At 39.4% G+C, this 226128-nt stretch overlaps 5 protein-coding genes and 1 long non-coding RNA gene across 9 annotated transcripts; 5 read left to right on the top strand and 1 right to left on the bottom strand.

The window, feature by feature from the left end:
- The first annotated feature begins 4370 nt into the window (after positions 1–4370).
- Positions 4371–29583, top strand: zmp:0000000760 (collagen alpha-1(XXII) chain). Of its 2 annotated transcripts, XM_049481093.1 has the most exons (27): positions 4371–4885; positions 6737–6849; positions 8205–8328; positions 13776–14169; positions 15638–15715; positions 16399–16500; positions 16605–16658; positions 18820–18873; positions 19041–19094; positions 19174–19227; positions 19457–19510; positions 19609–19662; positions 19770–19823; positions 21545–21598; positions 21729–21773; positions 21863–21916; positions 22014–22067; positions 22160–22213; positions 22350–22421; positions 22525–22560; positions 23976–24020; positions 24112–24144; positions 24478–24624; positions 25205–25381; positions 27000–27090; positions 28742–28819; positions 28989–29583. In XM_049481093.1, the coding sequence occupies exons 2-27, from the start codon at positions 6771–6773 to the stop codon at positions 29312–29314; spliced, it is 2421 nt and encodes an 806-aa protein (XP_049337050.1). In that variant the 5' UTR covers positions 4371–4885; positions 6737–6770; the 3' UTR covers positions 29315–29583. The 2 variants fall into 2 exon arrangements, with proteins under 2 accessions (XP_049337050.1, XP_049337051.1); XM_049481094.1 differs by lacking the exons at positions 4371–4885; positions 6737–6849 and adding an exon at positions 7505–7876.
- LOC125802903 (uncharacterized) lies at positions 11767–12223 on the top strand. The gene is made up of 3 exons (XR_007439935.1): positions 11767–11828; positions 11922–12014; positions 12046–12223. It is a non-coding gene; the product is annotated as an uncharacterized LOC125802903 (long non-coding RNA).
- Positions 29584–35104: 5521 nt separating the features above from the next.
- On the top strand, positions 35105–88320 carry col21a1 (collagen, type XXI, alpha 1). Of its 3 annotated transcripts, none has more exons than XM_022663869.2 (29): positions 35105–35275; positions 37711–37842; positions 38019–38579; positions 39584–39749; positions 39836–40064; positions 41230–41403; positions 41889–41966; positions 44635–44718; positions 45107–45169; positions 51031–51084; positions 51173–51226; positions 53781–53834; positions 58344–58397; positions 58737–58790; positions 58884–58937; positions 59803–59856; positions 65748–65792; positions 67293–67346; positions 68029–68082; positions 68345–68398; positions 72510–72581; positions 72683–72718; positions 77726–77770; positions 78200–78232; positions 79429–79575; positions 80807–80861; positions 82601–82801; positions 85377–85454; positions 87208–88320. In XM_022663869.2, exons 1-29 carry the CDS (start codon positions 35266–35268, stop codon positions 87393–87395), a joined length of 2937 nt encoding a protein of 978 aa, XP_022519590.2. In that variant the 5' UTR covers positions 35105–35265; the 3' UTR covers positions 87396–88320. The 3 variants fall into 3 exon arrangements, with proteins under 3 accessions (XP_022519590.2, XP_049337048.1, XP_049337049.1); XM_049481091.1 differs by lacking the exon at positions 77726–77770 and adding an exon at positions 74980–75024; XM_049481092.1 differs by lacking the exons at positions 37711–37842; positions 77726–77770 and adding an exon at positions 74980–75024.
- Positions 88321–104071: 15751 nt separating this feature from the next.
- On the top strand, positions 104072–124490 carry bmp5 (bone morphogenetic protein 5). The gene is made up of 7 exons (XM_022663871.2): positions 104072–105242; positions 111665–111857; positions 118364–118512; positions 120563–120760; positions 121244–121320; positions 121436–121546; positions 123220–124490. The coding sequence occupies exons 1-7, from the start codon at positions 104786–104788 to the stop codon at positions 123367–123369; spliced, it is 1335 nt and encodes a 444-aa protein (XP_022519592.2). The 5' UTR covers positions 104072–104785; the 3' UTR covers positions 123370–124490.
- Positions 124491–157221: 32731 nt separating this feature from the next.
- Positions 157222–194176, top strand: hmgcll1 (3-hydroxymethyl-3-methylglutaryl-CoA lyase-like 1). Its single transcript, XM_049481095.1, has 9 exons — positions 157222–157517; positions 161402–161479; positions 164746–164853; positions 165755–165850; positions 166123–166271; positions 167136–167199; positions 168286–168474; positions 188683–188808; positions 189963–194176. The coding sequence occupies exons 1-9, from the start codon at positions 157422–157424 to the stop codon at positions 190059–190061; spliced, it is 1005 nt and encodes a 334-aa protein (XP_049337052.1). The 5' UTR covers positions 157222–157421; the 3' UTR covers positions 190062–194176.
- A 9481-nt stretch (positions 194177–203657) lies between these two features.
- On the bottom strand, positions 203658–217356 carry gfral (GDNF family receptor alpha like). Its single transcript, XM_049481587.1, has 5 exons — positions 217326–217356; positions 215401–215526; positions 209771–209925; positions 208536–208909; positions 203658–203955 (listed from the first exon to the last, which is right to left on the bottom strand). The coding sequence occupies exons 1-5, from the start codon at positions 217354–217356 to the stop codon at positions 203658–203660; spliced, it is 984 nt and encodes a 327-aa protein (XP_049337544.1).
- Positions 217357–226128: the final 8772 nt, after the last annotated feature.

Here is a 226128-nt window from a genome sequence, read left to right as displayed (position 1 = left end):
CTTTATTGACTTTCTGACATTCTGTACTTTTCTGTACCTATATTGTTTTAAACAAAATCATGTTTGATTGAATGAGAATGTGTTGGTGTTGCTGAATAGATGTAGAATGTGTGAGTGTAAAAACAGCAAATATAATAATAGTAGTAATAATAATAATAATAATAATAATAATAATAATAATGTTGGGGGTTGGAACCTTTGTCACTGATTTTGTTAATAATCTTTATGAGCAGAATTTCTCGGCATAGCCAAGTGGTGGAGGGAGTCTGGTTTGGTGAGCTCAGGATTTCACGTTTGCTTTTTGCAGATGATTTGGTCCTGTTGGCTTCAGCAAAGACCTTTAGCTCTCGTAGGACCAGTTTACAAACAAGTGTGAGACGGCCAAGATGAAAATCAGCACCTCTAAATCTGAGATCCATGTTTCTCAGCCAGAAAAGGGTGGAGTGCTCTCTGTGGGTTGGAAATGAGTTGTTGCCCCAGGTGGAGGAGTGGAAGTATCTCGTGACCTTTTTCACGAGTAAAGGAAGGATGATGCGTGTGGTCAGCAGGCGGATCTGCGGAGCATCTGCCAGGTTTTGGCCGGTGTGTTTTAGGGAAGAGAGCTGAGCTGGGAGTCAAAGCTCTCTGTTTACTGGTCGATCTATGTTCCAAACTTCACCTATGACCAAGAGCTTTGGTTTGTGTCTGAAAGAATGAGATCATAATTACAAGCAGCGGAAATGAGTTTCCTCTGCTGAATGTCTGGACTCTTTCTTAGGGATAGGGTGGGGAGTTTTGGGCATGTCCAACTGGGAGGAGACCCCGGTGAAGAAGACCCAGGACACGCTGGGGAGATTATATCTCTCAGCTGGCCTGGAAACGCCTTGGTATTCCCCAAAAGAGCTGGAAAACGTAGCTGGGGAGAGAGCGGTCTGGGCCTCTTTGCTTAGGCTGCTGCCCCATGACCTGGACCCCTGGATAAGCAGTAGAAGATGGATGGATGGATAATGTTCACATTTTATTGCTCAATACACTGCAGGCTGTAAAACTACAAAACAGCAAATCACTAATCACACATTCAAGAGGCGCAAATAAACCCAAACATGTGAAGAACTGTGTCTTACTTGCCTCAGTAAAAGGTAATGTACAAAACTCTACACAAAAATGAAGAAAAAATGGCATCCATGGGAGATAAAAACAACACAAAGCTAGTCTCCCAAGACTTTCCTAAAGAATTAAAGTGCGACTTTTTTGAAAGAAATGGGTTCAGTTACATCTGGCTTAAAGATGACCCCTCACACCATCAGTGAACCTGAAGGAGAGGGGTCAGTTATGCAGCAGGACGGTGATCTTCTTACGACTTCTGCAGGGAAAAGGCCTTCTCTAACAAAGTCCTGCAAATCCAACCTTCTTGAAATGAAAATAAAGTGGGTGGATGCTGGTGTTTCAGGGTGTCTCCATGTATGTGTTACCTAGGGTGACCAGATTCCAATTCAACAGATGTGGGACAAAGACTATTTTTGTGTGGGACAATGTGGGACACCAATGCATCGAGGCAGTCGAAACAAATAAAAAATGTGTGTAGCCTATATGTATGTATGTATGTGTGTATATATATATATATATATATATATATATATATATATATATATATATATATATATATATATATATATATATATATATGAAGAGTTTGGTTCCAAAACGCTATAAATCCATTTTTATCAATTTGAGTAAAAAAGGGTTTTCTTTAGCAAGAAAGTGGTAGGCTGAAAACCACCGTTTTCTGTTTCAAACTATCAAATACCATACTAAGGTTAAAATAACACAAAAAAATCAAATCAAGATTTTAATATTTAAAGATTTATTTTGAAAAATAATTCGTTTTTTCGCAAAACGCAATAAATCCATGCCAAGTTTTTTTTTTCAAAATGTCTTATATATCCTTTGGCATCAATATATATATATTTTACTAATTATGTGCAAAATACAATACTAAATAACAGTAAATTGTACATCTGAATATAATAGTTTAACCATTGGGCCTAAAAACACAAATTTTAAAACATTTCTTTTCAAAAAAGTGCAAAATTTCATTAATGAACAAGACATTAACACTATAAAATCCCCAAAATCACGTTACATTAATGTGCTGTAGTGTAGTGTAGTGTAGTGTAGTGTGGTGTAGTATAGTGTGTGTGTGTGTGTGTGTGTTTGTGTGAACTGCAGATGACAGCGGGCATTTCCCCCCTCCTGAATGCCTCATTTTCTTTACCTTTTCTCGTACAGGAGACTCTTTTGATGGCTTTCTCTTTTTTTTCAATAACTGCTTCACGAACAGGCTCCTCTATACCATCAAAACCGCTCATTTTCGCGGACTTTGAGAGTGAAAAACGAAACTGAAAGTAGGCTACACGAAATACCGGCACGCTCAACAGCGCCCGTGTTTACATAAGATAGCTCGTGGAATGCTGCCCTGTGATTGGATGAGTGGAGATGTGGCGTTCTGCGGGAAAACAAGACTGGCGTTTATCGCGTTTTGGAAAAAAAGAGAGAAAACAGGGCAGCACGCCCCCTGCTGACAGCCTTCACTGCTTTCCCCACACAGCCGTTTAATAAATGCCAGATTACAAAACACGCATTTTAAAACTGGAGTCTGATTGCCACTAATGCGGGACAGCGTCTCAATTTGCGGGACGCATGAAAAGTAATGAAATTGCGTGACTGTCCCGCACAAAGCGGGACATCTGGTCACCCTAGTGTTACCTCCTGACTCTCTCCCTTTAGTTAGGCTGTCATATTTAGATCGTCTAATTCTGCATATTGTCTGTTCTCTATAAATCCAGTGAAAACTAATTCCTTGCCTTATTTTGAGTTACTGACTGCCCTCCTGTCCGGTCTGTCCAGCTTCTCCATCACCCACCACAGAGCAGCTGCCACCATCCAGTTCATTCCAACAGCCCTGGACTAGTGTTTAACTCTCTACTGCTCACTATACTGAACTCTAACTAGGATTCCTCTAATAGCTTCCACTGCTGTGGATGTGTAATAACTCACTGGGGGTTCTGTGTTGTATGTTCAATGTTTTGTCAGATTCTCTGTCCTTTGAAAACATGAAAAGCACCATATGGAAGGTAACGAAATTAAATGCACACAAAAGTCTACCTTTGAAAGGCTCGAATATGACCAGGTTCTGACCAAAGGTAATCCATTTGATAAGGTGGTGCAAGACCTAAAAAGCATCAACAAAATATTAAAGAAATGAACCATTTCAGACCCTGCATCCATTACATTGGACATCTTTTATTTTCTGTATTTTTTAATGTTTTGTTGCACATTACACTATTTGTTACTGTTGTCTATCGAAATAGAACATGAACCAGCCAATGAACAAGTTTATAAAGCAATGAAACAGTAGCTTGGCCCCATCCACTGCAAAAACATGGGAACACCCGAAGTGCTAAAGCAACTGAGAGAAAGTAACAGCCTGGGTTGGGCAATATGGTCCTAAAATAATATCACGATATTTCATGGTATTTTTGTGATAACGATACTCTTGATGATATGACAAAACATTTTTTTTTTTATCTTTTCTCAAAATACACTACTGCACAATACTAATAATGCACTCCATTTATCTCCATATATCCAGTGCTGCAGTCAAATTTATGATACTGGACACATATAATCTGTCTCTAGTAGATATTTAATGGGAAATGAGAACAGTGTGAATTTTTCCTTTTGCTAAAAACAGCAAAAAAAAGTCGTACCCTGATGTCATTATTAGGGGTGGGTAATATGGAACGATATTTCAGAGTTTAATATCGTTCACGATATTCAAAAATGTTGGCGATATTATCGCGTACAATATGACATGGCACACCTCTAGTAACAGCTACTTTTTACTAATTTAATGTGATTTAGAACACATTTTAATCATGGTTTTATTTATTGTTTAGGGATGGTTTAGGAAATAAAAAGGTTAATATGAAGTATAAAATATTACACACAGGCTGCAATGCAATGGAAATAAAAAAACATTAAATATTTTAGTTAATTGGATTTATTTGCTATATAGATTTAATAGTAGAATATTATAGTCTTCTTTTCTGTGCATTACAGACAGAAAACAGCATTCTTAAATTTTTTTTTCCATAACTTGAGATAATTCAGGTCTGAAAGGGTTGATGCTTATGTGTCATTTATATCATTTTTTTTTCTGTTGAACTGCTGAGCTCTCAGCAGTCCTGTACACACTGCTTCAGTTTAGGTAGAGCATGTTTGCAGAGCTGCAGTCAGGCCTATCTGTGACATTCTGCACGCTTCTATCAGCTGCTTCCTCTCAGAGGATCCACTGTCCTCAGCAAGGCCTCAGACGCTCAGTCTGGACAGCAGTACCTACATTACATACAGTCTTAGGCCAGGTCTACTTTACTGTAGTGCTCAGATATAACATGACACCTGAGACTAAACCCCAGACTGTTCTGATTGGTGCAGCTAATTAGAGAACCAGACGGGAGCTCACAAGTAACCTGTCCTGATCATCCCACCATCCAGCACGGGTTTCCTCTAAACCGGGACCCGGAGAAAAGGCTGTTCAGATGAAACCCTGGGCCCAGGCTTTTTTATGGTCTAGTGTTTGTTTATGATAATTTTTCCCGTGGCCACACTCCCCGGTGGTGGCGGGCCTTGTGGAGCAGATAGATAGATAGGTAGATCCCCCTGGACCGAAGGTGGAGTGGAGCGCAGGGGGCAGCTTCTATTCCACTTCACATCCAGCAGGGCAGACTAGAGTCAGGCAGAGTGCTGCTGGATGCTGGATATGGTACTTTAAAATTGGCAATAGTTTCACTAAAGAAACTGCTGGGGAACTCACTGCACCCTCATCCCTCTCTCTGGAGAATATGTAAGTGAATTGTTTAATTTTATTTTTAAATAGTGTTTAGTCTGTGTGAACATAATTGTGTATGTATTGTCTTGTGTAATGTATATAAGAGATTAGATGGGTCAGCACTGAACATTTGAATAGGAATATTTACAGGCCTGCTTTTCACTACAAGCTAACTCACTACAATTAATTTAGAATTTTAATATTGATTGGATTGTGATAACAAATTTAGTCAAAAAATCTAAATCTTTGATAGTGTTTAATCTCAGCATAACCTTAGTGTAAATGCACTTATTATAATATATATTTTTTTCTGTGTCTAATAGTTACCTGTAAATGTGCAAATGCACACTTTTTGTGCTCACGATGTTCACACATACATTGTTTTTAATGTTAGTGACTGTTAGTGGCTATTTTTCACGTTATCTTGTTAATACTCATTACTTTATTTATTGTCTCCTGTGCTCAGTGAATCTATTTTAATGTTATTTAGCTGCGTTTTAAAGGCCTAGTTTGGTTTGTTTGCTAAATGTTTAATATGAGTATTCTTTACGTTATTTAGTTCATGTTTAAAGGCCTAGTTTAGTGTGCTTGCTGAATGTTTCATCTGAATGTGAAATACTGCTGTTGGTGGAATGGTTGTGCACACACAGCAAAGTGGCATAAAACTCCACTTTCTAATAGAATTATTGCTGTTATGTGAACAGTAGGCATTTTACAACATTTTTCTTTTTTTTTTATCTTTAAAATGTACTCATAATTGTGCAATAAAGAAAAAAAATCCAGTGAGTGTCAGCTCTGCAGAATCGATGATCAGAGAGATGAAAGAAGAACAATCAACTGATTTGATTCGTCAGATAGACTGTGGCAATTTAGTCACAGTAAAGTTTATTGTCAATTAGAGGGCATGGCTAAATGTTAAAAATTTCTCCAGGATCCAGTGTGCAAATATAACACAAAATAAGTACTTGCTATTAGACCTATTAAACAGCATTAACTGACAACATTTACATAGAGCAAGAATATACAATACATAGAGAAATTATTGCACACTATATATATAGAATATTGCATGTTGTTCACAGTGGTAGGATTATTGAACATTGCAACAGCAGCTGTAAAAAAGATGGGTGAACACTGATACAGTGCTCCAGTGATGTGAAATGTAAAGCCCATAAAAATAGCTGCATTTCTGAGGATTAGAGTTCCAATAAACAGTAAGTAGAGAACCACTCTATGCAACAGCACAGTTAAAGACTCACAATCACAATCTCTACTGGGGTTCACACCCAATCACATCAATCACCAGTCCAATTCCACAGCCTGTTACAGTACTCTTACTGCTTCCTTTAGTGGACACACTTTACCTTCATATTCTGGGGGTTACTTCAAACATAATAATACAACCTGTTACCAAGCAAAAGTCATGAAACTGTTCAGTGATGTCACCGTTTATCCAGTAGAACCCAATAAACCACCTATGAGAATAGCTTTTTTTTATATAACTTTAAATAGCAAAATCAGAGAAACTGTATTTGGTGAGAAAGTTTGTAGGTAAGCTACTGATTTATAATTTAGTAAGTTTACTGCTGCATGAACTGACTTTACTAAAATGAAAAGTCTCTATAGCATTTACTCCAACACAGCAGAGCAATCATTAGTAGTTCATATCCAGCACATTTCTACATTATTATTCATAATAATCATTATTTTGAGCCAAATATGTTTTTGTTAAAAATACATTTTTTTTTTCTTCAGTGATAAAAAAAAAACTTTTCTTATGAGTATTGAATTGACTTCAGTATTAGTCTGACTGTCCCTCTTTGCTGTTTCTTTAAAGCTCCTCCCTGTTCTTTGCTTCTTTTGCAGGTACCATTATTAACTGATAGCCAGGCTTTTCACAATGCCAGCTTTAAGGACAATGCTGGCTGTTGGTGTTCTCCTGTCTGTTTTGGGCCTCATCAAATCTCAAGATTTGCCAAGTAAGTAATCAATCTGACTGACGAGTGCTGTGGACCTCAGTGCAGGTCTGAAAACATTTAAGCTGAATGTGATTGATTGTCAGGTGTGAAGCAAGATAAATTAAGTTAATTAATGATTTAATTAATTAATGTACTCTGTACAGTTTTCAACACACATGATCCATTTTAACCCCCCTGTCAGACCTGAATGATGTTCCACAAATGGAAAAAATATAAGAATGCTGAAAAGAAGGCTTTAATATTCTAATTTAAAATCTATATAAGAATTCAATCCAATTCACTAACATATTGAATTGCTTTCCTAATGTTCCTTGCATTTTAACATTTTTGATTTTATATTTTATATTCATCTTTATATTTTCACAACCATCTGTAAACAGTGATTAAACATGATTAAAAAGTGTCTAGATCACATAAAATTAGCAACAACTAGCTCTTTCTTTGCATTGTTGGCTCTTTTATAATATCTGAGTTGCATTTTTTTCTACTGGAGTGGGTGGGGCTAAGCTACTGTTTCATTGGCTTGTGAACTTGTTGATTGGCTGGTTCAAGGTCTGTTGTGATGACAACAGGTCTCAGTGTTATAGTGTTATGGGCAAAGTTCATTGAAAAAACGCAGGGTGTGAATAAGTTAAATAATTAATTATTAAGCTCTTTAAGCTGGATCAGAGGAATTAGAGAGCAGGATTAGCTCATACAGTGCATATAGTCTAATACAGTGCTCTATCTGATCTCTTCTGAGATATTTCTGGACCAGTAGATGTCAGAAGAGAGCCGCTGACTTCAGGCCGCTCCACAGTTTGGCTTGTGTTGCTCGTGTGTTCAGTATGAGGGAAATGTCTGCTGTCTCATCCTCAGCTTTTAAACTGATTCTTTGAGCACATGATTAGGATATCTGCTCAGGCACTGACTCCTTCGCTGAGTTTAGAAATAGTAAGAAGCTTTTTGCTGTCTCTAATGTTCTTGGCCATTGCACTGATTGCAATTAACGTGCCAGACCGAGCCTGACGATACTTCCATAAACTCAGTAAGTAATTACAGTGAACACTATTACACCCTCATCCAGAACAACACAATGATTTCATTAAAACACAAAGAGAAGCTTGGCTCCTCCAGATATCCTCTGAAACACGAGGCCACAGTAAAACAGTGTTTTACGCTTTCTGAAATCAGAGAGCGACAGATAAATCATGATCCTGTTCATCCAATTATCATAATCTCAGCATAGCTTATCTGTAATTAAGCACAACAGGCAGATTTGGGTTAGCATGCAGCGCTAATCAGTAGAGCAGATGACAGTAGTTCTGGCTGTGTGGATATCAGCTATCATTCACTCAGTATGTGTTTATTTTTAGGTTATGACCTGCTGGAGGAGTTCCACCTGCCTGAATCTCGAGGAGTGAGGCGAGTGGAGGGATCGGAACCAGATGCAGTAGCGTACCGCGTTAACCCCTCCCTTCATCTCAGGAAGAGCATGAGGTAGCCCACTCTAACAGACCCTTCCAAAGACTAGGCTGCAGTCCAGTTTGGGGGCGGGGCCTAGGTAGGACTGTCCAATGAAATCTGCTTTTCAGTACCGTATTTTTCGCACTAAAAGACACACTTAAAATCCCTTACTTTTTCCAAAAAAGGTGCGTCTTAAGTATGAATTCTACCAGTCAGGCAATAAGGAGCATTAAAGCCAAATCACTGAAGAACAGCGTTATACAGAGTTTTTCGCACTGCTGGAGCAGCAGTAGCATTACCCGCTAACCACGCTAAGCGTTAGCTCTTTTGTCAGTCAGAAGTGAGTATTATCAACCTGTAGCCTGCTACTAACCGTGGCTAGCACTCCTAGAGCAATATTAGCAGAAAACCGCGCTAAACGCTATCTCTTTTACTGTTCAGAGGTGAGTATTAACGGCCTGTAGCCTGCTGCTAACCCTGGCTAGCACTGCTGGAGCAGTATTAGCAATACCCGCTAAGCTCTAGCTCTTTTGTCAGTCAGAGTTGAGTATAATCGACCTGTAGCCTGCTGCTAACCCTGGAGCAGTATTAGCATAACCTGCTAACCATGCTAAGTGCTAGCTCTTTTACTGTTCAGAGGCGAGTATAACCCCGGCTAGCACTGCTAGAGCAGCATTAGCATTACTCGCTAACTGCGCTAAGCGCTAGCTTTTATGCCGTTCAGAGAGAGTATAAGTAATAGCTCTTTAACTGTTCAGAGGTGAATATTACCCGCCTGTAGCTTGCTGCTAACCCCAGCTAGCACTGCTGGAGCAGAATTAGCAATACCTGCTAACCATGCTAAGCGCTAGCTCTTTCATCAGCAGCTAGCACTGCTGTGGAAATCTGCAAATCTAAGCTTACTGTAAATAAAAAAAGTGCTTTACTTACCCAAATAAACAGTTTCAGGAGAGAAATGTGTGTAGATTAACATTCAGTGTTGGTTTAACTTAAAATTACAGTTTTGCTTACTTAGCTTTGCTTTACAGGTCTGACCTGCTGAATTAGAAGGAAAACATGGCGACACCCCTTCCTTACTAGTCTTGCATGATGTGCCTCATAATCCGGTGTGTCCTAAGTATGAAAATAGACATTTTTTGATTGCTTATAATCCAGTGCGCCTTATAGTGCGTAAAGTCTTTTGGTTGCACTTTTGGAACCATCAAACGATGATTCGTGGTGACGCCAGGTGTGAATTGATGTATGTGCACAGTACATTGTAGGTAACTGAGGACCACAAAGGATACATCAGCTGCGTCCTCTAAATCCTTCTGAATGTGTGCTGCATTTATCGGCTGTATACAAGAGTATCTTTCGGTTTATGACGCAGGAGCAGAGAAATACAGCAGTCTGGGCATTGGGACGCAGTTACTGTGTGTGTGCTTTATGCAATATAGATTCTACTTCCATTTTACCATTTTTTATACAACATACTTTCTTTTTATTTTTTTTTACAAAGATTGTTTTTACAGAGTCAGAATGCATTGTTTTCCAGTCTGTTTAAAATTACTCAAGAACACAATATGAGGATATGTGCTAATTTGGGAATGCAGCTTGCACAAGGCTAGCTGGAGGCTACATTAGTCTCAAAGCCATAAAAATATTGTATAATGTTTCCCTGCGGGTGGTGTTACCCACCCTGGTTTATAATTACACATTAGTTATCTTTGGTAAAAATCAATATGTTTATATGTTGTAACAGGGTCACAATAAAGGTCATGAACAATATTGGTGTCATACCAGCTTTTCCAGAGTCAACTGTGACATGTGAACACAAAAAAAAACATATTATTATTAATACATTCAAAGGTCATCCATATCAGCAGATGATATTGGGCAATTAATACAATCAGACTAATCAATTAAACTGGATTTATCAGAAAAGGGGAAGTAAGATATATAGCAGTGGTTCCTTAAACTGTGCTGTGTACAACTGGTGATACAGGAAGCATCCCATTCTGGTTTACCTGTAATTTTCCTAACAGTAAATGATGGTAGTTTGTGTTTAGTACTTAACCTATATGTTGTAGACCCTGTATAACAGAGCACATTTCAGTTTTTTTTTTATACTCATATCTACAGTACTGTAATTATTAACATCAGTTGCATACACTCTACAGTAAAACCCTGCGGAACTCCGCAAGATAAGCTTAACCACTAAGTATAATCCACAATCATTTCTGCAATTATGATTGCTGGCTGAGTAATAAACCTAGATTTTAAATAATTATCATGTAGATACATACAGTTCACTCATCTGTACTCCTGTGCTACCATGCTGGCTTGCAAACTGCAAAAGAGATGACATTTAACGTTTAGCTTGCTGTGTATGTGCAACATATGTTATTGTGAAATGATTGTAGGTGATATTAAGAGGTTTTAGATTGATTGTAGGTGATATTAAACGTTTTTAATCGATTGTAGGTGGAATTAGGAAGTTTTAGTTAGATTGTAGGTGGAATTAGGAAGTTTTAGTTTAAGTGTAGGTGGTATTAGGAAGTTTTAGTTTGATTGTAGGTTGAAATAGGAAGTTTTAGCTTAATTGTAGGTTGTATTAGGAAGTTTTAGTTAGATTGTAGGTGGAATTAGGAAGTTTTAGTTTGATTGTAGGTTGTATAAGTAAGTTTGATTGTAGGTGGATTTAGAAGGTTTTAGTTTAATTGTAGTTTGTATTAGGAAGTGTTAGTTTGATCTTAGCTGGAGTTAGGAGGTTTTAGTGTGATTGTAGGTTGTATTAGAAAGTTTTAGTTTGATTGTAGGTGGAATTAGAAAGTTTTAGTTTGATTGTAGGTGGAATTAGAAAGTTTTAGTTTTATTGTAGGTGGAATTAGAAAGTTTTAGTTTTATTGTAGGTGGGGTTTTACTTTGATTGTAGCTTTTATAAGAAAGTTTTAGTTAGATTTAGGCATAATTAGGAAGTTTTAGTTTGATTGTACATGCAATTAGGAGGTTTTAGTTTAATTGTAGGTTGTATTAGGAAGTGTTAGTTTGGTTTAAGGTGTAATTAGGAGGTTTTAGTTTGATCTTAGCTGGAATTAGGAAGGTTTAGTTTGATTTTAGGTGGAAATAGGAAGTTTTTGTTTGGTTGTAGGTGGAAACAGGAAGCTTTAGTTTGATTGTAGGTGGAAATAAGAAGTTTTAGTTTAATTGTAGGTGGTATTATGAGGTTTTAGTTTGATTGTTGGTGGAAATAGGAAGTTTTAGTTTAATTGTAGGTGAAAATATAAAGTTTTAGTTTGATTGTAGGTGGTATTAGGGGGTTTTAGTTTGATTGTAGGCGGAAATAGGAAGCTTAAGTTTGATTTTAGGTGGAAATAGGAAGTTTTAGTTTGATTGTAGGTTGTATAAGGAGATTTTAGTTTGATTGTAGGTTGTATAAAGAGATTTTAGTTTGATTGTAGGTTGTATAAGTAGATTTTAGTTGGATTGTAGGTTGTATAAAGAGATTTTAGTTTGATTGTAGGTTGTATAAGGAGATTTTAGTTTGATTGTAGGTTGTATAGAGAGATTTTAGTTTCATTGTAGGTTGTATAAGGAGATTTTAGTTTGATTGTAGGTTGTATAAAGAGATTTTAGTTTGATTGTAGGTTGTATAAAGAGATTTTAGTTTGATTGTAGGTTGTATAAGGAGATTTTAGTTTGATTGTAGGTTGTATAAGGAGATTTTAGTTTGATTGTAGGTTGTATAAAGAGATTTTAGTTTGATTGTAGGTTGTATAAGGAGATTTTAGTTTGATTGTAGGTTGTATAAGGAGATTTTAGTTTGATTGTAGGTTGTATAAGGAGATTTTAGTTTGATTGTAGGTTGTATAAGGAGATTTTAGTTTGATTGTAGGTTGTATAAAGAGATTTTAGTTTGATTGTAGGTTGTATAAGGAGATTTTAGTTTGATTGTAGGTTGTATAAAGATATTTTAGTTTGATTGTAGGTTGTATAAGGAGATTTTAGTTTCATTGTAGGTTGTATAAAGAGATTTTAGTTTGATTGTAGGTTGTATAGAGAGATTTTAGTTTGATTGTAGGTTGTATAAGGAGATTTTTGTTTGATTGTAGGTTGTATAAGGAGATTTTTGTTTGATTGTAGGTTGTATAAAGAGATTTTAGTTTGATTGTAGGTTGTATAAAGAGATTTTAGTTTGATTGTAGGTTGTATAAGGAGATTTTTGTTTGATTGTAGGTTGTATAAGGAGATTTTAGTTTGATTATAGGTTGTATAAGGACATTTTAGTTTGATTGTAGGTTGTATAAGGAGATTTTAGTTTGATTGTAGGTTGTATAAAGATATTTTAGTTTGATTGTAGGTTGTATAAAGAGATTTTAGTTTGATTGTAGGTTGTATAAGGAGATTTTAGTTTGATTGTAGGTTGTATAAGGAGGTTTTAGTTTGATTATGTGTGGTATGTGGTGTAAAACGTTTGAACACTACTGGTGTGTAGGGTTTCCTACAGATTGTTATCAGCAATTGTTATAAGTAATTAAATGGTAAGCTACAGATTCTTCATATCCAGTGTTTTTTGTGTAGAAGAAGTACGGCTGTCCTGGAATGGCCGAGCAGCTTCACTGTGTTAAGCACATTTTAATGTGTTGTGGGGAGCGCTGCATGTTACAGTGCGCTAGAGTCATGCCTCCCAGGCACAGCAGTAGTTTCTCCATATGCTGGGTCTTTCCTTTGTGTGTGTGGGCGAAGCAAGCTGTCCTCAGTGAACTCCCCCAGCTTGACAACTAAGCTATGTTTACATACAGAGAGAGAGAGAGAGAGAGAGAGAGAGAGAGAGAGATAGAGAGAGAGAGAGAGAGAGAGGGACAGATAGAAGAGAGAGAGAGAGAGAGAGAGAGAGAGAGGGACAGATAGAAGAGAGAGAGATAGAGAGAGAGAGGGACAGATAGAAGAGAGAGAGAGAGAGAGAGAGAGAGAGAACAGCGCGTTACTGTAAATCGACAGTGAATGTGGAGGCAAAATGGGATCAACAGCATTGAGGAAAACAAAAGAGGGTTGAGTGAAGGCCTGTGAGCAGCTTTGCGTAGACACTGAGGAGATTGTGCAACAGCCTCATTGTTCTTGGAAACATTAACTGCTAATTTCAACAAACTGGCTCTGCTTAAAAACAAACCCAAAAAAGCACAGAAGCTTTAATACACAAACAAGCGGCAAAACTCAACCGTAAACAAGTCAGAGCAAAACAGCATGTGTTTCAGATTAATGTGCTTCAGTCACTGTATACAGACGCAAAGCCACGTTTGTCTGCCTTTAAGACGCTGTTGCTTATCTGCTTACTGCATTTGTTTTAGCAATGGATTGCAAATGTTATTCCTTTCACACTAACAGTGTTTGTGTGTGGTATTAAATTCTAATGTCTCCAGCCTAAACACCTTCTCTAATCTTTCTCACTTTGTCTTCCTCTCTCTCTCTCTCTCTTTTAAAATCTCTGTTCACACAACCAGCGATGTTTACCCAGATGGCCTTCCTGCTGATTACTCTGTCATAGCCACCTTTAAGATAACCAAGGATGCAGCCAAACAGTCCTGGAACCTGTGGCAGGTTAGCGATCCTAACGGCCAGGAGCAGGTGGGGCTGCGGTTTCATGGAGACTCCAAAACGTTAGACTTTTTCTACAGCGGTCCTGGCAGCTCGCAGATGCTGCGCACCTTCCACGGCGTGGAGAAGCTGTTCGATGGCCAGTGGCACAAGCTGGCGCTCAGCGTGAAGGGAGACCAGGCCAAGCTGCTGGTTGACTGTGAGGAGGTTAGCTCAGAGCCTCTACATGAACCCAGGCCAATCATTCGCCGTGGATACACGTCCATCGCTAAGAGAGCTGCCAGAGATCGCTCTGTCTCTGTAAGTTTATAAATACATTATTTTCATAAACATATAAACATAAAAAGCAGCTACATCCAACAAACCTACCAGACCGCTCTGTTTTTAGAATTAATGTATCAAACTTTGCAAGGATTTTTGTGCCAGGACACGGATACTGTTTAATGAGAGGTTTAGTAATGTATAATTTATAATATATATATATATATATATATATATATAGACTGGCTGATCCATATTAGATAAAAAGATTAAGATTAAAATGAAATGGGTCCAAACTAAGAAAAACGTAACCACCAGATGCATTAGGCAAGTAAAATTGCTTCTTTCCGTTTGCCAAATGCTACCCAACATTACATTAATATAACTACATAAACAGTTTATAAACAGCTATGTGCAATCTTCCTAAAACTGAATGTTCAATCTCACACTTCATTAGTGGTCTCCATCTCTCCTTCTGGGGAGCTCTGCAGATTCAAAGCCAACCCAAATCTAACACAGCCCATTCAGACATTCAGTCACTTTCTGTGGAGAGTATTTCATTACCTCCAGTTAAATACTGCAGAAGGGGAGCTCTCCAGCAGGGTTTGAGACCACTGATCTAGAGGGAGTTTCAGTGGAAATTGTCTGTAGTGCAATAATTGGCCAATACTTTCTGTTAGTTTAGTTTGCTCTGGTCTCTGGTTAAGAAGTACCCCAGTCATGCACAGTTCACCACACACTAAGGAAGGGCACAGGCATGATCTGATTGATTGAGTTGGTTAAAAAAAGAAAGCATAACAAAGAAAATGTTGAGCAGGTGTACTCTGAACCAGAATAAAGAACCACTACTTTACACCATCACCTGAACATTACATGGAAACAGGCCAATGTGGCTTTATTTATGTCATATAGTTTAATGTCATAGCTTATATAATACCAAATTAGCTTGAAGGTAAAAAAATCCAAGACAATGAAAACTGTTTTCTTGGGCAAACACATCAGTTGCAGTCATTTCATTCGTTTTTATACGTTAGTTTTAGTGGGTAAAGTCGAGATGTAATATTGTAGGAAACATGAGGTTTAGATTAAAGCCTAGTTGTATCTGAGTCAGGATGTCTGCGTATCCATCTGGGGGCTGAAACTATGCCTATGGCAAACTTGAACTACCCAAAGAGGAATCTATTTCCACAACAACTTTGCCTTGCAACATTTTACACACATAAAGGAAAGTAAAAACGAATGATGAGAGTGAATCATTCTGAAATTCTTTCAGTGCAGCTGTGCCCTTCCATTATAGCTCACAGTGGGTTAGGCTGAGTGTTACAGTGTCCAGCACCTAAATCCTGTTTAGCTCTGGAAAGCATTTCAGTTTGGCAAGATAAGCTATTTGTATGACAGAAGAAAAATGACTACATTATAAAGACTTGTGATCATCACAGACTGCTGCATTGTGTAAATGCTGTGGAATATTGTGCAATGTACGCTCTGGTGCCCTGTGATCATGCAGGTGGACCTGCAGAAGATGCAAGTCTCCTGTGATGCTGACCAGGCCTACTCTGAAGGCTGCTGTGAGCTGTCCAACGTGGTGAGTCAACTACTGCTGTTACTACTGTGTGTGGGTGGGGGGCTTATATCCACAAAGTGTGGTGGTTGATTTTATTTCAATTATTGGCAAAAAAAAACCCAATATAATTACATTTTACCACAATACAGTAACATTAATCATGTCACATTTACTCAGTGTAGGTGGAGGAAGACAGGATAATGTCCCACTCCATACAACACTCTCTGACAGCACAGTAAATCTAAATTAACCATGTGTAGCAGAGTCTGCTTACCATGACTATTACTATGTGCAATATCACCACTTACTTACTATTTATATACCATAAACCTATGCGCAATATTACTGCTCATACATTCATTGCCTGGCCAGAAAAAAATCTCCACCTGGATTAAGTAAATGATGCAGGGTTGATTCTGCAGTTGGTCTGCAGGTTTAGGTTCAGCAACAGTATGTGCTGTAAGAATGAGGTCAGCTGACTACCTGAATATACTGAATGTAGACCAGGTTATTCCATCCATGGATTTTGGATTCCAGACCTTAACCCCATTGAGAATTTTTCGGATGTGCTGGAGAAGGTTTTGCGCAGCGGTCTAAAAAATTGATGCAACACTGGATTGAAATAAACCTTGTGACATTGCAGAAGCTTATTGAAACCCCTCCACCTACATTTACACCTTCCTGCTTCACTTTTATCTCCACAGTGTGGAGGATATGCTGAGATTGGCCTGACTGCTGGCAGAGAAAAAGCTACCTGTAAATGCCAACATGGGCAGCCAGGTCCCCAAGGACGTCCTGGACAGAAGGTTAGCCATGCTTCCAGCCTGTAAAGCACCTGTAGCTCCGCACCATAAAGCACCATAAAGTGCACCACATTGACCACACTCTTCATCCGTTCCTTCATCCATAGGGTCACAGAGGTCTGCCAGGAAATGCAGGAGATGCAGGAAGGCTGGGAAACTGGGTAAGAAACTTCATTCAAAATCTCTCACCTCTGTGTGGGATTCCACCACATTCCGTCTGCAGTCGTAAACTAATTGAGCTCCTAATAGAGACTCATTAAGCACTGGTGAGCAAACATGCAGAGTCACGACTCATGAGATTGAAGGGTTGATTGAAGCTGAACTGAAAGGCGAGAGGGCGAGATAGAGAAAGAGAGAGACGGGGACCGGGAGAGTGCAGAGCTGGCTAGAGAGAGGGAGAGTGAAGTTGTGGAAAATGGCAGTGGAATCATTGCTGAGCGAAGGCATGATGGAAACAGAGCTGGGAGCAGGCCTGGTCTCCAGACAGTAAACACTGCGGCTTCTCTCGCTCTTTCAGCAGAGCGGTCCAGGCATTAATCAGCATTTATTACCCTCATTTACATAAAACATCATTAATGCTTCAGTCTTTGAATCGCAGTCATGTAAATATGACTATGATCTACACAAACATACCATAAAAAACAGATTCCTGTTTGTAGATGATGATGAATAGGCACTTTAAGGAGAGGCACAAAAGATGTTGGGTCACTGTTGGGTCATTGAATTGGAAAGGCTAGAGCAGGAAGAAGATTTTTTTAAAAAGTGACCATAGAAGAAAAGAACCTGAACTTTGATTCGAGTGGTAAGGAAGTAATTGACAATTTGAATGCAAATGAAGATCCATTTCTTCATTGTTTGCTGTGATATGTGAAGCTGCACTTTAAATTAAAGCCATACATAACTGAGGTCGAATAAACGAACTAGTGAAGTCACTTCAGATAGTGAAGTCGGCCTGAATCTCTTGAGTGAACGAAGCCAGACGGTAAGCGAAGAATGCGCAGGAGAACACTTCATGAACGGCTTAATTAGAGGACATGCCACATTGCATCGGGATCCAATTACTTGTATACATTTGGCCTATGTGAAGGTTTTTTTCTTGAACAACCCTGGGCGGTAGACATGATTCTTTCCACTCCAGAGTTATGACTAATTTACGTCTTTGATCCGCATCCAGTTCTCAGTGGTGAGCTGGAACTGAAGGCCAACTTTAAAACATGGCTCAGGCACCATGTGCTACAGTGAACATGATCTCTACTTACAGAGAAAATACATTACCTTGCCATAGACCAAGGGATGCCCAACTTACACTACCCTGATCCATGAGCAGGGAGAATATACATCTGCAGTGATAGAGGGAAGCCCTGAACAGTGTGTTCATTTCCCCACATGAATCAAATGTTTGAACAGGGAATTCTCCAGACTGTGCTGAACTCTGGAGCTCTAAGACCAGTGCACTGACTGTCTGAGGAGGTCTGTGTGATGAATGCAGTGCAGCCGGTGCTCTGTAGGGGGTGGACATCTGTCCTGATTAACTTTTAGCTGTGAGTGTTTTGCGGTGTGTGTATCACATGGTGGGTTAGGCTTGTGTTTACTGTCGCCCTGTTGGGGGCCATTAAGTGTGTTTCCTACCCTGCAGAGACACACCGGACACCCGCTGCACTGGGTGGTCTCAGACTACACCAGATACAGTCCACTCACTCTAATCTCTTCTGCACACCTCCATCCAAAGATCGACTCTGTTGCTTTTGATGAACTGCTCTCTAACGAAGCTGCTTACTAAACAGGCGCTAAGTGAGTAAGTGCTTGTTTACGACTGAAAGCAATTAGATGGGAGGAAAAGAAGTGGGCCTGACAAACTGGGCCAATTAAACAGCTGGCTTCATTGGTTCAACACTTCAGGCCGATTTTATCGGTAGCGTGACACTTAGACATTGTAATAGTTGCTAAGTACACAAGGCTAAGTACACAAGGTTCTCAAGCACACTCATGCCCAAAAATGACCAGGTTGTTGGCTTATTACAGTAATCAATCAGGTATCAGGTGTAGGTATCAGTCTTAGACTTTTTTTTTTAGCTGTTTTTAATTCCTCTGTAAATAATGCTTATACAGTTCCAGCATTCTGTAACTGTAAGTTGAGAAACATCTATAGGGCAGCTCTAGGCAGCAGTATATAAACACACGCAAAGTCTTTATTGAGACATTGTGAAAATGAGTATGCTTCTAATCTGAATTCTAGATGTACTATTGTATAGCAGCGTAACTGAAACTTTTTTTTTTTTGCTTGAGTATTTCCACATCCATCACAGTGCTTTCTTCCTGCAGGGGCCGCGTGGCGAGACTGGAGAATATGGAAACATTGGAGAGCCTGGCCCTAAGGTAAGGACTATATTGCACAAAGATTAGTACTGCTGCTTATTAGCATATTCACTTTATATTCACTTTTATCTTTACTGTCCCTTCTTGTAAGATTTGCATACGGTTTGTCTGTGCTATCATCTGCTGCTGAGAGAGAAAGCACTTAACTAGAATGAATTTCCCTCTAGGGCTACGCTGGGATCAAAGGAGAGAAGGGATCAAGAGGGCTGTACGGCCCAGAGGTAAACCATCATCATCACTGTGGCCTTTGCTGTGCATTCTGCTTCTATGCATTAGTGATGATGAGTCTTCCTCTTGCAGGGTGACAGGGGACCTAAAGGCCTGAAAGGTTTAGCAGGCGCCGGAGGCCATAAGGTAAGAAGTATAGCAGAGAGATTCACTCATAGAGGAGGTTTAAAATAGTTTCCATACAGTCTTGAGACACAGTCAAGATGTATGCAAGCAGTGGAAATTCACATTTCGCATTTTTCAGTCGTTTACAATTAAAGTGTTGTATGACTTGTAATAGCTTAAGTGCCACCAGGTATGTATTGTTCAGTTCTTCCATAGCTTTTACTGCACTCTATTCTCTTCATGACCACAGGGAGTGCGAGGACCTCCTGGAGAAAGGGGAGAGACCGGAGCGCAGGGGCAGAAGGTAAGCTTGGCCGATCTTAAAGCTATGAACGTTTACAGCATTGTTTAAAGCAATTATTTAGCTGTGGATGTTAAATGACTCATTCACTCCTCTTCCAGGGATCAACAGGAGATCGGGGATACCAGGGAATTCCCGGATATCAGGGAGTGAAGGTAAATGCGTTGCCTTCGCTTCTTTCTGTCCAGAAGTCACGCTCTGTCAACTCGTCTGCTCTGTGTGGTCTAAACATCTCATCATTCCTGTTTGTTCCCCTCTAAAGGGAGAGGAAGGTTTCTCCGGAGCTGAAGGACCTGCAGGACCACGGGGTCCACAGGTATGGAAACGGGCTGGAGGCCTCCGAGCATTGTGCATCATTAGTTACCACAATGACATTTAAGACCCCTAGGCCACTCTTAAATTCAAGACCTGCCACCTCTGAGGTCACCAATGCATGCACTACTTGCCAAATGATTCATGTTTTAATGCTGTTGTGTCCACAGAGGAATTCTCATAAGTATATGTTTTTGGCTCTGGCTCTCGGTTCACAACCGGCAAGCAGCACCTGAGAGCTCAGCAGCGGTGGTGGTGGTGGTGGTTTGGGGGGCTGCAGGATATGTTTTATTAAATTATTAAAGTTATTTAAGAAGTAACACAGTATAAACCAGCAGGACCTTTTAAAATGTAGAAAACAATGCATTTGGAACTGTGTAAATATAAAGTGAGTAAAATGCTGCTAAGAGCTAAACAGATCATAATCAAAGATAATATTTGACATGAAATTGCTTAAAGAGGCTCTAAACCCTAAACTATACATATATTTTATAGCAGAACTGTGTTCCTTTCAAGTAGAGAAACATACAAGTCCTGCTTAAAGTTTCTATAAACATTTTCTAACCTTAAAAAACGCTTAAAAAAATACACAGTTCAAAGTTCACAGCCCTCACAGGTTCAACTGTGCTATAGGCGTGGATAAAAATGTCAGATCAGTCCATCAATATTACTGCCCCACTTGGTGATGTCCAAACATCTGAGTCTCACCACTTCACCACGATCAAATGCACAACGCTTCCCCCAATCAGCTCTGCCCCTGCCCCGCCCCTAAACCCATACATCACCCAGTGCCCCTCCAAAACTAGGCCTCCAAGTGGAGTAAGCCAAAATCATTAGGGACTATTAAGGAATGCTTGTGGCTGTATTTACTGATAAAACATTGCAGTACGCATTGTGTGCAAAGTTGCAAACTGGCAAAAAAATCTTCTTTTGAAAGGCTAACTGAGATATGCAAGTCATATCATATACAGTACTGTGCAAAAGTTGTAGTCACCTAAGCACATTCCTGAAAGTTGATCTTATCAATAACATATTATTAGAACAGATGCAAGTTAAAATAAATACAGATAAGTACAAATGATCCAAAATTCAAAAATAGTTGATATCATGTGAGCAAGTCTAATAAAACAAAGCTCAGGCCTAGTTTTCTCATTAATGCTCCGCCCCCAGCTAGCACCACTGTGTACATGTGTTAAAGTCCATCAGCAGCTCACCTGATTTACTGTCATTAAGTCCTGATTTAAGTCATTAAGCCCTGATTTACCAAAAACAGCTGCTGATATGATGAAGTCTAAACATTACTAGATTCCACAAGGAGAAATTTAAAAATGATTTAATGAACACAGTGATGTAGCATCACTATTCTTTGTAGGAATTATTCTACTTATTATATTATTATTTATTAGTTATTTATATTATTATGTGTTTTACTGAGCCAGTAATCACTTACTGCCAGAAAAGGATTTTAAAATGCTCATTTTCACAGGTGCGTAAATCCTTTGCACAGTACTGTGTAACTTGTATGGTATTTCATAAAATTACATATCTCTATCTTAATACTTTCAACTCTGACATTCCTGTTTAAAAGCAAGATGTGTGTTAATGTGTTTTTATCCTTATTATTTATTATAGTTAAATTATTATTATTCAGAGTTGTACACGTGGGTCATGTTTCCATGTTGCCAGTCTTGGTCTGATGTGATTGTTGTCTGTTGTCTGTGATAGGGTGGTGTCGGAGATCCTGGTGAGAGAGGAACATCTGGAGAAAAAGGAAAGCCTGTACATATTCCATTTATTATATAATCTCTTGTATCAGTATTATAATAATAAATGATATTGTTTATTAATTCTGTATGCACTTGCTGTATATGTCCCACTGTTTATTGTGCTGCATTTCTCTGTTTCTCAGGGTATTCAAGGTGTGAAGGGGCGAGCTGGAGGCATGGGAGAGAAGGTAGATGTGTAACACATATGCCTGACATCATTTACTTCATAAAAACCTGACAGGCGGTTCAGAAGTGCTTAATAATGTTTATTTTGTAGGGTATCATTGGTGATCCAGGTTTGCCTGGGAGAGATGGAGACCCTGGCATTGAGGTAGGTTCTATAAACACAGCTGAACTGTTGAGCTCCAGTCCTGCGTCCGTCTTTGCTTACATATTTCAGCTGGGTGGTTATCTTGTTTTATTTCCAGGCCTATCAGGGACAGCAGGGGCCTGAGGGTAAAAGTGGGAAAGCTGGCGAGAGGGTAACATCAATCTCTCTTCTTTTATAAAACCTCTTCTTAAACAAGCGCACTTGTGCATGGCTGTATAATCACTGTGACTGTATTTCATACAGGGTGAGAAAGGAGCTCTGGGGCCCCCCGGGAACATGGGCCCTCAAGGGCCCACTGTAAGTAGTTTTCAGAACCTACTGCTGAAATCTAAATCAAACATGATCTCTTGAAGCATCACTTGAGGTTCTGGGATATATATAACAAACATAAACTCAGCCTTCTGGTGAATTTATAAAATGTTCTAATCTTCAGGGCCTGCAAGGTTATAAGGGTTCTGCTGGGAAGCCAGGAAGACCAGGATTTATTGGGCCTCCTGGAAGAACAGTAAGCGTTTGGGCTCGATATTCCAAATTCCTGTGTAATATATGCATATTTAATTTAAAACAAATGCATTTCATTGTAAAATATGTATAATATTTTTTTTCAGGGACATGTGGGAGTTGCGGGACGACAAGGACCAAAGGTAATGAGAGAGTGATGTCACTAGCATGTGCAGAATTGTGACTGTACAGGTGCCAAACCTTATATATAAAATATATATATACCTTATATGCCAAACCGATATATAAAATTAAAATACTAAAATAAAACCAGCAGTAGACAGTGCACACATGTTCTCATAACATAAAGACATATACTCTGGGACAAACAGTGAGCAGAGGCTGTGCACCTCTATACAGGATCAGGCGAAGGACTTAATATAAATCAAAGTCCTGTAGTCCTGTAAATCTCCTACACCTCATACATTTCTCTGCATCCATAGATTTCCGCTGTCAGGACTGGGTATTATTCAGGGGTCACTGCTTTTGTGTTGGATCATATAATAGTGTGGGGTTTTGGTGTTCAGGCAGGCTTATGTCCTCTTTCCATACAGTCAGCCAGTCTTTCTGAATTCAGACAAAATATCAATAAAAAAAATTACAGTGAGGCCAAATTCATTTTATATATATATTTTAATATATATGTATATATATTATATATATATATATTTAGTCTCAAATGCATGTACGTAGAACATGCACATCTTGAGACAATATACAGAACATAAAACATAATACCAACAGAAACATCTTCAAGCTGTTTCCTTTAAAGGAGGACGGCCAAAACTCTGTCAATATTGCCTATAATAAAATAAGCCAATAAATCGTCCTAATCCTTCCCACTTTATCTATTTCAATAGTTTTGACACGCAGGTGCCGAATCAGAGAGCACAGAAGTGCAAAACACACAGGCTGGGAGTCTGTGCACGCACGTGCACGTGGTCTTCTGACAGTTCGGAACCCCCGCATGTTTCTGCAGTTGTGTCATGTCTGTTCTTTTTTGCGCTCGACTGCGCAGCTTACCACCATTTGACTGCACGCAGCCAGCTGGCTCAGAGAGCAGCCACACTACAAAGTGTCTGTGACTGAAAGCATTGACTCTAGTGTTTTGGTTCCAGAGTCGGCCCTACACTTTAATCTAACCTTTTGATATTTTCCATACATAACTTCCAAACTCTGTAGAGATCTGCATGGAGTTAAACATTCATCAAAGATTTTCTTTGGCAGGTCTCATCATCATATATTCTCTGATCTTATAACATTTATAACAGATTTAATAAAGAAGATTAGAGATTTCTGTTTCAGTGTGTGATTTGCATAAGGGTACAGCAACAGTGTGACATAAATATCATAAGTCTTGCAGTTGTTTTAAATGTGAACATGTGAATAGAAGTCAGAGGGTGCAAATTAATGCAAATTTAAGTCTTATCAGGTCATATCAGCTGTCTGCATATCTGTATTTCATTTTACCAAGCTTGTAAAATGCAGACTGATCTGATCTGAATCATACTGTGCTATCCAATTTATCTACTGAGAGTTTTGCTTGTGTATTTTACAGGGAGCCACTGGTATTCTAGGTATTCAAGGCATAAAAGGGCAAAAGGTAAAAAAGGAACACATCCATTACTTTTTCTACACACATATATCTTTTGCGATGCTCACATTTATTCTCACACTTTTATTCTTTCACACAGGGAGGGAACGGACAAAAAGGCCCAAAAGGCCGGGTAAGATTTTTCTTTTTTTACGTTGCAGTGATTTAGCTAATGTATAGTGTAGTTTAGCTTTTTATATGGTGGAAATGTAAGTGTAGAGTATACCGTTAATATTCTTTCCTACTTTATTTCAGATATCTGTTGTATCACATATAGAACTGCAGTTAGATTATTTCAGGAAACCTGTATGTACACAGATGTAACAAATGGCAGCAGCGTTTCTTAAACATCTGTGAATCTGACTGGAGTTCCAATCCTTCCATTTGTTGCCAGGACTAATGCGACTTTTAGATCTGACTGCATATTGTATACACTGTATAATACTGATGTTTGTATGTGTTAAAGGTTGGGGATAGGGGCAAGCCAGGACCACATGGAAGCCAGGGGAAGCGCGGGCCAGCTGGAGAGGCTGGTCGTAAAGGCCGTGTGGGGACCAAGGGTGTAAGAGGAGACGGTGGGCCAGTGGGCTTTCAGGGACCACCAGGACCACCGGTGAGTGTTGGCTATGCACAGCATAGCATTAATCCTTAATGGCTCTGCTTTTATTGACTTTCTTCCTTCATAGTACACAAGGTGCCACTTACTCACAATGACTCACGTAAAAAAAACAGAAACGAAAGCGTGAAACGAGTAAAGCGAGCATTGTGTGAAAGAGTATGTGAGGGTAAGATTCCTACTCTCTCTGACTGACAGGACCCTTATCAAAACACTTATTTTACCCTAAAACCAACTGAGAGCACCTTCAGGTTCCTGTTTCTGTTCTTTTACGTTCTCACTTCTAGTACCCACACACCTTCAAAGGTACAGCCCTTGTGCCACTTGGCATTGCGCGCATTAAATCCGTGGTAACCGTTTTGTGTCAGGAACGCCAGTAAACGCTCTCTCTCGTTAGTGTGGCTCAGCAGCCCAGGGCGAAGGCTGTAAATCTATAATGAGCTCGGCGAAATATTGTTGGCTGTGTTTGTTTCTCCATCATTACACAGCTACCCATTTCCTCTCTAAGCCTCTTAGCCTACCGCAGGGCAAAGTAGCCCAGTGATGGAGGTGGTAATGATCTCTCGTTCTCTCCCAGGGCCCCACGCTCCCTGCCCAACATGTTATTGAGGTCTGCAAGAAGGTGGTGCTGGAGCAGATGTCCACTTTTGCCAATTCAGTGAAGCGGACGTGTGCTGCCGTGTGTCCACTCTACGGAGAAGTGCCCATGGGTGCCCCGGGCCCCCCGGGACAAAAAGGACCAGCTGGACCTCCTGTGAGTTGTACTTCTCTAACTGGGATTTAGCTTTGAAGAAAATAAAACACAATAAAGTGGAATAATCTTGCTGTAGCTAATGTCTGGAAATGATCAAGCTTTAGCTCAGATGTGGTTTAGTTCAGACATCACAAACCAGTAATTTATGTTTTTCAGCTTCATTTGTATGTCAAGACACATTTTTTTTTGCAAATACTAATATACAAACGAAGAGCCTGCTCCATACATTTAATGTCTCAGCATCTCCTAGACCAGTATGTTTAGATATGTACATAGCGTACAGGCCCCTAGAGAACATGGTGCAGTGCTTGGCAGTGTTGGCTGGAATTAAAACATTCAAAATTTCCAGGTCTCCATGAAGACAAATAGGAAGTTAGAGACGAGGCACTTGCTCTGTGCTCAATAGCTCTTGGAGAGAATCCCTCCTCTACTACTGGAGTGGAAACTCTTTTCCATATTTCTCAAGCAGACCTTTTTTTGGGCTTCTCAAACATTTTCACTTGGGAGGCCCAAAGGCCGATAAAAGTTCACCAAGCCTCAAATGCAGACATGTAAGAAGTCCTTTTCTGGGCCCTAAAAGCCATCAGCCCAGTAGTAACAGTTTGTAAAGGGCTTTTTCAAGACATGCTTTTCATGATCCAGACTGGTAGAAGGGAAGAGGCAAGAACATTAAATTCCCCATTTATGTATCAGCATAGATTACTAAATACTGCACATCCTGCATATTAGAAACATTTATACAATGTTCTCATCACCTGTCAGAATATGACCTGGTATTTTGTGACCGTGTGGTATTTTGAGCATGGTGTGATTGTTGGTCTGGTTTGACGTGCTGATCTCCTGCAGTTTTTATAACAACCTGTAAAAAAAACCATCTCAGAATGAGCAGCGGTGTAGAAACAGTTTGGGATGTGCAACATTAGAATCTGAAAGAATTGCCTGATGCCTGTTGACATGGAGCAGAATCTAAAAGGGTTGTTTCCAGAATTGCTTGGAAACCTTGCCATGAAGCATGAAGGTCTGGCGCAATGTTAGCATAGCACTGCTAATAGGGGTGTAATAGTAAACAATACTTGGTTCAGTTCGCACCACAGTTTGGACCGTGAAAAAAAATGCAATCTGAATTCAGTTCTTACAAGTTACAGTTTGTTCCACCTAGTGCAGTACACCCCCCCCCCCAGACACACAGCCTGTAGTGTGTTAATGTTACAGTAAATGTAAACATAAGCATGCTTGATGTTACAACACATATTTATCATGATTTTATGAGTTTCCAGTCTATTGTGAAATATATTATTTTTAATAGTTTTATACCCAAAGGTGAGATCAGTGAGAGATAAAGAGTAAAGTGTAACTCTCTATATATGCGGCAGTGAGAGACAGGAAGACAAACAACATATCATAGCAATACTTCTTAACCACTACAGTTCCAACAGCTTAATTCTTTTCTCTAATAACATGTAGCGTGTATTCTCTGTTTTAATGCGTGTACTAACCCATTACTCATAGAACCAGTAATAAAGTCCTATTAAAGTGCTTGTTGTGTGTATATTGCTGTGCTATCCATAATTAAGCCTAAACAAAATGTATGCCCTCTTTTTGGCTGGTGTGGCATTAGGGTGATCCAGGCACTGACGGTGCTGATGGAGAAGTAGGACAGCAAGGATTCTACGGAGAAGCTGGTGATCCGGGTAAACAAGGGGAGCGAGGTAATGCATCAGCATTTTCATCATTTTATATCATCAACTGCTCAAAAAGGATTGATTAAGTGCATAGAGATGCATGGGCATGGTCCGTGAATTAAATTTAGATTTTTTTCTGGTACCAGTTTAAAATAAAGCTTCTTTAATGGTTTATAAATGAGTCTATAAATGATTAATAATTAAATTGTAAATACTTTAAACCTATTAATATGCATTTACAACAAATTAATAGAAAGGAAAACAGCGGACTGTCGTTTGCCAAGTAGTGATTTCATATTCATTAATACTGTTAATCGTTGTCTTTTCCATCAGTCAGCATTAACATATATTTTAACAACTTTATTTATTTCACTTCCCAGATTAAATGTTTATCCAGTAATCATAATGTGGTGTTTAATAACCTTATGTAACATTAGTTTAAATATATTAAACTGACTTTCTATATTATTTTATTAGATATATTAATGCTGACTGATGGAAAAGACAAAGTAAGATAAGCATCCAGGCCACTGTTGTCTGTTGCACTTTTTGGTTTTACAACCTATTTAATAGTCATTAATAAACTCCTGTAGAAGCCCTTTATATCCCCGTTATAAACTCTTTTTTAACTCTTTATAAGGCGGCCTTGTTTTAAAGTGGTACCAATTATTTTGTATATTATATTTCTAGTGAGATTATGGAAATTGATAAACTACCAAATTTCTGCATTTTTTGCTTCAGCAGTATTCTCTGTTGTGTGCTTCATTTGAGACTTAGTGTGACAAACGTCTCTTGGCTGGTAGTAAGTGTGGATTCAGTAAGCAGCCAAAATGAATAGTTCACCCACACTGGAAGATGCTGACTCTCATTATGGTGTATTTGTCAGGTATAGGAGCCATACTAGTGAGATATACCACTGGATCAGTCTCCTTAAGTAAAGATAGCCAACATCTGTCTGCAGAATAAGAGTAATAAGATTATTAAGCGTATCCAGCTGTGTGGCTCTCATGCCAAATAACATTAACATGACTGATGATTGCACAGATGCAGGCGAAGGATGTGCAAGTATGGAGTGTTTAAAGAAGGATTACCGCTGATATTACCTTTTGTTTTGACACAGAAAGAGTTATGAAAGGTAAAATATGAATGCGCGCAGGTGCTTCGTTCAGAGTGTGCACAGACATCGCACTAAGAAGCTGGACGCTGGTGTTTATAGCAAACACATAAACCAACTCCGCTTTTAGAATTCGACAGGTTATCTTTAAATTACTGCAGGAGATGATTGAAAATGGATCCTCCTTCTCATCATTTTTTCTCAGCCCCCCTTCACCTTTCTTCAGTACAGTGGAGATAGAATCTCAAAAGAATGATGATATATTAAATTGCTGATAAAATGATAATGGTACCTGTAATATGAGTTCAAGTATGAATTACTTCATATAATAAGTTCATTTTGTCTGTGGTCAGATCTATTGCACAGTGCTCAGCCAGGCTAATGGAATTGAGGGAAATTTACAAGCACTTTTATACAGTTATTCAGCAATGACCTCAGCAACACACATGGTCGTTAATCAGTATGAACAGCATGTTCTAGTTTGGCTGCTTCTTCCTAGGGGCATACCTCTCATACAAACAGAATATAGTTTGGTTTAATACTTTTCTATTGTTTTTTTCACAGGTGAACCAGGAGAGAGGGGAGACAAGGGTCCTAAAGGCTACAGTTTACCTGGATACATTGGAGACCAGGGACAAAAGGGTAATTTTACTTTAAGCAGGGTATTGATTATTGATAAGAATGGATTTAGCTTCACTTCTCAAATCTTAAGCACAGCTTCACATAGACCTTACGTGACAAAAGCACATCTTTCTTTCACCTGAACACAGTTTAAGATCTGAGCTTTTAACTTTAACTCTGATACCCCCAGGTCAGCGTGGAAGACCCGGCAGAGCGTATGATGGACGCCCTGGTAAAATGGGAGAGAGGGGTCATACAGGGCGGCAGGGCCTGCAGGGTCACGCTGGACTACGTGGGGTTCCTGGAGTTTGCCTGACCTCAGGATGTGCTTTGCTCAACACAACCGCCAAAGGAGCACCCGTGCAGGAGCCGCTGTGGGCACCTGAGCCGGGGCCCCTGCGCTCACCTCAAAGACCTTCCCAGAGGACATCTCAGCGGACATCTCAGCGGCCATACCCCCAATCATCCCCCCGGTCATCCCCCCGGTCATCCCAGAGACAGAGGACACGGCAATGAAGGCAGCCAACAAATACAGAAAATGCTTACTTCATGGGAATTCTGAGAAGTGGAACACACACACACACACACACACACACTCCATTGAAAGACTGTATGACACCAAATGTTATTATGACTGAAAAATGTGTGGCATATTACCCTGAGATAAAGTTTATCTACAAAATGTTTTAAACATAAATGTAAATTGTTCAGATGTTTAGCTTTAACCACCATTATGTTTTGAGTCACTGCTGTTTATAATAAAAACAAAAATGATTAACTCCCAAGTATGTACCTACACATGGCCTGTTCTCTGGTTGGTCTTCTTATTACATGCTTTTTATACATCTATAAACTGTAACAGCTGAACACACTAAATGTTTGCTAAAAAATATTTTTTTGGAAAACATTATGCTTCACTGCACTCAAATACCACCTTTCATATGTTTTCTGTGTTGTTCTTTTCTGTGACATGACATTATTAGAGAGAAAACTGTACAGATAAAAGTTCCCTGTTGGAACCTCAAGCCTGGATACAAGATGAGATTCTGTCATTAAATATGAATCATAAAATATCAAAAAAAGACACCAGAATACAAGTCCAGGGGCACTAAAGTGAAGTGAAGATACTTCATTAGTTTAATGGATAATCAGTACAGGATTGAAGTTTTTTCTACGTTCCAAAACTCATGCATGAACGTGAATTCCTCAGATTACCTAAATGTAGAAACTCTGCTGAATCAAGAGCGGTGTGTTTTTGTGTTGTCATTTTTGCTGTTGCTAAAAGAAACAAAAGCTGGTACTAACTTTTAGCTGAACTCTAAACACACTTACAGCTATACAAACTCAACACACTGTTTCTTTTAGAATACTCTGCTCTGCAAAGTTACCCAAACCCAGTTATGGGACATTCCAGGATTTTGGTACATTTTAGGGGTGGTCACTTCCGAAAATTTGTGGTAAATTTATGGTAACAGGGTTGCGCGCATGCTGTGGCACATGACTTAATAGCATAAAAACTGTAACATGCAATACAATGTAGTCCAAAGAATTTGTTTTCATAAGTAAAGGAGATGCATATCAATAATATACAAGAAGAGTCATTTATTTAGAGCTTAGTTTAATTGTTAAATTTGTGCTATCTTCTCACTGGTGCTGTAATTCACTGTCCTGGGCAGCACAATACTGAGTGCTGTAGGTCTGTTCTATACTGTACTACAGTACTGTACTGGTGTTTAGAGAGTGATGGAGGTAGAGATGGAGCTGCAGACAGTGGATCACAAGTTTTAGAATTAACCAGCCTAAACAGGCTTTACCATCGTCATGGTATCGCCTATGGGCAGCGTTGGGAAACACAACCTCACCTTCCCAAACACACTGCACACCACACCCAATCCCCAGCACCAGGGGGAGGGACCACGCCTGTACAGGTTTGTAGTCATCAAGGATGACACTGGGCTTTACTAACATATAAAGTGGTTTTACTGAACTGCACTTCACATGTGTGCTGATCAGACCAACACGTGCTCCTCGTCCTCCTTGAGTTAATCATTTTCAAAATTCTGCATATATACAGTGGTATGAAAAAGTTTGGGCACCCCTATTAATCTTAATCATTTTTAGTTCTAAATATTTGGGTGTTTGCAACAGCCATTTCTGTTTGATATATCTAATATATATATATCTAATATTTCAGGATTGAAATGAGGTTTATTGTACTAACAGAAAATGTGCAATATGCATTAAACCAAAATTTGACCGGTGCAAAAGTATGGGCACCCTTATCATTTTATTGATCTGAATACTCCTAACTACTTTTTACTGACTTACTGAAGCACAAAATTGGTTTGGTAACCTCATTGAGCTTTGAACTTCATAGCCAGGTGTATCCAATCATGAGAAAAGGTATTTAAGGTGGCCAATTGCAAGTTCTCCTCTGAAGAGTGGCATCATGGACTCATCAAAACAACTCTCAAATGATCTAAAAACAAAGATTGTTCAACATAGTTGTTCAGGGGAAGGATACAAAAAGTTGTCTCAGAGATTTAACCTGTCAGTTTCCACTGTGAGGAACATAGTAAGGAAGTGGAAGAGCACAGGGACAGTTCTTGTTAAGACCAGACGTGGCAGGCCAAGAAAAATATCAGAAAGGCAGAGAAGAAGAATGGTGAGAACAGTCAAGGACAATCCACAGACCACCTCCAAAGAGCTGCAGCATCATCTTGCTGTAGATGGTGTCACTGTGCATCGATCAACAATACAGCGCACTTTGCACAAGGAGAAGCTGTATGGGAGAGTGATGCGAAAGAAGCCATTTCTGCAAGCACGCCACAAACAGAGTCGCCTGAGGTGTGCTTTTGCACCGGTCAAATTTTGGTTTAATGCATGTTGCACATTTTCTGTTAGTACAATAAACCTCATTTCAATCCTGAAATATTATTTAGAAATAAAAATGATTAAGATTAATAGGGGTGGCCAAACTTTTTCATATGACTGTATACATTGGTATGAAAATATTTGGCCACCAAACTTGATTTTTGTAGCAGATGAACACAATGATATTTTAGAAGTGAAATGAAGTTTATAGGATTTACAGAAAATCTCCAATAATTATTTAAACTAAATTAGGCAGGTGCATAAATTTGGGCACATCAACATAAAAATGTTATCAATATTTTGTAGATCCTCCTCTAAACTCTTCCTATAGATTCCAATGAGAGTCTGGTTGAAGGTATTTTGGATCATTCTTCTTTACAAAACGGCTCCAGTTCAGTCAGGTTTGATGGTTTCTGATCATAAACAGCCTGCTTTAAATCACACCACAGATTTTTGATAATATTCAGGTCTGGGGACTGAGATGATCATTCCAGAATGTTGTACTTGTTCCTTTGCATGAATACCATAGTAGATTTAGCAGTGTTTTTTTTCCAGCATTGGTGCAACTTCAATTTTTTTCACTGGTTCTTGTTCCAAGCGTAGTTATCTCTGTTACAGTATACACAGCGTGTGTTGCACTTGTACTTGTGTTGTACTTACTATAGTGGTTATGTTCTAATTATGCAAAAAGTGGGTGAAGTGGGTGTAAAGTGGGAGTGAAGTGTCTGCTTTATCCAGATGTGTACAATATTTAGCAAGTTAAGTAGGTGGTTTGGGCAGCTGTGTGTTATGTTTGGACTAAAAAAAAAAACCCATATAATTCCAGAAGTTGGGTTTAAGCCAACTCAATAAAACTGTAATATTATGATATCAAGACAAAATGCTTAAGTAGTTGTTCCAGTTGAAACTCTTCTGGATAATCCTTACAAATCTTTACAAACAGAGAGGAAAATGAAAAAGGAGAAAAGGATGAGAGGGATGGATGAGGGTGAGGAAAATATCAAACAACTAACATGGAGGAGTTCTGTTTCACCTTAGTTCAGTTTTTAGGATACTGGGCAAAGGATCCAGTCTAATATTACGATATGGAGGCAAAATACTTCAGTAGAAGTGTAGAAAAGTGCTAAACTGTATATTCATATTGTTGCAGTGTTTTTTTTCCAGGCACTGTTTAATAGTATTGAACTAGGGAAATGTTTGGGAAATGTTCTCTAGTCTGTCTGTCTGTCTGTATAAGACTCCATCAGTCTCAGCACAGTTAGCAGGCAGTGCAGTGTTCCCTCATAACGCTGCACCAATTCCTTCCATGGAAACTCTTATGATTTCTCTCCGTCTCTCCTTCTCTTTCTCTCCTTGTCAGTCCAATCTCTTGTTTCAGCTAGACATCACACTAATCTGCAGAGCTCACCGCAGGAGTCATCATGCTAATTGCTGTTTACTGCTCTGCCAGGCAAAGTGGGGGCGCTGGTGTACCCCAGGTTTCAGAGTAAACATGCTCCAATAAAGAATATTAGTGCAGTACATTCTTTTCATGAAGAGGCAACCCACATGAAATACCCATGCTGCAGCACATGACCGCCTGTTTTATGTATCCAGCCCTGCTACTGTGTTCTTCATTATAGTATTTACTTTCCTCTACATCCCATCAACATCCCATGTTTACTCAGGCACACGAATCCTCAGCATGTCCAAACTACACAAACGGCACAATGAGTTTATCATTTTTGCTGTCACACCCCACCATACAGGAAACAAGCCTGACCCTCACCTCAGTCATGACTTGTCAGATTGTTAAACCCAGTGGAATATGCAGTCCTGCAAAGCCAGCTGTATCTTTCAATTTATCAGGAATCTGCTGAGAGGACTCTCCAGAACATGTGCAGAGAGTCCAGTTTTCCAGACGCTCGCCTTTAAACGCATGGAGCGCTGCACCCCGATCCTCTGATTACAGATTCGTCAGGGGGGCAGCTGCTCTGGCAGGGTCAGCAGGTGGGCCTGTGCAGAAGGGAACGCTGGGACTTCAGCTTTCCACAGAGCGATCACAGGAAGCGAGTGGCAGGATTTGGGAAGAAGATCAAGACCAGCAGAGTAAGCGAAGTTCCTTCACTGCAGCATCTGAACAGTTGGGTCCTGGGAGAGCAGAGTAAATACGCATGCTTAATCTGCTTCCTCCCGGACTCCAGCACACTTTCATACAGCCCAGCGCTGAAGCACTGCAGGACCGGCCCCGGGGGACGTGGGTGATGACTCGGTAGAATTTGAGAAGACGGAGGCATTGGGTCTGTGGGTGGAGAAGTGAACAGAGCTTTTTCTCTCTGGCATGTTCATCATCTCCACATGTCTGTTCAATCAAGCAGCGTCTAACAGGAATATGATTTGTGCAGGATTCTTTAGATAAGCCTTTCTGGTAGCTCTCCTGTAATCCTGTAATGCTGCCCTTTTTGCACATTAGTAAGTACTAGTGCTAATCAAATTGCAATTTATCAAAAAGATCGTAAAATATACATAAAGCATGAATGCATATTAAATTTACATTTGCGGAATTAGAGTTTTGAGAACTTATTCTGCATGATGATCCATCATCTGCGTTTGTATATAAATGCATGTCGTTTACAGTGATGCAATTCAGTCCTTCAATCCAAAATGTATGGTTATGCTTTCCACATGAGTAAATATGTTTTTTTTTTTATTTGTGATTTATGATTGTTAACATGACACTCAGGGAAATTGCAGTCAAAAGGATCATTAAACAGTATAAATATCATGGGTCTGCCAAACATTTTTTTGTCCCATGACAGTTTTTCAGAACAAGAGTTCACTGCCTATTATAAGCAGCATATTTCTGATGTCCAAAAATCACAGCAAGCTTTTTATGCTCAAAAGCAGTTAAATTACCAAAACTCTCTATACTTTTTTAGAACCTTGTTGTTCTTGATCATGTCAACTTTAAAAAGTGACACAAGTTAAAATAATATGTAGGCAACAGTCGGGTTCCCTGTCCACTCATCAGTCAGTGTACAGTATGTCATGTAAAAAATAAAGATCAAATGAATAGGAAAATCACATACAGACAGCAAAACAATTTTATTCACTTTTTTTATTACAGGAACCCTCACACAATGTTTATTGCCTCTATTAGCAGAACTAATCCCAGTCCTCATAGTTAAAATAGATCTTCTCAGCAGTACCATTGTTCTCTATCTGTATTTAAAAAATGTGGTTTGAGTCTCTTTTGCAATGTTTTATAAAGATTTTCTTATCCTTATCTGAGTGTGTTTCCACCCCTTGGTAATTGAAAGTGGCTGTCAGCCAGAGAGAGAGAGGAGGAAGAGAGAGAGGAGAAAGAGAGTGAGAAGAAAGAGAGAGAGAGGAGAAAGAGAGAGAGAGAAAGGGAGAGAGAGAGAAAGGGAGAGTGAGAGAGAGAGTTGGAAAGTAGATGGAGAGGGCAGGCCCAGTCACTGGAGGAACATCTGTGACTCCACAGCCTCCCCAAATCCACCTCCTTCAGTCTAGTGCTTCGCAAAACCCTGGCCATGGAACACCTATGAGGGCGTAACGGGGACTTCATTCAGCAGGAGTTCCACTCCTCACACATGAGTTCTGGTAAACCTCTCGCCTTTCTCTATTAAACTATTGAGATTTTTAATTGCACGTCCTCTGTGGTCTGGCGCTGTGTGAGTTCTGTTTCATTCACACTTTGTTCTCGACTTTGTTCAACTGCAGCTGAAAAAAATCTGCACAATGTTTCATGTCTGATTCTGCTATCATAGATGAGATAATGAGCACCGGTGGAAAAGTCATCTGGAACTTCTTGAGCAATACTGACTGGTTTTGTTTGCAAAGTTGTATGTGCAGCATTTTAAACGTGTTCTTCGGTCGCAGTAAATGAAGCATGCTCAGGTCTCTGTGTTCTGCATTCAGTTTTAATGGCTTTGCAGAATATTGAGAATGTAGATTTCCATATTCTGACCGTCTGCACAGAGGCTGCATACTGAAGACATTAGGAATAGTTATCAGTCCCCTGTTTATACCGCTGTCAGATATCAGGAATGAATGGAATGGTTTAACTGTTTGTAGTATTGCTGCAGGGTGTGTTATGTGTGACTCTGAGAAGCATTAGTAGTTTAGTATTGAGGAGAGTTGTGAAGAATGGCAGTCAGAAAGGGGGATCCCTGACGTGGACAGAATGTTACCCTGTAAAGCCGTGCAAAGTGTGAGGAATGATAGAAACCCCCTGGCTAGTCAGAACAGTTTAGTCCTCAGTAAGATGCTGGTTTATGGATTTGATTATTGGAAATCTATTCAGTGGGTGTTCTGATCGAGTGTTTTGGTTCATGCTTGGTGTCTAAGGTATTTCTGAAGGTATAATAATTATACTGCAATGAGCGTTTCTAAATCAGCCTTTATAGTTAAACATACTGTATATATCCAAAAGCTAAGAACATTTGGGGAAAAACTATTATTTTACATTCTTGGTATTTTTTAAACATTTAATCTACCCCACATTGCTTAAAATAACTGAATGAGTGTAATGTTACTGCTGAGCAGTTAGCACTTTTAGCAATACCTCATCTGGAGAACAGGGAGGAATCAGCTGTTCAACAAGGGTTTCCTGTCTCCCACATCTATTTGGACGAAACCCACTAGGCTGAAATAAATCTTAAACAAGTATCCCTGCAAACAAGAGGAATTACTCACCACCAAATTCCACAGAGATTTCCATGTCATGTTTTGGATGATGCATGCCGAGGATACATTCGCGTGAATCTAAGGGTGTAATTCTTATTGCGGCATGAAATATTTAAACACTTCGCATTCCATCTTTGTTACTGTTCCTCTGTCTACATGATGTTGACCTGGGAAAGGAACCGTAAAGTGTCTGGAGAGCCCCTATAACTTCAGAGGTCAATGAAAGGGTTATAGAGCAGAGAGAGAAAAATGCCATATGGTAAGAGGCAGCAGCGGCCAGCAGACACATATGTAAAGCTAGATCTGGTGGAGTTTAGTTCACAGTTAGACCCGCATCACAAAGTGCAGTCCGCCGAGGACAGACTAACGTTGCATAACCGCGACGTCAAATCAAGCGTATTCTGCTTTTTTTGGACCTGAGTTGCTTTGACTTTGTCATGAGTACATATGTTTGGTCACTGTCCAGAACTGGAAATTCACTGTCTGACACTGTAAATGGATTCCATGTGCGATTGGCAGTGAAGTAGAAATATCCAGTTCTGAGGAAAGGCGAGTAGGAGGGTCTATGGGTCGTGCAAACAGCGGTGGGTTCCAGATTACTCCCCCCACACTGGGATTTGGGAAAGCACTGGAACGAAAGGCCAGCTCCGTCATGGCAGTGTAATTCTATGTAGGTTCATGCTAAAATCTTGAGGTCAAAGAGCGGAAAACCCCCATTTATACGAAACAGCAAACACACTCTGCAAAGCAGGAAAAGGCCTAAGAGTTTGATCACTGTTGCATTTACCCGTATCTTTCTGTTAGCAAAGCCGGTTACTACATTTAAAAACAGCTCATCTTTGTCTGACCATAGAAAGAGGTATCGTCATGCCAACAGCGCAAACCCACTTGTTTTCTCTGATATCTGTTACTCATTTATCGCTGTGCTTTTGCAATGTCTGAAATCCTGCCTCGTTGTGGAAACAGCAATAAAATATATGGTTTCCCCAAGAAGCCAAAATCAGATAAAGCCTTTAAAAATGCAATTCTGGTTCCATTTATGTTAGCCAAACCATGTTCACTCTCTGCAACCACTGGGTAACCAATGCTGGACGTTATTCAATATTATTTAACGGAACATAAATCATCTTGCAGGCTTCAACCAGTCTCTGCATTTCTTTGTTTGCATTTAATATACCTGGTAATTAACAATCCTGTTTGTTGGCATGCAGCCTATTAATCTGTGTCTTTGTGAAACATAAATAGCATGCTGTTCATATAACAACCATCATAAACTCTGCTTTAACATCCACAAGAGGTCAATTGTATTGTATTTAAGAAATGCATGTCTTGTCTTCATTTTTCTTCAGGTGCAAAAACTGGAGCTTGGCACTTCAGGAACATGGGTTGCAAAACAAGATCCATGCATTTTGTCTTTTGGTGTCTGTGCTTCATGCTCCTTACCTTATTTTGCACAGCACAGGATGAGGACATGAGATTAAGTAAGACGCTTCTCTCATCCCCATTACCATTGCATGTCTCGGATAACATCATCTAATTATTTGTGTTAATCAAGTGATTCAAATTCTGTTTTTCTGTATTGTAGTGTTAATTAATTCTGTTCTCATTGAAACACAGAGGATAAAGATATCATGTTGGCGTTTCCTCCCGTTTCCAGGTTGCAGAACGGCACCGAGTGATTTAGTATTCATAGTTGATGGCTCGTGGAGTGTGGATGACACCAACTTTGAGATAGTCAAGTGGTGGCTGGTGAACATCACCACAAGCTTCAATATTGGTCAGAAGTTCACCCAGATCGGGGTGGTCCAGTACAGCGATGACCCCGTGTTACATATACCGCTGGGGAAACACCACTCAGTCAGAGACCTCATCAAAGCTATGGAATCTATTGATTACATGGGGGGCAACACCAACACAGGAAAAGCCATCAAGTTTGCCAACGACAAGTTGTTTGCCCTTTCTGAACGAGCTCCGAACGGAGTCGCAAAAATTGCTGTGGTTTTGACGGATGGGAAATCACAAGACGGAGTGCAGGAAGCCGCAGAGGCTGCGAGGAAAAAAGGGATAATCCTCTTTGCAATCGGTGTCGGGTCTCAGACTGAAGAGTCAGAGCTGATGGAAATTGCCAACAAGCCATCCTCAACTTATGTCTTCTATGTGGAAGACTATAAAGCCATCTCCAAGATCCGTGAAGTAATCCGGCAGAAGCTGTGTGAAGGTAAGCTTTTGCTGCGTACTGAAACTGGCACCCTCTGTGTAATGTTTTTCATACAAATTCACATTAAATTACACAGTTTTATGGGTCTGGGCCTTCTTAGAGGAAGAGAGTTTGTTACCTCTCTGCAGTCAACCTGATTTATATCACCTCCCAGCATGAGCTATAGGCCTAATTTGATCTTGATTTACACTTCAGAAAATTCAGGTGTTCTCCGCTTCACCTGGCTCCAGCAGTCAACGTCAGAAGCTGCTGAGTGAAATTCCCAGAACATCTAGCATAAATAACTGCTTGATGCTGTAGCAGAAACTGCTAGAAGTGGTTCTGGTTATGTAAGGGATGTTAGACAAGTAGAGTTTATATTAATTTTGTACAAAACTCCTATCAATCTGCTTGCTTCATTCACTCCTTGTGCAAGCTGAATTGTGACAATCTGCTCTATTATTGGAGTATGATAGAAACAGTCAGACTTTGTTGTAAAACTGTGGAAAAGGAGACGTTATCAAATGCCAAAGTTTTACATTTATTGAAACTTCTGGGGAAAACCCTTTTCCCAAGGCAACTGTCTGTTCTAAGTATAGAGTACTCAGCAGTGACTTTAAAAGAACTTGTTGTACTACAGAGATTCTGTAGTATTTTTGGACACTGTCAGAGTAAAAGATTAAGATATGTTTTTGAATTGATGGTCATTTCTTGTATTATTTCTTTCTTCTTCTTCTTTTTTTTACAATGCTTGGGATGTTCTTTAGACAGCCTGCATATTTGTGAAATGTCCAGGGTTGCGTGCCAAGATTTTTTACTACAGATTCTTTACTTGAGTCCAAGGCTAATCGAAATAAAGGCCAGCATTCCTAGAATGTTTAATGTTTCCCAACTATTTGTCCTGGCAGTACAGGAAATATCATTTCAATATCAAAGAACAATAAAAGCTTATTACATTTAACAAATGAACAACGCTCTAAATGCTTTTAATTGGAGTAAAACCGTTCTCCTCTAATAAACCACAGAGACTGTGTGTCCCACAAAGATCCCGATAGACTCTCGGGATGAGAAGGGATTTGATATTCTGCTGCACCTGAACTTGGCCAAGAAAACTAAAAGGACACAAGGATCATTTTATGGAACCAAAGCTTACCAAGTGACATCCCGAGTGGATCTGAGTGAGAACACCAGGTACTGTTCTAAGAGCTGCTTTACAGTTTACAATTATTTCAAATACATCCAGTCCTATTAAATTCAAATCATGTTAATATTTATAGGACTTTATTTCCCGACGGGCTTCCACCATCGTATGTGTTTGTGGCCACGCTTAAGTATAAGGGCTCTGTGCTGACGGAGGAGTGGGATCTGTGGCGGATACAGACGACAGACGAGAGGCCGCAGATGGCTGTCACTCTAAACGGCTTGGATAAAACAGTCATGTTCACAACTACAAGCAAAGCACCAAGCGGAATACAGACAGTAGTTTTCACAAAGTCTCCAGCGAGGGTAATTATGTAACAGCACACATTCCTATAAATGAACAATAAATTAACCTCTATTTTCTGTTCCAAGTAAAGTTTTCTATTTGTGTATTTAAGAGGGAAACAGCAGCTTGGCCACGTCAGATTATTCTTCTAACAGAACATTTTGGGAACTAGATTTTCAGCGTATTTATTAAATCTGAATTAAAATGCGTGTCTACAAAGTGGCACTTCTCATACAATGCTATTTATTACTCAGATCAAATGATATGGTCATATATATTCTTGTTTGTGCCAGAAACACACTTGCAATGTTTTTCAGCCTGTAGCACTACTTTAAAGAATATTAGTGTTTACTATATATTACAGTGGTTTATAACAAAGAATTTGGTTTCTTATTCTGTCGCACAATCATAAGATTCGATTTATATACAATAATTACCACTTAAGCATAGATGACAAAATTGTGACACATCTCTGATTCAGTTTAAAGTAATGTAAATATGTTAGATTCTGGTTTTGTTGTAAATGAATGCCTTCAGGGTCAGGATTATGAATGAGCATATTGCGGTAAAAAGCATTTTACTGTCGTAATAATTAGTCAGGAGACATGGCCCCTATTTTCTGTTGTTGTAAAACTTCTAGAGACTTAAAAAAACTGCTGTTTGTCTTTTGCCCAATTCAGTCAATCAAACCACTGCAAGCAAGAGCACAAATACAAATGTTGAACTATTCAAGCAGCATTGTGTTCAGTCGGGAAATGTAATTGGTGCTTTTAGTCACCACTACAGGACAGGCTTTTCTGGGCAAGCTGAGCGAAACAGAAATGTCTCTGAAAGTGAAAGAAGCATGTGGGCTGAGGCGGTAATATTATAGAATATAACACTTTACACAGTGTCATACAGCATAAATCAATTCCTAGAAGACTTTACCCAATGTTATAAAAGCAGCATACTGAGCCCAGACATGCTAATTATAATCCCTAGTACGAGTCAGTGGACCATCACAGTGATTTCACAGCAGTTATTTGAAGGCAAAACTTCTTTCTTTAATTAGCACTCCCTCCGTTCCGTCATCAGTACATCAGAACAACTTCAAACCCATTAGTATAACTAACTGTTTCAAATCACACTTTTCAAAAACTATTAAAACTCTGTTGGTCTTAATCTGTGTTGTATGTCTGAACACAGAAACTGTTTGATGAGAAATGGCATCAGCTGCGTCTCCTGGTAACGGAGGATGATGTCACTCTTTATGTTGATGACCTGGAAATTGAAACTCTGGTGTTGGAACCCCCTATTGGCATTTTCATCAATGGCAAGACACAAGTTGGTAAATACGTCAGTAAAGAAACAACTGTACCGGTAAGTTTACTATCATTTTTTTCCTATAATTGCATGGATATAGCTGTGGTTGGAATATCATGCCAATATTGGGTAGTTATTTCTTTGATTTTTGATTTTTGAGAATGAGAACAACATACATCTTTATATTGAAGAAACTGAAATCTACACAGGGTTACACTGTGTACTTGACATTCTAATCCTTTTTTTGAATATCCTGTCTGTTTCTTTTGTTTGATGAAGAAGAGAACCCTATATTGCATTGTGTTTAATTCAGCACTCAATCTTGTCTTACAAACACAGTATCATATAATTAACAAATAAGCAAAAAATCTAATGTTACAAATATGTGTTCTATTGATGAGTTTAAAACTTTGTAATTGATGCTACATTGATACTAAACATTAGATGATTAGATTGTTTTTCTTAACATGATTAAACAGATTTTCTACCTACAGAGTAACTTGTTTATTAATAATCAATTTACTGCAATTATTCCTGAACAGTTTGAAATACAGAAACTGAGGATCTACTGTGACCCTGAGCAGAATAACAGAGAGACTGCTTGTGAAATACCTGGAGTTGTGAGTACAAGAATCTTGGATGTTCCTATTTTGGCCCAGACCAATTTGTTCCAACTATTAATGTCAGATTATTTTTTCCAGTAAAAACATACTGTCATACCAATTATACTTATGTATAAGATTATGTTAACCCAGAAAAATATATTGCTATTAATTTTATTTACATACATTGAGTTTCTTAGCCTTAAAAACATGTCTGTGCTGCTAATTATATTTATCTTTGTCTGCTTTACAACAAATGTCCACCAACCTATCTTCCTCTGTTTCTAATCTACTAACCAAGCTTGCCAATCCAGAACATTTGTCATCTTCCTTCACTGTCCACCGATGTGACTGCAGAGAACAACGCAAAAAATGTTTTTTATTTGAATGACATTGTCATTATGAAACGCTGCATTTGCTTAGTTATAATCAATTGATGCTGATTTGCTGCGTTTTGGCATTTTTTCATTTGTAGGATGGAGAGGTATGTATTTTGGCCAATGGCTTTGCTCGCTTTCAAAAGTAACTGCTAAGCTCATTTTCATCTGCAGAGGTAAGAGTCCCTGTGTTGTTCTTTAAGAGTGGCAAAATACACTGAAGGCAGTTCTTAGCCCTGTTGATTGTGCATTAACGTTTTAGAGGCAGCTTTAATGCCACATCTTAAATGGCTTGACATCCCTGTTAAAGCTTAATTTAAGCTCTCTGCGATTCTCTTTTGGTTCATCACTGTAATGTTTTCTCATAGCAGACAAATCACACTGTTGATAAATCCAAAGACAAGTAGATCTACACTATATTGCCAGAAGTATTGACCTGGCGTGCATATGATATCAACATCTAAATCAATAGGGTTTAATATCAGACAAACCCAGTCTCCCTGAAGCTGCGAGAGTCTCCCGCATTTCGGCAGTGGCTCCCTGATGCCCGCGAGTCACATATAATCTCCCGGAATTCAGAACGAGCGCCCCAAGAGTGCACTGCACACAAATGCGCACACAGGCAACAGACTGAGACAGAGAAAACAGAGAGGGTTCTGATTGGCTTGTTCTCTGCAAAGAGTCTGTGAGACAGCCAATCAGTTTTTTTGTGTGGGCGGGAAGTGTTTTTCCCCCCTCCCGGACGGGAATTGTTCAGTGAGTGAGAGAAAGCAGATCATGGCGGAGGCAGGGAAAGCAGAGGCAGGGCCTTCCAAAAAGAAAAAATATAAAACTCATTTCACCTCTGAATACTCTAAATTTTCTAAACCTTTGGTGTGTGTGCAATTTTTTTTTGTTAGTTTTTTTTTTTGGCCGGGGGGCGTAACCTCCCTGAAATCAACTTTTGCAACCTGGGATGTCTGTAATATGATGAGGGCAGACCCTTTGCAGCTATAACAGCTCCAACTCTTTTGAGAAGGCTTTCAACAAGCTTTAGGAGTGTGTTTATTCTACCTAAAGCTTAATTATAAAGTCAGACAATGAAGTTGGGTGAAAAGGCCTGACTCACAGTCTCCGCTTTAATTCATCTCAAAGGTGTAGCGATTAGTGATTGGTAACTTCAGAGAACATGCCACCACTGGCATGTAAGCTTTACACCACTGCATGCATTGTGTTTGGTAATGCATGCTTTGGATAGAGCTGCTTGACCATGGAAATTCATTCCATGAAGCTCTATCTCTACACTCTACTGTTTGTGAGCCAATCTGAAGCTACATGTACAAGTTTGGAGGTGTGTAGTGATGTAGTGACTCTGCAGAAAGTTGGCTCCTCAGCACACTATGTTTGTCAGCATCCGCTGACCCCGCTCTGTTATTTTACACTGACAGAGCACAGAGTAGCTGTGGTTCCCAGTCTCTTCCACTGTGTTATAATAACACTGACGGTTGGCTGTGGAATATTTTGTAGTGAGTAGTGAAATTTAATGACTGGACTTGTTGCACAGGTTCTGCATCCTATCAAGTCAAGTCAAGTAGTTTTATTGTCAATACTGCATATGTACAGGACATACAGAGAATTGAAATTATGTCACAGCACCACACTGGACTTCAATGAGCTCCTGAGAGCCTGAGAAAGACCCATTCTTTCACTAATGTTTGTAGAAGCAGTCTGCATGATGAGGTAGTTGCTTTCATACACCTGTGGCCATGAAAGTGATTGGCAAACCTGGATTCAATGATTTGATTGCGTGACTGAATACTTTGGCAGTATAGTGTATGTCTGAGATTTAGAAATCACTTTAGTGTTCTGTCCTCAGAGCCAGTTAGCTGACTTTCACTTTGTATTGTAATGTGGGCTGTTTCAGTGCTCCTTGGCCAGGCCATGTATACACTTTGAAATGCAAGCATAATAAATTGTGGTGCGTGGAAATTGGAATTGTGGACTAAATGTCAATATCTGATATTTTGCATTAACATGCCATCAGCATTCATTAAATGGGCAGACTTGCACATCATGCACTAAACCCTAAACCCTATTGTGGAATGAATACAACAGCTAAATCTAAACATCAATGCTAATATATTTAGTTTTAAAGTAGTTATCTGCTGATAATAATATGATTCTGATATGTCTGTGCATCCTGAATGAAAATAGGTTTATAAAAAAAAACACAAGATTGATTGCAATCAGTGCAAACAGTGCTTTTTAAAACTGTAGTTCTTAGAGACAAAATCATAGGTTGATGTGCGATTTATTTGGGTTTCTTTCAGTGTGCTGATGTATCAGATTATATCGACCCAACCCCAGAACCATGTGTCTGCCCTCCTGGGCCACCTGGAGCTCCAGGCCTGAAGGTAAACATTTCCTGTCTTCTGCTTTCTTGAGTGAAATGCTACTGAACAGATCAGAGCCTCTCAAAGGTTAAAAAGATTTGCATGTAGACTCTCACAGCATTTACAAATTACACTTAAGCATTAACATTCACAAAGAAATTTCCCTGAGGAATGTTTGAAGTTTATAAGGTCATGTCTATGCTTGAAAACATGTGCTGCCTTTCAGCAGGTGATCACTGTAAAAGCTAATCAGCTTTCTGACATGCTGGAGGCTTTTCTTTCTCCATGAAATATCACATATCACAGTATAGGCATTATTAAACATTGGACATCTACAGAGATACAGGAAAGAGGACATAATCTTGGTCTTCAATATTTAAAACGTTAATTTTTTTTGTATTATCTTTAGGGAGAGGCAGGAAGAGCCGGAGATCCGGGTAAAGCTGGTCTTGCTGGTGCTGATGGTAAGCCTGTGAGTACTATGCAGTTTAATACCAACCTCAAATCAAGCAACAGCAGCACATACAGTGCTGAGTGTGGGCTAATGAATAAATGATATTTCTTTATTGCTCTGATTGAGTCATGATTGCAACATTGTCAGTTCAAAGAAAGCGATGAAGATTCAGAAACACTTTCAAAAAAGGGAAAGTCCTAACAGTAATGTTGGAGAACTGGCACGGATATTTTAATAACAGGGTTTTGTTTCCTAGTGGGTTTAAAAAAATGACTTTACTCGGGATGGGGAAAATTTTAAGCAGATGAAGCTATTTAAGCTTCATTCCCAGTTCATTTCAAGAAATGAGTGGAAGCTGGTAACAATTTCTGCTTTCTGCTTGTGAGCAGAACTTTAGAAGAACCACAACAGTCTGTCATGTTTTTTTCATGCAGTAGCATTTAAAAGTTCTGATTCAAAATCAAAATTTAAAACATGCAAATCTATGAGATCCCCAGAGGATTTGAGCTCTAAGATAAATCCATCAAGTTCTCAGACTATACTATACAAGCTTTTTATGGCTTGTTCAAAATCTCTGTTATAAACAAGTATAAATTTTGAATCTTTAACCACAGGCTACTCTTAGATGCTCACTAGCACACTGCAAATTAAACAAAATGTTTACAGCTCATAAAAATTATATATTAAAAAAATTAGAGATTTAGGTTAAGATTGAGGTGTAGCAATATGGAAATAGTCATGTTCTTTGAGGTTCACTGAGTAAAAAACTGGCTCTAAGAGTAGTACGCTGTCACACAGAGAAAAACATTCTATATTACACTCTAGAGAATGTACAGTACCATAGCAAGTTCTGCCAAAACATGTATGTACAGCAATCAACTAAAGTTTAATATTTCTGCAAATAATTTATTAGATCTTTTCAAGGGACAACACTATAGAAATGAAACTTGCATATAAGAGTAGGCAGTGTACAGCTTGTATACCAGTATAGATTTACAGTCATCTGACCATGATGCTACCACAACCCTGCTTGACTGTAAGCAAGCAAAAGTTCTCTGTTTACTCCTCACTAGGATGCTGCCACACATGATGGACATGGTTCAGTAATCCATGCTATTGGACTGCTTTTCTTTAGCAAAATGTTTGTAGGCTTTCTTGTGCATCAGCTTCAGAAGAGACTACCTTCTTGTACAGTGCCATGCAGACAGAGTTGATGCAATGTGTGATGTATGGTCTGAGCACTGCAGTCTCAACTTCCACTTCTTTAGTCTCTGCAGCAATGCTGGCAGTACACATGCCAAACTCTGGATATGATGCTGAACATGTAGACCCAAATATATAATTTGCAAAAATGTGATGGTTGTACTAAATTTTATTGGATATGCTCATGCATGTACAATCATTAGGAGCATCAGTTGAATAACAGTAAAATACATCCAAATATTTTTTTAACTGTAATAAATACAGTCTAATAAATACAAAAATAAGGCTCTGATGGATCAATACAAAATATTTTTTTGTATTGAAAGTTAGCTGCTAAACTCAGATTTCACTAAAAGTCTACAAAGGTCACGGATGGACGAAAAAAATAAGAAATGTGATTTTTTTTATCAGCCTCTGCCTACCACAATGCATATATATATATAGCTAGCTCAAAAAAATAGAGAACTCTTCAAAATGATCAGTTTTATCAGGTATATATTTGAGTGTGAACATTATTGTTTTATTCTATAAACTACTAATAGTATTTTTCCTAAATGTCTAACTACAAAACACTGTCATTTAGAGCCTTTATTTGCAAAATATTAGAAATGTTCAAAATAATGAAAAAGATGCAGTGATTCTTTTTGTTGCAGATGCAACAATACTAATGTTTTAAGAGTTCAGAAATCAATATTTGTTGGAAAAACCCTGATGTTTAATTACAGCTTTTACGCGTCTTTGCATCATGCTCTCCACCAGTCTTTCACACTGATTTTATGCCATTCTTGGCACAAAAATGTAAGCAGTTCTGAGTGGCAAATGGAAGCTGGGGTGAATTACATGGAAAGAACAGTTGGAAACAGACTTCTAGAGGCCTTCATCAGTGAGAAGCAAAGAGGAGCCAGGCTGAAGTTTGCAAAAGACCATATGGATTGGACTCTAGTGGACTGGAGGAAGATCATCTTGTCTAAGGAGTCCAATTTTCAGCTTTGCCCAACACGTGGTTGTCTAATAGACAGAGATCTGGAGAAGTGTATAAGCTACAGTGTACTGCACCCACTGTGAAATTTGGTGGAGAATCGTGATGATCTGGGGATGCTTCAGCGAGGCATGAAAAGGGCACCAAAAGCAGTGTGTAAGACTGGTGGAGAGTTGAGTTAAAACATTAGTATTGTTGTTGTTTCTAAATGAATATGAACTTTTGCATGATTTTATGTCTGAAGCACTGCATTGCTTTTGTTATTTCTCATTTTGAGAAATGGCAATTTTGTATTTAGAATTGGAAGAAATGTTTTTAGTAGTTTATAGAGTAAAACAATAATCAGTTTACTCAAATAGTAAAATCACAGAAACGTATCATATATATGTATAAATATATATATATATATATATATATATATATATATATATACTGAGGCAGGAGGAAATGTTTATTTGCACCTCTGGGATATCAGCTAAGCATAACTGGGAAAGCTTTTAAAAGAGGCAGAAGGATACATGGTCTTTATTCTATAAAAGTGCTATACATGTCTCTCAAGAGACTGAAAGCAGATAAAGCATGAAAAGGCTGCAAATGGTTTTGTAGGCGTTTGTAGTTTTGCCATTTTGGCTGCCAATTCAGTTCTCTCGAGTGAAAGGAGAGTTTGACTTAAAAAGTGTGTTGGACTTTAAAGCTAAACTACCCACAAAGGAGAAGTGAAAATTTGGTAAATATGAGGAAACACCTGGATGCTGTATGTTCTAGATTTTCAAGCTGTTTGTGAAGCAATGGCTTATATTTAGCTAATACGTCTTCTTTATGTATACACAAACATTTCTTTACAAATGATCAGACACATCATTTAGAACCATCTATCTAGCTATTCAGCAATAAGTGTATTTTAGCTTGTACAAACAATATATGTCATACAAAAGTAAATATGCCTGCGTGTAAATGTTAATACAATCAAAGTAAATAATGTGTAAATAATCCTGTTATCAACTACATCGCTTGGTTTAATTCCATTTTTGTGCTTCATTAACCTTAAAAAAAACATTAATTGGCCAAAATGGGGCTGGAACAAGAAGGGCACTGGAAATGACTAAATAACCACACTGACATAAGCAATAGCACTATTCACTGTATTAACGCCATTTAAATGTATGTTCTAATATAGTTTATTTTTAGATTTATTATAATAGTTTCTTTTCTATCTACAGTAATAGTTTTGAGTAAAAAATTACTGACCAGATCTTATAAATTCATGAAAAATAATTTGAATGTGTTGTTTCAGTAACTGGTCTTTGGTCTTTGACACAATAACACAATTAGAAAAGAACAGGTTATGCTGAGCTCCAGCTTCTGTATGGATTTATTCAGTTCCAGTAGCAGATCACTTGATCTCATTAAATCATGTATGGGATAGGGGTGTGCCATATCATATCATACACAATAATATCATCAATATTTTGAATATAGTGAACAATATTATACCCTGAAATGTCACCCACCCCTAATTATCACATTATCACAAACTGTCCTCGTTTCCAGTTATATATCTACTAGAGACACGTTATATCTCTTCAGTATCTTATTTTTACTTTAATCCTGGATATATTGAGATTTTTAGAGTGCATTATTAGTACCATGACATTCTGGATCATTGACTTCTGTTACAAATCTGATAAATTCTTGTATTTTCTAATGTCTTATTTAGGGGTGTGCCATATCATATCGTATGCAATAATAAAATGTTATTTATTTTGTTGCAGTAGTGTGCTCTTGAAATATTTTTTGTTATTCAGTATTTTTGTCATATCGCCAAAAGTATCGTTATCGCAAAAATACCATGAAATAGTGTGATATTATTTTAGGGCCATATTGCCCATCCCTACAATGGGATGATACATAATGTAAATATAAAAATATTGCCTTGAAGTGTAAGCTTAATCATGTGGAAATGGTTAATTTACATTCTCAGTGTTCTCAGTTTTAATCACATCACAGACAAAAGTGAATGTAGCGGAAAAAAAAGTCCAGTACGGTGACTTTAACTGGTGGAGTACTGTTAATAGTATATAGCAATGTATTTGTTTTAATCAGAGGTGGAAAAAGTACTGAAAAATTGTAATTAAGGAAAAGTACCTTTACTTTGCTAAAATTCTACTCAAGTAAAAGTACCCATCTAAAATTCTACTCGAGTAAAAGTAAAAGTACCCATCTAAAATTCTACTCGAGTAAAAGTAAAAAGTACTCAATTTAAAATGTACTTTGAGTAAAAGTTACATAGTTACTTTTAATTATTTGATGTAAAAAAGTACAAATCATAAATTAAATAGTTTAATGAACTATTATTCCACATAATAATTTGGATCTTTCAGGCAGTATTTGTTCAGACCACCCCATAAATCATTTTCAAAAACAAGTGGGGTAGGTTTCTATGATCCATTTTTTATCTTTACTGTTATATGTTATGGTCATATAGGTGATTATATACTGTATTTTTATAGTTTTACAGTTCATTATTATTTTTTAACTTGCCATTGCTGTGCTTTAACTGCTATTTACATGTTTTTTTTTACATTTAAGCAGATTGTTTAATGATAAAAATACTCACCACCACAAGCTTTCACAGGTTTGATTGTTAAAGTTTTGAAAGCTGACGGCTCTGTTCGGCGGGGCACATTTTGTATTGCATGAGGATGTTATTGCCTCGTTATTCCACGCGTGAGCATCCGTGCCAATTTATTTCTTATTTTTTTTTAATTCAGACAATTGTTTTTTTTTCCCCCAGCATTTTTTTTACTCAGTAATTGGGAGTTTTCCAATATAGCAAAGTAAATTACCTCTGGTTTTAATTTTATTTAATTGTAATTGTAAAGTTTCTTATACATGTTGCCCAAATAAATGGCTTTATACATTATTTTCCCACAAAGGGTAAAGTGTAACCATACCATGATTATTTGCAAAAGAGTATTTACAATTACTTTCCAGTTACAATTACTTCACTGAATTCAGGTAGGTTGGTAGGTGTGTGCTGAACTGCAAACAGCACTTCTTTTGTCTTTCTTTTAACAATGGTTTTCAGCTTGCCACTCTTCCATAAAGATCAGATTTGTGGAGTGCATGACTTATAGTTTTCCCATGTACAGATTCTCCTACCTGAGCTGTGGAGTTCTGCAGCTTCTCCAGAGTGACCATGGGCCTCTTGGCTGCTTCTTTGACTAGTGCTTCCTTCTCAATTTAATTAAGTGACTTCAGAAGCCAAATTATTGCACATTATTTAGGGCTCAGTTAAATATATTTAAGTTTGTTGTTGTAAGATGACAAAATTTGAAAAGGTTCAAACGGTATGAACACTTTTGCAAGCCACTGTATCCAATCACTTCTTACGGTCAACATGTCAAATGTTATTAAGGACTGGACATTAAGGACAACTATTGAAGTCAATATAAGATTATGGTTAGACTACTTAAGACCTACTTTCTACTTATTTTCTTGCAATCTGTTCTTCTGATTCATTATTCAGAGGTATTTTTGGTCAGTCACTTTACCCATGTAAAAGATGATTTTAAAATAGGATTGAAAATCCATATCACATATTTTGTTATTTTTAGGTTTTATCTGGTTAGTTCTATCATGTGCAATCATACTTCTTATCTTTAATACATTGACAATATCCCCTCATTTCTTTAAGGGTTTACCTGGACCAAGAGGAAGTCCCGGCCTTCAAGGTCCTCCTGGCATGGAGGTATGGAAGGAATAATAATTTAAAAAATGTCTGTGCTGTGTGCTATGCTATATGGATCTTACAGGACCTATCTTTTCACTGTGTATAGGGGCCACGCGGAACAGATGGATACAAGGGGGACAAGGGAAGTGCTGGGGAGCCAGTAAGAAATCATTTATGCATTATTTATACATAAACATATATTCATATTATTAATATTAATGTAGATATTGTGCATGCATATGTTAAGAGTTGCAAAATGATTCAGAATATGTTTATTTGCTAAATGTTTGAAAAAAGAACATTTAAATAGTTAAATACAACTCATATAACAAAACAATTCAACACAAAAGGCCACTTTTAACCGTTTATGCTTTGTGACTTTTATTACACTCTAAAGATTACTCTTCACTAACTATATGCAACTATATGTTTCTCAGTTACACTAAGGAAAAAAACAGGAACCACTGTTGGTCTTGTAGAGTTTGAAAGATGTAATGCAGAGCCAGACACTAGCTTCTGGTAGCGTTCCTGAGAAATCTTAACCATTTCCCTGTGATCAATGGCCTCCAGTTTACTACTATTCCTTGGTTTGCATGCTGTAATTGTCTTCTTCCACCAAAGATTATCATTATCTTTGGAGTTTAGATCATGTTAATGTGATGGCCACCCCAAACTCTTCCAGGACATCTTCTGAACCAAGCTTTAGTGCAGTTTGAGGTCTGCTTGGGATCATTGTCCGGTTAGAAGGTTCAGTGACATCCACAAAACGACTTTCTTACAAAAGCCATTTTCTCCTAGGATTCTCCTAGGATCAGCCTGTAAGCTAGCTTATGTGTGTACTTGAGTCTGTTAGGCCGTTTTCACACCAGCACTATTTGTTCTGTTTGAAACCAACTCTGCTTTGTTTGTACCCTTAGTGCAGTTTGATTGAGCAGGTGTGAAAACTTTAATCGCACCAGTATGGTGGAACAGCTGGAACACCGAATCTGGTAACACTTTATAATACTGTTCCATAGTTAATAGGTAACTAAGCAGGAACTAAGCAGTAACTAATTAACAGTGCTGCATTAACACATAAAGCTATTCTATTAACCAGGAAGTAATTAATTACTTAGTAGATAGTACTGAACTAATGATTATAGTAGTTCACTATTAACTTTCATATCTCCTGGAGAACTACTTGTAGTACGTGTAGTAGTCTGCTTACCCCCCGTTTTCGGAAGAGAAAACACTATTATGTAACAATATATAGGAGACATTAATTAAGCTTCTCCAGAAGGCATCTCTAAGAATGACTCTAAGAATTTAGACTCTAAGAAGCTTTAAGACTGTAATCATTTTTGTCTTAAAAATCATTGCTTCAATAAGCATCCACCAAAGTTCATCTTCCTCAGTGTATATTCTCAGCTTTCGCTGCTGCTGGAGGTTTAGAGAGACTGTATCACTAGTAATCATGATAATGAGATTTTTTTCCAGCTTATTTTACCCCCGGATCTGATGAGGACACTATGTGTTGTTAAACAGCTAGCTAAGTTAGCTAGGATATATGTGTGTAGTTAGCGTTATCTAGCTAAGTTGTGCTGTGCAGGTAAAACAAATTAACTGCATGACTGTTCAAATGTCTTCTTCTTATTATTATTTACATATATTTAACTTTAAAATACTGTCACATGATCTGCAGTAACTCCTAAAGAAGAACACTGTAATCATGGTGTAATTTGCGTCATTCAAATATGCCTTTAAAATCACCACTAACTGAATAATTGTTCAAGTACATTCATTTAAATCCATAGTTCCTCAGGTGATTTGAGCAGTGATTAATGAGTAATTACTATAAAGGAGTTAATAGTGAACTACTATAATCATTAGTTCAGTACTATCTACTGAGTAATTACTCAGTACTCCTTGGTAGTTAATAGGAGGGATTTAGGTGTTAATGCCGGACTATTCATTAGTTAGTGCTTAGTTCCTGCTTAGTTACCTATTAACTATAGAAAAGTATTACAAAGTGTTACCCGAAACCTTCTCACTATATTTACTTTCCTATTCCCACCCCATACAACTTTGACCAATCAGAGGAGACACTGCGCATGTGTGGTTTGTTGGTGTGTATTTTTGGTGCATTTAGGTTTGTGCCTGTGTGAAAACAAACTAAACAGAGTGAGAACACTCCAATTAAATAAACTCATCAACTGATTCGGACCAGAGAAACCAACTACAGGTGTGAAAATCCCTTGTCAGACAGGGCTGTCTGATTCTCAGGGCTGAAGTCAAGATAGCTAAGTAAAGGCTAGCTTAGCAGTTGAGCTACAATACCAACTGACTAGTTGTCAGTCAGTCAGACTTAAGTGTTTTTTTTAAAAAGGGTTAATGTTATCATGTTAGCAATTCAAGCTAATGCTAAGCAGCTTTTCTTTCCTGAGTTATTGTGCTCAGACTAACAGTTTATTACTAACATTGAGTAAACTGAACCTGTTATTTGATCATTATGTTACACAGTGTGTGACTATTTCAAGCACACCAAAACCAAATCATATCCAGGGGGCTGAATGATTTTGAAATCGCAGAAGTCATTAAAAGTATGGTGACAAAATGTAAAAAAAAAAATTCAGGGGTATAAATACTTTTGCAAGCCACTGTATCACTATATAGATATTTTGTCCCACCCATATCACAAATACACACACACTCGTATGATCTGTATCTTTTTATAGGGTGAAAGAGGTGTTTCAGGCTTACCTGGGCCTCCAGGTCAACCAGGTGAAAAGGTAATGTAAACACACATTTATCTACATGATTTTAACTACAAATTCTTCTTACAGTACAATCTACATCAGGAGTGTCAGACCTGTCCACACTGGGCTGGTGTGGCTGAAGGTTTTTTACTGCGGTCAATCAGAAGCTCAAGCCAACAGTTGTTTGAAGACTGGCCAACTGATTTAACAGTAAATCAGGTTTAGCTGCTGCTAATTTAGGATGAAAACCTGCAGCCACATTAGGGTGCGAATTACGGGGGGTATTGGATGGTCAGACCCTCCAATTAAGACTTCAACCCCCCTAAAGGGGTAAAAACAATAGTTTAGGGGGTCAAAACATTTAAATATACTTCTTACATATATTGTTAAATACTACAAAAACAGTGCATTATCTATGACTGGAAGAATATTGTGATACGATTTCAAGCCCACCTAAAGTGGATCATACCGTTAATAAGCATTCCTCTGGTTTACCTGTCTGCTGCCTCATTATTGGTCAGGTGGCTTGTGTCTAAGTTAAGGTACACACGCTGCTAAAGCTACAGCATTACGTTTAAATAGCGCTATCTACTTAGCTTTCTTAAATATGCACTTTAAACACACTTTTCCTTACATAAATAACTCCAGCTTAAATGCTGCTAATTTACCATTCCACCTTAAAGGTCACCTTCCGCGAAAATCCGATTTTTCTTGTTTTTTGTGGAATACAGTAGGTCTCTCCGAGTTGAATGTGTACACCTGCACATTAAACTGTTTTGCAGCCCCCATTGTCTGCAGGAGCTAAGCAAAGAAATCCCCCCTCCCCCCCTCCGAAAAACGGGTGCATTTTGAATTATCTTTCTGCCTACGTAGGCAGAAACTCACAGACCAGCCCACCTTGGCTCGAGAAACTCCCAGAGGCGGAGCTGAAGCGACGCAACATCACCGCTCATCAGTTAGGAGGTGGGAGGCAGTGAGCGGCAGAGCGGTGGAGGGGCGTCGCAATGCTCCTAGCCAATCAGAGGAGAGATATTTGCATGCTGTTTGCATGTATGAATATTCATGAGCAAAGCTGGAATCCGGTCATTTTGGACACACCCCTAAAACAGTCCATTAAAAAAGAGCTATACAGAGACACCTGAGCACTTTTTTTTTTACAAAAACGGCTCACATGTCATTCATTCATACTAGAGACCACAACTAGACATTTTAAAATGAAAGAAAAAACGACGGAAGGTGAGCTTTAAATGCTGCAGATACTAGTACTAGTTTTGGCGCTTTTAAGGTGGAACAAAACATTCAAATGGGAATCCACGTTCTGTTTTATATGGACTGTTTGTGATTTCTGCCCACCCTAAACAGAAATGTGTAAAACTCTTAAAACACTTTATCATCTACTGCAGTCTAAAAAGGGAACTGTGTTTTAACGCAGGGAAACTGTTAGGGTGGAATGGAAACATGTTTTAAGGTGGAAGGTAAATGTGAAACAGAAACTAAAAGGTTCATATGCTGCAGTAGACCTAGTAAGGAATTAGTTACTTAGAAAAGTAGTTTTACAGTAAACGGGTGTATTACAATTTTTTATCTTTTTATCAGGATACTTTGTGTTTTGGCAGGATTAACTGTGGATTTTGTGGATATATTATTTACGACTATAAAGGTTATTGCGTGGTATATAAATGCTACATTCGCTGATGTAATGGACACAGTAACCCTGCGTTCACACTGGAACGCGACAAGTCGCTTGTGTCGCCCAGCGTTTGTCACTTGTGGGCGTGTCAAGATCAGCTTGTCGCCTCTCGCGTGTCGCGGCAACAAATCGCGCCCTGCCATAGGAAATGAATGCTCGCCTGTCGCTTATTTTTCGCTTTCCAGTGTGAACGCAGGGTTAGGATGGTAAGACTCCAGGTTAGTAAAGCATGTGCCTGCGCTGTACTGGTTTTCATTTACACCCCGAAAAACTTGACCCCGTCAATTATTATTGTATAATTTGCACCCTAAGCCACACTGACTCAATGTGGACAGGACTGACACCTCTGATCTACACCTATGAATACTCAAGTGGGTATCTCAGTGATATTTTATTTTGTTGATGAAATGTGCTTGTTCTTAGATGTCTGAATTTATATTTATATTTGAAGAATGGCGGCGTGCAGTAGTGCAGCGGCTTTCTAATGCTCCTAGCGAACACCCAGACAAAGGGCAGGAGGAGGCGGTGCGAGAGGAGGCAGAAGAAGGGGAAGTGTGCCAGCGTGCTAGCCAGGCTAAAGGCTAATGCTAACGGCCCCCCGTTTCCGTCACTTTACCTGTCCAACGTCCGCTCTCTGGATAACAAGCTGGACCTGCTGTGGCTGAGGGTGAGCATTTCTGAGAAGATGAGGAACTGCGCTGTGATTTGTCTCCCGGAAACCTGGCTGAACCACAGCATGCCGGACTCAGCCTTCCAGCTCACCGGCCGGCAGCTCTTCTGAGCGGGCCGCAGCCAACTATCTGGGAAAGCCCAGGGAGTGGCTTGTGCATCTACATAAACAGAGGTTGGTGCACAATCTGCGTGTTGAAAAACACTGCTCCGAGGCGACAGAACAACTGACTGTGAAGTGTCACCCTCACTACCTGCCGTGTAAGTTTACGGCATTGTTTGTAATTTCTGTTTACATAGCACTGGACGCTAATGTTAACAACGTGCTAAATGAGGTACATGAATACATCAGCTCACTTCAGAACAAGCATCCGGACGCGTTCTATGTGGTAGCGGTGGATTTTAACCACAAAGAATTCCCTGTCGAGGTTTAATACTGATAGCAGAGGTGCGTTCTCTGCTGAAAGCCAGGGATGCTGCCTTCAGGTCTGGTGACTCAGATGAACTCAGGAGGGCTAGAAGAGAGCTGACTGCAGGAGTAAAGAGGACAAAAGCTGCATGTGCTCAGAAAATCCAGGGACACTTTTCCTCCCAGAACTCACAGAGCATGTAGAGGGGCATCAAGTGCATCATGAACTACAAATTCAACTTTGCAAAAAGCTCCAATCCCATCCCTGAGGCTCTTAACATGTTATATGCCCATTTTGAGAACCTCGACACCCCCCCAGCACCAGAAGAGCCCCTCAACGTGACCAGTGGAAATAAGTAGGATGCTGAAGAGGATCAACCCCCGGAAAGCTGCTGCACCCGGACAAGTGCTACGAGACTGTGTCGGCCAGCTCTCAGATGTCTTGGTAGACATCTTTAACGCTTCCCTTATCCAGGCAGCTGTTCCCACTTGCTTGAAGACTGCCACCATCACCCCGGTCCCCAAGATCTCCACCGTGACAGGTCTGAATGACTACTGGCCAGTAACCCTCACTCCGATAGTCACAAAGTGCTTTGTAAAACTGGTTCAGACCCACATCAAAGCCACCATCAACGTCATTGTGGATCCACACCAGTACGCATAGAGAACGAATCAATCCACAGAGGATGCCATTTCGTCCGTGGTCCACACTACCCTCACCCACCTGGAGCAGAAGGATTTCTGCGTCCGTATGCTCTTCACATCTGCTTTCAACACCATGATTCCTCAGACACTGATAACCAAACTCTCCTCACTTGGACTGAGCTCTTTCCTTTGCAACTATGTCCTAGACTTCCTGACCAATAGGCCGCAGTCTGTTAGGATTCACAACATCTCCTCCCCCACCATAATCCTCAGAACTGGCTCCTCCCCTCAGGGCTGGAGATGATTGTGGACTTCAGAAGGGGCCAGCATGCCCACCTCCTCCTGCACATTGGAGGATCTGCGGTGGAAGTGGTTGACAGCTACAGGTACTTGGGTGTGCACCTGAGCAGCAACCTCACCTGGAGCAACAACACTTTCACTCTGGTCAGGAAGGCACATCAGCGGCTCTACTTCCTCAGGAGGCTGAGACGAGCTGGACTCGGGAGCGCAGTCCTCACCTCCTTCTACAGATGTGTGGTGGAGAGCGTCGTGTGCTCCAGCATCAATGTATGGCATGGAAGCTGCTCTGCTGCAGACAGGAAAGCTCTGCAGAGGGTGGTGAAGGCTGCACAGAGGATTGTTGGAGTCAGCCTCCCCAGCATCACGGACATCTACACCTCCAGATGCAGGAAAAGGGCCACCTGCATCAGGAAGGATCCCACCCACCCAGCACACGCACTTTTCTGCTATATTAATTCGCACTTTGGACATCATGTTGCTGCTACTTCCCTACTCCTTTATATTTTGTGCATTTATCTTATCTATTTTATTATTGTGTTTTTTTTTTGTTTTGTTTTTTTTCATATTTATCTATTTTTAAATTGCTCTTTGGGTGTAAACTGGACTGTGAGAACACAGATTCGTTCCACCTCATGTACCACATGTGATGTGAAAGGACAATAAAATCTCCTTGAATCCTCAAATCCTTGAACATATTTTTAATGTACACTTAGTAGATTTCTTTCATTTTTTATATTTTGTGCATAATTATAATGCACTGTTACCATTGCAATGCATACTTTTTTTTTTTGGTCAATTAGTGAATTGAATGAGTTTTCTCTTCTTACAGGGGGCTACTGGTTTTCAGGGTGGTCAAGGCCTGCCAGGCAAAGATGGAAAAATGGTATAAATGATAAAATTGACATTTTATTGAACGTTTTAGACCTCAGGAAAAATATCTATATCTTATCACTGCTACCGTAACACTGGCACACTACAGTTAGCAGGTAGTGTTAGCCCTCTCCTGCAAGCATGCTCATCACTCCAATAGCACTGTATAAACGGTTGACTCAGACATTTTATTATAAGAATTGGTAACAACCTGCATGAGTAGCATTGGCATTGTACTGTACCTGGGTGTTATTTATATTTTAAATCATTTAGATCATAAACACAGATGTCAAAGTATTTAAGCAACAAAACATTTTTTTTTCAATATGACGTATGTCTGTGGATTTTATAGGGTGAAAAAGGAAGCAGTGGACCTGCTGGTCCACCTGGATATCCAGGGGAACCAGTATGTATGCAGTTCCATAATTTGTGCTTGTGATCTATATTCAACAAATACAGAATGATCATCTGTTCTAGCCACTCTGTTGTTTTTTAATAGGGACTGTCTGGACAAAATGGGAAAGATGGAATTCCAGGAGGAACAGGTGAAAAGGTTTGCATTGAGCATAATTCTTACAGCAAGGAAACGATGACATTTAATTGCACACAGTCATATATAAAAAGAGGGAATCACATTAAAACCTTTACCTTTTTAAACATTTTGAAACCCTGTTTATTCAGTGTTTAGTCAGAGGTATCATCATTCATGTGCAATTTTATTTGTCCATGTTTTATTAATTTTATTTCTTCCTATCTTCCATGTACAGCACCTTATTCAACACAAGTTGTTTAAATGGTTGTTTATAAATAAATAATATTTATTTATTTACTTAGTTACTTAGTATGAAAAAGTTTATCCTGTAGGCACAACTGTCTCTACTGTCCAGTGAAGTCTTTCTACTAGATTCTGGAAGATTGCTGTTAGGATTTGATTGCATTCAATTACAAAAGCACCAGAAAGTGCAGAATGTTGGATGATCACTACTACTGAAACTGAATGCGTTCCTTAGAAATTGATGTTCACAAACCTTTAAACATAACCACTGTAAACACAAAAACTGAACATATGTGTTGAAAAATGACTTGTAAAAAGTAATTGGGTTTAAAAAAAACCTCAAGGCTAAAGAATAAAGTTTACACCACGACTTCTGGCACAGTGTACTTTGATCAGATGAATCCAAAGCTAGAGTAACAAGACATGTTTGGTGCAAACTGTACACAGCATTTGAGCAAAAGAGCCTAATACCAACTGCAAAGCATACAGGGGGGAAATATCACGGCAAGATGCATTATGAATTCTTTATTTAATCAGAGTGTGCTTGAGAAGAAAGTCTGAGCACACAAACTATGCCTTTACTAATCTATGTAATGTTTCTCGTAAAAGTTCTTCTTATCATATTTTTCTGCATTGTTTTAAGGGAGATACAGGACCTCCTGGAATTCCTGGCCTAGATGGAAGACAAGGACATCCTGTAAGTACACACTTCATTCTCATGCAGCAGTACTTTTTCATTTGCTTGTTGGGAACGTGCCATCAGCTTGTGATTGTTGGGAGAAGACTGAAGAGATGAAAAAACCTCAGAGAATGTTTTGGGATGGCGTTTGAGCAGCTCCTGCTTGTTGAAGGAAGCCCCTCCACCCCCGCCTCTCCGTCTCTGATAAGTGGAGACAGGAAGGAGAGATGATAGAGCGAAAGTAGGGGAGAGGTAGGGATTGTATTTACAAGATGTAAATTTTTTTGGTGATTTTCATAACACCACTTCATGAGAAGTGTTGTCGTTTAAGACATGTAATTAAATGGAATATTTTACTCCTCATTCCTAAACAACACTGCAATATTTTTTATTGATGCTGGTTGGAAGCAGGACTCAAGAAATTGGAAGTGACTCAGCTCCACAGCTATTTACTGGCATTGTCTCCCACTATAGTGGACAGCAAAGTCTGAGTCAGGGTTTTAATGACCCCACTGAGAGGACTGTACTACATGCTCAGCTGCTAACCTAAGCCACCAATCAAGAGTGCACAGCCTGCTTGCTGTGGACAGCGTGCAAACCCACTGAAGCAATATGTTCTTCTGCCTAATCTGAATTCATAATGCATTTTCCTGCTGTAATGTGTGGAAGTTTTGAGTGAAACATAGTACTAAGTACAGTCTCTAAGATACAGGAGTTCTGTGTTTTTGCTTGATGAAGGTGGGGGTTGTGGATGGAGGTGGAGGATGAAGTGAAAGATGATAGTAGCAGGTTTTTCTGGCTTTTCCTGCCCACTCACCAGAACAGTAGAACTAGAAGGCAAAAGACATTATGATTTGCAAAGAGAAATCTGTATTTGAAGTGATGTAATATGATGAATTGTGATAAGCATGAAGGTATTAACCTAAACTCTAACTAAATTGAGCATTTAATTAGGAACTCTGATTAACACAGGGTAGATCCTCTCTCTGCTCTCAAAACTGCCTTTCTCTTCATGTCATGAACTCCACGGTGTGAAAATCATGGTTGCTTTATAAGACAGTTGTAGGCTTCCATGTATGAATAGGCCTCAAAAATGTACTGCTCGAAAAATAGGTTAATACAGAAATGTTCCTCCAAAGGTCCCTCCAAAAGTTAACTAAAATGAAAACTAAAGCGAGAGGTCAAAAACTGTTGGTTACACAACTTTCCACACAAACCTAAAACTACATTCACATTACCAGAGTGAAGTGACTCAAATCTGATTTTTTGCTTAATGTGGCTCAGATTTTTTATGCCTGTGTGAATGTGCCAAATCATTTTTTTTTTTTTAAATCAGATCTGAGCAAAAAATTGTTTTTAAGCAATGTGGCTTGTAAGATGAATGTAGACTAACACACTTACCCTAACTCTTCTGTTTCTCTCATGAACTCTTAGCCCCTTCCACAGCCTCTTTATCTTGTTTGAGTCTAATTATCCAAAGCTAGCAAGGGGCAACCATTCTATTCCACATGTCTACATTCGAGTAATCCATGTTTGTGGGCTTTTTTGTGCTTCATCTTCAGAAGAGGCTGCCTTCTGAGAAGACAGCCATGCAGACAGAGTTGATGCAGTGTGTGACATATGGTCTGAGCACTGCAGGCTGACCTCCCACTTCACAGCACTATTGTGTTAGTTTTTTTTAAAGCCAAGTTGGATATTATGCTGAACACATGGGGAGGCTGTTCTGAGTGTAACCCATCCTGGAAAACTGCTGTATGGCTTTGGCCATTGTGCTGTATGTCAGTTTTAGAGTATCAATCTTCTTTTAGTCTAGGTCATCTTTGTGTAGAGCAACAATTCTATTTCTCACATCTTTAGTGAGTTTTTGCCATGAGGTGGCATGTTGAATATCTAGTGGACAGAATTAGAGCATTTACATGCCTGATTCACATTCACACTTGGAATCTTGTAACCTTAGTTTAAGAGTAAACTTTTTCTAGCACTCAGTGCTGTATCTTTATAACTAAGGCTGTATCTCTGAAAACATTTGTCCTTTAAGTAGGCGTTCTCTGCTGCAGTGCTGTTAGCCAATTAGAGGTGATATATTTGCATGTATAAATATTCATGAGCAAGAGCCCCAAACCTGTCTTTCCTCAGAGACCAGTAATTCAGTGATCTAAAGCAGGGCTAATTAGAAACATCTGAGCCCTTTTTTTTCACAAATACGGCTCACATGGCAATTATCCATACTATAGACCTAACTAGACACACTAGACATTTTAAAATGAATTGAAAAACGAGTAAATGAGACTGAATGAGACTATTAGTGCAGTCCAAAAATAGTTCCAATGACCCCACGCTCTATTGTAGGACCAATCAATCAAGAATCAATATACTTTAGATCAGGGGTCGGCAATTAAGTTTGGCCGCGGGCCAGATTTTTTCCAAGCCATTACATGTCGGGCCACAAGCACTTGGCCGGTTGGGGGGGGATTGGCGGGCGCGTTGGCGGGAGGGCGCTCTTAAAATGACAAGCAGACATTCAAGTGGGCTGATGTGGGTGAAATCTGTGGACTGACCATTGGGGGCGCTATTAATGATATACCTGTTTGTTAAATTAAAAAAAACAAACGAATAAAAAAAAAAATAACAGAATAAAGAAGCTAGCAGTTATCTAACAGGCCGTGGCTCTATCAAAAAATCTTTAATACATTTTTCTGTTTTGGAAAATTAAGTTTCTAAATAAAGAGCATTTTTGAGACGGACAGTCCGTTTTTTTTTTTCATAATAGTTCAACCTCACGGGCCAGATGTTTCTTGCTTGCGGGCCGCATCTGACCCGCGGGCCGCCTATTGCCGACCTATGCTTTAGATGATACTGAGCAAATCATATTACTGACTGTCTGAAAGGAGGATTACATAACTTTTGTTACTTTAGTGCTATGAATGAAGGCTGAGGCTCAAGTCAAATTGTTTGTTTATAGACATATCAGCACTGCATGTCACACTTTATTTTGACTCCATAGATACTTAGCCTACCTTTGATAGCATTAAATAATATATCCATTATATTCAATTTAATTTTCTCCAAGTCCTAACACTAGTCATTGTTAGTAATAACCTGACAGTAGGACATAGCAGGACTATGTTTGGTAATGATTACACCTCTGTTTATGTAGTGGCCAGAATAATTAATATTAACAGATAGAAGTGATGAATTCGATTTGTGATTTGTTTGTAACTCTCATTAATGTTCATAAACAAGACCAAGAGGCCTAGATCTAAAAAAATCCAGTCCATAAAATATGGAAAAATATGTTAAGGAGCTATGTTTACAATGTGAAATTGTGCATAATATTAAAACTCATTAGTCCAGGTAACTCTCCCCATCTCATTTTCTACATTTTCGTTCGTTTGCTAGTTTTTATGTTCTTGAAGAAATAGAAGGTACTTTATTTTGCAACATGTTTCCATGTTCCTTTACTATTCCCTGCAGAGCCACTCCTGACCAAACATCTGCTTCCGTTTATCATGGTAAATGTACCAAAAAGCTATTTTAAGGTGGATTTGCTGGATATACTAACATTATGAAGTGTTTGTTTGCTCTCCTGTTCATTCACAAACCACTGGATTTATTGTATTTTCCCATTCATCCTCTCAGGGGGCTATTAAATGATCATTTTTCCCATTAGTCCAAAAATAACAGAAACTCATCATATAATAGAACTATGACATATAATACAGCTATAATTTTGGTCAACAGAAATATGCGTGTGGCTTGTTACTGTATTAATATTTTGATTGATTGTATGATGTTATCTCTGAAAAGTGAATCTGTATACCTTGTATACTGCAATCTTTAGTCATTAATCTTTCCTAAAGGCACAGTCCTGTTCTTAATGAGTTTCCAAAACATAATAGTCACTCTTTTACAAAAGAAGAGATTTATCAAGGTCATACAGTTGCTATTAAACTCTATAAACATCCTTATAACACAGTAGAATATATAATGTAACACATAGTGAGCTCCAGTTCATTTAATATTTGTTCTACTGTCTGTATTTCTTGAGTACTGTATACTGAAATACAACAAAAATTTACTGCTAGCGACAGTAGGCTAGCATCCATATGCTCACACTCAAATTACAGTCATTAGAGTCTCAAACAGTGGCTCAGTGAGACACTTCAGCCATAACCTCGCCAAACACAAGCCACGATTTTCTAATAACTCACTCACGTGTGAACAAACCTGAACTTTCTCAACATACAACAGTAACGTTATACAGGACAAGGAAACTGTGCTACACCTGGTTTTAGACCACAATAATTTATTTTCCCGACAGACAGTTCTGGTGGAAACAGGAGAGTTGAGGTGCACATTGAATTCTGCTGTGATTTGGGCAGCTGTGGTTTTATGTTTTTTGGATACAATCCGGGTTAGCACCCGAACATCCCTTTCAGGCTGCTTCCTCTTACAGCGTCCACAGTTAATCCTGTTGGATGTGGTTGGTCCTTCTTGGTGGTATGCTGACATTACCCTGCTTCTACCCTGCAATGTGCAATTAATGAAGAATTGTTCTTAATTACTTCTAAGATTGTTCTTAATAACAATAACAGTAGTGGTGCAGGTTTCTAAGCCAGTAGTTTGATTTGGGGCTTGTCTTTCTACAAGTTGCAGAGGGTTTTGATGTGTGATCTCTGGTGGAGGAGCTCTTGTCTGTTTTATGCTGGCACTGCTATTTAACAACATCCTGTTAAACCTATTACTCTCTCTCTGGCTGACAAAGCTGCAGGGATGCATTTCAAACGTGATTAATCCAGGCATTCAGAGGAAAACAAACCCATCCATCTCTGAGCTCTGCATGTTAGCTTCATTATATGAAAACAGAACCTTTTAGACTTCTCATATACAGTACAAGTCAAAAGTTTGAATACACCTTCCCATTTAATGTTTTAATTATTTTTCATGAATTGAAAATGAATACTAAAGTCATCCAGACTATGAATGAACACATAAGTAATCATGTAGTAACTTAAAGGTGTTAAACAAACCAAAATACTCTGTGACGCATTTAGCTGCTCTTATCTGGGGAGCTGTTAACTTGCAGTTGGTAACCCTGGTAAACTGATCCTATGCAACAGAGGTAACTCTTGCTCTTCCTTACCAGAGGTGGTCCAGATGAGAGCCAGTTTCATCATAACGCTTTAGATTTTTTTATGCTACTGCACTTGAGGATACTTTTAAAGTTTTTTTTTCTTTTCAGATTAATTGACCTTCATTTCTTAAAGTCATTTTTTCTTTACTTAGTCAAGTAGATCTTGCCATAATATGTATTAGAACATTACTCAAATAGGGACATTCACTATATTCCAACTCGACCTGTATACACAACTGATGCTTTAAAAAATATTAAGAGGCTAGAAAATCAGATAATTAACTCTTGACAATTCAGCACAGCTTCTTACTGTTAGCCTGAATTCCAGGTGACTCTACTTTATAAAGCTGACTGAGAAAATCCAGCCAAGATGAGCAAAACTGTCATATAAGCGAAATGTGCCAATTTTTAAGAATCTAAAAAATAGAACATATTCTGGTTTGTTTAACACTTTTTTGTTTACTAAATAATTCCAAATGTTTTTCATCATAGTTTGGATGACTAAATAAATGAAAAAACAGTCAATATAAAGTGTGTCCAAACTTTTGACTTGTACTGTATAATCTGTCCACAATGTTAATGTTTATGTTTATGTTAATGTTAATGTTAATGTTTTTTTTTTGTAATTTGCAGTCTTATATAGTTAGCCATGTACATATTACATGCTGGAATCACTTAAAACATACATTTGTCACTAATTTCCTGGTACAATTAATTAAATGTTATAGCATTCAGTGCAGGTTTTCAGCAGAAATATCTTGTTAATTGTTTTTAGGGAATGCCAGGACTGCCCGGCAGTGAAGGCCCAAGGGGATTTAAGGTAAGTTTTACTTTTTTGCATAATGGGTATGTCCTACTATCCTAACTCTTACCTTACCCTCAGGTTTTCATTAATAGAGAACTGAGAACTGCCAGCATATATATATAGATTCCACAGCAACTGCCTCAGAACTGCTACAGCAACTTTACATTGGCTCTTCTGCCAGTATTTTACTGTTAATTTAGAGGACAATTATAGTTAGCTATAGTTTAACAGTACTTCATTGGTAACTAAGGACCCAAAACTTATTGTAAAGATTAGTTACAGTTATATAATTTATTTATTTATATAAAAATTCACTATAAAGAAGGTGTAACAAACAAAAAAACTCTATTTTACAGTAAACTACTGCACAGTAATATGCTGTATCTTTCCTTACTTTCGAATTAGCAGTACTTCATTGGCATCTAAAGGACCCGACATTTGAATGACATATGGTTATTGTAAGGATTAGTGACAGTATTGTAATTTATTTATTTATGCCAAATTTTACTCTTAACCAGCTATAATACTTGTAATGTAATGTGTTTATAGTATATTACTGTTCTTATTTTACAGTATTAGGCAATAATCTTCTCCACAGTGATTTACTGTAATTTTACAATCCTGTTTTACTGTAGTGCAATTTTACTGTAAAATTTACAGGAGACAGTTTACAGTGCATTTCAGCTGAAGCTTCGAGAACGCCGCAGTCCCTAATGAACACCAGTGAAAATATGTGGGTAGATTTTAAACAATCTGTGCAGCTAAATAAACCCTAAATATTCTGCAGGGAAGAGTGGGTGGAGTTCAAAACCAATTCTTCTGAATTGTGGATTAGAGAGCATTAATCTCCACAATGTTAATGTGTATCTCTGGGAAGTAAAAGAAAGAGCTTAATTTGTGTTCTCCTTTTTACTCTGAAACTCAACATCTCCCTTGGGAGGGGTTATGCAGAGAGGGTGGGCACCACTCTGGATCTGCCATCTGGGAGACACACAGCTGGGTTGATGGCCTTTGGGCTATTTGAGCTCTGTGGGTTGGTTTTAGCTCTCCTAGTCTTGTTAAAGGCTGTAAGTGAGTGGTAAGCCGGTTCAATAAAGGAGCTGTTGAGCATTCAGCATGAGTCTCACGGGTCTTCCTTCTTCTTCCACACCACAATATGTTTTCAATCTCTAAATCAAACATATATTACAATAAAAAAACTATCTTATTCATTTTGCTACATACCTTGGATTGTGCTACAAAGCTTGACAGGTTTGGAAAGTGCTATTCTGAGGTACAGTTTAAACTATGATTAGAAAGTCAGTGGTTAACTGGGTAAATCAGTCTGCAGAGGCGCCACCCTGTGGCAAGTCATCACTACAGCTCACATTGTATCAGGGTAAATACAGAGTTGTGCTGTGTGTGACTGAAATAAAGCAGTTTAACATCGTTTTCCTGAGTTTGTACTCGAGTGTACTAGAATGCTGAGGGTTTAGAGGAAACTCTAAACTGATGCACTGTTATTTTATATAACAGGGTGAAGACGGCTTGCCAGGCCCGAAGGGAAACAAAGGGACACCTGGTAACAATGTAAGAAAATGTGCTTTTTGATTTTATTCTTTTTCTGTGCTCCTCTGACCAAGTAAATGTTTTAAAATCGTCGACACTTTTTAGATTTTTGTTTGATCTAAGAATACGTACTAAAAGGCGCACTAAAAATCCTTTAATTTTTCCAAAAATCGTCAGTGCACTTTATAATCCAGTGCACCTTATGTATGAATTTTATCAGTCAGGTTGTAAGGAGCAGTAAAGTCACTCTGCTGAAGGACAGTATTATACAGGAGTTTCGGTTTAGTTCTCCTGCTGCATTAGCATTAGCCGCTAACCGTGATAACCGCTAGCTCTTTCACCGCTCAGAGGAGAGTATTATCGGACTGTAGCCAGCGTGTTTACCTTCATCGAAAGTGCGCCTTATAATCCGGTGTGCCTTGTAGTGTGAAAAATACACTATTTCATTTTCAGTTCACTTCACAATTACATTCTAATTTGTGTTGGTTTGTCACTTAAAATCTCAACAAAATACATTGAGGTTTGTGGTTGTAAGGTGACAAAATGTGAAAAAGTGATATGAATACATTCGGAAGTCACTGTAAACTACTACTTTTTGAATTTACGTGTTTTACTGAGCAAATAATGCTCACTGCACAGATTAGGACCTTTTTGGATATATGTTTATCTAGATATATTACCGAGTGCTAATATATTTTTACAGGGTGAGATGGGTTTGCCTGGAATTCTTGGGCCTTCTGGATTACCTGGACCGAAGGTTAAACTGCATGTTTTTGGTGCTCTAATTATAAATATGTTGTATAGCTAAGAAAAAATATTAGACATAGCTTCAGTTAAAGTTCAAATTAATTAAATTTTGTATTTAATTGTTATAATGGTCAGAGAATGCTTTGGTCTGGCATGACTTTTTTTCTTACTTTATGAAATATCATTACAGTTTATCTTAAGCTCTGATGATAAGTCTACATTTTACTTACTTACAGTACTTATTACTTTATTTATTTATTTACTCTAATTAGGGCAGTAAAGGAGATAATGGTGAAGCTGGTCGACCAGGATTTACTGGGCCACAGGTCTGTAAGCGAACATGCATATCTAAATACATTAATAAATACATTGCAGTGAAAGTAGATACGCATCTACTATACATACAAATCTGCACAAAAAAACATACATTGTATAAACATATATATCGTTACACTTATTCTGCCAATGTTTTTTCCTGTGCATGGGTGTTACTGTTACATCATTAATATGCATATGCTTATTAACATGTGGGATTTTATTGGCTGTTAGAGCACAGTGAAGGGGCTGAAAAGTCACAAAATCTAGCCACAAAATCACTGAATTGGCGACAACCACTGATTTTTTTGAAGGAGAGGCCGGAGCTCATTACAGTGCAGTGCATGCTGGGAATGTAGAGCAGGGGAGTGTGTACATTGTGAACTTGTGTATGGCTGGGAATTCAGTAAATTAATTACACTTTTGCAACTCTCAGCTATTGGTCCACTTGAAATATACAAACCCACTAATAACATGGGGTATCACTATGCTTTAGTTAAATACTGCATTGTAACATATAATTCTACGTATATAACCAACATATAGTAGTGCAGAAAATTAGATTATCATTAAGAAGTTACTTTATTTTAGTAATTCAGCAGCAGCAGTAAGAGCAAAAACTGTCCCTGTCCTGTTGCTACTGTCCCGCGACACTCTCCTACTGTCCCGCGACACTCTCCTACTGTCCCGCGACACTCTCCTACTGTCCCGCGACACTCACCTACTGTCCCGCGACACTCTCCTACTGTCCCGCGACACTCTCCTACTGTCTCGCGACACTCACCTACTGTCCCGAGACACTCTCCTACTGTCTTGCGACACTCTCCTACTGTCCTGCAGAGCTCTTTAACTGTACCGCGGAGGTTTTTAACTGTACCGCGGAGGTTTTTAACTGTACCGTGGAGGTTTTTAACTGTACCGTGGAGGTTTTTAACTGTACCGTGGAGGTTTTTAACTGTACCGTGGAGGTTTTTTAACTGTACCGCGGAGGTTTTTAACTGTACCGTGGAGGTTTTTTAACTGTACCGCGGAGGTTTTTAACTGTACCGTGGAGGTTTTTAACTGTACCGTGGAGGTTTTTTAACTGTACCGTGGAGGTTTTTAACTGTACCGTGGAGGTTTTTTAACTGTACCGCGGAGGTTTTTAACTGTACCGTGGAGGTTTTTTAACTGTACCGCGGAGGTTTTTAACTGTACCGTGGAGGTTTTTAACTGTACCGTGGAGGTTTTTTAACTGTACCGCGGAGGTTTTTAACTGTACCGCGGAGTTTTTTTTAACTGTACCGCGGAGGTTTTTAACTGTACCGCGGAGTTTTTTTTAACTGTACCGCGGAGGTTTTTAACTGTTTTAACTGTCCTGCAGAGCTTTTTAACTGTCCTGTGGAGCTTTTAACTGTGCCGCAATGTGATACATTGTGTCTTATCTTAGTTTTTTTGAGACGACTTAAGACTTATGAGATAATTCCCCTAGATTTGACCATCAAATCTATTATATAATATTTCCAGTGTCATAATACAAAATATCAAATATCAAAAATAGTATGACTTTAAATTAATAACTAATATGGACACAGGTAACGACCTTGTTCATGTCTGCACACACATTACATGTGTATTTAGCCTAATCTCACAGTTATCACACTCATATATCTCTTTTATATTCTATATCACATTCTGGTATAATTATATTTTTTATTATTCATTTTTTTCTGATGTGTGTGTACTTATGTGTGTCTGTATATAAGTTCCTGGAACAGTCTAATTAATAAATTATTTTTTTTTGCTATATTCTCGTTTATTATTGTTTATCTACATTCTATTAAAGTCTAAATTAGTCTAAATTAAGTCTAAAAGTCTAAATTTTAGTTAAAGCATTTGCACAGCATTTTGCTTATTTTTTTCTTGGTAAATTTTCTTTAAAAATAATCAATAAAATCTAGGTGTTTGCGTTACACTTAAATTCATAAATCAGTCATCATAAATCACCATCATGAAAAAAAACGTATGTGCTTGTTTTGGGCTCTGAATTACTTAAATAATGTAAAATATCATTTCAATTGCTGATATTTAGATTTTTGCAGTGTAGGTATGAAACGATTTCAGTGACACCGTTTAATTTGTGGTCTTTTGATAGAGCCTATTCTATTGCTTATTACACTGTTTTTCAATCCTGGTCTTTAAGGGCCACTGCCCTGCACATTTTATTAATTGTCATACTTTGACAGCCCCACATTAACACAATAATTGACAGCTGATTGTCTGGTGTATTGGAAGCAGGGACAACTCCAAAAACTGCAGGACAGTGGGCCTCCTTGGCCAGGGTTGAGAAACACTGGCCTATTCCATCAAAATCCCATCACTGTGTACTTGTATTAGTTACAATTAGGGTTGTGCCGATGGACAATATCATATTATTTATTATTATTATATTATTATTATATTATTATTAAGATATAATTATTTATATCTAGGTTACAGCTTGTCTTCGTTTTTTTTCTACATGTCTGTATTCATTTTAAACATTTCATGTTATTCACACAAATATAATACGCCTGCTAGATTTCTATTATTATTACAAAAACAATTCACATATTTATTGATATTTAATCAAGAGATATCAGGCAAAATGCGCTGCGCCGTGCCTCTCTCTCTCTCTCTCTCTCTCTCTCTCTCAGCGCGGAGCTGAATTCAGAGCGAGGCTAAAAATAAAAACTCAGTTTATTTAAATAAATTAAGATGAGTGAGGACCTATAAATTGAATCAAATATAAAGGATAGGTTGAGGTTTTGGTGAGCTGTTTCAATTATTTGAAACTGAAACAGATATCATTCTGCGTACTATTAGATAGCCTTTGATTGTGTTTTAAATGAGTTTTTATTTTATATTAATTATTTTTTTATTCATTTTAAATATTTTTAGTATTTTATTGATCAAACTTTTTTTGGCTATAGCGGCGTTGGCTGGTCACCTGAGCAACTACTGTGCTTTTAATCCTCTCCTGCTGTAATAAACAGTGGGGAAACCACTTTTCTTAGGTTCTGGTTAAAACTTTTCCCGCTGTGTTCTCAGAATTAAAGAGGTATAGCGAGAGATCAAATGTTACTGGGTGAAATAGTAATAGACACACAGTTTATCAGCATGATTACTGTATTTTAAATCCTCTGAATTCACAGCAACACCTGCACTCATCTCTGCATTTCATCCACCGAGGTAAACATGTTCCCCTGAACTCCTAAAGTAAACGTCAAGCAAAATGACATGATACATCTACAACAATATTGTAATAACTTAACTTTGTTTAATAAGTGTTGGATAACTGCTTGCCACGTCTGCATTGTATAATTTGATTTAATCTGCTTTATTAGGTCTACAAAAAAACTGCAGGACAGTTTAAAAGTTCCACAGGACAGTTAAAAAACTCCACGGTACAGTTAAAAAGTTCCACAGGACAGTTAAAAAGCTCCACAGGACAGTTAAAAGCTCCACAGGACAGTTAAAAAGCTCCACAGGACAGTTAAAGGGCTTCGCAGGACAGTTAAAAAGCTCCACGGTACAGTTAAAAGGCTTCGCAGGACAGTCGTTGAGCTTCTCAGGCCAGTTAAAGAGCTCCGCAGGACAGCAGGCGAGTGTCGCGGGACAGTACGTGAGTGTCGCGAGACAGTACGTGAGTGTCGCGAGACAGTACCTGAGTGTCGCGGGACAGTAGGTGGGTGTCGCGAGACAGTAAGTGAGTGTCACGGGACAGTAGGTGGGTGTCGCGAGACAGCAGCAACAGGACAGGGACAGTTTTTGCTCTTACTGCCTCTCTAATTCAGTTCAGACGTATTACACACAGAGTGATCTATTTTAAGTGTTTATTTCTTTTATTGTTGATGATTATGGCTTACAGCCAATGAAAATTCAAAAATCAATGTTTTGGAAAATTAGAATTTTATATGATATCAATTTGTATTTTTGGCAGTACTTCTGCTGGTGTTGTTCCACTGTGTTATATAATATACGAGTTTCACATTTTGAACTGAATTGCTGAAATAAAGTAACTATGATATTCAAATTTTTGAGATGCACTAGTATATCTTAAAATACACAAACTATTGTTACTATTATCGTTACTATCATTAGGGCCAGGCTGGTGAGCCAGGGAGCCCAGGTCAGCCGGGACATCCTGGAATGCCGGGAATAAAAGGACATAAGGTATTAATGAGAAAATTATAAATGCTTTATCTGTTACACTGTAATAATAATGATTTAACTAATGGAGTAAAGCCTGCTTTCTCTTCTTTTTTTTCTGTTAGGGAGAGAGCGGAGAACCAGGTGAAAGAGGGGGAGAGGTATGAGGTTGTGCTACTTTAAAATAAATTTTTATATAATTTACATTCACATCATAAAAATACAGTAAATACTATATACATTTATTCTGTCATAACATACAAAAACAATGCAAAACATTTGGCACAGTGTGAAAAAAATGTTTCTTACATTTACTTTGCTTTTTATTTCATTACTGACTGTATGAACCCAGGATATTGGGTTGAGATATGTTTTGTCTGGTCAGCTTCCTTTATGGCCTGCAGCACACAAAAAAATGTGATATGGACAATTTAGAGCTTATTATATGGTTAAAATTATGTAGTGATTGGTTTTTGAGGGGCACAGATGGCAAAAGACCTCTATGCTGTTAACAAATGCGTTAGAACATTAATATTCCTCACAGAAAGAATGAAAGTCCGTAATATCATTAAACCATTCATAGAATGAGAAGGAATTTCAGTGTATAAAGGGTTAGAGCAATAACCTAAGCTGACCCCATGTCTCTGATCCCTATTTTAGCGAGTCGTCTACTTCGCACCATGCAGCTTGTTTTAGGGCGTGTTAGTGTGTCTTTGTCATTGTAATGACGGGAAAAGTACATCTTGAACAGTTCAAAACATGCGCTAATTCTCTTAATTAATCATGGGTGTGTTTTGGGCATAACATGAAATAAACCAATCAGCGTGTCACTTACCATTCCCTTTAAGAGCCAGGAGCGCTTTTCCTTTGGCAAATTGCTATGTTAACGGTGCAGCTACTTGGCCGTGTCTAACACTCCTCAGCAGAGGAAACGGACCTGCTTGGTTACGCTGTGAAGGTGTGCGAGCAGGACATTTATGGGAACATTAATGTTATTTTATTTTGTATTTTTTATTGTTGATATAAAAGTTGGACTTGTGCACTGCTGAATGTGTGTGTAACGAGCAGGGGTGTACGTGTGGCAAGCCTGTGAATAAGACAGCAATAAACACCTTACTGTTGATGTCTGTCTGAGTTGTATTCAGTCAGTGGTGCATCTGTGTTTTTCATTGCCAAGATAGCAATACACCAGAAATTCACCTGAACACACCTTATTTCCAGATCACCACACCCGTCAGTGTAGATATATTCTTATGTACTGTTGCTATTTAAACAGTGCAGGTGGAAGGCGTAAAAAAACACTATTAGCTGGGTGTAAGATAGCAATGAGTATTGCAACACACCCTGCGCAGGGTGTAACAAAGGGTCCCAAATTATGAATGTGACATGAGCAGAATTAGTGGGGTGACTGGAAAAAAAATTTAACAATTTTTTCTACAGTAAATTGTGGTGGTGAATTTTTAATGCTTTGAGGTTACCTTGTTACCAGTGGTGCTGGCACAGCATCGCTGAAACGCGGGGATGAGACGGGAGGCGGATTTAAATGCGGGTAAGAACAAGACTTTAATAAATAACAAATAAACAAATAAACAAACAGGGGAATAACGAATAAATATATATACATAAACAAACAGGGAAAACAAACAAAGAGCTAAACTAAACAGATAAGTAGAAAGCATGGCTAGGGATATATATACAAAGGATAAATGCGTAAATATGTACAAAACAAGGAATATAAACAAACAAGAGATATAAACAAATAATACAAACTAAACAAAGAACTAGAAACGTGGAGAAGAGCAAATACGATACGTGGCAAAACTAAGCTAAGACGTGACGAGACAGACAGCGTAGGAAGGTGCAAAGACCGACGGATAAACAAGGACTAAAGTGAGCTATAAATAGTAACATGAACCACTGAACACCTTGGGAAGGGGCGGAGCTACAAATTACACACACGTGACGGAAAAGTACTGGAGAAACACACTAGCAAACGGGGAAAACACAGGAAAACATAGCGAGGGCGTAACAATCGCTTTACAGTGAAATAGTGAGGCTTTCTTTACTTCTTTTAGTCTGTATGTGGAGCAGGAAGTGGACATAATGACTGGAGGTTGTGCCTGGTGATAGGTGGTGAAATGGTGGAAGGAAACATGTTGTGATATTTCTGGTTTAAAATTCAGGTTGAAACTTATCAGAAGAAAGGCTATACAAATATTGGCACTTTTTTCCACAATTTTGTGTAGTCATTTTTGACATTCTATGTTTATCGATGTTGGTTTACTGTTTCATTACATTATCAAGGTGCTGATTTTTACCTTTTGTATTATCGGAGTTTATACATCTTTTTTTCTACTGACACTGTAATTCATGGATCAAACTTGAAACTTAATTTAACATATTCTACCTTTAATTTAAAAAGGGTGTGAAAGGGGACAAAGGAGACACAGGAAAACCTGGTGAAAAAGTTCTTGGGCTGGAGTCCGGGGGCCTTGGGGCAGACCTGGGCACACGGGGCTTAGGGCAAAACTTAGTCCTGGGTGCAGGGACTGGCATGGGTGTGGTGACGGGCCTCGCTAGCGACGCGACGGCTTGGGCAGCAGAAGCTGGAGGCGCGGCAACTCGGGCAGCAGGAGCTGGTGGCGGTGCGGCGTCTGGGGCAGCAGGAGCTGGCTGTGCGGCGACTCGGGCAGCAGGAGCTGACGGTGCGGCATCTCGGGCAGCTGGAGCTGACGGCGCGGCGACTCGGGCAGCAGGAGCTGGCGGTGCGGCGACTCGGGCAGTAGGAACTGGCGGTGCAGCATCTCGAGCAGCTGGAGCTGACGGCGCGGCGACTTGAGCAGCTGGGGCTGGCGGCGTGACGATGAGCATCGCTGGCGTCGGCGCTGGAGCGGTAGGCACCGCTGGCATAGGAGCATGGACGGTGGGCACTGCTGGCATCGGCACATGGGCAGTGGACACCGCTGGCACAGGAACAAGGACGGTGGGCACCGCTGGCATCGGCACATGGGCGGTGGGCACCGCTGGCACAGGAACATGAACGGTGTCGGGCACCGCTGGAATCGGCACATGGGCGGTGGGCACCGCTGGAATCGGCACATGGGCGGTGGGCACCGCTGGCACGGGAACATGGGCGGTGGGCACCGCTGGCACAGGAACATAGGCGGTGGGCACCGCTGGCACAGGAACATTGGCGGTGGGCACCGCTGGCACAGAAACATTGGCGGTGGGCACCGCTGGTACAGGAACATTGGCGGTGGCGGGCACCGCTGACACAGGAACACTCACGTAAACAGACTTGGACCCTTGGGCAGTAGGTGTCTGCGTGGAGACTCGGGCTGCTGGAAAGAGCACGGAGACTTTGCTTGAATTCACCGCAGCGTATTCAGGTTCTGGGGCGGCAGGAGCAGTAGAGTGTAGCGCCGTAGCCATGGAAACCTTGGAGCGGAGATCTGCTGCCGCCCTCGGAGCCTCGAAAACCTGGACTGGAGCTGCTGGTTCGCCGGAAGAGTCCAGTGCATCGGAGTGCGGCTGGGCGGTCGCCATGGAGGCTGGATCTGCCGCCGTCGGAGAAGCAGGCGCCACTGCAGCCGGAGAGGAGAGCGCCGTAGCAGCCGAAGAAACATGAGCCGTGGTAGCAGGGGATGCTAACTGCGTTAGCCGCGTAGCCATGGATAACCCTGGAGCTGCAGCCGCCGGAGATGCTAGCTGAGTTAGCCGCGTAGCCTTGGGGAAGCCTCGAGCTACAGCCGCCGGAGGAGCTAGCTGGTTAGCCTCAGAAGCTAGCTGCGGAGCCGCCGAAATGGAGCGCGCTATGGAGGTCTTGAGCGCCGGCGCTGCTTGAGAACTCTCCAGGACGTCGTCAGCCTCCTCCAGGAGACACGGAGGACACCAGAAATCCGGGTGCAGGACGGCCCCCGGAGGAAGCGGCAAGCGGAGGGTACTCCTCGTCCTCTGAACTGGACGCGGCTGCGAGAAGGTCCACGTAATCCCAGAAGTAGGAGTCCTCACAGCCCGCGTTTCTGCCCGCCTTGCCACCACCGCGGTTAGGAGCGAGGCCGATTGCCCCAACCGTTAGCCCCCCCCCCAAGAAAATCCTCCGGATCTTGGGACCTCTTAGAGCGCCGTGACCGAGGCCTTCTTCGGCCTCGAGGCCTCGGATTATCCTGCGCCGAGGTCCCAAAGGGAGCATGACGGATGGCCAGCTTGCATCCAGCCCAAGGGTGTCCCGCAAAATCCATATGGTCGGTCTTTATGAAACGCGGGGATGAGACAGGAGGCGGATTTAAATGCGGGTAAGAACAAGACTTTAATAAATAACAAATAAACAAATAAACAAACAGGGGAATAACGAATAAATATATATACATAAACAAACAGGGAAAACAAACAAAGAGCTAAACTAAACAGATAAGTAGAAAACAGGGCTAGGGATATATATACAAAGGATAAATGCGTAAATATGTACAAAACAAGGAATATAAACAAACAAGAGATATAAACAAATAATACAAACTAAACAAAGAACTAGAAACGTGGAGAAGAGCAAATACGATACGTGGCAAAACTAAGCTAAGACGTGACGAGACAGACAGCGTAGGAAGGTGCAAAGACAGACGGATAAACAAGGACTAAAGTGAGCTATAAATAGTAACATGAACCACTGAACACCTTGGGAAGGGGCGGAGCTACAAATTACACACACGTGATGGAAAAGTACTGGAGAAACACACTAGCAAACGGGGAAAACACAGGAAAACATAGCGAGGGCGTAACAATCGCTTTACAGTGAAATAGTGAGGCTTTCTTTACTTCTTTTAGTCTGTATGTGGAGCAGGAAGTGGACATAATGACTGGAGGTTGTGCCTGGTGATAGGTGGTGAAATGGTGGAAGGAAACATGTTGTGATATTTCTGGTTTAAAATTCAGGTTGAAACTTATCAGAAGAAAGGCTATACAAATATTGGCACTTTTTTCCACAATTTTGTGTAGTCATTTTTGACATTCTATGTTTATCGATGTTGGTTTGCTGTTTCATTACATTATCAAGGTGCTGATTTTTACCTTTTGTATTATCGGAGTTTATACATCTTTTTTTCTACTGACACTGTAATTCATGGATCAAACTTGAAACTTAATTTAACATATTCTACCTTTAATTTAAAAAGGGTGTGAAAGGGGACAAAGGAGACACAGGAAAACCTGGTGAAAAAGTAAGTCCATTTTAATTTACACAAAAAATGTAATATTTAATATAGCTGCATATCCATACATTATAGACAACAGTATTATCATGCTAATCACAGTTTTTGATGTTTTTCATTTTTATTATTACCTATTCACAGACATCCACACAAATAGTAAGATACACAGTAACCTTTCAGTCGCAGAAAAAACTTTGTAAAATGAACTTTACCCTGTCCATTTACAACGTAAAACATAAGTATTTTAAAAGAATCTGTAGCACAACTTCAGCTAAAAAAATCCATAACAGGGTTATTATTACTGTAACGTGTAAAGTTTACAAAACTAAAAGTATTTTTCACTGAAATAAAAAAGTGTAACTCCTGCTTGTTGATTTTATTAGATTGTTTCTGAAACAGCAGCTGCATTTCTGTTGCTCTATTTCTCCTCTCTAACAGGGTTTGACTGGGGCAACTGGCCAAAAAGGAGAGGTGGGTTAATAATTTTAATGCACTTTGTGTTAAACTGTTATCATAGTCAACCTTTGTCAGTTAATTAGGGTTGAGTATGTATAATTTTTCTGAACATAATGTCCATTGTCTGTAATTTTAAAACACTGACCAGTTTAATTACAAAAAGTAACTCTGACTTGTGCTCATGGACATTTTTACACTGTAGATTTATTTAATCTTTTCATCTTTTTTGTTTTCTAAGCAAAGTTTTATTATTACATTCTTTAGAAATACAGTGGTATGAAAAAGTTTGGGCACCCCTGATCATTTTCATGATTTCCTTTATAATTTGGCAAAAATTAGGCAGGTGCATAAATTTGGGCACCTCAACAGAAAAATTACATCAATATTTAGTAGATCCTCCTTTTGCAGAAATAACAGCCTCTAAAATCTGGATTCTGGTTAAAAGTATTTTGGATCATTCTTCTTTACAAAACATTTCCAGTTCAGTCAGGTTTGATGGTTTCTGATCATGAACAGCCCATTTTAAATCACACCACAGATTTTCAATAATAGTCAGGTCTGAGGACTGAGATGATCATTCCAGAACGTTGTACTTGTTCCTCTGCATGAATTCTTTAGGTGATTTTGAGCAGTGTTTAGTGTGTTTAGTGTGTTGTTTAGTCGTTGTCTTGTTGAAGTATCCAGCCCCGGCACAACTTCAACTTTGTCACTGATTCACAGGCAGTTGGAAAATGTGTCAATACTCAGCAAAGACTTAGAACAAATGAGCCCCTTTTATAGGGCTAAACAATGTGGCTAGTACTCAGATGATTTACTTCCTGGAAGTGTCATGTGCTGTTTCATGTGACCAGGACTGGGAGTAATGTCGGTTTGTGGTGCATTCTGGGCAATGGAGGCTGCAGATCGATTGTATGGAGGTCAAGGGTCAATTAGCTTATTTTGTTTTCCAGTAATTGAAGTTTATAAACGGACAAGGGTGCCCAAATTTATTTGCCTTTTAAAAATGTAAATCAGACAGAAACCAAATCAAAATGATGCCTAAAGCAACAAGAATATGAAAGAGCACATTGTTGTGGTTGTTCATGACTGCACGATTGACTGCGAGCATTCCACAAATGTTAACAATTATTTTTACCAATATATTTTAACATTCCTCCAGATCAGGATGCTGTTTGAATAGTTTGCTGATGCTGTGCTTGTGTGCATGTCAGAAAGGGACAACAGGAGAGTCTGGCCAGAGGGGACAGATAGGCCACCAGGGACAACCGGGACAACCCGGGCTGCCCGGTCCCAGTGGACCAAGAGGACAGAATGGGGACTCTGGCCCCCCTGGACAACCTGGACCTGAAGGACGACCAGTACGTGCTGTTTCTCCTTTTAGCACTTTAGAAGGATTTTACCGTAGTTATAATGTCACAACCATGAACACACTGACATGTGACACCTGTTTACATTAATGTCTGTTTAACATTAACTAATACCGGGCCCATGGACCATCCTCAGCACAGCAGGTACAGTAACCTGATCAGCCAAAATTATATACACTTTATTATAGTATTATGAAATGGTTAATATTAGTGGTGGGACAAGATATTATTCATGCTCAAGACTTTGTGTATGATGGTAGATTCAGACCCAGACATACCTGAGCATTGCTACCCCTCATATTCAACAGCCCTGTGTCAAACGCTTATGGGAACTGAAGTTAAGCACAGCTGCATGGGTGCTAAAAGGCTAAGCAATAGATAAATTGGGAAGAAAAGCAGGACTAAAAAAAAGCCCAACAGAGGATGTACTTTCTGTAACAAATAAAGACGATTTCTTACCTCATGTCTGTATGTATGTGTTCTTGGAACTTAGTGTATATTGTAAATTATATGTAGGCAACATTGTATATTCTTATAGATCTAGGGAGGACACCAACCTCTGGAACCATATTACTTTTGCCCTTGGACAATAAATCTGATTCTGTTAAAAAAATTCAAATAATGAATAATAATAATAAAAAAACAAACAAACAAACAATATATTCTATTATATAATTATGAACATGCATCTCCAATATGTAGCATATTGCACTAGAGTAGAAACCTTCACTTCATGGGTAGTTTTACCTAGTGAACAGAGGCTTCTTCTGCCGAAAAGCTATTAAATTCACACTATTATTTGGCACAGTGTAAATACTGATCAGTTAGCTTATCACTTTGTCTTGTCTTTTACAACTGCCCAGTAAAGACAGTACTCAGGTTAAGTTACAGGGTGTAAAGAAATCTGCATACTTTGCTGAACTTTGGAGACTTTAAACTGACTTTAAACTGTTCTGCTGAGAACGTTTGTTAACTAAAGATTTGACCTGAATCAGCCTTTTATAAGCCAATACTCGATCCATCAAAAAATGCCTAGCTCACTTCTGATCCCTTGAACAGAATCAGAACATGCTTGTTTAAAAGAGCTGTTTTACATTTTCATTATGTCTTACCGTTTATAAGAATGAATGTAAGTTTTTTCTAAAACATCTGCTGTACAAATGTTGCAGGACAGTGTTTTTCAGCTGCTGTAATTAAAAAAAATGATTCTTTGTTTTTCCAGGGCAGAGAGCTGTCTGAGCAACACATTCAGCAGATATGCAGAGAGGTCCTTCGATGTAAGTATTCATAGAAACTCAAGCAGAAACACGCTCATGTTTCTGCTTTGGAAGAAAAGCTATTGAAATGTCTATAATATAAAAATGACTGATGTTAATACTTCTACTTTGGATATCCTGGTGCAGACAGAAACAGAGCATCAATAATCTTTATTCGTTGACATTGCTATTGCTTTGCACATGCCAAAAATGTAAAAATAAAAAGAGGAGGCATAAATTCAGGTAAAGCTGCTTTAAATCTTCCAAATTAATAGAGTCCCTCACCTTTAGTGTTCCTGCCAGTGGCTAACCCCCAAAACACAACTATGAAGAACGCCGTTTATTGACATTGACAGTTTTACTGTAGATTTTCTGGTTGTTTCTGTGTTTGTTTGGCACCGTTACTCTTTATATATATAATTTAACATCAACACAGTACTTGCCAAAACAATCAAACAACAATTATAATAATAAAAATAATAATAATAATAATAATAATAATAATAATAATAATAACTACTTCATACTTATCTTCACATTTTGACAACAGTAATACAGTAGTATGTCAGTGTGTTTCCTGAGCACACTGGATCAGAGATAGATGAGATCAGTGGTAGAGCTATAGCTCACATCCATAAGTTCATAATTTTGCTGTAAAAAATGTGGACAGTATGATGTTTTCTGAGGACTAATAAACAAATTAATAAAATAACTAGTTGATTAGTTAGGTGCAGTGCAGTGTACATTACAGTGCTAGAAATGGTATTATAAGGAGTTCTAAGGAGAGTTTTCTTCTACACCTGAAGCCCAAAGTTCTTTATCTGTGTGGAAAGAAGACCAGGTCAGGTGACACAAAGCTAAATGTATACCCTCTGTCTGTGACGTGCGCAGGCGGGGGAGCCCTGTGTCCGCCCCACATCGTGATACACAGCCCCTACCTGTCCCAGCTGGTCAGCATCTGGACTGATAAAGCAGCCAGCTGGGACAGGCTTAAAGACTCTGCCATGGACCCTAAACACAGTAAAGCATGCGGCTAGAGCCCCATTATTTTTAGTTTATTCTGGGTGTGGTGGAGGGCGTTTTGGCAAAATAAATGTATGTTTAAGTTCATTCAATCCCTGTGTCTGTGTATGTGTGTGCTTCCTGACTGCCGGGTCACGGTGGCCACGCCCCTGTCCCCGGGGCATCCGTCACAATATATATGTATATATGTATTTATGCACATTATAGACCAAGAAAGTCTGTCATTTTTTTAAAGGAACTTTGCATTTAAACTTTAGGTTTAAATGCATGTAAAAAAAATACTTAATCACTTTCAGGCAGGTTACTTAGATGATTAGATGATAAAGAAGATTAAGTGCTACGAAATTTACAAAGGTTTTCAGGAATTGCTTGTAAATTTAAGAATGTGTATGAGGTTACGAAGTTCTTAGCCTAGTACAGTCTGTGTGACATTTGCAGCATTTGTAACAGAATCAAATATAATGTAGTACCAGAATACATTCTAGTGAACTGCAATATTAAGCTTGTGAAGATAAATATAAAATAAGCCATTAGTTTGCTTCCTGTGCGTTTCTCACTCCAACACACCTTCTCCAGCATGTGAGGGGTTTATTAGTTCAGGAGAAATGTCAAATGTAGTGCAGGTCGAGGAAACCCCTGGACTTGAACATCATTTTTTGTCTCATCAGGTCATTTTGTATCAGGTCATTTTTAGTTTGTTCTGTCTGATCTAACGCAAAATATGATTTGAATTGCAGCTGAGATTTCCTCATTTCTACTGAGCAGTCAGCACAGTCAACAGAGAGGTTGCGACCACTGTTATACAAGGACAGGTCCTCCTGGACTACCAGGGCCTGTAGGTCCCCAAGGTTCAAGAGGTTTTCCAGGAGTGCCAGGATCTAATGGGTTGCTGGGACCTCGTGGCTTACCTGGGAGGCCTGGTATCCCTGGCATGAAAGGTAAATATGCATGGCCATATAATGTTTTTTTTTCTACTGGCACATCCAGATGTTCCAACAAGTAAACAGATGTAGCAATACAGAAATGATGCAGCCTTAGAATTGAGCAAATTAATTTTTATTTGAGATTTATTTGAGATTTTTTAAGGTCATAAATATGCTGATACTGTTACAGACACAGAATATTTAAATCCATGTGTGGAGGCATCATGGTTAACTATTTATTTGTTGTCATGCGTTATGTTCAGACGGCCTCTTTGTGTAGGGTCAATTTTTTATACAATGTCACATCACCATTGTTCTTTATTACTGGTGCTTTGACAGCTCAATGTTACAGTAATAAAGTCCTGACCTTTTCTATTTGCAAACTGCTGTGCGGTATTCCAACAGGACAATGCACATCCGCATGCTGCTCTCACCTCAAGAACTTGCCTTGAAGACACAGATACTATACTATACTATGCTCAGTTGCATCCTACCTATCCACAATCATCACAACTATGCGCAGAGACAACTGGCAAATTACACACGCATTACACTACTTCTGTATGTGTAGCTCAAATAATATTGAGCTGATATAAATCTAACATTTTTAACATATATTGTTCCTGGTAACAATTGTCTTCCTTTCTTCCAAATAGCATTGCAATCCAGCACCTCTTTAATGATGAGTGCAGATATGCAGTCTTAGTGGCCAAATTTATTTAAAATAAGAAGTAGCAAACACAGCCTGTGTAGGTAATGAAACATATAATACAGTGGGCCCTGTTTTAGTGATTTGTAGCACACAGGTCAATTGCACGTAGCGCAGCTGGTTTTAGGGTGTGTCAGTGTGTCTTTGTTATCGTGAGGGCGCAAAAATGTGCTTTGCGTGGCACGAAACATGCATGCAAAGGAATGTACTAATTCTCTTAATTAATCTTTGATGTGTTTTGGGTGTGACGTGAAATAAACCAATCGGTGTGTCATTTGCCTTCCTTTTAAGAGGCAGGTGTGCTCTGAGTTTGGCACGTTTGTATCTTAACAGCGAGGTGCTTTGTGTGTCTCAGCAGAGATACAGGGGGGATACTGACCTGTGCGTTCATGCTGTGAAGGAACAGCAGCAGCTCATTTAAGGGAACAGCAATGTTATTTTATTCTTTATTCTGTTTATTGTTGAATTAAAAGTTGGGTTTTAGCTCTGCGCATGGTGCATCTATGGGAACAGACAACTCTGACTATTGTCAGGGTTCATTTCAGTTAGTGGAGCTCCTGTGTTTTCGACTCCAAGATAACAACACGCCAGAAATTTACCTAAACACACCTCACTTCCAGACCACCACGCCCATCAATGTAGATTTATTCCTAAACCCTGGCCCTATTTTAACGGAGTGAAAATAGACTGTTGACAGGGTTTAAGATAGCAAAGAGCATTATGATATATATATATATATATATATATATATATATATATATATATATATAGGAGAAAACCTGGATCAATTTTTTTTATTTGTTTGTTTTGTTTTATGTACGTACAGTAGAGGGTTGATTTTAAATAATAATTTTTAACAGGTGGTGTTGGTGAACAGGTGTACAGGGACACTGATAGTCTGCACTGCACTGCAGGTTCCTGTAGGAAACATGGAGACCACTGGTGAAAAAGCTGTTCACTGCCCCCTTACAGAAAATAGATGAGCAGGGCTGCTGTGCTTCCAGTTAAACTGATATATAAAATAAACTGGATAAGAGTGATTAAGAAGGAGCACTACCACAGAATGTTTCGGAATAAACTCTTTAGTGCAGTACTGGGTCAGAACTGAGATTTAAGACCATGACCTTCAAAACCTTCTGAACCACAATAGAAATGACATGCATGGTTGTGTTGTGTGTACATGCAGACCCCTAGTGGTGGCAAAAAACAGGATTTGAACAATTTTAGCCTTTAATCCCGTGTAATCTGGACATTTGATGCATTTACTTTCAGTAGCTTCTAAAAGCCCCAGTACACCACAGTACAGCTCACTTCAAGCACTGTCAAACAATGCACCAATGGGGCAATACATCATGCATCATAAACACTTAATAAATGTTGTGTCATGTATGATAATTAAAACAGTAATTAGAAGTTCTGTTTTAGATAACAGTTTAGCATGCATGTGTATTATATAGCTAAAAGTCTTCTGGCCACAGAAACATTCACCACATTTCAAGCCTCTTATTATTGCACCATGATATATTTAAGCATTTTATAAAAGGTTAGATATCATAGAATTTCATTAAACAAGTGCACTGTCATATTTGACATTAATACAATATACAAAACATACATCAAATCTATGTAGGCCTACAGTTGTGCTTATAAGTTTTAATCGACTTGTCCAAATTATAATATTATAATTATAATATTTATTCAGTTTAAAGGAGGTGAAAAGTAATTATTTTAATATTAATAAATAGTTTTTTCTCTTTAAAATGATTAAGTTGACCATGAATGAATGTTGTGATTTTAAGTCCATGTAATTTAGTAAGGTTCAGAAATCTCTGTATGTTGTGATGAAACACAAGATAACTGGTTTGATCTGGGGATTTTCAGGTGATTCAGGAGAAAAGGGCGACAGGGGAAGTCAAGGTCGAGCAGGAATCGGAGACCCAGGCCCACCAGGACTCACAGGCAAGAAACACACAGTATAAACAAGCTAACAGCGACATACATTAGAAAAAGCATTGTAATCACAACTGTAAGCTGTTCTATTCCAGGAACAGTGGCTTTAATTATGCCTATTTAGTACAGCTGAACTCATTCATTTACTTTGTTTAATTATCTAATTCATTTTTGTATTTGATGCAATTGTGGATGTATTTAGTATTATTATACTTTTTGTTTTGTGGTCACACTTCAATTGCCTTCAATTACAAATAATATAATACGAAAGCTTTGTTCCAAAGCATAGGCTATAGCCAGGGTAGGACAGGTCCTTGGTAGGACTGTGCCATGAGGATTTTTTTTATTAAGGGAGAAAAATCCAAACCAATATGGCCCTGTGTGAAAAAGTTTTTAAAACATAACTGAGTTTAATTTCTGTAGCCACACGCAGTCCTTACGGAACTAATGAGAAAGAAAGTAAGAGCAGTTAACAAATGTATCAGTCTAAAAAAAGGTTATAAAGCCATTTCTAAAGTTTTGGGACTTCTGCAAACCTCAGTGAGAGCCATTATCCACAAATGGTGAAAACGTGGAACAGTGGTGAACCTTCCCAGGAGTGGCCAGCTGACCAAAATTAACCCAAGAGCGCAGCGACAACTCATCCAAGAGGTCACAAAAGACCCCACAACAACATCAAACGAACTGCAGGCCTGACTTGCCTCTGTTAAGGTCAGCGTTCATGACTCATGATCATGATCATAAGAAAGAGCAAAAATGGCCTGCATGGCAGAGTGCCAAGACAAAACACAGGCTTATTTTATCTTGATGATCCCAACACTTTTGAGAAAATACTCTGTGGACTGATGTGAAAGAAGTTAAACTTTTTGGAAGGTGTGTGTCCCATTAGATCTGGCGTAAAAGTAATACCACATTTCAGAAAAAGAACATCATAGCTACAGTAAAACATGGTGGTGGTAGTGTGATGGTCTGGGGCTGTTTTGCTGCTTCATGACCTGGACGACTTGCTGTGATAAATTGGAACCATTAATTCCACTGTCTGCCAAACAAAATCCAAAAGGAATGTCTGGCCGTCTGTTCATGACCACAAGCTGAAATGAACTTGAATTCTGCAGCAGGACAAGGACCTGAAACACCAGAAATCTACATCTGAATGGCTGGAGAAAAACAAATTGAAGACTTTGGAGTGGCCTAGTCAAAGTCCTAACCTAAATCCTGCTGAGATTTTGTGGCATGACCTTAAAAAGGTGGAATCATGCTGGAAAAACCTCAATGTTGCAGAAAGAAAGAAGAGTTGACCAAAATTCCTTCACAGTGCTGTGAAAGACTTACTGCAAACACTTGATTGCAGTTTTTGCTGCTAAAGGTGGACCAACTAGTTATTAGGTTCATTGGGGAAACACTTCTTTACACAGGGTCATGGAGGTTTGGAATTTTTTCTCCCTTAATAATAAAAACAATAATAATAATCCCAAAATTATAGGTCCCATAGTGGCTTAAACCCATCCTTACAGTGAACACACACACGCACTAGTGAGTACACTTAGACACACACGGTGATACTGTGGAACGATTGTACGGAGTGGTGGTCGGCCATTACTGCAGCATACGGGGAGCAGCTTAAGATTCTTGCTCAAGGGCCCAACAGTGGCGGGCAACCCAAACCCGGGTATCAAACCCACAACCTTGTTGTCAAACACTGGTACTGTTTCTGTATATTCACTGTAAGGTTTATGTTTTTTCGTTGCTGCTGTTGTTGCAGGTCCAATGGGTCCACCGGGGGTCAGTAAAGCAGGTCATCCAGGAAAACCGGGCCTGTCTGGCCATAATGGAGAGGAGGGTAAAAGAGGATATCCTGGAGAACCTGGACCACCTGGTGTGTGCCATCCCTCCATGTGCTATGGTGCAATGTTTAGAAGAGATTCCTTCAGTAAAGGCCCAAACTATTGAAGCAACCTTTGATGAAACATGGACGACCTGTCTGGATGTGGTGCTCAGAGAATGAGAGAAAAGTTAACAGCAAACATTTTCAATCTCAGGATTATCATTTTTTTCAATGGTGTCTCTAATATAGAGACATCAAGTACCTCTAATAGTGTAAATAATTAATGCACACATGAAACATGGCAATGCCAAAACAATATCACAACCTGTAACTGTTTCTCCACTTGCCTTTCTGTAATCTGAATAGTGCCATGAGTTACTTCATGTATTTTATGTTTTGTTTGTTTAGTTTTGTTTCTATCTTTTAAAATACATCAGACCAATATTAAAAGAATCTAGAATCTCGAGCACTGTAATGCTTGCAGATTGCTTTGAATTGAACAAATGGCACTACTTGTTTCCTGACTCTGTAGCTCCCCCCAGTGTTTGTCTGTAGCTTTTCAACCATCCTGTAGTATCACACCTTTTTTATAACTGCTTTATTTAATATGCTGAAGATGCATTGCCTGGTAAGACCTCCATTCTAGACATCCTGATGTCTCATTTTTTCCGTAGCTTAAATGTAAGCCATGAACCTGCATGCTTTTTCCTTCAGGTTTGCTGTCTGTCTGCTAATCTGTTGAGTGATTGCCTTACTTACCTTCATATGGGAGTAAAATAAGAGTGTAACAATAGAACAGCATCTTTCCCATTTAGGTAACTGTATTATCTTCATCATGGATTTAAATGTGAGCTTGTTTTAAAAAGAGTTAGTACTGCTTTGCTGTTATGAACCATGATTGTCTTGTGGTTGTTTCTCCAAAAAGTAAAACTTTTTAGATATTCTTATGAACAGATAATTTCACTTTTTAAAATATTTTGTAATGTTTGAATTATTATTTTTAATGTGTTTTTATAATTTTTAATAATATTAATAAAACTTTTTTATTAAGCCGTGGGTTTTCTAATTACTGCAGCATAATGTATTTAAAGTAATCATTCTAATCTAACTGTCACACAGGCCAAACCAAGGACAGACACAAGCAGATACTAACCAAACAACTTCTTAACAAAGGGCTAAGGCTTATAGGGGTAGTCAAAGACAGGTAGGGTCAGTAACAATAAACAACATACCAGAGTGAGCAGGCAAAGTGGAACGGGGAATCCAACAGGTAAATGGCTAGGCAAAAAGAGTAATCTAAATACAAATATAAGGTTCGGCAATGGTAAACAAATGATGGAAAGGGAAAGGCAAAAGAGTAGTCGAAAAAACACAAAAACGGGTCGGCAACAATAGTAAGCGAACAAAAGAAACGCTAAGTAGAAAAGCTACAAAACTAGGTCAAATACCCAGCGAAGGACAGATGAAACAGGACAGACCAGGTGTGTGCAATCAGAAGCTCGGAGAGCGTGAATGCCATAGGATCAGGTGATAAGCAGAATCAGGGGAATCCGATGAGAGAATGCTGGGAATTGGAGTCTTTGTTGTTAAGTTCAAAGTCCAGAGCAGGCAGACTGACAGTGTCAGGACTGATATTAACACCTGCATATATTATAAGAGAACAGACTTTGTGAGTAAAAATGGTAGTAAAGATTGTCAGTTCAGGATTAGTAAAGCTGTATTTATAAAATCTGTATAGAGAATTAATAACTGCAAAGCTTATTTATTGTTTTAGTCTAGCTTATTTGGAACAGATTACAGCCTTGTTGTGCACTGTAATTAATTTGACTGATTCAATTTAACTTACTTAACTGCAGTTACATGCATTTGATTTAGTAATAAAGAGGAACTGATCAGGTTCATTTACAAAAACAATCACGTGTGTTCTGAAATCTACAACATATAAAAGGATTATGAGAAAATAAACTATTCTATTTTAGCAGCGTATCAGATAATTTTACCATTAACTATTAATATCAAATAAATTATGGCGGTTAATTGGCTCTGCAAACATGCAAATGCTTTAATTTTATGTCACACTGTTCATTCAGGGTGTTTTGTGAGAAGTGTGTTTTTTTGATATGTTGACGTTAAAGGTTACTTTAAAAATACTAACAGGATACAGTTACAAAACTCCCTCCTCTTGACTGAATAAGTGCAGAATGGTGCAACATATAACACAAAAACTGGAATGAAATTATCACCCTACTATTCTCTATGTCAGAAACTCCCAGCTGACCTCATTTCTGTATCCAGCCTGCAACACAAAAAGGATCCTGGTTAAAGGGGTTTAATACTGGGTATAAATAGAAGGAGCTCACCTGGCCAGTGCTTCATTATTAGCAGTCATTAAAGTGACAGTTTTCATAGAGAACACAATAATATAATAGCAACTGCTCTCCACTCAAATGTCAGTGCACTAATTGTGAGGACATGATTTAAATCCATTTCTTAAATGGAAGGATCTTTGCAAATCATAATCAAACTGTCTGTTGTAATGAAACAATGCCTCATTTTTAATTTGGCACCAATCTAAAATGAGAACAAAAGCCTCCTATGAAAGACAGAATGACTGTGCATTTGAATTTGCTGAAAATGAGGCTGTAGTTTATCACCATTTCTTTTTTTTTTTTTTTTTAGCTTTTTTTTTTTTTAGCATTTTTTGTATTAAACTGTGCATCATTCGTACAGTTGAAGTACACTAGCCTTGGTTGCCAGGTTTATGTTAATTAAAAAAAAAGTATTTTAGCCATGCAGTTCTTTACATTAAAGTTACTGCATGTTAAACACGTACATTCTTACCAGGATATTACGGATTTTTTTCAATCCCACTGTCTTATTCTTCCTGCATTTTTAATATAAATTGTAAGCTAATGTCATGGCCACAATAAAAATGTATAGTAGCAGTTATTGTTGAAAAAAAAACACTTAAAGTTGCCTAAATCTTTCCTTCTTTGAACTGTTTTCATATCTACATGAACTTGGACTTCATCTGGCCACAAAACACCAGTACATATTTATACTGTGATCAACATATGGGCTAGTACACAAGCTATTTGGAGACTGCTGTCAAATGCCTATGTAATTTAGTAGATTTACATGTTTTGAGTGAAAATAAGTCTGGAATTTAAGTTTATTGCAAGTCCACTTAGTTGCTAATTTTACTAATATTAGCAATGAATTCTGTATTGTTTACACATGCACAAAAGTAGTGGGCACCTGCTCATTTAGGGCGCTTTTCCACTGGCACGGTGCCGGTGCTGGTGCCGGGTTCCCAGACAGTTCTTTGCATTTCCACTGCAAAAAATCACTGGAAAAGAGGTATTAGTGATCATTCTGAAATCAAGGTTATAATATTATATTTTGTTTGAGTAACTGTCTCTACTCTCAAGAGAGGACATACTATTGTGGGAGGTAAATCCTGCCAAAAATAAATAAAATTCAAAAGGCAATGAAAACACAAAATGGAAAAATTGTCCTGTAAAGATGACTGCAAGAGCACAGCGCAGAATGATCAATGAGGTGAGGAAGAATCCTAGAGTGACAGCTAAAGACAGCTAAATCTCTGGCACATGCTAACATTTTTGTTAACAAATCTACAATAAGGAAAACATTAAACAAGAATGGAGTTCAAAGGAGAGGCAACATGGAGGAAGACACTGCTGTCCACAAAATGCTGCACGTTTAAAAGTTGGTAAAAGAGCACCATAATGTTCCACAGCAGTACTGGCTAAATATACTGTGGACAGATAAAATCAAAATTGAGTTGTTTGAAAGATACGCACAACACTGTGTTAAAAGGGAAAAAAGGCACAGCACTCCATAATCAAAACCTCATCCTAACTGTGAAATATGTTGAAGTTAACCAAGACATTTTGGTTAACTTCAACATATGGTGCTGGCGGCGTGACGACTTGAACTGCTGGAGCTGACACGGAGGCTTGAACTGCTGGAGCAGACTTGGAGGCTTGAACTGCTGGAGCAGACTTGGAGGCTTGAACTGCTGGAGCAGACACGGAGACTTGAACTGCTGGAGCAGACTTGGAAGCTGGATCTGCACGCACAGCAGCGTATGCAGGCTCCGGGATGGCAGGAGTCCGGAGGCGTGGCTCAGCAGCCGAAGAAACCTCGGAGATGGGCGTGGCCGACGAGAGAATTTCGGAGCTGGGCGCGTGAAGATCCAGCGTAGCAGCAGCGGGGCTTGAGACCGCGGGTGGATCAAAAACCCGGACTGGAGCTGCAGCTTCGCCGGCACAAGTCCACAGTAAGCAGGGCGGGGCCGCCGGTAGAGATCTGCGCGGGAAAAGTCACTGACCGCAGCTGGTTCGCCGCGGAAATATTCCCGGAGCATGGCTGGATCGCCGCGGCGGAATCCAGCTCTGCAGCAGCCTGAGGAGCTGGCACTGCAGCTGCGGGGCTCAAGGCTGCGGGTGCCGCAAAAACCCGGACCGGATTTTTACTTTCTCTGGCTGAGTCAAGCGTGGAGAAAGTCTCTGGCCGCGGCTGGCTCGCCATGTAGGAGGTCCCGTTGTGCGGCTCGGCTGCTACCGCGGGAATGACGGAGCGCGGTTTGGCAGCTACCGCGGGGATCACGGGGCGCGGTTCGGCAGCTACCACGGGGATCACGGGGCGCGGTTCGGCAGCTACCGCAGGGATCACGGCCCGTGGTTTAGCCGCTGAAGAGGAGAATAAACAAGAGTTACGAGCAGCGACAAAACAACAGAGGTTAGTGCAAAGACCGACGAGGGACAAGTGACAGAGGAGGGCTATTTATAGTAACATGAAACACACAAGAATTGGAAACACCTGGGGAAGGGGTGGAGCTACAAATGAGACACGTGGTGAAAAACTACTGAGAGAGGGGACACAGAGGAGCAGGGGTCACTTGGGAACAACACACAAGCACGAGAACAGACAATAACAGGGCGAGGACGTGACACATACAGTTAATACAACGCTAACTACGGGTGATAGAAGAGTTTAGAATTGCTGTATTTCTCCTCTCTCCTCTCGCTCGTACTCTAAGTTCTCTGCCTCTCCTACTAGTCTAAAGTTTGTGTAGATTGTGTAAATTCAGCCTGAGGTAGCTTTGTGTCTGGGGAGGGGTGGATGGAGCAGACTAATCTTTGTGGTGTTTTGAAATTGGACACACTCACTCTCTTTTCCTACAGACTGTAACTTTAAACACTGGTGGGATTTTAATGACATTATATCAAATAATCTACTGCACAATATCTACAGTCAGGTAAGTGATTTTATTCTGTTTATCTCCTTATTTCAGGGAGTAATATACGTCTCCCTTTTCTGTACTATTTAAGCTCGCTATCTAATATACCTAATACTGCGCATATACGTTCACCTTTATTTACAGCGTGGATGACCTGACCGTGAATGTCTGTAGCAGCTAACTAACTAACAAGCCACCTACTTTAAAAGGTCTCTCAGCGCTGCTCTCTGTAGCCTACTTTTCATTTACATGTATTTGCATGCTGGTGAAGTGGAAAATAAAAAAAAGTGGAAAATGAAAAAGCAAAATGGAAAAAGAAAATTAAATCACCAGTAGAGAGCACTAATCTTCATTTGCGTTTGCATGTTTATTTTGGCACTTAAAGCGTCGTCCTCGCCAAACACTGAATCAAACTGTCACTTTGCTTTTGATTTTTCCATTTTGTGTTTTATTTTACTTCTGTCAGGCATGCAATCTATTGCTAGGACTAATGAATAAAAAGTTTACCATTTAATTTTGTTATTTTATTTTTGACATCTATTATGCAGTTCATCAAGAAAAGGCAAAGCCAAAGTGAGGCCTTTATTTTTCTTTTCACAATTAGCTTTTCATGTTATATTTGACCTGTATGTCAATGAAATGAAATAACAAAATGCCTTTTTAATTTAAATTTTATTTTTGTCACATATGACTTGTGCTCAAATGAAAAATTAAATTACAAATTAAGCAATTTAATTTAGTTTTTATTTTTGCCATAATATTTTCACATTTGGAAAAAGAAAGTTTAAAATGGTATTTGCATTTTCATTTTTTTTTTTTTTCCATTCCAGTTTTATTTTTGGCAGGATTTACCTCCCATATACTACTAGATTTATTGAATTAGTGACCTTAGGGGAATAACTCATTGAACTCAGGGAAGTATCTTAGGGTAGTTAGGGAAGTAAAATAGTTATCTTAGTGAAGTTACTAAGGGAACTTAGGTAAGTAACTTAGGAATCTTAGGGAAGTAACTTAGGGAGCTTAGGGAAGTAACTTAGTGAACTTAGGGAAGTAACTTAGTAAACTTAGAGAAGTAACTTATGGAACTTAGGGAGCTTAGGGAAGTAATTTAGAGAAGAAACTTAGTGAACTTAGGGAAGTAACTTAGTAAACTTACAGAAGCAACTTAGGGAACTTAGGGAGCTTAGGGAAGTAACTTAGGGAAGTAACTTAGTAAACAGAAAAGTAACTTCGGGAACTTAGAGAAGTAACTTAGTGAACTTAGGGAAGTAACTTAGGGAAATAACTTAGTGAACTTAGGGAAGTAACTTAGTAAACTTAGAGAAGTAACTTCGGGAACTTAGAGTAGTAACTTAGGGAACTTAGGGAGCTTAGGGAAGTAACTTAGAGAAGTAACTTAGTAAACTTACAGAAGTAACTTAGGGAACTTAGGGAGCTCAGGGAAGTAACTTAGGGAAGTAACTTAGGAAAGTAACTTAGTAAACTTAGAGAAGTAACTTAGGGAACTTAGAGAAGTAACTTAGGGAACTTAGGGAGCATAGGGAAGTAACTTAGGGAAGTAACTTAGTGAACTTAGGGAAGTAACTTAGTAAACTTACAGAAGCAACTTAGGGAACTTAGGGAGCTTAGGGAAGTAACTTAGGGAAGTAACTTAGTAAACAGAAAAGTAACTTAGGGAACTTAGAGAAGTAACTTAGGGAACTTAGAGAAGTAACTTAGGGAACTTAGAGAAGTAACTTAGGGAACTTAGGGAAAATTAGTGACCTTAGTGAAGTTACTAAGGAAACTTAAGGAAGTAACTAAGTGAATTTAGGGAAGTAATTTAGAGAATGTAGCGAATAACTTAGGGAAGGTTTTCTACTGGATGTTTGAGCAGTGATGTGAGGACTTGATAGCATTTCTGTGACTAGAGCTTTAGTAAAGTCAGGATTTTGGTCACAACTCCTCAATTCAGCTTTAAACCAATGCTTAGTTAAACCAGTTTAATTGAAAGATGAATGGTGTTTTAAATGGAATTTGGACATAATCGAGACCAGTTAAAATATGATTAGATCTTAAACAAGTGTTAATTGTACTGAATCAGGGCTGGACTGGGACAAAAAAAAATCAGCCCTGGCATTTTGGGATTAGACCGGTCTCTCATAATTAGCGGAGCACAACCAACTTGTAGAGATGCATAATGTATCATCAACATATAAAAAATAAGAAATTTAGTGTAGTGCTGTGCGCTATACCGGTGCGCAACTTTGAACCAATGATTTGCCATTGCTCATCTTTCTCATATAATAGAGCTAATGTCAAGCTCAAAGTCACTGTGTTATCCTAACGTTACCTGTTTACTTACAACCCGCTCAGTCTGTCCCTCGGTTTCTGTCACAAGCCTGCATCTCTGTCTGCTGCTGTTTCTGTCTTCACCTCTACAGAGGACGCGGAGGCTCCAGCAGCGATCATGTCTGATTTTTACACATTTTGTAGCAGCTACAGTGACACAGTGACTCTTACATTTCTTAACGCATAATTTCTCCGCCGCCGCTTTCTGACGCTTCTGTTTCAACATACTGCCTCTCCTCTAACATATGCGCTCAGCACTGAACATAGTGGGAGTTGCAGCAGACAACGGAGACAAAGGTGGGGCCGCTTGCGTCCTATATCCTAATTGCTTAGGTCCACTGTCTATATTGAAGATGGGCCGCCTCCTCTAAATTGTGGCCCGGTCTCTTAGAAAAAAAAGGGAAAAATATATATAAAAATTCAATAGCATCAGCCCCTGAGGACTGTCGGCCCACCGGGAAAACGGTGGTGAATAACACCACAATTCAATAAGAAACAACTGCAAGCAATGGTGAAGTAATCGTAGTTTTTTTTATTGCACTTATATATATTTCTTTCATATATCTTTACTGAAGTAGCTTAAATCAACTTTAACTAGTTAAAAATCCTGTAGCCAGGATTCTTACTAAAACTTATACATAAAACAATATCAGCCCAGTCCTAGGGGGGGTGGTTAGTGCGCGCAGTTCTTTTTACTTTCAAATCAGACAGTTCTTCGCCCTGACTCTCTGGCTGAAACTCCACCCTCTTTGGCTAGGTCTGCCTAACAACAGTGTCAAGTCTGGTGTTGTAGGCGCTCCCTGTCCTTCCACACTTAGCTCCGACGGAGGTTCTCAGTCTATAAACTACAACACCCAGAATGCACCACACACCGACATCACGCACTCTGCCGATCACGTGACACCTCACCTGTCCCGGCCAGGAAGTCCTGAATACTGATTACCTGTGCTATTTAAGGTCTGCTTACACACACACACGCCGCGTATTGCCTGGTTTCGCCCACATTACAAAGCGTTATTCTCTGTTATAGTTTTCTTGTGTATGACCTTGCTTTTGTTTTCTCGACTCTGATTTTTTGCCTTGCCTACTCTGTGGATTATTGTGTATTACCTGGACTGCTTATCGTTTACGTTTTTGGATCACCTCTGATACTGCCTGCTTCGTGTATGAACTCTGGACTGTGTATTGTTTCTGATTGTGGATCACCTCTGACACTGCCTGCCTCGTGTACGATCATTGGACTGCCTCACTATCCGGTAATGGTCTCTCCCTCCTGGAATCTGCTTAACAGTATTTGCTACCTTCTACTACTGTTTTGTTTTATACCCTGTGGGTTTTCAATAAAATCCTTAACTGGTTCTGCGAGTGTCTGTATTCTGTACCCCATCATGACAAACAGAGCGATCTATATTTTGATTGGCTCAACGATACATTATAATAACTGGCAAGTGTGAGAAATACCACCTCGCTGAGGTGCGTGTGTCACACGCTCAAAGCGTGAGACTTGAGAACACTGCACTACTGGTGTAGCTATGCACCTGAATATATTAGGCATACAGCGCCCTCCCTAATTATTGGCACCACTAGTTAAAATGTGTTAAAAAAGCCTTACAATAAATTACATTTTTATTGCATAAGCATAAAAAAGTAACCTTTAATTTTTTTTTAAATCCTAACTATGAAATAATTATTTTTCATATAATTAATCTGTTCCACAGTTATTGGCATCCTTATCAATGTCTTGGAAATAAATGTATTTAGGAACCTTTAAATAGTAATTCATCACTTCCTGTTTCCCTGGGGTATAAATATAGCGTTACACAGAGGCATATTTTTCTTACTCACTCCTATACATGGGAAAGACAAGAGAACACACTATTCAAAAGTAAGGCAGATGTATATTGACCTTCATAAATCAGACAATGGCTACAAGAAAATAGCCACTCACTTGCAGATGCCCTTATCTACAGTCAGAGAAAGCATCAAAAACTTAAAAAGATCTGGAACAGTGACAAACAAGCCTGGAAGAGAAAGCAAGTGTATCTTGCCACCACGCACAGTGAGGCGGATGATATCAGAAGTAAAAAGTTCTCCAAAGCTCACTGTAAGAGAATTATATCAAATGCATTTTGGGGTTACGAGGTCTCACAAACAACCATCAGGTGCTATCTACATGCCAATGAGCTGTTCAGGAGGCGTGCAGCATGGAGAAAGCCTTTTCTGAGTTATACGATCTCTATATCTGTATTCTCCCATCTTGTGAAGAGAAAGGAGAAGATTAAGTGCTGTCTTTTTGGCAAAATGTGGTTGTACAAATTACTAACACCAGGGGTGGAATACATGATTACATTAAAAAGATTTATTTCTTAATTGTTCTTCCTCCTTCAGCTCTGATGTAGATTTTTTTTTGCCTCTGTTGCTCACTGGTGGTTCTGTGTTGTATGTTCAGTGTTTTTTCTGAATCTTTGTCCTGCAGTCTTTTTTTCTGTAAAGCTCCTTTTTGTGACAACATTTGTTGTAAAAGCTTTTTACTCCACTACATTTTGTGAAATCTGACATTGCATTTATGCATGCATAAAATGTAACCTCTCAAAATGAAATGAGTGCAAAGCCAGTACACAAACTGGTGCACAGTGTGCACCTAACTTGTACATCTTATGGGTTAATATCACCACAACAGAATGTTTGGAATGCCAATGCCTACATATTGTGGCGTGGAAGAGGAAGTGAAACCAGCGAGACTCATTTCGGTGCTCTCTTGCTCTTTTTATTTTGCTCTGAGGAGGGCACTAAGAGCTGGATTTACACAGAATTCCACCGGAAGTAGATCTAACTACAGCCGCAACGCAGCTAACCCCACTCCCACACACAGAGAACACACAAAGGGTGAGGCATTATACAAAACAAGCCCATTACTGATAACTTCATGAATAATACTAGAACAGTGGGGGGTAAACATGGCATGAAACTCTGGGATAAACAGTAACATAAACACACCGAAAACAACCCACATCTCCCAACAGGGTGGGCTCCCATAATCCCTTCAGCCCCTCCCTCCAGTCCCGATGCCACAATATACTGTATGATGGAATGCATGGAATATCTACAGTAGATGCAGTATAGTAAGCAAGAGTCCTGTTACATCATTAATTTAACTGAAGTAATATTTTACAATGGGTATTCCTACTTCAACTAAATCACATACTTTGTGTACTTTGTCCACCACTGACTGCAAGTAACATTTAAGATTAAGTAACACTGAGTTCAGTGAAATTCCCAGACTAAAGAAGAAGACAAAATAAAGCATTTGTGTAAAGATGTGCGTAAAAATACAGCCTTCTCCTGCCATTTTAAAATCTCATGCAGCAGGTGTGTTTTAAATGCAGTGTTTTTCCTTTAACATCGCTGTCAGGTGTCAAGAGTCTTTCTGATGAACATTGTTGTTTACTTATAATTAGTTAATTAAGGAATAATCTTGTTATACAGATGAAAATCTCAAGTCATAAGTCAGTGGTTACAGTCAGTGGTGGACACAGTGCACAAAGCTAAATATTACCATGACTTATGACTTTTTAGTAAAAGAGTAAAAAATTCTCTGAGTGGGTTAATAGGGTTAACAGTGTATTACAGTCTGTTAAACTGTTAACACACACATGGGACAGTTGTATTTTATCTGCAGAACTTTTCCTTTAACATCATATGTCCAGTTTCTCTCTGATAGAAGAGAAAAATATGCTTTACATATTTTTACGCTGATAAAAATAAGCAAACATTTTAAAGTAACATGTTTGCTTGAGAAAAAGATAAATCTGTGTAAAAGTTGCAGTGCACGTCTAAACCAAGTATTATGGTAGCCATGTGCACAGCAGAGCTGGGGGAAGCCCAATCTAATAACCAGGAAATTCAAACCTTTGTGCTATTCAAAATAATATACATCTGTTTTCAGGTTAAATCCATATTTTAAAGTTAAGTTATATATAGTCCACAATTCTTATTAAAGAAGATAATCAAAGTGTTATCAAATGACACATTTAATGTCTTAAAAAACACTTTATTTATTAGTATCATGTTTAATCTCAAATGATATTACTGTAGGAATTTGGAGATGAATAACATATTCATTATAGTAAAAGTATGCATTCATTATTTAAGTTTCATGTAATAATACTGAAAGAATTTGAACTGGGATGCTTTGATTGTATATAGACCAGAGTTTGGACCACTGAATTCTTAAATATTTCATTCTCATGCATTGAAGGTATATGTTTCAAGTGATGTTATTGTATTAATTTGGATTAATGGGAAGTCAAACCTTGGAAAAATATCTGTTCGGTTTTGCATAAACCAGAATTTGGAGACCTATAAAACTTAGGCCTATAACTTAGATCAAACTTAGTAATCAAATGCACCATTAAATCCTCAAAGAGCCATTTACATACTATTAATGGTACAAGTATAAAGTAATGTTACTGTATCAGTTTGGAATAACGAGAGGTCAATTTCTGGTCCATTTGATTTTGCATGAACAGAATTTAACATACAGAATTATTGCTAAATTCCAGGGGGGGCAGGGTGGGGCAATGGGCAAATGGCTAGCGCCGGCCCCGAAGAGGGACACTACTTAAACACGACGCTTGTAAGAAAAATGTTGTACTGATATCTGTGTAGGACATGTAGAGTCATGTGATTATAGGAGTGGATAACCTGGGTAGTGGGCGGTACCTGGGGAGTGAGGGAGAAGCTAGGGGCACTGTTTTGTGAATTGCTGCGAGTGCAAGCACGCTAATAAAAAGCTCCATTAAAACTCCTGTCAGTCTGCTGTGCCAAGTTCATGACATGGTGTCAGAACACTAAAAGAACCAGCGACTTCCAGCTACTTCAGGCACAAGAATGTCCAAGTTTTCACCCCCGGACCCGTTTGACTTTACCCAGCCGTCGTCATGGGCGTTGTGGAGGCAAAGGTTTTCCCGGTTTAGAGTGGCGTCGAAGCTGGACAAAGAGAGCGGCTTGGTGCAGGTGAACTCACTAGTTTACGCCATGGGCGCCGAGGCAGAACCAGTGTTTAATTCATTTGTGTTAGGGGAAGACGAGGCACAGAGTTATAACACAGTGGTTGCCAAGTTTGATGAGCATTTTGTGCCTAAGCGCAACGTCATTCACGAACGCGCATGTTTTCACAGACGAGTTCAGAACAGCGGAGAACCAGTCGAATCGTTCGTGCGCAGCCTCTATGAGCTGGCTGAATACTGTGAATTTGGCGCTGCAAAAGACGAACATATCAGGGACAGGATAGTGATTGGATTAACTGACGGTGAAGTATCTCAGAAACTCCAGCTGGAGCCGGATTTAACATTGGAAAAAGCCATAACTATCGCCCGCCAGTCTGAGCAAATTAAAAAGCAGCAGGCAAACTTGAGGGCAGAGAAGAGCGTGGATGAGGTGAGGTCCAAACCAACGTGGCATGGAGACACAAAAGTAAGCAGCTCATGTCACAGCAAGCAAGGGAGATACAAGATGGAAAGACAGAACTGCACAAGATGTGGTCGGACACACAGCGCTCGGGAGCAGTGTCCAGCACGAAACAAGATGTGTAGAAAATGTAATAAAATGGGACATTTTGAGAAGGTGTGCAAAACAAAGACGGTGAAGGAGATTACAACTCATGCAGAGCAAGGAGAATTCTTCTTAGGCTTGGTGAGTGAAAAAAACAACGCTGACAATATGTGGAATGTACACATCTCGGTAAATGGCACCCCAACAGAGTTTAAAATAGACACTGGTGCAGACATTACAGTGATGTCGCTTAGCGCTTATTTTAAAATGCCACAGCGCCCCTCACTGGCGAATGCAGGTACTACAATCCACAGCCCAGATGGCCAGCTGAAATGCTTAGGGAAATTCCTAGCTAAATGTGCCTACAAGGGGAACAGATACAAGTGTTGGATGTATGTTATTGATGGCTCTTCTACCAGTAATCTCCTAAGCAGAGCAGCTGCTTGTGAAATGGGTCTAGTCAAGAGAGTGAATGAAATCACTGCAAATGTTTTCCAAGATGTTGGGCTGCTGAGTTGTAGACCAGTAAAAATTGAACTAAGAGAAGATGCTGTTCCATACTCCCTTGCAACGCCACGCCGTGTTCCATTTCCCATCCTACCAAAGGTGGAGGAAGAACTTAAACGGATGCAGTCACTAGGCATTATAGAAGAGGTTAGAGAGCCTACTGACTGGTGTGCCCCAATGGTGCCCGTAATCAAGAAGAACGGCAAAGTTCGTATATGTGTCGACTTGAAAAAGCTCAACAAAGCGGTGAAGCGTGAAAGATTCATTCTGCCTACCCTGGAGGACATTTCACCTAAACTCTCAGGGGCAAAAGTCTTTTCAACATTAGATGCATCTAGTGGATTTTGGCAGATACCACTCCACCCCAGCTCAATGCTGCTAACAACTTTCATCACTCCCATCGGAAGATTCTGTTTCAGACGCCTTCCCTTTGGAATCACTTCTGCTCCAGAAATCTTCCAGCGAGAGATGAGCACACTACTGAAAGACCATCAGGGTGTAGTAGTAGTGATGGATGATATTTTAGTCTTCGGAAAAGACCAGGAAATCCATGACCGGAACCTAAATGCAGTGCTGCAGACAGTGGAAAAATCTGGGCTAAAGCTCAATAAAGACAAGTGCAACTTCAGTAAGCCTGAGATACGGTACTTTGGCCACATAATCAGCAAAGAGGGAATTCAACCAGACATGGACAAAGTCAAAGCAATAACAGAAATGTCAAGCCCCACCAACATCACTGAGCTACGGCAGATGTTAGGGATGGTGAACTACCTAGGAAAATTTCTTCCAGGTCTCTCAACTGTACTCCACCCAGTTACTGAGCTACTGAAAAAGGACACACCCTGGCTTTGGACAGAACTACAGCAGAAAGCGTTTGAGAGGGTGAAGTCGATGCTTACCACAGCGCCGGTGTTGTCTTTCTATGACATCAAAAAGCCTACTGTTGTCAGCGCTGATGCAAGCAGCTATGGTCTCGGGGCCACACTGCTACAAGGGGACCCAGGTGAGCTCAGACCAATTGCATTCTGTTCACGCACACTCACTGAAACAGAGAAAAGATATTCCCAGATCGAGAAAGAATGCCTGGCAGGGGTGTGGGCCTGTGAGCGGTTCTTGCGCTATTTGAGGGGCATGGATAGCTTTCTGCTACAAACCGACCACAAACCACTTGTACCTTTGATAAATTCCTACGACCTGGATCAGGTACCACCGAGATGTCAGCGACTGTTGATGAGACTAATGGCATTTAATGTGGTAGCAGTTCACGTGCCAGGTAAACAACTTGTCATTGCAGACACTTTGTCAAGAAATCCTGTGGATGGACAAGATCTATCTGACAGCGAACAAGAAGTCACTGCACATGTGTCAGCGATCACCAACTCCAAACCTGTATCCGAACAGAGGATGGAAAGCATCAGAAATGCAACCATGGTGGACACAGTGCTGCAGAAGGTACTTGCACACATCAGATGTGGTTGGCCAGATAAAATGGCTAAACTATCGTATTCTCTCCAACCATATTTTGGAGCAAGAGCACACCTCTCAGAACTGGATGGTATCATCCTGTATCAAGACAGGCTAGTGATTCCAGCATCTCAACAAGAGGACGTGCTGCAGCGAATCCATGAAGGCCATCAGGGACTGACCAAATGCAGGGAAAGAGCCAGGATGACGGTATGGTGGCTTGCAATCAGCAAAGACATTGCACAGAAAGTGAAATCCTGTGAATTCTGTGTAGAGAATAAACCATCCTACAGGAGGGAGCCACTGCTTACAACAACTCTTCCCAGTGGTCCCTGGCAGAAGATTGCTGCAGACCTGTGCGAGCATGGAGGCAAGAAATACCTTATTGTAGTGGACTATTATTCTAGGTTCTTAGAGATAGTTCAGGTGTCCTGCATCAATAGCCAACATGTCATCGCCAGCTTTAAGAGCATGTTTGCCAGGTGGGGCATCCCCCTCGAGTTGGTGAGTGATAACGGAACACAGTTTGTCTCTGCTGAATTCAAAGCATTCCAGGAAAAGTATGGGTTCGCACATACAACGTCCAGTCCCCGATACCCACAATCGAATGGTGCGGCCGAGAGGGCGGTGCGAACTGCCAAACACATCTTGAAACAGTCAGATCCACATCTAGCTCTGATGTGTTATCGGGCTACCCCACTCAGTGCTACGGGGGCAAGCCCAGCCCAGCTTATGATGGGTCGTCAGATTCGCACATCAGTTCCAATGCTGGAAAAGAATCTAATGCCTACCCCCATCGATGATGCTGGAATAAGGTGGAGAGATGAGAAAGCTAAGAGGGCTTACCAGTTCTTTTACAACAGGCGGCATTCGGCTCGTCCACTTCCAGAACTTAACCCAGGACAAAGAGTAAAGGTTAAGCTGGACACAGAGAAGAGCTGGAAAACACCTGCTACAGTTCTAAGTAAGTCTCAGGAACCAAGATCATATGTCATTCAGACGGAAGACAACACTATAACCAGACGGAATCGGCGACATCTTCAGCCAGTCCCAGAGTCACATGAAGCTGTTCATCCACAACCACCTAGTGGACGCGAGGAAGTGGTTGCTGAGCCATGTGAACAGTCTGATTCCCAGATGCCATCTCCAGATCAGACTCCTACTCTGGACACCCCAAGTCTGACTTTCAAGCCAGCTTCGCCCCAGTCTGTGGCTGTGACATCCAGAGACAGAGAAATAAGATTGCCTGCTCGTTACAGAGACGCATGATGCAGAAATGTTAGCTGTAGGAACAGCGGCTGTTTTGGGCAGAATAATCCCTATGCTGCTGTGGACAAAGGGCAGTCTACCCCAATGTCCTAGTTATAGAAGTTATATTTCTAGTGCTATTTAGCATGTTAAGTTGCAGTTATACTGTTGTGAGACAATATAGTTGTTATATGTTGTTCGGGAAGAAAAAAAAAAGGGGGGGGAGATGTACTGATATCTGTGTAGGACATGTAGAGTCATGTGATTATAGGAGTGGATAACCTGGGTAGTGGGCGGTACCTGGGGAGTGAGGGAGAAGCTAGGGGCACTGTTTTGTGAATTGCTGCGAGTGCAAGCACGCTAATAAAAAGCTCCATTAAAACTCCTGTCGGTCTGCTGTGCCAAGTTCATGACAAATGTGATCTGGGATATTAGAGCCATAATAATCGCAGTACTTTAACTTTTTTAATGTAAAGCGCTCGAGCGCGGCAGGTGTGTTTTATCCGCGGCGCGTTTGCTTTAACGTCGCTCTCAGGTGTCGAGTGTCTCTGAGCTCTGCCTCCTGGCTCCCCGCGCGCGCGCTCGTGCTCAGTGTGGTTGCGCTGCTGAAGGAAGAGGAGAGCTCCTGCAGCTGTGGATGAATCGGTGCCTTAAGTTTATCTGCTCGCTCTTCTCCTTTTCTGCCCCGCTGTACTGTGTGTGTGTGTGTGGAGGAGTGGGGGAGCGCGTGTATGGGTGGCGGGACAGCGCGCGGGTGTGGAGAGAGGTGAGGAGGATCAGGAGCTCGCGCACTTCTGGCTGGATCTACAGAACCGCGCGCACGGATTTACTGAAAAACACTTTAAACGACTTTTTATTACTGTTTGTAAACACATATTATTACATTATTTATATCTTAATTATTTATGCATTTATGATTTAAACTATTGTTTCAATTTATTTACTTCTTTCTTTTTATTATTATTTTTTATTTCTTTTAGACTTAGTTAATTTGTATATCGTTTTGGAAACAAATATATATGTATTAAAACATATATAACACACGCAAAACAGAAACGCTTAACAGCGTTTTAATAACAGCAAGTCAGAATGGAGCTCGTGGTGAGCGCGAGAGCAGCGTGCTGAGAGCGCATCGGTGAACTCGCTATGGAACTGCTCGGGCTTTATGGACTCGTGTGGAGTTGTCTTGGCCTGGTGCAGAGCGCGCGGGCCGGTCTGGCCGACCACCACGTGCACTCCAGCTTTATCTACAGGCGCCTGCGGAACCACGAGAGGCGCGAGATCCAGCGCGAGATCCTGTCCATCCTGGGTCTGCCGCACCGGCCCAGGCCCTTCTCCCCGGGCAAGCACGCGTCCTCCGCGCCGCTCTTCATGCTGGATCTCTATAACGCCATGACCACGGAGGAGGAGGCGCTAGTGCTGGGTGACACCGGCAAAGCGGCGCGTGGGAAGAGCGCCGGGAGCGCGCGCAAAAGCTCACATAGCCCCGCGCGGCAGCCCTTACCCAGCCGCAGCCCGCACCTGGCCTCCGCGCACCTAGCCTCCCCGCACGAGACCAACTTTCTGAACGACGCGGACATGGTCATGAGCTTCGTTAATCTGGGTGAGTGTAAAACTGGCTCTGCGTAAAAAACTCCCAAAAAGCTCCCATACTTTCATACCATCACTGCGCATATGGCTCATAGCGAGCACTGATAATTAAGATTTAGCAGTAATTCATTATTTATATCTGTAGATGAAGATCTTTAATCAGTAAAGATGCTAAAACACAAATACCATCTGGAGCATCATTTCAAAACATACAAGACAGACCCAGATACCTGTTGCTTGGACTGTGAATAAAGTAAAAATGCACTTTCAAATCCAATATTTTTATACAAACTGATTCATTAAAAAGCACTGCAAGCTGATTTAAATAATAAATGGAAAACGGTCAGTATACTAGTAAATGTGGTAGGTAATTAAGCTTCAAATCTGCTAGTTTCGTCACCGGAGATGGAAACTTGTAGAACTTAATCCAAATATTTGCACAAAACTGTTTGCCTTTGAGCTTCGAATTATTAATTTTCGCCAGTGACCCACATAAACAGGTTCAGCATTTATTATCCCTAACTGGATACCCCTTACAAAACTTCTTCATCCAGTAGGATTTTTGATTATTTAAAATCTTTAATTCATAAAAGAGAAGAGGATAACTCTAAACAGACAACTTCACTCCCCAGCAGGCTTTAATTATGCGCCTTGTGTCTCAGAGCCACTCATACACTATAATCCTTTATTATCTGTTTTGAAATAGCTTAATGTGGTCCAGGCGGTCTGGTGGGATTTAGATGGCTTCGTGTGATGTTTTTGTGTAACTGTTGAGACATTTGTCACACACATAATGAAGCTGTGATTGAGACAGTGAGAAAAGTTATGGAATGGTGATTAAGTTTGGAGTTGGGCATGAGAATGATTTTGCTTGTACTTTAACTGTTAAATAGTTAAAGTAAAAGTTTTTTTTTCTTTCATAAGTATATAAAAATTTTTTAGTATCTAGTCACTGATATAATGATTTAAGTAGCTAATATAGCTGATCAGATTGTAATAAATATTATTGCAATGCACAGTATGCTTTAATGAGCATATCATTATTGCTTAAATAGGTTAATCAGTTATACCTTTCATAATACACATTGTAATTAATCCAGTTTAATTAGATGGCATGCAAAAAAATGAGTATATATTACTGTACTATTACTGGGATAGTTATTTAAACAGCAGGTTATAACACTCTGTGTCTGCTGAGGCATTTTGTCTACAAGTCAAAAACTGTGATAAAATAGTTATTATAGTTTATAATATTATAGTGAATATAGTTTATTTAAAAAAATGTTAAAATGTTAAATATCGTAAACAGCGGGCATGAGGTTCAGTTTTGGTGAAAATAACACATGTACTGCATAGATTCTTTAGTGACCTGCATTGAAGTTTCTGTAGTCAGGGTTTGTTACACATTGTTTTTTTTGTTTTTTTTTTTAGGATTTTTTAGTCTAAAATAAAAAAAAAGGTGAGAAGTTTGAAAATTGAAAACAACCCAGGAGTCCAACCAACACAAGGAATAGAATTCAGTAAAAAAAAAGCATTGGAATCTCATAAATGAGTTAAATGGAGCAAAATACATTGTAGATGTCCTACACATATACACTGTAAACAAGATTCTGTTCTATTTGTATCTGTAAAGAGTTTGCTTTGCTCCATACATAGAATTCTAGAATTTTACAGAGTTTTTAAAAAGCATTTCTTGAAATATTTCATCCAGCCATTTAATCAAGCAAAGAATAGTTTAATTTAAAATATAATTTAATACATATAAAACCTTAATTGAAGACCCCTTGAAAAATGTACTTCAGAATATGTATTCAAGAGTACAATTTTGTTAAAAGTTAAGTACATGGAATTTATAAAATCTGTATTAAAATGTGATAAATATATAAAAGTTGTTTAAATCTGTATTAGTGTTAGTGCTTGAAATAACATATTACTTGTGTGAAAATGCAGTTTTAGATTTACAACAAGGACAGAACAAGATTAGGAAAGAAACTCACCAGTGGATGAACACCATGAGCCAGTACTAATAAATCAGTCTGGTAAATAGTTTTTTTTCTCTGGAATTAGCCTTAATCTGGGTTTGGGATTGAGCCTTAGGTGTTTAGTAGGTTAAATTTAAGAATATTTTATATATCGCAGCCTAATCAGCATGTGTTTTATTCAGTCTCTATTTTTAAGCACAAAAGCCCTTCTATCTTATTTTAGTAGAGTATTAAACTTTGTGCAAATGTAGAAGACGCAAACAGCTTTCCTGTATAACACTGACTTACACAGTAGATTCAAATATTGTAATAAATAAACGTTTTTCAATCCCATTACATAGATTCATGTTTAATTCATAAGTCACTAAATTAAGGCATTGTGAGTGGACACCTCACAAATGTGAAAAAAATATGTGCATGTGATTTATCAGCATCTGAATCTTGTATGCATTGCTGATAAAAAGACATTTGTCCTGTATTTATGCTCCAGAAGTGACCTTCTCCCAACAGTGTATATATATAAAACAGCAGGAGATCTTATATTTTTTAAAACCTCCCATTTCACAACATGTTCCAGAAGAAAATATAGCATAACCTTGCTCTGGCAGCCTGTCCTTGAGATTTCCATAAAGCGAATAAAATAGAGCAGTATGGTCTCTGGAAATGTAGAGGCAATTGCAGGTTAGACAGGAAATAGAAAATGGCCACAAAAGACTTATTATATCAGATAATTTGTTTGGGGAAGAAAAGATCACCTTTTAATAGTAACACTTTTATAGAGTCCACCCATATTCAGTTACACGTATGATACAAATGCACTATAAGCACACATGGCACACAGAAGTGGAAGAGGCAGGAAACGCCGACTAGATTTTCAAAGCCATGTTCTACTATTTCACTGAATTAATGCCATTAAGTCTTTCTGGAGAGTCATCACGATAAGCATGATTAACACTGTAATGCTTCAGTAGCTGTGACCTCTCTCGCCCAGCGGCTCACACAAACTTATCGAACGGCTGTCTGACCTGCGGATAATTTACACTAATTATTTCCTGTTGCTGTACGAGAGGGCCGAGTTTCAGGGTAGCCTGTTTTTGGTCAAGACGAGCGGCCGGTTGCGTTCCTCACATCAGCGCTTGTGAAAATAACTCAATGTTTGTCTACAACGGTGCATTGTATTCTGTTTCACCAGACCACAGGCTTAACTCAGCGAAACACACGTGTTCTGCTTTTGAAGCTTATTGTAGTTAATAGTTGTTAAATGGGAGGGAAAAACATCAGCAGAGTTTGTTGACATGAGAGCGAGGAGTGGGATTGAAACACTGGACGGAGAGCTTTGAGAACTTTTAGTTAAGGTAGCCCACAGGGAACACTATACCGATGACCGTACCACACATGTTTTCATTTAGAATCACGGGAGCATGTACACATGTGTCTGCTTTGAACCGATGGCTGCCTTAATTGAGAGTAAGGAAAAGCTAAAAAGTCGCAGCACTAAAGAAAGGCTGTTGATGATGTGTTAAAGTGTCTGTATTAGTAAGTATTAGTTACCATGTTTGAAGAATATGAACTGAAAACTCAACAGAGTGAAATTTCCTGTTAAATACTGTTGTCCCTGTTAAAATAAAAAACACAAAACAAATAGCACTTAACTGATCACCTTCTATATTTGGAAAATTATTTAATAGAGAAAAGGAAAAGATTTGAAAAACAGGAGGCATTTTTACTTAAATGGTCTATTTTTAATGACAACTCAATTGCCATTAAATATAACTAAACTCTTAGTTGAATGGAAATGATTTCTGTTAAAAGTAAGTCTACACACATCTCTAACCCTGTACTCTAACATTACCCTTTAAGAGTGAGGTAAAGGTTTTAGTTTTAAAGTAATGGTAGGGTTATGGTTTTAAGGTTGAACAGTGGTTAGAGTAAGGTTAGTATTAGGGTTAGGTGTAGTGTTATATTTATTTGAGAATCATTTATATTCAGCTGGGAGTCCAAATTCTTTTAATAGATATTCTGTTAAAAGTTAAACAAATGTTAGTTGAGCATCTATAAGGATATCATCTGGACCACCCAAGTAAAGTGATACCGTAAGGTGTCAAAAATTCTATACTATACTAACATTAAGAAACTAATTTATAAATAAAAATACATTGTGATGTATGTGTATGCATTCCCAAGCTCTTTTTCCAATATCCCAATATTCACAGTCACCATGCTTTACTTAGATTTTATCTACTCAGTTGAGCAGCAGAGACTGAACAGAGAAGACATATCTGTGTTCGTCTAGATGTGTTCTACCATCAACATATCAATAATTATACATGAAAAGCAATGATGACTACTCACTACTGGATTTACTCTTTTGGGTATTTATTAAAATGGTATGAAGGATTTTATAGCAGAAACATGAACTGCTAAGATAATATACATTACAGTTGTAAAGGATTATGTAAATATTGTTTTAAATTCTCAGCATTTACTTTTGCTTGTGAAACACATTGCAACATTACATCACCAAGAGCAGATCTAGGATTACATATGAATGCATGCATAGAAATGTCACCTGTGCTTTCCGCAGTAACCAGGGCTCACATTATTTCCTCACTAAACACGTAAATCTAGCATTTCAAATCTGCAACAATTACAAAAAAGTCATGTAAAAGTGATGTAGGTTAGAACACAGGGGGAAGAACATTAGTTTGGTTGGTGAATTCTTATCAGGTTATTTGGATAAACAGACTCTTGCTGTGCAGACAAATTGCTTTACATATCATTCTCTTAGTCTGGTTTGCACATTTGGTCGTACATTTGGTGCATGGCTGCATATTGATGCATATTGTCTGACAGTGTTTGAGCTGCTGTTTACACAGCTGCAATTTATAAAAATGGCCCAACATAATTTGGAATAAAATCATATTTAAACCAAGGTTAAACATTTTGGGCCAGTTTCTCAGCCAGAGATTAAGCCTAATACTGGACTTTTTATTCAGCATTTTGAATGGTTATTTTGTATTAAAAGTATAATACGAAAATATAATCCCTCAATATAATCCCTATAGTCCAGGAAACCAACCCTAAATCTTGTTACATTTAAGTTATATTTAAAAATATTTCTGTTCTGTCAGTGTAAACTTATGTAGATTTTTTTATTGCCACAGTGATGATCAGTTTCTTCAGTTGAAATGAACAGGATGCAAATCATTGTTCTGACTGGTTCTCCCGTCTCCCGATTAAAGTATCTTCATTACCAGTTTATGGCAGAGGGTGCAGATCCTGCTGTAATACGTTATGAATTAAATTGATCTTATGAATGAATCTAGTGACGTCTGTGGCCCAGCAGTCTCTGTGTCCACTTCCCCCTCTCCCTCTGTTGTTAATTAGCAGGCCGGGCTTGAAGTTGAGCATGACCAGCTGGTAAAACTCGGCCTGGCCCCTGACCTCTTCCTGTTAAGTAACCACAGACTTTCACTGTAGATAAATTATCAGTGGAACCGGGGCTGCATTATTTCACTGGCACCGCGCTCCGCCACTAACACTCCGGCTCCCAGATCTCCAGCCGCTCTTCAGCCGCGGCTCTGTCTGCCTGGACGTCACTGTGCAATCTGGGGGTGAAGGTTGGATGAGTGGGGGCGGTGCAGGGGCTTAAATGGCTCACATGCATGATTTCAGTGCTCTGAGGAGGCAGTTAAGTGAGATAGAGCTTATCACTTTTAATGAAGCTTTGTACGGAACATGTTCTGGTAATATACTGCTTTGTTATAGAAATGTGTAAAATAAAACAAAAGAAACTTTGAAATCTACACAAGAAACTGTGTAAAACAGAGTAAATACAAAAATCTCATTTCATATTGTAACAAGAAATTATTTTAAATGCTTTTCTAAAAACAAATAAATAAATACTGCTCAGATAAATAGCCTTTCATATCCATGACTTAAACCTCTCTGCAATTACTTTACATTCATTTTAACAACTGTGGGAGGTAAACATGCACGTTGTTAAAATTCTTGAAATAAATACATGTTGTCAGCCTGTCCCCGAGAACAAAAGCTTTATCTTGTGGACTTTCCCATGCTGAAGGGCAGAGTGTCATTACTGAAGGCCTGTTTTGCTTAACGGGCAGCCCATTCATCATACTGAGAGAATAGTGAAGGCTCACAGTGGAGGGCCTGTCCTGAGAATGCTACCTCTGCTCACTCCGCTGATTTAATGGGCTGGATATTGCTTTTTTTGGTCGTCTAAATGTTTAGCTTGGGCAGGGAGCGAAGCTAAGGAATTTTGATCGATGGTTGTTCCTTTGCAAGAAAGCAACTGTTGACGCTTCAAATGTGTGAGACAAACTCACGCCCCTCCAGCAGAGCCTGTTTACCCTCAGAACACCCAGAAGAAGTGAAAAGAGTCCAGTGGAGTTTTTTCTTTTATTCTAATGCTGTGTATTTTTTTCTGCAGTGGAGAGGGATCGGGATTTCTCCCATCAGAGAAGGCATTACAAAGAGTTCCGCTTCGACCTGACTCAGATACCGGACGGGGAGGCCGTGACCGCAGCCGAGTTCCGCATCTATAAGGATCACGGTCACGGCAAATACGAAAACGTCACGCTCAAAGTCTCCATATACCAGGTTACCAAAGAGTACCCCAACAGGTGAGTGTGAAGAGATGCACATTTTGTTACATTAATATCTGAGTATTTAAATCATGGACCTTTAGGAGTCAGTTACAGTTATATACAGATATAACAGAAGCATGATATAGTTTGGCATTGACTGTGACTGAATCCAAACTTTCGATCAGAGCGAGGTTTCTGTTCTTACATTAAAAGAAGATTTAAATAATATTTCAATTTGATAAATGAGAATTGAGAATTGTGGCCTAATGCAGATATATTGGCAACATCAGCCTATACCAGCACATACATACTTTCAGTAATGCATAGCTGAAGTAAATAAAGTATATTGTGTTGCAGTAGCCCATTGTGCAAGTTGGACTGCACTTTACCATAATTTTTAAAATATTAATTCATCGATTGATTATTATTTTGACTGGTCAGTTAGGTAAATAAAAACCATTGTGTGTGTGCTTGATTCATTAAAACATGATAACTTCGATATTTACTGTAATAATCTTCTCTTTAAACACACAGCATGATAAAATACCTAATTTTTAACCTCCGTTTAAAATCATAGCCATCCTTTTTCTAAAGTGAAGTATGAATAGTTTTACATAAATCAAGATGTAAAATTTACTGGGGTAAAATGTTGTTAGGATAAATACTGACAAGTGTATTTTTAGGAAATTATTTATATTGTTAAATATTTAATATAGTTGTAATACTGTTAAACCAAGAAAAATAAGTACAATGATTTACGCACTGTAGCATCAGTCTGCACTGTTACTTTATGATAATCAGCAGTGCAGAAATTACTTTTAACATGGGTTGATGAAGACATCGCACTTACATATGTGTGTATGCTGCGGCTTTGTACTCTGGGATGCTTTCACTTTAAGTGTTATAATAATAAAAGCAGGTTGTAGTAGTGCTGGGTGTTTTTGCATTACAGTCATTGATGGCTGTGTACCACGACATCAGCATTATCTCTTTATAGTCAACTCCATATTGCAAAGATTATGAAGCACCATATTATTGAGTCTCTGCCCAAATTACTCCCAAAGAACTTTTAGATGCCCATGGGCAAGTTTTTTGCTGCAACTTTCTCTCCTGGCTGTATCCCAAACCACACACTTCTTTACTTTAGTTCTTCCAAAAATGAAAGCCCTTCTAATGGCGGTAAACTGTTTTCAACACAATGTTCAGTGTGATAGTGTGTTTAGAGACACAGGGCCTATTTTCAGTGTGCGTGGCCATCTTTACCATATCTTGGTGGAAGCAATGATGTCAATTATGTTGATGATGAGCCCCAGCCCTAATTATGGGCTGATATCTGAAATTCTAATATTACTCTGCAATCTTGGTTTGGTTTTGTTGTGGAGATCCACCATCTGCTCAGAGATTTTTGATACTTAAAAAGTTTAAGCAGGGATTGAAGTTTGGCTTCACCTTGCAACATTCACTCCTCCATGGGACTTACATCACTGACTGGAGCGTCTCTTCTGTCTGCCAGTGGTATTCTGGGGTTGCCTTCTCTCCAGTGGATCCTTTAAAATGTTCTCTTAAACCACGGCTGGTCTTTAGGATACTTTGGGCAGGCGGTCAGGCAGAAAATAAAAGGACATCCTGTTTACACTAGTGTGTGTCTGGAGTCTGTCTGGAGTCTTCTCTTGGTGATTAAACAGCATGTTACAGGAAGTTTTAGGACTGTAATTTGTCACAATTGAAATACTGACAAGACTCTTTACCCACACGTGCTTGTTAAAATACAGACTTGGTCAGAGAAACAGATCAGATAATGCTCAAATAACATTTTATTAACCGTTAAAATACTGATAATGCTTTTAGTATTAACTTATGACTCTTACCCATTTTGTGGACGGACTAAAAACAAACCTTTTATCAAACGCTGGAAAGCTACCAAATACCAGAGTGACAGGTGATAACTTTACCAACATATATTATATTATTATATTATCAATAACACACTGTCACGAGCACACTCTCACATCACATCACATCATGCTTGTGAAGCTGTCCCGTTAAAATGGAAAACTATGCTTATTGTTTATTGGAAATAACTGGAATAACAGTGGTTATGCATGCCTTTGAATTAAATTTAAATCACTTAATGAATAAATGAAATTACAGTCATGATACAAGAACAATTTACTCTCTCCGTCTGCACATAGTGAGGAGAGGAGGCTAAATGTATTGTCAAATTTAAAAACAAGCTTTTCCAGTTGCTTTTATCTTAACAATGCTCATGTGTCTTAATTTCTGTTGGAGTTCAGGATAATCTCACCCAGCTGTTGGGCTTGATTCTGCATTAAAAAAAAACAGTTCCCAGAAGAGCAGTGAGACAACCACAGGGAAAAGGATTCATTATTTTATTCTGACAGTGAGGCTTTCCCTCATCTTTCCCTCCAACATTTGTTCTCCCCAACCCTCTAGTCCACCTCAGACTCAGACCTGGTCTGTTGTAATGATGTAACTTCTCAGTGGGCATTACAGAGCCTGAGCTGTGCATTTTTCACTGACTTCTTTTTTCTTTACTGAGCCATCCGCTTTTATCCAGGAAATATCTGCAGGTGTTCTTTTTAGTGAATCTTCTGTATTGTGTCTGACACGGATACCAGTTCCAAGTTCGGTCCTACAGCTGACCCTCTCTCTCTGTGATTCTCTCATTCAACTCCTCCTGTCTTACAGAGAATGGATGAACTTCACTGGCATGGAATGGAAGAACTGAGACCCAAATGAATATCGCTCTCCATCTGTTAAAACCTTTTTCTTTTATGATTCGACAGATGCAAAGGGATTTGCTGTCTATTGAGGGGAATGCTCAACCCATTTGTAAAAGTAATTCACAATAACAAAATTCATGCTCTGTGAAAGCACCTATAAGGTCTATACCAAGCACATAGCCTGGCTTTTTAATCTCCGTGTTTTGAAGCATACAACCTTCTAGAGTAAAAGTAAAAAAAATGTTAAAGAGAAGGAAAGAGATTTGTGCACAAAAAGGGGTATTTCAATTAGTGCACGACATCATATAGATACATTTTTATCTACACGCTGCACCTACAGAAGCTTTTATGGGATCTCATTCTAAATTGATATTAATCTAAATATATATTAAAGGTCTCTTTCCATTGTTTTTTTCATTCATTTTAACATGTCTAGTTGTGGTCTCTAGTATGAATGAATGCCATGTTTGTTCAGATAGGTAATTAAAAAACATTGTGTGTGTGCTTGATTCATTAAAACATGGTGACTTCGATATTTACTGTAATAATCTTCTCTTTAAACAATTCAATTCAATTCAATTTTATTTATATAGTGCTTTTTACAACAAAGGTTGTCACAAAGCCGCTTTACAGGAAAAACAGGTCCACGCCTCTTATGAGCAGCACCACAGAGATGCCAATTTTATGGTGACACAGTGGCAAGGAAAAACTCCCTTTAAGAGGAAGAAACCTTGGAAGGAACCAAGACTCAGTCCGAGGAACCCATCCTACTCGGGTTGACCCCCGAGCATGCACTTAAGGGCATTCTTTTGCAAAATAAAATACCTAATTTTTAGCCAGTAACCTCCGTTTAAAATCATAGCCATCCTTATTCTAAAATGAAGTATGAATAGTTTTACATAAATCAAGATGTAAAGGTTACTAGATACATTTTTATCTACACGCTGCACCTACAGAAGCTTTTATGGGATCTCATTCTAAATTGATATTAATATAATTATATATGAAAGGTCTCTTTCCATCATTTTTTTTCATTCATTTTAACATGTCTAGTTGTGGTCTCTAGTATGAATGAATGCCATGTGAGCCGTTTTGTGTTCCGGAGTTTCTGTATAGACCTGCTTTAGATCACTGAATTACTGGTCTCTGAAAAAAGACAGGATTTCGGCTCTTGCTCATGAATATTCAAACATGCAAACATATCGCCTCTGATTGGCTCGCAAATGTTTTTAGAGATACTGCACTGAGTGCGAGATAAAGTTAACCCATAAACTTCGCTTAACGCCAGACTCCCTGTGGTTGAGAAACACCGCTATCCTTGCTGCATTGATTACGTTTCTTTCAGCTTACCTAACGCTACTGAATTTTACCTCACACTTGATGATTTGCTGCTTGGGCAGTTTCATCCCGTCGAAGCTCCAGAGTCCGCTCTGTATCATAAAATCCGACTCGAACGGCACCTGCTTAGAATGGTGTTCTGTCGAGATGTGCTGCCTTGTCAAACTGTGCTTGTGTATATGTAAGGCCTCTGTAAAATGCCAACAAAAAGTCAACAAGAGATACAATGTAAACCTACAGATACTTACACAAAATAACTAACGCTAACTAGCTCTGTAAACAGAGCTGTAAGCTCTTTAACTGACAGTTCGGCTCTGCTGCAACCATTTTTTTAAATGACCAGTGTAGTCATTTAATTTACTTAAATTAAAAAAAATGTACAAAAGTATTTTAGAAGTATATAGAATTACATTAAACTTAAAGTGTTCTTTTTATTTAAAAGCACTCTATTGTACTTAAAAAAATATGATAAAATTTTATTTCAAACATTTGATGAAAGCATAATATTTATGTACTTTTAATATATTTTAAGTAAGCACATAAATCTGTTAGTATATTTACAGCATACTTAGACATTTCTCAGTATATTTTAAGTACAATTAGTTTTTTTTTCACCAGGGGTTAATTCAGTTAATTCATGTTTAACCTATATATTAACAGTATTTATACTGAGAGGCGAATGAAAAACAAGTGAAAGGTGATAGTTGATAAAAATGAAGACACTACTATAGTACAGAGAACATTTGGTAAAATAGAATACTTAATGCTAATGTTTTATATCTGATTCTCAGACCAGTAATCAAACCTTAACCTCCCACATGTTGTGTTACTTAATTGGAAGGCAGTGATGTTACCTCATTGTGCCACACCAACCACATATTTAAAGACTGAACTTTTTTGGGGACTTTTTTTTGCTGTTTTAAATAGTGCATGTGAATTAAATTGATATTTTTCCAGACACTCTCTTCAGTTTTTCATCGCATGCTTTCTTTAATCTGTCAACATATAATCAACCAAGACCTCAGAATTTCTTCATATGTCCTAGGAAATGCTGAGGCCATGTGCACAATATAAGAATGTGTCACCCCCTTGTATTACTTCCTCTTCCATTCCAGCCCTGTTCCACCTCAGCCTCGCCACATGCACTCCCTGATACAGTCAGAGGATAAAGCTTTTCCATTAACAGGTCATTTGCAAGTTCCCCACTTATGAAGTCTCAGAAGCCCATTAGTTTATCGCTCCAGCTGTATCTCTACCGCTTTGTCAGGCCGCTCGTGTCTCAAGCAGAAACATCTGCTCCTAATAGGGGCCTCCAGAGAAGAAAGGCCACTAACCAACCTGTTCCTTTTTAGTCATAGTGCACCAGAAAAAGAGACTCATGGCTTATCAGTTGTAGGGCCTGACCAAAATAAACATTTTCCCATTATTCATGATTTAAGCAGTTATTTTCTTATGTTCTTATATCAAAATGATGTTAGTTTCTTAATGTGTGAGTCCGAAACTTTAATTATGGGCATTACGACCCCTGTTTCCCATCACCACCACTATACAGCCAGTAAATTTAACCAAAAAAATCATATTCATTGGTTTACAACTTGGTTGACTTTGAAACCACTGAATAGGACAGAAATGTAGAAGTGAATAGAAGCATTCCTTGTAAAAAAGCAAAATATAATAAGATAAATTAGACCACTTATGCTATTGTAAATAAACCTTTAAACAAACAGTTTGTTATGCAAATTATCATAACATTCTTCTTTATTTTTTTTATATTAGTGCTTTGCAATAGAATTTTTATCAATGATAAAAAATCTGTTGATTTTACCCAATATAAAAAATGTAAGCAATAAAGAGATGTGGGTGAGGATATGCACTTTTAAACAGACCTGGCTATCCAAGGTCTCAAACCCACTAGTCCACTCTGCCTGTGTGTTAGGACTGGGTCTAAGACAATCACATTTTTTCCTTTGATAAATGGAATTTCACAGTTCAGCACCCAGCTCTTAAAGTCTAACTGAGGTCATGCCCTAAAATAAACACGCTCTGTGGGGGCCAATTACTCAGCAGTATTGTTTATATGTGGCAAAACAGTGATACAAGTATTATATTAAAATATATGGTACAGTAAAAAGGACTGCAAAAGAGCAGCCCCAAACTGAAAGGCATTGTGTTAGTGCCGTGTGATCAAAAAAGTATATGTGTGTGTGTTTAGCATGTCTGAGCCTGTCCACACCTCATGTTGACTTTTTTCTGTTTCATCTGCCCTCACAGTGTGTGGCCCATGGGCTATTTTGAAACATTACAAAAGAAGATTAAGTAGAATAGCCTGTTGACAAAATTAAAGCTAAGGTGACTGAAAAGCTAAGGGTAGAGCACGGTTATATCTGTCTGAGGCTCGTGTTTGGATGAACTAATAGGCTACTGCTCACGACGTAATTCTTGTTTATTTGTTTTTTTTAGAGACGCTGAGACATTTTTGCTCGATTCAAAGAAAGTCCGTGCCTCAGACGGAGGGTGGATGGTATTCGACATCACAGCTACCAGTAACCACTGGGTGCTGAACCCACAGCAGAACATGGGCCTTCAGCTCTGCATAGAAACCATGGATGGTAAGGCAGCCTCAGAAACCCACACTGCTAGTTACAGATTTAATTATACAAGTGATATTTCAAAGAATGACCACGCCTACTTCTTTTCCCTGAAATCTATTGTTCCATACATTTAAATTTTCACTTTATATTTCCTGTGAATAACTTTTCGACACCTGCATCCCATTTCCCCCCTGTTTCTCAGGCCTGTCATAGTCTTGCTACTATTCTCAACACAGTTCTCAGAGCTCTACCTGTTTATAAGCAAACACATCTCTCTTAAACACATTTTTATTTTTATATTGTTTATAAATTGCTGTCACATTCATTAAATTCATATTCAGGCATTTTAGAAAAGCCATTGATTTTCCACAAGCACATGGTAAATGCGCTTTACCACAATATGTAATGTTCTGTAACTGTTGTATGTTGAGTTTGTGGTTCTTAGTATTCAGTCTCCAATCACTACATACTTTGGTTTTTAGCATTGGTAAAATGTTTATTATATTTAAGCATTATTATTAAATTCTGTTGCTTTTATACAACAGTTTTTTTTTCTACAACATGATTAAAGAAAATAAAGAACCTCATAGAACCTCTGCTGTAATATGAAATGTGCCTTCCACAAAAAGTAGCAGAAGTAAAAGAACTGTAGCTACAAAATGGTTTATACAGACTAACAACACAAACATTAGGAATGGGAATAAGCAAAAAATGATAAACGTTAGGAGAGTGAAATAACACTAAACTCTCTTCTCCTGCTCAGAGGAGTCGTCTTCAGGTGAAAGCTGCGCGTTTGCGAGCATTTCTGCCTGTTTTCTGGGTGGTGATGGTTAGCTAGCCGGCTGGACTGTGGTTAGGTTAGTGTAGCTTGCTTTAGCTCAGCATTAACTTTAGCTGAGCATTAGCTTAGCCTAGCCTGGCCGGTTAATGTTCTGGCTGTCAGACTGCTGCCGAGGTGAGCCAGCGCTGTGGGTGAGCGTGCTGTGGCTAAGCTAATGCTGCTGCTGCTGGTGGAGGCGATGATTCAGAACTGTCCTCTGTGTATACGCCGTTACTCTGCAACGCGTCCGTGGAGTGATACAGATTTAGTGAGAGAAGGCTAGAACACTTCTCAACCAATCAGATTGTGAGGTTGGAACTAACTGTTGTATAATTTCTGATGAGTGACTGTATGAATAACCTTAGCCTCAGAAATATTCAAAAATAGTGACAAGACTGAATTGCATTTTCCTTTTAAACCTAATTTATTCTGCGTTGTGGTTTAAAATATTATTGTTTGCGCGGGTGCTAAGGGGTCCAGCAATCTAAAGTGCTGCCACTATGAGCGGGAGGTCGCAGGTTCGAACCCCCACTCATGCAGCTTTGCCATATCAAGCTGCCGGCGCTCAGAGGGAGCAAAATTGGCCTTGCCCGCTCCGGGTGGATAGATGGCGCTCTCTCCCCCACTCCTAGGGTGGTGTCCGCAGCACAGGGCGTCTGTGAGCTAATGTATCAGAACCGAGTCGCTGCGCTTTCCTCCAAGAGCTGGCTGCTAGGTGCTATTTATATATATATATATATATATAAATAATTGTTTGCAAAACTGTCATTTATCACCAACAAGGTCTACAATGCAGTTACTATATTCACTAATACCTCTTACAACTTTACTGTACACAACACAAGCCTTAAGCCTTATGTTCACCGGGACCTTTATCACCGACACGCTCTACAATATAGATTTACTATATTCACTAATACCATTTACAACTTTATTGTACACAACACAAGCCTTATGTTCACCATGTCCTTTATCACCAACAACAAGCTCTACAATACAGAGTTACTATATTCACTAATACCACTTACAGCTTTACTGTACACAACACAAGCCTTATATTCACCATGTCCTTTATCACCAACACGGTAAAGTTGTAAGTGGTAATAGTGAATATAATAACTCTGTATTGTAGAGATTGTTGGTGATAAAGAACATGGTGAACATAAGGCTGGTGTTGTGTACAGTAAAGTTGTGAGTGGTATTAGTGAATATATTATTGTATGTTATGTTTCATTTTTTTTTTTTCAGGTCGAAGCATCAACATGAAATCTGCAGGGATCATTGGGAGGAGTGGGCCACAGTCCAAGCAGCCTTTTCTTGTAGCTTTTTTTAAAGCCAGTGAAGTGTTGCTGCGCTCTGTAAGAGCCACCGGGGGCAAGAAGAAAAATCACAGCAGAAACAAAAGCAGAAGTCAACAGAAAACCTCACAAGCTCCCAGGAGTGGAGGTACAGTGTGCACACAGCCAACGTCTAGGCCATACTTAATGTGTATGCCAAATACATATCATAAATAGTTGTAAGTACATAGCTCACTCGGACGACCGTGACTTTTGTGACTGAACTGAATTTGTTTTATTTCAAAGTAACAGTTAGCAATTCATAAGGCTCTAGTTTCAAAGTCTTAAAACATTAATTTACTTACTTGCAAAAGCTATTCTTTGTGCATACAAATCATAAAAGTGTCACACGCTAGCTCTCTTGGTTTAGAAGTAGTAAGAAAGCTGCTTTTAGTAGTAACTGGATCATATGATCTTCAGGGGTATTTACCTAATTTCATTACTGTGTGAAGAACTTTGCAGCTGGAAATACAGGGGAAATGCCCGTGAGGGTTGGCCACTGACGCCCACCCAAGCAGACGTAGACTAAACAACATTAAACAACTATGCGAGCATTTGAATGCTGATGCTGGGGTTTTGTTGTTTTATCTAGATCAAAACACCAGCGAACAGAAGCAAGCCTGCAAAAAGCACGAGCTTTACGTCAGCTTCCGTGACTTAGGATGGCAGGTATGGGCAAACAAGCAAAGCAAACAGATTTAAAAGCAACATTTTAACAAAGACCAGTATTCTCTCTCTCTCTCTGTTTCTCTTTGTCTTTATCATTCTTCATTTGTTTCTGTAGGACTGGATAATTGCACCAGAAGGCTATGCAGCTTTTTACTGTGATGGAGAATGCTCATTCCCACTTAATGCACATATGAATGCAACAAATCATGCAATTGTACAAACTTTGGTGAGTATATGTTGGACAGTATACTGTTTCTGAGAGAGTAACCAATCGCTAATATTGAACATCTTCCCATTGCTTTATTTTTGTGCCTGATGTTTAATTCACCCACATTTATAAAGATTGTCCAAAATAGGCACTCTTAGTACTTTATTAATATTCAGTGCTTTGTATCAATCACTGGCACAGTGGTACAGTACAGTATACCACTTTTTTGATGCATGCAGACCTACCTAGAGATCAGCAATGATTATACTGAATTTAGTTAAACTTATATTTCAAAGCTGTTGTGATGTTTCATAGATAGTTTAGCAACTTTACTGAATGACAAGGCCAGTTTGTTTTCCACTACTAACTAAATTTTTTCTGACTAAATGTTTCATACAAAATGAATGTGTGGTTGTTTAGGTTTTAAAGGAATTGGACAGTAAGCTTGCCTGTTATCACTGTGGCTGATGAGTAAATAACCCTACACTTAGCATATTTAATTTGCATGTAATTTTGTTCTTTGTCTTTGTTGAAGTTTAAAAATAATTTCTATTCTTTCAGTTTTTCAAAGAAGCACACTGACAGAGAAACTGAAGCTGTGTTTTATTAGCTAAAATTATAAGGCTCTGTCATGATTTATTTACTGTCATATTATCATTCAGACATCAGCAAGGTGCGTCTCAGTGCTCGTTGCTATCGTACACCCCGCCAACCCTCCGTGCTGTTAAAATAACGCTGGAGTTTAGAGGTATATTTGCGCCGATGACTTGTTTCTATTTTGGCAGTAGTAAATACAGGTGCGTCACTGACTCATTTAAACCCTGCCAACAGTGAACACTCAGACACCTAGCAGCATGTGCACTCTGCACCCTCAGCGCACGTACACCCCCACTTGTTACACACACGGACACGCTACACAATGCAAACCTGACTTTTACCTCAACAATAAACAGTATAAAGAATAAAATAAAATTGCTGTTCCCTTAAATGATCTGTTGGCGTACTTTTACAGCATGAGTGCACAGGTCAGTATCCTCTGCTGAGACACTCAAAAGCGCTGCTCTATAAGATACAAACACACCAAAGTCATAGTGCACCTGCCTCTTAAAGGAAATGGCAAGTGACACACTGATTGGTTTATTTCATTTTGCTCCCAAAACACACCCATGATTAATTAGGAGAATTAGTACATGCCTTTTGCACATTTAGAGCTGAGCAAGGCATATTTTTTTGCTTTCTCACAATACCACAGACACACCAACATTCCCTAAATCCAGTCGCTTGATGCATAATTCACCAATGCACTATAGATAGCTAAACAGGGTTTATTATCTATTTTCTATCTCAGTTCCTTGAACAAATATTTTGTTTTAAACTGATATAAAAAGAGCAAATTTATGAAAGCAAATTGTGTGCAGTAGATGCAGTAGATTGGGACAGCATATACAACACAGATTTTGTTTTAAATATTGTATTCTTCATGATTTTTTAAAATGTTGAGTAAACTGGAGATTCAAGGGCCATCTTTAGATAATGTGAAATGCAGTATATACACTGAATGATAAAACCTGTAATGAAAATTGTTAAATCACAAATATCTACATGACAATGAATAGTGTCAGATGCTATTTGGTCAAATTAGTATCACTGCCTTCTCATCTAATAATCTGCTTTAATTTTGTTTTCCTCAGGTCCATCTTATGTTCCCTGATAATGTGCCCAAACCCTGCTGTGCCCCAACCAAGCTGAATGCTATATCTGTGCTGTACTTTGATGACAGCTCAAATGTAATTCTGAAGAAATATCGCAACATGGTCGTAAGATCTTGTGGGTGCCACTGAGAGTAAACATGCACATGTGGAGCTTGTTTTGCAGGCATAAATTTACCCTAGTTTTGGGCTAAATGACACTGCCACTGGGGGCTATCCGTTACAAAATCTAGGACTCTAGGTTCATCTGTGCCATACTCTCCAACTAGATAGTTTTAAGATTTGATGTACAGTGTTATGTATATATTAGCTCATGATTGTTATTATTTATTTGGCTTTTATCTGTTCAAATAGAATGTATGTAGAACAAAGTTACCACTTGCAGATGTCTGATACTGAATGATCTTTCATGAAAATATGTTACAGTGATTGAGACCAGAGAAAATAATTACTACCTTTCTTACTTTTAAAAGTGTTTCCAGTCAGTATAAAGGTTTTGATTTCAGATCATTGTTGGTTTGTTTGAAAAGCACAGGAGATCACAAACAAGGCAATGCTGATAAGATGCAACATTGTGTAAAGTCAATATAACTTTGTATCTCACTTTATTTGGATAGTATATAATAGACCTCAATAGATCATGTTTAATTTGATAACAGAGTATTATGATAAGGATAAAAATTGGAATTAGAGTTTGGGAAAATAACCTCTAAAATTCTTAAACACATTGTTTTAAGTATTATTCAGTAATTGCGTTACTTTTTCTTTACTCATAGGAGTAACATATTAAACATATTGGACCTGACCGTAGTTTATGGATGTTTAAGATGTCAGGTGAAAGTAATGTTTGCTATGGTTAGTTAAGTATCCTGTGAGCATCTGAAAATATTAAAATAATGTATCTGTGTGACCAGGGCAGTATACTATCTAAATAAAGTGTTACCTAGGTTAATGTTGTGGCTTAGTTTGCTAAGGAAAATGGTTATTTTCATGTTTATGTTTGACAAAATTTAATATATCATAGAAATCCATTTATCACCCCCTACCTACTCAAACACTATTACCTTCAGTCACTTTATTTCAGTTACCAGTAAATTAATACGGCTTTAAAGGGACTTGATGGTCTTCCAAGTTGCTTCTTGGACTTTTCTATACATTTACATTAGTAATTTGAGTAATATATTTTTGGATATTATTGCATTTACTTTATTAGAACTATGTTTATGTGTCAATAAATATATTTTAAATACCAACTTGTCTTGTTTTTCATTTGCTCACTTTGTTGAAAACTGAATAAGCTTTTATCATTTGTTTTCAATTGTTAACGATATTTTTCTTTTATTATATTTAGTGAAGTATAAAAATAACCTGCAGGACTTTAAGCATAGTTTGCAATTTATGACTATAAATACCTAGGGCACAAATGAATGGAGAATGAAAACTAATAATGCTATTCCATGCTACATATTAACTTCATACTAATTGAAGTTGACACTTTAATTTAACACTGAGTGTTGATTCAACACTGTGTAGCAGCCCTATGAGATTCTAGTGTTTCCACAAACGCATGTAATTCTTGCCATAATACTTGACATGACAATCCTTTTATACAATAAATCGCAACGAGGATTACAGACATCCACTATTTTGAATTATGAATGTGAAGATTGTGTTGGTTGTTCCTCTGTTAGTGCTTCCCAGTATAAGGATGGAAGGAAAGCACAGCATTACAACATAATTCCTTCTCCACATAAACTCATCTGTGTCAGTGAACATGTGCTGACATTTGTAACATACATTGATTTATATTGATGATATATTAACATACTGTTTAGTTACAGCTCCTTTAGAATCAGTTGCTGATGCATAATTGTGTACCTTTTCAACGTATTTCTCATTAAACATCTTCATCTTAAATACACCCCACCCTTTTAAGCTCTTCAGTAAGCATTTGCAGAGGAGCAGAGACATTTAACTTGCACTAGCATTATTTTAACCCATTCCTAGCAAGATACATAGTCTGTCAGGTAGTGAGTTAACAAGTTACCTAATCAGTAAACTAGTGAGTTAATTAGCTAGTTACCTAGTCTGTGAGCTAGTGAGTTATGTAGTTACCTAATCAGTAAGCTAGTGAGTTAATTAGCTAGTTACCTAGTCTGTGAGCTAGTGAGTTATGTAGTTACCTAATCAGTAAGCTAGTGAGTTAATTAGCTAGTTATCTAGTCTGTGAGCTAGTGAGTTATGTAGTTACCTAATCAGTAAGCTAGTGAGTTAATTAGCTAGTTATCTAGAAGGTGAGCTAGTGAGTTATGTAGTTACCTAATCAGTAAGCTAGTGAGGTAGCTAGTTACCTAATCAGTGAGGTAGCTAGTTACCTAGTCTGTGAGCTAGTGAGTTAGCTAGTTATCTAAACTAGTAAGTTATGTAGTTACTTAGTCAGTGAGCTAGTAAGTTAGGTAGTTACCTAGTAAGTTAGCTAGTAACCTAGTTGGTGAGCTAGTAAGTTAGCTAATTACGTAGTCTGTGAACTAGTAAGTTATGTAGTTACCTAGTCAGTCAGATATCTAGTTACCTAGTCAGTGAACTAGTAAATTCGGTAGTTAGCTAGATACCTAGTTAGTGAGTTAGCTAGTTACCTAATCTGAGAGCTAGTATGTTTGCTAGTTACCTAGTCAGTGAACTAGTGAGTTAGCTAGTTACCTAGTCAGTGAGCTAGTGAGTTAACTAGTTACCTAGTTAGTGAGTTAGCTAGTTACCTAGGGTGACCAAACGTCTGTATTTCCCGGGACATGTCCGTATTTCACGTCCTGTCCCGGGCGTCACTTTTTTTCAAAAAGTGAGGAAATGTCCTGGTTTTTAAATGACCTTCATTGGACCATTACATTTACAGGCACTAGGGCACTGCGCACGGCGCTGCGTGTGACATAATCCCTGATCCGCCTCAGTGAGAGCAGTAGACAGCGTCAGTCTTAGTGAGAGCACCTAGACCCCCCCGGTCAACAATCACAGTGCAGTTACCTAGTTATACTGGACAGTTTGTGAACATGTGACCTTATTTACATTATCACTTTTTTTTTTACATTAAACAATTCAAATGTTCCAACAATAGGTAATAAATTATCAGTTCTGACCCCATTTCAGACTGAATGATGAAAGGATCATTAGAAACAGAAATAGAAATTAGTGAAATTAGTTGGTTTCAGTGCATTTTTAACATTAAGATATTTACAGTATTTAAGTCATGCGAATATGTTATCATAAACTCTTAAGGTTTTTTTTTTTAATAATTTAAAATATATATTATTTATATATATATATATATATATATATTATTTATATATTATCTTGGTTCACTCAACACAGACCCTTTTACCTAGGCTTTAACAGTTTTTTAATATTTCATAGTTTTACATTTGTTATGGGCTGACGAGCAGTGGCTCTCCAGATGTTATGCAGACTGGGTCTGAAAAGAAGGATGTTAACGTGGGGTAAATAGAGGAGGCCACCTGCTAACTTCAGTTCTGATGCTGCAGATGATTTGCATTCCTGTGGCCTGCTGCCCTGTATGATTACTCCTGCCACTTCACAATCCCATCTACTGTTTAATATTGTGGATTCCATCCAATTCCACTAAATGTCTTCCTTTCTGCATCACCAGGACCTGGATGAATGGGCTCCTATTTAAAGCGATTCTCTGCCAGCAAGTGAACCGCTCAGCCCTAAGCCCCGCAGCCACATGAAAGCACACGAGGGAACAGTCACCGCACTAAACCTCGATTGATATAGTATCCTGTATCCTCCACACGCAGACGCAGAACAGTCAGCGATGCTCCGACACCCATTTCATCTCCTTGCCCTCACGCTCATGCTCAAATGGCAGCTTCTCTAAACAGCTGTTAAGCCTCCCAGGAAAGTCAATGTGAAGGAGTATTTGGATTTGAGGTTTCTTAAGCCATAACACCAGGGAACACTGCCTGGTAAATGACACAGTGTTAGGCCTGCGCTCTGTAAATCATGTTTTCCTTTTTCTTTCTTTTTTTTTCTTTTTTAACTGTGAATTGGGGCTCTGTTCCTGCTCTTTGACTTTGCTGTCCTTTATGAACTTTACCTTCAGTTAGAAATCTTGTGATAGTTGCCATTTAAATGTTAATAACTTTAAAACACACTGCACTAAGTACAGACTAATTAAGTTAACCGTACTTAAATTGTGTTGACATTATTCACAAGATTCAGTCCTGGGTTTGTATTATTTGGTAGGCATTGACTAGAATGTGGATTAATGCTTTTGATTTTTAAACCTGATCAGAAGCTAAACACAGACTTAATTCTAACATGTAACATGTAGAGATAACATAATATTGCAAGTATTTGCTGTGGATTCTGTTGTGGATAAGCAAACATAACCCATTCTCTGCAACAGAGAAAAGAGTAACTTGCTCTTCTAGCCTTCAACACTGATACTAGGCAGCTGTACCACATTATATACTGTAATAAAGAGAACACATAAGAAAAGATACTCTGGGGGGAATAACTAAATCATGATGGGTGAGTAAAGGTGGGGCAACACCCAATATGCAAATGGTTGGTCCTAGGAGCCAATATTTTTTACTCCTTAATGTTGTACTACACAAACTTTAGACACACCCTAAAGATTATTTTAAAGGTTATTAAATGAAAGTTTTATTTAAGTTATTTTTTACTTAATTGAAAGTAGTAGGGCAGATAGATTTACATTGTTCTCATTCAAAATATTACATGATTTTAACAACTACTTTTATACACTTTTAACATAGGGCTTTGTTGACTGTGATATTTGATGTTTGTATGTTAGCACTATAGATAACTGTAAAGTTGTTCAATAAAGTCAAAGGAGAGATCACTGCCTTGCAAATCATAGAAACTGAATACAAATATATACCAAAGGTAACAACTGTTTCTAGAGAAGAAAATTAAAGGAGCACTGGCTACTCTACCTGGATGTGTCAGAAACAGGAAGCTATCACCGGCTGCCACCAGATTCCTGAGAAGGCAGGTGGTCAAAAACCCTTGAGGGACTGCGGAAGAGCTGCAGCAAGATTTTCTTGGCAGCAGGCACTGAGATTTCTGTTTATATAGTAAGTTACAAACAAAATACAGACAATCTCCTGCCTGTACATCCCTACTGACCTAAAAAGCACCAGCCAGGTCAGCTCCAATATGTTCCAAAACCATAAATGAGGTAAATAAGCCACAAACAGTCTGGGATTCTGAAACTTTGTGGCTCTCTTTGGGTATTAAATGTAGGTATTTAAATTGGTCTTGTTTAATTGCTGTATTACAAAAAGATTGAAAGTTTTCTCATAAGCCTAATGAGCAATGGGGTTAAATATGTCTGACTGAAACTGTAATTCCACTAGGTCACTTGCCAAAACTTCTTTCAAAACTCCTTTTGCCCCACTACCACACTGTGACCATAAAAGGAGACATGCCTAAAATGAATCCATGTATTATTTTAGAATAAAGAAAGTCAGTCTTGTTTACAAATCATCACCAGCCAGGAAAGTTACTGATACAATTAATTCACTATTTTATGAATTTATAAGTAATTTGAAACCTAAATGGTTTACGATAAAATGTAACCTTTAAAGTGGGCTTTTTACCAACTTGTTAATTTTTTACACATAATTAATATACTTGTGTATAAGACGAATATCAATCAACAAATTTAGCTTCCATTTAAATAATGGTCTAGACAAATAGAATATGTATTTTTATTTACTTGTTTTTCTTATTTGTATTATTTGAATGTTAAAATGATTTTACTCAGCACATATTTATCATATTTTATTGGTACAAGCTTCAGCATTTCATAGAACCCTGCTGCACCCATGCAGCCCCAGAACATGGCATTCCCACCACCATGCTTGACTGTAGGTATGATACACTTATCTTTGTACTCCACACCTGATTGCCATGCTCAGAGACCATCTGAACCAAACAAATTAATCTTGGTCTCATCAGACCATAGGACATGGTTCCAGTAATCTATGTCCTATGTTGACATGTCTTCAGCAAATTGTTTCAGGGCTTTCTTGTGTACAGTCTTCAGAAGAGGCTTCCTTCTGGGGTGACAGCCATGCAGACCAGTTTGATGTAGTGTGCAGCTTATGGTCTGAGCACTGACAGGCTTACCCCCCACCCCTTCAATCTCTGCAGCAATGCTGACAGCACTCCTGCGCCTATCTTTCAAAGACAGCATTTGGATATGATGCTGAGCATGTGCACTCAGCTTCTTTGGACAACCAACGCAAGGTCTATTCTGAGTGAACCCTGCTCTTTTAAAACACTGGATGATTTTGGCCACTGTGCTGCAGCTCAGTTTCAGGGTGTTGGCAATCTTCCTGTAGCTCTGGCCATCTTCATGTAGTGCAACAATTCATCTTTTAAGATCCTCAGAGGGTTCCTTGCCATGAGGTACCATGTTGGAACTTTCAGTCACCAGTATGAGAGAGTGTGAGAGGTGTACTACAAAATTAAAAACACCTGCTTCCTATGCACTACTGAGACCTAGTAACACTAACAAGTCACATGACATTTTGGAGGGAAAATGACAAGCAGTGCTCAATTTGTAGTGTCTTATGGGTGTACTTACTTTTGTTGCAGGTGGTTTAGACATTAACGGCTGTATACTGAGTTAATTTTGGGGAGGAATAAACTAACAATGTTATATAAGCTGCACATACACTTCTCATTGTGTCGAAGAGTCAGTTTGTCAGTGTTGTCCCATGAAAAGATATTCATACATATCTGCAGAAATGTGAGGGGTGTACTCACTTTTGTGATACACTGTATAGTTGGCACACAGTCAAAAAAGAAATACACTTGAATTTCACTGTAAAGTAAAGCAAAGTAAATAACTTAAATAACCTTAACTAATTAAGTTTCTTAATGAAAGTTGGCCCGATTAGATAACCTGAGTTGGAAAAATTTACAAACTGTAGGTGAACCGTAGTTGAGGTCAGGTCAACTACTTTGCACATGCTCAGTTTTACTCCTTAGTTGAACAGAGTCTATGGAGTGGTTCTGCAGGGGTTAACCTCATTCAGAATCTTTGGGATGTGCTAGAGAAGACTTCGTGCAGCGGTCAGACTCTACCATCAGCAATGCTGCAAGATCTTGGTGAAAAATTATTGCAACACTGGATTGAAATGAATCGTATGATATTGCAGAAGCTTATTGAAACAATGCTACAGTGAATGTCAAAGCTAGGTGGTGTAACAAAATATTAGTGCATGTGACCTTTTTTTTGGTGGCATTTTTTTTTTTGCTAGGCAGTATTTATAATATACATCATCTCATTAACATTTTTTTTGTTAGTAAATTCTGCACTGAATAATCCAATATGTTTGAATAACTCTGATTATGTTTTATCACTTTTAAGTTAAATGAGAAAAAAAAGTCTTAACCAAAGAGACCAAACATTTGAGTTGGGACAGTTTGGAGAAATATGGTAGCAAATTAGTATTTTTTTAGTGGAGTTATAAATATAAATTTTGCGAGATTCAGTCTCTACCTGTGTATTGAACAACTTTTTCCCTGTATCTGTTCTTGTAAGGGGCTTCAGCTTCACATTTCTCTGTAAAGCTGCCCTGAATTCCTGCCCAAAACCTCTGAGTTTGCCCCATTCCAGTTTTTAGGGTGTGGGAAATACAAAGCATTTTATAGCATTGTCAACAGAACTTAAATTAGGCAAACTAAACACGTGGTCTGAACACAACTGAACACAAGTTGGCACAATTTTTGTTTTGGAGAATTATTGGAAAATTTTAAATGTTCCAATATATATATGTAATATACATCCATCAACACACTTTCTGTGGTTTTATCCCAAACGTGTTTGAACTGGCCTAAAAACTCAAGTTTTCACAACTTTAACTTTCTGTACAGTGCAATGAATCAGCTGCACTTTTTAACATTAGTGTGTTTAATACTGTTTTAACTAACTCAGCAAAGTTTATTAAAGGCTTACCAACTCACTAAAATTATAATGTGATAACATTATTCATTTAAGCAGCATTTTATTTTTATTGTTATTTTTTATTTTTATTGTTTGTTTTGGTAGTCTGAGAAACACCTAAATAAGTACATCAGTGGTTATTACTGTTTAGGAAATGTTATTTATGTGACCCCATGGTAAACTAGATTTTATGTTCTTTCTTTTGCTCTCTTTCTCTCTCACTCTCCCTTTCGCCTTCTCCCTCTGTCTCTCTATCTGTCTCTCTCTCTCTCTCTTTCTCCCTCTCTCTTTCTCCCTCTCCCTCTCTCTCTCTCTCTCTCTCTTTCTCCCTCTTCCTCTCTCTCTTGGTCTCCCTCTTTCTCTGTTCTCAATGGCTTAACTATTTATTTTCACAGTGTCAGTTTGCAGTAAGTCTACAAAGCTGCTGTAACACTATCTAATGAAAATGTTTTGTAGTTTATCTTATTCATCTCTACACAAATGGTCATTTCTATGTGTGCTCTGTGGGTGGGCTGCGAGGTCTTACATTATATCCAATCAAATAGTCATCAATAGTGCTCCCATATGGGCCACATTTTTACATGATCCAAGGCCATGATCATAAGACCAAATGTAAATCCTCACCAAGACACAATTTGTGTGTCTGTGTTGTGTGTGCATTTGTTCTATTTCTGAATTGAAAGTGAGGACGGAAGCACATGCACGCCTGTCCAATCACTGCCAGTGAAAGGATCTCAGGGAGACGGCTGCTTTATTTCTGTTTCATCTTTTGTTCCATCCTTACATAAAGACGTCTGTTTATGTCTCTCTGCTTTACACACCGAACATAAAAAACAAGTCCATACAAATATATTACCTCACATCACATTTAAAAGAGGTTGAGTATTGTTTACTTACTTCACCATACTCACAGTTTCCTCTACATCTTAGATTAGAAGGGACTTTCCAAGCAGTGCACTTTTCCCAGTGTTTACTGAAGGCTTATACATATTAACTCCTGGTTGCACATGAACACCAACGCAAGCCAGCATGCACCGTGGCATGCGGCAGGTCTCTCCATTTAAATGAATGGGATGCGTCAGGGCTTAAGTGCTAGTGGACGCGCACTGTAAGCAGTTAAGCAGTGCTGTGTGTGGACGACCGGGGAAACTTACAGGAAGCTGCAGTTCCTCATCCAACCACTAGCCGGAGCTGGAGCACTGGAGCCCAACCATAAGCTACAGGCTACAGGCTCAGCTCAGAGTTTTTCCAGTTTCTGCAGTTTATATGTGTAGGACCAATGCACCCCACTTACCGGATAATACAGCTCTCTACAGTTCATCTTTCAGCCCAATCAGTAAGTAACAGAGCCAGTTAGCTCACAAGCTAACAGCAGCAGGAGTCATGGAGCTAGAGGACTATAGTTCTGAGTGTTTTTAAAGCTAGATATGCAGAAGTTTTTGTTAGTTTCCAGCCTGAGCTCCACCCTGCAGTTTCTGTGTGCACACTCGAGCTCCTACACTATGGGTTTATACTGGATGTGCTGAGAAAGCCGCAGCACTGCTCGGATGAAATTAAAAGCATGTTGGTCAGTTTGAGCACCGCTCACCTTAGAATTATAACTACACGGTTAAGTGGACACAACTGCCAGGTAAGGCTGTTGAAGGCTACTAAAGACTATTAAAGGCTATTGGAGGCTATTGAAAGGGTTATTGGGGCAGAAATCAGTACAGGCTGGTTAGATAAGTAAGCATATTCACGTTCTCACTGCGGAGAATACACAGCACTCTCACATTTTCATAAAACAAAATAGTCTTCTTTTGTGTTGTACTGTTTGATAACATAATTAAAACAGATTTCGTTCATTCCAACTATTTGGAAATTTAGATAAAAACTGTATTGCTGTAACAATTCTTACTAAAAAATGTGGGGTTTAAATCAGGTCTGCGCTCTTAATTACAGTTTATGGGGCAGGCAGAGTCAGGCTGAATTTTTTGCCCAATCTAATCTAGCTGGAGCATTAGATGAACGTTGTTCTTATTAAAATAATGTATTATTAGTTATATATTAACAGTAAATATGAGCTATTTTAAACAGTATGCTGACTCTGAAGAACAGGCTGTAGGGCGGCTGATATTGGGATACACATTCCTGCGGTATTGGCATATAAATATAAAAATTCTGGTGTCTTATAAATATTTACACACAACTTATATCTCTCCTAAAAAGCGTTTATTTTAGTCAGTAACACTCTTCAGTTTATTTGCTATCAGCATAAATTACCAGTGTTTTCTTAGGCTTGGATGTAATTAGAGGAATCTGTACCAGGTTTGCCTGGCACCCGTGTGGCATTAATGTGGCATATGGCCCCGTCCAACATCGGTTTTGATGATTGATTTTGGCGAAATCGGTCCCAAAAACACTGATTGGTCCATCTCTAGTAATAATTGCAGTTAGATTAAAAACTGGGATTTTTTCCACCCACTGCATTAATTCATCTATACAGTCTGTCTAAAGTTCCCCCAGTATGAGAAGAGGGCAGCTGATGATCTTTAGGGCGGTCTTGATGATCCTCTGTAGTGCTTTCCAATGAGCCACTGTGCAGCCGGTGTACCATACACACATGCAGTGTGTTAGCCTCTTAATGGAGGCACAGCTAAAGGTCTTTGTGTGATGTTGTTTCTCCTGAGGGTTCAGCAGCTCGGAGGTGTTCACGCTTCAGGATAGGCTCCGTTTTTTATTCATCTGCAGGGGCGGATTTAATCACCACGCAAACCATGCAATTGCTTGGGGCCCCAGGGATCAGGGGGCCCCCTGCTGGCCAAAAGGTTGGCAAAAAAACTAAACAAAAAAAAAACACATTATTTCTTTTTTGTTTGACACCGAAGAGTAAGGTAGCTTCGGCACAATCATGAAACGAAAACCACGATGGTTTAATTCTGAGTGCAGTATAAAGATTGAAAATAGTGCAAGGTGAGTCAATATTGCATTTTGCTCTACAAAAGAATCCATTTGATCAGGGCCCCCGGAAAACAAACATTGCTTGGGCCCCCAGAACTTTCAAATCTGCCTCTGTTCATCTGCAATCTGTGATGAGTTCTTTAGTCTTTGGTTGTTGAAAGCTGGTCTGCTTCATCTCTGTAGGCAAACTACAGAGCAAATTAACAGCAAAATGCTGGCAGTAGAGACACTGCATTGCAGTTATGATGGTGAATTAGGGGTGGGGGAACATGCCCATTATGCAAGTAAATGATGTCAAGAGTCAATGTGAAAGGAAATATCATAATCATATGTTTTTAATAATAACTGTAATATTTAATTGTAATATTTACTCAGAATATGGGGTAAAATCTCCCCAAACAGAGTGAGTGTACTGTACATTGTTGCTTCACATTTATTAAATATATATATATATATATATATTACTTGTGTATGTATATGTTTGCAGTCCTTAATTGGGTAATTTAGGAAGCTTTTAGATTTGATGTGTATGGCAATATTAAAAACAAAGAATTGACCATCCCAGAAGTACTAAGAAGAACTATGAACTAAATAATGAGCATGAACTTTTAACTACTTATGCTTAAAAAAATGTAATATTTAATATCTGGCTGTGTTTATGAATAATTATAGGTTCAATTTAGACACCCAATATGCCATTTTAAAGCTTAGAATTTCTGCTTATCAGTTATCTAGCCAAATTATCTAGCTGTATCTCCTTTCAGGAAATAAACATTTATGGCAAAATATGCCTTGCTTATCATAATTATGAATCATATTTTTCATATTTGCTTTTTTTGTACGTTCATATTTGATCATATTTGAATGCGGACATGTTATACACCATTCGAACCGTCTGCCCCTCCGAATTACCGAACTGCGACCCGTTTTACTGTAGGATGTACGGTTCCTGAATTAGAGCCAAAAGAGCATGTTACAGTGTGTGTGTGCAGTTCACATCTGCTTGTGTTTCGCTGCAGGACACTCATGACACACTAGTGACACACCCAACCCCCTCGAGCGCTTAGCCCACAGTCTTACCTTCAAAATGCCTCCAAACTTAAGAAAATCCATCAATCCAGTCGCTAGTAACACTCATTTATATCCCACCAGTGCCTGAAATAATTTGAGGCAGAAATAACAATTTTTTCGCTTTATTAAAAGCATATTATTGGCCGCTCCACCAAGTCCCGCCTACCTCCTGACAGAGCAAAGCCTACTGGACATGACGATATTGTGGCGGCTCTGGGTTGTGTGTGTGGCTGCCTGCAGGCATGTTTCTGTTCTCCTGTGTGCGAGGATGACAGGGGTGGGGCATCTCCCTTGGTTATGCAGAGAGGGTGGGCACCACTCTGGATCTGCCATCTGGGAGACACACAGCTGGGTTGGTGGCCTTTGGGCTATTTGAGCTCTGTGGGTTGGTTTTAGCTCTCCTAGTTTTGTTAAAGGCTGTAAGTGAGTGGCAAGCCTGTTCAATAAAAAAGCTGTTGAGCATTCAGCATGAGTCTCACGGGTCTTCCTTCCTCTTCCACGCCACATTTGGTGTCAGAAGTGACCCTGCTGGAAGATATTGAGCTGCTGGCAGGGGAAATTGAACGGCTGAGGAGGAAGACAGCGGACCAACGGACTAGAGGCAAGGCTCTCCAGCGGAGTGGACTCGGACCTGACGGCGCCAGCGGGCTGTTCGGAGGTCGTGGCCGGGGAGAGGACGACGCGAGCACGGCGGCGCTGGCTCCCAGAGCGGATGGCGCGAAGACGGCGGCGCTGACTCCCAGAGCGGATGGCGCAAGGACGGCGGCGCAGGCTCACGGAGCGGATGGGGCAAGGACAGCCGCGCCGACTTGCGGAACGGACGGCGCGATGATGGCGGCGCAAGCCTCCGGGATGGCGGGCTTGAACGAGTGCACTGCAGCCGGCCGGGAAACGGAGCCGGGACCACCCAGTGAGGGTTACGGTGGCCCCAGGAACGCTATGCTTACCCTCAGGATCTGATTCCGGAACTGCCGGACTCAGCGGCTATTTCCTGAAATGCACATTGAATGGAGTGACGGTGAACGCGCTGGTGGACACGGGCTCATCAGTCTCACTGATATGGCCCGAGCTAGCGACGGAGGTAGTGGCCGAGTTTGTGACTGACAACAGCCAGCGCATCGCTCTCTCTTCAGTCACCGGGGATCCTATAGGTCACCTAGGATTAACGGAGTTGACGATTGATGTCGGCAAGGGGCCCTTTCAACAACAGTTCTGGGTAGGACGCATCAACGACCCGTGCATTCTGGGCAAGGACCTGCTCTCACGCGTCGGAGCTATCATTGACTGTGCACGGGGCTCGGTGCTGGTGACTGGACTCCCCGTAGAGATACGCGACGAGTTAGGGGTAAGTGAACTGGTGGGAGGGAATGTGTGTGATTCGGTGCGTGATACGGTAGAGGGTCCGCTGGATGTGGGGTTGAGTATAGATCCGATAAAGGAGATGCTGGAGCGCAGTTGTGTGGGTTTATCTGGTCCCCAACAACTCCGTTTGCGCGAACTGATCGGCCGTTTTCGCACGAGTTTCGCTGTGTCTGAGCGCGAGTGTACTAAAACTAGCCTTGAGGTTCATTCGATAAACACAGGTGACGCCCAGCCCATCAGGCTGAGGCCGCACCATCTGGCGTTAGCAAAGAGCGTAGTGGCGGAACACTTAGTCCGCGAGATGGCTAGTACGGGCATTATTGAGCCTTCGAGCAGCCCGTGGTCGGCCCCGGTGGTCCTTGCGAAAAATAAGGATGGAAATTGGCGCTTTTGCATGGATTATCGGCAACTTAACGCTGTCACGAAGCTTGACTCCTACCCGCTCCCCAGGATCGACGATACGCTGGACCAGCTGTCTGGCTCAGCCTGGTTTAGCTCGTTAGACCTGAGGAGCGGATATTGGCAGGTGCCCCTCGTGGCGGGGGATAGGGAGAAAAACGCTTTCTCGCTCGGCTCAGCCCTATGGCATTTCACGGTGCTTCCGTTCGGATTGTGTAACTCGCCGGCTACTTTTGAGCGTCTTATGGAGCGTGTTTTATGCGGGGTTCCGCGGTCGTGCTGCGTCGTTTATTTGGATGATGTCTTGGCGCACGGAACCGACTTCGACTCCGCACTGTCTCACCTTGAAATGGTTCTCGGCGCGATTCAGGCGGCTAACCTGAAGCTCAATCCGGCAAAGTGTAATCTGCTAAGGCAGCGCCTGAGCTTCCTGGGCCACGTAGTGAGTGGTGCTGGCGTGGAAACCGATCCCAAAAAGACGGAGGCGGTCCGTGACTGGCCCACACCGCGAGATGTAAAAATGGTTCGCAGCTTCGTGGGGCTCGCCTCGTATTACAAGCGGCTTATTAGGGTGTTCGCGGACGTGGCAGCGCCGCTTCATGCTCTGACTAAGCCTAGTGTGAAATTCCGCTGGTCTGACGAGGCGGAGCGGGCATTTGAGGAGCTAAAAAGCTGCCTGTGCAATGCTCCGATTCTAGCGTATCCGAAGGTGTCTGAGAGTTTCATTGTGGATACTGATGTGAGCGACCACGGCCTCGGAGCAGTCCTGTCGCAGGTTCAGGACGGCTCCGAGCGCGTAATAGCGTACTATAGCCGCCGCCTGGACAAGGCGGAGCGAAACTATTGCGTAACGCGCCGGGAACTACTCGCGGTGGTCGAAAGCCTTAAACATTTCCGAGCGTACGTGTATGGGGTGCCCTTTCTGCTGCGCACTGACCACGCCTCGCTACAGTGGCTCATGCGTTTCCGCGAGCCCGAGGGCCAACTCGCGCGCTGGTTATCTAGACTCCAGGAGTTTCGTTTTGAGGTTGTGCACCGCCCGGGCCGTGGCCACAGTAACGCGGATGCTTTGTCGCGCCGGCCGTGTGTGGCCGCCGACTGCAAACATTGTGCTCGTGCTGAGGAGAAATCTGCTGAGACCGCACGCTGCGCTGCAATCTCCGGGGATGTTACTGGCGCTGTCGGGGTGGCTCAGGTGTCCGTAGAGCAGCTCCGCGATGCGCAACGGGCGGATCGCGAATTATCGTGGGCAGTACACGCGCTCAGTGCGAACGTCACACCGTCGTGGGGGGAGGTGGTGCCGCTGGGCCCGATTGCTAAGGCGTTGCGCTCCAACTGGGCTAGTTTTAGTTTGTCCGACGGCGTGCTGTGCCATACCTGGGAGGATCCGGCGAACGGGCGGCGCGTTTTTCAGGTGGTGGTACTGCGGGCGCTTAGGGGATCGGTCCTACGGGGAGTTCATGGGTCACCTGGGGCTGGGCACTTTGGTGTCACCAAGACTCTGAAGCGCCTGAGGCAACGCTTCTATTGGCCTGGGTGTAGAACCGACGTGGAACTCTTCGTGCACTGCTGTGACGTGTTTGCTGCCAAGAAGGGCCCCTCGAGGGCACCCCGCGCCCCACTTCACCCTTACCAGTGCGGCAGCCCAATGGAGCGGGTGGCCGTGGACGTGCTGGGCCCCTTTCCGGTGACGGACTCTGGAAATCGCTTTGTTCTGGTGGCGATGGACTATTTCACGAAGTGGCCAGAGGCCTACGCGGTGCCGGACCAAGGGGCGGTCACTACTGCGGATATCCTGGTGCGGGAGTTCTTTTGCAGATTCGGGGTTCCGGAAGAACTGCACAGCGACCAGGGGAGAAATTTCGAGTCGGAGGTCATGGCGGAGGTCTGGCGCATCCTGGGAATCCATAAGACCAGGACGACATCCCTTCATCCGCAGAGTGACGGACTGGTGGAACGTTTTAACCGCACGCTGGCGGCGCAGTTGGCCATGGTGTCGGACAAGAACCAGCGTGACTGGGACAGGCACCTGCCGGTAGTGCTGCTGGCCTGTCGCTCCGCTGTGCAGGAGACGACGGGATTCACGCCGGCTCTGCTTATGTTCGGGCGCGAACTGAGGACGCCGGTCTCCCTGGCTTTTGGGGCGCCTCCTGACGGGGGCGGGTACGCTTCGGACACGCCCACTTTTGTCTCGGACCTTATGTCTTTGCTGGAATTAGCACACCGTCTAGCGCGCTCCAACCAGTCTGCTGCCGGACAGAAGCAGAAGCGTGCATACGACACGCGCTGCTTTGGGGACCCGTTGGCGGTGGGGGCGAGGGTTTGGCTATATAACCCTCAGCGGAAGAAGGGACTGTGCCCGAAGCTCCAGTCAGCCTGGGTGGGTCCGTGCTTGGTGCTGTCCAGGCTGGGGGAGGTGGTGTATAAGATCCAGTGGGGCAGACGCACTATGATTGTGCACCGTGATAGGCTGGCCCCCTATAGGCCGAGACTGTCGGACACTGTGGACGGTGGTGCGGAGCCTGCCGGCCTTGCACTCGTGCCTGACCTGAACTCTGGCTCTTCGGAGCCGCTGGCAGGCGGTGCCGTGCCCGGCCCCTCCAGGCTGCCGCGGGCACGGAGGCCGCCCGCCCGCCTTAATGACTTTGTTTGCGATTGATTGTAAAAAAAAAAAATAAATAAAAAAAAATGTTCTGTTGTACACGGGGTTTGTGTTGGGTTGGTGGGGTCGCCAGGACGGCTGACCCTTGGGAGGGGGGCTATGTGGCGGCTCTGGGTTGTGTGTGTGGCTGCCTGCAGGCATGTTTCTGTTCTCCTGTGTGCGAGGATGACAGGGGTGGGGCATCTCCCTTGGGAGGGGTTATGCAGAGAGGGTGGGCACCACTCTGGATCTGCCATCTGGGAGACACACAGCTGGGTTGGTGGCCTTTGGGCTATTTGAGCTCTGTGGGTTGGTTTTAGCTCTCCTAGTCTTGTTAAAGACTGTAAGTGAGAGGCAAGCCGGTTCAATAAAAAAGCTGTTGAGCATTCAGCATGAGTCTCACGGGTCTTCCTTCCTCTTCCACGCCACAATATGTAAAAGAGCTCTGTCAGCCAACCAGGTGCTGAGTTCTGCTAGCTGAAAGGGAAGGTGGGCCACAGACTTTGACTGCCAGAGAGTTCCAACTGGGCAGGCAGAGCTCTGTTCAAGAGACACCGCGATTTTCTGTTTCTACAGGAGTAAAACATCCTCTTTACTGCAAAATGAGTTATAAAAGTGGTAGTTTTTATTCTTATAAAGTGTCCAGTCCTTTGGAGAAAGAATGGACCATACCAGGTTCAGAGTTCTACAGTATGAAACCAGTAAAAGGGAGCAGTTTATAATTTTATATGATGATTGTAAACACATTACAGCAAAATGTAGAGCTGGCAAAACACTTCATCCATATAAATAGTTCATTTTATGTGTCTGAAAAATAAAAATAGAAAATCTGAAAAGCGCCTAGAAAATTTCCTGGTTTTTACCATATTTTGGCCATTACATGTTCAATTGAAAAATTAAACTGTCTTAAATTATTCTAAATAATATTAATTCATAAAATTGCCTGTGAATTATTTAATAATAGATTGAAAGGCCTTCAAATGTGAGTATGTAATTTTAGGCGGAAATTGGTAAAAAAAAATAGGCTTGGAGTTTAAGAGGTTAAAAAAAAATATTCAGGATATAGAGAATTAGCCATAAAATTCTATCTTGGATATGTGTTTAAAATTTATAGGGATGTTTCTTTGAAAACATCTGATGATGTATATTATGAGGTATTTCAGGTCAAAGGGGAGCTTCGTCTTTCTAGAATTCTGAAAGGGAGTTCTCTCAAAGAGTCTCTCAGTCTTCCACACCTCACCCTAACCTCATCCATTTCTTTTACATGCCATTTCTTATTTACATTACAAACGGAGGAAACAACTTTCTGAAAAATTGGTTCCAGACAGCTGCTAAGAAATGAAATACATCCTTTACAGCAGTGGCGGATGCTGGTCTTTCAAGGAGGGGAGGCTCAATTTCGGCCTACATCTTAACATATGTCGTTTTATTTATACGTAAATTCTACTCTCCCTGAGATTTTTTTTTTTTTTGTAAACAAAAGGCATTATTTTCATGTTTTCACTACACAACAAAAAGGTACCCATTCTTTACATTGAACAATTACATAAAAAGACGCTGTGACATGAATAAACATAAAATGATCAGTAAAAAAAAACAATATGCAAAATCTTTGAAGTTGGTAAAGGAAAAAAATGCAGGTTAATTTATTTCCTTTTTGGACAGTTTTAATTTCCTTGAATAATCCCTTTATTATTTTTAATTATTTTAATTATTTTTAATGACAACACAATACTTACTACTGGCCCCTGTTAATATATGTCCTGAGATAGTGTCATCAAGAGGAATGGCCATCAGTACATTTTATTTGTTACAGCACTTCCAGTCAGCCAGCTCACTTTATCATACCAGAACAGCTGAAAATACCTGTTACTTTTCCCCACCTTTTACACCAAATTAATCTGAGCAGTTGATCTGCCCTCCTGTTTAACTCTTAAGTTTTTCTTTGTAAGGAAGACTATCAAATGGCTTCTCCAAAATCCGTCCACAACATTAAAACTGTCTGACATTATGTGCAGCTTGCGATAGAAAAGAAAATGCCGCTATAAGGATTAGGAAAATCTCAGGTTCAACTCAAAACAGAATGAAAATGCTCCCATCGCGCATGTTTACATCCAATCATCATGCAGAAGCTGAGCGTCCGGGCCCCATAGACCCCCATAGACCCCCAGAGACGCTGAGCGTCCGATGGGCGGGACAAAGCCCAGCATTTATCCAATGACTCGTCTCGTTTCGCTGCGCGCTTTGCTCCGCTATTGAAGTCTGTGCAATGTTTAAAGCGCTGTGAAGCTGCGGGAATGAGTGAGAGGAAAGCCGCGGTGTTACCAGTGATAAGAAGCTGATTCTGAACTAAGTTCAGCGCGTTGTAGCACATATTTAATCAGTGACATGTACACACAACAGTATATATTTAATCACTTACTTTTTTTACATTTTAGGGGAAGCTGAGCTTCCCTTGCAGTCTTAGAACAATCGCCACTGCTTTACAGGTACTTTAAACATATGCCCATTTCTGCACATTCTAAACATAAGTACTGTTTACTAGTTGAATTTAGCATATTGCAAAAAAAAAACAAACATTGGACATACAGTAGGAGGTTGTTTTCCCAGACTGGGATTAATCCTATAGTTTTAGACTATAATTTCCTTTTAATGGAAAATTGCTGCTTATTAAATCTTAACAGTATGCCATACTGCATATCGCTGCATACTGCCTGTACTGGCATCTTCACAACAGTAATGTAAACATTCACATCTCAAAAACACATAATGCACTGAATATAATGCACAATATAATGCAAGACTCCCATATTACATTATTAATACAGATTATTTGATCAGTGAAAGCAATAGAGCAGATTCGACCTCGCTTTTTTATTTAAAAAAAGCTGTTTACCCATCAACAGCTGCCTTTACTGGGTTCACACATTCCACTGCTCCTGCAAATGAAGTGCTGACATGGACTTGAAAGGTTTGTAGGAGATCAGTGGGACGTTTGAGGACTCGCTGGAGTCTGTAGTTGTGTGGATTGGGCAATTCTTTCATGTGGATTCCTCTATAGTGCAATTAAACAATCTGCACAATACATTTCCAAGTGCATTAAAACATCTGTCCCCATATATCACTGTCGGATGTGTTGATACTCAGCGTTCTGTTGAGGAACTTTCCAAACGTCCTATCTCACAGCAAACTGCCTGTGGTGTGACTATATTATGGTTCATCCATCATGTACAGAAGACACAAATATCCATTTTATCATCTCCCAAATTTAAATGGTGCATAGACATCCACATATGTCTGATATAACGGCTGTTTTTTAATACAGTAATCTAGCACTACCCAAAAGATACATCAGTTGTGTTCAGATTTCATTTATGGTTTACAGTCTGGCTTCATGCTGGGAAGTAGTAATCCCATTTGAATGATGACTTGTATGTGAAGGTCAATACTGTCTGCAATTATAAACTGCAAGTACAGCTTGAAATGCTACTGCAAAATAATCTTTAATGCACATGCTGTCTCTGAGGGGAACTATGAAAATCTGCCCCACTTTCCTGAAGATACCATACGTGCTCTTAAAAAGAAAGCGTTACTGGTTCTAGCAAACCTGTGTTTGACATAGAGCATTTGTAGTAATCTCTAAAATGTTTCTTACACCACACACCCCATTCATAAAATAAAGGGCTTCATAGACATTTTAAAGAGTTTATAGCACATTAACAATATTGCAAAGAATCTATACATCACTTTCAGAATCTTAAAACTTCAACAATCAACCTCCGTTTTCACTCAGTAATAGATTAAGGATAAACCTCATTTTAAATGCATCTTAAATGGACTGAAAAAATAAAATAAAATACTTAATTGGAGCACAAACACTGACTAGAACTAAAACATATTGTGGTCTGCTGCTGTGCTAGAATGCACACGCAATGCACACTCATGGAATTTGGGGGTTAGGTATGTAATTATGTATTTTTATTATGTATTATTATTATGTTAGTGCCTTAGAAGTTCTCACCCACCTAAAAAAGTTACTAGGTTCTTCTGGATTACAAATGACAAGTTGATATGTTGTTCTTGTCATATTGTAAATTAGGATTGACCCTCAAATTGCTTTTAATATTCAAACCCTTGCTATCAAAAAAGTAAAGTTTACATGCAAAAAGTTATTTTTTTTTCTATATAAAAGACGACCACATTTAATGCTAAACTGAATGTGAATGTGGGTGGAAGTTCTTAAAACAAGACCAAGAGCATTCTAAGGATTGCTCTGAAGATTTTTTTTTTGTAAAGTTGCAAGGCACAGGCATGCTAACAATCACTCTGAAGGAACTGCAGAGTTTAGTGATTGAGACTGGATAAAGGGTTACCCGGTAAGTGAGAAAATAAGGAGTGCTTTGTAATTGCCCAGTCAAAGTTCAGATCACTGTGCAATAGAAAATCTGGTCATATTAGAAGATTGCAGTTAACAAGCTTGAGCACAACCGGAAATCCTTAAACAGACTGAATGCTGTCATCCAGTAAGAAATATTCTTGCAAATACTAGTCAAAAAGGGACTGGATTCTTATGGAACCTTTAAGCTGCAGAATAAAATCAATTTATGAACCCAGCAACCACATGTGGTTCCTCTCATGGCAGGACTTTTTTTCATTTTTCAGCAGGATAATTCTCACCCACACACAGCAAGGGTTTCCCAGGAATGTTTCACCAGATTGCAACTTCCTCTGCCTGCCTGGTCACTTTAATCACCAGTTGAGCATTTACGGGAGCAGCTGGGACAGCAGGATTCTTCACTACAGCTCTTAACAAGCATAAAATCACACTTACACAATACGTCAGCCTGTATTAATGACCTTCAACACTGTAGCCAGGCAGTCAACCATTATAAAAAACGTATCTAAAAACCCAAGGAAAGGTAGTCCTTGTGGGAAAGCCTACACACTGATGGTAAGTTAGTTGTGGGGGACAAACAAATGATGCTAGAAACCAATAAGGAAGATGTATGAAATAATATGGTGTTACATTATTTAATGTAAGATCTTGAAGTTTATTTAGGTATAATTTTAATTATACACTTCTTTCATACGAAATTATAACTTTACTAACTTTGCATGAGTTTAATCATTAGGAAATTATGAAATATGTAAAGTTCACTAATGTTATTTGAGAAAGATGTTGTTACCTTTTATAGTGTAGACTCTCTATTGACTTTTTTGCTGCAACATTTGATTCTAATGTTTAAATGATTCATTGTTTTTTTTTTTTTAGCGATTTTCTTCCCTGTTTACAAGCCCAATCACCCATCCCACTCATTAGGACCCCCCTTCCACAAGTGATGCCCCAACACCAGGAGGGTGAAGACTAGCACATGCCTCCTCCGATACATGTGAATTCAGCAGCTAACTCTTTTCCAAATGCATCACAGCACGCTTGGAGGAAAACGCAGCAACTCAGTTCCAAAAGCGCTATCTACCCACCCAGAGAGAGAAAGGCCAAATGTGCTCTCTCAGGGCTCTGGCAGCTGATGGCAAGCTACATAAACAGGATTTGAACCAGCAATCTCCTGACCATAGACTTACTATCCCTTCTTCACAAAGGACTACTGGAATAACTTTCAGTTAGATCTGCTTTAGGCAAAGCCGCTCAGGCCACCCATATTGAAAATTTGTTGTTCATCAGTTAAAGTCACATCATTGTGGTTCTCTGCATGGTTGATTTTGGAGAGAGTTTTAAAGCTTTTAAAGGTTGAAAACAATGGTGTACTTACCTTTTCCATCTGTCTATTGACAAAACTGGCATACGAGTTGTTCATAATTGTTCATGTACACACTGTTGCAAAATCTGCTCTGAACAACCTTTCAGCTTTGCTCCATGACTAAATTAATAATTAATATATAAAATAAAAACAATCCAAATGCATCCACATGCTATCTTAAAAAAATCCTTAGCCAGTACTGCATATACAGAGTAGGGCCCCAAGAAGATGTTGCGATTGAGAAGAATGAACTTCTTATGGTGCAATCAGACCTTGAATCTATTCATCCAATTTCAGAGAGAGAGAATTGGAGTCGTATGGGAGGATGAAAATTGTTTTACTCTGGTCTGAGTTTTCTGTAGTTTCCCCCTATTTTCAGGATTTATCTGATGGCTTGAAATCGCTTTGATGCTCAGCTAAAATCTGCTCCCTATAAAGACTATTTTTCTCCCACATCTGTTTCATCCTAAAGATGAAAAAGAGCATAGTCACACTCTCTTATTGACATAATAGCCTGGATTACAGTGCCAGTACTGCAAATCGCATGTCTGTGGGAGGTTCTATCAAACCTTCATTTATTATTTTAATTCAGGTTATCCACTACACTTTATATACACTATATACTCTTAAAAATGTATTGTCTTGGATATTTAGTCATAGTAAAAACCGTTGATAAGTTTTTAAAGCATGTGGACATAAACAAATGTGGCACATCTATTGCAACCTTCCAAATAAGCTTTTAGGTTTCATTTGGAACCATTATTGTAACATATAATGTACTGTATGTGTATACTACAGCTACAATACTGTGTAAAAGACTTAGAAATGATACAAAAAAACATCCTCAAATCTGATTTAAGAATTTAAAACTATTAACAGCTAATAGATGGATCACACTGTTCAGAAGAGCATTTCACATTATTAAGTAAGTATAGGATGTCCTGATGAGCAGATAATCTATCAGAACTACCACACCTAAAATGCACAAAAAACAAATCAGAATGAATCAGATTTGAAACCTCATGCAAATATGCCTTAAATCAGAAAAAGATGGATTTCGTGTATTTTTTGACGAGCAGTCTGCAGAAATAATGCCCTGCTCAGATCACATATGGCAATAAATAAATAAATAAATAAGCTGCGTGTAAGAAATATAAAAAAAGACAAAAGCAGGAATCGTCACAACAGAAGACTCCTTATGTCGTTAAGCTTTTGACTTGGTTTAAAGTTTAAAGAGTTTATTGTTACCTGCACAGCCAGAAGTTTCTTGTACATCAATTTTTTTTCTTTGCTGCTCGAGGCCACATACAGAAAATACAAGTGCAAGAAATAATAAAGTAAATAAAAAAACACTACATTGGAGTTAAATTTACATAAAATTGTAATATGATTATCAATTCATGATTACAGTAATATATGATATGTTGGAGGTGTCCCAGCTAACAGAGAAAGTTATAAGAACGTTTAGCAACATTTTGAAAAGGTTCCAGGAAGGTTAGCCTGTACTATTAAATAAATAATGTTCCAAGAATGTCCCAGCTAGATGAAAACTAACAGTGTGAAAATGTTACAAGTAACGTTCCTACAGACTAAAAATTAAAAAAACTGACAGAAGTGAAGTTGCAGCAAAGTTTCCAGAAACATCACCCTACCTGTTCTGAGCGCACACTCTAACTCAGGCTCGTCCACATACTGCTGCTGTCTCAAGAGCTTGCCTTGAAGAGACCAACACTACACACAGAAACTGAAAACGCTATGCCGAGAAGTCTGCCATGTTTCAAAAATGAAATTTTATTCTCTTCTATTAGGGTTAGTTGTGTTCTTTTATGTTCACACAGGTTTTCTCTAGGTACTCCTGTTTTTCAAAGGTAGCAGGTGAATTGGCTAATTTGCTACACACATGGACAAAATTGTTGGTACCCCTTGGTAAATTAAAGAAAAACCCACAATGGTCACAGAAATAACTTGAATCTGACAAGATAATAATAAATAAGTTTTATTGATTTTGAACAGAATGAAAAAAATAGTAATAAACTTGTTAAGACTCCTATTATGTTCATTTTTTAGAACCAGCAAAGGTGTTCCCAGGTCATACTGACCCGTCGCATGTTTAATTATTAAAAAGATATCTGAAAAAAAACAAGCAGTGTGAATATTTCATTACAAACTGCACTGCTACAGTAATTAAGGCAAGCAGAAGAAGTTTCATACTGAAAAAATACTTTTAGCTAGGCCTGGACAAAAATGATAGAACCCCTGAAAATAAAGTGTTACAGGTGTTTACAATCTTATAATCAGTCAACGAGTCTATATATAGGGCTACAGATAGCCGCTGTGCTGTTTGGTGACATGGTGAAGTACCACACACTTAACATGGACCAGAGGAAGTGAAAGAAAAAGTGTCATCTCAGGAGATCAGAAAGAAAAATAAAGGTTATAAGACCATCTCCATGCAGCTTGATGTTCCTGTGACTATAGTAGCACATATTATTAATTAGAAATGTAAGATCCATGGGACTGTAGTCAACCTCCCTGGACGTGGCCGCAGGAGAAAAATTTATGAGAAAATCAAACAGACGAATAATACAGTTTGCTAGTATTGACCCACGCCCTTGACTGGGCAGAGAAGAAGAAAGAGGGGGAGCGAACTCAGAGTATTTGGGATGGAGTTCGGGGCAGCTTCGCTGTAAAGCGTGAAGCCGAAGCCCCCCCTCTCATGAAGAGAAACATGAGAAGAGAATAAAATTAAAGAAGGAGGAAGATGGGGAGGAGGTGGGTGCGAGGTTTGTTAAATGAGTAGGTAGAGAGGAAGTGACGGTTTAAATAGGGATGGAAGTGGGAGGAGTGAGGGCGTGGATCACTCCCAAAACTTAGTTATGACACATAACTCCACATAGTAACAGAAGAGCCCAGAAAAAAACTTACAAAGAGATTAAAGTTATTGTAGTTTAAGAAACATCAGTGTCAGAACACACCATGCGTTGTCATGTGAGCCAAAATGGACTTGATTGGAGAGAAGCAAGGAGGACACTATTGTTAAAAACAAAGCACAAAAAAGCCAGACTGAAATTTGCCAAAACTACATGTGGACAAGCCACAAAGCTTCTGGGAGAATGTCCTATAGGCAGATGAGACACAAATGTAACTTTTTGCCAAAGCACATCAGCTCTATATTTACAGATGGAAAAAATGGGCATATCAAGAAAAGAACACTGTCTCTCCTGTGAAACATGGAGGAGGCTCTGTTATCTTCTGGGGCTGCTTTGCTGAATTTGGCACAGTGTGTCTTGCAAGTGCGCAGTGAATATAGTGGGTACCCCTTCTGCAACCACCCGCCCAACTCCGCCGCCCGACCAACACATTGATAAATACTACAATAACTATATATTTTCTGTCTTGACTTAATTAAGTTATATTAACTTAATACACATTAACAGCCCACTAAAATACAGCTACAAACCACAAAAGTGTACAATAGACCCAACAATCAATGATTAATTTTCCTACAACACCTGTTCAACAAATATCAATCATTTATATGCCTACAGGACGCCAGAGCAGCCAAAACATTAAGTTCACATAAAACTCATCAGTCAGGCAGCCTATTACTTAGTTTCATGTTGAATATAATATGACACAATATCTGTCTTATTTCCAGGATAGTTAGCTAAATATTTAATTAATCCAGCATGCACGCTCCGTTTTACAACTAATCAATGCACGTAGCGTAACCCCTTCGTCTGAGTGCAGAGAAGAGGTAAGGCAGACATGGCCCCGCCCCCGGAGTGAAAATCATGAATCTGATTGGTTAAATTGTCCTATGACTTTGCTAATAGACTCATTACTACACCCTTCTCAAAATCAGTAGAAGGGGCAGCAGACATGTGGGCAGAAGCCTTTTTAAAAAGCTTTGATTGGTCAGTACCACTGTCAGTCAGATAAGAGTCCTATAGCAACTGAAAAACACAGACTAATGCTTTGAATTAGTTGCTGTTTTTTATTTTAGTTAATTTAGAAAATAAATGCTTACATTTCCAATAATTATATTATATACTTCCTGATTTAAAAAAATGTAATTATTTACATGCATTTTTTGTCACCCCTTCTCTGAAGGGTTAGAAGGGCATCACTGCACACCACTGGTGTCTTGTATCTGTTCAGGGTACAATGAATCTCAACACTATCAAGGAATTCTAGAGAGAAATGTGCTGCCCAGTGTCAGAAAGCTTGGTCTCAGTCGCAGGTCATGGGTCTTGCAACAGGATAATGACCCAAAACACGGCTAAAAGATTGGTAAGACTATTCTGAAGTGGCCTTCCTTCTACAAGCCCTGACCTAAATCCTATTTCTCCTTCTTTGGAAAGAGCTGAAACATGCTGTCTGGAAAAGGCCCTTCAAACCTGAGACAGCTGGAGCAGTTTGCTCATAAGGAGTGAACAAAAATACCTGCTGAGAGGAAGAGAAGTCTCTTTGACAGTTACAGGAATCGTTTGATTGCAGTGGTTGCCTCAAAAGATTTTAAGTTAAGTTTGATTTTTTTAAGTTAAGGGTACAATCATTTCTGTCCAGGCCTGTTTTTTAATGAGTTTATTTAGTTTTTTTTATTAATTCTATTGAAGAATGGTTGAAAGGAAATGTGTTAAATGAAATGTACTAAATGGACTTTTCTTTTGAATATGATCATAATACTTGATGATAAAAATGTTTGTTACTGTGTCTGCAAATGCCAAAAAGACTTCAAACCGACCCAAACCCACACCACCCTCCCACCCCTACACACACTCACCTGCGCTGTCCTGTGTAACATTACCTCGGCTGGCCCGAAGGCGAAATGTGCCTCTTTGAAGTAAACCTCAACAGCTGGTGTTTGTCAAGATCGATGTCCATGTTTTGTCCTTTTAGCTGCTGAGCATTTAAGGAAAGGAAACGCTAAATGGTTGGGTAGGGACACAAATTTGATGCAGCATGCTCCAGCTGGAGATCATTCTGAATCATATTCTCCACCACAAAATGTTCCTGCATAGCATTGTGCTTGATCACAGAGCATAAATGCCACTTTAAGCATATAGCGACCGAGTCTGAGGAAAAATAAAGCTAAATTAATTAAGCAACAGTGGACATACAGGTTATTTTGAAAATGTTTTGGACCAACTTAAAAAAATTGCTTTAATTGGTAACACATAACATTGCACAACATTTTCCTGAATCACATTAACAAGTTAAATGAACACAGTTACTTTAGCTCAACCTAAGTATCTGATTGTTTAACATTGTGCAGTAATGCAACTTAAATGTAAGGCAAGTCTTAAACCACTTAAGTGTTAATAACTTAAATGAGTTGAGCTTATGCCCCCAACTACCAAACCCCCAAATAACAAATAATAGAACAAGACAACAGTACATAGAGATAATGTATGTAATGTATGTATGTAAAACAAAAAATATGAAACATTATCAGAGTGTGGCTAATGACTCAAAACAGCCTTACAAAAGGGAGAGAGCCAGAAGGTAACATAGACATGGAGGCTCCCTGAAACACCGGCATCCACCCACTCCACCGTCCACAAACCTGAGTGACCGTGTGCAGTGGGAGAACAGCAGCACCAGCATCTCAGTTTACCCACAATTCCCTATATATATGAACCCCTGGATCTGCAGCCTTATCTAAAGGGAAAAACATTAATTACCAAAAGCTAAAATAAACAAGTATGTTTTCAGTCTAGACTTAAAGATTGAGACTGTGTCTGAGTCCCGAACGTATTCGAGAGATTATTCCAGTTGGGGTGTTGGGGAGCTTTATAAGAGAAAGCTCTTCCTCCTGCGGAGCTCCTCTGAATTCTAACTATTAACTACTAAGAAGATGCCGTAATTTTGCATGAGTGGCAGCTGTGGGGTTCAGCAATTATAAGGTCACTCTCTGCAGCAGAAAAGGAGTAACTTGCTGTTATAGTCTTCAACACTGACTCCAGTCAGCTCTATCAGCTTATATACTAAAAGAGAACACATAAGAGAAAGTAGCCTGGGGGGAATAACTGCTCATGAATGGTGAGTAAAGGTCACCCAGTATTCAAATGGATGGTCCTACGAGCCAATAGGAAAGGTGTTTTACTCATTAATGTTGCACTACACAAACATTAGACACACCCTAGAAGTTCCCATAATTCACTGAAATGAAGTGTTCCAAATATCTGTTTAAGTCTTGTTAACTTAATTCATTTAAGTAGTACAGCAGATAGATTTTACATTGTTCTTATTCTAAATATTACATTATTTCATTTACTACTCTAATACACTTTTTGTATCACATGACACAGTATGAACAGCTTCATTGTAAACTTTTATGTACTAGCTTTACAGCAGTTCCTGAATTATTTTATTATATATTTTCTTTATTAAGAATGCTTATGATAATTATTCAACACAATAATTATGCTTATGGTATTATTATTTAAAGAATGAATGCCTTAAATTAAAACTCCAGAACTGTTTTTAATCTAACCTCTGCAATGCATCTGGGGCATATGGTCAACTACCACAAGCAATAAATCATTACACAGTTACAAAACACTATGAAACAGTTAACTCCACCCATCCAAGTGACTTCTATTGTGTTTTAACTAAATGGTTTCTGTTATTTTTTGTATGTTTTTTTCATTTTCTAGACAGGAAAATTTATTGATATTGGTAATTAATCATGTTTTAGATGTGGTTGATATGTTTTAGGGAAATATGTGGTCCATATGTGGCCCAACGTTCCCAGCTTTTTACTCTCATAACAACAGTAAATTATAAAATTATATCAGTATTAATTTTTTAAACCTTCCTGGCCTACTTAATGTTTAAATGGTGGTATGTATTAATATAAATATATATTAGTTTAAGTTTGCATTGTCTTCTTTTATAATCATTACTACAACAACAACAACAATATTTTAAAAGTTAACGGTGAGTGTAAAGATCAGGTAGTGAAGGTGCAGATGCAATTCAGATAAAAGAACTAACCAACATGCAATGAACCAAGGCAGGCACTCATCAGTCTGTGCAGCGCTGTGTTAAGTCCAACAAGCCTAATAAGTTGTTTTAACTTTAGGTACTCCACATCAATGTATATGTGGAGAAAATCACTGAAATCGTTGGAAATATTTATTTTATGTAATACAGACTTAATTTCTTTCAACAAATTGTGCGTTTACAATGTTTATCTCTTCTTTTTCATTGGCTTTTGGCACAATCTATTTGCATACTGGGTGCCCCCCCCCCCCATTTTCTGAGTCTCACCATCAGAGTGTAGTGATTCCCCCCAGACTACCTCAGGTTAAACTGCAGTTTAGCAGGGGGGTGCCGAGTGGTCCAGCAGTCTACAGTGCTGCCACTATGAGTGGGAGGTCGCAGGTTTGAACCCCCGTGCATGCAGCTTTACCATCAAGCTGCTGGCGCTCAGAGGGAGCAAAATTGGTCCTGCTCCCTCCGGGTGGGTAGATGGCGCTCTCTCCCCACATCAGTCATAGGGTGATGTCTGCAGCACAGGGCATCTGTGAGCTGTGTCACTGCGCTTTCCTCCAAGCGTGCTGGCTGCTCGGTAATGCTGCATCAGCAACAGCTCGAAAAGCAGCGGTGGCTGGCTTCACATGTATCAGAGGAGGCATGTGTCTTCACCCTCCTGGTGTGCTGGGGCATTACTAGTGATTGAGGGAGTCCTAATGACTGGGTTGGGTAATTTGCTGTGCTAAATTGGGGAGAAAATGGGAAAAATTAGAAATAAAATTATACATAAAAAAAGTTCAGTTCAGATGTTGTGATTAGTTGCTTGGCTTGTAGGCCATAAGAGTTAACATCATTGTTGGTTTTCTGCTATACTGTACACTCCAGTGAGTTTTCTCTACAGCAATCTTTGTGTTTGAAATGTATATTATACTGAATGAAATGAATGAAATGAATGAATGAAAACATCAATTAAATTAATTTAAAGAGTTTATATAATAATTACTGACTCTGGGGTAAACACTACATACTACGGGTAAGTGTCAGAGACATGTCCAATATGCAAATAAATGATGCCAAGAGCCAGTAGGTAAGATGCATGGGTTGATATGCTACATAAGTAATAATATATAAGTACAATCTACTTCAGTGCACTGTAAAAAGTGATTATGGCTTAAAGTACAGTAAATAAAACTTAAAATGTAATATAACATGCAAAGAAAAAATACTTTAAATATTGTTTCTTAATATTTTCATGTCTATTGAATGTATATTTTGCAATATTATCAGAACTAAACAAGCTCGTCTAATTCAGCAACGTTGATGAACTGAGTTGACACAACCTATTTTGATTCAGTTCAAATGAATGAAGCTTTGGTTCAAATGTAGACATGCAGCAAGACATGTGCCATTTAGACACTGTTTAGTCTACTCAAATCATTTGAGGTAATGTGTTGCCTCTAATGAATAAAGTTTTCAAAACTCATTTTTTAAGTAATGTATAATACTGTATTGAGTGAACAAACATACATCTTTAAATTTAACAGACAAACCACAACTACCTGACACTCAGAATTTAGTGTACATGAAACTCAACATGTGCATGTTGTAGTTGTTTTTATAGCCAACAATTCTAAATTAAAAGAGCACCACAAAAGAAACTCAGTCAACAATGACATCAAAGTTAAGTTGAATTAACATAGACTCTAAACAGGATGCAGTAGAAAAAACAAGCTTACATTAGTAGTATTTTCTCAAAACCATTAATTCACATAATTTAGCTATAGAATAAACAGTACTGAGAGCACAGCAACACAGAGTTACTACAGCTCAGATAATCATGCTTATCTTATAGCCTACAACGCAGAGTTACTACAGTTCAAATAATCATGCTTATCTTACAGCCTACAACACAGAGTTACTACAGTTCAGATAATCATGCTTATCTTACAGCCTACAACACAGAGTTACTGCAGCTCAGATAATCATGCTTGTTCTTACAGCCTACAACACAGTTACAACAGCTCAGATAATTTTGCTTATCTTACAGCCTACAACACAGAGTTACTACAGTTCAGATAATCATGCTTGTTCTTACAGCCTACAACACAGAGTTACTACAGTTCAGATAATCATGCTTATCTTACAGCCTACAACACAGAGTTACTACAGTTCAGATAAACATGCTTGTTCTTACAGCCTACAACACAGAGTTACTACAGCTCAGATAATCATGCTTATCTTATAGCCTACAACGCAGAGTTACTACAGTTCAAATAATCATGCTTATCTTACAGCCTACAACACAGAGTTACTACAGTTCAGATAATCATGCTTATCTTACAGCCTACAACACAGAGTTACTACAGCTCAGATAATCATGCTTATCTTACAGCCTACAACACAGAGTTACTACAGTTCAGATAATCATGCTTGTTCTTACAGCCTACAACACAGAGTTACTGCAGTTCAGATAATCATGCTTGTTCTTACAGCCTACAACACAGAGTTACTACAGTTCAGATAATCATGCTTGTTCTTACAGCCTACAACACAGAGTTACTGCAGTTCAGATAATCATGCTTGTTCTTACAGCCTACAACACAGAGTTACTGCAGCTCAGATAACCATGCTTGTTCTTACAGCCTACAACACAGAGTTACTACAGTTCAGATAATCATGCTTGTTCTTACAGCCTACAACACAGAGTTACTGCAGCTCAGATAATCATGCTTGTTCTTATAGCCTACAACACAGTTACTACAGTTCAGATAATCATGCTTGTTCTTACAGCCTACAACACAGAGTTACTACAGCTCAGATAATCATGCTTATCTTACAGCCTACAACACAGAGTTACTACAGTTCAGATAATCATGCTTGTTCTTACAGCCTACAACACAGAGTTACTACAGCTCAGATAATCATGCTTATCTTATAGCCTACAACGCAGAGTTACTACAGTTCAAATAATCATGCTTATCTTACAGCCTACAACACAGAGTTACTACAGTTCAGATAATCATGCTTATCTTACAGCCTACAACACAGAGTTACTACAGCTCAGATAATCATGCTTATCTTACAGCCTACAACACAGAGTTACTACAGTTCAGATAATCATGCTTGTTCTTACAGCCTACAACACAGAGTTACTGCAGTTCAGATAATCATGCTTGTTCTTACAGCCTACAACACAGAGTTACTGCAGCTCAGATAATCATGCTTGTTCTTACAGCCTACAACACAGAGTTACTACAGTTCAGATAATCATGCTTGTTCTTACAGCCTACAACACAGAGTTACTGCAGTTCAGATAATCATGCTTGTTCTTACAGCCTACAACACAGAGTTACTGCAGCTCAGATAACCATGCTTGTTCTTACAGCCTACAACACAGAGTTACTACAGTTCAGATAATCATGCTTGTTCTTACAGCCTACAACACAGAGTTACTGCAGCTCAGATAATCATGCTTGTTCTTATAGCCTACAACACAGTTACTACAGTTCAGATAATCATGCTTGTTCTTACAGCCTACAACACAGAGTTACTACAGCTCAGATAATCATGCTTATCTTACAGCCTACAACACAGAGTTACTACAGTTCAGATAATCATGCTTGTTCTTACAGCCTACAACACAGAGTTACTGCAGTTCAGATAATCATGCTTATCTTACAGCCTACAACACAGAGTTACTGCAGCTCAGATAATCATGCTTGTTCTTACAGCCTACAACACAGAGTTACTACAGCTCAGATAATTTTGCTTATCTTACAGCCTACAATACAGAGTTACTGCAGCTCAGATAATCATGCTTGTTCTTACAGCCTACAACACAGAGTTACTACAGTTCAGATAATCATGCTTATCTTACAGCCTACAACACAGAGTTACTACAGCTCAGATAATCATGCTTATCTTACAGCCTACAACACAGAGTTACTACAGTTCAGATAATCATGCTTGTTCTTACAGCCTACAACACAGAGTTACTGCAGTTCAGATAATCATGCTTGTTCTTACAGCCTACAACACAGAGTTACTGCAGTTCAGATAATCATGCTTGTTCTTACAGCCTACAGCCTAATTTTACATGTGGAATACCTAAGGGTGTAGCTGTAGAAATACATCAATAGTGGTTAGAGTGGTTATTTGTGTAAAAGTACAAACAACTTAACTTTGTCTTTTTACAGGAAGTCGTTTTACAAAAAACAATGGGTTAAATCATTTCGATGGCAACTGTATACTTTTCCGCTCTATTCAGGACAATGACAATTTTCAGGGCAGAAATTCAGTAGCATTCCTGAACCCTCGCTCACCAGCCACCTAGAAAGCAGTTCTCACAGAGTGCACATCGACATCTTATTGAAGAGAAGCTCAGCCCAAAAACTTCCTTAAACCCCTCTATTGTTAACACCTGGACTCAGAAGAATGGCCCTTTCACGAGTAAATTGTGGCCTGGTCTTAAAGAGAGATTTTATAACAGAGCACAGTTGACATTGGCAGCTGTGGCACGGCCCCGCTATGGAAAACCTGCCGGCCTCCTCAATTCGCAAGAGATCAATCAAGGCAGCGTGTTTCCCCGAAGCTGAAGATTTCCGCTGAGGAGGGAGACGAGGGGCTGTAAAATAAGCTGCTTGTGGTTTGGGACTTTTTTTTTTAGACTGAAGAATCCCAAAAAAGTCCCTGAGCTTCTTTTTAACAGTACATGCAGATCCCTGTTACACTGTCAGCCTCATACTGAGAGACTGCTGGAGTCTAATTCATTTCTACAGCTGCTCCTCCCCTCCCCTGTAGACCCCTCCCCCACTTCCTCTCCTTCCCCATCGCCTGCACTGCCTGGGATACAGGGATGTTGCGGCCATAGCAACCGCTGAGTCATTCCATGTCTAGTGCTACGAGATTTGATGTGTTTCCTCTGTATCTCTTTAAGCCACAGAAGCTGCTGCATGTAAAGCAGGATCTCCACAGCCAGCAAAGCATTCTGGGAGGAAGGCGTGCTTGCTGGCTAACTTAGCGAGTTAGCCGAATGGGTAACGTGCCCACCACAGTGAAGCAGTACCTGGACTGTGGGACTCTCGTGGGGGATTTCCCCTGGTCGTCATGGTTATTGGAGGAGAAGAAGGTGGGGGTCTGCTTCTCTGCATGTCCACTGCATGATTTATACAGCTGTAACAGGAAGGCTGAGCTTTCAGTAGATTTTGATTCTGAATTTCAGAAGAGCTTTCTATAATCTAGTGTGGAATTTGACTGGCTGTTTCATAAAATGTCTTTGCATCTGTGTGATTTTCACAAATTATCATTAATAGCCTGAATTAAATCATTACAACCCAGATGTTTTATTACCCTATTCATGCTAGCAGGCGACAGAACGACAAGTGACCTGTCCTTTCCTATAGGTTTATACAATTTGAAGCTGCAATTTGGCAACAAGCGGCAAGTGACATGGTGATGAATTGAGTTAACACAGGGTGATAAATATGACTAAAACTATAATGTGCTTTTAAAACAGTTAAACAGTGTTTTATTTAGTAATTATTTAATCTTATTTAATAAAACTTAAATAATTTTAGGCTTCAATAAATTTGTTACCTCATTTTTATTTAAGCGATGTTAACTGAAAGACTTAACATTTTTAACTATTCTGCCTTAATAGTTAATAAGTTAATTTAATTTTGGTTTCTTGTAACATCAGTTGTTGTGCATACCAATTCTAACTAAATAATTGCAATATTCAGTTTTATATATAGTTTTTTATTTAAGTAAAACATATCTCTGAATTACTCATAGAAAACTAAATGGACAAAAACACAGGCTAATCAGCAAACAGTTCAGCACAGGCCTACACAGTATTAGCATCATCAGCTTGCAACAAAACCACTTTACAAGTTTACCTAAGGTATCCAGGGGGATTCACTACACTGATGGTAAGTGTCAGAGAACGGGGGACACACCAAGTATGCAAACACATTGTACCAGAAGCAATAAAAAAGAAATGGTCAATGGCAACATACTAAACTCAGTTATTATAAGCTAATTCAACTCTCTGTTTAAATGTATATGTGGGAACAAATGTTTACCGGACTCAAAATTATTTAAGAACGTTTGGAAATATCTAATTTTATGCAAATCAGACTTTCATGTGAGTTCATATAAACTGTGGGTTTACAATGTAGCTTGCATGAATTACCATGATAAAATATAAAAGTAAAATAAACTTAAACAAAAATTGTCATGTATGATATATAAAGTATAATTAATAATATTTAGCTGTGAAAACAAGAATGTTTGTAGTGATTGCACACTGTAATAAATAGGGTTAATAAATATCACACAATTTAATTAACAGTAATAATACTTTCACAAAATATTTAAGTAAAAAACAGTTTTAAGCATTTTGAGTATGATCTACATTGTTACTTAATTTTTTTTTTTCAGAAAAAACATACTTCAGGAAGTATCATAATGCAGAGAAGCAGAAATGTAATGTCTTATTATTAGGAGTCTCAAGAGTAAAAAAAACACACCAAAACTGCAATTAAATTTATTAGACCTTCAAGATCTTCAGGTAAATGTTACTCACAGTGCCTGAGTGATCTATTTAGAATTTCTATTGAGGGAAGATGCATATAGGTTAATATGGTGCTGCATTATTTAAGTAAAATCTACTAAAATACAGCAACTAAAACATTCTGCAGTTACACAGTAACATTTACTGAAGACATTCCAAATAAATCCACCAAATATTATGACTAACATTTACTTGAATGTTTTTTTTTTTAATTTACTTGTGTTTTTTATGAGGACAATCTTTTCTTAAGTCATTATTTTTTTGTAACATTTTATACAGTGTGCCATAAGAATTATAACATTGAGTTGGTTATTAGTATAAAAGACAATTATTTAAAAATATATTTTATTCAGTAAAATATTAGTTATCCTCTGGTACATCAAAGCTAAAAAAAAAAAATCAAATGATTGTAGAAATAGGTTCACTCTCTGTCTTACAGTCTGTAAGGCCATTAGACAATCACAGACATGCTTTCCCCAGTATAAAACGTAAAAACATTACTACAACTACAAATGGTAAATAAAACAGTATGTTAATTAATGAGCACCAAACGAAAAAAATCCTTCAAAATTGCACAAGAAAGAAGATATTAGAAAAAGAAAAGAAAACCCCTGCAGAACTGTATACCAGGAGTAAAACTGAGCATGTGCAGACTAGTTGAACTGACCTCAACTATGGTTCAACTACAGTTTGTAAATGTTACCAACTCAGGTTATCTAATCAGGCCAACTTTTATGAAGAAACTTAAAAGAGTTAGTTGAGGTCATTACTTTGCTGTACTTTACAGTGAAATTCAGTATTTTTGTTCAGCTGATTTGTAAAAAAAAACATAAAGGAGAATGTTTTTTATAGTGTTTGTATTAAACTGCTAAAGTATTTCCACATCATGTGTATTGCTCTAATGTTAACGCTTTATGTGGGAAGAGAAAAACTAGCAGCTGGTGTTAATCATGATCACTAGCAGAAAGCTAAAAGGAATTTAAAATACACAATTTCAGCATCACTAAATTAATAATCTATATGGGTATGTTTGTATTGCATACTGTTTTTTCAGAAATAAAGTCTTGTACATTATATTAGTTGAAGATAGATGTTTTACACAAAACACAACAATGAAAATTTCACTGAAAGGTTGAGCAGCATGGATAGTATTTGAATGCAGGCTGTAATGCTAAACGCATTATTGTCACGATACGCTCACAGCTGTTTTATTCATCACTGTAATGAGCAGGTAAGTAGAAGTGTGAGTTTGAAAAGCTGATATAATGAGCTATGCAGAGTCAGACCATTGCAGTGTTATTTATAGAGGTAGTGTACCCATTACAATTCTTTAATTACATTTCAGAAGACAGGACTGCTGTATGCATGTAATTAAAAGGTAAACCACTGTAGTATTTTGAGGATTGGCACAGAGATTTTATTTAAACATGCTAAACACCACCAGTTTGCATTGGACTGTCACGATGAAAGGCAAAACTGTTTCCATTTTTTGCAACCTGCACTGCAGAATTAGTTACCAAGTTATATGGATACATTTTATTTAGGTGTTTTTAATAAAACATGCTGATTATACTATACATTTGAGTATTCATAATAATGAAGCAAACAATTATACTGTAGAAGCACAGGTTGAAAAATAAGACAGACATGACAGAAAGTTATACCAAAAAAAAAAAAACCTTGTAAAATCCATCTATATCAAATACTATCAGAAATCTGGTCCCATTGCTTAAAAAAAAAAAAATTATACAGAAACCTGCAACTAATTTTTCAGTTATATATTTGATTTAATAACTAAAGAAACTTTCCATTTTCATTGCCTCATTTTATAAGTGTGTTTTGGGTCATTTCCTAGGAAAAATAACAGTAAAAGTCTAGGAAACGGTGGGGAAATGCAGGAGTACTGCTTTAAGACCAGAACGCTACATGTAGAGCACCATCCAAACCTTGCTTTCTTTTTAAACAGTTATTTAGTGTAAAGGAGTTGTTTATTCAGGGCACAGATAAACTCCTTGCTTAGCAACTGGTGGCCCCCTGGACAGGAAGTAAGAGTACAGATAAGAACAGGGTTGCCATGTTGCAGCACCTCTGGTGCAGTCTGAGGTTAAGTGCCTCAGCCACTGAGAGCAGTTCTCCCTGGAGTGAAACTGAGGTTTTATTGCAGCTCAAATTCTCATCGTGCACATCCTCCCTGCCTTCCCCAATACCCGTCCCACATCTCTGAAATTAACCTTTTTTTTTTACTGGTAAAAGGAAGGAAATTGTATATTAAAAATGGCCTGGTAACGAGCTGCGGATCTGGACCTTTTGACTCAATGTCGTACGCTTCATTTGAGAGGAAGCATAGCACTGAAGATGTCTTAAGCTGCCTGTCAGTTTTTCCAAAGAGTATTGTGAAATGGCTGTGTCCTGCACCCTCATTGTTATTCAATTTGCAGGGGCCTGACGTTCGCAGTTTTCCAGACTTTGTCAAAATAGTGGAGGTTGGGCCAAGAGATGGACTTCAAAATGAAAAGGTAGGGTTTTTCCCAGGGAAAAAAACACACCCTGCAAAAATGACAAATGAACAGTGTAAGCAAGTAAAAACAGACTGAATGCTGCTTATAAATCATATTGCTTCACAGGATGCCCATAGAGCCTATATAACCTATATTTTTCATTTACCTTTACTGTCCCAGTAAATGTAATTATTATAAAATATGTAATTATTTTAAAGAATATGGTGGTTCCAAGTTTCAAGACTACACCATAAGCCTGGATGAGTTGAATTTACTTTGTTGTCTCAAATTACTGAAAACATCAGTTATTTAGACTTATTGTTATCATGCCTAAATTGTAAGCTAATTAAATTGACTAGCTAATTAAATTGAGCTTTCATTTTTATGGCCAGGTAAACAAAATATATTTGCATTTATTCTTGACTTCATTTAAGGCTGAAATATTTATAAAAAAGATGAAAAAAAGCAAATAACAACACCAAAGCCACACAGTGAATCATAATACATAAGGTACAAGTTTACTTCAAGTGGCCTGTGGGAAATCACTACGCACTAGTCAGAAACCGGAGGACAGATCCAGTATGCAAATAGATTGTGCCAAAAGCCAATAGAAAAAGGCGGTCAATGGTAACAGACTAAATTCAGTTATTATGAGTTGATTCATCTTAAAGATGTGTTTGAATGTTTATGTGGCCACAAATGTTAATATAAAAACTCTATTTTTTTGTTTAACTGTGTTGGTTTCTTGTTATTTGTGATTTTAAAGGGTAACAAAACTGTCTGATTTTAGCTCACTCCAGCTCAAATTTGAAAAATGCAAAAAAATAGGAGGAGTAGTTTGGGAGGGGCACTGGGTGATGTATGGGTTTAGAGGCAGGGCAGGAGGGAGAGCTGATTGGCTGAGCTGCAGCAGCAGCAGTGTGTCTCTGATAGCGGCAAAATGCAGATAGTTGGAAGTCCGGGAAGTGGTATTATTGATTGACTGATTTGCATACTGTGAGAATCCATGTACAAAATGATGTTAAAACATAAATCTTGCCTATAGCACCACTGAACCTGTAAGGGTTTAACATTTAGGAAAGATTTATACAAAATTTAAGCAGATCTGGTATGCTTTACAGTTCTGATTATAAACTACGTTTATTTCAGAAAAAAAAGGTCTTTTCTTATTCTTATTCATATAACTTGCTACATTTTCCGCACTTTAAGGCACACTTAAAATCCCAAAAATCGTCAATGCGCCTTTTAATCCAGTGCCCCTTATGTATGAATTTTACCAGACAGGTTGTAAGGAGCAGTAAAGCCACTCCGCTGACGTATTAGTTTTTAGTATTAGTTTGGTCCTCTAGTGCCGAGCAATATTAGCATTATCCGCTAACCGTGCGAAGTGCTAACTCTTTCTTTGTTCAGAGGTAAGTATTATCGGACTGTAGTCTGCGCGCTTACTACTCCCTACGTGGCATGAACTGCTAGCTAAAATCATCCTGGCTTACTGGAACACTCAGAGTTTCTCAGTGTAGTGCTGTCGGGCAGCATTTTTGACCCCCCTAGCTGCTAATGCTAATGCTGCTGCATCATTGCTGTAAATGAACTAAAGCGCTTTACTCACCCAAATAAACAGTTTTCAGGAGAGGAAATCTGTGTCGATTAACGTCCAGAGCTTGTTTTTTTTTTTTTTTTTTTTTTTTTACAGTTTTGTTTACTTAACTTAGCTTTACTCAACTTAGTTACTTCCCCACCACCACCCAGCAGCAAGACCTGCTGAATTAGAAGGGAGACATGGCAACACCCCTGTTCCTTACTAGTGTCGCATAATGTGCCTAATAATCCAGTGTGCCTTATGTATGAAAATAGACCAGAAAATAGACGTTCATTCATAATGTGCCCTATAATCTGCAATACATGCCAGCAATACCAGCATCAACACTATAACACGTATCTAGCACCCACCTGGGATACCATAGCAAACACAATAGTAATCAAGCAACATCAAAACAACCCAACATTTTCTAGCTAATAAGTTGATAAATTACATTTATGGGGTACCAAGTTTTAAACTAATTACTTACACCGCTTGCCTGTTATTGCATTTGGTTATGTGAGGCTTGGATGGAGCTGCTCAGCCATGGAAACCCATTCCATGAAGCTCTGATCTATGCTCTTCTGTTCTTCCAATCTAAAACTAATCTGAAGCTACTTGAAGTTTGGAGGTGTGTAGTGATGTAGTGACTCTGCAGAAAGGTGGAGACCTCCGCACACTATGCTCCTCAGCATCCGCTGAGTCTCTGTTGTTCCCAGTCTCTGTTATAATAGCAGTTGACAGTTGACTGGGAAATATTTAGTAGTGAGGAAATTTCACAACTTGTTGCACAGGTGCTGCATCCTATTACAGTACTACAATGGAATTCACTGAGCTCATGAGAGAAGAGATTGGAACCTGAGTTCAGTGACTTGAATGGGTGAGCAAATGATTTGGCAATATAGTGCATGTCTTCTTGTCTGTGACTTAAATAATCAGCTTTAACTTGCATTGGTGGATTTCTGGAAGTGTTCCTGAGCTCATGCAGTGATTTCCTGCACAGAATCATTACAGCCTGTTATTAATGCCCTGAGGGCCTTAAGATCACCAGCATCCAGTACTGTCCGACAACCTTGTCCCTTACACAGAGAGATTTCTCCAGATTCTCTTTTGATGATGTTATGGAGTGTAATGTTTGCATGTTTGCCTTTTGTTTATATTTACATTTATTTACATTAAAATCAGCCACTGGTCAATGCACCTAACTTCATAATTGAAGCATTGTTCAAGTTGCGTATTGCATTTTTCATGCTTATCTACTGGTTTTCCCAAATAAGAGCATATGTTCTGTGCTGCAGCTCAGCTCCGACACATGGTTCACATTTTCCCTTCACCTATTGTATTGTTGAAGCGAACACAAACCAACCCTGAAATATCTGGGAAACATGACATGGTACAACCATAAGGAGCACGTGTTATGTATTTAGCCCAAGTCAGTCACGTCTTTATCGTTGCCATATTCACATATGCCAGAACTCCAGAGATTGACTTGATGACAAAGTAAGAGTTGCTTGACTGATAGCACACTGTGATACCATGAACATCAATCCAGACAGAAAACTTGAACTTAGTGCTGCAGGTGCGCACAGTAAATTATTCCCTGTGTAATCAAAAAACTTCTGAGCATCAGTGTGTAGCGTTCATATGCCCATCTCCATCCTCAGCCAAACCTTAAACCTCTATTTCACTGTTTTTCCCCCCTCAGGAAATGGTGCCGACAGAGGTCAAAATCCAGCTAATAGACATGCTCTCCCAGACTGGCCTGTCTGTGATCGAGGCCACTAGCTTTGTGTCCTCAAAGTGGGTCGCTCAGGTAATCACTCTGCACTGGAAGTTGACTGAGAGCGCTGACTGATTTACTATGGGGCTCATTGTCCTTCAGAAAAGCACTATTTCAGCTATGCCTGGAAACCTACACAGATCGCTTTGCTAGAAGACATTTAGTACATTAATAAGCCAAGGAACAAAAGTAAAAAACTGATATTTTATTCCAAATCATTTTAGAGCATCAAAATTTGAGTAAAGAAGTTTCCAATTATAGTTTCCAATCATATCAAGACAAAAAAACAACAGATTCAACAGATGTGTAGATATATGTACATACACGCTGTCATGTCAGAATATTATGGACACCTGTTTGTTTCTACATTCATTGTACCTGTTTCTTTTTATTATCCACCTTTTACCCTGTTCTTCAATGCTCAGGACCCCACAGGAGAGTCCACCACAGAGCAGCATTTTTCATGTTACTGATATCCACACATAATCATCCTGCTATAGCAATTTGCACTTTGGACTTCATGTGTCATTCTGTGTATTTATCGTATCTATTTTATCTTTTCATATTTATCTATTTTTAAATTGCTCTTTGGGTTTAAACTGGACTGTGAGAATACAAATTCGTTCCACCTCATGTACCACATGTGATGTGAAATGACAATAAAATCACCTCAAATCCTTAAATGGTTTACGACTTGTCTTACATTTAAGTTGCATCAATGCAAACGGAAATTAGATCATTTGGTTAAGCTGACTTAAAGTATCTGTGTTCATTTAACTTGTTAACTTGATTTAGAAAAGTTTAATTCAATGATATGTTCCCACTTGAAGCAATCAATTTAAGTTGGTCCAACAATTCTCATTTTCCAGTGTGTATATTACATTGCTCACATATGTATATATATATTTGCATATTTATGAGTGTTTGTATACAGATGGCAGACCACACTGAAGTTTTGAAAGGGATTAACAAGTTGCCTCATGTCAGATACCCAGTCCTGACACCCAACCTCCAGGGCTTTCAGACGGCCGTGAGTAAATATTTACCACATTTACATTTATTTACAAGAGACATTTGCAGTTTGCCAAGACACCAGCCCTGCATGTTTCTCCTTTAATAAACTACTTTGAGCTTGCACTGCCTCTGTCTTAATAACATCTTGCATAAGAGTGCTGGAAAACGCAGTGAACTGGTGATTTTTAACGCATATTTATAAATGTTTATCCCATGACTCTTAATTGCTTGGCTGGTTAATGGAGGCGAGTGCGTGTTGCAGGCCTGATGGAGTGTTTCTGTTTAAAGGTTGAAGCAGGTGCTACCGATGTGGCCGTGTTCGGTTCCGCTTCAGAGACCTTTAGCAAGAGGAATATCAATTGCTCCATTGAGGAGAGCATGCAGAGGTTTGAGCGGGTCATCAGCGCCGCAAAACAAGCAGGCATACCGGTCCGGGGGTGAGTGTCCCATAAATCACTGCAACCATTTTCTTTGAATTCCTTTTCTTCTATACCCGTTTCTGTTTTGAATAATGTCATTAGACGAGTCTTCTGCCAGTTCCTTCTTGATGTTTTGAAATGAGTCATCTGAGCAGCAAAGACATGATTCCTGAATTAATGAGTAAATAAGTTAAGTTCCAGATGTGCACGCATCCTGGTGCTCTTGTATCATCTCACAAGCACAAGTCCAGATGTGCCCAGACCTTTCATTTTGTAAAGAAAAAAAAAAAAAAAAAGCCGGAGGAAGGTGGAGGGGAGCGGGGCAAAGCTGCACACGGAGACACACCACGGCCACACATTAGACTGACACTGTCGTTCTGGCAAAAGTGACTTAATGTCCGCAGTTGGAGATGACTGAAAAGCGTTAACATCACTGGGGCCCAGAGAGAGTCTATGGAAATTCCAGTAGCGAAAACTGAGGGATCGTCTAACAGCCAAGTGCCCAAGAGAAACATTCTCAACTTTTCACTTGTTTGTCCACCATTTCCAGCAGTAAATTTTTCCTTTCCAACATATGGAAAGCACATATAGCTTTTAACTCTGCTCTTCTGCATCATTTCTCATTTACCACTGTCAACACTTTTGGAACTATTTAACACAGCGTTTGACACCGGCCATGTGTTTGGCCTGCCCTGGCGCATTTGGTTTTATTCTGTGATGAATGTAATCCGTTGTAAGAGCCCCTTCGGCAGCTGCGGCCTCGTTCGCGCCTAGAAATAACATTTGACGTTACCGTGCTGACTTTATTTCACATGAGACTTAGAACATGACCCTCAGCATGCACACTCCGACTCTTGACTGCGTGCTCGGCTTTGTCTGCAGCTACGTTTCCTGCGCTCTTGGCTGTCCGTTTGAAGGAGCTGTACAGCCGACCCAAGTGACAAAGGTAAATGAGTTATAAAAATCTCATAATAAATCATACAGCATTACAAAAAGGTTTGTAACAAGAAGTATTTTTATTAGGTCTGTATGTGTAAATAACCTGTTTAAAGAGTAAAGGACCTACGTAACAATTACGAAATTACTTAGTTAAAAATAGAGATGCCTTAAAGGATTGTTTTAATAGAACAAACTTACAAGACCCAGAATATAAATGATCATTTGCGTTGTTGGTTCCATGTTAAACCCCATTTATTAAGGATTTATTAAAGAAACATTATGTTTCCTTAAAATCACCATTCATAACTCTGAACCTGTTTCTACATTAGCTACAGCTCCAGTTGTTTTTTTGTTCTGATATGTTTGTTTATGTCTCTTTTGACCAGAGGAGGATGAATTCTTGTTTCCTCCCATGGTTTCTTCCTCTTAGTAAAAGTTTTTAGTATCAGTTTTACCTGCTACTGTTGGCACCTCTTATTGTGATACTCATATAAGACATGAACTCATATCTCTGTAATACTGCTTTGTGACAGTATTTGTTTTAAAAAGCGATATGTAAATCAATTTTATTGAATGTTTAAAGAACATTCAGAAAATGGAAAGATTCTAGGTAGAACCCTTAAATTATATTATATTATGTCAAATAAAAATATTAGTTGAGAACCAAAGTGAATTACTAAAATACATTTTTTTTGGCACCAAACACATATATGGAATCTTTACATTATTAAAACCTGAAAAATGGTTAAATACCTCATCCACCCTATTTTGTAAATATAGGAACCGTCCACTGAAAAGCTGGATTTTTAAGATTAAGGTTCTGAAATCAGGTCAAATGAGTCTTTAGGCATTCAGAAACATAAATTTAATACATAGCAGCCAATCATCTCAGCACTGCATGTCCTTTCCCTTCCACCTCTAACAGCTTCATAGTCCCCGGAGGCCCTTATTACGTTGTTTGCTGTAAAAGCCGCAGCATTACTCTGGCCCTCAGACTGGGCCCTCTGTGTGCGCTCCCCCACTGTTTGTTTACCTTTCCTGAGGGGATTTTATGTTTTTACGGGCTCCTCTTTCCCTCCGTTTCTCGGCCCAGGTGGTGAAGCGGCTGCTGGAGCTGGGTTGCTATGAAGTGTCCCTGGGGGACACGACCGGCGTGGGCACGGCCGGCTCCATGGCTGCAATGTTACACGCCGTGACCGCAGAGGTGCCTGTCCACACTCTGGCTGTGCATTGCCATGACACTTACGGCCAGGCCTTGGCTAACATCCTGACCGCACTGCAGGTGAGCTGAACTCCGGGCCTCTGAATGCTCTCTTTATGCTCCACACGAAAAGCAAAGGTGGGTAACCCTGAGGTATTATGTTTTGGCAGACGTCTGCAGTCATTTGAACAAAAAGGATAGTTTAACTTTATAACACTGTAACAGTGTGTGGGTAATGCAGTATGCAGTAAAAAAGGCACTGCAGTATTAATCCTCTTGTAAAGGAGAAGTGTAACAGTTTACGTTCTTTCGTGGCGCATAATTAACAAAACTGTATGTTGAAGTGAGGGACAGGGAGAGGGCTTTTGCTCTGTCAAATTAATGTAATGCAAAAAAGTAATGCAAAATTAAGTGAAAAATATAGCTTGTCTAAAAAAAAAAAAACGGTACCAATTTCTTGTTGTTTTCTTGTTGCCTCACTTTTTCCCAATTATTTGCTACTGTTTTTGTCAGACCTAAAAAATATTGAGAAAAAAAAGTTGAGCTAACATTTATGTAATAAATCCATTAAAAAGTATTCCAAGATAATTCCAAACAAACGTTATGCAAACTTATTATGTTGTGTTCAGATAATTTATTTTTCATATGTATTATGATAAAAAAATGGACAAACAAAAAAAAAAATTGTGTCAAATATTTACTTTAATTAAACTCATCTAGTTGGCCCAAGAACATATTTTGGTTTAACTTAACTTTAAATTAAATTGACTTAGGTTATATACTGTATTTGATTAAACACCAACCACATAATATTGTAGTAACACAAGTGCCCAGCTGTACTCTACCAAGATATAGTCACAATACAAAACATGCTAACTTGCTCTTACAGCCTTTAACACTGAAGCCATGTAATCAATTATTACATGAGGCACATAGAAATCCTAAGAGTTGGTAGCCTGAGGAAATTATTACACCTTGATGGTGAGTGAGAGGTGGAAAGGCACACCCAATATGCAAATCAGTGTTGCCAGGAGCCAGTGGGAAAGTTGTAAGTTTATCTCAAAATAGCTGTAGTGCTCACAAAACAACCTGTATAATACTGATTGAATACTGATTAAAAACATCATGTGAAAAATGATCAAGCATCAGGTGAAAACCCTGCAGAACTGCCCCGTGGATCATGTTCAACTATACAGTAAAAATGAACAAAGTGTACAGAGTAGCTGACCTAGCCTTAACTAGGGTTCAACTACAGTCATTTTTACCAACACAGGTTATCCAACTTTTTAACAAGAATCTTAAGTTAGTTAGGGCAATTAGTTTGCAATAGTTTATGGTGTGATTCAATATTTCTCGTTCAGCTGACTTAAAAATCACATTAAGGAGATGTTTGTTTTTTTATAGTGTAAATATGAGACAGTTACTCTAGAAATGTGTTGTGTCTGAAAGTAAAATATATGCTTTTATTATTTACAAAGTGATATCTATGAAATAGATACTACTACTTCTACTTCTAATACTTCTACTTATCTATGAAGTATTTTTATAGGCATCGTATATATATATATATATATATATATATATATATATATATATATATATATATATATATATATATATAGTGTGTATATGTGTAAAGGTCTGATTGTTGTGCTTGACAGTTTCTGAGCTCAATACAGCCACTTACACAAACATGCTGTACACTTCTTTAAGATAAGCTACTAAATGGAATAAATAACCTTGTCAATAAAAAAGCAAAAATTCTACATAAATAAAAGTTTGTGGGTAAAAGAGGAACACACATACTCAAAAATCCCCCCAAGAAAAGCGGCAAAGAAAAGTCAGCAGTGCTCCAAAAAACCCCGGAATACTAATAAACCTTTAGTTTCTGCAGTCTCATCAGTAGCTTATAAAGATACACCGCATGACAACAGATTCCACCTGCTCTGTGGTGCAGAACGCATGCATACCCTGAATCAAACTGTGCTATTGTTTTTTTTCTCTCTTTTTTGAAATGATACCTCTCTGTGGTTGATTTCGCCGCCTTTACCCTCTCAAAATCTCGAGCTCTGAACGCGGTGAGACACACAGCTCTGTCATCCCCTCACCGCTCCTTTGTGTTCTCTTTCACAGTTTGTCTTTGCTGTGATGCTCTTTGGGGGCTGGGTGGGTCAGCAGATGTGAAGGGGTCGAAACAAAGGCTTACCTATTGGGTGTCTGTTTCATATGACAGTGGCCTGCTCTTGACAAAGGCCGGGAGCTGGAGGGGAGCGCAGGGCTCAGGGGGGGCGGGGCTGAACGGAAGGGGGCTCCAGCTCATCTAATGCTTGGCCACTGAAGCTCCATGACAATGCTTCACTTAAAGGCCAAGGGGGAAATTATCCTTTCATCGCCCGCTACTAACCACCACATGGAGAACGGAGCAGAAAGAAAAACCCCAGACTCTAGTATTCCTGCCTCAGCTTCTACCACACCCTCCCCCGCTCCACCGTCCTTCCCCTTCTTTCCGCCTCTCTGTTTATCCATCTCTTTCCAGTTGTAATTCTGTAACCCCAACTGTGGTCGGTGTGCTAGAAAACGTGGCCATGAATCTTTCAGGCCAATTTTTTTTGGAGAGTGGGAAAACGTGAAGGACCAGAGAGAAAGGGATAATCTAAAGGTTTAGTGTAAAATATTTTTTCCTCTTGCAAGAAACCTGCAAGGTTTTCAGTGTTCAGTCCTCATTCAGTCCTTCATATTCACCTGACAGCACAGTGCTGCAATTAAGATAAATCCCTAAATCTCTCTCAAATGCTCAAATGCTCTTTTTTAATAGCTGGAGGGCTGGCCTGCGTTTTGCAGCGCTGGGAGCTAATAAAATCAACTGTTAACACCTAGAAGTGATAATTAGGTGAAACCCGAGGAAGGTCCAGATGTTTTTTCCACTCTTCTGAAAAAGTGCTCTTTTGTAGAGCGAAGATTTTCTGAAAATAACATTACACTCAGTAACCATACTGGAAGTGATGTGCTTTGCGCACATTGTCATTGGAGTTTTATATTTTATAATCATATATCATTATTATTTCAGTAATTATTTTATTCATTATTAAATGATCTAGTTTTGTTTATGATAGCCTTGGTTTATTTCCTCAATTATGTAATCATCTTCATTCACAACATGAATTGCTGTAAAATGGAACGCCTGAACTGTATTTTGTGTAGGCAGAGTTAATTAGAGTAGTCAACAACCCAACTAAAGTAAAAGAATTGCTACTTTAAAATAAAGAATACTCAAGAAATTAAAGTATTAATTTCAATTTTTACTCAAGTAAAAGCAAGAAAGTATCCAGTACTGCAATCATTTAATATTGTAAACTGGATATATCTAAAATAAAATAAAAAAGAATATTTAGACAGCAGTGCAGCACATACACCTAAAATATCTCTCTTCATATTAATTGCAATAAAATAAATTCACATTTGCAAACTTTTAATTGCAATAAAATAAATTCACATTTGCAAAATTTTAAAGAACCAATTCCAATGCCCTATTAATATGAGATTAAAACAACTCCTAGCTCAGAAAGTCAGATATCTATCTCTATGTGAACTCTATATGGAAAGATTGGATCCTGCTTTTTGTTTAGAGTAACTGTCTCGGCTGTTCAAAAAAAGTTTTCTACTATATTGTAGCTTTGATTGCTTTTAACAATGATTTGCTATAATGGATTGCGCCTGGCGAGAATATGAGAAGTTAGGGGAAGGGGTGTTTGAGAGAAGGTTCTCTTCTTTTAATGCCTTTTAACAGTAGTGAGAATTGGTGATGACTAGTATAGGGATGAGGTGAGCCATGTAGGAGTTTATTAAAGAAGTTCCATTTAAGGATGGAAGATCGGATGGAAAGACGGAAGCTGGTAAATGTGAGGAAGTTGGCAAAGGTGTGTAGATCAAATGTATGAAAGGGGATTGAGTGAAATTGGTTGAACCAACAGAAACATTTCCATTCTGTCCAGTATGTAGATAGAGTGTTGGGAGAAACAGCGTTTAGAATGAGTTCCTGAGATTGGAGAGTGAGATGGTGGAGGGAGCGTGGAGGGAAGATGTTGACCGAATAAGGTGGACTTGGAGTGGGATGTGAGTCTGAGTGTGGAGCCAAGGTCCTGAATTTCTGAAATTGGAAACGAGACAGTGAATCAGCAATCGGGTCTGATGGACCGGGAATGTGAACAGTCTTAAGAATTAATTGGTGCATGATGGAGAGCCAAGTGAGATGCCACAGAAATGGCATTAAGGACAAAGAATTAGACCATCCCTTGTTGAAAGCATGAACAACAGCTAGGTTGTCGGAGTGCGTGAAAATGTCGCGTCGTGTCCATTCATGTCCCCATAGCAGGGCAGCGACTACAATTGGGTAGAGCTCTCTCGGAGAGTAAAAGAATCGGCTAAGACCTGAGGAAAAAAGAAAATTTGCGCAGGCCAGTGAGAATCTGTCATCGTAGAATACACTGAAACCAGTGTGCGGCATCCATAAAGAGGTAGTTATCTTCAGGTTTGGACACTGGTTTGTGGAAGAAAAACTAAATACCATTCCAGTGAGAGAGGAGTAGGAGCTAGAAATGCAGTTCTGAGAAAGAAGCCTTGTCCAGGGTGATGTACTGGAAATAGGATGTAACTGATGAAGAAAGAGATAGGAAATAAAAGCGCGACCCTGTGGAATGATACGCATAGCGAAACTGAGATGTTCGAGAAGTTACAGGAGCTGCAATGAGGCTGTTTCAGGAATTCAGAGAGAACTTTAGAGATGCAAGTCTGCTTATCACAAGGAAGAGAAGCCTGGAAGCAGGCGGAGTCCAGCATAATCCTCAAAAAGTGGAGGGCCCATGGTCTTTTTGGTGGACAGTGGAATGCCGAATAAAACACCAGAGAGGCGATGCAACAAGCAGGCAGAGAAGACGGGGGGTCCAGGATCAAAAAGTCGTCCAGCAGGTGCACAACATAGGGAATGCCGCACACATTAAACAACATCCAGGACAGAGCCTCACCGAGACAGTTAAAGATCTTGGGACTGCTTAACAGCCTAAAATGAGCCGGGTGGTGAAGTAGAAACGCCCCTTCCAATGCGCGCAAAACCGGTGCCAAAAGTCAGGATGGAGGGGCAAGACTTTGAAGGCTGAAACAATATCCACTTTAGTCATCCAAGTGCCGCAGCCGACGAGTTTAAGAAGCGAAATAGCATCGTCGATGTGGGCATGGCACAGAGAAAAATAAGTCGATGATCAGGTGTTTTTTCCCCGCAAGTATTTGCATGTGGCAACACCGATAGGATTAATCCGAAAAGAGGGAAGAGGAAAAGGGGCCACCCATGAATTCATCCACAGCCTCCTTGGACAGGAGAGAGGAGATGGGAGTGCTTGTGCTGGGCTGGTGAGCAGACCGGGGAGGCGGAAACCGCCTTACCAGCAGAGGTATTGGGAACGGAGATCACAGATCACAGCCTTGCAGTAGGGCGGGATGCAGCAGCGGACGAGGAGCTTGAGAACATCTCTGAACCCAAGGCAATGAACCTTAGGTCCATGATACAGGAGTGGCAGGAGACGGACGTCAGGCGAGGTTGTATATCACAAAATATATAGGTAATATATAGGACCAAAGGGTGGAGCTTATAATCGAGGCGCTTCATATCCCAAAATTTTGTTAATACTTAACAACACGATTATTAAAGTCAGGATGTTGGATGTTTTTAAAGTTGCTACAAGAAATCCATTAAACATATATTTTCTTACACTATGGGGTTAAATCTAATATAGAGAGGGCAAACTGTTATCTAAAATTTGTTAAGTAGATTCTATATTTTATATATAGCAGCTTTCCAGACATTCTAAAAACATTAATTGCTACAGATTATACAATAGAGACATTTTAAAATAAGTCACATTCTTACCTTTTATATACAATAAAATTCTGTTTATAAAATGGCAGTAAAATAGGAGTCAAATGCAAAACTCCTGCCAGTTAATTTACGTCATTTTTGCAGTAAAATATTTTACATTTTTGCAGTAAATTTTTCATTCAATGTCCCATATTCTTGGCAAGTGACATGTTTGTGTCACATAGCAGGATATTTACTGTACGTTTTGCATTTAGCATTACTCATCGATACCATGCTTGCGAATTCTTGATGTTCTGTTACATCATGAGAAAGAGGCTGTGTCCCACATCAGCTACATAAAGTAATGGTCTGTAACTTTCACACACAGTATCCAGTTTATGGGAAGATGGATTTTTTGGATGAGTTGATTGAAGTTGTATGTCAGGTCTGAGGTCTGCACACTGAGCTCCTGCACTCTGAGCTCCTGTACTCTGAGCTCCTGCACTCTGAGCTCCTGCACACTGAGCTCCTGTACTCTGAGCTCCTGCACACTGAGCTCCTGCACACTGAGCTCCTGCACTCTGAGCTCCTGCACTCTGAGCTCCTGCACTCTGAGCTCCTGCACTCTGAGCTCCTGCACACTGAGCTCCTGCACTCTGAGCTCCTGTACTCTGAGCTCCTGCACTCTGAGCTCCTGCACACTGAGCTCCTGCACTCTGAGCTCCTGCACTCTGAGCTCCTGCACTCTGAGCTCCTGCACACTGAGCTCCTGTACTCTGAGCTCCTGTACTCTGAGCTCCTGCACTCTGAGCTCCTGCACTCTGAGCTCCTGCACACTGAGCTCCTGTACTCTGAGCTCCTGCACTCTGAGCTCCTGCACACTGAGCTCCTGTACTCTGAGCTCCTGTACTCTGAGCTCCTGCACACTGAGCTCCTGTACTCTGAGCTCCTGTACTCTGAGCTCCTGCACACTGAGCTCCTGTACTCTGAGCTCCTGTACTCTGAGCTCCTGTACGTTAAGCTTCTGCACATTGAGCTGCTGCATGTTAAGCTTCTGTGCACTGAGCTCCTGCACTCTGAGCTGCACATTTCTCCCAAATTCTATATAAAAATATTGTCATTTAGAGCATTTAATTGCAGAGAATCAGAAATTACTGAAATACCAAGAACAAAAGATGCAAGTGCTTTCAGACCTCAAATAAGACAAAGAAAAAAAGTTCATATTCATAAAGTTTTAAGATTTCAGAAATTAATAATGGATGGAATAACCCTGGTTTTTAATCACAGTTTTCATGCACCGTGCATGTTCTCCTCCACCAGTCTTACACACTGCTTTTGGATAACTTTATGCCACTCCTGGTGAAAAAATTCAAGCAGTTCAGCTTAGTTTGGTGGCTTGTGATCATCTGTCTTCCTCTTGAATATATTTCAAAAGCTAAAAATGGTAAAATCCATGAAACTCATAATTTTGAAGTAGTCTCTTATTTTTTTTCCAGAGCTGTATACATATATCCTATACACTCAACTAAGACAGACATGCTGGTGTAAAACGCCAGCCAGTCATCCACAGCACATCATACTCCTAACAGGAAATATATATAAGTGTAACTTCATTCATTCACTCCTGACTTTGCTGGTAGGAGGCCGAGAGGAGCAGAATTCCTGAGAGTGAATCAGCAATCAAGTTGATTTATCACACTCACCCCATGAGTGCAGAAAATAATAACCTCCTGCCATTCGTCCACCTCTGCTCCCCCCACGCTGACCCCCCACCTAAAAAAGTGGTGGAAATTAAAGATTTTATCATACTTTTTCATTACAGAGTCCCTGTAGTCCCACCACCAGCTGAGCTAGAAATTAACTCTGGTAACCCCATCAACTCCCAGTCACTTCTGCTTTTGTTCATCATAAAATCATGCCATGCTCCTTGTATCGTGCTTCCCTGGATAAAGAGCAAAAAGATCTATCTGAGGAAAACAGACAAAATATAAACGACCTAGCCTTTGCAATATTTACGTATGAGTTGCATATTTAAACCACGCAACACTTCAGAAGTCACTTCATTTAATAGAGTCAGTTAAAAGAGTCTAGCTGTGTGTAATTTAGTCTCAGTGTAAATACACAAACAAAAATGTATTCTACAACTGAAAACTTACCAAGACATGGCCGTCCACCCAAACTGACAGATATATTGATATAGGGGGGGCTAAATACTTTTGCATGCCACACGTTTCAGATTTTTTTTTGATTAAAATGTTGAAAAACATGTATAATTTTTGGTTCACTTCACAATTTTGTGCTACTTTTTGTCGGTCAATCACAAAGCTGCTTTGTGACAACATCAGTTGTAAAAAGCACTGTACAAATAAATTTAATTTGATGATTTGATTTGATTAAAATCTCAACAAAATACATTTAGCTTTGTGGTTGTATGGTGACAAAATGTGAAAAAGTTAAGGGTTATGAATATGTTTGTCAGCCACTGTATTTGTTCAAATCTAACATTGATGAAGGCCAGTATTAACAGTTACCATCAAGCATCTAGTTAATTTAATTGATGCATATTTAAAGTAAATCTGGTCATCTGATTGTGGAGCTAAACAAATTCGGACAGTGGCTGAAATCACAGATGACTAAATCTGTGTTCTTCTAACTGTGTTATTATTAACATTGTAATAACAAACAAAACACACCCTCACTACTGAATTTGTGATGATTTGTATTCCTAAAGTTCTCTTTGGATTGCATTAGTTTATCAGGCAGGACATATTGTTAAACATCTCCTCGGTTTTAAAACTAAAGCTTTCATTATATAAGAAAATTAGCCAAGAACTAGATACTTAATCCTGTCTGAGCTGGGCTTTAAATGGTTATAAACCAATCAAAAAATAATCCACAATTAATTTAAAAAGGAAACATTACCTTCTTCCCATCACAGGCACCAGCAACTGTAGAGTTCTCACTTTATAAATACAGTTGTTTGGTTTCTGCTTACCTTTTACCCAAACACTGCTTGCGTTTGAAGATTAAATGTCAAGTCAAAGTCAAAGTCAAGGTGTTTTGTATTGTCATTTCAGCTATATACAGAGTACACAGTGAAACGAAACAACGTTCCTCCAAGGACCATGGTGCACATAAACACAGTGTAGACAGAACAATAGTGCAACAGTACAAAAGTGCAGACAGACAATAAAACACAATACAGACAAAGAATAATAAATAACAAGACAGTGTGCAAATTTTGCAGTGTGCAAAAAAGACCAGGTGAGGTAGTAATTACTCTATTACACAGTGTGCAATAGAGTCCAGTGAGGTAGTAGGGTTTTTAGTGCTTTCCATTTTCTGGGGTAAGTGGGGTAAGAGTGTGTGTGCATGTACAGAAAAACCATCAGTTCAGTCTCTGCAGTTAAGGAGTCTGATGGCTTGGGGGTAGAAGCTGTTACAGAATCTGGTCGTGCTGGACCGGATGCTGCGGTACCTTCTTCCCGAAGGCAGGAGGGAGAATAGTTCGTGTGAGGGATGAGTGGGGTCATTCACAATGCTGGTTGCTTTGCGGATGCTGCGGGTGGTGTAAATGTCCGTGATGGAGGGGAGAGAGACGCCGATGATCCTCTCAGCTGTCCTCACAATACGCTGGAGGGTCTTGCGGTCAGAGACGGTGCAGGTCCCAAACCAGGCAGTGATGCAGCTGCTCAAAATGCTCTCAATGGTCCCTCTATAGAAGAGTGTGAGGATGGGTGGAGGGAGACGGGCCTTTCTCAGCTTCCGGAGGAAGTAGAGATGCTGCTGGGCTTTCTTGGCTGTAGAGCTGGTGTTCAGGGTCCAGGTGAGGTTATCTGCTAAGTGGACACCAAGGAACTTGGTGCTCTTAACAATCTCCACAGAGGACCCGTCGATGTTGAGTGGAGAGTGGGTGTGTTGTGCTCTCCTGAAGTCAACGACCATTTCCTTTGTCTTGTCCACATTCAGGTGAAGGTTGTTGACTGTACACCAGTCTGTCAGCTGCTGCACTTCCTCTCTGTATGCTGACTCGTCGCCTTTGGTGATGAGACCCAGCACGGTTGTATCATCGGCGAACTTGATAAAGCTGTTAGAACTGTGTTTTGCAGCACAGTCATGAGTCAGCAGGGTGAACAGCAGAGGACTCAGGACACTGCCCTGGGGGGCCCCCATGTTCAGTGTGATGGTGCTGGAGGTGCTGCCCCTGAACCGGACTGACTGGGGTCTCCCCGTCAGAAAGTCCAGGATCCAGTTGCAGAGGGGGGTGTTGAGGCCGAGCGAGCTTAGCTTCCTGGTGAGGTTCTGTGGGATGATGGTGTTGAATGCTGAACTGAAGTCTATAAACAGCATTCTGACGTAAGTGTCCTTCTTCTCCAGGTGGGTGAGGGAGAGATGAAGGGTGGTGGTGATGGCATCGTCCGTGGAGCGATTGGGACGATACGCAAACTGCAGGGGGTCCAGTGAAGAGGGCAGTTGTGTCTTGATGTTCCTCATGACTAGCCTCTCGAAGCACTTCATGATGATGGGTGTAAGTGCAACGGGACGGTAGTCATTGAGGCAGGACACTGTGGACTTCTTCGGCACGGGGACGATGGTGGTGGACTTGAGGCACGTTGGGACAGTGAGAACATCTGTCAGCTGGTCTGCGCACTCCCTGAGCACTCTGCCGGGGATGTTGTCTGGTCCTGCAGCTTTTTGTGGGTTGACTCTGTGCAGAGTGTTACTCACATCCACTGCAGTTAGGCACAACACCTGCTCGTCCGGCTTGGGCATGGTCTTTCTCGCCATCGTGTTGTTTTGTGCCTCAAACCGTGCATAAAAGTTGTTTAGGGCATCAGGGAGGGAGGCATCATGTTCACAGGACGGTGGCATTGTCCTGTAGTTGGTGTAGTTGTGCCGCGCATCACCCGTGTCCTTGAAGTGGCTGTGGATTCTCTGGGCGTGTGCGCGCTTTGCCACTCTGATAGCTCTTGACAGGTCGGCTCTCGCTTTCCTCAGGGCCACCTTGTCACCCACTCTGAAGGCGGAGTCGCGGGTCCTCAGCAGCGCACGTACCTCAGCAGTCATCCAGGGCTTCTGGTTTGGGCGTGTGGTGATGGTCTTGGAGACAGTGACATCATCAATACACTTGCTGATGTAGCCAGTGACTGATGCTGCATACTCCTCCAAATCAACAGAATCGTCTTCAGTAGCAGCCTCCCTAAACATGTCCCATGCAGTGCACTCAAAACAGTCCTGAAGGGCAGAGATGGAGCCTGCCGGCCAGGTTTTCACCTGCTTCTGAACTGGTCTGGAGCGTCTGATGAGTGGTGTGTATGTTGGAGTCAGCCACACACACATGTGATCCGAGAAAGCGAGGTGGGGGCGGGGCTCCGCCCGGTACGCGCTGGGGATGTTTGTGTAAACAAGATCCAACGCGCTCACTCCTCTCGTTGCAAAGTTCACATGTTGGTGGAATTTAGGGAGCACTGACTTGAGATTTGCGTGGTTGAAATCTCCGGCGATAATAAACAGTCCGTCTGGGTGTTTGTTTTGCAGATCGCTGATAGTCCGATAGAGTTCACACAGAGCCTCTTTAGCATTAGCACCAATGCTAGCGCTGGGTGGAATGTAGACAGCAGCTATTAGCACGGCGGAGAACTCCCGTACTAAATAAAAAGGTCTGCACTTGACTATCAGGAACTCCACCAGCGGAGAGCAGTGTTTGGCGACAGTCACAGCGTTGTTACACCATTCCGTGTTGATGTAAACACACACACCTTCCCGGATAGAGCCGCGCTCCTATCCGCTCTGAACGCGGTTAGCCCGGCTAGCTGAATGGTGCTATCCGGAATGTTGTCGTTAAGCCATGATTCCACAAAAAACAAAACACAGCAGTCTCTGAACTCACGCTGGGTAGTTCGCTGGAGTCGGATGTAGTCCAGTTTATTGTCAAGGGAACAGACGTTTGCAAGAAGAGCGATGGTATAGCCGGCCGGCTAGGACTAGCCTTTAGCCTCGCGCGGATCCCGGCTCTCTTTCCGCGCTTACGCTTACGCTCGCACCGCTTGCGATGGCACTTCCGCTGGCCTCCGGCGTCAGGAAACACCGCGGGCTGGCGGCCTGGGTCTCTTAGCAGGCTAAGCTCAAGTAGCGTCTGCAGAACCACGTCCGGTAGCGTGTTTTCTGGCTGGTTTCTCCACTGTAGCAGGGTCTGGCGGTGGTAGAACATGTGCACGGGTGTTCCGATGCACATATTTGCAGGAAATAAACGGAAAAAACGACAAATAGTAACACAAGAGCACCATTTAACGGACCCGGAGCGGCCACTGCGTGTTAACGCGCCGCCATCTTGGGTGGGTAAAACTCATGTGTGAGTGTGTGATTTTTTAAAAATGTAGTATAAATACTCTGCTTTTTAAAAAGCTCTGTGAGCAAATACAGTTCTTTAGAGATTTTGCAGTTTCTTAACATTTAAGTATTAAGTATTAAAACAAAGTATGTATCTAAACAGAATTACAGGAGTTGTTTCATGAGATCAGAATAAATAACCTCTGTTTTCGCTGCCCACAGACTCTCACTGGCGGGTCAGAGAGTCACAGCCGCTGCTGTCTCAGGGGTCCTGTGGTTGTGGCTGTTGGGAAACAAACTTATTACTCAGTCGCTCTGCCTTACTTTAGTGAAAACAGAGGGAGGAACTCTTTCAGTGGTGCATGGTAGAGATGGAAATGCAGTGTTTATTGAAGAAGGACTAAACCCCCTCAGCTCAAATTTGAATTTTGAGAAAATTGAGAAGTAGTTTGCACTCTAAAAAACAGAGGTACGACATGAGTACTTTTTTGTACTCGAAGGTACACTCTTTATAATTGTACCCTCAAAGGTACAATATTGGTCTTTACAGGGTCAGATTTGTTCCCTCTGAAGTACAAAGTCATTTCTAACAGCAATAAGTACAAATTTGTACCATTTAACCAGCCAAAGGCTACATTCAGTATTCTGCATCACTGTACTAATGAACAATATATATTTAAATTGCACATTTTTTTATTTGAAAGCCAGACAATTTTGTATCATCAAGTTTTTGAGCCATATTTAGTTGATGATAATGTTTATAATCTTTATGATCTTTACTGGCACAAAAACCATGGGTACAAAAAAGGACTTTCACTGAAAGGTACTTTTTTGTGCCTCAATATAAGGTACAGCCCCAGCGACAAGCTTTGTACTCTTTTAAGTACAAATCTGTACTTATATTTCTTAGAGTGTGGGAGGGCCACTGGGTGATGAATGGGTTTAGAGGTGGGGCAGTAGGGAGAGCCGGTTGGGCTGAGCATTGTGTCTCTAATAGCGAAGACCCATGGGGATGCGGTGTTAATGATTGATTTGCATTTATAGCACAGTAAAACCTGTGAGGGAGGTGCAGAGGCAGAAATTACCACAATAAAAATGTTTTTCAAAGGTTAGAAAATGTTTAGTAGGAATGTTATGTTTTATTACTACAGAGGAACATATTTCAGTTATTAGTGGAAAAAATATGTATAGTTTAAGGTTTATCTGGATATGTTGGCGAAAATTTAGGACATTTAGTGAAGAACAGAGGGAATTTTGTTGAGAAACATTATTAATGTTTAAAGGGGTATAGCTTATAACAATTAGCCTTAATTTAATAGAATCAATGCTTGGTGCCATTGTTGTAGATCTACCATAGAAGTTTATATTTAAAGTTGCTGTTCTGATAACAAAGGCATCCTTTCAATGTAACTCTAGGGTTAGATCATCGTTTTCCTTATATACTGTTGCTGTCTAAGAAACAGTCGTCATCTCATTAGTGCAGAGTCTAGAAAACAAATGATCCAGAAGTGATGATACACTGTATTTCATTTGTTACAATTAGGAACTCTGCCAGATGCATTATGTGAAAAAAAAAAACCCTAGCGGTGCATTATCTGCTATCAAATGCATGTTTTTTTAGATCAAAACATCGTGAAAATTAACCATGCAAGGTCAACAATATACAAACAACATTGCAATGAAAGGTAATTTCAAAAGTGCAGGTGAACTCAGTCCGTATCTTTATACATTGGTCTTCTTCACGTGTGCCTTGTCCATGACTCCATGTGCATGTGGAACAGCTTTATACATCCACATTTATGTTTGAGGCACTGTGGAGTAATTTCTTTACCTTGGCCTGCAAATATACTCCTTCACCAGAGAGCGTATTCATGTTCTCGGCCTCCTGAGTTAAAATTTCCAGATTTTTTTTTTTTTTTATAACACAAGACATTTGTTTTTTGGGCTTCTTAATGATCAGCCAAAAATGTGGTACCAGGGAATATTTGTGGCCTTGCAGAGACAGCCCTGTTTATTTATTGCAGGGAGGCACTGTCCCAGGTCGGAAACTCGTCAGCACACCGAGTTACTCTCCAACCCATTCTGTCTGAGAAATATCAGCTTTAAATCCACTGCTGTATTCACCACAGTGTGGATCTCTCAACACTCTACCTGTTTAATCTTACCTCTGTTTCCTTACTTTACCACCGGCCCTCTGAACCTAACACATGTCTCTGTGAGAATGCTTTATTTCACTGACCACAGCTCTGCAATGAGCAGCCCACATCTGGACTGATTCTCAGCACTAAAACATGAAAAAACGGACTGAGAAAAAACGTTCGCCAAGATACCGCCAAGGATGAACTCACTAGAGAGCACAGAGAACATACACATACAGAACAGGGGTTTGTACTGCTAGATAACCAGAGAACTAGTGAATTTGGCGTAATTTAGTGTCACTTACACTCAACTGCATTCTTGTGTTGTTGTTTTTCTTCCCAAAATCATTTTAGTTATTTTTTATATTATTATATTATATATTTATATTACTATATTTTTGAAGTGCTGCACTAAAACTGCCCTTAAACAACCACTTTACAACCTTAGATACTGCTTTTACAAATACAACTCTTCTAAAATTTACTTTTAAAAGATATTCATTGTTGAGTGGCACAAACCACATGTTACAAACTGAAAAAGTGCATTAAAATGTATTATTAATTATCACCATTTTATTACTGACTGCCTACCTGTCCAGCCAGAAATTGATGGACATTTTTTTTTACATTTTGGAAAGTTAGGGGTTCCATGTTTTAAGCTTCATGTTTTATGTTTTGTCTGATTCTTTGTGCTGCAACCACTTTTCTGTAAAGCTACATTGTAAAAAAAAAAGAAAAAAAACACACTATGTAAATACATTTGGTTTGATTTATTTGAATACATAATAAAACTCATATATTAAAATGAAAGTACTGTCTTGTAGGCATTGTGGCCACTTATATATTTTCTTAACAATACACTTGAATTAAATTATGCATAAAATGTAAAAATATATTTAATATAAGTATAATTAATGAGTGGTTACAAGTAATCATAGCATGTTTTGTTAAGGCAGCTTTGTTGAGGTGCTTGGTAATGACTAGTAACATCTTAAAAACACTATTAATAATACTCAATAAACATGGCTATAAAGTTTGCTGCAGTTAGTCTACAGGTCTAGGTTCAGCAACAGTATGTGCTGAAAGAATGAGGTCAGCTGACTACCTGAATATACTGAATATAGACCAGATTATTCCATCAATGGATTTTTTTCTTCCCTGATGACACGAGCATATTCCAAGATGACAATGGCAGGATTCATGGGGTGGAATTGTGAAAGAGTGTTTCAGGAGTGATCTTCATTTTCACACATGGATTGTTCACCACAAAGTCTAGATCTTAACCTCATTGAGAATCTTTGGGATGTGCTGGATGGAGAAGACTTTGTGCAGTGGTCAGACTCTACCATCATCAATGCTGCTGCAAGATCTTGGTGAAAAATGAATGCAGCACTGGATTGACATAAATCTTGTGAATCTTATTGCAGAAGCTTTTTGAAACAATGACACAGTGATTGTGTGCAACAATTAAAGCTAAGGGCGGTCTAAAGAAATTTTTTGGTGCTGACTTTTTTTTTGGCCATGCAGTGTATTTAAAGCCATATTTATAGTTCTTTATAATGGCATTATTTTCTGTTATGAAAATGTTTATAGAGTCTAACAAACATTACATTCATAGACAGTGTTACTATAATTTCCATCCTTTGTGTTCTCTTACTCCTTAAGGTATATATATATATATATATATATATATATATATACTCTGTTACTTATTGTTATCCATAATCCATTTTTTCATAATACATTTTTCAGGGTTACTGGATGACAAGAAGGCCATAAATGCACGTTACTAAAAAACTGTACTTTGAACGTGATAAATGAAGCTGATGCGAAGGGAGTCTGCAAAGCAAAAGAACACAGGAGAACACTGTTACGCACTCTCCTCAATTTTCAGGCCTGGTTGGGATGAATCAGCGCTGACAGTTTGGATTTCCTGATCTCTAAACCCCGGATCTTCTTGATTTGGCACCCTGGCCTTTACTTCTTGTCCTTTTCAGATCTAGACCAAAGCCAGTTACACGCTGTCACTTAGCACTGGTTGTTTACACGATGAAGATTGTCTGCCCGGTGCAATATCCGCCACCGTCGTGACTCAGAAAAGCCAGGTCTGGAAATCTGCAGCTTGGTGCACAGCAGCATGGTTCCCTCCCCCATCCTGCCAACACAAACAGTAATTACAGCCTAGTCAGACAGGCCCTTGCTCTGAAACAGGACCTGGGCCATGAGAAAAAAGCGAGCAATTGAGGCTGCATTGTTAGCTAAAGTGAAGGGAGCTCCCTTTGTTTTTTCTTCCTGCTCTCGGTGCCCTGAAGGGCTCAGAATGCAGCTCCTCACTGATGGGTCCTGACACTTTGCAGAGGTCAGAGGCAGGATAGTGGCGTTAATTTCACCGCTCTGTAGGACACCCCTCCTTCCCTCCCACTACCACCACCACCTCCACCACCCTCCTCCTCTCCCGCTTCCACATCTGGCTTTGCCTGAGAAGCTGGAAAACGTATTTAATATTCTCCTGACAGTCGAGCGGGACATGAGGAAAACATTCTGATATCTTAATCTGCATTGCCCCTGTGAAATCAGAAAGAAAGAGACAAGCTTGACTTCGTAATTTGTAAGGACAAATACAAAGACTTCCAGAAGCTTCCGTAACAACCCCAGAGGCTGTAAGCCCACAGTCTCACAGGGATATGCAGCATGTGTCTGTTTACTCCAGCTGCATGGAGCCAGTAAGGCAGCAGACCTGCTGATAGAGGCCTGACTGTGTTCAGGACCTTTTTCATGGGTCAGCTGATTAAGAAAAACATCTGCTGGAAGAAAAAACAGGTAAATTAAGTGTTTATTGCTCTCTGCTCTGTACGTAACTCCATCTGTACACTGTGTGTATGTAATATTGTCATTCATCCAAACGTTTTAAATGTATTTGACTTGGATTAAAACCAATAAAAAATTCCATCAGATTTCTCTTCTCTCTCTGTAACTGACTGTGCTGGAAATCATTGGCTGGTGAATGTCTCTCACTGCACCGAAGCAGATTCCCTTAGAACATGTTATAAAGGTGAAGGTGTAAAATTGTTTCAGTAAAAATTCTATCTCAGTCTCCACACTGCACTACACCATACACACAAAAAAACATGCATCACACTACACACACATCTCCACACCACAACATTCTGCACATAGATGCATAGCACACACTCTGCTCCACATGACACATACTATAAACACACAACACTCTACACCCTCAGTATCTTTAGCAGAAAACGCATATCAGGTTTGAGGCACGGTGATGATCACCAAAGTGTCATTGCATGGCCTAGTTGAAAGAACATTGCAGTGATACAAGATAGTGTTGACAGTGCAGTTTGCATTTACCTGACTGAATAAATGGTAGCCAGTGCATTGGATTAGTTTTAGCCAAGATCTCATTTTCTGTGGTTGGTCTTTCTCCTCTCTCAGATCAGTTCAGCATTAGTCTTGCTTTCATATTCCTTTCTAACAGACATTACATATAGTCTTTAAAGCCTTTCACTGGTGGACTTGGTAGCATTAGGCGGTAACTTGTTAGTGTAGTATTATTATGCACTACACTACAGTGTCTGTTTTAAAGCTCATAAGTCAGCTGATACTACTTGGGACAGAATGGGCTCAGATGAAGTCTTTAGCAGTCAAGGATTGATTTAACACTGTGATTTTAATTGTGCTACTGTGTATTTGAGAAGTGAAGTGTGGAATGTTTCTTAGTCCCTATGAACAGTGTTTTTTTCAGAGTGAACACAAAGGGGAGCCTGTTTTTTTCAGCCAAATTGAACATTTGAGTGAAATGATTAAAATATCAAATCCTGAACTAAGTAGCATTTTGTCTGGGATTTTGGCTGAGCAGTCCAACAAAAGCTAAGACGAGCAGGAAAGCCTAGTACGCATCATTAAACCTCACATGGAGGCCAGACACTTGCGGTCTCGTTCTCACACGGCTGCAAATTTCACTGATTATGGATGTTGTGCAACTCAGACAGTTGCTAGGGAAGTTCAGAGAGGCAAGAGGCTCATTTTACAAAAGATTATTTTTTAATTTTTCATAGAGCCTTAATTACTCACCACCAAAAGTACAGTAGCATATTTTGCCTTGCATTGATTTATTCCACTGCCTTTTCCAGTGCCATTTCTCACAGGGGCTAACTCCAAACAATATTCAAGTGCATGAGCGTTTCTGGTTGAAAAAATATGAACAGTTTTTACACATAAGCATTCCCCTATATAGCAGTTCATACTGTTTTAATATTTTTGCTAGTTCAGACCATTCCATTAGCACATGGTGATTTGAGACGAGGACTTTGGGCTGGAGTTTAAGTGTCTTCTGATTTGTGGTAGGATCCCAGTCCCCCCTCTGGACAATAAAGGGTGGAGTTTCATCCTTCTTGTCTGAGGGTGGATTTCCTTACTTCTGTTTAATTGGGACTCAGACACAGATCCTATACAGTATCCAACAAAAGTGAGCACATCTCTCACTTCTGCATATACTGTATTATATATTTTTAAAGGACAACACTACAGAAATGAAACTTGGATATAATGTAGAGTAGTCAGTAACCAGCTTGAATTGCAATATAGATTTACCGTCTTCTTGACATTAGTAAACACAGTGAACATGTTTAAATTGTGTCAAATTACAATTACAATTACAATGGTACAGCTATAAATGGGGAGCAGGATGGTTAAATTTTGTTTTGTGTGCAATTCTCTCAGACAGATCACTGTATATTCAACATGGCAAAGAACTTTATGAGGATGTAAGAAACAGAATTGTTGCTCTCCACAAAGATGGCCTAGACAACAAGAAGTTTGTTATCACCATTAAAGTGAGCTACAGTATTGTGGTAAAGACAATACAGTAGTTTTCCAGGACAGGTTCTACTTGAAACACGGTCTCCCCAGGTTTGACCAATGCTGCCAGCATTGCTGAAGAGGCTGAGGAAGTAGGAGGTCCTCAGTCTTCAGGCCAAATAGCACACACTGCATCAACTTGATTGGTCTGCATGTTTGTTATTCTAGAGAGAAGCTCATGCACAAAACAGCCTATACAGTTTGTTGAAGACAAGCAGTTCAAGAGCATTCATTACTGGAACCATGATCTGTGGTCCGACAAGATCAAGATAAACATGGTGGCGCCCTGGTTAGTACCAAGAAAACTGTCCCTTGTCTACAGTCAAGCATGGTGGTGGTAGCATCATGATCTGGGGCTACATGAGTGCTACAGGCACTGAATTCCAACATGTTTTGTGACATTTTGAAGCAGAGCATGATCCCCTCCCTTTGGAATCTTGGCTGTATGGCAGTTTTACAACAGGATTCCAAGAGACTCCAAACAAAGCTCGAAGATGACAACATGCCTTGCTGAGGAAGCTGAAGTTAAATCTGATGGATTGGCTAAGCTATTTAGACATTAATGTCTTTGTGTACGGTAAATCTGTGCTGATATACAAGCTGTACACAAGCTGTAAGTTTCACTTCTATAGTGTTGTCCCATGAAAAGATCTAATTAAATATTTGTAGAAATGTGAGAGGTGTACTTACTTTTGTTGGGTAGCATAGAGACCTTTTGTACTGCTGGACACTCTAAACTACCATGTATCGACAGACAGATTCATTGTATGCATAAGCATAGTTGATTAATAAAGGCTCATTTTCTGTTGCTTCCCCACACAGGTCTATAATCCTGGCTGTTAGACTACAATAGCAACATAACAGGGTTTGCATAATCCTTAGTTTGACTGGACTTCCAAGAAAAGCTACAGAAGAAAGCGCAGGTGCTCTGTAATGTACCAGATGTTCCATACATGTCCAAATCCAAGAAACAGAGCCGCAGAGAAAATGCAGCACAGGGCAGCAGAAGATAATGCACAGCATTGTTCTCAGGTTTTGCACCCTCAAGCCATGGAGTTGGGTATTGATTGCCTGTTTTTCGTGTCTCGTTGGCAGATGGGGGTTTCTGTGGTGGATTCCTCAGTTGCAGGTCTTGGAGGCTGCCCATATGCCAAGGGGGCATCCGGTAATGTTTCAACAGAAGACGTTGTGTACATGCTGCAAGGAATGGGCATTGAAACAGTAAGTGGATTCTTTTCTTATTTTATCTTCAGTTACAGAGGGAGCACTGATTGTTAGTTACAGCATCTGGTTGTTGTTTTTTTTTTCTTTTTAATTAAATATGTTGATGCATCAATTAAAAAAAAATAAAAACTAAGTATATGATAGCCAACATGAGGTCAGGCATGCTTATTTAAGGCTGTGAAAGTGTTTTAAGCAAGACCATTTGAATGAGGTGATGTACAGTGCAGTCAAATTTAACATGGATTTTGTTTAAATACACTGCAAATTTCTTATTCTAATGAATGCTGCATTCAGCTGTTTTAATCTGCACCCATTGCTGACACAAGTGAGCAAATGCACACACAACTTTTGTAGTACTAGTAGAAAAGTACTGCGAATTAAATAGAACGCTCTTGAGCAAATAACCATGAATTGGCACCATGTGGTTATAAAGACCCCAGTATTGAGCTGTGAAGCAGTGTAGAACTGTTCTCTGGAATGAATTGGGGAGTTGGGGATGAGGTAGTGTGTAATCACCTTCACCCAACACCCTGACATTACTGATGCTCCTGCAACCAAATGATATCATTCTAACCGAATGCTTTTAATATACTTGCTTTTAGAAGAAATTATATATATATAATTTTCATAATATATAGGCAATGTCTCAATATGTTATTCTATATAGTAACATTAAATATACAATGCTGAATAATTCAGTATACATTGAAAGGCTGGCATACAGAAAGTATGGCTGGTTAAAACCACAGGGGAGAAAAAGTACAATATAAAAAGTACAATAAGCAAAATGATATACAGAAATTTTAAACTATTTCTCCTCATATTGTTGAATTTATCGTTGTTGATTATAACCACTAAAACAAGAGAATACCTTCAGATCTGATTAGTGTTCTCTAAAATAATTGTTGGGAACTTTTTAAAAGTTGTTCACATTTCCCTAAAGAAACCTCTGAGCCTGTGTTTTGCTGAATTGTTCCCAGCACTTATAAACCTGATATACTAGTGAACTGTGTTTGTGGTAATTATGGTCTACGGTTTCTTCCACACCCTTATCTACACTCGTCTGACAGCCAGCTGAGTTTCTTTTTCTATTGCACCCCCTGCTGTAAATCTGACCTAACTACTGCTGTTCAACCCTTACTGTCCTGCAGGGTGTGGATTTGTCCAAAGTTATAGAAGCTGGAGAATTCATCTGCCGAGCTCTAAACCGCCCCACCAACTCCAAAGTTGCCCGAGCCACTAAAGCTTAGGCCAGCATTTACCAACATGTCAGACTAACATATTTCATTCCTTTAGTTATTTTACAGCTGTCATTTCATTTGGTGGTTACTGTGTTACTATACTGTACTCAGAGATCTCCCTTCATTTACTGATTTTTTTTGTGTCAAAATGTTAACTATGTAGATGTACATTATTTATTTTCACTATAAGATTAGATAAATAAGATATAATATAATAAAATTCCAATTCCCAAAACTGTACTAAGTACTGAACTAACGATAAACAAAAAAGGCCGGGTCTCTAAGTACCGCAACTGTGTCCTGGTGATGCTATGGAAATGTAAGAGAGCATAGGTAGCCCCTCTCATTAAGTAGGAGACTTGTCCTTTAGCTTTTCATCCTACAATTTAGCAGCAGAATTGACAGTTAGCATTCTATGACATTTTACATTTAATAACACTTTGGGGGCAGTTTAAAAAGATTTAATTGGATATATTCATGTGTGTCTGACAATCCTTTACCCTCTCAGTTAGTTGCTAGTAACACTGTGTGATAATTAAGCCTGTCTGGATGTTGAGAATCAGTGATGGCCTACTTGGGGAGAAAAAAGTTGGTGTAAAAAAGCTGTCTGGCTGTAGGAAGACAACTCTAAAAACAGGTGGAGCTAATACAGAAGTCTAATTAAGATTCATACTTAGTAAAGCAAATAAACAAGAAAGAAAAGCATTTAATGAGATATTTTAAATAAATCTCTGACCTGAACATCAGTGAAAGTAAACTACTAAAAGTAAACTTTTAGTTCAGAATTTAGTACAGAGTTCCTATAAAGGAACGTGTTCCTCTGATGCCGGTCTGGGTGGTGTGTACATTGCTGCTGTATGAATATCTGCTCTGTTTGTTGGGACTGAGACTGAGGACACCCTGCTTGGGAAAGTTAATCTTCATGTTTCAGTGGGGGTCTTCCCCAGTTCATTTCCTGCCCAATGTGGTTGCAATTAGACGGAAGCCAAAGCGGGGTCACGCGGGTCACAGCAGGTTTAAACCAGTAAGAGCTTGATCATTATTTTCCTCACTAAACATTTTCATTTCCTAACAGACTTGAGGGAGTAGGTCTGCAAACGTAAACATGCTGAGGCCTTAGTCTCCATCCTCCCAAACAACTGCAGTATATCACCAAACTGCTGTATATTCCAGTGTTACAACTCATTTATAACCGGCTTAAACTTTAACCTTGAATGCTGCTGACTCAAATATATCAAATATACCCTGCAGTTTTCTTAATGATGCATACCAGCGTCCAAACACAAGGTCAAGACATCGAAACATCAGCTGACCTGCCAATCAGAGGCCTTTCAATTGTTTTTTTTTTTCATGAGTCAGCTGACCAAGATAAACAGCAGCAAGGAGAACAGGTAAATAATATATATTTACTACTTCCTGCTCTGAAGATAACATCAGCTCTTAAATATGTGCAGTATATGCAATCTTCTAATGAAGAAAAAAATATAAACTAAATATGATTTAACCTAAAATATGTGTTTTGCATCTGAACTTCTCTCTATATAAGTGATTGTTGAAATATTTAAAGGATTTTTAGTTTTCAGTTTAAGTTTATAATATACTGAGACTTATGTCTACTAAAACATGTGCCATACAGTTCCTTCTTAATGATGAGTATTAATGTTTTACCAAAAAAAAAACAATCAGGTTTACATTGTCAGGGAAATAAGTGAAGTTTTGCATCCCGATGCTTTCTGGAGATACTGAAGATAGAATAAGAATGATGAGATCAAACACTAGAAGTCGATAGTCATTTAAAACAGGATACAAGTTTACACACTATCCTCAGCTTACTCTTAACTACATCCTGGTCTTCCCTGAAGGAGATTTTTTAAACTTTACTGTTAAATTGTTTGGTTTATTAAACTTTAGTATAATATATACATTTTCAAATTCTGTCCTCAGCCTGACCTCAGGTTCACTGTAAGATATAAAATGTGCCAAAACAAAACGATGCTTCAAAATGAAGTATTTTTCATTAAGGTTTGAATTTAGGTCTTCCGTCTTTGAGCTGACCGTGAAGCGTGAATGTATGCAACATAAAAACACCTGACATGACGTAGAAAATATGGTATAGTGATCATCAACATTTGATGTAGCTTCCAAAACAACATTTACTCAGTGAGTTTCCACATCAAAAAATGACCCAAATTTGTTCATTTTTAAACTGTTTTTCAATCATCATTAACATAACTGTTTACATCAGCTTCGGTACAATGAACCATTATTCAGAAACTTTGAAACCTCAGTGGCTTTTCTCTTTATTATGACTATATAGAAAGAAAAAAAAATCAGCCACTTTAGAAAAAAACATTTTAGCAAGAAATGTAACAACCTTGACTTTAGTGAACAAACTTTTATGGGAATTGAAAGTTAAATATGGTAAAGTTTGTTGATCTTGTTCATTTTTTTTAACATGCCAAAATGTGCAAAAAAATACCCAACCGTCCTGCTGATTTTAGAGTTAGAGTAGATTAGAGTTTCTCTGTGTAACACAATCAGAAAGGGAGTGGAATGTACAGGGGTTGGACAATGAAACTGAAACACCTGGTTTTAGACCACAATAATATATTACAGTTCTTGCTGAAACAGGAGAGTTGAGGTGCACATTATATTCTGCCGCTCCAATTTAGCCATGAAACCTCCCACACTAAAATGGTTTAGATTTTTCTTTTCTCCCTGAATAATAAAACCTTCAAAATGTTTCACTTTCATTGTCCAACTCCTGTAGTTGTGTAGTAGAATGAATATTGACTTCTAATATTTCTTGTTAGAAGTTATTTCAATGTTAGACAGCTAAACATGTACACACACCTGTGTATAATACAGGCTATGACTTATTGACTGCATTACAGTTCGCTGAACAATGTTCTAAGCTTCTTTTCTTTGGGAGAAATCAATTCCTGTCTGCCTTAATCTACATACAGTAAATGTCTCAGTAAGTGTCAAATTTTAGCACTCATAGTGTTAATTTAACACTAAAAGTACAAAATTTGCTAATATCTTTAAAATATTATTTTTGCTGAAACTTTGCTTGGTGTTAATTGTAAACTAGTTAAGAAAGAGCATTTTCTTATGGTTATGGGCATTTGATATCATTCTGCAAAATAATGTTAAGTGCAAAACATTAGCAGGACATTCTAAGATCTTTATGAGGACAATTTATCATGAACTGGGTTGTATATTGTGTATTATGTAGGTTTCCAATGCCCTTAAATAGAATTTGAGCAAGAGGAATGAGGAAACATTCTGAACAATGGGAAATGTTGAGTTAAAAATAGCTAAAGTTTAACTGTAACAGAGCACCAGAAAACATCAGAAAAACATCTATTACAGTGTTAACACCTTTCTAAAACATTTTCATTATCTGCCTTAACTTTATTATTTTTTAACTTGAATTATTTGTATTGTAAATTGCTTTCTTAATGCTGAAAATATTCTATGTGCTTTAGTGATTAGACAAGCCAGATTTCTATTCCAGTTTCTATTTTGCTACTAAAATCATACACCACAGTGTTTAAATACTAACAGTTTTGAAACAGATACGTTTAGAAGATGTCTTGCACATGCAGGAAACTGATACTGCTTTCATCTCAGCATGCCCTGAATGCAGTAAACATGATGCCTTACAGCATTTTTTGTCTGATGTAGTCCTTCCTCTGCTATATTCACATTATTAATGTAGTCTCCTGGTGTTTATAATGCACTGCTATCTGTACCCTGGACTGGGATATATAGTGTTAAGTGGTTAACCACCTGTGTGTTTGCATTTATCTGAGAGTGTAATAGATAGAGGGCTTTTCAGTCTCTGGTGAATGGCAGCAGGAGGAAAGGCAAACAGAACAGTACAGCAGGTTATTGCACCAGACTATTATATCTTTAGCCCTGAACTGTGTGCATTGGGGTGAGGCAAAACCCATTAAATAAAATACATATTTGTATGTTTGCATGTCATGATTGAGTATAAGCTTGGTATAAGCTGTGTGATTTCAAACCTTTACAGCAATGTAATAAATATTTATTTATTTGTTGTGTGTCTGGGAACAGTGCTGACATTTACCAATAAATGATGCGTTTGGCTTCAACTACATGAGTGTAATTTATTGTGTCAAATTAAAGGTATGGTTTGTCAAAAACAAATGAACCCTTAAATGTAGTCTGCCAGCCTAGACAGGTAAAGATAATGTAGTGAACAATAAATTCATTTCTATATGATTAAATTAAATTAGTATTTAATCCCCTGCCGACCAGCAAAAATTCTAACCCCCACAGGTTAATGTGCCCATGAGGCACAAATCAGTACTGTCCCTTTTAGAGAGTACTCTAAATTAGAGGTCTGCGCAGGACTGTTTTTTTAAACCCGCTCCTGCCCACTCCCACGTGTTTTAATCCCGCTCCCGCCCGCCACATAAACATTTCTGCCACTACTGCCCTGCGGTCCTAATAGGAATTGAATGAATTACATTTAGTGCTTCAAATTTACTTGTGTATTTATTAAAACAGCAATTCAGTGCTGAATAGTGCTGTACCGTTTCTTACCACAACCCAAACACATGCCCTCAGGTGAATTGGAGATGCTGAAAATCTCCCATCGGTGTGTGTGTGTGTGTGTGTGTGTCGGTCCATCCTCCACTTTAAGATTTTTAATGAGGGTTTTCCCTGCATGGGAATCATTGCGTGATTATTACAATTTTCTTAATTATTTATCAAATTGCGTGAGCGGGACTACATGTTAATGTGATCTCGCTCCCGCATCGCCTGGATTGGTTAAACTCCCGGGACTCTTGCTGGAGTGCAGACCTCTACTCTAAATCTCATCTGAGTATAAAAGACCCTGCCACAGAATCAGTTTCTTCCATTCAAACCTCCCCACCATTAGGGGCAAGACCACAGAGCTGTGAAAGAACATCCAGGACAAGACTGTAGACCTTAACTAGGCTGGAATGAGCTACGAGGCCTTAAGCAAGAAGGAGAAATGTCAGCTTGTTAATGATCTCAAGGGAGCTGGAAGCACAGTCACACTATTGTGATCCTACAGTAACTCTGCTGAGGAAGCTTCCGCCTGTCTCACACATCTGACCTCTGTGCTTATAAACAAAAAAAAATAATAATAATAAAATAAAATGTGTCTTTGTAAGTGACTAAACCTCTAATAACGGATTTTCCACTGTACATCTGCACCCCTCTACAATTACAGTACATCATAAAGGTGAAACAGTAAAGACAGAAACACAATGCTGAGCAGATTAATTACAGTTGCTGCAGTCTGCATCTTTATGCACATAGTTACATTTTTAGAAAGTGTGCACCAGATCAACAAACAAATTAAAATATTAATCAAAGACAACACAAGTAAACACAAACTGCAGTTTTTAAATAAAAAAAAATATTATTAAGGGATAAAAAAAATCCAAACCTACATGCCCCTGTGTGAAAAAGTATTTGCCCCTAAACCTATAACTGGTTGTTCCACTCTTCAACTCAACAACTGCAATCAAGCATTGCTGCACCTTGCAATGAGTCACACAGAGCTGTGGAGGAATTTTTGTCCACTCTTCTTTGCAGTATTTTTGTTTTTTTATTACCACATTGGAAGGTTTTGAGCATGAATCGCCTTTTAATGGTGGCATCTTAACAAGATTCAGGTCAGGACATTGACTAGGCCACTCCAAAGTCTTAATTTTTTTTCTTCAGCCATTCCGAGGTGGACTTGATTATGTGTTTGGATCATTGTCCTGCTGCAGAACCCAAGATAGTTTAAGCTAGAGGTCAAGAACAGATGGCCGGACAAGGTTTTTTGGTAGGTGTGATAAACCACAGTTATGTTTTATAACTGGGGCAAACTCTTTTTTACACAGGGCCAAGTAGGTTTCGATTTTTTTTCTCCCTGAATAATAAAACCTTCATTTAAAAACTGTATTTTGTGCTGACTTGTTATGTCTTTGACTAATATTGAACTACATGCAAAAAAAAAAGGAATTATAAAGGGGCAAACACTTTTGTGAAGATTCAATACTGAGGCATAAATTGGCCTTTATGAAGCAGTTTAATGATAAAAAGGCTACAACAGGTCCTGACCTTGCCAGGATATTGATGGCCCACTGATAACTGATAGCATTTAGGTGTGCTGGTACATTTTATCCATCCGAATAAAACACAGTACAGTACTGCACTGTTTATACCTGATTGGATGCAGTTATCTGAATAGGCTCTATTTGTTAGTTTACAGACTCAGCAGTTAAGTAATATTATTAATTACTCATGTGTTTTTTGACAGTGTATGATATACTGCTAACTGCAGTGGTGAACTATGACTGTTAAGGCTAGATCTTTAATACAGGTCATCAGTCGCGCCTCTATATCCAAAACTGTTTGCATTGGATTTGATTGTCAGATGGACATCTGTAATAAAATAATTGCATCACATTGTCAGATAATCACATTTATAAGTTTAGTTTAAACAGTCAAAAAGACACAGGCTCTTAGTTTGCAGTGAAGATAAGTTTTATTTTACAGCTTTATTAGATTTTTATTTTATAATTCAGAAAGTTTTATCATTTCTGTAGGAATATATAAGCAACTGTGCTAACTGACTAAATTTGGATAAGGACAAACATGTAAATTTAATGCTTTATAGTAAACAAGTGATGTGGATGATAAGCTGCCCTGTTAGTATTTTTGAAAAGCTGCTATTATTCTACAAAAAACCCACAATGAACACAAAATAGTTAATAGTTAAAATGAATAGAATCAGCAATATTTTTTAGCAATCAATAGCAGACACATACACTTGAAATGATCTTCTGTGCTTTTTCTGCAGCGCATATTTACCAAGCTCTGTTGTGGAGGAGACGTGGACTGTGGGGTTATTTAGACTGTGAGAGTAATTGGGACTGTGGGGGTAATTGGGACACTTCAGAACAGTGTCAATGCAGATCAATAACAGTCAAATGCAAGAAATAACAGTCTAATTTATATTACAGTGCAAAATCCTTATTACACAAACTAAACCAAAAACATGCTTCGGGAATCTGTGCAATATAATCAACAACGTCTGCTGTATAAATATCTGTAATCAGTATTTAATTAGGCTTTCAGACACTGAGATAATCATATATCAAATATATAACATAATATACAGTAGCTCTGAAAAAATCACAGTCTGCACATTAGACACAGCAATACCTTTTTTAAGCAACCCATATTTATTCATTATGGCCTGTCCAGTACTTTTCTTGGAACTGGAGTGTGGTACATAAACTATTTGCATAAAACACTTCTAGTAGGGGAAATACAGGGTTTGGACAATGAAACTGAAGCACCGGCTTTTAGACCACAATAACTTATTGTCCTGATGGACAGTTCTGGTGGAAACAGGAGAGTGGAGGTAAACATTGAATTCTGCCGTGATTTGGGCAGCCGTGGTTTTACGATTTTTTGATACAATTCGGGTCAGCACCCGAACATCCCTTTCAGACAGCTTCCTCTTGTTCCACAGTTAATCCTGTTGGATGTGGTTGGTCCTTCTTGGTGGTATACTGACATTACTCTGAATATCGTGGCTCTTGATACATCACAAAGACTTGCTGTCTTGGTCAGAGATGCGGCAGAAAGACGTGCACCAACAATTTGTCCTCAGTTTTTTTACTTTGGTATGTCACCCACAATGTTGTGTGTATTGCAACATTTTGAGCAAATCTGTGCTCTTACCCTGCTAATTGAACATTCACACTCTGCTCTTACTGGTGCAATATGCAATTAATGAAGATTGGCCACCAGGCTGCTCCAATTTAGCCATGAAACCTCCCACACTAAAATGACACGTGTTCATTGCCCAACCCCTGTAAGTATTAAATATGCTGCTGATTTTGCAAGTTTAATTAGCATTTTTATTGCATTAAATCAGTTTTTGCAGTTTTGCAGTATAACTTAATATTTGTACCTTTGTTTGCAATTACAGAGTACACTTTTTTTTGCACACACTGCAGCAGGGATTTTGGCCCTCTTCTACATACACATCTTCTCCAGATCTTTCAGGTTTTGGGGCTGTCACTGGGCAACACTGAGTTTCAGCTTGGCCACTCCAGTACCTCGAAATGCTTCTTATAAAGCCACTCCTTAAATGCCCTGGCTGTATGTTTCAGGTTACTGTCATGCTGAAAGACCCAGCCACAAACCATCTTCAATGCTCTTACTGATGGAGGGAGGTTGTTTGGCCAAAATCTTGTGACACATGACCCCATCCATCCTCCCTTCAATAAAGCGCAGTCATCCTGTCCCTTGTGCAGAAAAGCACCACCTCAGTGATGATGATGTTTCCACCCCCATGCTTCATGTTTGGCACAGTGTTCATGGGGTTGTACTATTTGTTTTTTCCTTTGAACACGGTGAGTGGAGTTGATACCAAAAAGCTCTATTTTGATCTCATCTGACCACATGACCTTCTACCATTCCTCCTCTGGATCATCCAGATGGTCATTGGCGAACTTCAGATGGGTCTGGACATGTGCCGGCCTGAGCAGGACTTTAATCCATGATGGTGTACTGTTTTACTAACTGTAATCTCTGAGACTGTGGTTTCAGCTCTCTTCAGGTCATTGACCAGGTCCTCCCATGTAGTTCTGCGCTGAATTCTGACCATTCTCACAATCATCCCTACCCCACGAGGCAATATCTTGCATGGAGCCCCAGAGCTTGTGTTTCTTCTATTTTCTAATGTCTTGAGTCAACAGTTGTTGCATCCTCTCCAAGCTGCTGCCTATTGTTCTTCTTGCTGGTTGGTAGGTGATCAAATACTGATTTAATGCAATAAAATGCCAAATATTTATTTTAACGTCACTTATTTTACAATGTGACTTTCTGTTTTTTTTAAGATCCTGTCTGTCACCTTTAAAAATCACAGACCTGTTCATACTTTGTAGGTGGGAGAACTCAAATACTTATTTTCCCTAATGTACAAGTATGTACTTATGCATGACATGTTGAATAAGAATTCTGTGTTCTTTAAAAGATTGGTGTGCTGGGTATGTGCATGTATTTATGCAAAATCCTCAGAAAATTAGAGGTCCAGTGATTTTGTAGAATCTTCTGAGAAACTGGGAAATCGTTTTTTCTTGGACAAGCTGTGCATTGCTCTGAGGGTAAACAAGAAAAATATGACAATCCCTTTAGAAAACAGTGTTAGTCCTGTCTAGTGTCTAATCTATCAGATTATCAATCAGACTTACCTTAGTTTATGCAAAACAATGGTGACAACAATTAATATTATCAGCACAACAGTGGCGTACGCCAAAAAATACCAAAACTGATCTGTAACAAAAAGGCAGTGTTATTATTCAGAAAAGATCATACAGGGAGGTCCAAATGCTACTCTAAAATGCAAAATCATCTCACCACTAAACCGCACACGGCTCTGCTCGGGTTTAAATCCATGTTGCTGTGTAGAATGGACTTCTCTCCTAAATCCATTCAGTCCTAGAAATACACAAGGTCAAATAAATATGTATTAATATGTTCACTTGTTTTTATTTTTCATTGTTTTAGGGTTTAATATTATGTTATTATCTGTATTCTCAGTGCTAGACCACTGAATACACAATCACAAAATAATTGTGAGTTTCTGAATGTGATCTGTCCGCCTTAAAATTGAGATTGAATTGTTTTTGTAAATCAATATGATTGTCAAGCCAGCCACTTTCTGTCTGCCTGCCATAGACTCTAACTCAGTGACTCAGAACTACACTCCCCAGAATTCCCCTGTGCTCACGAACTCTCCCTTATAGTAATAAGTCTGATTGATTTCACCTGTTCAGCCCTGTATAAATACCCCTCATTTCCTGTTCTCTGTGCCGATATTGAATCTAGTTTCCTAGCTCTTCTACCTCGCGTTCTTTCTACGTTCTCTACTTTTCGTGTTTGACCTCTGCTTGTTTGTTTACCTGCTACTGTTTTAGCTTAGTCCTTCTGTTTAAGCTTGTTTTCTGGTTCAGACCCTTGCTTGTGTTTGGACCTTGATCTCTGACTTGCTCATGGTTAGTGCTAGATTTGGATTGGATAGGTTTTTTTTTTCCTTTAATAAATGAAAAAGCACTTTTTATATATTTACTCAGGTTATCTTTGTCTGATATTAAAGTTTGATTGATAACCTTTTTTGATAAATAGAGCTAATATACCAAATTTGCTGCTCAGCTAGCTAACTCACTGCAGCATGTGTAGCTAGATTCACCAGTGCTGAAGCATGTTACTGTATTCTTCCTGGAACTTTTGAGGGTTTACGTTTATCAGCTTCTAGAATTATGCTCATTCACTTCTCTGCATTATGTTTGTTTGATCAGCTAATACTGCATATAATGATAATTTAGAAATACTGTTCTTATTTGTGTGTACCAGTTTTCTGTATTCACCTGCAGAAACTGCTACTGTCAATGTTACCTGAGGCTGTTCACTTAAATCAGTAAATACATTTAAGCATCTCTACTGACTCCGACTAATGACTCTGACTCTGACATTAGACCTATAGCGGTCAAGATCCTCCTTAACCAACTTCTCAACAACAGTTATTAACTGAATGCTCCTCCTTCTAGTAGCATTGGAGTTCCCATGGCAACTCCACTCATTGAGTAGGATGGAAAGCGTAAGTAGACTTCAGTATATGGAGACCCAGTTCTTTGTCCAGCATCTAAATGGAACTGCTTAATACACGATCACTAACAAACAAACCTCATGACCTCACAAGTCTCATGCACGACCATATTCTGGATTTAATGTGCCTCACAGAAACCTGGCATCAACCAGATACTTTTTTCTGTATTAAATTAGACCTGTCCTGCTTGATAATGTTACCTCCAGAAACCCAAAGACTGGATCGTGGTGGTGATCTGGCTATGAACTACTGCATTAATCAGGGGCCTCATGTATTAAGACTTGCGTGGATTTCATACTAAATTGTTGCTCAGAGCTGAAAAGTTGTATCAAACCGTGCGTAGGCAGAATCCCACGTACTTTCTCGTAGTACATTGCAATTAACTTGAAATTAACCGCAAGTGCACGAACACATCATACCTGCCTACATAGAGTATAATGTTATAATAATAATAATAATAATAATAATAATATGCTATAGTATAATATGCCCGTCAAGAAAGTGTTGCAAGGCGCGTAGGGTAATTACCCATGTTTTAAATTAATTATTCTAAGCTGGATAATAAATGCTTTCAGTTAATTGCTTCAAACGAGCTTGCCGAGAAGCCCCCCGTCACGCAATCAGCTTGTGATCTTATCCCAACCATGCTCTTGGAAACCTGAAACGACAATAAACGGCCCAATAATGGCTTGCTACAATCTGTGCGTAAAGGATAGCTTAGTTGTAATTTCAATGCATTGCTCTAAGTGTCGCAAAATGACGTACAAAATATACGTACAAAAAACATGCGTACGCCCGAAATGAAAGTGCCATGGGGAAACGCACTTTCTCACGTTCAAGTCACATTTAGTACATCTGACCGTGAGCGTGAAATATGGCGTACGCAATGTTTTTGTACGTACGCACCTTCAGTACATAAAGCCCCTGGACTTGTCTTCTTTGCCTCAGCCTGAGCTTTCCTCTTGTAAATTGTCATCTCCAGTAACAATACTTATCAATTTATCAGCCTCCCAAACTAAACCCATCCTTCATGCCTGAGATGGACAACCTCGTCTTAACATTTCGTACAGCCTCTGCCAATATTAGTGTACAAGAGAGATATCAACATCCATCACCAACTGCTGTTTCTGTTTAAGGCAACTTGTTAATGTCTCCCCTGGTTCACTGATGAGCTAAGGATAAGGAAGGCAGCTGGGTCTGCACTTTAGAGGTCTTACAAAACCTTAGGCCTCACTGTTCATTAGGTAGCATATCTATAACACCAAAAAGCATACTCAAAATCCATTATTGAAGCACAGTCACAGAGTGTAATTCTAAGAAGTTCACCACTATGAACCATCTCCTGAACCCACAAGCCCTTTTACCCACCGAAAGTACTGAGGACACGGCAACAACTTCAAGACTTTCTTCAGAACAAAAAAATTTACTTAATTCATTCTGCTCTCTTGACCTCATCCACTCTACCTGTGCTGGATACATAATCACAGTCTAAGGATTCCCAGCCCCTAAACTGTTTCTCAGAAGTTATGCAGCAAGAGGTTAAAGGCATTATGCAGAAAATGAAACCCTCCACCTGCACCATGGATCCATTTCCTACTTCTCTGGTGAAAGCTAACATCTCTGCCATAAGTCCTGCCATCACCACTGAGATTAACCACTCTCTCCAGGCTGGGCTTGTACCATCTTCTCAAAAAACCTATGCTTGATCCAGACATCTTTGCAAATTATAGGCCCATCTGCAACCTTCCCTTTCTCTCCAAAGTACTGGAAAAGGTAGCACCAACCTTCTTTATGACCTTTTTTTAAAAAATCAGCCTGGCTTCCATTCTGATCACAGCACAGAAACAGCTCTGGTTAAGGTTGCAAATGACCTTTTGATGGCAGCAGACACTGGCTTACCTTTAGACGGCATTTGACGCTGTCGACCTTTGCCTACTCCTCCACCAGCTTCATCACACCATAGGACTCACAGACAATGCCCTTAATTTGGTTTTAATCTTATCTGACTGAGACTATTTAACATTAGGAAAGGCAAGATTGCTGAAACAAACTGTGACCTGCAAAGTCCCACAGGGGTCAGTCTTTGGCCCCATGCTTTTTACTACCTACAATCTTCCCCTTGGCAATATCATTAGTAGCCATGGAATTTTATTCCACCGCTATGTTGATGACATGCAACCTTATCTTAAAGCTGACACATACTCCTCTGCAACCTCTTCATCGTCACCATTATCAACATCTCTGTCACGACTTGCCGCCTGTCTTGTAAATATACAGTTGTGGATGGACCAAAACTTCCTCCAGTTGAATAATACCAAAACAAGGCAATCATTATTGGCACTTTTCAGCAGACTCAGTCAACCTAAATAACCAGTATTACATTCTCAAGCCACAACATTCCACTTTCCATATCAGTCACCAATGTTGGCATGAGGCTTGACCCTCAACTAACCATTGAGACTCATATTAAACATCTCTGCAAGATCTTCTTTCACCACCTCAAAAAAATTGCTGTACTTCATTACACATTACACCCATCCTCCTTTCTATTCACAGGCTCCCCATCTCTGCCAGGATTAAATACAAGTTTTCTCTCCTCACCCACCAGAGCATCTGTTCCAATGCTCCTACCTATCTGAAAGAGCTCCTTACCCCACTGATTGCAAATTGCCTCCTTCTCCAGAACTAAACTCACCCTGACCATCTTAGGGCAGGTTAAGTTAGTTGAGAGCTTCAAAAAAGAAGAATGATCACACTTGATTATGACACTTCCTATAAGGTGTAAAGATGTTTTTATAGCAGTTTTCTGCTTTCTGCTTATGGTGATGCTTCTGTGGAGTAGGATTTTTTTTTAAATGTGAAGTGTGCTGATAATATATATAATATATGTAATGTATAGCAAGGCAGAGCTGCAGCTAGGCATCTTAGTTACTGGCTGTGGTGAAATAAAGACTGCATAAATACTTACTGAATTGAGTTCTGTTTTGAACGGCCTGCTTCAGCATGTTGCATCTGTAAGAGTTCTCATGGTGAAGTCCATGGCAGGTGCATGGGCTCTGCAGTGGAGACCCCATTGTTGCAACAAAGGCCTTCCTGCATTCTTTGTCTCCACTACGGAAGAAGTCTGCATCTATAAGGTGTAACAGTTCCCTCGTGGAATATCCACTAAAAGAAGCTTCCTCAGAGCCAAAGCACTTGGACAAGAACCCCTCAAACGTCTGCCTGTTGATGCAAGAGAGAGCATTTTACAAGCAGCTCCTCACAGCCATCACAGCAGATTTGAAATGCTTTATAGAAATGGGTGAGCATAAGTAAACACTACCGTCTGCCTCTGCCTGGCACTCAGGATGGAGCAGACTGGCATAATCCTACTATAATTGCACATAAAACAAAGCTGTATGGCAAAGACATGGTCTTAAATGTTAACCCCTTCCACCATAAAAAAAAAAACATCTGAACCAAAACCAGGCAGACCTCCCTACCCACATTGTTAATATACTTCAAATATCAGTTTCACTGTATATACTATGAAAGATTAATAACACACATTCAATTAAAATAATTACTCCTGCACTCTAAATTAGGTTTCTAAGCAAAATATGTAACTATGGGCTTTGCTGTAAACCAGTAAACCTAATATAACAAGTAGTTTCTCTGAATTTAACACAAAACGTTAGCTTTTAATAACTACCACACTTTCATATTTAATCAACAGGCAAGCTTAATAGAGGGCCTCTCTGACAAGCTTCTGGCAGTGTTCCTTAGGAACCATGTCAAATTCCTCATAGACAGTGGCTTCCAGTTTCATATTAAAAAAATATTTTTGAATGTGTGTGCTTGATCTGTATTTGTGTGAACGAATCTGTCCCTGAAATGCCTCACATGCGCACATTAATACGTGTATAAACGTTGCCTTCTTCACCAACAACAAAAAAAACTTATATGTGAGAGATGACTCGTAGCTTCATAAAAGGAAATGGATGAGTTAGCAGCTCATATGTGGAGGATGTTTTGCTGGAGTGGAGAAACAGCAAACAGCAAGTCTGAAGTTCATGTTCAGGTCGAGGAGGAGAACAAAAAGGCCAAGCTGTTTGCGTTTGCTGTTTTTGCAGCTATAGCTGCACAGCTGCACCAAGAGATGTGTGGGTACGAGAGAGAAGCACATAGTGCATGCATTAAAGAAAAAGACGCGTGAATTCAGATTTGACTGTTCACATTCATGACACATGTCCATGGATTGGATACATTGGATTTGGCACATTCACACAGCCATGAAAAAATTTGATCTGAGCCACATTGAGCATGGTAATATAAAGGTAGCCTTAAGGACTTTTCTGAAAACAAGCCTTGGTGGACTTATTTTTAGCAGATGCTTTTGTACAGTATTGATAGACTGAGCCACACCTGCCAGAAATAGCAGAGTCAAGGTAAAAGTACAATAATTCAAGTGCTCCTGATGCAACTTATGAACTAATAAATGCACACTGGATTTTCAAATGTATCTCTTAACAGAAATTTTAGTTCTATTAACAGACTCAACCCGCATGGGGCTGTGAGCACTGGTGCTTTGCAGCGTTAGTTTGTTGTGGTGATCAGTTCTGTGTTCATCCGGCTTGTTGCGTGTGATTCTGTCAAGGATGGTTTATTGATTCCTCTCTGTGTTTATCTGTCACTACAGATTATTGGTACTTTTGGTACTGAGTTATTGTACTACGTTTCATGGTGTAAGTTAGGTTTCTTTTGAAACCTTTGAGTCCAATCTGTTGGTTTGGCAGTTTTAGCCTAGCTTCGTTTAGGGGTGTGAACTTGAGACAGTTTGCCAAACAAACTGGTTGGACCCTTTGAGCTTCATGACTCATTCGAGGCTGTAATGTCAAACAAACTGAATCTGGCACAGCGCAGGATTACTGGTGAGCAGAGCTGTGATGATCACCAAAGCATAAATGGCACTGTGAGTGGGTTTTGGTGCTTTTCTGTCCTTGTCTGTGAATTTATTGAATGAATTATCTACTTCTAAGTACCAATAGACAGTAAGTGTCATGTGAAATAAAACAGCACTTTTTATGTGACTTCTTACAGACTTTCCGAGTGTATTATAAACTTTCTCTGGGTAAGTTACTGGGTAAGTTTTCTGTCGCTTCAGCTCCATATGGCCACTACACTGCATACGCGTGCTTTGCTCATAAGCTCGTTAGCTTAGTTATACATTGTTTGTGGCAATCGATCACTGAACAGATGTTCAACCTAGGTTGCACTGCCGATATTGACTTAATTTAATCAATCAGTACCAATCTGTTATTTACATAATACAAGTATGTCCTCTTTCCCCTCCCTGTCTTATCTTCTAAATTTTTGTTCAGGCTACTAAATAAGGAAATTACTACATACATAAAATATTTACTTTCTAATTACACACCATCATGACAATATACCATTACTCTAATGTTGACCCAATTGCTACTGAGTGGTAGCTGATATTTTCTGTCACATTTTAAGTCGAGTTTTTTTTTTCTTTTTTTTGCTACATCAGGGCCATCGCCTGGGCTAGACTTTCAGTGCTATAGCCCTGAACATTTCTGAACGAGCCCTGAATGTAATGTTAAAGCAAAGTTGGTGTTACACCAAATTCTGTGACCTTCGAGTTGTGTGATAGCTACGCCAACGCGCTTTCGTTTCTCATTCTGCTGCCTCCAGCATGCCTAACTATGAGAAATGCGTCTGATTACACTCTGTAATCTATTAATTACACATTGTATAAAAATGCAAAGGAGCTATCAGAATTAGTGACCCCATGCCAAGACTACTCTGTCCACTCGTCATTAATGTTCTTTTTGGCTAAAAAAGGTAAGAAAAAAACTAAAAAAAAGGTAAAAAAAAAACTAAAACATTTGTTGGATTTTAAGTAATTTATAAGGAAATGAATAGAAACTGAGAAATAGTGCACACAATGAGACCCATCATTTTGGTAACTACACAGGAAATTTGGCAGTGTTAAATCAACACTTTTAGTGTTAAATTAACACTGAGAGTGTAAAGTTTAACACCAATAAGTGTTAATTTAACACTGCCAAATTTCCTGTGTAGCTAGTAAATGTTTCAGAACATTAGTAGAAATATATCTGTCCAGTTTAGTGCGCAGCACTAATTTTGTCTAAATTTGTCTAATCCTGGCAGCGGTCATCTATATGTCACGCCTACCACAGACTCTGTATTTCCCATCTCTAACTCTGCCGTTCCCGTCTATGGACAATCCCCGGTCCGGAACTACAACTTCCAGCATGCTCCTGACAACACCACATGTTCGGACTCAGCCAACCGCGGCTCATTCAAGCGATCTACGTCACCGGAATTCTTGATTGTGTTTAGGTGTTAATAATTTAGTTTAGATATAAATACCTGTCTGTTTGTCTCGTTTTTCGCGAGGTATTTTCCCTGTTACATAAGCGATATACTGAGTGTTATTTTCCTGTCTGTATTATCCATGTATGACCCTTGTTTTGTTCTTTTCGACTTTGTTTCTGCCTGATATTTTGCTCTGTTTATGTTTGTGATTTCCTGGTTTATTGAACACTGCTTCTGGCTAATGGTTTCGTTTTCGGTTTATGATTCAGCTCTGATGAATTGGTTTGTTGTTACTCTGGTTTTGACCCAAGCCTGTTATTCGACTACACTCTCTGTTTATGAGCCTTGTAATAAAGCCTCGTTTTGTTTTTACCGCGAGCTTCTGACTCCCGTCTGTGGCGTTACACTATAATTTTCTGTATATTTCATTTCATTGCTGCTGATGTTTGGGACTCATACCTTCCCTCATTAATTTACTGTTCTGAGTGTTTCCAAAATCAGACTCATCAATAATGATGTTTTTTAGTTACTGATGTAACAAATGCGATAATAATACATACCCCAAAATACAGCTCCAGAAAAAAATGATTTTACTATTTTATTTTTTTACTATTTTATTATTTACTATTATGAATGTTGTTGTTTTATTCTATAAGGATTAGTCCAAAGGGGACTAAAGTAAAATCATCTTCTTTGATGAGTTTTTTTTCGACACCTGGTTGTCTAATGGACAAAGACCTCAAGAGGCGTACAAGCCACAGTATCTTGTACCCACTGTAAAATTAGCTGGAGGATCATTTTGATCTGGGGAGGCTTCAGCGAGGCTGGAACTGGGCAGGTTCATATTTGTGAATGACGCATGAATCAAACCACATACAAGGTTAATCTGGAAGAAAACTTGCTTCTTTCTGCTCTGGCGATGTTCCCCAAATCTGAGGACTAGATTCACCAGCAGTACAAAGCTTTTAACCCTGTGCATTACTGGGGCATTGTTCCCTGGGTATCACATTGGTGAGGGGGTGTTGTTACTTGACAACCACATGAATGTCAGCACCCTGCTCACTGGCATGTTAGTGGAACCATTCCCACACTATGAGGAGCATCTATAAAGGGATCTGTGTAGGTCCAGATACGACGAGACCTGGCTGACCGGGACTTCGCCAAAGCCTTCACTTATGTACATGTTTAAATATATTTATATATATATTTATTGAGATAAAAAAAGAATGATTGTACTCTTGTCTTTGAACATGTTTTGATAGAAATTTTCTTCAGGAGGTTGATTAGTTCTGACACTGCAGTAGTTGTGTTGAATTTGGAGAAACTTGTTATTTTAGTTGTGTTGTGCTATTTTAATTGGACTTCTTTGGCTAGTTTATGGCAAATAACTTTTAAAATCATATAAGGTTTGTCTATCTGTTTACTCTCCCATCCGTAGTATAGATCTTTAATATCCAAACCTGCAGAGCCTCTCAGCAGAGCAGCTTTCTAACATCTCCAGGCAGTTCCATGGCGTCTGATTTGCTGAGCAGGAGCTTGACTGCAGGATGTTTTGGACGTCTCGACAGTCCTGGTCAGCTTCCTCACACTGGCAGAACATCAGCATCTCAGCCGTGTTCTGGGGCAGGCCTGTGAAGAAGCTTCTGGTGGCCAACCTGCAGCTACTGCCCTCACACTGCGTCTCAGAGCAGGACTGGACAAACGGCACCAGCTGCCTGTTACACACTTCATCCCCAACACACCTGGTCATCACCTGCAGACAGGATGAGTCTGAGCGAGGATCTGTGTTTGGGAACAGATAGAGAGAGAGGATCAATTTGAGGATTAAATAAACCTGTCAGATCTAAGCCTGAGCTAAGATCCAGTTATTATCATATCCTAAAAACCTGTTTTCTTTCCACTCAGCCTTCAAATGATTATCTTCATGCACAGAAAAATACAGCAATAATTGAGACACATGCAACGTAAGTATATATAATCTACAGTTTGTACAATATAACAAATTCAGTTAACACCAGTATTTTAAACTGAACTAAATTATTACATATAAAAATATTACAAATCTGACCCAAAACCTTAATAGATTACAATAGTTTATGGTGTTCTATTTATAAAAACATTTAGGAATGTTATAATGTATTCTGCTAAATTTAATCTGCTGTCTAGTCTTCATAAAGATTTATCTTAATGTAGAAAACATTATTTATTCATTACAGTTTAATGAGTATTTTATATTAAGCACATACATTAATAGCTTTAATATTACTAGCAGTCATGTTTTGGAAACTGTTTAAACATTATTACACATTTTCATTAAACACCACTGTATAAATTCGTCCAAACATTTTCATTTCACTGTATGTCCTCTGATATGTTCTACTTTCTTCAGAGATGCACAAGACAAGTACATTGTAAACACTGTATATACGTGTAAACACAGTATTCTTTCTTACATACATGCATTTACTTTCTGCATGTCTTGTTTTCTTACTGAAAACATGAATTATATAACATAATTAATTCACTTCAAAAAGCACACCTCTGGGTCTCCTGCTCATCTGCTGGTTTGCCACACTTAATTTTTCCTTTAAGGTCACCCTGCTAGAACCTGCTGAAAAATCACAAACTATAAACATTTAAATTAAAATACCGTTTATTCTGCAGTGCACTGCCTGAAATGCTAGTCGATGCATACTGTACCAGAGTATGACTGGCATGAAGAAGACAGCAGCTGTAGAGTACTGCATGGGTCATCCTCTGTGCACACGTGCTTGCAGTTTGAGTAGTGGGTTAATAATGCCTGGATAGTCACATTACAGCGCTCAGAGCTCAGCGTTTCACAGCCGCTATCTGAGGAGAAGAGAAAAGCAGATTTACTGATGGGTTTTCTCATCATCAGTGCAGGGTAAGCTTTCACCAGCTCTTAACAGTGCAGTTGTGGAAAAACAAACTTTGATTTATATAATCCACAATTAGAAAGACTCTGCCATTCAGTTTTTACATTTTCCATTATTATTTTACAAAAGTATCACTAGGCAGTACATAAGTATAAAACCAATAGCAAAAATTATTTAGCTAGAGTAGAAAACATGAAAAAAATTTATTTAAAATTGTATTGCAAATATACAGTTGCGTTCAAAATTATTCAACCCCTAATGCTGTTGTAGCAAGTTTAAATTTTACGTTTAATGTTGCTCACAATCAGATTAAATAAGGATTAAAATTACAACAATATTTGTTCTAGTATACCAACAATATTGCTTTTTGTTATTCCCTCATTGACAAAATTATTTAACCCCTTAGTCACATACAGAATTAGAACTGCCCTTTGGCAGTAATAATATCCTTCATATGTGAAACATAGCTTTAAACAAGTTTCTTGCTGGCATGGAGGCCTTTATCTCTCAGTGTGTGCCATACTGTCTGTGCCGAAACCTGAGTCCTTCCCTCTGACAAGTCCTGTTGCAGTTCCTCAGCTGTCAGACGGAGATTTTTCTCCACCTTTTGTTTTTCAGATACCAGACAGCAGTTGCCGTCACCATCCTCTTTCTGCCACACACAGATAGCGTTTCAACTCTGCCTTTAGCTTTAAACTTGTGAATTATTCTACCAATCGTCTCTTGAAATGTTTAATGTCTTTGATATCTTTTTATTTACATTAAACATTTACATCGTATCCATATCCTTGCTTATGAAGACCAATTACCTCCTCTCTACACTTCTTTGACCACTTCCTGGACTTTACCATGTTGCAATGACAAAATAAACTGTCTAGTATCTAACCTTTTTAAATCTGCTTAATTTCTGCTTGTTATAGTTCTGCTCACATCTACAGGTGTTCAAATGCCTGAAAAAAAAGCACCTGATTTCTGTTCTTGAGAGTGGTAATCTTTAAGGGGTTGAAACATTCTATCAGTGAGGAAATCCCAAAAAGAACATTTGTCGGTATAGTAGAAAAAATATTGCTGTAATTTAAGTTGCATTTGTCTTTTATAAAAGTTCTTATATGACTTATTTGTAAACAAGATAAAAAATATATATAAGTTAAACTTGCTAAACCACTTTACTTGCAGTGGGGGTTAAATAATTATGAACACAACTGCATACAGCAACGACACATATTTAACCTTTAATGCAGCAGCCAAGAGGCGTGACCATCGACCCAATTAGACTTTTCCCAAATAAGAACTTAAAACAAATATTCAAAGAAACAAAAGCTAGACATGAGAGAATATTGCAAGAACAGCAAAATAGGTCTGCAAAATAGTAAACTTTTTACTACTTTACTTTTTACTATTGCTAACCATGGTAAAAGCATGTACTTATATACATATTTTATTTAACAGTGTAAATTAACAGATAATCTGTAATACTGCCTTCTAAACATTGATACATAGAGCTGAAATCTGTGTAATACTACAAAACATTACTACATAATTCAAGCTTATAGATTTGAATTGTTATTGGCTCTGGATGTAGTGATGTAGTGTATATAATGCACTTTCAAACACTTTCAAAACCAAATACAAATTTGCTAACAGGTGCCAAACACTGCCTGTAGTCAAGTTAGTCAAGTGTTTTAATGATATAGTAGAAACCAAATAAAAAAGTAAAAAGTTAATGATTTTTCTATCGTATTTTCTTTTCTATTGAATTTACGGACTGTAAGGCGCTTTCATTTTCCCAAATATCTTCTGTGTAGTCTGCTTGTTTACCATGTTAAAACAAGCTACATGTGGGGAAAAGCTGGCTGATGGGCCCAGGGTTACCAGAACACTCAAGGTTCCTCAGTCTACCGCTATCGAGCAGCTAGCCCTGATAGCGCTTACTGTAAATAAACGGAAGCACTTTACTCACCCAAATAACCAGTTTGCCGGAGATAAATCTGTGTAGATTAACATCCAGCACTCGTTTGAATTTAAAAGAAAATGGTGATACCCCTTTTCCTTACTAGTGGCACATAATTTACCATATAATCCAGCACGCCTTATAATGGGAAAAATTTGGTAATACTTATCTTTCTTTCCTCATCATTTGGCTTAAATCTATTTCCTCATGTTTCGTAATAATAATATTACTACCTTCATATTAGGTTTCGGTAACACTTTATAATACTGTTCCATAGTTAATAGGTAACTAAGCAGGAACTAAGCAGTAACTAATTAATAGTGCTGCATTAACACCTAAATATTTTCTATTAACTACCAGGGAGTACTGAATAATTACTCAGTAGATAGTACTGAACTAATGATTATAGTAGTTCACTATTAACTCCACAATAATTACTGAGACTTACATATCTCCCAGAGAACTACTTACTAATTATGTCTTCTTTATAATAACTATTCATTAATTACTGCTCAAATCAACATTAACTACTGAAAACCCTTACATCCCACCTGGGGAACTATAGATCTAAATCAGGCATATTTGAGTTAAATGCATATTAATTGAAGGCATATTTGAATTAAGCAAGTGACACCATTTGTAGTAGTGGTAACCTTAATTACCTTATTATCCTCAGTTCCTTCCAAATATTAGCAACATATAGTACAATACTACAGTGTGTATTACTCTGCTTAACCATCATTTTTGGAAGGAAAAAACAACATTATAACGTAATATTATTGCATAGAAGACATTGATGAAAGTTCTCCAGAAGGCATCTAAGACTCTAAGAATGACTGTAAGACAGTAATAATGTAACAATCATTGCTTTAATACTAGGTATCAGTCTTATAAAAGTGCATCTTCAGCGTTTGCAGTCTCACAGAGATTTATTTCACTGCGCACTATTAGGGTAATTACGGTAATTTCACAGCGGACGCAGCTCTCCAGGTCCTTCGTGTAAATTCCTCGCTGTGCTGCTGCTGCTGCTGCTGGAGGAGGAGGATTAAGAGAGAGACTCTGCTGCTTTCATATTTCTGTATTTGATTGAAAATAAACTAGTAATCAAGATATTGAGATCTTTTCCAGCTTATTTTACCCCCGGATCAGAGGAGGACTCTATGTAGGTTGTTAACCAGCTTTAGGATGTGTGTTAGCTAGCTAAGTTAGCTAAGTTGTGTGTGTAGTTAGCGTTAGCCAGCTAATTTAGCTAGGTTATGTGTGTGTTAGTTAGCTAGGTTATGTGTTTTCGTTTGCTAGCTAAGTTAACTTTTATGTGTGAGTTAGTTAGCTAGGTTATATGTGTGTTAGTTAGCAAGCTAAGTTAGCTAGGGGAAATGTGTGTGTGTGTTAGATAGGTTAATTGTGTTAGCTAGTTTAAATGTGTGTGTTAGTTAACTAGGTTAAATGTGTGTTATTATTATTATTATTACTATTATTATTATTAATGTATATTTCCCTTTATAATACTGTGACATGATCTGCAGTAACTCCTAAAGAAGAACACAGTAACTCCTCAGTAATCAGTAATTAGTTACCATTTTTCTCACTTTATAATACTGTGATATGATTTGCAGTAACTCCTAAAGAAGAACACAGTAACTCTTCAGTAATTAGTAATTAGTTACCATGTTTCTCACTTTATAATACTGTGACATGATCTGCAGTAACTCCTCAGTAATTAGTAATTAGTTAACATGTTTCTCACTTTATAATACTGTGACATGATCTACAGTAACTCCTAAAGAAGAACACAGTAACTGCTCAGTCATTAGTAATGGGTTACCATGTGCTGCTGTTAACTCCCGAAAAAAGAAGACAGGGACCCCTTATTAATTATCCATGAAGAACACAGGGACACCTAGTCCGTTATCTAACACAAATATTTATTCATTTAAACATGATTTCCCCCAGAATAAGGATGTAGGACACATCCTAGAGTAAAGCTGTATGTGAGCCATCACTTCTACTGAGCACATCTCCAGGAGGACTGAAGAAGAGCACAGGTTTAGAATAAACACCTGCAACACACTGACAGAATATTACAAAAATGGGGGTTAAGCAGACTACTGCACATTTCAGTGTGTCTAACATTTGGAAGATATTGAGCATACTAAGGTAAGTAAGGTTAATATATGATAAGTGGTGTCACTGACTTTAATATCACCACTGATAGAATAACCTGCAGCAGCAGATAAACACACTGATAGAGGCCAGCGGTCCGGCGCTGTGGAATTACCGTAATTACCCTAATAATGGGCATTGAAAGTCTGTGAGACTGCAAGGCTGAAGATGAATGTTTATAAGGTTGGTGCTGAAAATTAAAGCAGTGACCATTAAAACAAAATTGAGTACAGTCAGTCTTAGAGTCTTCTGGAGAACATAAATAATGTCTACTATGTAATAATATTACGTTATTTTTTCTTTTAAAAATGGGGTTTAAGCAGATTACGACAGTATTTTACTATATGTTGCTAATATTTGGAAGATAATGATGATAATAAGGTAATTAATGTCACTACTACTACAAATTGTGTCACTCAAATATGCCTTTAATATCACCACTGATAGAATAATTGTTTGTGTAGACTGATTTAGATCTATAGTTCCCCAGGTGGGATGTAAGGGTTTTCAGTAGTTAATGTTGATTTGAGCAGTAATTAATGAGTAGTTATTATAAAGGAGACATAATTAGTAAGTAGTTCTCTGGGAGATATGTAAGTCTCAGTAATTATTGTGAAGTTAATAGTGAACTACTATAATCATTAGTTCAGTACTAATCTACTGAGTAATTATTCAGTACTCCCTGGTAGTTAATAGAAAATATTTAGGTGTTATTAATTCGTTACTGCTTAGTTACCTATTAACTATGGAACAGTATTATAAAGTGTTACCGGTGGTTTCAGTTATGAAAATGAACACCTTGATATGAATACTGATTTCAGAACAATACCAATCAGTAAAGATGAATGGTGGATGAATAGTCAATATGGGTGCAAAATATTGCTGAGTAACCAGTACAAGCCAACCTTTATAGTGTGCATACGACAGCCAGGTAACCTGTGTAGCCATTGTAGATTTTGTACAGTAAAGATATAGAATTGATACCCTGCCTTGTCTTAACAATTTTAGCGCAAGATTTTTTTTTTTGTAACATAAGACACTGGCATTGCTTTCAAATAAAAATACAGCTACCAAACTCTCACTCTGACTGTGTGAACTGCCTGGACAATGACATAAGAAAGGACAGTGGTTTCTTAGAATTGCTGTAAGCTATTGCCTTTAACTGGATCATCATACTGCACAGAGACATCTCCTTGAACATGTTATTGCAACAAACGTATGATCATTTAAAATGATGGCGGAGGTTTCAACTAAGAGGAAAGCCCTCTATGAACCCACACAAACACAGATCATGGAACAAAAACAAGTTAGTACCTTTAGAGCTGCAGATATTTCTCAGAAGCTCACTTTTGCAGATCTCTGGTGAAACACACGGCTGCATAAACAACAAACAGCCCAGTGATATCCTGCTGCCAACCACCGGCCAAGCCAAATATAACACTGAAGAGGAAAAAGAACAAGAGCAGTCACACTGTTGCTCATCACAATCACTGTACTGTGCAAAAGACAGAGAACAGCTATTACACGTCTAGTTTCCAGAGAAAAAGTGGAAAATCATCAAAGATGAACAGAAATGACCAAACCTGGAGGTCTAAGATGATTACAAGATTCAGAGAAAACTATGTTAGACCTGGTAGGAAAACCAAAACCGGCCTTAACACACCACTTTCATCTTCAGCAGGGGGAGAAAATTTGGCTCCACTCTTTTCAGTTCTAAAACACACAAAGGTTGTGTGCTGTGCTTTAAAGAGGAAGAGCAGTGAGTCTACAAACTCTTACTGAGAAAAGGAACACAGAATCAAACTGCTGTTACAGGAGGCATTTGCAAATCTCTGCAAAATTCACTAAAAGTGAGTTGAAGTGTAGACAAACTAAATACTCATCTTTAGTCATTGAGGCTACTATATATATATAGTAGCCTCAATGACTAAAGATGAGTATTTAGGGTGGCTACACTATTTTTTATGTGTTTGTTTTAATGAAAAACCTTTGATTTTTGGGAAATCCTATTTTTGTATTAAATTAAACCATACAATACAAATGATTTACAAAAATATTAAAACAATGGTTTCCTCTTAAACAAACACCTGATTATCAGTATTTTCAGTGATAAAATGTTTTGTCTATGTTAAATTAATGGAGACAGAAGTGCACTTTGGGTCGCAAGGAAAAAAGGTACTACACTTTAATAAATATAATTAGAAGATAAACATGTTTATTTCAGAATCTACAAGTCCTGTAAAGAGATTAGATGTTTCTCAAATTACACTTTAGGAAACGGTATTAAAAAGTCTCTCACTTTAGGAAACAAAACACCATCTATAAGACTTAGCTAAACCTTTATTTAGGAATTTGTTGGTTATATACAGGTTTTGATTTACCTGTCTTACCAGCATATGACCTCTTTCCTTTCCCTTTATGTCTCAATTTCACCTCAACAGTTCCCTCAAATTGTCATTTCTTAATAATAGGTAACAATGTAAAAACTTTGTAAATATATTTGATCATTTTTTTGATCAGACTTTGATTTGATTAGAATTTATGTTTACTAAATCTTGAATAAAAAATGGTGTCCAAACTTTGCATAAAGCCATGCATTTTCCATAACATCTACACTAGTCTGTTGTAGGAGAAATAAAATGATACATTATGAGTGTTTTAGGTTATGTTTACAGGATTTTAAATATAGGGGATGTAAGGTTTTGTTCCCCAGGCTAGTGAAGACTGCAAAAGCATCTGCTCAGAAGCAAGAGGATTACATTCAGCAAACACTCCTTTAATGTATTCCTGTATAACATTATTCCCCAAGCTTTTACTACAGGCAGATTTTCAGCACTGTAGGTGCAACAATGTGAGCAGCAGTATCATCCTTCTTCTGTACAAAGGCCAGTTCAGAGAAACATTTACAACAGAGATCCAATAACATGTCATAGCAAAAACACACAACACCAGCTTTTAATTTTGGTCAAAAGATTTGAGCATTAAAGTAGAATATTGCTGTCAGTGGCTTTTGAGCTGTTTTATTGGTTTACTCACTTTTTGAAAAAAATATTGAGGATTTCTGACTGATGAATCAATGAAATGGAGATTTAATATTTAATTTTAATTATAATGCAGTAATTGCACCCATAATCACAGTCTCAGCTCAGTGTGTTTAACTGAGGTCTGAATGTAAAACTGCACTAAAAGGGCACGTGTTTGTGTAAAGCAGTTCGAGCGCGCGGGGTGTCAGTACTCACCGGTGATCAGCGCGGTGTTCGGGACCCTCATCGCGCTCCGGATCCGGTTCTGTTCCGGTCAGCACCTGCAGAATGGACAGCTCCGCGCGCGCCCCGCTACAGCGCCGCTGACGAGCATGACGTCACGGGTCATCTCTCGCGCGCAGTTAATGAGCTCGGGTGTGTCTGTTGTTGACAGGAGGGCTTTCATAACCTCTTTATATAGAGCAATTATACCCACATCCCCACACTGATCACCCTGAACACATTCTTCTCTTTCATATTTTTATCATTTCAGCTTTTATGGACTTCTTTGGTAACAAAATTAAAAACATTCTGGAAATAATTAAACAGATAAATAGCACATCCTCTTTGTCATCTGGTGCAGCTGATATAGAACAAACCCTGTTACTGAAGTTAGGATGAAAGCCTTTAACCCACTTCCACAGCTAGAACTAGAGAAAATGATCTCCTCTTCAAACAGAACAACCTGCACACTTGATGCTGTTCCCACAAAATTACTAAAACAGGTACTGCCAGATATAATTAAACCTCTGTTAATGATAGTAAACTCATCGCTCGCCCTGGGCCATGTACCCAAAGCATTTAAATCAGCTGTAAACCTCTTAAACCTCTGAACAAGAAACCAAGTCTTGAACCTAGTGTGCTGTCTAACTATAGACCTATTTCAAACTTACTTTATCTTTAAGATTTTAGAAAAAGCTGTGACCCAACAACTTTGCTCTTACCTGCAAAGAAACCAGATCTATGAAAAATTTAAATCTGGATTTAGGCCTCATCATAGCACTGAGACAGCTTTAGTTAAAATAACAAACCATTTGCTTATTGCTGCCGACCAAGGCTGTGTTTCCCCCACAGATACTTCTGGATCTGAGCGCAGCCTTTGATACAATAGATCATACTATCCTTTTAGAAAGATTAGAGAACATGGTTGGTGTAACTGGAACTGCATTATCATGGTTTAAACCATACTTAACCGATCGCTATCAGTTTGTGAGGATAAATGATATAACTTCCAGTTATACTAAGGTAAGATATGGAATTCCACAAGGCTTTGGACCATCATTATTTACATTATACTGTATATGCTCCCACTGGGCAAAGTTATTAGAAAACATGACGTAAATTTTCATTGTTATGCGGATGACACGCAGCTCTTCATATCAGCCAAACCTGATGACAGAGTGAGATTAAACAAAATCGAGGATTGTGTAAAAGATGTGAAATTGTGGATGTCGCACAACTTCCTCCTATTAAATAATGATAAAACAGAAATTCTCCTATTAGGCCCCAAAGCTGCTAGAAATAAATCATCAGACTTAATGTTAAATCTGGAGGAATTCTCCTTCAAACCTGGTTCAGCAGCTAAAAACCTTGGAGTTATTATAGATTCAGATCTAGCATTCGATAAACACATATCTAATGTTACTAGAACAGCTTTTCTACACCTACGTAATATTGCCAAGCTAAGAAATGCCCTATCACTGTCACGTCTTAGCCCTGTCTCATGTCTCTGTGTGTCTTCCCCACGTGACCTGTGCCTCTCTGTGTCTCCTGTCAGTAGATTTCCACCATGTGTTTCTCATTTGTAGCTCCGCCCCTTCCCCAGGTGTTTCCAATTCTAGTGTGTTTTATGTTACTATAAATAGCCCTCCTCTGCCACCTTGTCCTCCATCGGTCTTTGCACCTTCCCATGTCGTTTTGTCTCTCAGCGTTTCTCTGTGTTTTTATATCCCGTTTCCTAGTTCAGTGTTTATCTCGTTTTACTTCTAGCTCCTTGTTTATTTTGCTTCTTTTCTCCCTTGCCCAGTTTAGTTAATCCTGTCTTGTTTTAGTTCCTTGTTTGTTAGTATTTGGTTTATTTTATTATTTGGTTATCCTTGTTCTGTTTAGTTATTTTAGTCTTGTTTCAGTTACTCGTTTGTTTCTTTAGTCTCCCTGTTTTGTTATCGTTAACCCTTATTTGTTTTGGTTATTGGTTATTTGTGTATCTTTGTTTCATGTTACTTGTTCCTTGTTTTCTTGTTATTTATTTATTAAATTATTATTTATTTTCACCCTACCTGCACTTGTGTCCGCCTCCTCGTCTCCCTGCCTGGGTCATCCGTGACAGAAAGACCGACCAAACATGGACACAGCAGGTTCTGTGTGGACTGGCACCAGGATGGCAATTCGCCGTACTCCAGGCGGGATCCCGGCGCAGGAAACCTCGAGGCCTCATGGACGCCGCAGGCCTCGGGGTAAGCGTTCTAAGGGGTCCCGCCAGCCTGAAAAGGAGCCCTTTTCCGGGGAGGATTTTCTTGGGGGGGGCGCTAAGGGTTGGTGCGGTTAGCCTCGGTGCCTCCGTGTACCCGAGACTCAAGGAGCGGGATCCGTGGGACTTTCTCGGGTGCGCTCCCAGCAGCTCCGAGGACGAAGAGGAGCTCTACCCTGCACCAGCCCGCACTCCATTGCCGTTCCCCCCAGGGGCGGTGCTCTACCCGGATCTCGGCCGCACAGCTCCTAAGGCCATCCCAACTCCCGTGACTCTCGCGGCCAAGCAGCCGCGCTCCGTGAAGCCCGCGGCCGAGCTGCGCTCCATGACTCTCGCGGCCGAGACGGCGCGCTCCGTGAAGCTCGCGGCCGAGACAGCGCGCTCCGTGAAGCTCGCGGTCGGGACGCCGCGCTCCGTGACTTCCGCGATGGCAGTCGAACCGCGCCCCATGTTCCCCGCGGTTGCTGCCGAACCGCGCTACAGGACCTCCAACCCGGCGAGCCAGCCGCGAGCAGAGACTTTCCCCGCGCTGGACTCAGCCGGAGAGAATAAAAATCCGGTTCGGGTTTTTGCGGCAGCTGCAGCGCAAGCTCCTCAGGCGGAGGAGCCGGCTTTCATGGCGGCTGCAGAGCTGAATTCTGCCGCTGCAATCCAGTCTCGCTCTGTGACTCTCTCCGCGGCGACTCAGCCGTGCTCCGGGATTATTACCGCGGCGAACCAGCTGCGGTCAGTGACTTTCCCCGCAGAGGTCTCTACCAGCGGCCCCGCGCTGCCTACTGTGGACTCTGCCGGCGAAGCTGCAGCTCCGGTCCGGGTATTTGTTCCACCCGCAGTCTCAAGCCCTGCTGCTGCTCCGCTGGATCTGCACACACCCAGCTCCGAAATTCTCTTGGCGGCCACGCCCATCTCCGAGGTGTCTTCGGCTGCTGAGCCACGCCCCCGGACTCCTGCCGTGTCTGCAGAAGCTGCTCAAGCCTCCGTCTCTGCTGAAGCTGTTCAAGCCTCCGTCTCTGCTCCAGCTGTTCAAGCCTCCGTCTCTGCTCCAGCTGTTCAAGCCTCCGTGTCTGCTCCAGCTGTTCAAGCCTCCGTGTCTGCTCCAGCTGTTCAAGCCTCCGTGTCTGCTCCAGCTGTTCAAGCCTCCGTGTCTGCTCCAGCTGTTCAAGCCTCCGTGTCTGCTCCAGCTGTTCAAGCCTCCGTGTCAGCTCCCGCTGCCAGAGTCGCCGCGCCGCCAGCACCAGCTCCCGCTGCCAGAGTCGCCGCGCCGCCAGCACCAGCTCCCGCTGCCAGAGTCGCCGCGCCGCCAGCACCAGCTCCCGCTGCCCGAGTCGCCACCGGTTCCTGCTCCCGGAACTTTGTTTCATCCCAGGTCCCATGTACCCAGGCAGGCACCGAGGTCCCCGGACTTTGTCCCCAGTACTGTGCCCAGGCTGGCTCCTTGGACTTCCCCTCAGACATTTGCCAGTCCTGGGCACCCTCCCGTGTTTCTGGTCCCTGTGTCTCTCCCCGTTTGGGTCCCTGTCTCTGTCTATGTCCCTGTACCTGTGTCTGTCTCTGTTCCCGTCCCAGTTACAGTGTTAGTTTCTGTCCCTGTTAATGTCCTCGTCCCTGTTCCCATGTCTAGTCCCGTCCAGTCTCCGTCTCCTGTCCAGTTCCCCATCCAGTCTCCATCTCCTGTCCAGTTCCCCGTCCAGTCTCCGTCTCCTGTCAAGTTCTCAGTCCAGTCTCCGTCTCCTGTCCAGTTCCCTGTCCAGTCTCCCGTTCTGTCTCCGTCTCCTGTCCAGTCTCCGTCCATCGTCCAGTTCCCTGTCCAGCCTCCGTCCCCTGTTCTGTTTCCAAGCCCTTTCCAGTCTGCGTCCTTGTCTAATGTCCAGTCTCAGTCTCCGTCTCCTGTTCAGTCTCCGTCTCCTGTTCAGTTTCCAAGCCCGGTCCGGTCTCCCATCCAGTCTCTGTCCTCTGTCCTGTCTCCGTTTCAGTCCCCGGTCTCAACTCCTGTTTTCCCCGGCCTCTCCCTGCCGCCAGCCCCCGGGGTTCGTTTTTACGCGCCTCGGGAGCTGCGCGTTTAGGGGGAGGCTTCTGTCCCGTCTTAGCCCTGTCTCATGTCTCTGTGTGTCTTCCCCACGTGACCTGTGCCTCTCTGTGTCTCCTGTCAGTAGATTTCCACCATGTGTTTCTCATTTGTAGCTCCGCCCCTTCCCCAGGTGTTTCCAATTCTAGTGTGTTTTATGTTACTATAAATAGCCCTCCTCTGCCACCTTGTCCTCTGTCGGTCTTTGCACCTTCCCATGTCGTTTTGTCTCTCAGCGTTTCTCTGTGTTTTCATATCCCGTTTCCTAGTTCAGTGTTTATCTCGTTTTACTTCTAGCTCCTTGTTTATTTTGCTTCTTTTCTCCCTTGCCCAGTTTAGTTAATCCTGTCTTGTTTTAGTTCCTTGTTTGTTAGTATTTGGTTTATTTTATTATTTGGTTATCCTTGTTCTGTTTAGTTATTTTAGTCTTGTTTCAGTTACTCGTTTGTTTCTTTAGTCTCCCTGTTTTGTTATCGTTAACCCTTATTTGTTTTGGTTATTGGTTATTTGTGTATCTTTGTTTCATGTTACTTGTTCCTTGTTTTCTTGTTATTTATTTATTAAATAATTATTTATTTTCACCCTACCTGCACTTGTGTCCGCCTCCTCGTCTCCCTGCCTGGGTCATCCGTGACAATCACTGCATGACGCAGTGCCTTTATTATCTCAAGGCTAGTTTATTGTAATGCGCTACTGTCAGAATGTTCCTGCAGTAACTTAAATAAACTTTAGCTAGTTTAAATGCTGCAGCCAGGGTCCTTACTAAAACCAGAAAACTTTAGCATATTAGTCCAGTCCTATCAGCACTGCACTGGCTTCCAGTCAAATTCCGCATAGACTATAAAATTCTCCTGTTAACGTATAAAGCCCTACACTGGCTCGCTCCTGAGTATTTACGAAACCTCATCTTCTGTTATGAACCACCACGATTACTTAGATCATGGGACTGGTTTCTTAGTAGTTCCCAAAATTCAGAGGAGCTCTGCAGGAGGAAGAGCTTTCTCTTATAAAGCTCCCCAACTTTATAGACTGAAAACTTACTTGTTTAGTTTACCTTTTGGTAATTAATGTTTTTTCCTTTAGATAAGGCTGCAGATCCAGGGGTTCATGGGCATAGGGAATTGTGGGTAAACTGAGATGCTGGTGCTGTTGTTCTCCCACTGCACACGGTCACTCAGGTTTGTGGACGGTGGAGTGGGTGGATGCCGGTGTTTCAGGGTGCCTCCGTGTCTATGTTACCTTCTGGCTCTCTGCCTTTAGTAAGGTTGTTTTATTCAGATCTGCCGGAGTCATAACCACACCCTGATAATGTTTTATATTCTCTGCTTTACATAAATCCAGTCAAAACTAATTCCATCTCTCTGCCTTTCTATGTTCTCTATTGATCTCTTCTACATGTATGGAGATGCCCTGTTGCTGATGTTGCCCAGCCTGGCTCTCCACTGCCCACTGTGTTACATTCCTGTTCCTCAATCATGCACTGATCAACATCAACATACTCAGAATCTGTTTCCATATTAGCCATAGCTCTATACTATCAATTATGTGCTCTTCACTTTTTCACATTGATATATTAGTACCTGTTAAGGTACTCAAGGTCCTGAAGCAGCAAAGCAGCCCCAGAGCATCACACTGCCACCACCTCCATTAGTGAAGAATAGCTCTCACTGTGGTTCACTGGAGTCGCAAAGCTTTAGAAATGACTTTGCAACTTTATCCAGAGTGACAGATGTAAATGACTTTGTTTTCTGATGTGTTTCTTTAATTACTTTAGATCAGGTCTCAATGTGTTGAATGTGATAGGATTGAATGTGATGGGGTTAGGTATGACAGGGTTTAGTGTGACAGGGTTGAGTGTGACAGGGTTGAATGTAATGGGGTTGAGTATGACAGGAGTGAATGTTTGACATGGTTGAATATGACAGGGTTGAATGTGATAGGGTTAAGTATGACAGGGTCGCGTGTGACAGGGTTGAGTGTGACAGGATTGAGTGTGACAGGGTTGAATGTGACAGTATTAAATGTAATGGGGTTGAGTATGACAGGGTTGAGTGTGACAGGGTTGATTGTAATGGGGTTAAGCATGACAGGGTTGAGTGTGATGGGGTTGAGTATGACAGCGTTGAGTGTAATGTGGTTAATTGTGAAGGGGTTGAGTGTGATGGGGCTGAGTTTGACAAGGTTGATTGTGACTGTGTTGCATGTGATAGGGTTAAGTGTGACAGGGGTTGGGTATGACAAGGTTGAGTGTAATGTAGTTTATCATGAAGGGGTTTAATGTGATGGAGTTAAGTGTGATGGGATTAAGTGTGACAGGGTTGAATGTAATGGGGTTGAGTTTGACAGGGTTGAGAGTGATTGGGCTTTAGTGAAACAAGGTTGAGTGTGACAGGGTTAAGTGTGACAAGGTTGAATGTGATGGGGTTGAGTGTGGCAGGGCTAAGTGTGACTGGGTTGAATGTGATTGGGTTGAGTATGACAGGGTTGAGTGTGATAGGGTTAAGTGTGACAGGGTTGAATGTGATTGGGTTGAGTATGAAAGGGTTGAGTGTGATAGGGTTGAGTATGACAGGGTTTAGAGTAATGGGGTTTGAGTAAGACAAGGTTGAGTGTGACAGGATTGAAGTGCAATGGGGTTGAGTATGGCAGGATTGAATGTGGTGGGGTTGAATGTGATGGAGTTTAGTGTGATAATGTTGAGTTTGACAAAGTTGATTTTGAATGTATTGCATGTGATGGGGTTGATTGTGACAGGATTGGATGTAAAGGGGTTGATTGTGACAGGGTTGAATGTAAAGGGGTTGATTGTGACAGGGTTGAATGTGATGGCATTGAGTGTGACAGGGTTAAGTGTGACAGGATTGAATGTGACAGAGTTGATTGTGAAAGAGGTGAATGTAAAGGGGTTGAGTATGAGAGGGTTGATTGTGACAGAGTTGAGTGTGACAGGGTTAAGTGTGACAGGGTTGAATGAGATATGGTTGAGTATGACAGGGTTGAGTGTGATAGTGTTGAGTTTGACAGGGTTTAGACTAATGGTGTTTGAGTAAGACAAGGTTGAGTGTGACAGGGTTGAACTGCGATGGGGTTGAGTATGACAGGGTTGAATGTGGTGGGGCTGAATGTGATGGGGTGAGTGTGACAGGGATGAGTGTGATGTAGTTAATTGTGATGCAGTTAAATGTGATAGGCGGAGTGTGACAGGAATGAGTGTGACAGGGTTGAGTGTGACAGGGTTAAGTGTGGCCGGGTGAGGGTGTTGTTGTTTAGCAGTTATGCTGTGAGTGTTTGTTGATTCTGATCCTGTGTAAACTCTAATGTTACAATGTAGCTTCTAGATTAATCTCTGGTAGTAACTCACATTGTTTAAGCACATTTATTTATTCACCCTCACTTGTGTAGGTCTACTGAGTGGACAGGTTAGCTGTGTGCCTTACATTCCTACACACGTAGCACTTATTGTATAGAAACACTAGGTAAGGGTCGGGTGCTTTTTTTGTATTTTGGTTAGTTTAGTTTATTGGTTAGGCAGTTTAGTTGGTTTTATTATTTTCTTTTAATTGGCACTGCCTTTAGTCCACCTTTAGTCATCACAAAATGTATTTCTTGTTTAAAATACATCTTCTAGTTTTGTTATATTGATGAATTTTGTTTATTCTCTTTAGCTTCAGTTTATTCATTTACATCTTTATATATTTTGTTTTCCTGAGGAGCATAGCAAGTGTGATAGGGCTGAGTTACATGTGATGGGATGAAATGTGATAGGTATTTCAGGATTAAATGGGTTGGGGTTGAATGTCATTGGTTGAGCATGACAGAGTTGAGTGTGATGGGGTTAAGTGTGATGGGGTTGAGTGTGACAGAGTTGAGTGTAGAAGGGTTGAATGTAATGGGGTTGAGTATGACAGGATTGATTGTGACAGGGTTGACTGTGATGTGGTAGATTGTGACGGAGTACATTCAGCTAAAATATATTGTCAAGGCCAGCAGGCAGGAATGAGAGAAGCATGAATTTATTAAAAAAGGACAATCCAAAATCATGGTCAACAACAAGCAGGGTCAAAACCAAAAGACAAAAACAAAGGACAGTTTCCTACCAAGGAGGGTGAGACAGTTCATGTAACCACACTACAGGGCAGAATCAGAGGACAAGGCAAAAATACAAAAAGAATGAACAGAAACACAGGAAAGAGCAATGGGACCAAATACTTAATCATTTGATATACATCATCAAGGGACTAGTCACTTAAAGCCATGCATATAGGGTAAATGTTTATAAAGCTAACTTGGACGAGCAGTCACACTAAGCTTGCTTTGTGTATTCAGTTTGCATCTACCTTATGAGGTAAAGCACTCGGAACCTGGTCACCTTAAAAGCATCACTGCAGCTGAAGAACCAGCAGACTGAACGCTTCAGTGTAAAGACACAGCCAGGTCACTGCAGACAGATCACTACATCAGGTGATGGCTTCTGAGCATTAGCA

This window comes from Astyanax mexicanus, chromosome 7 (genome assembly GCF_023375975.1).
Source record: "Astyanax mexicanus isolate ESR-SI-001 chromosome 7, AstMex3_surface, whole genome shotgun sequence".
In the NCBI taxonomy this organism is placed as follows: Eukaryota; Metazoa; Chordata; class Actinopteri; order Characiformes; family Acestrorhamphidae; genus Astyanax; species Astyanax mexicanus.
Note: the sequence above shows the minus strand (reverse complement) of the source record. Positions and strands in the feature narration are given on the sequence as shown.

Excerpts from the sequence above, each read along its gene's own strand:
- zmp:0000000760 (XM_049481093.1), top strand. The coding sequence starts at position 6,771 with ATGCCAGCTTTAAGGACAATGCTGGCTGTTGGTGTTCTCCTGTCTGTT. Across the intron at positions 6,850-8,204 it reads CAAATCTCAAGATTTGCCAA|GTTATGACCTGCTGGAGGAG; the intron begins GTAAGTAATCAA and ends GTTTATTTTTAG. Across the intron at positions 19,663-19,769 it reads CCGGATATCAGGGAGTGAAG|GGAGAGGAAGGTTTCTCCGG; the intron begins GTAAATGCGTTG and ends TCCCCTCTAAAG.
- col21a1 (XM_022663869.2), top strand. Across the intron at positions 68,083-68,344 it reads CTGGATTACCTGGACCGAAG|GGCAGTAAAGGAGATAATGG; the intron begins GTTAAACTGCAT and ends TACTCTAATTAG. Across the intron at positions 78,233-79,428 it reads CAACTGGCCAAAAAGGAGAG|AAAGGGACAACAGGAGAGTC; the intron begins GTGGGTTAATAA and ends TGTGCATGTCAG.
- bmp5 (XM_022663871.2), top strand. The coding sequence starts at position 104,786 with ATGGAACTGCTCGGGCTTTATGGACTCGTGTGGAGTTGTCTTGGCCTG. Across the intron at positions 111,858-118,363 it reads ACCAAAGAGTACCCCAACAG|AGACGCTGAGACATTTTTGC; the intron begins GTGAGTGTGAAG and ends TGTTTTTTTTAG. Across the intron at positions 121,321-121,435 it reads TCCGTGACTTAGGATGGCAG|GACTGGATAATTGCACCAGA; the intron begins GTATGGGCAAAC and ends TTGTTTCTGTAG.
- hmgcll1 (XM_049481095.1), top strand. The coding sequence starts at position 157,422 with ATGGGTAACGTGCCCACCACAGTGAAGCAGTACCTGGACTGTGGGACT. Across the intron at positions 164,854-165,754 it reads CCTCAAAGTGGGTCGCTCAG|ATGGCAGACCACACTGAAGT; the intron begins GTAATCACTCTG and ends GTTTGTATACAG. Across the intron at positions 168,475-188,682 it reads ACATCCTGACCGCACTGCAG|ATGGGGGTTTCTGTGGTGGA; the intron begins GTGAGCTGAACT and ends TCTCGTTGGCAG.
- gfral (XM_049481587.1), bottom strand. The coding sequence starts at position 217,356 with ATGAGGGTCCCGAACACCGCGCTGATCACCG. Across the intron at positions 209,926-215,400 it reads AAATATCTGCAGCTCTAAAG|ATAGCGGCTGTGAAACGCTG; the intron begins GTACTAACTTGT and ends TCTTCTCCTCAG. Across the intron at positions 208,910-209,770 it reads GCCAGTCATACTCTGGTACA|GTTTATTTAATCCTCAAATT; the intron begins GTATGCATCGAC and ends TAGATCTGACAG.